Below are 278485 nucleotides of genomic sequence, written 5' to 3'. Positions count from 1 at the left end.
GGCCCACAGCCTCCTTGTCTCCCCTCCTCAGTGTCCATTTCCATCTCTCTGCCTCTCTCCCACATTCCCAGCTTAGCCTCCCAGGGTAACATGAGCTCAGAACTCCGCCTTAAAACACTGCCCTAAAATACTTCTTTAACTCCCGGACATCTGAGCCTTGTGCTCAGTCATGAACCTCAATCCATCATAAACTCCTCTCAAAACAAAGTTTGTGCTTATCTTGTTTAATTCTGCTCTTGAAGTTCAAGCTGGAAACGGATCCAGGAGTCACTCGGGGAGACTGATCTTAACATTTGCAGACAGGAGTCCCATTTGTCATTTAGGGCCAGGGGGGAGGGAGGGAGATGAGACAATCAACCGAGTATTACAGAACAGCTGGCCTGGATTAACTCTTCTGTCCGGGCCTGAGAATCTCCCACCTGGAGAAAAATGCTATTTTATTCAGCCCACAGGTTCTGCATCAGGAAGTGTCCCCAAGGGACGGTTGCTGGGAGAGAAAAGTTGGGGCCAGTTGTCTTTCCATATGCTCATCCTGAAACATCCTTCACTCTCCGCTGCCTTCCTTTTGTGCTGCTAGAGATTGAACTCGGGGTCTTCACACTGAAATACAGCCCCGGTCCTGTTTTATTGTTTATTTTGACACGAGGTCTTACTAAGTCTCCAGCTTCTCAGCCTGGACTTGAACTTGCAACCTTCCTGCCTCAGCCTTCCAGAGTGCTTGGATTACAGATGTGTGCCACCACTCCTGGCTCCTCATTCTTTTTAATATCATGTCATGGAGTCACCAGTTCAGTAATGTCATAAGGGAACCTGTTTATGTTTTGTATTAGTCCATTTTCTGTTGCTATAACCAAATCCCAGAGGCTGGGTACTTTATAAAAAAGAGAGAGAGATTTATGTAGCTCAGAATTGTGCAGGTTCAAAAACCTCATGAAGGATGACATCAGAATAATGGAAGTGAATTGGAAAGAGACAGATCCCATGGTGACACAGAAAGCCAAAATACTGGGGTCCCACAAAGAGGACTACATGAATCGTTTCAAGGACAGTGCCACCAGTGACCTACTAATGCCTTCCCAGGCCCTACCTCTTAAAGGGCCCACCACCCATTGACATTACCAGCCTGGAGGTCAAGCTTCCAACACGTGAACTGTGAGGGCACTCAAGCCACATCCCAACCAGAGTGCATTTCAAGCAGGATCTTAAGGGATGGTGGGTTCTGTGTTACTACCCACAGTCTACATGACACCTGCTTCCAACAGGCTCCCGTAGATGCTCTATTGACCCTCACTCCAGGGTTCACACGTCCTCCCCAGCCAATGGCAGAGAGCAAGAGGTGGAATTCTCTGGCCAGGCCAACTGCCATGAGCCAGGTGTGGAAAACCCCAATAGGCCTCAAGGGCCTTCAGTAGGGGGAGAGGTGGCCCCAAGCTGCCATGAAGACAGCAGCTGCCCCCTGGCCTTTCCTGCATGTCACCTTCCCTGGGCAGGACAGATGAATTCCTCCCTGTGTTCATTTCCTGTGGTTGCCATAACAAATTATCCTAAACCAGATGGCTTACGACAATGGAAATTTATTCTCTCACACTTCCAGAGGCTGGAGATCTGAAATCAACAGGTAGGTTGAGCTGAACTCCTTCCAGGGGAGCATCTGTCTCTGCCTTTGCCAACTTCTGGTGGCTCCCCGCATTCCTTGGCTTGTGGCCACATCACTCCACTCTCTGCCTTGTCTTCATGTGGCCTCCTCCTCTGTCCCAATTCTCCCTATCCCTCCTCATACAAAGACATCAGTCATCAGATTTAGACCCACCCTAAACCCAGTATGATTTCATCATGAGATTCTTTGTTACATCTGCAAAGACCCTATTTCCAAATAAAGTCACATTCCCAGGTATCAAGTTAAGACTTGGCCATCTATTATTTATTTATCTATTTACTTACTTACTTACTTATTTGGGGGAGGCCACAATTCACTCCACCATACTGGTCTACTGGTCAGTCTCCTGCAGGTGATCCCTCTGCCAGAATTTGTGCCCACTGCCACTGTTCCCCGTCACATTGTCTTCGTTCCTGTTTCACACTCTGCTCAGTCCCCACATGAGGTCCTTCCTCCTTCCCTCTGCCCACAGAATCCTCAGAGCCTCCCCACAGCAGCCCCGAGGGGTCAGTGGAAAAGGAACATCATGGGCCAAGCCCCTGAGCACCGGCTCCGTCACCAGCTGCCTGTACCTCTCCATGTCTCTGGGCCTCAGGTCCTTTGCTCCCCCCAACCCAACAGATAGCAATTGGTGAGGATTAACTAGCATATACACAAAAGCATTTGCCACCCAATAAACACAGTAGGCATTTGCTCTCTGGATATCCTGTCCTCTATCTCTGCATCCTCTTCTATCTTCAGCAGGCTGGGAGCTTAATTTGCTTCTACTCTGCCAGCCTCTCCCGGGCCAAAAGAGAGGAAGGTTTGGGGCTTCTCTGGAATCTCCCACAGCACTGGCGTAGCTGGAGATGGTAAACACTCAGTGCTAGAAATCAACACCACTGCATACTCTGAGGTCTCCCAGATTGAGAAGCATCACTGACCAGGATCCCAGCCTGTGGCCTTCTGGTCACTTCACTGGTTCACTCATCCTTGGACCTTGGGCCTCGCGGGAAAGGGGGCTCCTGCAGGCAGTGACGAATGGGGAGGAGGCAGTGATGAAATGAGGGCCACTGAGACTCAATTCCAGGGTGTGAGGTAAGAGGGACAACATGGAGGGGCCAACTGCTGGGTGTCCTTAGCATGAAGAACGAGTCACAGCAGGCCAAGAGCCCTGAGGCCAGACAGGCTGGGTCCATCCCGGTCCAGGAGGACCCTGTGGCTGGCCAGGCAAGAGATCTCTCTCCATTAGTCCTGGCAGGGAAGAGCGAGCGAGCTGCTCTGTATCACCAGGGCGAAGCGGCTGAGTGGATGTGACATAATTGAATGAGGCCTCTGCATCCTCCACCCAGAGCAGGGGAATTAGCAGGCCCGACCCTCACCTTGTCTCCAGAGACTGCACTTGGCCCCCATCTGCCCGCATTGCTCCACTCCCGGGTGCTGGTGGGGCTGGGATGCCGGGAAGGGGCCTGACCAGGGCTTTGGAGAGACAGAGGAGTCAGAGGGAGATGGGCAGCGGGGACTCGCCCATGGATGTCCTGGGGGGGTGACGGCAGGGGTGGGGTGATGAGCAGGGGTGGAGACTACTGGACTGAGTGCTGGCCAGATGGCAAGGAGGTAGCCAGGGGGAGGAGGGAGGAGGGAGGAGGGGGATAGAGAGGTAGGGAGAGGCTGAGCCCCTCGAGAGGGAGCGATAGGAGGCAGATAGGCAGGGAAATGACATGACCGCAGCCAGAGATACAGAGATGAACCGAGATGAAGGGCACGAGAGGGGAGACACGAAGAAGTTTAATGAGAGCGACAGGCTAATCTGCAGCCCGAGGAGTAGCAGACGTGAAGAAAGGAGCTCTGTGGAACATGGACACAAGCCCTCTCCCACAGGAAGAGCACCCCTTCCTTCCTCTCCATGCTTACTGGAGGACAGGCACCATTCTAAATGCTCCCCAGGACCTCATGGCACCCTACAGGGCTGGCAACTTCCAGTGCTCTGCTTTACAGATGGAGAAGCAGGTTAGAGAGATAAGTCACCCAGCCAAGGTGACCAAAGGTGACCCAGCTGAAAAGCAAGAAGCCAGCAGTTGAACCCATGGTGTTGGTTCTCTGGCCCACCCCAGGCTCAGCCTGCACAAACAGGGCTCTGCGGGGTCAGTCACAGGAGTCTCTGCCCCACTCTGCTGCAACAGGCTTCCTGGGGTTGCAAGAAAGGATATGATCAGGGCCTGGGCCTTCTTTATTTGACCTGCGCTCTGTCCCCTGTTCCTGGGACCCCTCCACTCCTTGCATCTGCACCAGTCTCTCCTGAGGCTCAGCCGGTCTATGGCAAATCTCTTAACTCTCTACAAAGGCAGGGATTAATATCATTTGGAGTTATGGCCTCTGCCAAGAGTGATTTGAATTGAGCTCAGAGCCTCACACACACTAGCCAAGTGCTCCACCACTGAGCTACAGCCCCAAGTCATTTTATTTTTATTTTGAAACAGGGTCTGGCTAAATTTCCCAAGCTGACCTTAAACTTGTGATCCTCCTTCCTTAGCCTCCAGAGTAGCTGGGATCACAGGCGTGCATCACCACACCCAGCTGCCAGGGGTGATGACATTTAACAGGGGATGAATGTAACAGAAGGGACTGTGGGAGAAGAGTGGTAAGGCCTTCCCCTGAGCTTTAGTCATCCCACATGTACGGGCTCCTAGGCTTTCCCATCAGGCTGTCCTGCTCGCGTGACCCACTGTCAGGCAGGGGGGTGGGGGCATCTGGATACTCATCTCCTGTTGCCTCCTCCACCCCACTTTCGTGGAAGTTCACAGCACAGGCACCAGTCTAGAAGGCTCTACCCATAGACCAACCTCTTCCTGGGGGCAAGGCCCTTCCTCCCTCCTGATGACCTCCTTGCTCCTTCGGACCTCTGAACACCTGCTTCCACTATCCCAAGGAACTCCCGTGTGTTCCTGGACTGCCCGTGGTCAGCCAGGACTTCCAGTTGGCACAACCCCATGTTGGTGGTGGGTGAGCACCTTCTTGGCTCATGGACAGGTGTATGGAAGCCCCAGAGGGAAACAAGATGCTTCTCACCCCCAAAGACCCTAACTTCCCAACAACAAATCTGGGGTGCTCAGCACCCAGAAACAATGTGCCAACGTACCACCTCCTGGCACAATAGAGCAGAGAGAGCAGATCGCTTCCCCACTCTGCTTATAGGAAATGGACTGGCAAAGACAGGGGCAGGAGAGGTGTACAGGAAAGGAGAGAAAACAGGAAGAGGTGGGCACAAAAGAGACATCCACAACAGACTCCAAAATTGGAGGGGTCTCTGTATCTGAACTGGGAAAGAGAAGCTAAGTAGCTCATACAAGATTGCACAGCTATTAAGTAAGCATGGAGGCAGAAAGTAAATCTAGGACTAATTCAAGAACTGTGTGCTTACATTATAGTTGCTGTATATTACCCATTCACAAAGTTCCTTGATGCAGGGGCTGTGCCTTCCTGTCACTGTATATCTAGCACCTAACAGAGCATTTAGTTTCCCATGGGCACTCCCAATAACTATTTTTAACATGAATGGATGGATGGGATGGACGGATGGAGAAATGGATGGATGGGTAGAGCAGGGGTGGAAGGGTATGGTGTCTCTAGCTGAGACAAGGTGGTTTATAAAGACAATGCCAGTCTGTACCGTGGACTTTGGGCCCCACTCAGGAGACATGATCAGCTACAAGAATATCTCAGAAGACTCTTAGAAAAGAGGTGCCGGTGGAGCTGTCTTGAAACCCAGTGCACAGAGTTGCTGTACCATCAGAGTAGGCGAGGACCACTTCAGCGAGGATCCTTGGACTTGAAACATCAGTGCTGGACTGGAACACCCAAACTCTCAGCGACACTGCTCTCCCATTTTTCAGATGAAGAAACTGAGGCTCCAAGAGAAGAAATGACATAGCTAGGTGATTCCATCAATTTTCCTTCCATAGAAACAAGATGACTTTATCTAGAGGTGCTGTCAGTTGGATGCTTTAGATGATACTCATTGTCTGGTCCTGATGCACAAAAGCCTCTGCTTAGAGACCCTTTATGTGTCGATGATTGGAAGGTGAGCTGAGAGAGAAGTCCCTCTGTGGCCAGGGCTACTGACCACCAAGGCCCAGGGTCCACCCCTGGCCCACTAGCATCCTTGCCCAGCCTGATTGGGATCTTGGCAGTGCACCCATTTAGGACACCACATGCAGCCTTATGCTCTTGGCCTGAGTGCTAAAGTTTCTTCACCCTCTCCACTTGCCTCAGAGGCCACTGAAATCCAGCTTCTCCAGGTCACCCTAGAGCCAGTCTCTGGGTAACTCTCCTACGAGGTGAAGGGACTCTAACTCAAGGTGCTGCCATCTTCTGCCCTCTCCAGGGGTGAAGACAATATGCATGCCCATGCTTGTTTTGCTTTGTCCGGGTCCCCATGGTTTGAGGATAAAGAACAAGTCACCCTCTAACAAGTTCTCACAGCAGGAAAGGAAGTTTCCCCGGATGGGGAAACTGAGACACTGAGCAGCACTGGGCAATTGGCCCAGGCTGAATCAGGAAACAGAGGCAAAGCCAGAGGCATCGTGCTCTTCAGTCCCAGCCAAGACAGCCCTGCCCAACCTCTTGGGTTCAGACCTATACCAGAGGCTCAGCAGAACCCGGATGCAAATCAGCCCCAAGGAGACCATGCTTGTCCTTCCTCCTCTCACGCTCCTGCTCCCTATCCTCCTGTTTACTTATCTCCATCCTGAGTGGTTGAGAAGCCCTCCAAGGAGCTTCACATGAAATTCCCCCAAAAGCCCAGAGAGATGGGAGTGCTGGGAAAGGCCATCGGAGACGCTGGAGAAGAGTGAGCCAGCTCCGTGTACACAGCAGCGCCAGGGCCTGGACATGTGCACAGCAGCCGGCTAAGAACCTGACGGGGAGAGCCACAGCCAGGCCAGCCCCTCGGTCCTCCAGCTGCACTAATGGGCCCTGTGAAGTCTGCAGAGGCTGTAAGTGCCACAAAAGCCCTGGCTTCTCCCCACCTCCAGCAGCACCATCCTCTGGGCCTCTCCCCTCCCCAACCCATCCTGGACAGGACGAGGTCTAGAGGTCGAGCCTCGGGGTCCAAAACAACTTCCACTTGAAATCATTCTCTCTCTTTCTCCATTTCTTTCTGCTCACCTAGCTCTGTCCAATCCTCCTCCTCTCCCAGTCCACCTTTAAAACCTCAAAGGAGAAAAAAGTTCAAACCTACTGTATCAGAAAAAATAATAGATGGAGGGAAATGGAAGCCCATCTGCCGAGGTGACCCAGAACTCAGCCAAGAGACCTCAAAAACTCAGAGCACAGAAAGGACAGGGTCCCTGATAGCCACATGGGACCTGATTTCTAATTCTACTTCTGCTGCTACCAAGCTGTGTGACTTTAAGCAAGTTCCATCCCTCTCTGAGCCTCTTTTTTTTACCTATGCAGTAAGCCAGCTGAGGAGACAGTGGTTTTGAAGCCCATCTGCCCAGGAGTCGTTGCTGAAGGCCCAGGGAGGAGGAGTCACCACAGGGGTGACTGCAGGCTTCTCATCTCATCTCATCCTGCATGGCTTTGTCAGTTTTATTTGTAAGGCTTTGGGTAAGGTTTCATTTGGGGAAAAAAGGGTTTGTGGTTGAAAAAAGAAAAAAGAAAAAGAAGAAAGGTAGAGAAAAAAAGAGAAAAAGCTGAAACCCATGTCCCAGGGCTGACTGCTGAGATTCCTTTCTTCTCCCTATCTTGTTCTAGTTAGATCCCCGCACACAGCTGGACACCCCCACCCCACCCCCCACAGTGGTCTGTACAGGACAGCGGTAGTAACCAGGCCTCGTGCCCTGAATTGGGCTTGGAAAGCAGGTCCCAGCCAGCTGGCTGTGGAAGACAAGGGCTCACCCCAAAGTTCAGGAAACAGGTGCCCCCTGTGGAGATGAACAGCCCAGCCAGGCAGCTGTGCCAAGTGCAGCCTGAGAATTTTATCTAAGAAACACCGAGGCTCAGATGAGATCACCCTAGGTATGCAGGGGACACGGCAAATGGACCAATCTGGCTTCCGGAGCAAGCCGGGAGCTAAGCTGGCAGGATTCTCATTAAACTGCCTGGATCCAACTCCATTTCCTTCACCTGAGCGTGGGACATGAGCAAGTCAATCACGTTCTCAGTCTCAGCCCCTCCACCTATTCTAAACCACAGCTAAGATTCCACTCAGGTCCCCGGGGTCCTCCTTTCTTTCTCCCTTGGGCTCTTTCCTGGAGGTGACCTCCATCATGAGTTTCCACAGGAGAACAGAAGGATGTGGGGTGGAGTTCAAGGCCTAGAGAAGTCAGACCAACGCCTGCCAAGAGGGGACCCCAGGGCTCTGCCGCCTGCTCCTGCCTCCACCATACTCCCAAGGTCAGAGGGGCCAGAGAAGGGTGGGAGAGAGAATAGGAAGGATGCAGCCAGACCACTTTCCACCCTTTGCTGCCAGGTCCTTCTGCACCTAGGAAGAGGTTCATCAGCAGGGCTGGAGGAATCCCAGCTGCTCCACAGGGACTGAGCCTCATAAATATTCATAGACACCAGAGCATGAGACCTTGTTTGCATCATCGAATTTCCCAAATGCCAAATGCCACGACAAACAGCAGTGCTGTCCTCCCGGTGCCCATCTCCAGGGATGGGGTGAGCTGCTCTCTAATCATATCTCCCCTGCAAGCCACCACCTCCTCACCTCCATTGTGTGCCCGAAGACCCCCTACTGCCAAACCCAAGCTTAGCAAACAAGAAGGTCGGAGCCAGGCAGGTAGGCTGCCAGACCCTGAAATCAAGGGAAGGGAAGGCAAACAGCCTCCAGGCTGGCACAGCTGGCACAGGAAGCAATGGATGGGGGAGGGCTTAGGACCCGAGCTGCCCCTCTGTCCCACTGGGAAAGGAAACAGGGGTGGGGGCTCAGGGATAGGTCATTTTACCATCTCGTTAAAGATAACACAAGGAGAAAGAAATAGAAGAAGGATGGAAAGAAACATTACTTAGCAATGCCTGGAATCTTACCATTAGAGAAGCTTTCATTACAGCCGGCCGGCGCCCTCACCAAAATGCCTCCTTCAAAATGCAATTTCCATTTCGCCCAACCAGAGGCCCATCAGTGGAGGCCTGAAGAAATAAGCGATGATGCCTCCCTTGTATCACAGAACATTGCATGGCCATTAAAAAGAACGCGGTATAGATATTTTTTTTAAAAATAACAATGTCCACGATGTGTTGCTAGGTGATATAAGGAAATTGCAGAGCTATGCCTTTGTAAAACAAATAAATAAATAAAGTCAGTAAGTAAGTTAGTGAATGCGCCGAGGGGAGCATCTCTAAGCACACAAGGTAAAAGTGGCTATCTCATTGGGCATGAGGATAGGTGAGAAGGGATTGTTCGCATTCCGTGTAAAATGTTTCTTTGCTCTTTGAAGTTTGAGTGTTTTACAGTGATTCATTTTATAATCAGGAAAAGCATTTGGAGGGGGTGGGGGACCAGAAATTTCCTATGAAAAGAAGATGACGGGGTTGCTGCTCCCGGGAGCCAGGGGAGCCTGAGCCACTGGGCTGGGGCGGGGGCGCTGCAGAAAGAAAGGCAGGTGTGGTCCTCACCCCCACCCCCAAAACCATGCCCACAGGCTTAGCTCCAATCTGGCCTTCGCCTTGAAATCCAGCTATGTTTACTTCATTAAGTGTTTGCCCAAGGCTCACTCTCTGGAGAAGCATATTAAGTAACTTTTGTAAATTCCTTCCAATTTACAAAGCATTTACAGTTTCATTCTTGTTTTGTTTTTTTTTTGGGGTGGGGGGCGGGGAACGTTCAGATCCTGGCTGAGGAGTGAGGTTTCTAGATGCTCGGGAGACAGACACTACCTAAGCCACGGTTCCTGGCCCCTGAAGCATGACTCATGCATGGAGGGGGGACCTCAACTGGCTGTGTTGGTGCCTCATCCCCAGTGCCTCGTCACAAGTGTGCCCAGGGTAGGCCAGAGGACGGAGAAGCCTCAATCCTCTTAAAGCCAGCAGCAGAGCTGAACGTTAAGGAAGCTAAGACATTAGCTGGATGGAGACAGAAGAGCCTTGTAAATGGGAGCCTCCACCGGGGGCCCCACGCAGGCTAAGAAGCGAGAGGCCTCCTCATTTAATCTCCACCACAAGCCTCACAGGCACAGTGTCATTATCCCAGTGCTGTGGAGGGGGGATTGCAGAAGGCACTGGCAAGTGTGTGGAGGGAGAGCCTAGGAAGAGGCATTTCTGGTTCACAACAGCAGAGAAAAGAGGCACTGCCAGATCCCGAGGCCCCTGCAGCACCGGGTTCTCCCTCCTGCCCCTGCTCAGACCTCTAGGCTCTGCTAAAAGGCTCCGAACTTCCCCCTGGGGCCCAGACTAAACAAGGCAAAGTAGAAGGGCAGCCCAATGACTCCAGCCTACCTCGATCCGGAAGCAGCCAATTCTGCCTGCCTGTGCCTCCCGGGACTAAGCCTTCTCTGTCAGGTTCAGCGCAGTCCCGGGCAGATGAGTTGCTCTCACCTCCCAGGGGTTCCCTGAGTAAACAGGGCTCCTATGACCTCCACCTCTCTGTTCATGCTGTTCCCAGGCCTGGAAAGCCATTCCTGCAACACCCCGATGGACAAAGTAAGAGGCAAACACCTCCACCATAAAATCTCCATTTGCTCCAACTTGGACTGTTTTCTTCTCAGAACAATCAGTTACACCCACAGAACCCAAGTGCTCCATTGTCCTTCGAGGCTGTCTCTCTCATGTGTGTTTATTTAGTGGATATCTCTGTGTGTATGTGTGTGCATACACGACTAAATTATAAGTCTAAATGATAAACCTAAAACTATAAAGCTCTCAGGGCAGGTGCTGTGCTCTGAATGGGCTCCCCAAAAGTTCAGGGGTCTGAAACTCACTCCTCAAATCCATATGAGATGATTCAAAGGGGAGCCTTTGACAGGTAGCTAGGATTACACGAGGTCAGGAGGATGGAGGCCCATGTTGGCATCAGTGAGACCTGAGTGGGCTGTTTCACCATATGATGCCCTCTGCCATGTTATGATGCAGCACAAAGGCCCTCACCAGATGCCAGCATTGCAGGGCTGCTCTCCACAGCCTTTCTGAACCTTGAGCTAAATAACCCTCCATTCTTTATAAACTATGCAGTCTGTAGTATTTAGTTATAGCAACAGAAAACAGACAAAGGCCTCAGGAATGTGGCTCTGTTCCTGCTTGGTGTGCCATCTTCCCCAATCCATTGCAGCCCCCAAACAGAAATTCTCCATCCCCACCCCCATAGCTGCAGCCTCCAACTCCCACCCCACCCCCAAAGTGCCCTTCCCAGACCTGTAGCTGCACAAGCCCACTCTCCAAAGCCAGATGCTCAGAAAGTGGCCAACACATGTGGACTGGATGATGCCTAGAGCCCAGGTTGGTGAACTTGTATCACTAATTAACACCAGCACCTCTTGTCCATCTCTCCCTTTCCCACCCCATGGCTCCCCCCGCAAGGCACCCAGGAGAGAGACAGAGACTTCAAGGACAAAAGTTCTCATCTGTGTCTCACAAGCCAATCAAGGGTCCCGGGCCAGAGGGAGGTTTAGTGCCTCCAGAAGCACTGGTCAGGGGCCTTGGGCCCCTCCCCACCACAGAAAACGTTCAGGTCCCCAAGGGGCCTTCCCAGCCACCTTGCAGGGGGCACAGAGGGAGCCACAGGGAAGCTGTCCTCAGAAAAACAGCTCAGGGAGGTGACCAGAGTGCCTGTGGGCATCAGCTACAAAGGTGGGTCACTATGAGAGGAAAAGTCATTTTAAACAGAGAGAGCTGTTTCTGCAACCTGGTCTCTGAGCAGCTTGGGAGCCAAGTGGCTCCTGAGGGAAGCCCAGAAACCTTGCTGTTGTCTTCTCCAGAGTCCTGTGGACTGCTACAGCTCCAGCCTCTGGGCCCCAGCAGGCAAAATGAGGTCTGAGTAGCATCCAGGGATGCCTGAGGCCTGTCTCTCTTCCCATGCCCACTGCCACCACCACGACCACCTCTCCAGCCTGACCTCGAGCCAGTGCTGGACATGGCAGGACTGTGAGGGCCACCTCTCTGCTCTCTGAGCTGTTTCTGATATGCTCCATTTCTCATCCAGTAGGACATCCGGGAAGAGAAAGCGCTGAGCTCTGAGAGTGACGGATGTACAGGTGGGACCTTGGACAGCAAGGCCAGGGAAGGACCTTGCCCCAGGCCACCCTGCTCCTGCGTGAGGGAAGGAAGGCTGAGACGGACAGCCACACACACCCAGAGCGTCTATCCAGGGCCAACAGGAGAGGCCTGACGGGAAGCCAGAACACCCAGGGCCAACACCAGGCTCTGCCTTGGGCACTGTCACTTCCCTGTAGGCCTCAGTCTTGTCACCTCTAAACTGGGAATAAGACTGTCTCCCTCATGGTGGTTATAGAACTGAGTAGAAATGCCATGTGACAAGATGTTTGTGTGCAAGACAAAATTCTATACAAATGTAAGGCATTAATATTCTTATCTAGGGTCCCTCCCATTAATAAACCCCCAAATTGGCCATGTGTGGATAAATGCTAAAGTTGGGTGGGATGTGCTGTAGACTGAATGTCCCTGTCCCCATGAATCCACGTGTTGAAACCCTAACATGGGGTGGCATCAGGAGGTGGGGCCCTGGGAGGTGACCAGATCTCGAGAGTGGAGCCTCACGGTTGGATTAGTGTCCTCGTAAAGAAGCCAAGAGAGCCTCTTGCCCCTTTTCTCCTCCGTGAGATACTGCAAGAAGGCAGCTATCTAAGAATCAGAGCAGCAGCCCCTCACCACACCCCAAACTTGCCAGCACCTTGCCCGGGAACTTCCCAGCCTCCAGAACCGTGAGAAAAGAGCGTTTGTTGTTTCAGTTACCCAGTCTGTGGCATTGTTACTACAGCAGCTGAGCAGACTAAGGCAAACTGGAGGTTCATGATATGGATCTCTATTCTTGCATATGTGTGAAATTTTCCAAAATAAAAAGTCTGCTCCCACATGGGGTTGCATTTCTGAGTTTCCGCCAGTACAGTCCTCTCCAACCTTGACCTTGGCCACACATGCACACACCCTTCTAAAGGGGACTGAATGGCTCCCAGAATACTACCCAGAGGAAAGGGAAGAAAGTAAGTCCCTGTGGGTCCCCACGGAAGGCCGGCCACTCTGCAGTGTGGGACACAGCTGCTGTAACTACTTTGTGCTCTTCTCGGACACAGCCACTAGCTTTTTGTCAAATTCAGGGAAAACTCCACAGCCTGCCTTGTGTGCTCAGGCCCCTCCTTCCAGGCCTGGCCTTTCTAGCCATCTTCAGAGATCTTCCTTTCTCTTTCCCTGCTTTGGAGCACAGTTTCAGTGAGTCAGGGCCACTGCACTCTGCAGCGTGCAAGACATTCGGCAGGTTGTGTCTGTTCTGTGCAAGGCTCCTCATGTGTCCTTCCATCTCTGCTGTCCCCACTCCCTCCAAATCCATCTCGTCCCCATAGGCACCTGTTTGGATATATTTTCTGCACGTCCTTAAATATGCATATATCCTTGTAAATTATGGAGCATTGGTTTGAGTGTATGCGCTGAATTTCTTTGAATGTTATTTGTGTTGTGAATGCCATTTTGTATCAACAATGTGTACAGTATTTGAGATCTATCCTTGCTACTGTCGGATCTAGTTAGTTGATTCCAAGGCTGCATAGGATCTCACAGCACATGCCTGTCACAGCTAGCTTTTCTGCCCCTGCTGATGGACAGCAAGGGCCTCAAGCCTCCTCCACTACAAGCAACACACACTCCTCATGTCGCTCATTGACTATGAGAAGTTTTTCAGAATCACTCCTAGAAGAAGAATCACTGGGTCATAAGGCACAAGTACACTCAATTTTATACATTAGTGATTATTTGTGTTGGTGTCCTAACCATTTTGTGCTGCTTTAGCAGAATATTTGAGAGTGAGTAATTTATAGAGAACAGAAATTTATTTCTTACAGTTCCAGAGACTGGAAAGTTCAAAGTTGAGAGGTTCACATGTGGCAAGAGACTCTGCCGCATCAGCCCACGGCAGAAGGCAGAAGGACAAGAGAGCGTAGCTAGAGAAAGAGAGGAAGGGAGGCCGAACTCCTTTCGCCAGAGAACCACTCCCAAGATAATTCACCCGCTCCTTGATAACAGGTTTAATCCGATACACGGCAGAACCCTCCTAACATTGTTGCCTTGGGGATTACTTTCATCACATGAGCTCTTACAGACACATTCAGACTATATCAGACAGCATTTGTTAATTGCCCAGAATGGCCTAAAGCACAGTAAGCCCCGAATATGGTGCGTTAACTAAAATAAATAAATAAATAGCACTAAATTTTCCAGATCGCTTTTCAAAATCAGTAGAGCAGTTCATATCCCTGCCTAGGCAGGAGGCTGCTCTCCCCCACATCATCACAGATCTTTGTCTTGTCCCTCATCTCACTTTTGCAATCCTGATGAGGTCAAAAGTTGCATTTCAATTGTTTGCATGTACATTCTTTGACTAGTAATATTTGGACCTAACTGGGCATAGTGGCGCATGCCTGTAATCCCAGCACTCTGGGAGGCTGAGGCAAATGGATTGCAAGTTTGAGCCCAGCCTGGGCAATTTAGAGGCTTAGTGAGACCCTGTCTCAAAAAATTTAAAAAGAGGCTGGGGATTTAGCTCAGTGGTTCCGCCGCCTGCCGCGCAAGCACAAGGACCTGAGATCGATCCCCAGTACCAAAAAAAAAAAAAATTAATAAAGGTCTGGGGATATAGTGCAGTGCAAAGGCCCTGGGATCAATCCCTGGTACCAAAAATAAATGAATGAAATAAAATAAATAGTATTTAGAGCTCTTTTCAAATATGTATTAGTCATTTGTTCTTTTTTTTTAAGGGTGGGAGCAGCTTTAGAAATATGTTTCCACTTAAGCTCTAGGATCACATCTGCTGGAGGCTGACTTTATGCCTTAGGTGGGAAGAAGAAAAAGAGACAGAGATGAAAAAGACCGAAAAAAAATAACAACTGCGGAGAAGAAAGAAGTGGAGGAGAAAAAGAAAGTTGCTTTCTGTGCAGGTAAATTGTTTCAGTTCATCAAGGAAGCAGAAGCCCCTCCTGCCCTTCCCAGTGTCCAACCCCTGACACAAGCTTGTCAGGTGTCAGAGTCCCTGGCATTGTTTCAGCACAGAGTTTCTGATCTGCAGGTCTGGGTGGGGCAGGGATTTTATTTCTAGCAAGTTCTCAGGTGGAGCTGATGCTGCAGGTCTGAGAAGCCCTGCATTAAGGAACTGGCCACTCCAGCCATTCATGCGGCTGTTCTGGAGGGCAGGGCCTGGCCTGCAAAAACACCAGCAAGCCTTTCAGAGGCCATTACAGCCCATCTGGCCACCCACAGGAGCCACCTGTCCCTGCCAGGGTGAGATGAGAGAGGCCTCTGAGGAGCAGCAGTTCAGGAGTGTTTTTCTCGGGGTGATGCCTGGGACAAGGTGTGCATGTGAACAACAGGGGACCCCAAATGTGCCATGCTTGCTTCCCTCAGCCCTGTGCTGGCCCTGCTCACCTCCCTCCTGCTCCTGACACATCGCATTCTGTCACTTTACTTTATTGTGTGCGTTCACACCCCACACGTCATCCCATGGGTCCTCTGGACAACCCCAAGGGGTGCCCTTTGACAGGTGGGAACACTGAGTCTGGGAAAAGCTCTGCAGTGAACATGCTGAGCACCTGGGAACCAGCCTGCAGCTGGGATGACAGAGCCAGGTGAAGGCCAAGTGCCCCTCTGGGGCCAAGAAAGCAGGAGAAGGGCTCTTCGGGCCAAAGAGAAGACAGAGTTGAGCCCAGCCAGACCAGCCCAAGGGGACATTGCCAAGGACACACCTGGATAATGAGATGCAAATTGCCAGGACTGGGGACAGATGAGATGTTCATGTGCAAATGAGCACACCAGGCCTCTATGTGGATTAAACTCAGTTTTATTTCTCAATCTTCTTTTGACAGAATCAGTTCCCAAGCTGAGGGATAGCACTGTCCATTCCCCAGAGGGGAAAATTGAAGCCAGCTACAGACATTGCATGAATGAGATACAGAGAAACAACTCAGAGCGGGCGCAGACCCCAGCCGAGCCTCTCCCTGCTGCCGCTTTGGGTCCCAGAGGACAGGAGCAGATGCACGGGTGCAAGTAGGGGGCCAGGCTGGCAGCAGGAGTGTGGGGCCCAAGGGATGGGAAGACCCAGAGGAGGGACCAGAAGGGAGTCGGGGAAGGGAACCAAGGGTAGTGGATATGGAAGAGAAAGAAGACAGGCCAAAGGGCAGAAGCACCTACAGCAGTGTCTCCCTGGCATTCCCAGAGGGGAGCAGAGAAAGGGAGGAGAGAGAAAAGCCATAAACTAGCCTGCTGCTGTGCAGCCTCTCACAGGGACTCAGAGCAGAAGTTCTAATCCCCCTCCACAGTAGGCCTGTGGCCTTGTGACGATTACTTCACCTCCTGGGCCTTGGTTTCATTATCTACAGAGTAGGAAGGAGGGTTCCCTGCCCTGCCTCCTTCACTGACCAACCAAGGCTCCGTGGGATAATGGGCGTGAAAGGGCCTGAGGAAGAGCCATGGATTATTCCTGGCGGGGAATCAGCTGGGGAGTTGAGGCCAGATGGAAAGAGCCTTCCTCTCCACAAGAGCCATCAGGTGAGCTGGGGTGTTCCAGGGTTCATTCCCAGTGTTTTCCACCTCTTGAATTCCATTTCTGATGATTTAGGGCAAGGTCACCCACCAAAGGCCTCGGAGTCAGAAGACTCGGCTTCTGCCCCAGCTCTGGCACCGGTCACCTGGGTGGCCCTGGGCAAGTCACCTCCTCTGTCTGGGCCCAGATGCCCCACGTGCATGAGGAGATGGAGCTGGCCAGTGTCCAAGCACAGCAGAGACTGCTTGTTATGCAAAGGAAGGATCCGCTGGACCAAGCTTGATGGATGACCCAGGAGAACTCAATCTGTGTTTGGTTTTAGTTTTTGCTGCTTTAGCAAGAAATGTCTCTGTGTCACATGAGGAAGGGAAAGCATTTTTCACTTCCCCTCAAGGAAGGGAATATAGGCCTGTATGTGTCTAAGACCTGGGCCTGTCTTACCCTGTTATGTGGGTAAGCAGGTCTTTTTCAGTGACGTGGGGACAAGGTCCTTTATCTGGCTCTCAGATCCTATCAAGGGAGGAAAACTGGAGGATGGAGGCACCGATTTCATGGGCCCAAAGAAAGGCAGGATAGAGGCATGATGGAGAATATGGAGGAAGGGGCTGGAAGAAGGGACCTGAACACTGGGACCTCCCCTAGAGTGTTCCAGAAGGTCGGGCACCCTGTGCTTTCTGAACTTTTAAGCCCCACTGGACCAGGCATGCCCAGAAGATCCCAGAGGAAGGCCAGAGCTCATGGAGATGCCAGGGACTCACCCAGGGCATGGCACAGGAGCCACTAATAACCTTGTCTGGCCCTGATGTGACAGCTAGATCAACAGCTAGCTGTGGGGAGGTGCACAGCCAACTTGGAGCTGGCTGTGGGCATGGCACAGACACTGCAGCTGGGAAGTTCCTAAGGATAAACTGCCCGTCACTCTTGGATGCGGAACTCACAATGAAGTCCTCCATGATTGTCTGCTGTGGTTTGGATTACTGTCCCCCAAAGGCCCATTGTTAAATATTTGGTCCCCAGCATGGTGTTTTTGGCAGATAGTGGAATCTTTAGGAGGCAGAGCATAGTGGAAGCTCTTGGGTCACTGGGAGTGTACTCTTGAAGATGACTGCGGGACCCAGGTCCCTTCCTTATTCTCTTTGCTCCCAGGCTAGCAATGAAGCAAATGGATTTGTTCTACCACACTCTCCCAGCCACCCCTACAAGAAGCCTAAAAGCACAAGGTCCATCTGACCATGGACTGAAACCTCTGAAACTGTGAGCCAAAATAACCATTTTCTCTTGATAAGTTCATTATCTCAGGTAATTGTTAGTGACAAAATCAACACACCATCCTTATCTAAATCAAGCTTGACATTGATGGGGCTCAAGAAAAGTCTGGAGTTTGCTACAGAAGGCAAGACAAGGCCACATGGCATGAGGGACAGGAAGAATCCAGGCTGTGGACTCAGTAGTCTCCAGTCCGGTCCCAGCTCAGCCAGGCATGAGCAGCTCTGCCTTGGGCAAGTAACTTAGCCTCTCTGAGTCTCAAGGTTCTTCTCTAGAAAATGGAGCTAACAAGATATACCCCTGTCTACCACCTGCCTCACAAGCACAAGGTATCCAGTTCAATCCCCAGTACCAAAAAACAAACAAACAAAAAACCCAAAGATGTACCCCGTCGAAGGACTTGGGGATTTAACAGTGTGATGTTGTGAAATATAGATCTGATCTTTTCCAGCTTCCTAGCATACAATTCCTAACTCCTTGGAATGTCCAAAGTGCTGATTGTCTTCTTTCTTTGTCTTTGAATGAGATAGCTACTGGTTGCCAGCCCCTGGGCAGGATGGGGGCTAATCCCTGGAAATGCCAAGGTAGGGTTAGAAAATTGAGACTTTCAGCTGGGCATGGTAACACACACTTGTACTCCCAGCACCCCAGAGTCTGAGGCAAGAGGACTGCAGTGTGTTTGAGTCAGTGTGTGCTATATAATGAGATGTTCAAGGCCAGCCTACATAGCAAGACCCTGTCTCAAAAAAAAAAAAAAAAAAAGACAAAAAATTGAAGCTTTCAGCCCCTCTCCCTACACTAGAGGTTGAGAAGAGGGGCTGAAGATCACCAATGGCCCATGATTTAATCAGTCATTCGTATGTAATGAACCCCATAAAAACCCATAAGGACAGGAATAGGAGAGCAGGACGCAGGACATGTGGAGGTTCCTGGAAGGCAGTGGGCCCGGAGATGGTGTGGAAATTCTGCACCCCTTCTCACATCTTACACACTGTACACAAAAGTGTTTCCCTAAGGTCCATGAGCCGTGCTAGCAAATTCAACCCAAAGAAAGGTTGTGGAAACCCCCATTTATAGCTGATTGGTCAGAAAGACAGAGATAAAACAATCTGGGGCTGGTGATTGGCATCCAAGGGGAGGTGGACGGTCCTATGGGACCCAGCCCTCAGCCTGTGGGGTGTGGGGCTGTCTCCAATTGGATGGGGCAGAAGTGAAGACAATTAGGAGACTCCTAGCTTGTGTCTCCTGCAGAATTGATTGCATGGTGGAAGGGATCCTCCCACATTCAGTCAACAAAGTCTTCTGTGCTGATCGTTGAGATTTGAGGAGAAACTGAGTTTGTTTATTCCTGTGTTCTTGAAAGTGGGATGATACATTTAAGCTTTGGCACAGCATGTAGGACAGAGTCCTCCACAAGTGTGCTTTGTTCTTTTGACAACTCCATCCCTCAGAACTTCCAGAAGTGGCCTCTGCCATCCCCACAACACACATCTACTGGCATAGGCCAGGCTTGGGAGCACGGGTTCCAGCTGTCTGCATCTGCCCTGGCAGGCTGGGTCCCCACATACCATGCTCTTCCTGCAGCCTCAGGCTCCAGAGAGCAGACTCCTCCCAAGGACCCAGGAGGAGGCACCAGGGAAATTGGGCAGCATTTCTGCTTCCACGGGTGCCAGCTCCCAGATGGCTGTCAGCTGAGCCCAGGGTCCCTCCAGACTCTGGGAGCAAGGTTGGCCTCCCAGGGCTCTGTCAACCACAACTGAGGGCCAGCATGCACATTTGAGATGCAGCTCTGAGGGACTCCTCAGACCGGCAGGGTGACCCCCCCACCCTGGGAGGAGCCATGGACAAGGCCAGGGAACTTGGTTTGCTTTAAGCCAGAGAATAGCACCTGCTGATTTCCTCCAGTCTCCTCAGAGAGGCGGGCATTCTTGAGGACAGTCAGGGCCAATGCTATCTTGCAAGAGCCATCCGCAGGTCACCTTCCCTTCCTTCCCATTCCCACCATCATGCTTCATTGTTTTCTGTCTCCACCGCTCAGCTGCAGACCCCATGAGGACAGGAGCTACGTCTCATTTGATCTTTGTTGTATGCCCAGCATCTACCCGTGATGTCTGATGAATAAATAAATAAATATTTTTAGAATGCAGAATGTTAAAGTGGCTTGAAAAGACAAAGCATGGCCAGTGTGATGCTGTGATCCCAGCTACTTGGGAGGCTGAGATGGAAAGATCGCAAGCTTGAGGTCAGCCTGAGAAACATTAGGAGACTGTCTCAAAAAAAAATGTCTCTGGGCCGGGGATTTGGCTCAGTGGTTTCGCCGCCTGCTGTGCAAGCGCAAGGACCCGAGTTCGATCCCCGGTACCAAAAAAAAAAAAAAAAAAAATGTCTCAAAGGCTGGGGATTTAGCCCAGGATAGAGCACTTGCCTAGCATGTATGAGCCCCAGAAGGAAAGGAAAGAAAGAAAGAAAGAAAGAAAGAAAGAAAGAAAGAAAGAAAGAAAGAAAGACAGACTAATGAAGGAAAGAAGGAAGGAAGGAAAGAAGAGAGGGAGAAGGGAGGGAGGAAGAGAGGAAGAAAGGAAGGAAGCATTGACTATCATTAAATCAGGCAATGTGGAAACATTTCATCAGCCCAGTGAATACTGCAGATGCTAATGCCTAATGGTTTGCTAAGACTTCATGGAGCCCCTAGTGTCCTGTGTATAAGATATTAAATCTAGCACAACATTTACACATACACCAGCCTGACAGCAAATCACTCCCCCTCCGTGAGATCTCACCCAAGACTATTAAGAGTAAATCCAAGCCAGGCACAGGGGCATGTTCCTATAGTCCCAGCTGTTCGGAAGGCTGAGGCAGAAGGCTCATTGAGCCCAGGAGTCTGAGACCAGCCTGGGGAACACAGCAAGACCTCATCTCAAAAAAACAGGGGGGAAAATGTGAATTCATAGAAATACTACCAGGAGCCCTTGAATAATTTTCACTCACTGAAGGACATCCAGACTGGAGCACTTTAAAATACTAGGACTTGTACTGCTCCTAGAATGCCCTCCAGGTGGAAACCATATTTGGATGCCACCCTGACGTTCAAATCAACGGAAATGAATAAGAAGCCTCCACGGGCTGGGAATTTAGCTCAGTGGTTCCACCACTTGCCGCACAAGCACAAGGTCCAGAGTTTACTCCCCAGTACCAAAAGAAGAGAATCTTCCATGGAATCCTGAATAAAGTGTGGAACCTCCCTAGATGGCTACATCACAGGTGCTCTACTTAGCCACCCCTGTGCCTCCCCTGCCACAAGGCGGGATCTCTGGAACCCACGATGTGCTGCTCCCAGGACAAAGCAACAGCTTCCAGCCTTCGTGGGGCAACTCCCTCCCAGGATATGTTCCTTCTTCAAAAAGCAACAGTGGGGCTGGGGATGTAGCTCGGTGGTAGGTTGCTAGCTTAGGACCCAAGAGATCCTGGCTTCGATCCCTAGTACTGAAAGAAAAAAAAAAGCAACAATATCCAGGTCCAGTGGTGTACACCAGTAATCTCTTTGGGAGGCTGAGGCAGGAGGACTGCAAATTCAAGGCCAGCCTGGGCAACTTAGGGAGACCTTGTCCCAAAATAAAATCTTTAAAAGAGCTGGGCTTGTAGCTCAGTGGTAGAGTGCTTGCGTAGCATACACAAGGACCTGGATTCAAATGCCAGTACCATCCCCCAAAATCAAAGCAACAATAGCAAAACCAATTTAACTCCTATTAGAAAAATATCCCATGGTATTAGACTCACCATTCTGAGGTCATTTCCAGTAATGTCAAGCCATCATGGACCTCTAAATCCTCCCCAGAATGTCATAAACAAAATCCACCTCTAGTCAGTGAAGCTTCACCTCACCACAAGATGCCAGAGACTTCTGATAAGCCAATTGCTCACCACTTGAGAGCAACATCATCTGGCCATGAATTGATAAGGAAGCCTTAGAGATTATCACAAGAGTCAAGACGCCTTAAAACTAATTCTATGTCCTTGCAATTATAAACCCTTTTTGCAAATCTTTCCCAAGGACAGGCCTTCCCTCTTAATTATGCCACAATGTGCATTTCTGAAATTAGAGGCTTCTGCTCTGCATTATGACGAGATGCTTATCTTCAAGCTTGAATATGCACTGTGACATGCTGATGTGCTCAACTATCTACTATGCTGGATTCCAGAAAACTCCCGCCCCACCCCCACCCCCGCTGCAGCCTTGGAGGGGAGAGATGACTGCAAAAACAGAGGGGTGGATTCAGCATGGTAAGGACCACAGTGATCACCAGGGGCTGCAGGGCGAAATGATTAGAAAAGAACCCCACTCCCCTGAAGGAGAAGAGACCCCCTCTCCCACCTCAGCAGCAGAACAGCAGGAAGGGGGGAGAGCCAGAAAAGTGCGACACGTGTCCCTGTTTCTGAGGCCCTTCCATGCTAATGGAAGGTGAGCACACGCTAGGGAGGTGAGCACACCAAGGTGACAGATCTAGTGTCCAAATCAACAGGGTAAAGTGCTGCAGGGATTCAGGAGAGTAGACTGGGCTCAGGTGGCCGGAAGAGTAGCTGTGTAGCACGGGATCTGTACACAGGAAATTGGGTCCTCTCAAAGTACTTCTCCAGCAGAGAGGGGTGAAATTAAAGGCCAGGGACTGGAAAAGGTCCCCAAAGCCCTCCAGGACAGCAGGAATAAGGGTGGAGACTGGCAAAGGCCAGCAGCAGGATGCCAAATGCAGGCCTGCAAGTGCAGACTCCAGAAGCAAGGTCCTTATGTCCCGGCTGGCCTGACAGTCCCAGTTTTCTTCATCATTCCACTGTAATTATTCAGTTTCCCTTACATTCTTAGAAGTGTCCCAATTTAGATGAAAAATGATATGGTCACTTGAGCTAGCAGGACCTTTGTCCGACCACCTGTCATAACCACCAACCTCCAAAAGACCCCAAGGGTATGAAAAAGCTTTTCCAGCCCACATTGCCCCACATCTTCCTTCCTGCCAGAAGCCTTTCTCCCCAAGCACACAGGTCCTTTCTCCCTCCCACCATCATCTCTTAGAAGTCTACTGTGAACCTAGAAAAACAAAGATGGTTCATTTAAATTTTAAAAAGAGAGGGAGAGAGGCTTTTGCACAACCAGAGACCCTGGAACAAATAAAAGGATAAGCCACAGACAGGGAGAAGGTAGCAGCCAAGCATGTGACCAAGGGTGATTTATAGTGAGATCATACAAGAAATCCCTACAGAGCTATATCAGTCAGCTTTCCCATTGCTGGACACAGTGCTCAACACTCACTATTCAAAGGAGGAAAGGTTTAATTCAACTTATGGTTTGCAGGGATTCATAGTCAGTTGGCTCCTAGGCAGGAACATCACGGCAGAAGGAGGAAAGTGGCTCAGTTCATGGCAGCAGGGAAACAGATCAGGGAACAGCGCCAAAGAGGGCCCGGCCAGGGACCAGATATGGCACCCAAGGCCACACCCCCAGGACCTGCCCAGGCACCCCAAGGAGTAAGCTTGACTAACCTACAACACGTTTCTTAATCCAACAGAGTTGCTATGCTAGGATTAACAATCACAAGAGAAACAAGGAAAAGCCAAATACCATACCCCAAGGGGAAAATGGGCAAAGAACATGGATAGACGATTCACAGAAGAAACCCAAGTGTCAACAATCATGCAAAGATGTTAAACCCCACCAGTAGTGTTGAAACGTAAATTAAGCAACCAGGTGCCATTTTATATTCACCAGATTAAAAAAAAATTAAGTCGGGCAATCTCAAATGATGAACTAACGGATACCTTCACATGTCACTTGGTAGATCTCCTGGCAGGACAATTTAGTTGTCTCCACAAATGTAAAAGATGTACATCCTCCATGATCCTGCCGTTCAGCTCCTGCTTATGAAACGCCGCTCATTGTCTGCAGTTTTACTTTCTACTGCTTCATTACTCGTGGTCAAATGCAGTCCAAAAATGTTGAATGGAAAATCACAGAAATAAGCAATTCATAAGTTCTAAATAACTTTTGTTACAACATACTGTTGTAATTTTTCTATTTTATCATTAGTTATTATTGTCAAGTATTCACTGGAGGTCTAGGGACATACCCCAAGGATAGGAGACTACTGTACTGTATGTTCTAGAAAGGCTGTCTTAGCCACAGCATAGGAGATATGTGTCTCCTTGCACATATGAATATTGAAAAAACTAGAAAGCAAAACTAAACGTCTCTTAACAGAAGAAAGGATGAATGATTCTGGTAGAGAAATACAGTGAATATCGTACAGCAGTAAAAATGAATAAACCAGAATTACAAGAATCACATGGATAAACCTCAATAATGTTGAAGGGGGAAAAAGCAAGTTTCAGATTTATAGAGTATAATACTGACTATATACACTTAAAATATGCAAACTTCCTTTGTACATATAAAGCTATATATGTAAATATAAACATGCAGTGTATGGAAAAATATGTGCAGCAAAAGTATGAAGCTATGAGTGAGATGATAAATTCCAAAGTCAAAAGAGTGGCTTCCTTGGAGGGGAAGAAGGTGGGACAATAAGACTAGGGCAGGGTATTCCTTAGGCTTCTATTGCATCTTTGATGTTTTATTTAAAAGAAAAGAAAAGCCAAAGAAAATAGGGCAAAATGTTAAAATCTGACAAAAACAAATGACAGATAAATGGATGTTCCCTACACTATTGGCCTCTCCTTTTTTTATTCTTGAAATATTTTATTATAACCACAAAATAAGAGGGTTAGTGCCTGAGGGTTGATAGCATGGTTGTCCTAAAAAGGAAAAGTTACAGAACTAAGAGGCCAGAACAGCTTGGGTGCGACTCCCCCAGCCCCTGTATGTGTGACCACCACCCCACAGGCCTGGAGGTCAGATTGGGATGCCCCTCGACCCTCTGGCTGAATGGCGACAAGACTGCAGGGGGGTGGTATGAAGGCCCTTGGATGTCCTTCCCCTCTTCCATCTTTGGCTGGTCCTCATTGGCCATTTACCCAGCTGGTCTTCATCACCTCGGAACATCCACTTGGACAAATTTCCTCCCCTCTCAGTTGTCACAGGAAAGAACATAGTTTTGCCTCTGAGAGTGACAAAGATTAAAATGTTTGATACAGCCCGATAAAAACCAATGGAGAAATCTGTTCTGCCACACCTGAGCGCAAGCAATATACCATATAATCATTTGTCTAGAAGAAACCCAACTTGACTATAAGCCCTCAATCTGCAGGCTGGGGAAGAATGTCCATCTCAATCACGATTTGGAGAGTTGATGATCATACTAAAGCACTGGGAAGATTATACATTCTAAATTCAGTCCAAGATGGGCACCTCTGACATGGCCATTTTTCCAGCTACTATGATCTATTCAAAGGTACCAGGTCCTCTCCCTCCATGCAGGGCTTAGACAGGGCTCCCAAGACCCCAGCACTTAGCACTCTGATTCCTGGAATGTAGAAGTCACCGCATCAGAGGTCCAGCCACCCACAGAGACCCTTTGTGAATTGAGAACAGGTCCTTGAGACTCATGGCGACCTGGAGCCACAACCTCACTGCAGCAAGCCACCACCCAGGTGTAGTTGCCCCCTTCCATGTCAGATTCTGAAACAGCATGGGACTGAGGACAACAGACCCTGTGGACAGCTCCCCTGACATATTGCCAAACACTGAGGAAAATGGCTACGGTTTCGTGGGAATTCACAGGGTTGCAAGGCCAGAATTGAGCCCAGTAACAGCCCTGCAGCCGGGACACTGGTTTTTAAGTTTTTCCTCTTCTTGACCTTGAGGTCAAGTTAACCTCTTTAGTCTGAGTGAACCCCCCCAGGGATGGAAAGAGGGGGAGGTCCAGGGTGAAGATACTAGATTACTAAAATAAGAGGGAAGTTGAGGCAACCATGTGTGATCTCCAAACTCAAAAATGTTTCAATGATTCTACATGGGAAATGGCATTATCAGGGGATTTTACTTCTTTCTTTTGATTTATCTGTGTTTTTCTAAAATGAATATATATATAACTTTTACAATATTGGAAATAATAAGTTACTAACATTAACATTTTCCAAATACTTTAAAAATAACAATTCTTCAGGGCCCAAATCCAAAGCCACTTTCTCCACATGCCACTGCCCGCAGCCGAGTGTGTGAACCTTTCTACCTGAAACCCAGAGGTGTCTGGTGTCTCCGGTGCCTCCTCTGCTAGACCATGGTCATGGATGTGCAGGATCTTACTCTGCTACCAGCCACCACCTCCCTCCAGCCCTCAGCTGGTGCCTCTCACCTTTCTGGTTCCCTAAAGAACTCTGCCTGGCTCCTGTCACATACTAGCAGTAGGCACCTGTTTGGTCAGATTCCTTTGATGCTACCACAAAGCTGGACAGTGTCTACTGTCATTCCGAGTTTGTATATTAGGAAAGTGAAAATTAGAGATTGCTTAGCCACGAGCCTTGGAACAGAAGGAAGACTAGAGGTGAGGCCTCTCTGACTGACTCGGGGTCCTCATGGCAGAACCATAAATGTCACTCTGGGTCAGACCAAGCAGCAGATCCTGAGCCACCATCATTAGGTCTGGGCTAAATTGGCTGCTGTTATGGCTTAGATCTAGAACATGCCCCAAATTCTCATGTGTTCAGAGGTGGGGCTTTTGGAAGGTGACTGGATCATGGAGGCACTACACTCATCAAGGGATTCATCCACCGATGTGTTCATAGCTGAATGTGCTGAATGGTGGGGCATGGGGTGCCTCACCGGGGGTGTGACCTGGAAGGGTATATCTCCCTCTTGGGCTCCTCCCTTCTCTTTCTGCTTGAAATGAGCTGCTTTCTTCCACCATGCCCATTTGCCATGGGCCCAGCCAAACATGGATTGAATCCCCCGAACCATGACCCAAATTAAACCTCTCCTCCTTGTGGAAGTCAGCTATTGTGTCCCAGCTACAGGAAAGCTGACTGATACATAGCTGCCATTTGAGGCAAAGAAGAATGCATCACACTGGAACAGAAACTAGATGTTCATGGCTCAAAGCAGTGAGGGTCGTCTTTCTTTCCCTGCCACGTCAGGCTTATCTAGAGGCCAATGATTTCAAGGGAGATGGGTATGTCCAATTCATGGGTGTAGAATTAGCATCCTCCCCAAGTAACACACTAAGGCCCTGTTCTCACACAACTTTCTTGGTTATGGGAGGTATTTTGATTCCCTTCTGCCTGATTCATGGTTAAGAACCTGGGCAGTGGAGGGAAAGTGTCACAAATCCCCTCGAGCCCAGCAGAATTCACCTGACCACAGAGAGCCCCTGTTAAATATGTTGGCTTAACTCCAGGGCAAATTTTCTCAAACTCAGCACTGCTAATACTTGGGCTGGATCACCTTTTGTTGGGAGGAGCTATGCTGTGCATGGCAGAGTGTTTCACAACCCAGTAGACCCTTGAGATGCTGTAGTTTGGATATGGTTAAGTGTCCCCCGAAAGGTCATGGCTTGGGAGCCTAGTCCCAGTGTGATAAGGTACAGGGAGGAAACTTTAAGAGGTGGAGCCTATGAGAGGTCTTACTGCTCCTCACTCTGGCTTCCTGTCTTGCCAGGTGACCCTCCCCATGATGCCATCTGCCAGGAGGTTCTCATAAGCTGAGTTGAAGGTGGTGGCTGCCCTTGAACCTCCAGAACTGTGAGCCAGATAAACTTCTTCTCTTTATAAGACACCAAGCCTCAGATATAAAGAAGAGCTGCCTAACACCAGTGATGATCAAACAGGACTGCAGGCATTGCCTAAAGTCCCCCAGGCGTCCTGCAGCTGAGAACCACTCCTCTCTTTCTTTTTAATTTTTCCATTTAACCGATATATTTTAAACATAAAAATTGTACATTAATGGGTTCCCATGCGATGCTCAATACATAGATACATTGTACAGCACTCAAATAGGGTCAAACACATGTATCTCTTTAAACATTTATCCTTTCCGTGTGGTGAAAATATTCAGAATCTTTTTTTTAGCTTTTTGAAATATGCAGTAGATAACTTTTCTGTAGCCAGCCTGCTGTGCAATAGAACACCAAAATGTCATACTTCTGTCCAGGTCTAACTTAGTACCCAACGATCACCATCTTCCCGGGCCCCCTCCTCTGTGCCCCCAGACTTCTCACCTAGCACAGAATCAGAACCTGAAGGGAAGTATGACACTGGGCCCTCCAGAGCAAGACGTAGCTCGGTGGTAGCGTACTCACTTGGTATGTACTAGGTCCTGGGTTCACTCCCCAGCACCACTGAGAAAGAGAGGAGAGGAAAAGAGGGGACACAGCACAGGGAGAGTGCAAATTGCATAAAAGGAGTAGGAGCTTTGACACCAAGTTCAGACTGACCGCTGGGCAGGGATAGATACGCACATTCCTGGTAGCAATGGTGAAACACAATAAGGAGCCATTAACTGAGTAGTCAGTGAACAAATATTTATCTAGTTATGGATCAGATATTATACATTAGGCCCTGTGCTAGATGTTGGAGATTCAAAGGTCAAGAAGATAAGCGGTCTTTACCCTTGCATAGCTAACTCCCTAGAAGGAAACCAGATATGCACCATCCACTCACTAAAGGGTGCTAAGGGTTATGATGGAGAAGTACAGGAGCCTCTGAATGAGCTCAAGCCAGGCGTGGTAATCCCACACCTGTAATCCCAGCACTCTGGAAGGCTGAGGCAGGAGGATCACAAATTCAAGATAAGCCTGGAAAATTTAGCCAGATCTTGTCTTAGAATAAAAAATTCAAAATAAGGTGGGGATTTAACTCAGCGAGAAGGCCTTGACATCAATCCTCAGCACCACAAAAGTAAATAAAATAAAGTAAAAACCTCAGGGCTAATAAAGCTTCCTTCATGCAACCTCAATCTATAAAACTTTGGCCTACGCAGCAGATTGCCCCTTTCCCATCCTATCCCCATCCTCACCAGGCTCAGAAGCCTCTCCCAGCTCTGAAATCAGGGTTCTGACCACAGTCGCCTGGGACCAGGTGCTCCCAGAGTACTGAGGGTGTGTCGGGATCCGGTCCACTTTGCTCCCAGTTGTAACTCCTGATTCCATTTGAAACCGACTGAGACTGCAGAGTAATCGAATTAGGCAAATATTATGGGGAAGAAAATGGGCCTGTAAGTAGCTTAAAGTGATGGAAATGACCTGAAGGTGGCCATGCAAATGGTCTGTATAATATCCTGTAATAACCCTGTCCAGGCAGCCCGAGGAGGCAGGCTTCCAATAATGAGGTGTCTGATTAGAATAATATTCAGTGGGAGCCTGTGTGAGTGTCCGCATAAATCAGGCCTGGAGAGCCTCCCCAATTAGCCGGCAAGGAGACAGGCAAGATGGGTGCCAACTCTGCACCGGGAGGCTTCCAGCCAAGCTGCAGAGATGAGGGAGAAAATCTTAATCATCCTCGTAACAATCCTTGGCATTCTCTAGTGCTTTACAGTTTGTAAACCCTTTTCCTGGGTGATATTTCATCTGATCAGTTCGTTTAAGAATTAAATGAGTTAACTTCTCTTGGGAGATAACATTCAGTTTCAGTTGTGACATTGGCCCCAGCAGCCAGCATGGTGCTTGGCACATAGTAGTTGTTCAATAAATGGAAGCAGAAAGATGATTTCCAGTCATCTGCTTTTCCTCCGTGTTCACACCAGGGACATAAGGAGGCTCTCATCCATCTTCAGAGAGTTTCCTTTCTTTTCTTCTGCTCCCCATACAATGGGGAGAGATCAGCATCGTTCTCAGCAGACAGCTGCTCAATGTTCCTTTCTTATGTATCCTCCCATCTCACCTTCCACTGACAAAGACAAGAGTGAGGTAGAACTTATCAATGGGCCCCACCTGTCCAGGATGGGCCTCATTTCATTCAGTAATTGGATATTGAGTATCAATGAGCCATTCATTCATTTATGCACATCCGTACAATGTACCATTCATTCACACAATATTGAAAAAATAATCAGTGAATACGCTATATGGGCCATGGTCATGAGGAAAAAGGGAAAACAGGAAGGCAACAGCCATGAAGGCTGGGGTCCGTGGAGGACAGATCCTAGTGGTCATGCCTCACCCCTGGGTACCAGAGGTAACAAGCCACAGGAGCAGGGGACCGTCAATGGTCAGCACCAGGCCACACATCCTCAGGGAAGCTGAACACCCACAATCCTTATGTGTAGCCCAAAGAAATGCAGTAGGTTGCCTAAAATAACAGCTGCAAAGCAACAAAATCTATTTTACCCAGAGCTTCAGATTTCAGTCTAGACTTTTATGTATAAACAAATGTAGGTTGAAATCAGACTCATGGGCACACCCCAGCCTCTCTGGACAGATTCTCAAGGGACCACTCACACGCACACACCTAAACGCCTGGTGTCCACACACACAAAGCCACAGAGACACACCTTCCTGTCCACCTGCACCTCCACACAGCACCCCAGAATGGTGCCTGACCTGTGGACTTTTTCCTTTTGGTACCAAAAACTGGGCTGGGGATTTAGCTCAGTGATGCTGCACCTGCCTCAAAAGCAAAAGGTCCTGAGTTCAAATCCCAGTACTGGGGGAGGGAGGGTAGACTAGCAAGGTGTGGGGAGCTGGGAAAGGAATGGGATAGGAATTGAAGGACTATAGTCTGAATTGTTGAGACTCTGGCAAAGTTTTGACCAAGATGGGAAGAACTTGATCCACAGTGACACTGACGTGACCACCCAAAATCGGGACAAGCTTGAAGGCTCCTTACAAGTAATCTGTGTGTGTGTGTGTGTGTGTGTGTGTGTGTGTGTTTGAGTCCATCTCTCCCCTGCAACAGCAGACCAATCAAATGTAAGGCCTCCGAGGCCATAGTCCACACAGTAACAAATGCTTGTAACCTTTTATTTTTTTTAGCGCCTGTAATCTTGGCATTCTGAAAGGCTGAGGCAGGAAGATGGCAAATTTGAGAAAAGCCTGGACAATGTAGCAACTCAGCAAGACCTAAAACAAAACCTAAAAAAGGGCTGCGGGTGTGGTTCAGTGTGAAGGCCCTAGGTTCCATCTCCAGTACTGCAAAAAGGTGGGGGGGGAGATAAAGTGCTTTGGGAGCAATCCTTGAATTTTTAACCAAAATCAGACATTTCAAGAACTTGTGCCATCAGCCTAAGTCTAAACCCTTTGAAAGGGACCCAAAGGAGCTCTGCAGACCCCCCTACACACAAACACAAAGGCAAATGCGCACGCGCGCGCGCACACACACACACACACACACTCACATTTCCATAGACCTCCTCCTCTCCTGCATTAACCTGCGGCTGTCAAGCATCAGAATTCCAGATAAATAAAAAATGAGTTCTTATTCAATGGATTTGTTTTTCTGTTTTGTTTAATTACTAGTGTTGTGACAGCATTGTTTCCTGGCATTTCCAATGCAAATGTGCAGTGTTTCTGCTTCATTGTGAATTAAGCAGGGTTTTATGAGCCAGCCCAGGAAAGCCAACCACCACTTAAAAGACTACCCCTATGGGACCCTACGTTCCAAATTCCAGAGATCCCCTTGGACAGAGCAGCCTGGGAAAGGCAGTCTCTTCCACGCTGAGGGCTGCCTGGGAAAGTGCTGTGTTTTGAGGGGTACATGTTGCTTTTCACACTACTCTTACTAGAATCACAGGCTGTGAGGGTGAGAAGCATCCTTAGAAATCACTTAGTTCACCCCCTCATTTTACAGAGGAGGAGAATGTTTACATGTGAGAAAATAGCAAGATGAAGTGACATGCCCCAATTCGCACAGCTAGACAGTGACCTAGGTCCCCCAGACACCTGGTGCAGATGGCAGCCTTTTCAGATGACTGGAAACGCTGCAGCCACACGACATCCAAGGAGGAAAAGAAAGAGAACAATAGCAGCCAATGTTTATTGACTACATGGTGTGTGCCGTGCACCATGCTAGGCGCTGAAGCTCAGTCTCTCTTCCCAGAGCTATGATGTGTAATTATTATCTCCGCTGCACACAAGAGGCTTGGGAGGTGAAGCTGTCAGCCCAAAGCCACACGAGCCATGCCAGGATTGGGACGAAGTCGGACCGCCATGCTCTCTGTCAGAGTTGTGCAATTTGGCTCCTTGTCCTGCCATACCCCAAATAAAGACGTTTGTTGCCCAGTTACTGGGTGGCCGTTGTCTCTCTTCTCTATCACTGCTGTAGGGAAGGTGGCCTCCAGGTTGTAGGATTTCTCTGTTGAGAAGAACCAGTAGACCCATCATTTTCCTGTCGTGTGACAGCCTCAATGGCCAGAAAACCCACCCCCAGGAACACCAACAATATGATGAATAAAAATAAATTGATTTTATAAATGCATTGCTGAGATGGTGGAAAAATAAGAAAAATTCTCAAAGGCCAAAAATCATCAAAAAACCCAGCTCCGAGAGGTCAGTGCTTACTGGGCCTAGGGTGGCGTGAGAGGTGATCATAGGGGCTCTGTTACCTGGACTCAAGGCTTTAATGGATCAACAGGAAGAGAACAAGCTCAGGAGGCAAAACTGGGGGAAACTGATGAGAGATCTTTTTTCTTTTTGGCAGTAGTGGAGATCAAGCCCAGGGCTTTGCACATGCTAAGCAAGTGCTCTACCACAAAGCTTCACCACCAGCCCCCTTTGGGTAGTTTTTTATGTTGAGACAGGGTCTTGCTAAGTGACCCACACTGGGCTTGAACTTGTGATTCTCTGGCCTCGGCATCCCAACTAGCTGAGATTATAAGCATTTGCCACCATACCCAGTTGAGAATTTTTGATCTCACACCAAAAAATTACAGGACTCACAAGGAAATGAGACAAACTGTAGGGAAAAGCCAGAGGGGAAGAAGCAATGGGGATTCTACGTGGCTAAAGCTAATGGCAGACAATGAGAGTGAAAGTAACAAGTAATAGCCACAGGATTCTCATATTTTTAAAACTGCAGGTTATGCAATTTTTGGTTTGGACAAATGAGAGAGATGAGTGGATGACAGGTGATGGGCACAGTGTACTATCAAATGTACCCGAAGACAGATGTATGGACATATATACAGTCATGCATTGCTTGAGGACAGAGATACATCCTGAGGAACGTGCTGTAGGCAATTTTGTCACGCAAAGATCTCAGGATGTACTAACACAAGCCCAGGCTGTTATGGCATCCTAGGCCATGTAATCTCATGGAACAACCCTCACATTTTCATTTCAGTGACAAATGTTGTGTGGCACATAACCATACACATATACTAGGGAATACTGCTACAGTCCAAAGCCATCAATTCCCTTTGTGGGAAACTGAGGCACGGAGAGGATGGAACCAAAACTGCTCGTTTGCCTGGTCAGGCAGACTACTGCCAGGAGCAATGTTACATAATTTTAGGGAAAAATCATTTGGTTAGCCCAGTTCTCCTGCCTACAACCCAGCTGTGGAATTCCGAGACATAAGTGCATTTTGGCCTCAGGTCACAACTGAGACCTCAATGATCCGGTGATGCTGTCTGTGATTCTCCAGGACAAGAAACATCCTGGGAGCTGAAAACATCCTGGGAGGAACAAACATCTACTCAGTTCCTCCTTGTTCTTGGATTGTTAGATCTTATTTACGCAGGATGTACTGAACTCTCTGCAAGTCATTTGTTACATCTGTTTCGTTGCAGTAAACTGGGGGTTTTGTCTTTGCTGCCCAGAGCAGCACTGACCAGACCCAAAGCTCAGCTTCTTCTCAGTCTCATTTTTCTACCTTTCCTGTGATTCGCCTTGTGCTCCCATGGCTCGCAGGAGACTAGGACTTACTACAGAGGTTCTACTAACGTCCCCTTTCCCTGTTCCCTACAGACTACAGATGAGGACCAGGTCTTTCTGATGTCCCCAGCCAATGGCACCAAAATGGCCCTGAGAGCCTTCACCATACACAGTCTTGGGCCAGGGGAGGAGCCACACAGCAGGTCGAGCCTGCGCAAAACTGAGCAGGAGGTGGTTTGATTTCAGTGCCTCCAACTCTCTGGGGAGACTCTCTCCTTCCTGTCCCTTCTGCAGAAGCCCCCAGAGCCCTCCTGCTGCCTCTGTTCTGCACACAAAGCTTTCAATGACTCCCCTGCTGTCCTCTCCAGTCTATTTGCTCTTGTTCTGAAAGATTAAAAGTTTAAGCCAATGACAAGAATTTCTTACTGTAGGGTTTTTCCCTGGCATCAGCAAACCAGCAAAGAAGGCACCAAGGGTAGCAGGGAGAGGGAAGAGCGCGTTTGGCCTCTCTGGCACCTGGGTGGCCCAAGGGTGACTTAGGGGGTCAGCCTTACCTCCTCTGATCTCCCCTGGCTGCTGTTTTCTTTGACCTGGAGCCCTCTAGCCTTTCCATTTGCAGAGTTGATACAGAGAATAACAGATAAGATTATGACATTATTAATCTGCTATTTTTTAACGCACTTTGTGAAATCTCTAATTCTAGATAAAGTCTGTCCTTTCAAAGCCTTCACCTTGGGGGACATATCATTTATTTCAATAATGCTCCCGTTCATTTCAGAGCCTCTGTTTTTGAAATATTAAGAATTATCATTATGAAATGGCTGCTACGGATCAAAACCTACACTGGCACTTTACCCACTGTACCTTATTAAACTCACGAAAGAACTGCCCCCTTTTAAACAAGACCAAGCAAGTTTTATTGTAGCTGTATCAAACCTCATCAGTGACCACAAAAACTAATCCCTAATTTTAGTCATTACACTCAGCTCTCAATGACACTAGGCTGTTTCCAGAAATCAAATGTACCCTTGAAAAGCAAAGAGTGACCCGCATGGAGAACAGTCATGAGAGTGTGTCATGTGCTCAGCTAGATTTCCCAAAAAGGAGTTTCAGGAATATTCTGTTCCATGGCAACATCTTTGGAGTAAGTTCATGGCCTCCTAAGATGATGACTTTGATGTGCGAATCCTGTGTGATTGTGCCTGTGTGTACACCTGCTTGCAGGGGTGTGTGTGCATACATGTGGGTATGTTTGATCAGCCAAGGAACATTAGAAACACAGCCTCCATCCCTATGTCTTCCCAATTGTCTGATCTGGTACTCTGACAAGGGAAAGGTCAGAAAGCATCACAGAATTTCTTTCCTGCTGGGTGCATTTTAGGGTTTGTGTTTAGATGCCCCCCAAAGCCTCATTTGGTCATAGGCTTGATCTAGAGTGTATGAAGCTAGAGCTGACTCATGATGCAATTGTAGGCTCAAGGACACTAGGATTAAGGGCATGGGTGCTACCCACCCTAAGTAGTCTGGATAAGATAAAAGGGGCAGGGAGATGCTGTTAACGTTCTTGCTTCCCTTGCTGCCTTGTGTGCGCTGTGTTGTTTCTGCTCTGCTATTCCTGATTATCATCCCTGCCTTGGAGTTGGCTAATTATGGACTGAAACCTCTACGAACTTAGAGCCAAATAAACCCCTTTCCTTCTAACTTTGGGTGTCGGGTATTTTGGCTCAGCAATAAGAAAGAAAGGTAACTGGCCCGGGGATCTAGCTCAGTGGTTTTGCCACCTGCCTCGCAAGTGGAAGGACCCGAGTTCGATCCCCAGTAAAAAAAGAAAAAGAAAAAGAAATTAAAGTAGAAAGGTAACTAACACAGTGAGGGACGTGGCCGCCTTGTTCCTTTATGTCCTCCTGTCTGATTCTGTATCTTCCTTCTCATGTATTTATAGGGACTGCACAATTCTGGTGACAGAGGGGATGCTTGATTTCCCGCTGAAGTGTTACCCGGAAGACCCGGAAGACCCTCCCTTGCGTATGTAAGATCTATCCTGTGGGAGTACTCAGGGACGGCTTTGGGGTTGGCACACTCTCCTCCCCCTTCAGCTCTTCTCTTTTCCTTTATATGGACAACTGAAATTTTCATGCTCTTACGCTGATGTTTTGTTGGTTTGGTTTTTTGGTACATGGGATTGAACTCGGGACCTTGCACTTGAGAGGCAGGCAGCGGAACCACTGAGCTAAATCCCCGGCCCTTACATTGATGTTTTGCAAGTTCATTGTCAAGCTCCCTTCTAAGCAGACCCAGGCCCCTCAGTCCCTCAAATATAGAAATTCTGGGGATGCCGCTGGTTGTGTGAACCCTTGGTACTGCTCAACAATCACTGCTCTCCTTGAAGCCCCTTTGACACCTTCTCTTCTTTCTTCAAACTTCCAACACCTCCTTGCTCCCCTCATCCTGTTCTTGTTTCACTGAGAAAAGAGATGCTCCCATGGCAGTGCTTGCCATCCCTAGGGCTCTGAGCCTCTCTCCTCTATCTGCCTCTCTCGTGTGGCAATGACCACCAGCCACAGTCATGACCAGGTGGGTGATTACACTTCCACCTTAAATGCTCTCCTCCCAGGATGACACGCTTTAGTGGTTCTTTTTAAGCATCACTGGCCACCTCCTTTTCTCTGTGATGATGGGTTCTCCCATCCCTGCTGCCTGGAGTGCCCAGGGACCATCCTTGGACTTCTTATCCTTCCTCTAAACGCTTTCGGAGTAGCCCATTCTGTCTCTTGGCTTTAAAATACTCTAAGCACTGATAACTAACTCATTCACTTGTGTCTCCTCCCAGACTCCCCTGAGTTCGAGTTCTGTGTGGTACCACTCACCCTCCATCCTCACCCAGCAGTCACACCCTCATCTGCCACCCAGAACCACAATCTCCCCCACCCCTGCTCCTCCTTCAGCTGTCACCGCCTTGGCCGATGGCTGCTCTGTTCTCCCCTGGAGCTCAGGCCAAAAGCCTCAGGTCACCCTGCACCTCTCTTACAGCTCACCCCTGCAGGAAGAGTCTGCTCACATCTCATCACCTCACCCCGATTATTGCAGGAGCCCCTCTCGGCTTCCACTCTTATCTCCCAAAGCCTATTGTTCTCAGCATAGCAGCAGGGTGATCGGCTTAAAATTAAGTCAGATCACTAAACTCAACATCAGATGAACAGCTCCCACGGTGCAGTGTGCCCCAGCGTGGGCCTTGAATGGGCATTCAGTACACTGTCCATGTGATGAAAAAGTGCGCGTCAATTCTCTCTCAAAGACCCTGTTGTGTAATAACAAATGCTGGCGGGGGTGTGAGGAGAAAGGAACCCTTCTCCATTGTTGGTGGGAGTGCAGCCTGGTGCAACCACTGTGGAAATCAATATGGAGATACCTCAAAAAGCTAGGATTAGAGGTCCCATCTGACGCAGCCATTCCCCTGCTGGGTATCTTCCCAAAAGAAAAGCATCACACCACAGCGATATATGCACACCCATCTTTAGAGAGGCACAGTTTGTAATAGCTAAAGCTTGGAAACAGCCCAAGTGCCCATCAACTGGAGACTGGATAAAGAAGATGTGGGTTTTTTATAAAATGGAATACTACTCAGCCATAAAGAACGAGAAAGTAGTCATTTATAGCTAAATGGATGCACACTGAGCCATAATCTTAAGTGAAATAAATAGGACACATGTGTAAATACTGCATAGTTTCTCTGGTGTGTGAAACTCAAAGTGTAAATAAGAATCAAAATGTAAAATAGATAATGTGAAATAGGAAGAAAAGGTCTAAAGGGGAGGAGGAAATGGGAGGAGTAGGGGAAAGGAAAGAAAAGAAAGGAAAAAATATAAGAAAAGGAAAAAATGGAAACAAAGTCTCTGTAAATAGGGAAGGGTGGAAGGGTTGAAGGGAGGGTGGGGGAATGGGGAAAAAATAAGAACCAAGATATGTCATGTACAGGTACAAAGTCCCAATAATGAATGTCATCATATTGTACACCTAAAATGTACCAATAATCTTAATTCAAAAACAAAAGACCCTGTTACGGATTGAACTGAGTCCTCTAAAAATGATATGTTGAAGTCCTAACCCCCAGTATCTCAGCCTGTGATCTTCTTTGGAAATAGAGTTTTTGCGAATGCAATGCAATTCGTTAAGTCTGAGTCACGGCGGGGTAGATGAGTCCCCAATCAGGCATGATTGCTGCTCTTACAAGAAGACAAACATATGAAGAGACCCACAGAAGAGTGTTGTCTGACAGGAATGGGAGAGACAGGAAGAACAGAGGCCGAGCGGAGGCCGAGAGCACTAAGGATGGCCACATGATGGCCAGAGCCATAGGAGGTGATGAAGAATTGGCCCCTACCGTTCTCAGAGACAGTCTTGCCGCACCTTGTTTTGGACTTCTGGTCTCTGGAACTGTGCAACAACAAATTTCTGTTGTTTCAAAACACTGGGTTTGTGGCAGCCGTGGGACAGACACTAATACACATATTCAGGACCTGAAGCAAAAGCTCCTTTGGGGGCTTCAGGCTGCTGATGCTTTCTAGCACTTGCTAGCCTTCCTTTTGAGCTAAGAGCTTTCTACAAGAGAGGCCCTTCACTAAATGTTAATAACATTGTTTCATTTCATTGTATTTATTCTCATGATTGCCATCTATTTCTGACAAGTGATAACTGGTTTTCCCTGCACAACAGCACAAAACTTTCCTTTTCAGATACATAGATTAAATTAAAATGAGTTTTAAAATATTCTGTTGCTTTACTAGAAATGGCACAAAAATATAGTAACAATAAAAGAGCAAAGGTGAAACTAGAAACTGAAGTTGGGCACATAGCATCTCTTGTTTTCAGTAGAAATGCAGAGCTATACTCCCAGCGCCCCCCCCCCCTTTTTTGAGACCAGATTTCACTAAATTGCCCAGGCTGCACTCAAACTTACAATCCTCCTCCCTCAGCCTCCCAAACAGCTAGCACATACCATCTGAGGAAGACAAGACCAGATGGCCACTGTCGATCTCCTTCTAATGTCTCAAATCATAAAGGAAAGATAGATGAAGAAGAAAATGACAGCACCTTGTAACAATTAGGGAAAGTAGGCAAAACTCACCCACACCACTCTTGTCTTTTCACATCTCCTCACCCACCGCCTTCTCCCAAAGTTCAAGGCCTACCTGTGGCCAGGCCCCCTCTGGCCACCAGAGACCCAGGCTGGTAACCCAAACCACCCTGAGCTGAGTCAGAGGGTCCCCATGAGAGCCTCATCACTGTCACTGCTGTAAAGAGTGACTTTGGGGCCGGGGATTTAACTCAGTGGTTCTGTCGCCTGCCTTCAAAGCACAAGGGCCTGAGTTCGATCCCTGGTACCAAACAAAAATAAAGAAATAAAACTTTAAAAAAAAAAAGACTTTGGACAAATCCTTTAGATTTCCTAAGACTCAACGTGCTCACTACCCAGAAGATGAGAAAATCTCCAGGTTCTTCCCACTCTGCAAGCTGCTTTCTGGGATGGCAGTGAGTTAGTGAGCTCTCCTCTAGGGGGAGCACATTTTACTCAAGAGTCCTTAGGAAAGGGCTGAGCAAATTCACGGAGCTAAGTCCCCTTGAGTGGGACTCTAGGCCGAGTGACAGGCAGGCAGGGACAGATACTGTTTAGAGTTGTTGGGGCCCGGGGGCCCTCCTAAGACCACCCAGCCCACTACCTGCCCTAGTGAGGCCTCCCAGCATCCAGACTGCACCTCCTCCACAGAACAGGACTCTGCCCCCTGTCACTGCCTACCACTCTATCAGGAATCAGAAAGCCAGGATGGATGCTGCATTTGTAACTTTTGGAGAGCAAAACAGAGGTATTTATATACATTGTACACACACGCACACAACACAGAGTTGGGGGCAGGAAGAGACCAGGGAGAAAAATCAGCTTTGACAACCTAATAAATGTCAATTTCTGAGGGGGGCTGAGTTGGAAGATGAATCCCCGGAACTTTAATTGGAGACATGATGCTCTCACCTTGTCAGCAGCCCCACCTCCCACAGATCCTTCTGCAGATAGCAAGGCCCTTGGCTCACTGCAATCGACAGGAGGCCTCTGTCGGCTGGGTTTGTTTCTGGGATGTCTAGATGCAAGATGTGGGGAGTGGGCTATCTGATGTCCCTCAGGGAGGAGAAGAAAAGTGACAGGAGGTGGGTCTCAGAAAGCCCAGTGGGCTGAACATTCGCACAAATCAAATGGAGTCCACTAGGTGGCTGTCATGGACGAGATCCAGGAGAGACAATGGCCCTTCCTGGCCAGCACTGTTCACCCCACACAGCAGCAAGTCAGATGGCTCCTTTAGGGTGTCCTAATCCAGGGATGTGGGAGAAGGGAGGAAGGACCATGGATGGGAGGAAGCAAAGGCTTCCCCGTGAGGAGCCGTAGCATCCAGTTTGGAGAGAACCATTCCGGAGCCAGGCTGCATAGACTCATAGCCAGTGCCACCGCTGCCAGACCCTGGGTCCTGTGCCTCGGCTTCCTCATCTGTGTTACAGTTGGGATCTAAAATGTTTGCCTGAAAGGCTCACTGTGTTCAAGGTCTGGTTGCTGGTGGACTTTGGGGAAGTACTTGGATCATTAGGGCTCCACCTCCATCACTGGGTTAATCCACTGATGAGATCATAATGTGATGGCGTTTGGGGAAGGTGATGGAAACAGGAAGTAGAGCCAAGTTCAAAGGAATGGCTCATGGAGGCATCACTGGGGGCTATGTCTGGTCCCCAGCCCCTTTCTGTCTCACTCTCTCTCACCCTTTTTGCTTCCTGGCTGCCAGCAGGTGAGCAGCTTTCCTCTGCCATAGTGGTTGCCTCACCACAGCCCAGGGAAAACAGAACCATGCCACCAAGGACTGAAACCTCCAGAACCGTGAGCCAAAGTAAACCCTTCCTGCTTCCGTTTGTTTATGTCTGGTATTACGTCACAGCAACAGAAAGCTGACTAACAGAGTCTATGAAATGGAGATCATCATAGTCCTCATCTCAAAGCCTTGTGAGAGACTTAGATAAGCCAAGGCAGGTGGGCTAGGGTTAGGGCTAGGGTAGGATGGATGGGGTACTCAGCTCAAGCCCAGTGCTTGTAAGATACAAGGGTTGTTTTGGACTTCCATTTGGAATCCTGACCTACTGACAGGAGCTATTTGTCTTTTTATTATTTCCAATAAATGCTCTCCTGACTTAAAAAAAAAAAAGATACAAGGGTCATAAGAGCTGTCCTTCAGCCAACCATATCTGTCGCTGCCAGAGCTTGGGAGCCAGCTGCAAACTGTGGAGTCCTGGCACCATGCTTGGTGGGATCAGCCATGGTCACTATGTCCCACCCTAATACTCAGACCAAACACTTCTTCCTGTGTGTGGTGGTGGCAGGTGGTGCTGGGATTTGATCCCAGCATGCCAAGTGTGCCATGCATAACTCTACACTGAGTACACCCCAGCCTCTAAGCAGACACTGTCTAAACACCAAGGAACACTTGTCCTTTAAGACCCCCCACTCCAACTGCTCCCGCTCCCCAGAACCCCCATGCATTCTCTTTTGGCCTCCTGCAGACTCTGGTCTTAGCCCTGCCATTTAGTTCATTTTTGTATTAGTATTAGTCCAAGTAACCAGGGTCTGTATAGTACTTTGGTTCACAAAGAAATTTTTTTTCAGTACTGGGGACTGAACCCAGGCCCTTGAGCATGTTAGGTGTGTGCTGTACCACTGGGCTACATCCCCAACCCTGACAAAGCAATTTTTAATTTAGGTTTTTGAATTGTGAATACATTCACATGGTACAAAAAAATTTTAATCTGTAGTAAAAGGCAAGTAGTGAAGAACCTCCACCTTCCATTCCCCCATCTCCTACCCTTCCAGACCTCAGCCTGTCCCACACAGATAACCACTGTATTATTTCCTCGAAGTTCCTTCTAGAGTTTTATTCTGTATACTCAGGCAAATATTCCTATTTCCCCTTTTTAAAGAATAACATGTAGCCTACTATACACATTTTTCTGGGTGTTGCTTTTTTTGCACATGACCTCTCTTGTAAGTGATTGCAAAGCTATCTTTCTCTTCCCATTTTATCGCTGCATAATTCTCCAACATATGGGTGAATCAAAGCCTTTTAGAGTCTTTCGCTCCAAATTATTATTATTACTGTTATTATTATTGAGTGCTGGGCCTGGAACCCAGGACCTTATGCATGCTAGATGCACGCTCTACCACTGAGCCCCACTCCCAGCCTAAAGAGACCCCTCTTTAGCATCTACATCATTTCAAATCTTTTCCCATTCCGAACATCACTGCAACAAATAGATATAAACAAACAGATCCTTGGCACTTCAGCGAATATATTTATAGGACAGATTCCCAGACGTGGAATTGCTAGGTCAGACAATATGTGTACTTAAAATGTTGATAGATACTGTCAAATTACCCTCCATAGAGGTTACATGCATTTATCTTCCCACGAGAAAGATGAGAGTGCCTATTTCCTTACAATATCGCCATTAACGGTATGTTAATATGTTACCAACGTTCTGGACTGTTGCCAGTCTGATAGGTGAAAAAAAATTGTTTATCACAGAGTAATTTTAACTTACATTTCCCTTATTCTGAATGAGGTTGAGCATCGTTGTACGTATTTAAGAGCCATTTGTATCTTCTTACCTTCAACATACTTTGCTACCCATTTGTCTCCTTTAGTCTTCACAATACCCCTGTGAGATACATGAGGCAAGTACTCCGAATATCTGCATTTTTAAAATGATAAAGCTAAGGCTGGAGGCATTTCAGATTCTGGCTCAAAGCTGTAGGCTGGTGTGGAAAAGCCAAAACGCTGCCTTATTTTTTTTTCTGATTGTTTTATTTTTCATCTTTTCTTCCCAGTCAAGGAGGGCAATTCCTCTCTACCTATCAGTCGCCCCAGGAACCTAGAAGGGTACTGAGATTTGGCAGAGAGCAAGCCAGGGGCCTGGAGTCAGAGGCCCTGGCTTCTGCTGTCACTCAGTGAGTAGTTATTGGCTATGCGCCTCTGGGCAAGGACCCTGACTCTCAGGGGCGGACTTTCCATATCTGTAAAACCCAGATTTGAGCTAAATCACCAAGGCCCCTTCCAGGAAATGATTATAGTGGGAAGCACTCCATGAATCTTTTATTATTATTTCTTTTTGAGCAGAGAAAATAAACCTTCCAAGACGAGAACTTCCAAACCGTATCCGTTTATGGGAACCTAGTTTACTCAGAGGTGGTGAGGGAGGAGGCTGGGAAGGAAGGGGCCTGCTCTAGTGCTATGCTGGATGTCGCCGGAAATGAGAGCCCATGGAGAGATGTGTCAGTCTTGCAAGTTGACTGACGGCCAGCTTGAAATGGGCCATGGTAGGAATGAACCATGGTGGAAATAGTCACACTATGGCAATCAGCAAGTGCTGCAAATAACAGCATCTCCACCACCTATGTCCAGAGCTGATGGCTCACCCATATGCATCTCCACCTGAGGGTCTACAAAGAATCCTAAGCTCAGGGCCTGGTGGTGCACACCTGTAATTTCAGAACTAGGAGGATTGCAAGTTTGAGCCCAGCCTGGGCAACTTAGTGGCTTACTGAGACCCTGTCTCAAAATTAAAAATAAAAACGGGGGCCGGGGATTTAGCTCAGTGGTTTTGCTGCCTGCTGTGCAAGCTCAAGGACCCGAGTTCAATCCCCGGTACCAAAAAAAAAAAATCATAGACACAAGGGGCCGGGAAGTGATGGGACTCCCAGGGATCGAGGCGGGTTGAGAGATTGAGAAGCACTCCCCCAGGCCACTGCGGTGCTCAGATGGGACATCAGTCAACCCCAACCCTCCACATCCCCTCCAGCAGGTACAGCTCAGGCCCTAAAGCGAACTGGCAGCTTCCGATCCCTGCTGCACAGATTCCAGCTGTGTGCCCTTGAAACAGTTCACTGCGGTACCTCAAGTTCCTCATCTGAAAATGGGGAAGTAAGAGATCGTACCTCCCCAAGGGGGCTTTGTGAAGATTGAATTACTGCACAGAAAGCATGGGAATGGTGCCAGGCCATGAAATGCTCAGTGAATGACAGCTACTGTTGCTCTCTCCTTATGGCTATGGGGCAAGTGGGCTGGGCTGAGTTTTCACAGCTCTGCCAGGAACTGTGGTATCCTGGGCGATTCTCTTCGTGCCTCTTGGCCGATTCCACATCTGCCAAGAAAGGGGCAACGCAGGGTTAGGAATGTAGGGCCCTTGGCATTAGCACACCACAGCCTGAGGACCTGCCAGCCTCCCTCTAGATTCCTGGTGGTGTTCTGTGCTGTTTCCTTGTCTGTCCCTACTCTGGCCGGAGCAGACCCTCAGCAGTGGGATGACAGAAGGGGTCCAGGTCGGCTCTCCCTCCAGCTGCAACCCACCCTGCTTTTCTCGCAGCACTAAATGCTATCAGGCACACCATCTGTGGTATTTATATACTGTATTTGGTTATTCACCTCCTCTCCCAAAAGCAAGTAAACACAAGGGCAAAGATTTTTGTTCTTTTTGTTCACTCTCTGTGGCCAGGACCAAGGGCCCTGCTTAGCATTTCATTAGAGTTTGATCAATATTTGTTGAATGACTCAATAAATACATCTCCCACCCTCAACTCAAACACACACACACACTGATACTCTTTATCCAGATCAAATTTCTAGTTGTCACCTATTTCCTGCTAAAATGATCACAATTGAAGTGTTGGCTGATAATGAACTCCAGGCATGACCATTATATAGAGATATTTGCATTTTATACAGCAGGCTTTTAGGAATGATAAAAATCTTACGAGCCCACAGAGGGAAACTATCGTGGGTGAATTATAGGGGGAGGGACTTGGGGCCCCCTCCCTGCCCGCTCAGAGTGCTATGAGACAGGCCAGCACCCAGGAGTCAGCCCTTGAATCACACAGCCTCCTCCACCGTCACCCCTCCTCAGATCTCCCGACTCCAGGGGCAGATGTGTCCCAGTCTTCCCTGCTGAGCCCATGCCCACTCCTCTGCTCCAGCCTAGCTCCTCCAGGTAAGGACTCATTTGGTCTTTGTCTAAAAAAATGGATTGTTTAGCAAGGTGTGGAGGTACATGCCCATCACTCCGCCACTCTGGGAGGCTGAAGCAGCAGGATCACAGGTTTGAGCACAGCCTAGGCAATTTAGCAAGACTTTGCCTCAAAATAAAACTTTGGTTTTTGGAGGGTTTGGGGAGGGGGTGTGTGTTTTCTTTTGTTTTGTTTTGGCAGTACTGGGGATTGAACTCAGGACCTTGCACTTGCCAGGCAGGTGCAGTGCCACTGAGCTACATCCCTGGCCCCTCAAAATAAAACTTTGTAAAAGCGCTAGAGATATAGCTCAGTGCAAAGGCCTTGGATTCAATCTCCAGTACCACCACCACCAAAAAAAAAAAAGTGGATTTTTTTTTATCCTGGGCATGGAGTTGGAGTACCAGCAAGCATGGCTGTTTAGGACAGGGCTCCTAGCCAGGACAGGGTGGCCCAGTCCACAGTTCCCCAAGCCCCTGGTGGTGCAGTGAGGTGTGCTGCTAAGCCAGGACCTCAGGTACCAGAGACCCATCATGCTGGCAGTCCACAAGGGCCAGGAGGATGACAGGTGTAGCAGGAAGGCCCAGGGAGTCCATCAATGGAGCCCTGCAGGCAAAGGAACACCCATGCCCAGTCAGGGCCTTCAGCCCCATACCCTCTTCAGCTTGGATCTGGGGAGCCTACCCAGAGAACCCTGAAAACACAGGAGGACCAAAGAATGTCCCTCTATGTGGGGAGACCCCCTGGCAGGTGGTGCCAGAGCTTTCCATGGGGACCCCAGCTGGCTGAGCTCATCCAGGTGCATACCTCCTGCAGGAGGCAACATAGCAGAGTGCAGCCCTGCTCTGGCAGTGACCTCAGGACGCCCACAGATGCCAGCAGTGGCAAACCTGGGGACATCCAGAGTGTGACCCTCTTCAGACGTGGCAATGGGCGTACAGCCCCTCCACCCTCCCTCCCCGATGTGACCGAGGCACCCCTTAAAGTGCCACCACCCTCAGCACGTACCCACCCACTCGCTCGGGTCCTGGAAAGAGCCTCATCTGGTATGGGGTCCACTCCGAGGGTCCTGGGCTGTCCCAGGGCCAGGAAGAGGGCTCCAGTCCACGCTGCTCTCCTCTATGGCGCCCGAGGGAGCCCTGCACTCATCACCCAGCCCCTAAGTGCAGTGCTCTGTCCAGATGGTCTCCATCGATCTGCTGGAGATTCTGCCAACCGGTCAGCTCTCCAGCCCGTTCTCCTCCGGGTCCGACCTCCACTTCCTCAGGCCATCCATCATCAGTCCACCTGCCTGGATCAGAAGGAAGGGCAGCTCTTAAAGGAGCCGGGCCCAGCCCTGCCATAGGGACCAAAGCCTCCCTCTGTCCTGGCTGTTTGTGCAGCCTCTGGTGAAGCAGGGAGGAAGCCGGCTGAGCCAAAGCCAGGTGAATCCAAGTTCTCCATACCTCGTCCCCTCCATGTGCCCTGTCCCCATCCCACGTCCTGTCCCCATCACTCACAGTCCCATGCCTCATGGAAGCACAACTGACCCTGAGACAGATGAGGATAAGGTCAGTGTTTGCTAGCGTGGGATGCTGTGGGGGCTGTAATGACATGATGATGTGTGACGAGATGTCCACAACCCTGATTTCGGCAAGCTCATGAGGTCAACAGGCATGACGACTCCTAGCAGAGGAGGAAACTGAGGTTCAGCGCTGTGAAGGAACTAGCCCAGGGCAGCACAACTGTCAAGGCACAATGCCTGGACTTAGTTGTTTTTCTCTTCTCTCCTCTCCTCTCCTCTCCTCTCCCTTCCCCTCCCCTCCCCTCCCCTCCCTTCCCTCTCTCCTCCTCCTCCTCCTCCTCCTCCTTCTCTCTCTCTCTCTCTCCCCGTCTCTCTCTCATTCTTTTTTCAGTCCCGGGAATAGCACCCAGGGCCTCATGTGTGCTATGCAAGTGCTTTACCACTGAGCTACATCCTTAGCCATTTTCATTTTATTTTGATACAGTCTCACTGAGTTGCCCAGGCTGGCCTCAAACTTGGAATCCTCCTGCCCCAGCCAACCACATCCATCTCTGACACCTCTCCATCAACCCCAACTCTCTGCCTGGCCTGAATTTAATCAGGGACCAAGGGAATCAGGGCCCAGAAGTGCCTGCTGAGCCCTACCTCAGAGCTGCCTACTGAGCAAAGCTCAGGATTACATGGTGGGAGTGTGGGTCCTAGGGTAACAGAGAGGGAAGAAGTCCACACCACCGGCCTGCCAGTGTGGCTCAGTGGGGTGACCAGCAGGAAATACACAGCCTAGTTCTCCGTGCCCTTTAATGAACTGGCCTCTCACCCCTCTTCCGCTCTGGCCCTTGCTCAGAACTTGCAGACCTGGCATCATGGGGGGATGGGCAGAGAGGCCTCAGGAAGATGGCACAGGGGAGGCCCTCTGCCACCCCCATAGAAGGTCAAAGATGATGCTCTGTGGGCGTCAGAAGCCTCAACATGGGGAACTGGTCCTGTACATGAAGCACAACTGTGACCCAGTTCTCACAGAAGGCAAATATATCTGCGAGAGAGTTAAAAATGAACCCAGCCTCAGCCTTCTTAATGGGGAATAAGCAGCTCAGTGGCAGGGCGCATGAGTGCTGGCCCCAAGTTCTACTCCCAGCACCACCAAGGAGTAGAAAAGAGGCCTCCTGGGAAAAATAAAGGTGGGCTCCAACACAAATGGTGGTATTCTTGGCAAGGACAGAAAGTTTCTAGGTGAGCCGTCCTCTGGAGCACCACAATCCATTTGCCTTAAAAAGCACCAGCAGGGTGTGGGGCCATATGCCTGTAATTCCAGCACTGCGGGAGGCAGGGGCAGGAGGATCACAAGTTTAAACCCAGCCTGGGCAACTTAGTGACTTAGTGAGACCCCGGTTCAAAATAAAGATAAAAAGGGATGGGAATGTAGCTCAGTATAAAGGCTCTGGGTTCAATCCTCAGTACTGCAAGAAAGAAGGAAAGAAAGAAAGTGAAAGAAAAAGAAGAGAGGGCCGAGGATTTAGCTAGGTGGTGCCACTGCCTGCCTCACAAGCGCAAGGACCTAAATTCAATCCCTGGTACCAAAAAAAGAAAAGAAAGAAAAAGAAAGGGGGGGGGGGGAGTTAGGAGAGGAGGAGTAAAAAGGGAAGGAGGGAGGGGGAAGAAAGGAAGAGAGGGAGGAAGGAAGAAGGGAGGGAGGAAAGGCCCTGTGTCCCTCAAACCTTCATTTATTCTTCCAACCAAGAACTAGTTATTTGTGCCTAGCTTGAGCCGGACATTATGTTCCGTGTTGGGGAGGTAACAGTGAATTAGGTAAAGAATGAATCCTGCCCTGTAGACAGCTATGGTCTAGTAGGAGAGACAGCAAATCTTTAGCATGTTCTCTGGGACTGGGTGTGGTGGCACACACCTGTAATCCCTGCACTATGGGAGGCTGAGGCAGGAAGATTGCCTGGCGTTCCAGCCTAGCCTGGGCAACTTAGTGATTTAGATAGTCTGTCTCAAAATAAAAATAAAAAATAAAAAATAAATAAAGGACTGGGGATTGTGCTTATTGTGAAGGCCCTGGGTTCAAATTCCAGTGCCACAAGAAAAAGAAAAAGAATCCTACCTCTCCTCCCAACCAAGTCCTCCCACTGCCACACGTCAACTGTGGAAAGAGAAAGCGGGACTCCACTTTCCCATGCTGCGGGCCTGGTCATGAGAGGGGTGACTTTCCTGCCACCTCTGTGAGCTGTCAGGGCCAGATTCGCTCGTGGGTCACACCCAAGCTCTGGGTGCGCCAGGCATGGCTCTAGGAGCTGTCTGGCTCCCCACATTCTGATCACCTACGGCCCACAACCTGTGTGCCTAAGCCGTGACTCCAGGCTGCCTGAAACAGTGTGCAAGCACGGAAATGCAGTCCAGACCCCAGAACACTCAGCACCCCCAACACTGTGCCCCCCACAAGGACACCCCTCACTGATCAGACATCTGGAGCCACAAGGCTGACCCTGCCCTAGATGCAGCCAGCTCTGGGACTCCAGCACCCCCACAAAGCCCGGAAAACTGTGCTCCCTCGTCCACCGCCTGTCTACCCCACCAGCAACCCTGGCCAGGGTCAGGTATCCAGGAGCAGGTGTCAAGAGGGCTCCGGGAAGCCAGGCATGGTGGCACCTGTCAGTAATCCCAGCACTCTGGGAAGCTGAGGCGGGAGGGTTGAACGTTTGAGCCCAGCCTAGGCAACTTAGTGAGAACCTGATGCAAAAATAAAAAGGAGCTAGGGATGTAGTTCAGTGCAAAGGCCCTAGTTTTGATCCCCAGTACTACAAAAATAAAGAGGGGAAAGGAAGGAAGGAAGGAAGGAAGGAAGGAAGGAGAAAGGAAAAGAAAGGGAAGGAAAGGGAAGAGAAGGGAAGGGGAAGAAAGAAAGCAGGAGCGGGGTGGGGGGGCTTCAGGAAGCACCAGGGGAGAGAGGCCTGACGGGAGCCTGGAGATTGGTGGGCTCTTCTCCTTGCTGGCAGTGGAGGATCCGAGCCAGGCAGTGATGTAGCACCGGCCGCCAGGGGGAAGCCAGCCCAGTGCCTAATAAGATCAGACCCCCCTCCCAGGTCCCCTCATTCCTAACCTCCTCCTCCCAGCTCACAGGCCCTGCCTACCAGCCCCGCCCTGCCTAAGGCCTCCAGCTGCCCCGGCTGATTTTATAAATGGCCTTTGCAGGAGGTGGGCACCTTGGCTAATTGAATCAGTGTCCAGGAGGCAGGAGGCAGGAGGCTGGTTAGCATCAGGGCTGAAAGGTGGTGGCAGCAACAGCTTGAGCGGAGTCATCAGGGAAGAGCCTGAGCAAGCTGAGAGCCCAGCAATCTGGGCCTTCATCGAGGTTGAAGTGAAGAGGTGGGGGCTCCCCTCAGGGGCCTGGCCACTCGGCCATAAGTGTGCGAGCGGCCTCTGCAGACACAGGAAACACACACACACACACACACACACACACACACACACACAGCTCTCACACCCTGGAAAAAAACACAAGGGGAAGCAAGGCAGACAGAGAAGAAAGGAAACAAAAAGAACGATATAGGATGCTGGGTGTGCACCTTAGCAGTCCAAGATCCATACGCACATCTCTACCTGGGCACCAGTCAGGATGCCATCTACCTAACCAATGCCACCTTTGCAGAACAGTCAGTCATGCACCACACAGTGACACTGCAGTCAACAATGAGCTGCACATAAATTCCAGAAGATTAACCACAGCTGAAAAATTCTTATCCCTTCTATTGTTATTGTTGTTCCCTTTCGATGTTTAGTTACATTTAGATACACAAATACCATTGTGATACATTTGCCTACAGGATTTGGTACAGTTACAGGATGGACAGGAACAACACACTCTATGCTGTACCTATGTGTATCTGTACAATACAGCCTACCTGTGTAGTCAGAGGTACCTTCATGGTCACATGAAGAAAACACCTAGTGATAAATTTCTTGAAACATGTTCCCATCATTGAGCGACACATGATTGTGATTAGCAAACAAAGCCTCTTTGTGAGTGTTGTGTTTCAGTATGACTTTTCCAGAAAGAGGGATAAATCTGAGTCATTTGTAGGAAAATGGATGCACCTTGAGTCCATAATGTTGAGTGAAATAAATCAAACCCTCAAGCTTAAATATCGCACGATTTCTCTTATATGAGAAGCCCAAACTATAAACAAATTAAAGACCCAAATGAAAATTAATAGGAAACAGGGAGGTGGATCTTTTCCAAAAGGGAAGAGAACCAAGTGATAGAAAAGAGGAGAAGGGGATTTTTAAAAAAGAGAGAATGGGGCCGGGGATTTAGCTCAGTGGTTCCACCGCCTGCTGTGCAAGCGCAAGGACCCGAGTTCGATCCCCAGTACCAAAAATTAAAAATAAATAAAAAATTAAAAAGAGAGAATGAAGTGTGTCATGGATATATACAAACTCCCCCACCATTAATGTAATCACTATGTCCTGTAAACGTATGCTAATAAAAATTGAAGAAGAGCACCCTGCTGTATGAGCTTCTCATGGTATCAAAGCCACCAGAAAGCAGACTCTGGAGCCCAGAGAACCCCTCTGCCTGGAACTGTCCCTTGATCTTTTGTCACCCTTTAAGGCAGGTCTGTTTCCTCACCTGGACAGTTGGTGGCCTTGTTTCTGTGTCTGTCTGAGGAGGCCACTGTGGGATCTACAAGGTCGGGGGGTTTGTGGAGCTCCCCCGAACCCCAGCTGCCAGTGGATTGGAACTTGGAGACACTTAGGGGCACTTGTTGAAGGAAGGACTGATGTGCGGGTTGTGGGTGACGGGGGTACATTTGAGCCTGGCTGCACTGAGGATGACGCCCCCGCCCATCACACCTTCTGAGAGGCCCTGAGTTCCCTCACCACTTCAACAATCATGTAATACTTTTGTGACCCCTCCCAACTTCCCCAAAAGCTACTTCCCCAAAAGCTACTTCCCCTGCCGCCATCTTTCCCGAGCCATCTACCACTTCGTCTTGTGAGGCCCCGCCAGGCTCAGGAAGAGCCAAAAGTCCCTGGAGCTTCAAAGTAAGGAGGCGGCCCCCGGGGATTTAGTTCAGTGGTTTCGCTGCCTGCTCTGCAAGCCCAAGGACCCAAGTTCAATCCCTGGCACAAAAAAAAAAGATAACCACGGCGAATATTTTAGGGCTGGAGATTTAGCTCAGTGGTTCCGCCTCCTGCCTCACAAGTGGAAGGACTCGAGTTCAATCCCCAGTACCCCCCAAAAAACCAAAAAAACCCTTTATTTTTCATTTGACCCCGCTATTCCACTGCTGGGGATCTTCCCCAAAGAATTAAAAGAATCATACCACAGTGATATATGTGCACCCATGTTCATAGCAGCACAGTTTGTGATAGCTAAAACTTGGAAACAGCCCAAACGCCCATCAACTGGAGACTGGATAAAGAAAATGTGGGTTTTTTTATAAAATGGAGTACTACTCAGCCATAAACAATGAGAAATTAGAGACATTTATAGCTAAGTGGATGCACATTGAGGCAATACTCTTAAGTGAAATAAATAGGACACACATGTGTAAATACTGAATAGTTTCTCTGGTGTGAGAAACTGAAAGTGTAAATAAGGACTAAAATGTATAATAGGTCATGTGAAATAGGAAGAAAAGGGGCAAAGGGGAAGGAAGTGGGAGGGCTAGGGGAAAGGATAGAAGGGAATGGGATTAATATGAGAAAATGGAAAAATAGGAACAAAATCTTTGTAAATAGGGAGGACTGGAGGGGTTGAAGGGAGGGCTGGGCAAGGGTGCAAAATAAGAACCAAGAGAGACTATGTAAAGGTGCAAATTTCCAATGATGAATGTCATTATATTGTATACCTAAAATGTACCCATGATTAGAATGAATAACCGATAATGTAAAATAGGAAGAAAAGGTCCAAAGGGGTAGGGGTAGTGGGAGGGGCAGGGGAAAGGAAAGAAGGAAAAAGAAAAATGCTAAGAAATTGAAAAAATGGAAACAAAGTCTTTGTAAATAGGGAAGGGTGGAGGGCGTGAAGGGAGGGCTAGGAATGGGGAAAAAATAAGAACCAAGATGCATTATGTAAAGGTACAATTCCCAATGAGAAATGTAATTGTGTTTTATACCTACAATGTACCAATAAAAGAATTTAACAACAACAACAACAAATACAGAGACAAAGTAAGGAGGGGCCGAGAGGGGCAGAGTTCAGTCTGGGACCCCTCACCTCTGGGTGGCAGGTTTGCTCTCCCAGAATGGGATTCAAGGGTCTGAAGGGACCAGCTATAGATGCAGGTTCCTCAAACTGTCACCCTTCGTTCTTGCTTCAGGGCCAGGGCCCCAGCCAAGCCGGATGCCACTAAGCCCCTGGTGGCCTTTTCCACAGGCTGACACTGCCCCCTGCTGGGCTGAGCCGGCATGGCCACCTCAGGTGCCACCTGAGGAAATCGGAAATGTGGCTTCCTTTGCCTAAGGTACCCTCCTCGCCCCAGCTCCCATCCCTCCCTGAGAAGGGGAAAAGCCAGGCCTGGGGCCTTCCTGCCTCCAGAATCCTAAGGTTGGGATTGGCTGTGGACCTTGGGCACAGAGGAAAGGGGCGGGAAGCCGCCTCACCCACTTACTGCAGTGCCCAGCTCCAAAAGAGTCCTCCAACTCCGGCCAACTCAGGTGAGGGCCCATGTGAATCCAAGTGTCTGCTCTCCATTCCCTCCTCAGCTCTAGAGCCCTTGTTAGCTCTGGGCCTGCTCTGGCTGGGCAAGAAATATTGCAGAATCTTAGCCTCAGCCTGTCAGGAACTGAGTTCAGCTTCCTTCAAATCTTGAGTCCTTTTGGAAACTTCTTTGGGGTCCACAGCCAGTAAAATCCCACTCTGTTCGGGAGCTACCTGTCTCTGTACATTGTTCTTTCTACTGGGGATTGAACCCAGGATCCTCACTCTGGTTTGGTTTGGTTTGATTTGGTTTTGAGATAGGGTCTCATTATGTCGTTCAGGCTGGCCTTGAACTGACTACGTAGCCCAGGCTGGCCTCAAATTCGTGTCAGATGCACGCCTATAATCACAGCACTCAGGAGGCATGTGCCACCACACCTGGCATGAGCAGTCTTTTTAAAAGTACAATTTTTTGTTCAAATGAATAAGGGAACTAGGGAGGGGGGTGGGGAAAAGAAAGGAAAGGAAAGAAAAAAAATAAGGAAAAAATGGAAACGAAGATTTTGTAAATAAGAAGAATAGGGGTTGAAGGGAGGGTAGGGGAATGGGAAAAAATAAGAATTGAGATGTATTATATACAGCTACGAATTCCCTATGATGAATGTTATCATTATGTATACCTAAAATGTACCAATAAACTTAATTAATTTAAAAAATAATTAAAAATGAAAGTATAATTTTTAGTTATGATTCTCTTTGTGATCTTTATGTTTTCTAACCTAGTTCAGTTTAATGTTCACGTCTTGCAAACTTCATCCCCAAATTTGAGCGTTAATGGCATTCGGCAGTGAGGCTTCTGAGGAGTGACTGAGGCTGGGGACTCTGCCTTCCTGAATGGACCAAGCCCCTCATAGTGATAGGTAATCTGGGGAGGGGCTTTGCTTGCTGACAAGTTGCTATCTTTGTCTCATGGTGTGATAGCCTCAGTCATGTCGAAATAGGGTGTATGATAACAGGGATGGTATAGGACCTCCAAATAATATGAGGGAAATATTGTAACTCTCAAGCTATTAGACGTCCAATCCACTGAATTCCTGTTCTCTAAATCAAAGAATGAATTCTAGGAACAACAGAGGTTAAGAGTAGAAATATTTATTGAGAGGGAGAGGTACAGCTTCTACCTAAGAGGGACAGAAGGGGACACCCAGAAAGTGGGTTGCTCTCAGACCCCACTTCTCAAGGAAGTTTTATAGAGCAAAACCAAGAGGGGCAGTGGATGTAAGGTGGGACAAAACTATAGTCAACCAATAAGATTACGAGTATAGTCGCTTAGGCATTATTGAACCAATGGAAAATCACAAGGTGGGTATGAGGTGGGACAAAACTATGGTCAATCAGTAAGATTAAGAGTACAGTCACTTGGGTAATATTGATTAAATTGGGATCAAATGGAGAAGCAAGTCACGTACATGGACCAAACAAGGACCTTCCGGGAAGGAATGGGGCGAGGGAAGTTTTGGTCCCCCACTCAAGGTGATTGATGCCTCTAAAGTACCAATCACTGCTGTTCATCTGTATGAGAAGTATGTGGTTGTAGTCATTAGAAGACCTTCTCCAGCCACAGCTGTAATATGTTCTTATCTTCTGCATTGACTCTCTTACGCCCCAGCCCTATCTGTGTGCCTACAATATTTTACCTAATTTAGCCATCTATAACAATGTTATTATTCAAGAAGACCCTCAGCCAGGTGTGGTGGCACACGCCTGTAATCCCAGCTCTAGCGAGGCTTGAGGCGGGAGGATCCCCAGGAGTTTAGCCTGGACCTTTTAGTGAGTTCAAGGCCAGCCTGAACTACATAACAAAACCTTGTTTTTTAAAAAGCCGCTCACCACGTGCTGAGCAGTTTCTAGCACCACCCACTTGGACTCCCCAGCCTCCAGAACCAGGAGCTAAATCAATCTGTTTTATTTATAAACTACTCAGCCTGTGGCACTCAGTTATAGCAATAGTAAACGGACTAAGACAGATGTCTTTCCTAGGGCGCCCTGACAACCTCCACAGGCTTCTGACTCTGTGGACAGATGCTCCAGGGCCCCACAGGGCCACCTCACAGTGCTAGGCCCAAGAAGGACCTTGCAGCTGGGCAGGAGATGCCAAGCACTGATCAGCTGGGGCATTAGGGTTCCCAGAGTTCCCCAGACCTCAGTTCAGCCCAATGCCAGGATGCATTAGTGAGAGGCACGGAGAGGTTTTATTAGGCTGACACACTTAGCCAGTGTGGTGGCCAATGCCTGTAATCCCAGCACTGTGGGAGGTCAAAGCAGGAGAATTGCAAATTTGAGCTCAGCCTAGACAATTTAGGGACTTAAAGACCTGTCTTTAAAAAAAAAAATTTTTTTTAAAGGGCTGTGGATGTAGCTTAGTGCAAACCACCCCGAGTTCAATTCCCAGTACTGCAGGGGGGCGAGGGGGAGATTAAAGAAGTACATTCACAGTGTGCCCTGGAGAGGAGCGTTATGGTCTGGAGCTGAAAAGATTTATGTTGTTTTGGGGGGTGGAAACTGGGGAATTTGTGAATCCATAGAAAGAATTCACTCAATTTACAGGTGAAAGCCCCATTTTACAGGAGAAAGGCATGGGTAATCTAAGATGTTTTACCTAAAAATATTCTTTGAGACCCTTGTTTTTGGTTTTGGTTTTGGTTTTGGTACCCAGGATGGAACTCGGGTCCTTCGGTTTGCCGAGGTCTTTGAGACGCTTGAATCCGTTTCTCTCTCTTAAGGTCAGGTTTGTGCCCTTTATTTTACTAATACAATGTATAGACTTCAGTACCTTTAGGGGATTTGGCTGGGCCTGGAAGTAAAAAGCAAACAAGCCTAGGCAGTAAGGCCCTGGAGTACAGATATGGACAACCAACTTTGTGTCCTGAAGTTGCAGTCTTTTCAAAAGTACAATTTTAGGGCTGGGGATTTAGCTCAGTGGTTTCACCACTTGCCGCGCAAGTGCAAGAACCTGAGTTTGATCCCCGGTACCAAAAGAAAAAAGTACAGTTTTAAAATTACAACTTTCCAGGGCCAAGGATTTAGCTCAGTGGTTCCAGTGCCTGCCTCACAAGCGCAAGATCCCGAGTTCAATCCCCGGTACCAAAAAAAAAACAATTACAACTTTCCTGGTCTGCTTCCTTTCCACCTATATTTATTCCTTCTGCCCTACCTCAATCCCACCCCACAGCACTGAGGACACACAGAAATACTTCAGAAATACTTTAATGCCACACAATCTGAGACCTGCAGAAAGCTGCAGCCATCCTCCCAGGCCCCGAGACCAGGGCTGTCCCCAGAAGGGGACATCAACCAGGGTGACTTGTGGACGTGTTTTTGTCTTCTGCCCTAAATGACTGGGCTCCCTTTAGGGCCAGGAAAGAGAGGAGGAAGTAGAAAAGGAGTAGGAGGAGCATGGGTCTCTTCATGGGTCTCCTTCTGCTCTGGGCTGGTGACTCACCCAGAGGGCTCTGGGAGGGACAGTCCATTAAGCCCAGAAGCCTGGGGCTCCGCAACAGGCAAAGGGAGGGGTCCCTGGCAGCGGCCAGAGGACTCCCCAGCAGAAGTTGCAAGAGGAGGCACGCCTTCCCCACCTGCCTTCTCCCTGGCTTCTGACTCCCTCCCGGGGTACACTTCAACGTGGCCCCCTCTCCTCAACACGCCTTCATTTTGGGCCTTTCTTAAGTACAACATTGTCGTACTCAGTCCCGTGTGGCCAGCAAGATACAGAGAAGTCCTTCTGGGGGGCACCAGGGGCCCCATCTGCTGTGGCCTTCCTCCTCCATGCCTGCCCCCGGGACTCCTGTGGGGTGTCATACAGGGACAGGGTGGCCACGCCCTCAGGCTCATCATATATGTGGTCGGGCACAGGGGGCCTGGGGTCCTCGATGCTATCATACAAAGGGTCTGCCGGGAGCGGGGAAGGGCCTGCCAGGATGCCTGGTAGCCTTTTGCTCAGCGCGCGGGCCACAGCATCAAAGGGCACAGCGTACTCGCCCTCAGGGGGCCGAGTGCCAGGCTGTGTCCGGGCGCTGGGCGACAGCTGTGGTGGGAGCGAGTCATGGGGCTGGGAGTAGGGGCTCTCGGGCCGGGGCAGCATGGTGGGCACTGCAGGCACTGTGGCTGGCACAAGTGGGGGCCCAGGCGAGGCAGCATTCTTCTGGGCAGCGATGGCCTCTTCCAGGGCCAGGAAGATCTCGTTGCCTTGGCGGGTCTCGAACTCAAAGTTGCCCTCTCCAGAGACACAGCGCCGGCCGGCCTCGAAGGAGAAGGTCACCTGGAGCGCGGGGAGCTAGGGTTTACTGGCAGGCCCCAGGGCCCACCTGGCCTCCACCAGGAACTGTCTGAGTGTCCCCCGAGCTCTCTTAGCCACGTTTCGCCTCTCCTCTGCCTTCATCTCCCTCCCTGCCATCCACACACGGAGCTGGGCATACAGCTTCTCCTCTGAAACATCAGCCACTTTCACCCTCCCACTTCTGCCCACCTCTCATTCTTCCTGCTCCACTCCCATCTCACCCAAGTGCTTCTTTGTGGCTTTCACTCCTGCTCCCTCCCTGGCCCTCTCTCCAGCAGCTCTGCTTCTTCCTTTCTCTGCCTTTTCTTCCTGCTCTGGCCCCTCTCTCTTCCTGTTACACCCCACTGCTGCTCCCCGACCACCTGCTTTCTTGACTCGCTCCTTCTTCTTTGTGTACCTCCTCTATGCTAGGCAAGTGCTCTACTGCAGATCTGCATCCCCAGCCCTTTGCAAAGTATTTTATTCTGAGACAGGGTCTCACTAGGTTGCCCAGGCTGGGCACAGTCCTCCCACCTCAGCACTCTGAGTAGCTGGTATCACAGGCCTGTGCCGCCACACCCGCCCCGCTGGCTGGGGTCATCCTTTCTCACAACCTGCCCGGGTACAGACCCGCACTCACCTTGTCTCGCCCAAAGCGCCGCAGAAACCTGTAGGGCCAGTCATACAGCTGGGTGCCTGGCTCAGGGCCATCCCACAGCTCCAGGGTGCTCACCCCGGCCCGGAGAGTATAGATTCCCCGGAGCTGGCACCGCTCACTGGCTTCTGTGGGTCTCATGGTCACAACAAATTCCTTGCAGGGGACCCCTGGGGAGGAGAAGGCAGAGAAGAAGGGAGCTAATGGGAAGCAGCTCCCTCCCTCCTCCTGGCTGTTCTACCTCAGCAGGCTCCAAGGTATTTAGAAAACCATCATCCACATAGCTGTGACCCCCGCCTGGATCTGGCAGGCCAGGTTACTCCCCCAAATGCCAAGTGCCTCTACCCTAGAAGGCACCATCCCCTCAGCCACACTGCCCCAATCTCCGGCCCACATCCTTCCTGCGACTGTTGCCAGAGCCACAGCCTGGTCTTCACCCCTTCTCTCACCCCGAACCAGCTGCTCCACCCTAATGCCCTCAATGCCACAGCTGTAGGTGAAGCCTGACCTCACCCTCACATGGTGCTCCCTGTGGTGGGGCTCAGAGAGAAGACAGGGGACAGGGGCTCCCGGTGCCCCCAGCCCACAGGGCACAGAGGGAGCTCAGGCAGGGGTTGCCTATCAGCCACAGGTGTGGCCGACACCTTGCACAGCCACAGCCACAGAGAAAGCACTTGTTGTCTTTTCAGACAACAGCTCAGGTCCCAGACAGAGAGAGTTCGAGAGCAGGGCCTCACCGGGGCCCTGAGCCTTGCCCTCTCCTACCAGCAGGGCCCAGCAAGACAGGGTGAGCCAAGGGTGACGCTTACGGCAGTGCCCCCACACCTTGGGCTGCGCCCGGAAACCAGCAGGAGAGGCTGATAAGGGGCCGGCCAGCAAGGGACAGCCACAAAGCAGGAAGACTCGGTGGGCAGCCCCACACCTCCTCCCACCCGCACAGCACCCACAGCCCCGCCCCTCACCTGTGCCCGAACCGCTGTACAGTTCATTCTCCTCCATGCGGGGCCAGCCACCCTTCTCCTCCGGCCCCAAGGACTCCTTCCTCTGCCCCTAGGGAGGAGGTCCAGGTCTCACCATCAGCACCCATCACAAGGCCCCCTCTGCCCCCAGCTTCTCTTGGGGATATGTGCAGCCTGTTGGCTCTGTCCGCCCTCTGGATTGGGGTCTCCCCCACTAAGGAAGCGCCCTGGCATCCTGACCTTGACTCTTCCACCACGTCCCCACAGGAAGTACCTAACACTCCTCCCCCTGCATGCTGCACCCCAGGGTAACTCACAGGGAAGGCCAAGAGGCAGATGGCCTGCATCCAGTCATCTCGCTCTGCACTGGGTGCTGCCAGCAGGTACAGGCGCTCCTTGGTCTCCATGACAAAGGCACTGGTGTCCCGGGGACTGCTGGCCTCCCCACCTGCCTCAGCCACCCGCCGGCAGTCACTGAGGCAGATGACCTTCCGGGCAGCCTCTCCTCGTCGCAACTTCTCTGGGCCCTCATGGAGCTCCAGCCGGGCCAGGGCGCAGCCTGACTCTCCATACAGCACAGCCGAGAACCGGCGCCACTTCTGAGCCAGGTGTGGGAGGAGGGAGCCAAGAGGGGTCCACCCAGAGATGGAGAGACGGTAACCAAAGGGGAGAAAAGGGGTCATCAGAGAGGGACTGGGGTGGCAACATAAAGGATGGGGAGAGAGAGGTAATGACTCCAGGATTGCAGGGGGCAGAGCTGATACAGGGACCATAGGAATTAGAAAGCTGGAGATGAGCCTGGCGCACCCAAGGAGGAGGCCTGCAAGGCCAGCAGAGATTGCCCAGGGCACTGAGAAGTACAGTGACGCTCCAGGAGGATGCAGACTGCAGGAGACAAGCGGGATGCTCAGCGGGGCAGGTGCAGGGCAGAGAAGGAATGAAGAGAACTGCCGGGACCAGAGATATCATCCTCACTCTGGAAAGGTCAGAGGGACCGGCCCCAGGATCTTCCCTCCACCCTCCTGAGCCCTTCCGCTTCACTGCTTGACAGATTGAGCTATGAGCAGGGAGTGGGGGGCTGCCTGGGTGTGGACCAGTGAGGGAAGAGGACTTCCTCTTTCAGAGAGGCCAGGGAAAAAGGAGGTGGAACATTCTGGGGCCCCAGCTTAGCCCCAGCTAAACTTTCCCCACCAGGGTGTGACGTGGGGAGAAACCTCCTTTATCCCCCCAACTCTTCCCTCCATTCCCTTCCACGTTGTCCCCTCGGAAGTCAACACAGAGCGAGGGATCAAGTCAGCACCCTCCTTCCTCTCCCTCCCCCACCCGAAGACAAACAGCTCTCAGCAAAGAGCACAATTTGGAGACTGCTTTGAGGCCTGGCTTGGGACACAAGCATCAGTAAGAAAGGAGCCCACCCAACACTGGCCTCTTGTCTTACTTGGTGGACAGCATGGCCCCACAAGGGTTGGGCCACCACACGCCCTCCACCCTGGGAATTACGAGCAGCTCCTGAAGGGGCTCCATCCCAGCCTCACTCTCACCTTGCCAAAAGTCTGCTGCTGCTGGAGATGGAGAAAGCCCCGCTTCACAGCCAGCTCCTCCATTCTGACCATCGCCGCTTGGCCTCCAGCTCTCTCCTGCTGTGGCTCCAGCCCTCCTTCTCTCTTCTCTCTTCTCTGCCTGCGTTCCCCCTTCTCTCAAGTTCATTTCCTCTCTGCCTAGGGTTTTCTGCACTATTCTAGTCTGCTTGATGACGACAGGCAGATAGGCCCTGTGGTTTCTTGCTGTGTTTTTTTTTTTTTTTTGAGTGAAGCTTTTTTTGCTCAAGCTTCCTGCATTTTCAGTGAGTAACACTATTTCAAAAAAGCCAAATTCCAGCTCCTCAGTGAGTGACAACTCAGGTACAAAAACTGACATGAGGAGTGGCCCACAGGAAAGAAAAGACACAGAAACCAAATTAGAAGTACAACTAGTAGAAGTCCCCGGGCTCAAGCTGGGAACTGGGCATGGCAGGGCTGGAAGAGACCTCAGGACTCAGCCACTACAACTTACTAACTGAAAAAGGGAGGAAACTCAGGTTAGGGAAAGTCTGAGGGACTCCTTCAAAGCCACCAAACCGGAATCAGGTCTCTCAACTCAGTAAGAGCTGAACCATATGCACAGCACTGCACACAGACACGGGGGACTTCACATGCGTGCACCCGGCCCGAGACCACTTCACACATGCACGGGTGCACCTGTTCCACCGTGTGGGCCATTCCCCACCTGCCCACAATGGCACATAGAGGCTAAAACCCGAATGTTCCCTCTGGAGAAGTGACTTGCTCCCCAGCTGGCCAGGTGCTCGACTATTAAATTTGGACTTTCCAGGCCTGCTGAGCATTAGAAGGACTCTCAGGGTCCTTTAGATTCTTTTTTATTTTTGACTGGAGATTGAACCTAGGACCTTCTCACTGACCTACAGCTCTAGCCTTTTAAAAATTTTTATTTTGAAACAGGGTCTTGCTAAGTCACTAAATTGCCCAGGCTGGGCTTGAATTTTCGATCCCCCTGCGTCAGCCTCCCAGAGTGCCTGGATTTCAGGCATGCACTATCACATCTGGCTCTTCTAGAATTTAATTTAAATTACAGTAGCCTCATAGCTCCCAAAGCTTCCAGGTCCATTCCCACCTCTGCATACACATACAGGGATTGAACTGAGGGCTTTCAACTGAGCTACATTTCAGCCCTTTCTACAATTTTTATATTTTGAAATAGGGCCTTGCTAAGTTGCTAAATTGCCCAGGCTGGGCTTGAATTTTTTTTTAATATTGTTCAAATTTTATTAAAATATTCATAGACTACTCTTTTTAAAAAATGAAATAAACATTCAGAGAAGAACTAGTGATATAAGAAATCCACAGAGTAAAATATTTAAAGAGTTAACAATACGTTGATATTTGCATTCTCAAAGAAGCTTGTTAATGCAGATGAGCCTGTTATGGTTTTAGTGGCTTGTAAAATTCACAGACCTACACATTGGGCTTGATCTTTTGGCCTGTACCACAATGCTGGCTTCAGATCCACCCTTTCATTGACCACACTATCCCTTGACAAAAGGCAGGTCAGGCATGAACACACCTGCTTGCAACTTGCCTGAGGTCACACAGCTGGCAGGGGGGCGGGGGGGGGGGGTGTGTGTGCAAGAGAGAAGGAAGTAAAGCCCAGGGCTCCTGAGATCTAATGCAATGTTTCGATAATGTTCGCCTGAAGTAGAGTCCGGACTCCATGCAAGAAGGTACACTGCTTTGGGGAAAGCCAAGCTCCTGGCAGAAATCCACCTCAGAGCCAGATGGCTTGAAGAAGCAATCCAGATAGAGGTACAGGGCAGAACTGCTGGGGGAATCTAAGAATTAGGGCAACACTCCTGGGGTCAATCTCATCAAGGGTGCTCATGTAACTGGGCCCATTTCCTCCACCACAGGGGTTCTGTTGCCCTGGTGAGGCCAGCAGAGTTGTGCACAACTCCACCCTTCTGCTCTGTGTGCCGAGTGCTGGGCCAAAACAGCCCGGAAAGAGAAGTGGATGGCTCTGAGGACTGAGTCACCCTGCTTCAGGCTCATCCAAAGCCCAGAGGAGAATCATAAATGTTGACATGGGAAAATGCATCTTGGGAAGAAGCACTAGGATGTGGAAATGGTGTGTGGGATGTGAAGGCCCTGCGTAAAAACAAAATACAAAACCAGTGCAAACTCTGATACTCAGGGTCTGGAGGGACCCTGAGCTGCTGCCCACCTGTGTGCAGGCCAGACCATGCTCCAAGGAACAAGGCCAGAGGAGTGGTTTCTCCATCACTCTGCTCTCCCTCCCCAGGCAGAACCACAGGAGGGTGCCCAAGCCTATTAGAGTTCTTGGAAACTAAACCTGGGGCCGTGGGCCCAGGTAATCCAGACACTCCCTGCCCATCTTTGCCCTGTAGAAGCTGGGCAATCCTCCTATAGTCATTGTCTGCAGAAGATACTCAGCAGGAAGTACCAAGAGCAACCCACCATCTGTCAGGCTCTGCTTCACCTAGCAGGACTTGAAGGGATTCAGAAGTGGAATCCCAAACCTAGGGAATTCTGCATAACCTCAAGGGAGTTCTGTGAGCAGGGGCACAGACATCGCACCCAGAGAATCAGGGACCCGAGGAAGAAAAAGCATCGTGGAGGAAAGGATCCCAGTGGTTTACAGGGGTACAGGAGTGGCCCTTGGCTGCTGTTTGCTTTCCTTGGAGAGGAAGGGGTACACAAAGCCCCACCTGTGCCTCAACAAGCCACTGGGATCCCTTCCTTTACAATGCTTTCTCTCAGCAGGACGTAGGAGTGACTACAGCTTCAAGAACTTCAAAACTTTTTAATATTCTCACCCAGTGATTATCAACCAAACCTTTAACACAAAAGGGTTTGTGAGGCTTTCTTTGGGGGCCACCAAGGAAGGAGCAAAGGAGACTCCATCTGACTCTTGAGCGTGCTGAGGTGTTAGGTGGCCCCACTGATGCTGTGATAGGTAGAGGCAGCCACCCATCGGGCAGCTCTTGCACATACAGCAAAGCAGGTAGAGTGGCCAGAGAAACGTGGGCCTGAGAAGGATGAAAGACTCGGCAAAGAAGCGAATGAACAAGGATTCCAAAAGATCTCATCCCTGCCTTCCACTCCCCTAGTGGCTCCTGACTGTGGGGGGAAGGACAATAGTTTAGGGGTTGCATTCCTAGCCCCTGCCCTTTTTCCATTAAGTATATTACTTATCCTAGGTTTCAGAAACCATGGTCCAAAATATCAAGTGGAAAATTACAGAAATAAACAACTTACAAGTAACTTTTATTATTGTATATTAGTATAGTCATTTTATTATTACCCATTGTTAATCTCTTACTGTGCCTACTTTATAAATTAACCTTTATCATAAGTACATATAGGGAAAGCATTGGTACTGTCTGCAATTTTAGGCATCCAGTGAGGACCTTGGAATATATCCCCATGGATAAGGGGCACTACTGAGAAGAGAGAACCCTCCCAGGCATGGTGACACACACTTGTAATTCCAGCACTCTGGGAGGCTGAGGCAGGGGGATTGCAAATTCAGCCCAGCCTGGGCAACTTAGTGAGACACTGTCTCAAGATAAAAAATAAAAAGGGATGGGGAAATAGTTCATGGCAAAGGGCCTAAGTTCAATTCCCAATACTATAAAAAAAAAGGGATGGAACGGCTAGTTCTGGAACCCTTCTAAGAGAAAGGGCCTACAATGTAATCTGCAAGAAGGTTAGAATGACCAGAGGAGGCATAGTAGAGGATAAGTCAGATCTTGAGCTTCTGCAAGGATTTGGATTCTAAATGCAATGGGAAGCCACTTAAGGATTTTAAATGAGGTGATAAATTATTGTATGATGGTTTTACTTCTGCAGCTGGAGAACTGATTGACAAGGAACAAGACAGGGAGTGGGGAAACTAGTCAAGGAGAAATACCAGTGCTAAGGAGAAATACAATGGTGGCTTGGACCAAGGTGTTAGGAATGGAGCTAAAGAGAAGGTGCCAGTTCGGGGTATACATCAGATGTAGATTCTCAACAGGACTTGCAAGTGGATTGGATGTGGGGACTAAAGAGACTGAAGAATCAAAGTAACTCCTGGCTGGGGGTGGTGGCACAGACGTGTACTCCCAGCACTCTGGAGCTGTATTCTCCAATCAATCAAGCAGGGTATCCCAAAACAGCCATGCAACTGGAACTCCAACATACCACTGCAGTGTAACAGTCAGGAAGCCCCTGACCCCCCGCCCCCCCCGCCCCTTTACACTCACAGAGCTAATGATTGGACACCGGAAGTTTGCTGAAAACCCACACTCACAGATGTGACCAGGGCTAGGCTCTACAGAAGGAAGAGTCAAAACTTCTGCCTCACTTCTGCTCCCTAAATCCCGAGTCAGTCTCATTGCTTGAACCAACCTGCATACAGAACCCTAGCCCCAGAGACTTCTGGGTAATGTAGTTTTTAGGTGTCCTACCTTTGCGAACCAGGAAGACAGACACACTAGGACTGAGGTTGAAATGAATGCTGAACCCTAGTCCACTATACCCATTACCCCACCATGTGCATCGCGTGGAGATGGTGGGCCCCAATAAATACAAGTTCCGAATAACCGGTGCCCCCCAAATCCTGCTATAATCTAGGGACCTTGAAAGGAAGGCAGCGTAGACTCCAACGGAAAACAAGAACTCTCATTATGGAAAACAGTTCCTACTGGGAAAAGCTGGCCTCAGCGTGCAGGGAATGACCTCATCGAACCAGGGCGCTGACTTTCCCACTCACATTGAGCCCCGAGGTCCTGACCACCACCACCATCACCTCTTATGAAGGAGTCTGCCCCACTCAGGAAGCACCTAGAGAACTGGTTAAGATAATAATCACTTTCAGAAAACTAACACAGTGCCCTCTGTAGGTTTTGATTATCACCATTTGGCAGACACTGTACGTCCATGACTGTTTACAAAGGATAGAAATGAAAGCAAGGAGATCGCTATTGGGGTTGAAACCCAGATTTGAGAGCAATGGCCCTGGTCTACCGGAGCAGACGGCTAAACAAGACACAAACCTAAACTTGACCCTGTTAACAACAGTGCCTTGGAAAGGAAGAAACAGTGCAGGTATCCTGGGTGGGAATCACACCTCTCTCGGGTGGTGTCACCCGGGGTGCGAGAGGGGGTGGGAGTGAAGGCGTCCGGGGCAGGCAAGGGGAAGACACGTGGCCACAGAGCAATGCCCCGGGGACAGGGGTTCCGGGCAGGGACGACCCCGGCTACCATCCAGCAGCTCTCACCACACACAGCAGCCGAAGGTAGGGCTGGGTCCCACGCCAGCGGCCGCCGCCCGCCTGAGCGAGCACGGCGCCTTTAAAACCCATGTAAACAAAGCTTTGTTCCCCCAAGCTCCCCGCCCTCGCGCTCCCCCAGCCAGCTCCTTCCTCCCCCGGCGTCTCCGGGCCGCTGACGTCGCCCACGCCTCTGCGCCGTCCCAGCGGCGCTGCGCATTCTCCAACCACGACTGGCCCGCTGGAGCCTGCGCAGCCGGTCGGCATTACGCTGCGAGCGTAGCATGACGAGCCCCCAACGCGCAGGCGTACGCGCGACGGCGGCGGCAGCGGCGGCGGCGGCGGCCCCGGCCGAGGTGCGCGCTGGGGGGGAGGGGGGGCCGGAGAGGAGCATGAATGGAGCAAAATGGCGGATCATGTGCAGGTGAGAGGAGCCGCGGGGGAGGGGGCGGCCTCGGAGAGTGGGGAGGGGCGGAGTGGGGAGGGGCGGGGGGGGCGCCTGGCCCCCGGGGGCAAGGGCGCGCCTGGCCGCTTCGCCCGCCACTCGGAGCTTGCGAGCCGCCCTCCGTCCCGCGGCTCCGGGGCCTTTCCCGCCTCCTGGGCCGGGGGCCTCCTCCATCCCCTCCCACCAGGCCCAGCGCCCAGCACCGGCGCCGGGGGAGCAGGATTGGCGCGTGGCTGTGGCGTTCGGCCTGTTGGCGGGGGCCTCGGCCGAGTCCTCGCCCCCCCCCACAGCGGGAAGCGTGGGGGGCTCCCGGCTGCCTGTCCTGAGGGGTACTCCCCGTCACCCCGCTGGCCCCGCACAGATAACAAAAAGGACTTCGCTCTGCCGAGCCTCGCTCTCAGAGTCTTTCCCGCCGCCCTCCTCCTCACGCCTCCCGAGTGCGCGAGGGCCCCCTCTGGCCTCCCGCGCCCCTGTCCTGTGCGCCCTCTGCTCCCACGCTCAGATCGCGCCCCCCGGAAAGCCGAGCGCCCCTGTCCTCCAAAATGGGAGCCCTGGCCTCGGCCCGCCTCCCGGCATGTCCCCCGTCCTAGAAGAAGGAGTTGAGCGCCCACACCTCCTGCGAAACGCGGGGTGGAGGGGGGTGTGTCTGAGTCGAGAGCTGCAGGGCTGGGTGCACTCGATGCTCCGGAGAGTCGAGATCCGGTTCCAGAGCTGCTCGGGACGTGTGTTGGGGCCAGGGGACTTTTCCTCAAAGACACAGCACAGGCCCGGGGGGCAAAAAAAAAGCTCACACCAAACCCAGTAGTAGCTGGAGGGGAGGCGAGTTATTTCTTGCAAACTAGGTGAAGTTTTCCCTCTGTGTGCCTTCGATCAGATATTTTTATGACAGTCATGGATCCAAATCTGTTGTCAAAAACCTTCGGATTTTCTGCATAACCACCCCCACAGTTACTGTGTTGTGCGAAGGAAAGATTAGAACGCAGTGCCGCCTTTATGTGTGCATGCTATATGGCATCATTTCTTAAGTAAAAAGAATGATCTCATTCCTAATATGTCTATATGAAGCTGGAGGGGTGTGACTTCTGCCCATTTCTTTGGGGGGAAAAAAAGGGACTAAATAAAAGACTTATTTTCCAGCCCTGGGATCAGAAGAATAGATCTTTGGAATTCGAGGGACAAGTTATCAGGACTGAATTATATCAAGAAAGTTAACCACAAATAGAAGATCACAAGATTTGTGTTTTGAAGCCAGTATCATGGCCTAATTCAGAAGTAGCAGTAAAACTTGATACAAAGTGGTGAAGATGATAATAATAATAGTGAAGCACCTTGAGTTTTACAGCAGCGATATCTGAGAAGCAGGAAGGTGTTTATGTGTTGTTTTTGTTTTGTTTTTTAAATTCTTGGATCTTAAAGGAGTAGGTAGGTAGAAGTTACTTCTGGCACTTAACGGAACAGAACCGAAGCACAGGACTACTGTGAGATGTGTGTAAAACCGAATGAATAGAAGTCTTTTTACTTTGGGTCCAGTGCTCTTATTTACTGGGACAGGAAATAGTGACTAGGAGCATTCCAGAACATGATTTGAATAGATAGCCTTTCTGAAAGATGCTTTGGACTGCAGAGGAAGTTAGTACTTTTATGAATATACATCTGTCTGTTCAGTCTCCAGCAAGGAAGCATCTCTGTATGATCTTTCCACAGTTTTGAAGCTAAATAGTTGTCATTCCTGATTATTAGAAAGTCAAGATGCATCAAAACAATCTTACTATCATTTTCCTCTAAGGAGGGTCTCTTTTAGTAGGAAGTTTTTGTCTGGCTCACCCAAAAATAAATCTACCAGAGTAAAAATTAATTACCTTTTCAAAACAAAAGGGCAAATGCTTGTTAGTGTATCATTTTTACTCTTTATTTACTTTTAAGAGCTATAATATGCTACTCTAAATTAGTGGTTAGTGGTTTTTGTATCAACAAGATAAATTTTGTAAGTGAATTTTCCCCTCTTTGGAAAGACTGGGACAAAGTCCTTGTTTTTCTTGTTGGACCACCAGGTTGCTTTTATTACTGGATACTCACAGACTCTTAAGGTGGTACTTCATTGTAACAGAAAACCTTCCCATAAAAAAAGTACGCTATCCCCCAGGTGGACCAAGTAAATAAAGAGCAATCTCCAGTACATGAAGAGGAATACTTTTCTTTTCTTTTCTTTTCTTTTTTCTTTTTCTTTTTCTTTTTCTTTTTCTTTTTTTTTTTTTTGAAGAATACTTTTCTTGTATAGCTGTTTGGACATGAAGTTTAGTAAAGGAGTCTGTCACAGATTAATACAGTGATTATTTGAAAGCTGCATGTGTAGAACTAAATAGTTGAGTCATTATGTGTTTAGTACTTGTCTGAACCACTACGCTGAATTTTTTTGTTGTTCATTTGTTTGTTTTTCTAGTGCTAAACAAGTGTTGTATGATTATTAGGCCCACTCAGCCTGAAGTAAACATCTGTCTCTTTTTTTGGTACCAGGAGTTGAACTCGGGGCCTCATGCTTGCTAGGCAGGCACTGTGCCACTAGGTCTTAAACCTCTGTCTTCTAAGGTTGTGTGTTTTATAGAAGTTTTTGCTTTTTTTTGGCGGGGCAGGGAGACAGGGTCTTGCTATGTAGTTCAGGCTGGCCTTGAACTCACAGTAATCTTCCTGTTTCAGCCTGTTGAGTGCTGGGATTACAGGCATGTGCCACCACACTTGGCATATTTTATGGAAGATTTTAAGTGCTGTGAAACTTCAGTAATGGTAAAATCATAAGCTCTATTTCTGTCATAGTCAAGTGTCTTTTTAGAACAGTGAGCTTAAGCAGCTCCTCGATTGTAAGGGTTTTCTGACTCTCGGTCTTAAGTGACTTTATCTAACTCTCCCAGTGGTTACAAAGCATTGCTTGGGAGGAAAAAAAATCAAACTCATTTGTATGTAATTATCTTTGGTTACCCCTCTAAAAACAACAGCAACAAAGTTAAATGGAAATGATGAGGATTGAGTATCTTCCCTTGCTGGCTAATTATTGCAAAGAGATGAAGATGGCTCAGTGAATGGTGATCATGAAAAAGATTAAGGAGGGTCATGTTAACTTTCGTAGTGTTAGCTGGTGTTCAGCAGCTTGAGGAAAAGAAAAGAATGTAATATATATATAAAATGTTATTTAACTTGTAAATATCTTAGGCATAATTATATAATGTGAGATACTAGAAGTGAAGAATAATTCTGGGGTTTTGTCAAATGCTTTATGTTGTTGTACTAGGACTTACACAGGATATTTATTCATTGGTACTGGAGGATTGCACACGGGGTGCTCTAGCACTGATCTACATCCTCAGTTCTTTTCTTACTTTTTGAGACAGGGTCTCCCTAAATTGTCTAGGCTGGGCCTGAACTTGTGACCCTCCCACCCCAGCCTCCCTAAGTGCTGAGATTACAGGCCTGTGCCACCATGCCCATCTTTTACACAGAATCCTAAAGTATTATTTACTATGCTCTGCATCATAACTATGTGAATACAGAAAAGACTGTTCTCAGTGTAGTCATGGTTTGTGTTACATTTCAGGTGCAATAATTAAATATTGACTGCCAGTGTAAACTCTAGGGAGCGATGAAGAATCTTTACAACTGGCAGATTAAAATTTAACAGGATGAAAAAATTTAGCCTGACTGTATCAAAATAACCATTGTCATTTCAGGTTTTAAAATTTCCCAGGGAATGATAGGTACAATGGGTAGTTCATTTTGCAAAGGGAGTCTTACACAATTTTTGAGAACCTTAAGTGGAAAAAACAGTAACTTTTGTAACTTTTTTTCCAGCTAAACTAATACAGTACCAGAATGCTTAATATGTACAAGGCCTTTTACTCTCCAGAGGATGCAGGGTGAGAAAGACCCTGGAGCCAGAAGCTAAAGTGTGAGTCTGTCTGATGCTGTCTTTGGGCAGGCTTCAGAAGCACAAATGTAGATACAAGAGTGAATGTATCATCCAGGTGTGGTGGTACATGCCTGTAATCCCAGCACTCTGGGAGGCTGAAGCTGGAGGATCGAAAGTTCAAGCTCAGCCTTAACAAGAACCTGTTTTAAAATAAAAATTAAAAATGGGCTGGGGATGTAGTTTAGTTTGAAGGACCTAGGTTTAATTACCAGTACAAAAAAAGGAGGTGGGAGTGACTGTCAGCTTTGGAATATGTTACATCTGTGTTGAATGATAATAGAATAGCTAGTTCTCCGCCCTTACCCCAATTGCTCTCTTTTGTGGATTTATTATTATTATTTTTGTTGTTGTTGTTGTTGTCGTTGTTGTTTGAGACAGGGTCTCACTTTGTAGTGCAGGCCTTGAACTCACTATGTAGCACAGGCTGGCTTTGAACACAGGCTGGCCTTGAACTCAAAGAGGTCCTCCTGCCTCAGTCTCTTGAGTGCTGGGATTAAAGCCATGTGCCTTTTGTGGCTTTATACAAATAATAGGTCTGTGGTTCATATGTTCTGACAGGGTCTTGCTGTGTTGTCTAGGCTGGCCCTGAACTCCTGGGCTTAAAGATTTTCCTGCCTCAGCCTCCTGAGTAGCTGGGACTTACAGATCACTGTTGTGCCATATGTCTGTATTGTGCACTTGATCTTAGCCAAAAGGCTGAGAAGCGATTCTATATTGTAAATAAATGTATTTTTTTTTTTCTTTTGGAGATTGAACCCAAGGCCTTTGCTACATCCCCAGCCTATTTTTTTCTGATTTTTATAACTCTGACTTTAGAATTTTTCCTCTTGTGGAACGAGTTTTGAGAAAAATTAAGGGGTGTATGTATGCATGAGGTATCACTTATGCCATAAAACAAAATAATACTACAGTGATGGAGTAACTCTAATTTAGTTAGAGTAATAAAAAGAAGCATGGAGAAGATCCCTGTTCTGTATCTTATAGACAAATTAGCTTCTGTTTCATGCAGAAACTGATATTCATAATCACCAGCTGTATTTTCTTCTTTCTTGGTTGGATTTGCAAAGCAATATTGTAGCACAGCCCTTCAAGGAGGGAAAGTTGCCAGTTTTAACTAATAAGCTAATGTCTCTCTGTAGGTACATGCTTACTTCAATGTGTGTAAGGAAGATAGTATTTCAAAACCACATCTTTTTCTTCGAACTCCTGACATTTATTATCTCACGGGTTTTCTCCGGTCAGGATCGGGGAGCAGCTGATCTGGGTGGTTCTGATTCAGGGTCTCCATCACAATCACGCCATCAGCTGGGCTGCAGTCACTCAAGGTTTGACTGAGGCTAGGCGCATGCATGCTCCTCCGCAGTCTTGGCCCTTGCGAGCTCTTGGCTGGGCTGAGAGAGAGCCTCAGCTCCTCGCTGGCTGTTGTCTGTCGGCCTCTCTCCTGGAGCACCATTTTTAAAAACTCTTAACAGTGTCTGCTCTGTGTGAATGACCATCCTTGTTACTGTTTTTTGTTTTGTTTTTTTAGCTCAATGAAATGTGATATCTACAGACACAAAAATGAGTGTTCATCTTGACGAATTTTCACAAAGTGAACACGCCTTTGTAGTCAGCTCCCAGTCACATCAGTGCTCTCTGCCCAAAGCCCTCCCGCTGCTCCCCTCACTCCCTGCTCATACCTGCCTTAAGGTAACTACTGTCCTCTCATTTGATTTCTAAGAATGCTTTTACAGCCCAGCCCAAGTAATTTAACAGCTTCACTTCAAAGCCAGCAGGAGAGGCAGTATTCAGCTTTTGGGGGATTTTTATGTTTTTGAGAAGGCGATGGAAGCTGTGTTATCACCCTCTGGTGGGGGCGGAAGGAAATGTACCTACTCAAAATTTTAAAAAAATTTTTTTGGTATGGGGGATCGAACTTGGGACCTTGCACTTGCGGGGCAGAACCAGAGCTGAATCCCTGGCCCCTACTCAGAATTTTGCCTGCAACTTCAGACCATTTGTGAACTAGAGCTAGAGTTTAAAAATATGATCCTTTTTAGATGAAAATGTCCACAACATTTTATTGAGAGGCTTATTTACAAATATTTCTTTTTTGGCTTCTTTGAAAGACTATTTCAGAGTTATATTACAAACTGTTACAAACTGAATTTTTAAAATATAGAATTACCTATATATGTGTGTGTGTTTTGTTTTGGTTTTTGTTTGTTTTTTTGAGACAGCCTCACTATGTAGTTTAGACTGGCCATGAACTCATTGTGTAGCCCAGGCTGGCCTTGAACTCATGATGATCTTCCTGCCTCAGCCTCCTGAGTGCTGGGTTTACAGACATGCGCCACCATGCCTGACATTTAATCATATTCTTGAGGATGATTAATGGCAGTAACCATAAAGCCATCATCCAGCATTGCTGTGTGGACTCATGAAAGGAAGTACAACCTGTGATATCCTGTTTTCAGGGGCCTTACATTTGAGTTGGGGAGGTAATAAAGAGCCTGGGTTATTATGTTGTGACTGTAATAAAACATAGTTTTGTCAGTATGTTCCTAAGTGAGCAGTTATTACTGCCCCATTACCTTTTCCCCATTCCAGTACATCTGAGGAATATAGTCCACATTTAATAGTGACTCACTAGCAGGGAATTCCAAAGAAATGAGGATTGTAGCCAGGTGGTGAATGAAAGTTTGGGGGGAGAGAATTGCAGAAAACTAGGTGCTAGGTATTCCTGATATTTGTAGCTTTGCCTTTGTACCTACCTCAGACATATATACATATGCACCATGCCCACGAGGACACACAGTACCATAAAATGGGAAAGTATTTGAGAAAAGACGGAACTAGAAACTTAACACTAGCTGCTCGCTGCTTTACATGACTTCATTTAATGCTCGTAGCCAGTCTGTAAGGTAGGTACAGGGGCCGAGAATGCAGCTTAGTGACGCTATGCCTGCCTGACAAGTGCAAGGTCCTGAGTTCGATCTCCGATACTGGGGAAAAAAAAAGATAGGTACAGTATTATAGAGGTATAGTTACAGGATTTTTCTTGAAGTTGATTAATTAAAACACCTGGCATTCCTAGAAGACTGGAGAACTGTTTAAAAGACTTAGAGGATCGTAACGGTGGTTTTTGTAAAACTTAACGCAGTAGGGAAAGGGGAAAAAACTAACATTTAACCCTTTACATAAAAAGTTTGCACACTTGAATGTTTTGCTAGAGTAGGTATATCTGCCTTGGAGAAACATCTTCAAATTGTTGCCTGACTTTTGCCTTGGGGGAGGATGAAGCTAACCCAGTATGTTTCTAACCAAAGCATAGTTTCGCAGGAACCAGATGAGACTCAGAAATTACTTGATAGATTAAGTTGTTCACCCCACATGTCACATTGACCCACTAGTGGATACCATGTTGCTTAATGCAGATACAGAATGTTTCCATTATCGTGGAAGTTTCTATTGGACACTGGTACTGTAGCATAAGAGTTAGCTAGTGGGGCGGGGGATTTAGCTGCCTGCCTCAAATGCGCAAGGACCCGAGTTCGATCCCCGGTACCAAAAAAAAAAAAGTTTGCTAGTGAACCAGACATTAGAAGAACAGATGGAGCATAAGTTAAGGAGTTGCTTTCCTATATGTCAATAAAAATAAACTAAATCTTCATCCTCACAAATTCATAGGGATACAAATTGATACATTAAGTGATATATTTGATTACTTCCTGTTTGTGCTATAAGCCTGTGATATGTTCTGTTCCTTTGGCCAAGTAATGAGAATAAGCAGTATATTCATAAAAGAAATCCAGACTTTTACTGATAGGAAGTAGTGTTCCAAGGACTTGGTGGGGCGGGGCTTACCGTGTGCTTTCCAAAGCATGTTGCAAAAGCAAACCTTCTAAAATTCCCATGTATTTTAAGCAGTTTACAAGTAAGATGAAGAATATTGGCGAAGATACTCAACCATTAAATTACTGACTCAAGGTGCTAAGTACCAATTGTGGTTCCCTTCAGTTTTTAATTTAAAGAAAAACATGTTTTCTTCAGCATTGGTGATTGACCCCAGGGCCTCATGCATGCTAGGCCAGTACTCTACCACCAAGCTACATCTCCAAGGCCCCCCACCCCCTTCAGACAGGGTCTCAATAAGTTACTTTGGTTGGCCTCCAATTTATGATCCTCTTGCCTCAGCATTCTGTGGATTACAGGTGTTCACTACCATGCCTGCTTCACATACTAGTAACCCTAAAGTTTTTTATAGTGATAGTATTAGTTTTGAAAATAACTTGGCTCTCGTGTCTCTTCACACACAGTAGACCACCCTGCTGTAGAGTATATTTTTATTTTTACTTTTTTCCTTTTTCTTACTTTTGCTTGGCCCAGGCTCACTCTGCAGATACTGTATTTCTCTACCCTTCTGTTTTTTCCTACCTTTAATAAATGTGAAACGTGCCACCATTAAAAAGAAAAGGAAAACAACTCAAAAGTATTGAGAAAGTGGCCAACATGCCCTGTTTTAAGATTGACCCTCCCCCCCAGACCCCCATACTGGGGATTGAACTCAGGACCTTGCACTTGCCAGGCAGGCAGCGGCGCCACTGAGCTAAATCCCTGGCCCTTAAGATTAAATTTTAAAATGTTCCTTTGTGAGGCCGGGGATTTAGCTCAGTGGTTCTGCTGCCTGCCTCAAAAGTGCAAGGACCAGAGTTCAATCCCCGGTACCAAAAAAATTTAAAATGTCCCTTTGTCAAAACTGGTGTGATTCTACTCTCAAGGGCAGGTGTAACTGATTCTAAAGAGTGATATGGAGGTCAGTAAATATATTATTAAATATTTATTTTTTTCTCACAGAAAATGTCATGTAATTATTATTTTGTTAATAGAGACGTTTGATAAGTTTTTGCTTTTTTTCTTTTTTGAGACAGGGTTTTGCTGTGTATATAATTCAGGCTGGCCTTGAACTCACTGTGTAGCCCAGGCTGGCCTCAAACTCGTGGCATCCTCCTGTCTCTGCCTCCTGAGTGCTGGGACTACCATGCCTGGCTTAATGGTTCTTCATGGTTCTTCCTGATCCATCCTAGAAGTGAATGTTTTGCTGAACTAGGATCTCAATTCACTAGCTATCGTTGCACAAGTGACATACAGGTGTTCTGTTAATGGTCTTGTAAAAAGTATAAGGGAAAAAAAAGTACAAAGAGATGTATAACAAGTGAATGAGTATTTTAAAGGCTTCCAGGAAGGTACACGTTATTAAAACATCTGTCATTTCTAGTTTCAAGCATAGCTTGTCACATTCGCCAACTAAATGAATGTCTCATATGCACTGTAAATCACCTACTTGCTATGTAACAGAATGGTATTGTTAGAATAGTATTATCATCCTGGTGATCTGGTGGGATAGAAGAAATGATAATAACTATCTACATCAGTAACATTCCTTCATTCATCAGGGTTTTTTTGTTTTTGGTTGGTTGTTTGTTTTCGGTACCGGGTGATCGAACTCGGGACCTTGCACTTTTGAGGCAGGCGCCAGAACCACTGAGCTAAATTCCTGGCCCCCTGTTTTTGTTTTTTGAGATAGGGTCTCAGTATGTAGTTCAGGCTGGTCTTAAACTCAGAGTTATCCTCCTGCCTTAGCCTCCTGAGTGCTATGCCTGGCCCCATCTGGTATTTCTTGATTATGTACCGTATCCAGATTGCTAGGCAATAGAGGTATAGATGTGAATAAGGTACAGCATATGCACTTGAGGACCTTAATAGTAGAAGTGTGTGCCAGTAGAGGTTATAAGGTGATACTAGTGATAGGACACATGTATGCATAGACATGAGACACAAGTGCCAGTCGTCCCTCTGCAAGGCAGAAATGGTTTTTTAAAGTGATGAGTGATTAAGGTATAAAAAAGACTTGGTGTTCTTTAAGTTTGTAAGAGCTCGCTGAGCAGAGAGAGAACCATAAACAAAGCTATGTGGTCACAGAATATTACAGGAAGATGAAAATAAGCATGGCTTCTGTGTAGGAAATAAAGAGGAGCAAGATGAGAAATGAAGCTGTACTGGTAGGAAGGGACTGGAACAGCAGGAGGTCAAGTGACAAAATAATTACTGTAGCAATGGTAGAGAAAATTGAATGGCTGCAGACAAAGTAGGAGATGAAGGAGTCTGTGCTAGAAATCACTGGAGCTCGAAGTAAGGCAGTAACTCTAAAGATAGAAGCTGGATGTTGAAGTTACATGGGGGACTGGTTGATAGTTGAGGGTGTAAAGTAAGAAGGCAGGCCCCATATTTCTGGGCAGCTAAGTAGAGAGGGGATACACAAAGTGTTGAGGAAGAAAGTCAGCCAGTCTTGAAAGTACAGAGTCTGAGGTGCTTCTGTGCATTTGCTTGATGTCCAGTAGGTAGTTGTCTATCTGTTTGCAAGTTGACCTAGAACCCACATTTTCATAGTGAAGGCCATTTCAGTAGCCTTCATGTGTTGGGTTATAAATTCGTAAACTATTAGCTGTTCAAAATATGCACCCATCTTATTTCTAACTAACTTAGAACAGCTGGAAGACTTGAGTGGAACCCTGATACTTGGTTCTAGTGTTTGCTGCAGTAGCCCCAGATTCTATTAGCTGGGGCAAGAGTAAAAGTCTTGGGATGGTCGGCAATGATACTGCCATGAATTTGATGCAAAAAAAGATGTCGTATTCCTGGGGGGGTTGAATAAGCCATAATTATTGACTTCTGGAGCCCCTAAAATACCTCTGCAAAGTTTCTTTGTTATTAAGACAACTAAAAGTAAGTATTCTGTTTGCCCTTGATCTGTTCTGTCTATTGTATTTTTAACTTTTTTAAAACCAGGTTCCCTTTTCTGTATCTCCCATTATGTGTTTGTCCCTCATCAACTGTTGTTTCAGGGGTGTCCAGAAAAGACTTATTTTTTAAAAAAATCTTTTAGAAGAGTCTTCTGATCAGTTTTCCTGGTGTTCCTTATTTTTTGACTCAATGTGTGCCTGGAAAACATTTTTCATAGACCATATAATGGTATAAACTTGAACAGTGAATGGATATTTTACAAACTGTTAGGGGGAAAAGTGATTTAGAATTCCAGAGAATGAGAAAACCAGCATTATGTGGGGCATGTATTTCAGAGCCTCTTAAGAAACATTTACTTAATACTATTTTTACTTTTTTTCATTGAGTAAATACGGAACCATGAATTTTTCTGCTCTCAATCAGAGTTCAGTGTTTTATGATTAAGTATTTGTGATTGCTTTTATCTTTTTTTTTTTTTTTTTTTTAATGTTCTGCTTTGAATTTCTTATGCTTCTTTCTTGTTGAGCCTTCTAAAGGAATATATCTAGTGTCGGGTTTTCTCATGAGAAAAGAGAGGAGAACTGAGGAGTTTTCTTCTGGGTTTTTATGGCAGTAACAATTCTTGTCTTCCTTTATGCCAGTTTCTCTTAATTCCTCTTATTCTGCCTTTCACATATTTGTATCAGTGATTGGACTTTAAGTCACCAGGCCAGAGGATGTGCTGAATCTCAGTATACTGGAGCTGATCTCAAAAACTACCTGGGATCCACACAGGCATAAAGAAATAATGTCTGAGGGCTGGGGATTTAGCTCAGTGGCACCGCCCTGTCTTGCAAGCGCAAGGTCCTGAGTTCGATTTTAGATTTTAGATAATCAAAGGTTTGTTTCTGTAAGGCAAGAAAGTATCAATTGGCCTGTGGTATTGTGTTACTTTATTGTCAAGATTTTAGGCACACATCACATACTAAGGTTGTAGATGACAATTGAAATTTCCTTCTCCTTTTGATGTGTTTTATAGTGCAGTTGTTTTTACTATTATGGTATTTAATAGAATATGTGGTATAATTTGAAAATACCTTCACTTTGAGGTTTCAAGCCTTTATGAATAATAAAGTTCTCCATAATCGAAATAGTTCTCCATAGTAAATAATAGTTCTCCAGTCACATGTACAGGTTTGTTTAATGTTGGAATATTGCCCTGATCCTTGTTTTTTTAAGAGACAGTTATTCTGATTATGTACAGCAGTACCTTGCTTCATGTTGAATGTTGTATTCTTTGTGTGGGTGTATTAAGAAAGCATTTTAAGCCAGTTAACATTTATTTCTCTGCCAAATCTATTTTTGTTTATCCACAGCTGAATGTTGTGGATTGTCTCATTTATGAATGCATTGATTTTACTACATGTCCATGTTAATCAGAACAATATTGTTATCAGGTAAATGAGATGGGATTGGAATCATAATTTTTAAGCTAGGAAGACTCTTAAGAGTGTGATGATACAATAAAAGCAAACTTTTATATTCTTTGTTTGGAGAGTAGCTAACTATATATTGTTTTTTAGAGGTAATGTAAGAATTTTAACTTTTCCAACCAATGAACTCTTAATTTTGTGATACAGTTAGCAGAATGAAGCAAAAGTCCAAGTAAACATGCTTGAGAAAAGTGTGGACAAGAATAGGATAAGAAAATGGGTTCTTTTGGTTGTACATTTCACTTCTATGGGGCAAACACTGTGCTAGAAATAAAATAAACCAAGAGCTGCTTAGAGATAAAGCAGAGAACAAAGTAAAGCTGGGCCTTGCTTTCACGGGCTTACAAATATTCATCAAATTGTACCAATAAAATACATTTATGAATTGAGATGAAAGCAATGAAGAAAAAAGTGTAATGAAATATTTTGAGAGACCTGCTAGGCATAATCCTGCTGTAATCCTACTTTGGGAGGCTGAGGCAGAAGGATCTCAAGTTGGAGCCCTGTCTGGGTGATTTAGCAAGACCCTGGCTCAAAATTAAAAAAAAAAAAGTTAAGCGTGAAGGCCTTAGATTATGGATCCTCAGTACTTCAGGGGTAGGAGTATGGGGCCACACTTTTTATTTGGGGGAAAGGAAGGACATACTACCAGACAAAAAGAAAGGGAGTGTTTAAAGGTCCTGAGGGAGAAAGACCTCCCACCTGGAGGAACTCTTGAGGCTGAAGCTCAGTGAGCCAAGGGAAGAGATGAAGTTGATGAGATTAGTTGGCGAGGGTTGCTCAAATATGTTGGGTTGCTATGTGGGCATTCAAACCAGACTTTCAGAGATTTGAATGACTTATTAAAATGCTCCTTCCATAAATTAAGTGAAAAAACAAGGAGGGAAATACTGTGTGATGCCTTGATTCTGATTTGGAGTTACAGTAACTGGGGTGGGGGAAGTAGCAAAAAGATGAAAATATACCACAGAGGAGATCATAATTACCCAAGTAATTCATGAAGAAAAAAACCTCTATTTTCAGTTTGGCTGTTTGTGGGAATTGGATCATGAGAAAAGCAATAATATAACTAAATAAAAACATTTGCATTAATGAATGGAGACTGTCTTTGGTTTTTTGGTGGTTTTTTTTGGTACCAGGGATTGAACTCAGGACCTTGAGAGGCAGGCACAGTGCCACTGAGCTAAATCCCCAGACCAGAGACTGTCTTTTGAATAAAGTGCCACCTCCCCCCAAGATGATTTATTATCTCTTAGTACTATACTACTTAATCAGGTTGAGTATTCTCTATCTGTAATGCTTGGGGCCAGAAGTGTTTCAGATTTCAGTTTAAAAAAGCTTTTTGGAATATCTGCCATATACATAATGAAATTGTAGAGATGAAACCCAAGTTCAAACACAAAATCCACTTGTGTTTCATCTACACGTTGTACAGGTAGCCTGCAGGTGATTTTCACAGTGTTTGTAGTGCATGTGCATTTTGGCTGTGATCCCTCACCTGAAATCTGGGTGTGGAATTTTCCGCTTGGGGCTTCATGTTGGCACTCAAAGCTTTCGATTTTTTTTTTTCTTTTGTACCGGGAATCAAACTCAGGGGCCTTGGACTTGAAGTTTTGGATTTTGCAGCATTGTGGATTTCAGATTTTTAGATTAGGGATGCTTTCTCCATATATACATTTAAAATTGTGGCATATTGTGCGTGTGTGTATGTGTATGTAGCAATATATGCCTTGTTATATCTATAGAAATGATTTTATTTTCATAGTAAAAGTATTCTTGATTAAACCACATTATTCTAAATATATTGCTACTTATATGAAAAAAATTTACATTTCATCATACTTTACAGTTTTATCTACTGAAATTCCTAATTTATTATCTATTTTTTTGTTTTGTTTTGTTTTGTTTTTGCCTGCTGGGGATTGAACCCAGGGTCTTCTTACTGAATTTCATTATCAGTCTTTGTTTGGCCAGGGGAGGAGAAACAGGGTCTTGCTACATTGCTAAATAGCCCAGGCTATCTGTTTATTTTTGTACTGGGACTTGAGCTCAGGACCTTCACTCTGAATACATCCCCAGCCCATTTTTAATATTTTGAAACAGAGTCTCACTAAATTAAGTTGTCCAGGCTGGGCTTAAATTTGCGATCCCCCTACCTCAGCCTCCCATAATGCTGGGATTACAACCATGTGCCACCATCTGTGACTTGAAATTAGTTTTTTGTTTTGAGACAGGGACTCACTGTGCAGTTCAAGCTGGCCTTGAACTCATTATGTAGCCCAGTCTGTCCTCAAACTCACACCAATCCGCCTGACTCAGCCTCCTGAGTGCTGGAATTACAGGTGTGCACCATCACACCCAGCTCTTGAAATTAGTTTTTGAGTAGAGATTCAAGTTTGCCTTTCCCCCATGAATTTTCTTAACGCTGTTTACTGTGTAGTCCTCTTGGCCTTTCTCCACTAATCCACATTGCTATATCTGTGATATAACAAGTTTCCTTTTTTCAGTGTTTGTTCCATTGGTCTGTTTCTCTGTCCCTTTCCTGTAACATTATGTAAGTGGTGGGGCTCCCCACCTTGTTCTTCTTGAAGATAGCTTCTATTACTGTTGTCCCTTTTCACTTTCATGTACATTTTTAAATCACCTTGTCTTACTAGTTTTTGGTTGTTAGTAGGGTTTTTTTCCCCCTTTTTTAAGGGCCTTTGTAACTATAAGTGAGAACCTTTCCTTCCTTCTTGTTACTGGGGCTTGAACCCAGGGACTTAGCGCTGAGCTATATCCCTACCCCTTTTTTGTGTGGATTTTTTTGTTTGTTTTGAGACAGGGTCTCACTATGTGGTCTAGGCTGGCTTTGAACTCACAGCAGTCGACCTGGTTTAGCCTCCTGAGTGCTAGGATCACAGGCGTGCACCACTACACCCGGCTGCTAGGCCTTTTTTTGTATTTTTTATTTTGATACACCCTTGCAAAATTGCCCAGGTTGGCTCAAATTTCCAGTCCTGCCTCAGTCTCCTAGAGTGCTGAGATTACAGCTGTGGGCCACACCCAGCCTGTCTCCTTTTTTCTCTCCTCCCCCTCCTTTCTTCCTTCCTTCCTTCCCCTCTTCTTTTGTTATTTTCTAGAACAACTTTAATAAGACTGGAATTAGTACTTTAGTGTTTGTAGCATTCACCATGAAACCATCCAGCCTGGATGTTTGGTTGGTTGTTTGTACACTGGGATGTATCCACAGCCTGACATATACTAGGCAAATACTGTACCACCGACCTACTGAAACTTTTCTAATTTTTTGACATAGTCATAGAATTGTTACTTCTTCTGGAATTGAATTTCCTTCTTTCTGATATGTGAATCCTTTAATAATTATTTTAGCAAGGGTCTAGTAGTGAGAACCCCAGTCTGCTTTTATGTTTTTGCCTAGCTCTCACTTTGAGAGAGAGAGCAGCTGGATATAGAAAGACTTTTCTCTCACCTGTTGAAGAGTTGTTGTCTTTAGTTCTCAGCAAGTCTGGTGTCACTCTCCTCGTGTTTTTAGTAGAGTGATCTTATATCGTGACCACATGTCATGACCAGGACAATCTGGAGCAGTCCCATTCGATTTCTGTTGTCGTGGGGACCTATCTGGTACAGCACTGTCTCAGGTAAGCATCTCCACTTGGAAAATATTTAAAATCTTTTTTGTATTTTACTGCAAAGTTGTTTGGGGTAGGGTTGTTTTTATTATTCTGTTTACTACATCCTGCATTTACTAAATTTGAGACTTGGTGGTTTTCATGCATTTCTGAGAGTTCTCTGGTTCTTACCTTTTTCCATTCTCCATCTTCTCTTCTTCTGGAAGTCTTTAGACATAGTTGGATCTTCATGTCTCCTATGTATGTCTTCACCTCTCTCAAATTTCATGTCTATTTCTTTGTTTTATTCTGGATAATTCCCACAGATTCTTTTTTTAGTTCACTACTCAGCCATTTAACAGCTTTTGGTTTCATTGCCTATATGTTCCATTTTTCAAAGTTTTATTTCATCTTTATTCAAATGTGCCTTTTTCATAGTGTCTTGTTCTCTTAAACTTTTGATTACTTTAGCATTTGTACTCATCTCTGTCATGGTATCCAAATTTATTGAAGTCTTAGATTAAGAACTAAAATGAAATAGAACTTTATTGTGGGCACCTCAGTGCTCTGGGTTGACACATCTTCTTTCAGAGAGGTCTTGTGTTTAGTTCCATCTGGCACAGAAGTGTCATTGGCCCAAAGGCAGTTTATATCTTAGTTTCTTGACTTGCAGTTTCCTGAACCAGGGCTTGAACCAGTCTCTTAGCTACAGTTTCTCAGGAAGTTTTTATTTTTCCTTTACCCAGAATTCAGATCAAAAGAGACAAGCTTTCTTATTTCTCTAAACTGGTAGGCAGGTTTTAAAACTTAGAATCATCGTTATACTTTTTAACCCATTTTTTTAATTGCAGTACTTTGTACAAATTAAGAATTCCTAGGAGATTGGGGATGTAGTTCAGTGGTAGAGCACTTGCCTAGCATATGTGAGGCCCCAGATTCTGTCCCCAGCACCAGAATAAAAAGAATACGTAGGGACTTGGTTCCAGCTCCCTTATTAATGTGGGCCCATAGCATCTGTTGTGCTTACAAAGATGACAAAACCTAAGCCTCTAGAATGCCAAATCCCAAAGCAGCATCCCGCATCCTCATTGGGACAGTCCACAGGTTATTATTCATGGTTACTACTCTGGTTTTGGTTTCCTCTTAGTTTCTACCCCTGGTTGATTTCCCCTACTCTTTAGTTGGCACTGCCATGCTTTTAAAAGGATTTTTTTTGTTATTTAAATAGTGGCTGTAGGTATTTGTGGCAGGAAAGTTTGAAGCTAACTGGTTTGCCATATCACTGGAACCAAAAGTCCCAATAGTTTACAAATGCATTCTTAGCTGAGCATGTGATGGTGCACACCTGTAATCCCAGCACACATGGGATGCTGAGGCAGGAGGATGGCAAGGTCAAGGCCAGCCTGGGTTACATAGTGAGGCGCTGTCTCAAAACAAACACACACAGACATGCACACACAGAGAAATACAAGCTTCTTTGAAGGTTGTTGCGCAAAGCCACACAACCAATGAGAGTCAGAATTAAAACTAATTTTAAACTCCCAAATTCAGGTATCCTGTCAGTATTCCCTCCTTTCCACTAAATGCAGATAGTTGTAACTCATATATTTGATTACATTTGCTTTCGTTGAATAGCTTGACCTTTTACTTCTTTCTCGTAGCTAGGACTTTTTTTTTGGTACCTGGGATCGAACTCGGGTCCTTGCGCTTGCAAGGCAGGTGCTGGAACCACTGAGCTAAATCCCCAGCCCAGCTAGGACTTTAAGAAGAATTCATTTTTGTTGTTTAGATGATGTAGTTTAGTGGAAGGAGCATTGGAGTTTTGAAGCTGAAGTTTTAATCCATTTAATGGACAAATAACTTTAACCTTCAGAGTTTTAGTTTTCTTATCCATGTAGTAGAGTTTGGGGGAATGTATGGTACTGATCTTGACCAGCCAACTCACCTACCTCCCCACCTCTCATCTGCTATCCTCATTTTTGTTTTTTTTTTTGTTTTTTTTCTTTTTTGTACCGGGGATTGAACTCAGGACCTTGCGCTTGCAAGGCAGGCGCTGGAACCACTGAGCTAAATCCCTGGTCTATCCTCATTTTTGGTTACCACTAATATCTATTCTGTTCTTTGAAGCTTTCTTTTCAAAAATTTTTTGTGGAGTGTTTTTATGCAAATGAGCCTCTTAGGACCTTTTTTGCCCCAGCAGTTTTACTGCTACTCACCATTGGAAAGACCAACCAAGAATAACAGGGAAGCGGTGTTTGTTGAGCTCTTACCATATGTCAGGCATTTTGCTTTATAAACATTACTGAATTTAAACCTCATGACAACACAATCAGGTATATCCGATTTTGATTTTCAGTCTATAGGTGAGAAATCTGAAGCACCCAACTTCAACACAGCCAGTAATTTATGGAGTAGTAATTTGAACCCAGATCTGAATTATTGTAATGATACAGTCCTGCTGCATACACTGAAGATCCAAGAGATGTTAAATTCTTAGGGTTGTGGTCCAGGACTCACTGCTGATTTTGACACCCTCCTGAGGCAGCAGCTGGAGGCATCTACCTTCCACTCCATCCTCTTGAAAGCATCCTCTCCTCTCCCTCCTACCCACCCCCAAACCCTGCCTCTGTTAGAACCACCTCATACCCCATGGCACCTAAGAATATTTGTTTTGCTCTGTGGTCCTGGGGAACAAACCCACAGCCTCCTGTGTGCTAGTAAGCAAGTGTTCTACCTACCACTGAGGCCTCAGTTGGAATTTTGATAGTGGTGACTTGATTTTTAAAATCAGAACTGCCAAGTGATTCCAAGTAGCGGCCATTTAGAGATCTTTGATATTAGATCTTTGATTATTCCTTCTACCATGGCCTTTCTTTATGTATAATAGATGTAACCACACAATTGCTTTTGTTTCACAAAGGCAGTTTGGATCTCAGAATCTGTAGTCCCACATCACATCCAGGTCACTAGATATCTGCCCTTTAAAGAATGATTAAGTGTGATGCCTTCCTCGCCAATGTTACTGTAAGGATTAATGATAGAGGCTAAGAGAGTCTCAAAAGATTAACCCCCAAAGTTTCATGAATCTTCGTCTTTTGTGAGACCACAAAAGCAGCATTTCCTAAGTATTTCATGGCTCATTGGTCATAGAATTAGGAAACTACATGTTGAATCTCTCTCACACGAATTCATGGTGTGTATTAGCATACTGAAGACTCAGAAACTCTTCAGTTTAATACTGCTTTCACTTTAACTTGGCAGTTCCCAAACTGGAACTTCTTACACTCTTGTAATCCTATTAGTGGCCATTACGGAACACTGCACTATGAGTAGTGTTCTGTTTTTGTTTTCATTAGAAGTAGAGGACTAATGTCTACCCTGTGTAGGGTGGTGATGCTGAGGGCAAAATTCGGGGTGAGAGTTGAGAGGTAAACAGAGTCGAGTGGTTTTTGAGGCTGCTCACTACCTTAGTCCATTGCTAGCCCTAGCAAAGTCCAGACTTGCTCTGTAATCAGCCTCTGGGTCACTCTTGACAGACTCAGACTAACCAAATCAAATCTAGTTGTACTGTACTGTTCTTTCTTCCCATCTATGTATTTTTGCCAGATGCTGGGATTAGAACTCTCGGGCCTCAAGCATACTAGCCTAGTGCCCTACCGTTGAGCTAAAGCCCCACCCTACCCACCTTGAGACAGGGTCTCCCTAAATTGCCCAGGCTGGGCTTGAACTTGTGATCCTCCTACCTCAGCTTCCTGAGTAGCTAGGTCTATAGATATGTGCCACTGTGCCTAACTTGTATTCTAACTTTTTAATGTCTAGCACAATAAAGTATCAAAAATTTCAAACCTGCATATCTTCTGATATTTTCAACATGGCCAAAAAATGTTTACAGTAACATCAGTAATTTACATAATCATTGGTGTATCATAAATCTTCACCATAATACATATATGAATTCATATTGATTGAGTAAACAAATCAGTTTCATCTGGATTTATGAAATGTATTTCCAAAACACATTTGAGTTCAGTTATGCTTTTTAAAACATCTTAATCTGCTGTTTCGGGCTAAAGCACTTTTGATCTCTCTTCTGCCCAGATGAGTATACCTCTTAGGGTTTGTGTGAATAGTAGGAAAGGCTTTTAATTGATATCTTGCTGGCGGGCTCCATAGGAGCTGAGTCTAGTATACTTTTCAAACTGCTTATCTAGCTAGGCCTTAGGGTTCTGAAGGAGCTCATAGTTGTGTCTTTCTGTTCCCATTGCTGCTCCTTGTTGCTGCATTGTCCCCATTTGCTCCATCTACCATTTGTCAGCACAAGGAAGGGATTTTTTGAGCTTACTTACTGAAAAGCTTGCTAAAATCTCTAGAAGCTACTGACAAGTAACTTTGTTTAATTGTAGAGAATCAAGCAGAAACTGAAGTTCCCTGAACCAACAGAGAAACCAGTGCCTGATTCTTGGTATCTTTGTTCCTCCTTTATAAAAGTGATATATACTTATTAAGAAGATGTTATGTTTAAATTGATATTCAGTCTTTTCCAGTAGATATGTTTTATGGGTAAGAGAATCTTCAAAGGTCTTCAAATAATTTATAAAGAAGATAAAAATTTTCGCATTAAATTCCTACTTTTACTAAAACTTCAGAGTAATAAGATAGGGATAATGTTTGAGTCTTACTCGTTTTTCTCCAGTTTGCTTAATATATACTCCCTTTTAAATTTTTTTATTTTTTTGGTACCGGAGATCAAACTCAGGACCTTGCACTTACAAGGCAGGCACAGTGCCACTGAGTTTTAAGTCCCCAGCTCTTTGTTTTGTTTTGTTTTTTGTACCGGGGATTGAACTCCGGTCCTTGTGCTTGTGCAGCAGGCGGCGAAACCACTGAGCTAAATCCCCGGCCCAGTCCCCGACTCTTATACCCCCTTTTTAAAAGGGCAAACGGTATCTTACTGACCTCCAGTATTGATTTACTATTTTGATTTTACTGTAACAGATACTAACAAACATTTAAGTGATTATAAATTCCTCAGGATTATCACTTGTGCAACTATAAACAGATTTACAGATTTTAGACAATTTTACATTAACATACTGTGTATTTAATATGCTAGCTGATGTGTGGAATATTGACTGATATACATTCTTTTTTTTATTGAAGTAAAATTCACATAATATAAAATTAACCATTTGAAAGTATCCAATCCAGGGACTGCTGCTACATCACAGTGCTGTGCAACCATCAGCACTGTGATTCTAGAACGTTTTCATCACTCCTAAAAACAAACCCTATACCCATTACACAGTCATTGTAACTTCTTTGAGTTCAGCTGTATGTGATGACCCAATTTTTCACCATTTTTCTACATTAAAAGCACTGAGAAACTGTAGTTTCTTGATGTAATATGGCCACTTGATAGAATGCATCATTTACATATCAAACCTGCCTCTTATTTTTTTAAGCCTTGAATTACTAAAGTGTAACTGCTTGGCAGTAATACCCCTAAACAGGAGTGTGAGCCCGATGTCATGAAACGGTACTTGATATTAAAGTAATCAGCCAGATGACCCAGAATATGGTTATGTTACTTTTTAGCACTCATACATATGAAAATACATTATTTTAAAATGCCCATAGGAGAAAAATGCTCATAGGACACTGTGACTTTATCTCTGGGTCCCAGATTAAGAAACACTCATAAATAATTCTTGAGATTTTGCCTGTGTTTTTTAACAAATGGGGAGCATGAGCATTTAAAATCTGTTATTATGCTTTCAAATGTTTAGGATAATTGCACTGCTTTCTGGAAATTATCTTTTTGGGAAAGTTTTATTTGTATCTCCTTTTGGTGAAAACATAATTTTGTTTACGTAATTTTTTTCACTGGGAGCATGAAAAATATTCCCTTTAGAAGACTTGAAATTGATAATAAAATGCAACAATTTCATATTTAGCCCTTGTATTCTTATTTTGTTCCTTACACATTCTTTGTAGCTTAAAAATAGATGTAGTCGTCAGGGATTTAGCTCAGTGGTTCCGCTGCCCGCCTCAAAAGCACAAGGACCCGAGTTCAATCCTGGTACCCAAAAAACAAAAACAAAACCAAAAAAACTCCAGGAAAAAATACGTGTAGTCTTTGCTTATAGAATGTTCCCATTGTTTTCGCTCAGTAACTGATTTGGGGGGTTTTTATTTGATATTTCTTTTTAAAGTTTCTGTTAATGCAATAATTGTACATATTTATGGGGCTCCATGTGATAATTTGATACAAATATGCACATATACTGATCAGATCAGGGTAATCAGCATTTCCGTCTCCTTAAACATTTATCACCAACCCTCCCCCACACTAAAGATTGAACATACAGCCTTGCACATGCTAGGTAAGTGCCCTACCACTGACTGTACCACACCCTTGGCCCCCTTTTAATTTTATTTTGAGACAAGGTCTTGCTAAATTGCCCAGACTGGCCTCAAACTTGTGATCCTGCTACCGCTTGTTTCATGAGCAGCTAGGATTACAGGCTTGCACCACCATGCCCAGCTACCATTTCTTTCATTTTGGAAACCATCAAACTCTTCTAGTTCTTTATGTAATATGTAATGAGTATTTTTAAAATAACAGTCAAAGTAATTAGCTTCAGAGGATGGATGGTAGGAAACCAATTCATTATCTTGAAAATTGGTAAAGGAAAAGAATGGAGTGTTTACCTTGCCTTTTTTTCTTTTCACGGTACTAGGGATCAAACTCTGGACCTTGCTGCTTGTGATGCAGGTGGGTACCACTGAGCTACATCCCCGGCCCTTACCTGGCCTTTTTTTTTTTTCCTTGAATTTTTTTTTTTTTTTTGGTACCAGGGATTGAACTCGGACCTTCTCAGGACCTTGAGCTTTAGAGGCAGGCAGTGGAACCACTGAGCTAAATCCCCAGCCCTTACCTTGCCTTTTTTATGTAAATGGAACGAATGGAAAACCAAATAGTGAATGGAGGACAAAATGCTTTATAAATGTATTGAGACTAATTAATGAAAAAAGAAATGGTAGGATTAAAGTGCCACCATTTTATAATTCCCAGTGACTGAATAAGTAGAGATACTAAGTATCACTGGCTCCTAAAACCCAAAAGGCGGCATTTTGAGCTTCTGGAGGTCTTTCAGATGTTACCTGTATGTAGTCTTGCCTGGGTGGATGGGTAGTGAGTCTGTTCTCATCTCTAGATCCATCTGTCACTTTTCAGGAAATGCTGATGAAACCTGAGGAACTCTAGAGATTTAGAGAGACATGAAGGACACTAATCTTTTTTTAAATGAGCAAAGCACAGATAGGTGCTGAACACACGGCAAGGACATGATTTCTGTAAAAATCAAGTAAGGCGCTTTACATCAGGGAGAAGGTGTTGTATTTGGGGTGGGCACAGGTGAAATATTTCTGGGGTGATTGGCAAAGTTCAATTTCTGGACTCCAATGATACTTACCTTTTCTTTTTTTGGATACTTACCTTTTAATAATTTACTTGGCCATACATGGCATGTTGGAGAAGATGCACAGATAGCAGATAGTCTTTCCTAAATATTTCATGCTAAATAGGATAATTATGCACAGTGGTGCAATCCTGTAATCCTATCTACTTGGGAGGCTGAGGCAAGAGGATGACAAGTTCCAGACTAACCTGGGTAACCTAGCAAGATCTTACCTACCTCAGTAAAATTTAAAGGGGAGGACGGAAAGGGGAGGCTGGGGATGTAGCTTAGTGATAGAAACTTGCCTTGCATTTGCAAGGCCCTCGGTTCAATCCCAGTGGCTTACAAAAAGAGTAAAACAACCACCATAAACTCATTACAAAAATTTTTAGGGCCAGGGATTTAGATTTAGCTCAGCGGCACCATGCCTGGATCACAAGTGCAGGGTCCTGAGTTCAATCCCAGTACCAAAGAAAAAAATCTGTAAATTTTCCATGAGAACACAAACATTTAGAAAGGTAGCGTTGACTTTTTTTTTTTTGGTACTGGGGATCCAACTTGGGACCTTGAGCTTGCGAGGCAGGCAGCGGAACCACTGAGCTAAATCCCCGGCCTTGGCATTGACTCTTTTTGGGTAAATGTCTTTAATCTGGCTTAAAGGAACACAGCTAAACTAGATTCTCACATTTACTTCTGTATTTAATTGTAGTACTTGTTTTGGTTGAAGTATATGAATAAAATCCAGCCTCACACAGGTAGATAGTGGAAAGCAGAGGAGTATTTTAATAATCTTTCCAGAAAATTGTAGATATTCCTCAGTACTGCTTCAAGTGGTAGTTATGTAAAGGTTAGTTGCAGCGTGGGATCTGAAACTGTTTGACTTTCCTCCTTCCTATACATGAAGACCCATCGGTATGCCGCAGAAGTGGTTTATGCGTACTTCCCATTTTGTCACATTGAATATTAAATAGATGCATCTCAAGGTTGAGATTCAATATAAATTATTTTTCCCTTTATCAAGGACATTTTAAAGTAAAGCTAGATGAGTTTTTTGTTTTGTTTTAAATGAGTGTGTGGCACTTAAGGATAGGAGGGCTGTGCGTAGGCTTTTAAGCCACTGCCTTGGTTTGCGCTGAGGCAGACCTTTGTTGCACCGTTTAGACAAACGTCCGTACAGCGAGAAAGATGTGTCCTGGTGTTACCTTGAAAACAGTCTCAGGAGCTCCCAGGGCTCCACGGACCACGTTTTTGATTCCCACAATGTAGAACACTATGTGTTTTCACTGGCTATTATATTCACTGCTCATCTTCTTAGTTATATTTTGAGAAAGATATGAAAATAACTTTAATGTTTTTAAGGAATTGACTCAGTATGGGTTTTCTTGGCTCATCAGAAATTAAGAACTTGATATTTTATGGCAGTTCCTTTGGGTGTCATGGATAGAATAGTGTTTAAGGGCTGGGGATTTAGCTCAGTGGTTCTCCCGCCTGCCTCACAAGCACAAGGTCCCAAGTTCAATTCCCAGTACCCAAATAAATAAATAAATAAGTAAATAAAGTGTTTAAGATAAGTGTTAGGGTACTATCGCGATTCACAGTATGTTTCAGAATACTGTTTTACATCATCTGAGAAACATATAAGCCCTTTTACTCTTTTGATTGCTGTAACTGAATATATTTCTCTTCCAAGTGTTTGTTGTCCTTAATTTGTTTGAAGAAATAAGATTTAAGGATATGAAAGCAGATTTTTATAGTATTAAAGTCATGAGGAATTTTCTTAAGCAACATTCCTTAATTCCTTCCCTTGAAGGTCACCAAATACAGAAAGAATTATATTTCTTACTTTCCAGTAAAGCCACAAACACTAAAGACAAAGAGAGACCTTGATAAAATCAGAAAGAAAACATAACCTTCAGAGAAAAGACACATCTCAAAGCAGCTTGGAAGCCAAAAGAGAAGAGTACATGTAGACCTAGTGTTGTGTGCCCAACACAGTTATCTTTAAAGAAAGAAGGCCCTTAAGTCATTTTTAGATAACCAAAAACTGGGGTTACCACCAACCATTTTACTTAAAGAACCTTCCGTAAAGGATATACTTAAGCAGGAAACACCGTGGAAGTGTTTGGTTTTGTAGGAAGTAAAGGTGAACAAAGAAAGTGGTCAGTACAGATAAATCTAAACAAGCATTGTATGAAATAATAATGTCTAATTTTTTAGGATTGAAATGATAAAACTAAAACAATGAGTGATAGTTAACAGAAGAGAACTAATCATGGTTCATGTTCTAGGGTCACTGGGATGTTCAGGAAGGGACAAGATATTGCTTAACTTGGTACATTATTTAGGATAAAGTAACTAGTATTAGGGAGAAAAATGGAAAGAAAAAACCAAAATGTAGAATAAAAATAGCACAAAGGAAGAAATGAATATAGGGTATATTCGTAATCACAATTGTTAAGTAGCCTCAAAGTTAAAAGCCAGTTTGAGTGGATTGAAAATAATACTGTAGAAGAAACACAACTCTACCAATTGTATCACCACTACCTCCAACACACACATCATACACAGTAGTCAGTTCCAGGTCAGTTCTAGATCTAAAGGTCAAAGTAAAAGAAAACTTTTTGAAAATAACACAGACGAATGTGTTTATGACTTTAGGGTGGAGAGATTTCTTAAACAGGACAAGCAAAGCATTGATCATAAAGGAAAGTAAGGATAAATGAGGCTGCATTCAAATCAAGAAGTTGTTTATCAAAAGACACCATTTGAATGAAAAAGCAGTCCACAGGATGAGAGGAGAGAGAAAATAAAATCTGACAAAGACCTTTAGGCATCATTAAGAGTCAAATAATAAAAGGTTCAGCTCCTAAAAATGTGTGTCTCATGAAATAGCTTCACCATACATAAAAACTGATTACAGGGCAGAACGATAAATCACCATCATAATGAAAAAATTTAGTTATTGGTAGGACAAGTAGCCCTCCCCCCCCAAAAAAAGATACAATAAATTGGTTGTGGTGGTGCTAACCTGTAATTCCAGCACTCTGGGAGGCTGAGGAAGGAGTTTGAGCTCAGCCTAGCCAATTTAGCAATTTACTGAGACCCTTCTCAAAATTAAAAATGGGCTAGAGGGGCCAGAGATTTAGCTGAGTGGTTTTGCCGCCTCCTGCCCAAGCGCAAGGACCCGAGTTCAATCCCCAGTACCAAAACAACAACAACAAAAAAATGGGCTAGAGGTGTGAAGGCCCAAAACCTCACTCAATCGACCAGTGTTTTTAAAAATAAAGATACAAGATTTGAACACATTTAACAGGTTGGATTTGATGGGCATTCTCAAGCACACATGAAACATTTACAAAAATGAATAAGAGCTGGTGAAGCAGGCTTCAAAGCCCAGAAGAGGAATGAATACAACAGAGCTAAAATCAAGAGACCAGAGTGCTCTCAGTGGAGAGAAAAAGAGAATAGACTTGGAATAAATCTATTGGAGGGCAGATGCTTTACCAAATTTGTGGTAGATCTTACCCTTATACTTGACCTAGAAGTCAAATCCAGCCCTAAGTTAAAGCAGAACACAAACGGCGAAGTACTTTAAAAGAATTTCAAAAAAAATGTTTTAGCCAGGTGTAGTGACACACAGCTATAATCCCCGGTACTCTGGGAAGTTGAGACAGGAGCATCACAAGTTCAAGCCCAGCCAGGGTGACTTAGTGATATAATGATATCCTGTCTCAAAATTTAAAACTTTTTAAGAAGGGCTGGAGATATAGCTTGTATGAAGGCCCTGGGTTTAATTAATCCCTAGTACCACACTGTGTTGGTTACTTTTCTCATTGCTGAGACAAAATACCCAACACCCACAAGTTAAGAGAGGAAAAGTTGGGCCGGGGATTTAGCTCAGTGGTTTCACCGGCTGCTGCGCAAGCACAAGGACCCGAGTTTGATCCCCGGTTCCACAAAAAAACAAAAAAAAGAGGAAAAGTTTATTTAGCTCACAGAGGTTTCAGTCCATTATCAGCTGGCTCCTAGGCAAGGTGGTATGGCAGAGGGCCATCACAGAGGAGAAACAGTTCATGGTGGGCAGTAAGTAGCTAAGCAAGCAAGGGACCTGACAAACCTCTTTCTGTCCCTTATTATTGAATCCAGGCTACCGGGATTAGGGTGGTGCCAAACCAATCAGTGGACTGATTTAGTAATCACACACCCTTAATCCTAGCATTGTACCATGAATCAGTCACACACTCTAGATTCAGCCACCTTTGAAAAAGTCCCACCTATGACTGCATGAGGCTTTGGGAGGACATCTAGACACAAGCCATAACACACACAAAAAGGTTATTTTTATAATACTAGATTGAGCAACATTAAACTGCCGTATTTGCAAGTTGACTGATTGGATATTTGGCATTTTATATGGTTCAACCTACTAGAAGATGGGGAATTGAACTTTTCTGGGTTTTTTTTGTATTTTTGCTTTTTTAATACATCCTCTTCTGGAAAAACAAGTATTATTAGGCCTGTCAAAAAGCACTGTGTTGGAACCTCCCTGATGCATGCAATATTTTACACCCCAGAAGGCACCAAAGACTTGGTAATGACACATCCTCACACTAGAAGTAAATGTGTGGTCATTTCTGTGAAAACATCTGGCTCTTCCAAGGATCCCTTGAAAAGCCTGTTAGGACCCTGCTAAGTATGGGTGCCGAAGATGTGGGCTCATCTATAGATGTTGGTGTCCATCCTCACCAGGAAGTACTTCCCTCTGCCTGTCGGCTTCTGGCAGCAGTGGCAAATTAGGGGTCGTGAAATGGGAGGCAGGTGGTTTTCCACAAGTTGAAAGAATTCTCTGAAGGTTTGCCTATCACACTAGTCCGAGTTCTACATACCCTGCTCCTACTTTCTGTTTTCTGTTGAATTCCGTTTTTCAGAAAATGAGAAAATTCATGAGATGAATTGACACAGTAGTTCCAGAAATTTATACATAGAGATGAAAGTAGTTTATTATTCTCACTTCTTGAATTTAACTTCCATATTTACAATTGAGTGACTTTTCTTCCTAGTGAACCAGCTGTTGTTCTTTGGGATTCAGTTGTTGCTCAGAGACCAAGCTAGACATCCTCAGCTTGCCCCCTCCACAGAGGCAGTTGTACCCCTTCCCCCCAGTAACACAGCTCAGCATTGATTATGCCAAAATAGTTACAGAAAGATTTAGCATTTAAGAATTCATTAGTATAAACCACTGTGTTGAGGGGGGGTGGTTTAAGAGTGTTGAAGGGTGAGCGCTTTTTAACACTCTTTGCCCACCCAACCACTAAGCAGGCTTATGCTAACCAGTCATGCTCAGGGCAGTGTTTTTAAAAAGTGCTCAACCTCAGGGTCTTCGGGGCTATTACTCTTGTTAATTGTGCAGTTTACTGAACATTGGTTATTTTTGTTAGGGAATTATAGCTAGATATTTGTTCATTGCAATTTGGGAACTCTTTTCCTTTCTTCTTTCCCCCTTTCCTCCCACCTTTCTTTTCTAACTTTCCTGTGTGGTACTGGGAACCAAACCCAGGGCCTCTACCACTGAGCTAGACCCCATGCCCAAGCCTTAGATTTCCAAAGAAAATGTAGATAGGTAGTTGTGAGCAGTTTGCTTTATACCTAATTACCAAAGTAGGAAGAAAGACATTGGGGCTGGGGATTTAGCTCAGTGGTTCCAGTGCCTGCCTCACAAGCACAAGGTCCTGAGTTCAATCCCCGGTACCAAAAAAAAAAAAAAAAAGAAAGGAAGAAAGAGGTTACTTGTAAGGTCATTCTTATTGGGATCTAGGCTTTGTTTTATTTGAAGTTTTTTTCTAAAAATAGCATGTGTGGGCTAGGGATTTAGCTCAGTGGTTCTGCCGCCTGCCTCACAAGCGCAAGGAAGGACCTGAGTTCGATCCCTGGTACCAAAAACTAAATAAAAAATAAAAGTAAAAATAGCATGTGTGTCAAATCACAACCAAATACCATAAGATCTTTCAATATTTAGTTGGGCTGAATAGATTTAAAATTTTCATTTCCTTAGATGTAGTTCTTTTTTTTTTTTTTTTGGTACCGGGGATTGAACTTGGGTCCTTGCACTTGTGCAGCAGGCAGCGAAACCACTGAGGTAAATCCCCGGCCATAGATGTAGTTTCTTTAATCTCAGTTGCTTCATAGGCTTTTAAGGATATTTTCAAAGAAACACTTGCCCAAAGATTTAATTATCATGTATACCATTTGTTGGAGTCTTTCATTTTCATAAGCTACAGGAGCTAAATTTTGTTCCTCTAAAGAAGAAAGCACATTGTTCTCCCTATCAGAAGAGTAATCTTTGTTGGTGAGGTTGTGTTGGGACTTTGAGGGTCAGTCCTGTTTGTTTCTCAGAACATTACTGCTGTGTTCATTTCAGCAGCTAAATTGTCAACTTAGTTTCAAGTTGTCTTTATCAGCTTGCAAATTTTGCATGGGCTTTCCCTGGATAAAGTCACATTGAGGTGTCTGCCAATAGATGTTGGTAACTCCATTTTAAAGTGTTCTGTGAGTTAAGTATACACGTACAGTAGATACACATATAGTCTATTTCTGATTCAGGAGCCTTAAATTAGTTATATAATTTATGTACCTTTTATTTTTTAAATGAAAATAACAGATTTTAACATTCCATCTTAAATTTATGTAAAAAATGAGACATGTATAAGTGCCTAGCACTCAGCTGGTACCTAGCAGAGCAATACAGTCTTTCCCTTTTAAGGACTTAGCATTTTTTGTCTTACTGTTGAGAAGCCTTGTTAGGAGACATAAGTAGATGTGCCTACCTGTTTGGTTAATTCCCTTACCTTCTAGAAGTTTAGACTCATTTACCTATGGGACCTACCTTAAGTACACTATTAAATACTGCAGCCTGCAGCTCTTTCTACCCATTATGTGTGTGCATGTCCTCTTTTTTAAAAATTAATTTTATTGGTACATTTTAAGTATACATTATGATCACATTCATCATTGGGAATTTGTGCCTGTACATGATGTATCTTAGTTCTTGTTTTTTCCCATTCCCCTTCCCTCCCTTCCACCCCTCCACTTCTCCCTGTTTACAAAAGCTTTGTTTCTGTTTTTTCCTTTTTTCTCATATTTTTTCTCTTTTCCTTTCCTTTCCCCCACCCTCCCTACTTCCCCTTCCCATTTGAACCTTTGCTTTCTATTTCACATTATCTAGTATACATTTTGGTCCTCATTTACACTTTCAGGTTCTTATACTAGAAAGACAATTCTGTATTTACACATGTGTGTCCTATTTATTTCACTTGAGAGTATGGCCTCAATATGCATTAATTTAGCTATAAATGTCTCTAGTTTTTCATTCTTTATGGCTGGGTAGTACTCCATTTTATATAAAAAACCAAAACACATCTTCTTTATCCAGTCTCCAGTTGATGGGCATTTGAGTTGTTTCCAAAATTTAGCTGTTACAAACTATGCTATTACTAAACATGGGTGAGCATATATCGCTGTGGTATGATGGTTTTAATTCTTCTGGAAAGATACCCACAGGGGAATAGCTGGGTCAAATGGGCCCTCTAATCCTACTTTTTTGAGGAATCTCCACCCTGATTACAGGAGGACTGAGGATGTAGCTCAGTGGTAAAGTGCTTACTTAACCATGCATAAAACCCTGGATTTGATCCCCAACACTATCAAAAGAAAAAAAAAGGATTAGGGGACTTCTGATGTCATGTAAGCAGTCTAGAGTAGAGCTGCACATAAAACCTCTGATGAGAGCAGGCACTGCAGTGCAGGCCTGTAATCCTAGCATACTAGGAGGCTGAAGCAGGAGAAGGTCCATTTTGGTTTGTGACCAGAATCGTGGAAAGAATTAAGTTTGTGGGCTGGGGATTTAGCTCAGAGGTTCTGCTGCCTGCCTTGCAAGCACAAGGTCCCGAGTTCGATCTCTGGTACCAGAAAAAAAAAAAAAAGAATTAAGTTCGTCAACTGAGCTATATACATATACACACACACTCACTGGTGAAAACCACCTTCTTTCCCATTCAAATCAGTGTTCTTTTTTCTACCCTGCTTTTCTCTCCATTTATTTTTATATTGATGTTATCTCTTCAGCGTTTAGTCACACAGCGAAACCAGTAGGTATGTGGTCACTGGTTTTGTTACCATCTCCAACTACTGCTGATGGTTTTCAGAGCCTCGTGTAAATATAACTAATGTATATTATGACAGTGGGAGCCTCTAGAAGTGATTACACAGCAGTTAATCTGGATGGTGACAGCCCAATCAACTCTCAGCAAATTTAAGTACAAATCATCTATCCAGTCCTATCCCCACATTGTAGCAAAGGGCCTCCTTGATGTTAATGTTCTCTTCTAGGATGTCAGATGCATTTGGCCCACCTCTTTCCTTTGTGAGAATTTAGCTCAAACAACATATGCCAGTTTAGGATGTAAGAGATGGTGAGATACTTGGAGTCATTTCCTGCAATAAGTTTGTTAATGAAAAATATTTAAGGGGTTGGGGATGTAGCTCCAGAGGTATAGCACTTGCCTAGGGTGCGTGAAGCCCAGGGTTTGATCCCCACCACCACAAAGACAAAATATGAGGAGTTTTAAAAATAAATTTATTTGTATATTGTCTGCCTACGTTTTTGTGTATAATGTCAACTCTGTTATTCAGGTGAAGTGCGTGTTGTGTGTGTTTTAATGGAAACACATGATTAAGCTGCAGGAACTTAAATGTTTCCCATTGTTGAACCATTTGTCTGAGTTGTATTTAGCATTTTCAGAAGAGGGCAGAATACCAGAGATACTATATAAAACAGCAAACCCATAAGACAAACCGAAGTATATTTTGCTGCCGTGTATTTAGATACATTTGTATTTCAGTGGATGGTAAGGAATAATTTAGAAAAGTAACTAAGTTATTTAAATGTGAGCATTACTTTGAATTGACTTTGTAAATCTACTTATTGAAAGTTTTTTCTGTATAGGTCTTCTAGCAGAAGGCAGTTTTGTACCAGATAGATAGCGTATGGGTTTTAATTTAGATCTGCAGAGCCACTGTTACATTATCTCTGAATAAGTATGGCAGTGTTGTGATGGCTCTGTGTTGTAACCATTTTGTTGCCCTGTGGGACCAGGCTTAGGGAGAGGGTAAAGGTTAGGATACATAATGTCATTGTTTTAGTATGGAACATTGGTGAGTAAGCCAGACAATTAGATAGGATAAAATTTAAGAAAGAAGATTAGAATGTTTTAAAGTGGAAAATTAAATTTGTTTTTACCAGACTTTACTTTTTAGAACTATTTTAGGTTTACAGAAAAACAGAGCAGAAAGCACAGAGTTCCTGCATATCCTTTCATCTCTTGATACCCAACAGATTCCCCTGTTAACTAAACACCCACATTTTGTGGCTCTTGGCAAAGGTAAAATGACCTGTGTTCACCATGTAGTATGATACAGAGTAGTGTCACTGTCCTTAATATCCTGTGTGCTCTGCCTGCTCATCCCTCCCCACCCCCAAACTCCTGGCAAGCACTGGCCTTTCTGCTGTCTCTGTGGTTTTGACTTTTCCAGAATGTAAAATATAGTTGGAATCATACAACATGCAGGCTTTTCAGATTGTCTTCTTTCACTTAGCAATATGCATTTAAATTCCTCCATGTCTTTTTGTGGCCACGTTTTGGCAACATAAATAAAATTTCTGTAAACATTTGATTACAGGCTTTGGTGTAGACATAAGGTTTCAAGTCATTTGAGTAAATACCAGGGAGCTCAGTTGTGGGATCATATGGTTAAAGAGTATGTTTAGTTTTGTACGAAACTGCCAAAGTGTCTTCTAAAGTGGCTGGTACCATTTCGCATTCTCACCAGCAGTTTCTCCTTCCACATTTTGCCAACATCTGTTATTGTCAGTGTTTATGGGTCTTAGACATTCTGATAGGTATATAATGATGGTATCTCACTGTTGTTTAAGTGATGCTGTATGATGTTAAGATGCATTCATGTGCTTGTCATCTGTGTATCTTCTATTCAGATGTTTTTTACACACACACACGCACACATACTGTGCTGGGCATTGAATCCAGGCCTTACCACTGAGCTTCAGTACCCATCCCTTTTTATTTTGAGGCAGGGTCCTGCTAAGCTGTGATTCTTTTGCCTCAGCCTCCCAGAGTCCTGGGATTACAGGCATACACCACTGTGCTCAGTTTACCCATTTTAAAATTAGGTTGTTTTCTTATTGTTGAGTTTTAAGAAGTCTTTGTATATTTTGAACACAAGCCCTATATCAGATTTTTGGAAAAAAAAAATTTCTCCCAGTCTAGCATCATTTCATTCTCTTCAGCAACTTAGGTTACATTTCTAAGTGCATTTTCTGTCAATCCTGGAAAATGTAAGAATCAGTAACAGAAAAAAGAGGAGAAACCTAAGATTCCTGAAGTTCTTTGAATATTTTTCAAGCCTGTTTGCACTTATTTGTCTACCCTGTTAATTGCTACAATCTAAAATCCTTTTTGTATAGTTGTTGCAGAACAGTGGCTGAGCTTGATTGGTGGCTTCAGAAAATGGTGATTGTGTTTGTTCACTTCCTTTGCTCTGTTACATACAATTCAGTGTTTAACTGTAGTCTTTAATATTTTAGTAGGATTCTGCACAAAATATCCCCATATTCTGAAGTTTGAATGTTGTGCTAGATTAAGGACATAAATTTAAAATAATAAATGTGAACTAGTTCAACAATATCTTTCTGCAGTGTAACTTACAGAACAAAGAACTAACGAAAAAGCTCTTAAAAATTAGAACTAAATAAAATGAAAATCTATACAACCCTAACATTTTCACTCCTTTAATACCTAATCAATATGCTATCACTTTTTGAACATTGGAAGTCAGTTGTTTGACTGTGCCAATTACATAGTATTAAATTTCGAAGTGTAAAAAAATCTGGCAATATCGAGATAGAATCTCAACAGTTTAAATCATCCGAGATGTAGAGTGACACACTTTAGCAGGAAAACTGAACTGTCAGGAAAATTGTTCTCCCTGTATAGATCTGCTTATAAAAATGTCGTTTTTAGGGACATGGTAAGATAAAAGAAAAGTTTATCTACGTGTGTCATTATTTCAGACTGCAAGTTTGGATTCCCAAATAGCTGGGTTTTGGCTCCTTTCCTCAGGTGATCTGCTCAGCCTACATCATCTACTTTCTCACACAGATATTTTCATAGCAGAGTACATCATTTTGGTCTTTTAATGCTGTCAGCATGGCAGAATCAAGTTCCGTAAAAGGCATTTGAAAGAAAAACAGCCTTCTTTTTTATAAAGAAGGAAGTGAATGTGTATATGTTCTGGATTTTTTTGTGTATCCGTGTATTTTCTTATTCAGACTCCATTTGTAAATCACAAGGTACTGTTTTGCTTTGTTGTTTTTTGTGGTACTAATGCTTGAACCCAGGGCCTTTGCACTGGGTTTGCATTTTTTTTTTTTTTTGGTAACGGGGATCGAACTCGGGTCCTTGTGCTTGCGCAGCAGGCGGCAAAACCACTGAGCTAAATCCCCAGCCCCTGGGTTTGCATTTTTATTTTTTATTTTGAGACAGCGTCTTGCTATGTTGCTGAGTTGCCCAGGCTGGCCTCAAATTTGCAGTCCTCCTGTCTTAGCCTCCCAGAGTGCTGGATTTATAGGTGCACACCACCACACCTGGCTTCAACTTTTTCTTATTGGTACATTTTAGATATACATCATGAAAAATTAATCATAGGAAATTTGTACATGTATATGATATATCTTGCTTTTTTCCCATTTCCTCCCTTCCCTTCAGCCCATTTCCCCTCATTTTGTTTCCATTTTTCCCTTCTATTCTCTTTTTTTCTTCCTCTCTCCTCCCTTGTTACTCTTCTCATTTGAATATTTTCTTCCTATTTCCCAATAGCTATTATACATTTTGGTCCTTATTTACACTTTCAGTTTCTCATACCAGAGAAACATTTTGGTGTTTAAACATGTGTGTCCAATGTATTTTGCATAAAAGTATGGTCTCAAGGTGTACCCATTTAGCTAGAAATGTCTCAAACTTGTCCTTCTTTATTTCAGAGTAGTACTCCATTGCATTAAAAACCACATCTTCCTTGTCCTGGCTTCAAAATTTTTCAAACCTGGGCTGGGGATTTTTTTTGGAGGGAGGGTATCGGGCATCGAACTCCTGTCCTTGCGCCTTCAAGGCAGACGGCAGAACCACTGAGCTAAATCCCTGACCCTGGGCTGGGGATTTAGCTCAGTGGCACCATGTCTGCCTCACAAGCACAAGGTCCTGAGTTCGATCTCCGGTACTGCAAAAACAAAAAATTTTTTTTTAACCTGAAGTTTACTATGGTTTTTTTTTTTTTTTGTACCGGGGATCGAACTCGGGTCCTTGCGCCTGCGCAGCAGGCAGCGAAACCACTGAGCCAAATCCCCGGCCCAACTATGGTTTTTAAGTGCTTTACGTAACCATACTATGCAGTATCAATTTCAAAGCCAACCTTTAAAGTTGTACAACTGCCTATGTCTTTGGAATGTTTGTTAAAATGATTATTTTTCTATAGAAAAATAATTTTAAATAATTTTTAAATGATTATTTTTCTATAGAAAAACTTTTCCAAAATTAGAGAGCCTTTACTTCATCAATAGAGGGCTTTTCTGTGAACTAAACTTCAACATGGGTAAAGGTGAAAGCCTGAAGTTAGAATCTCACTCAGATATTCTGTCCTCAGGTTAAGAGGTCGATGGCCAAGGGGATCTTGGTGATTCCATGGCCTGTGTGTGTCCCTTGAGTCACTCTGCTTGGAGAGAAGCCTGGGTGCTGTGCATGGCCAGTTCATAGCTGTTCTGGGACCCCCGGCACCATCTGCCCAGGGATTCCCTTGGTGTCTGGTCACGCATTCTGTGCTTTCCTTTTTACAGATTACTCTTATAAGCACATTCTTTGGATGTCCCCAAAATAGTTTTGTTCTGCCCTGGCCCTTCCTTTACGTTTTTGTTTTTGTTTTGGGATTTTTTTTTTCCCCCAGTACCGGGAATCGAGCTCAGGACCTTGCACTTGCTAGGCCAGTACAGCACCACTGAGCTACATCCTCACTGACCCTTCCTTACATCTGTTAATGAGTAAAAGCCTTCTGAAGATCATTTCCCCTCAAATTTCTACAGGCATTGTTCTCTGGACTTCTTGTTTCCATTGTTGTTTTGTGATGTCCAGAACTGTCAAATTCCTGATTTTTTATGTTACTTGTTGTCACCATGGGAGGTGTGTGTGTTTGACAACTTGAGATTCTTCTTTTTTGTATTGTTTTGTTTTGGTACTGGGGATCGAACTCGGGTCCTTGCGTCTGCAGGCGGTGAAACCACTGAGCCAAATCCCCGGCTGGACAGGTTGAGATTCTATACCCTTGGTCTGTAGTTTCCCAGAGCTATGCCTTGGGTATAGTTTATCTTTCTGGCCTGGCATTTGGTGGACCCTTTACTTCTGGCAATTGATATTCTCTAGTTCTAGGAAGTTCTTTTATTGATTGATTGATTGATCGATTGGTACCAGGGATCAAACTTGGGTCCTTGTGCTTGCGGGGCAGGAGGTGGAACCACTGAGCTAAATCCCCATCCCTAGGAAGTTCTTTTTTAATTATTTTGTTGATAATAATTTCTTCTTCTTTCTTCTTCTCCCTCCTCCCCCTCCTCCCTCTCTTTCTGGAATTCCTACAATTAGGTGCTGCAACACCCCCTCCTCCCCTGGTACTGGGAATTTAACCCAGGGCCTTCTCACTGAACTCCACTCCCAAGCCCTTTTTACAAATTTTTTTGTGTGTGTGTGGTACCGGGGATCGAACTTGGGTCCTTGTGCTTGTGTAGCAGGCGGCAAAACCACTGAGCTAAATCCCCGGCCCCCCCTTTTTACAATTTTGAGACAGTCACGCTAAGTTGCCTGGGCTAGGCTCAAGTTTGCAATCCTCTTGCCTCAGCTTCTCAGAGTGCTGGGTTTACAGGCATGTGCCACCATGCCTGGCTAGATGCTAGGCCTCTTGAACTGGGCCTCTGCTGTCTACGTGATTTTAACTTTATTTCCAATCCTTCAGTAGAATTTTCTCTCCTATCATATTTTTTATTTTCTAAGATCTCTTTTTATGTTCCTTGGATGTCTTTTCTTTTTAGAACATCTTGTTATTCGACAGTAACAATTTTTAAAAATCTTTTTAGTGGTCCTAGTGGTATTTTTTTCTTTGCTATTTATCAAGTTTCCTTCTCCCTGCACAATTTCTCTTCATTCCAAATTGCTTTTTATAGGCTTAACTCTCTGTCTCCCATTAAAAGGCCTTCCGCAGATTTCTGGTAATCCTTAATTATTTGCTCATGGTGAAGAGGCTCCAAAGCTGGATGGAGTGAAGCATGCAGGCATGAGGCCTCAGCTCTGAGGTACTGGGGTACTGGGTGTGTCATCTTTTGGGGTAACCAGTTATGTGTCTTCAACTGTTTCCTCCCTAGCTTCTGAGATTCTCGGGGAAAAAGTCCAAGTGCCTGCTTAAGAGAGTACACAGACATTCTGGGCGGAACTCATTAAAGGAAGACTCAGCCACTTGAAGTGTGCATGGACCTCTCAGCCACCTTGCTTCATATGTGTGCTCAGGTCGTCACATGTGTATGTGACTGGCTTGGTGTCTTTCTGTTCAGGAAGGCAGGAGACCTCAGAGGCGTAGAGTAAGAGGAGATAACCTGAGAATCTAACTTTTCAAAAATAACTTTCCTTAGGTTCTGCCTTGTTTGGGCCACCTCTCGTCACCTTGACATCTGACCTTGTAGTGTAAATCAGGTTGGTTTTAGCTTTTCCTGCTGCTGGAAAGGAATTTGACCTTCTTGGGTCATTTATGTTAGTTACCTTTTAAGTCAGTTACCATTGATTTTTCTGAATTCTAAAATTCTGTTGTTACCCCCTCCCTGTTCCTTGTCTTCCCTATTCTTGTGGGCTTATGAAGTTATTTTTGTTTTTGTTTAAATTCCTGTAGAATTACTTTATTTGGATTTTGGAAGGAACAAAATTAGTATGTGGTTAACTGCTATTTTAACCCAAAGGCCCTTTAGAAGTATTTTCAAGAGTTAGACATCCATTTATGTAAGACATTTTTATGAAACTGCTACTGTGTGCCAAATATTCTTGTTTTTGCCATCCAGTGTGCATTAGTGCTCATTAAGCCCACACAACCTACATAGTTAATATAAATGGCAATTTAAGAAAACATTTGAGGGCCGGGGATATAGCTCAGTGGTTCCAGCACCTGCCTCGCAAGCACAAGGTCCCGAGTTCGATCTCTGGTACCAAAAAAAGAATTTGAGACGTCAGTATAGACACTAATATAAAAGTTATACAAATAGGTTAATAAATACCTTTGTTTGAAAGAATACCTTTAAACATTGGCAGTTAATACAATTCTGTTTCTGTGGGAAAATATGTTCTTAATACTACCCACTAAGGCCAGAAATACAACTGTATTACAACCTTAGTATTCCTTGTAATTATGTTCCATAAAGTCACCAAAACAGTGAATTAGCACATACTGAACTATTACTCCTAAGGGAAATGGAGGGCTAGGGGCCTAACCAACCTCTGGGTGCAACATTTTCATCAACCAATCAGTAATCAACCTGTTTTCATAAGCAGTAAACTCACCAACAAAAAGCACAAAACTAGAAAAGTGATACTAAATAAAACACAAATAGGACTGTACACTTATTTACAGCGTGAGGGTTGAAAGAAGGCAAAGCATTGCAGTGTCCAGCTCCACTGGGAACTGGCTCCCGAGGCTCAGATTTTGCCTCACTTGGGCATGTCTGTGAATGACTGTGAAAGCTCCAGAAACAAATGTTGATTTGTAGGTTACAAATAGATTTTGGTAAGTAGGTGAATTTACAAAAACAGAATCCGTGGGTAGTGAGGACCAATTGTTGTATATCCTATCCCCAGTCCCACTCGGTCTACAAGGAAAGGGCATTTGTAATCCCTTTAGAGGAACCATTGCAGATTGTGTGTGCATTTATACAAACACATATAAAAGCTGCTGTTCTCCAGAGCTTATAGTAGCCAGTATAGTAGATAATAGCCAGTAATAAACTCAGTAATTAGCAGTTTCTATAGCTTTCCGCATTGACTTTTACAACCTTGTGAAGTGTTATTGTTATTCAAAAGGAAAAAAAGAAAAGAAAAAAGTAGTTTGATTGGAGTACTTTATACTCCCACATCTAATAGAGAAGTAGAGACTTGTCTTGTCACCCAAAATCTTAACCATTATTCAGTACTGAATTGAAACTCCAAAAGAACCTTTTTCCTGCTTCTGGAAAGTCACTGAAGTTATTTGTGGGTAAAGGTACTAGGTCACAGTGACCAGGGGTATGGAGTATGTGTATGTTGCTTGATTTAAGTGTAATTCTCTTTAAAAATAGGAAGAACAGTATTTTCTAACCATAGAATTTTAGAACTAGGAGTTCTTTTAAAAATTATAAAATACTTAACTGTACTCATGAGAACAGTGAATATCCTGGAAAAAACTTGCCCTAAGTTATACAATTAGTTATTCAGACCAGTATCCAAATGGCTTAACTTTCAATCTCCCTTTTGTCTTGAAATTTTATTCGAAAGATTATTTTTGTCAAAGTGATAGTAGCCAATGTTAAGTTGGAATCTGTGGTGGTGTTCATTACTTGTACATCTGACATCCTGGAGCGAACAGTGTAGTGAAGCCCAGATGTTTGCAGGGGACTGGCCTGCAAGAGAGCTTGTGGGGAGGGGGGCACCTCCTTCTAGGCAGCATCTGGCTCATGATGCTTCATAATAGGGTGTTTTCAGGCTTTCTGGTGTTTCATGGGAGGCTGGAAAACTAGATGTTTTTATGAAATATTGGCGACTGTGTCAAACCTTAAAACCACACTGTCATGCCAAAACCAGAAATGTTTGTGGGCCCATTTCAGGCTGCTGGTTTGAAACCTCTCTTAGCAGATTTCTCTTATGCTATAGCTTTCAGACCTCTGTACCATTAGTGACTATGACAAAGCACAAACCAGTTTCTGTGACAGATAAATGCTGGTGGCTTAAAGATACCCATCCGCCCCCAAAAAGGTAACCATGCACAGACAGTATGGCTATTTACTTCATGAAATAATTTTGGTTTTATGAGTTTTAGCCACATATTACCCACGTGCAAAGATTATATGTGTTTATTACAAGTTAGGATTGATTCATATTTTGAAGTGAAATGTAGAATTCTGCAGTCTCATGTTAGCAGACTTCCCAGCCTTATCTAATGCACACAAGGCTCTGGGCTAGCATTATCACTTGCTGAAGTGTGAATTTTATCTTGTTTCAAGGCAGTGGACATTACACAGCACCTGCAGCCAAAAAATACTGTTTACCCTCTCAGTACTTTCAAAAGTAGAATGTCCTCAAATACATCCCGTAATCTTACCTGTTACTTCCTGAGAAAAGAAGGGGAGGCATGGTTCTAAAAGCATGAATCAGTGCAAAACCAAAGTATTCCAAGTCCTGAATAGTAAGTAATTGATTAACCTTTTTTCCATTAATGTCAGAAAGTAATAGGTAAAATTAAGTACCTAGAGAATTTGGGGAGAACTGTGCATTCATCAATACATTCCAGAAAGCACACAAATTATAACTGTGCTACTCAGTGAATATTCACCAAGTGGACATGCCTGGGTAACCTGAACAAACATAAAAGTGAAATGTTTAGCCATACTACTGTACATAGGCACTTGGCTTATTTGGGAACTGTTAATTTGGTTCTACCATGAAATTCGTACACATGTTCCTTTGGTGAAGTGTTCCGGTCCCCATTGGCTGTATACCCAGGAATGTAATAGCTGGGACATTGTATATCCTTGGGTTTAGCTTTAATAGATACTGCCAGGTTTCTAGTGTATCTAAGTCAATTCAGACTCCATCAGCAGCATATGAATTCAGCTTGTTCCACATCCTAACCAAAATCCTAAACCACTTTGGCCTGTTCATTTTAGTCATATGTACTGAGATTGCAAACTTTCTCATTTGCCTGTTGACCTTTTGACTGTCTTCTTTTAAAATCTTTTGTACACAGACCTTACAAACTTTTTTCTCTGACTTAAAAGTAAATAATTTGCATGTAAACATTCTTATTCAGAGAGCTAGCTGGTTTCCCCCATTATGTACTTTCCCCCAGTGCAGTACATAGGTTATTCCTCTGAGAAATAACTTGAGAGATCTCCTGATAATGAGTATATATAAAACCAAGATGGCTTTGTCCCACAAAGATTGCCCTCCACTAACTATAAGCAATAAGAAACCTTGGGTGGAATGTTCTTTTGGGGCCAGTCAGACTACCAAACTTAGTAAGAACTATGCGTAGTAATAAACAGTTTTTCAAAAATTAGCCTTTGGAATAGACATTGCCTTTTGGTTTTATAAACTAGTTGGCAAGAAAATCAGCTGTTAGTAAAACATTACTGATTAGAAGAATTGATTTAGGGCCGGGGATTTAGCTCAGTGGTTCCAGGTGCCTGCCTCGCAAGCGCAAGGTCCCGAGTTCAATCCCCGGTACCAAAAAAAAAAAAAAAAAAAAAAAGAATTGATTTAATAAAAGAATGTAGCTTAAATTGCTTTTAAAATTATCTGTACAATTGCTGGGAGCTTTTTCCTGTTTATAGACTAGTATTGTATGTATTTTGACAGATTTGTGGTTAAAAATTGAAAAATTTACAGAAATATATAACAAATTGTTAAGTTTCCCGTGGTCTCTCCTGAGGTAATTAGATTTGATTTGTATTCTTCTAGATTTTCTTCTATAAATTTACTAATGTATATCACAAATGATAATATGCCTGTATACTATTTTGCCACTTGTTCTCTTAACCTAACAATATTTTTAAAATAAATTTTATTTTATCCCATTCCCCCATCAGGCCCTCTTCCCTCCCTATGTACAAAAGCTTTGTTTCCATTTTTCCTTCTATTGTCACTTTTTTCTTGTTCCTTCCTTCTTTTCTTCCTCCCTAACAATAATTGTTGATACTGAATTTTTTAGAGTTGTAAAAAATTGCTGCCTATGGTAATTGAACACTCATTATTGACAATAAGAAAACCTCATTTCTTGCTATGGTGGCATAGGCTTGTAATTCCAGGTCTTGTAATCAGGGGGCTGAGACAGGAAGATCATAAATTCAAGGCCAGCCTGGGCAACTTAGGGACCCTGCCTCAAAATGAAAAAAAAAATAAAACAAATTTTAAAAGCCAGGTAGGCTGGGGATTTAACTCAGTGGTTCCGCTGCCTGCCTCAAAAGCGCAAGCACCCGAGTTCAATCCCCAGTACCAAAATAAATAAATAAATAAATAAAAGCCAGGAATGTAGCTCAGCATTCCTTGGGTTTAATCACACACACACACACACACACACACACACACAGAGTAATAGGGGTTTTTTGGTTTTTTTTGTGCCGGGGATTGAACTTGGGTCTTTGCACTTGCGCAGCAGGTGGCAAAACCACTGAGCTAAATCCCCGGCCCCAGTAATAGATTTTTTAAAATATAATTTATACATCAATCTCATGAACCGTCAGGTCCTTAAAATGGCTCATTTCTGGTAAAGTTTAGTGTCCATCTTTTAATTTACCTAGCACTCTGTTTTCTCGTATACAGAATTCCAACTAAGAAGGATCTAAACAGGTTGAAAGTGTCTTGATTTTTTTCCAGCATTCTTTTTATACTTGAGTCATCCTAATTATGAAAATTTAGCTAAGTTGGCAGAGCGACTCTTCTACATTAGAACTTGCAGCTTGTGCACATACCCTTTGTGATGTGATGGTGACTTTGCTTAGCTCAGGTGGGTATGTGGCAGTCAGGTGACAGGTGTGCTCTCAGAAGACCTGCAGGTCTGGCAAGGGTTGTGCTTATTTCTAATTCGGGACTTGGCATTATTGGGAAAGTCATCAAGCCTTCCTAAAAGAACGTATCCTAGTCTCTGATGGGAAATCTCCCAAGTGGATTTTTTTTTTAAAGCATTGAGGCTAATTTAAAAGTATTGCCTGTTGGTCTATTTAAAAAGCAGTTTTAGCTGAGGATTTAGCTCAGTGGTTCCGCTGCCTGCCTCGCAAGTGCAAGGACTGGAGTTTGATCCCCAGTACCAAAAACAAACAAACAAATAAAAAGCAGTTTTATACAAATTAAATACAATCAGTTCCAAGGTATTCTGCTTTGTGGAGTAGGATGACATGTGTAACACACAAACAATCTCCATTTTCCTCTAATCCAGAGGTGACTCCTTAATTATACTCGAAGGTCTGCAGTCCCAACAAAGTGCACCTTATATTGATTGAAATGAGAATAATTGAGCTGCGTTTTCTCTGTCCAAATTGAAAAGACTATAAAATACCTTGACTATGATTGTGGGCAAATCAGTCTGGTTCTAGCTTTAGGGGTACATTACCCAAGTTTCTTGTATTAAAGTAGTACTTTGCTAGTTGAAAAGCACATTACAGTTTTATAAACATGCTTTTCTGTTCCAGTGGCACCAGTTGCAAGTTTTCCTATGGATTATAGGCGTGGCAATCTCAGGAACAGAAAATAGGCATTTTTCTCTGGAGCCTTTTTTTATAAAGTGTCACCATGTAATACATGTCCTTAATAAGTACGGCAAAATAGGAGAAGGTTGACCATCAGTCTTTTTTTTTAAAATTTTATACCACAACATTTATTGGAACATTTTAGGCATACATAATGATAACATTCATAGGAAATCAGAGAATTCTGTGACAGCTTGCCATCCTAAATGTGAAGACTAGTTTCAATACCTAATCACATATTTGTAGGATGTTATTTTTGTTGCCTCCCCCCGAAAAAAGGTGATTCAAAATCATCTTAAACATTAGATTTGCTTTGGAAACACTACAGCTGAAACTCCATAAATGTAACTATGTCATTCCTCTTTCCTTCTGTGGATAGTGTGGGAAACCTAGACAAAGTGACTATTAACCATGGGGGTTTTTTTTTTGATACTGGGGATCAAACTCAGGACCTTGCACTTGCAAGGCAGGCGCTGGAACCACTGAGCTAAATCCCCAGCCCGACCCTGTTATTTTAGATGTTTCTGCTAATTGTTTAGGAGAACAAAATTGTTTCCCACTTGTTCTTCTTGCTCCTGGTAGTTCTTCAAACTGTTTGTATAAATGGTCACATTACTTTTTTTTTTCAACAGTCTTGTTGCCTGAGCTGAGAACTCATTATCATACCTCCCAGCAGTGTGTATTGTCTGTTAAATTAGCAAATTAAAACAAAACAACAGCAAAAGCCCCACCAGAACCTGAATGTAGGTTTTTAGCAGTAAGGAACTACTGTTGACAGATGCTTGGGCATTGTCATGTGAACAGCGTTGTTGTAATAAACATAAACAAGAGTTGCAGTAGGGGAGCTACCAGCAGGGATTGATCATACCTTAAGAAGAGTCATTATACCCTAGCAGCAGATACCCTGTGGGTGTTAGGAGCTTCGTTTGCAAGGTTGCTACTGCTCCCTCCAGGTTTTATGGCAAGCTTTCATTTTTAGTTACAGTGTCCTTCTGTTGATGTCTTCTATGTTACCTACATTTTAAATAATTTGTAGCAGACTTCAGTGTTGAAACAAAACCTTGTATAGGAGACTTAATCCCTTTTCTAGAAATGTGGGAATTTATAATTAAACTGATTCAGTTTTCAGTAGAGTTGAGCCTGTACATAAAAATGACTTTCACATGTATTTTACAGTGTATAAATTGGCCTCCTCATCTATTCGTTGTTTGTAAGCCATGTGAAAAACTCAGGTACTATACTACAGAACTTCATTGCTTGAGATTTGACTTTACAAATAGTTTTCTTTCTGCTTTTAAATTGAAGAAGATAGTAAGTGGGGCCACTGGAAGCCAGAGAGAAACAAGTTAAACATAAACAAAGCCCCAGAATATTTTTAAAGGGTAGTTTTGCATTGTTTTGAGAGTAGAGGATGTTGTTTTATTCTTTTAGGGGCACTGACATGATGCATGATCTTAGACTTGTCAGGTTTTGTCTTTTTTCCTTTAGGGTAATGTTGGAAATTTATTAATCGGATTGAATAAAATAGCACTCCCACCCTAAGGGCTTCCCTGCTTAGTGGAAAAGCTGTGATTCATAAAGTCACAGCATAGTAGGGACAGTGACAATGAAAATCCTTGGGCAAACCGCCTTGCGCAAACCGCAGGTGTAATATTGTTGGCTATTTGCACAGGTTGGTTTCATTATTGTTGTTCTTGTCAGAATGGTTGTTTCTAATAGTGAGATCCCTCAAACTACTTAAACCAAATTTTGCTTATTACTGTTGGAAATAGGCTCAAATTTATTCTTTTTTTTTTTTTTTTTTTTTTTTTGGTACCAGGGATCGAACTCAGGACCTTGCACTTGGGACGCAGGCAGTGGCACCACTGAGCTAAATCCCTGGCCCCCTAATTCTTAAAGTCCAAACCATTCCTCTAAAGGCTAACAGATGTTTACTCTCCTCTTCAGTCAGTGAAAGATGATTGCTAAGTGAGGTCTTAACTAGTTCTTTTCCTCTATGCCTTGAACCACATTGTGGAAGCAGTTCTACTTGCATCCTTTTGGGTTTTTGATTGCATCCTTTTGGGCTCTGACCAAAGCACACACCCATTCCCCTCCTGCCTTCCCTGGAACTGGTTCAAGATTTGGAGAGAAGGGTTTGTTTGGGGGCATTTCTTGTCTTATCTCAGGGTGAGCAGATGCTAGGGTTGAATTTATTTTGACCCTGCTATTTACATTTGGAACTGAAGCAAGAGTTCAAAGTACAACAGAAGAGAGTCTCCTGAACTTTAGACATGAAGTACCTAGGGGGTAAGGTGTGTACCTGCATTCTGAAACATTCTACCTAGAGGTTTTAGGGGGCGGGGGGGGGGGTGACTTCGTGCATACAGATAACTGTAAGCTAATAACTGCTACTCAAAATGAAAATATTTGAAACTCTTTAGAGAACTACATGGCATTTAGAGTGTGTGTTTATATGCTTAATTTTAGCAGCATTGCTTCTGGTATCCATATTTTTTAAACTGATGGCAGAATAAGTGAATTTGGGATTTTTGTTTGACAGTCTTTTGGAAAAAGTTAGGAATATGAGTCTTTGCAAGGAAAAATGCATCATTTATGATTGTCTTCCAGGGAATGACTAAAAAAAATACATAGATATTTGAAGCATTCTGCCATTTTGTCTTCTAAAACATCAAAGAGAAAGCTACAAATGAATACTAGAAAGGTTACCCAGCTTCTCCTCAGAGATGAGGAGCAATTCTCTTTTCATTGATTGTTATTTACCTTTGCCCAATAATTTTGAGCACAGGGCCTTGGGTCCACAGTGGCCTGGACTGACTGCTTTCTTGACTGGTCTTTTACAGAGCCTGGCCCAGCTAGAGAACTTGTGCAAACAGCTGTATGAAACAACAGACACAACCACTCGACTGCAGGCAGAGAAAGCTCTGGTGGAATTCACCAACAGCCCTGACTGCCTCAGCAAGTGCCAGCTGCTCCTCGAGAGAGGAAGTGTACGTAAGACTTGACCCATCCTCGAGGGTGATGAGGCTTGGGGAAGGTGTTCTGGTGCTGAGCTTAGGGCTGGGTTGGGCTCTGCTCCTTGATTCTTTTTTTTGGTACCGGGGATTGAACTCGGGACCTTGCGTTTGCAAGGCAGGCTCCAGAAAGCTCCTTGATTCTTTTAGGTGCCCCTGCCTTCTCCATTTCACTTTTGAAAAGCACCACCCCTGCCAGGTTGGTAAAAAAGTCCATATGGCCTCACCTGGAAAATCTCTTTAAACATGTATTTCTGTCCTATTATTTTTCATCTTCCATCAAGCTCCTGGGATTCATTTTCTGTTTATGTGTATGTAAGTGGCACCTCCTGACCTTTATACAAGATGGGGTCATCTGAGTGACTTTTCTACTCAATGTCCTTGTCACTATATAAGCTTCTGAGTCTTCTGTGTTTCCTCCTCCACACCACAGCTGGTACTTACTTCTTTATAAGTGTAGGAAAAAATAACCCTGGCAATGAAAATTTTAGAATTAAAACCTCTTCCAACTTAAAAATGGTATTGCAATAATCAAAGTAAAACTCCAAATGAGATGTAATTTCAAAAAATTACTGTTTTTGGTGAGATCTTTGGTCATAGTGAGATCACCCAGGTACCATGAAAGGGCATCAAGAGTCAGAAACCCAGCTGGACTTCAGAAGCACAACCCTTCTCCTGACAAAGTAGCAATAATTAAGTTTAGCACTCTGATTTGTCTTACTGTGCAAATGACTTCCTAGGCATCCCTACCCTACCTGTATTACCCCATTTCACAGATGAAAGGGAAAAAAACAAGCAAAAGGAAAAATACTGTATTAGCTATACTTATTACTGTGGTAAAGGTGAAAATAGAAATGAGAGGAATTGTTGTGTTCTGTGCAACAAAGTATTTCTAAAGAATTGGTTTATAAAAGCTTATTTGCCAAAAAATATCCTTCAGACTAGAAAAAAATGAAAGAATTTGTTGAGAGGGTAGAATTCTAGATGACTTTATTTTTGAATTTTCATTAGTACTGTAGCAATGTTCTTTATGCAATAAGTAGAAAAAATTATACCTGGTTAAAATTATACTTTAGTAGCTGAGGGATCTAATTCTTTCTCCAGTATCTAAAGGTTAAAAGTCATGGTTGGCAGTTGAGTAGTGTTCTGTTCTAAGTTTTACACATACAATATTTTGTGCATTTCTTTTAAATCACTTGGTCTTAGGAAGGGTCTTGGGATTGATCCATTGCATTCATCCCGTGGGAGATGTACAGCCAGCTCTTTAGTTGACTTGTGCTGGAGCCGCACTTGTAGCCCCAACCTGCTCTCTCTAGCTCCTCATTGCCCATTAACAGACTAGAAGAAAACAGGATTGATACAATACTGAAAGCAATCACAATGGATTCTTAGTAACTTGACAGATTTATTGGAATTATGTGTAAAAGCCATTTATACATTATATAGCATATAGTTATACAATATGTACTGTAATAGTAACCCCTTCGATTACCAGGGGTTTGACATACCTGCTGTAACTGATGAACCATATTTTAAATGTGTTGAATAAGAATCAAATGTCAAAGTTGCTTTCACAAATGTTCTTAATCTTTTTGTTTGTTTGTTTGTTTTTTATTTTGGGGATCGAACTCAGGACCTTGTGCTTTTGAGGCATTTTGTTTTCTTATTCTTGGTGGATTTATATAACACTGCTAACAAAAATGGATAGCTTACTCTGTCTTTAGAACTTTTAGTCTTGTGGAGAATGATCCTTAACTCTTGTTTAGGTTATTTTAATGGTTCTGAGCCTGTTCCTATTACAAGATAGCCACATGGAGGAATTTTTACATGATTCCTTCTTATGTGTTATTACCAACTCGGATGCTAAAATTCATTGAAAGCCACTTTTGACAATATGGTTATATTATTCCATTACATAAGACGATTTTTCTGTCTCAAATGATTGTTCCGAAGTTTACTATGAAACTATTATATATCTTACCCAGAGCTATATCTGAATGGTAGCTGTGCTGATAAAAATATATAATATGTAGATTACACAGTGTAAGGTAGTTCCCTCTAATATTTCCTGCTTTTCTTTCTAATGCCATACTACAGGAATATTTTGAAAGAGCATTATAATATTTTTAAGTAATAAACCTCATGACTGACTTACCCAATACAATCCCCCCACTCTTTTCACAGTCATCCTACTCCCAGTTACTGGCAGCTACATGCCTTACCAAGCTTGTATCACGCACAAACAACCCCTTACCATTGGAACAACGAATAGATATTCGTAAGTATTTTCTGTTTTGTCTTGAGTAAATTAGTTTAATTGTGTACTAGTATCAGTGCATTTTTGATAATATGCTAAAATTGCTAAGCATGCAAAATATATAGAGTCTGTTTTTTCCAGAATTCAGGGCTTATGACAGGGAAGAGAGCCAAATACAGTTACATCTAGTAAAGTCTAAGTATCCCTTTCGTTGTCAGATTTCTCTCATTTAGTATGTATGTATGTATGTATGTATTTATTTATTGGAACCAGGGATTGAACTCAGGTCCTTGCACTTGCGCAGCAGTCGGCGAAACCGCTGAACTAAATCCCCGGCCACGTTTAGTTTTTGTTACTGATAACTCAGGAAAAATTTGTTAAGGATTTTTAAATCTTGGTGGAACACATTATTTAGCCATGTAGGGGTAGATTCAAGGCTGCTACATATTCTTCGTGACAGTATGAAGTTTTGAATTTGAGAGCTTACTGATAATCTTTAATTAAATAATCTTAATTAAATTCCTCAGTAGTTTAAAGAATGAAGAGGTAAGAGTAAATACAGGCTTATTTAGCATGTTTAAAGACACACACCCTTCTCTGGCAGAGCTTTCTGTCATATGGATTGTTTTTGTTTTGTAGGAAACTATGTACTCAACTACCTTGCCACACGGCCGAAGTTGGCTACTTTCGTGACACAAGCACTCATTCAGTTATATGCCAGAATCACAAAACTGGGCTGGTTTGACTGTCAGAAGGATGACTATGTCTTCAGAAATGCAATCACAGATGTCACAAGGTTTTTACAGGTACAATATATATATTTGATATATTCAAAGTGGGAGAAGTAACAGAAATATACTTACATAATACCAGTCCACTTTTTGAAAAATTATACAAAATGGAAGTTTTGGCATATTTTCTTCAGTATCTTCTTTACCATTAATGTGTCTTTTTAGTGTTGCATGTCCAAATGGGCTTTCTGTTTGTTACCTTAAGTATTTTGAGGATTGGACTCTGGGGATACTGAGCTGTGTCCCCAGACCTTGTATTTATCTGTGTTTATTTATCTATTTATTTTTTATATATATTTTATTTTATCTTATTTTTTTATTTTGGTACTGCGGATCGAACTTGGGTCCTTGTGCTTGCGAGGCAGGCACCGAAACCACTGAGCTAAATCCCCGGCCCCTATCTGTGTTTATTTTGAGACAGGATCTTACTAGATTTCTTAGGCCATTACCATTTTTTGGCTGTTAAATAAAAATCCTTCAGTGGCTATCTCAGGATATCTTGACATACTTTGAGTAAATGTGTTTTCAGAATGAATTCCCATTCTTGGAATTACTGAATCAAAAAGACATTTCAGGGCCGGGGATTTAGCTCAGTGGTTCTGGCGCCTGCCTTGCAAGCGCAAGGTCCCAAGTTCGATCCCCGGTACCAAAAACAAAAAAAGACATTTCAACATTCCCCTCAAAAAAGTTATACCTGGGTTGAGGATTTAGCTCAGTGGTGCTGCCTCCTGCCTCCCAAGCACAAGGTCCTGAGTTCAATCCCTGGTACACACACAATCCCCCAAAATCTTTAAACAAAGTAGTTATACCTAATTTTACACTTCACCAATAGTTTGTAAGAATCTCTACTTATACCTTATCCCTGGAGTTAAATATATTTCTATTTTTCCAGTTTAACAGGTAAAAACAAGTGGTATCTCTACTTGGGTTATGGATATAACTGGATAAATTTCTGTGTGTTAAATTACTACTTATATCTGTTTTTCTATGAACTTTCTATTTACATCTTACGTACATTTTTGCCCTTAAGTTCTTTTCCTTTTTCTTATTGATGTACATGGTTTCTTTGTAAATTGTGTTACTCATTTGTCAGTTGCAAAATGTGTTTCGCAGGGGGTTTTTTGTTTGGTTTTTGTGTGGTTTTTTTTTGGTACCAGGGATCGAACTCGGGTCCTTGTGCTTCCTGCAGTTTATCTTTTAAGACTGTGTATGCTGTAATGTTTATGGGGACGTTTAAGTTTTTAAAGTTTTACATTTTGATGAAGTCAGATTTAGCAGTCTTCTGTTATAGAAGTTAGCTTTTATGCTCTACAAGGCAACATATTTAAACTGTAATTCCTTACTGCCTTGGGTAGGCAGTTTTATTAATGACATAGGAAGCTGTCATTCATATGAGTACACCCCAAATGCCGACATCAAGCACACATGCCAACTCTTTCTGCCTTATGTTTTTTAACCAGGACAGTGTTGAATATTGCATCATTGGCGTCACAATTTTATCTCAGCTAACCAATGAAATTAATCAAGTAAGTGCTACAGCCTTCCTCATTGAAGTAAGTGACATATTTTTTCTTAGTCTTGGTGTTTTCTGCTGTGTGTGGGATGATCTTTTTTGGCAGTTGTGTGCTTTTGCGGTAAGTGATTAATGCCCTTTTGAAACAAACTGGTTCCACTGGGTTTTCCTCTGCAAATACAAGCCACCTTGCTGTTTTTGTCCTGGTCCCCTTCTGTCTCTAGAATATTTCACTCTCCTATTTCACCTTTCCTTGTTGATATTAATGTTCATTTTGGAGCTGAGAATGATAGTTCTAAGTCAAAACCATAATGAAATAATTACCTTGCTGATAAAAGAGAATGCTTCTAAAAACAGGGATCATAAATTGGAGATAGCTTCAGTTGTGTGCCCCTTCTGCTTCTCTATAGGTTAATTTAAAAATCAGTTCCCAGGGCCCAGGGATTTAGCTCAGTGGTTTCGCCACCTGCTGCGCAAGCGCAAGGACCCGAGTTCAATCCCTGGTACCCCCCCAAAAAAATCAGTTCCCATGTGCTACTGCTAAAAAGTTTTGCTGGTAATCTTTTTTAGAATGCACATTCTACTAAGTAAGGTGCTGGGATAAGGGCCTCACTCATGCTAGGCAAAGCTCACTTTACCACGGAGCTACCTTCTAGCCCTCCAGTTAATTTTTTAAATTGTCATTGATGTCACAGAACACTGCAGAGGAAACACCAGTGGCTTTTTTTTTCTTTTTCTTTATTTCTTTTGCTCTGCCTATTTTTGTCAGTTATTTACTTTTGTATCCAGCTAAAATTTTGTAATTATTGAATAGGCCATTATTAATATTACCTATAACATCTCACCCTTAAGTTGTCACCATATTAATTGCATTAGCACTACTGTTGCTATTGCTCATTATTACAAGAAATTTTCATTAACCCTGAGAAATTTTAACTGCAAGTTGGTACTCTTTTAATGCACTAGCTTATAGCCTGTTAAAATCTGAAGTCAGTAATGTGTTCACTGTCACATGCAGTCCTCATTGTGATCAGGAATTACCAAAATAATAACAGCTTACACTTCTGAGTAGTTACTGTGTGCCAGCCACTATTGTAAGTACTTTATTTGTATTAATTTTATCCTCATAACAATCTTGTAAGGTAGATACTATGGTTATCTCATTTTCTGTATAAGGAAACAGAGGTACTTAAAGGTTAAATAATTAGCCTACAATTTCACAGTTGTAAGCAACAGTGCCCAGATTTGAACCCAGAAAGACTTATCCTAGAGCCTGTGCACTTAACAACTTACTCTTTAACCAGTATCACTTTTGCAGTAGGAGGGCATACATTAAGCACAGGAATTATCCTGTGTTCCCCTTTGAAGTGTGTCCCCATAAACATACATGAATGTTGGCATAAAACCCCTTTTAAAGATTTTATTTCTCTTATGAAAGTGATGAAAATGTGTCTGACATAGTTAACCTGTAATTCTCTGTATTGTGATCAGTACAACAGATTATATATGTACATGATATATAATGCAGCAGTTCCTTTATTGTCTAAGGCATCGTAACAGTGATACTTAAAGCTAGAACTGGTTGGACCTCTAAACAACTAATTTTCCATCATTTTTTGGTGGGCAGATTCAAATGCCACATCTTTGTATTTGAACTTACAAATAAAATCAAGGAAGAGTTGGTCAGCAGTCTTGCTGTGTTACTCTTTATTATGGAAAAACAAAATGAGCCCTCTCTGGGATGAATTGATCAGTAAATAGAAGAGATTTACATTTTCAAAAAGTGGATAAACTATAAATACCCTGGAAAACCTTAAGATTCTTTTATCTACTTTTTGTGTGCCTATTATGTATTACAAGTAAAAGGCATACCAAAGAAGTAAAAGATTTAGTCCTTAAACTTACCTGAAAAGAAAAGAACAGAGGAATGAGAAACCAATACAACTATCTAAATTAAGTTCTCCCTTCATGATGTATAGAGAATGAAGAGAGCATTGCAGGCTATTCTTCCCTCCCTCCCTCCCTTCCTTCCTTCCTTCCTTCCTTCCTTCCTTCCTTCTTCCTTCCTTTCATACTGGGGATTGAACTCAGGACCTTGCACTTGTGGGGCAGGCACAGTGCCACTGAGCTAAATCCCTGCCCCCCCCCCCGCTGTTGTTACTATTATTATGTTAAGTTCATGGCTGTTAGTGTCTGTTTTGGAAATTTTGCAGTAATTTCTATATAGAGTGGTTTGTTTGCCAAAATTCAATCTTTGCTACTGTTTTTGAGACTAAACCACAACATGACAGACAGTAATTATTAGCAATGTCTGCCAACTGTTTCTAAGTTTTACCTTCTCAAGTACAGAGGAAAATAAAAATGTGCAATGAAATATGCATCCCTGCTTTTGTTTTTCCTCCATAAGTTCAAGAGAAATGAGATCCTGGTTAGCTACCAACTGCTTACTGTCCTCTCTGCATCTTCTCACTGGATATGATTTAACAATAATTTAAACTTTAAAAATGTATTTGTATTTATGTTTTTCTTTTATTGGAAATACTTCTGGTTTATCTGAAATCTCCATGAAAAATTATGAGTGCAATTATTTACTTATTTTGCAATTAATTCTAAAACTTGTATTGATCTGTTCTTTTTCTTCACAGGCAGACACCACCCATCCTTTAACCAAGCATAGAAAAATAGCTTCTTCTTTCCGAGATTCATCACTATTTGATATCTTCACGCTTTCCTGCAATTTACTAAAACAGGTATGATTGTGGGATGGGTTGTGCTTCCTAATTTATTTTCAAAGGGTGAAAATGAATGGGAAAATGTTAGAGGTCGTCAGCTAACAGAGCCATGACAGTTAAAGCATCTCTTTATTATTTCTCACGTACATCTAGAGGTATAGAAAAACACTAGCCAAACTGACCACTGAAATTAGAGAAAGGATTGTGATTTCCCTATTCAAAACTATTCTTTTAGGTAAAGAACAATAAGTGAACACTAATCCCATGCTGCTATCTGAAAGGAATCTAGTTTGCCACAGAATTAGAAATTTCGCTGTTTGTTTTTTATAACCACATAAAATCTGTCTATATATGGAATAAAACTGTTAGCTTTATGGTGCTTGGATTCTTAGTGCTCCAAAAGCAGGTTCAGACTACGTTGTTATACAAGTAGGTTGACTTCTCTGTCCCCTGCTGAGTTAAAGTCAGCAGATAAACAAGCAACATCTGTAAGGAACAGTAGATTTTGAATTTTTAACATCCATTTAGATTTAATAACCTGAAAGGCTAGACAGTATCACATAAGGAAATTACTTGTTTTAAAGTGGAGAGTTGGTTTTCAGTTCATTTATTGGTAGAAGTGAACTGAGAAAGAAATGTTAACCTAAGAGTCCTCTATATTTATAATGGTGTTTGGATGCTTTGTCCCTGTGGAAAGCTAAATGGGATTTATCTCTGGCTTTTTGTTCATTTTTGTGTTTTTGTTCTCATTTTCAAGTATTTCCCAAGTTTAGTTTTAGAAGCAAATTTGGATTCTTTCTCTTGTCCCATTAATGATACTTCTCCCTTGCTCATTTACTCAGTTTTACCTCCAAATTCCAAAACAATCCTCAGGTGAGGCAAGCCACCAGGGAAAGCTGTTGTACCTCCTGGAGGGAAAAGGCCTTTGGGAAAACTGAACTTGAGTCCTCCTTGATCTGTCAGAAACAAATAATATATAGCCAGTCACTGAAGCACAGCTGATATAACCTTGGAATCTACAGTGACAGTAGCTCTGGAGTGTGCAGTCACACTGCAGGTGAATAAATACAATTCTGTGGTGATATTATTTAACTTTTGGTGATAGTTGAAATGGTGGTGCTAAAAAGAGAAAGAAAAGCAAGCAGGGCAGAGTAGAAAACTTCCACAGAACTCCCTCCAGAGTTTTCAGTTAGCCCTGTCGGAAATTACAAGGACCTCCCAGGCAAACCTCATATCCTGTACTGCCTCAGCATTCCTTATGGCCACTGTATGTACAGCATGTAAAGAATAAGTGTTAAAAAGATAATTTCTTTTTAAGTACCAGCTTCATGTTTTTATAGTAAGCATATGCTAATAGTGAAAGGGAGAAGATATTTTCTTAGCATAGGTAGTTTCACAACATTAAGGTGATAGAAGTACAGCATCTTTTGGGGAGAGGAAAAACTATCATTTTGCTGTGGAGAAGTACAGCCTTCCTTTTCTGGCTTAACAGCCTGCTCATAAATCTAAGAGGAAGCTAGAAAGAGAGGAACAATTGTTTGGGGTTCACTGTGTAGCAATTTTTTGCAGGCTTCAGGAAAGAATCTGAACTTGAACGATGAAAGTCAGCATGGCTTGCTCATGCAGCTGCTCAAACTCACCCACAACTGCCTGAACTTTGATTTCATCGGCACCTCCACTGACGAGTCCTCAGATGACCTCTGTACAGTGCAGATTCCCACCAGCTGGAGATCAGGTAACAGAATCCGAACAATCTGAACCTATCTACCATGCAGCTCCGTGGCAAGTCCACAGGATAATCCAGAAAACCCCCATGATCTCTTGTTTACTTTAAAAGAAAACTTCAAATTTTGATGTCTATTTTCGTAATGCAAGAGGTTGTTGAAGGAATCTTGCAGATCCCCTCAGCATGGGAGAATTCTTAATTACTGAATAATCATAGTTATATACCTTACTTCTTGCATGAATCACCTGGAGACTTCTGATAACTATTTAGGGTAATAGCTGTCTTTAAGAACAGTATCAAACAAAAGAACATGAACTTTGGTTTGTTTTTATGTTCCTAAGGATAGGTTTTAAATTCTTGCTATGGGTAGAGGTATTCGGATTGCTTGAAGTTTCCTGAGAATCAAAAGAATGAATCTGTTTCTTAAAGGAATGAAAATTAATACTTAAATAAGAAAACAAAAAGACCCTGCTAGTTTAACACAAAGGAGATAGGCCTTCTGTAAGGCAAATAAGCAGGATAGTGCCAGAAGAATGGCAGGTAGCACTGTGCAGATACAGTAATGTCTTTTATCCTTTTCCCCCAGCATTCTTAGATTCTTCAACTCTGCAGCTGTTTTTCGACCTGTATCATTCCATCCCTCCTTCATTCTCACCTCTGGTGAGTCAATTGCTAAAGCAAACTTATTTCTAGAAAGTAGCAATGGGGAATGGGCCTTAAGTTTATTTTATTCTATAAAAATCATAGAGATAAAACATAGAAATACTAGAATTAGACATCTAGCCTTGTGAGATTAAGTTTATAGGCTAAAGGTTCAGAAATAAAATCTTTTTGTTATTTTTTTTTTTGGTACCGGGGATCGAACTCAGGTCCTTCCGCTTGCGAGGCAGGCGGCGGAACCACTGAGCTAAATCCCCGGCCCTCTTTTTGTTATTTTTAAATTAGTCCAAGCTAGGCATGATGGCACACACTTGTAATCCCAGCACTTGGGAATCTGACACAGGAGGATCGCTTCCAGTTCGAGGCCAGCCTGGACTACCAGGATCAAAAAAAAAAAACCCAAAGGGCTTAGCTCAGTGGTTCCAGCGCCTGCCTTGAAAGTGCAAGGTCCCGAGTTCGATCTCCGGTACAAAAAAAAAAAAACAAAAACCCAGAGTCCCAGTCAGCTGTCTAGTTGCTGTAGATGGTCAAGTTCTTTTTGTCCCATTTTGAATCTATAATGTACCTCATATTAATTGCCACAGGCTGGAGTTTGGGAATTCTGATACTGTTGGAAAACTCCTCAGGCAAATGTTACATAGTGATAAATGGAAGTGGTAATGAAAAGGCTAATTTGGCTTTTTATCTTGAAAGCTGTTAGCAGTGATGTATTCCTCCTTTTTTGTTGTTTTGTTTTTGTTTTGTTGATACAGGGTCTCCCTATGTTGTTCAGGCTGGCCTTGAATTTAACTCTGTAGCCAGGCTTATCTTGAATTTGAGGCAATTCTCCTGCCTGGCCTTCCAAGTGCTGGGATTACAGGCATGTACCACCACACCCCGCTGTATTTCTCCTTTAAAACAATAATTGGCCTCTATCTCAAAATCACTCAGGTTCTAAAATCCTGATCCACTATTTAGATTGTTGGTCTAAAATACTCTTGTATGCAAACTATGCAAAGAAAATGCCATGAAGTAGTGGGTGTTTTCCATGGTGTTTCTGCAGTGGACTGCTTTTCTCTTCTCTGTAGCAGTTTTCCACATTAATTCAGATTTTCCCTTGAACAGAGAAGTGAACTCAGTACTTTGTGCCTCACAAAGGTTACTGCAAGAAAAGGTAGTACAGGCAAGGGAGATAATTAGTAAGAGGACTGTTTGACACAGTGTGGGCAAAATAAAGGGGCTCCCACAACAAGTGGTGACGCACAAGCCTGGCTGCCAGAATGGGGGGCTCAGGGCAAGAGAAGGAAATACTGGAAAAGTGGAGGCCAAGGCCTGGGGAAGGGCTGAACAGCTAGAGCTGTGGCCATTGGAAGAGAAACTGCCAGCCCGGCCCTTCTTTCTGGGCTCATACCTCCTGTTGGTCAGCCTGGAGCTAGGGAGGGAGGGGCCTAAGCTGTTGTTGACAGAGATCAGCCTTCCAGGAGCAGGGAGGGCATGGAGGGAAAGGATAGAAAATGGGTTTGTAGGGGAGGGACAGAATATAAATATCTAGCACAGTGGGATCTACCTTATTTCATCATGTACTACATAGCGAAGTCTGATTAGCCAAAAGGCCTGAGTAAATCTAAAACTATTTACACTATAAGTTGTTTGATATTTTCAAGCCTTAAAAAAAAATATATATATATATGCAAATCTCAAGCCATTGAGGTGATCAAAGAATAATGTCTGAGGGAACTTTCCAAACTGAATGTAACCCTAGGCAGTTACAGTGATCATTTTAGATCTGATGCTCTTCTTTTATAAAGCTGCTTCAAATACCGTACCCTGAAGAATATGGTAGGAGGGGACAAGGTATGGTGAACATAGCTGCACCATCTTAATCAGTGCCTGTGTCATGCCCTGCTTTCAGGTATTATCCTGCTTAGTACAGATTGCTTCGGTTAGAAGATCCCTGTTTAACAATGCCGAGAGAGCCAAGTTTCTCTCTCATCTTGTCGATGGTGTTAAACGAATACTGGAGAATCCACAAGTAAGATTTTTGAGAATTTCTTTTGAGAATTTGTGTATGTATAGGGTTATGTATGTATAGGACAGCTTTAGGAGGTAGAGGGAAATTCATATACAGACCAGACTTAGCAGAGATTCCAGAAAACAGTTTTGTCTTGCTCTTCAGAAGATTTATGTGAATCTATGTGTAGGAAAATTCTGAGAGAGTTTGCCCCTAAGAGGAGATTGTATCCTCCAGCTTCAGAACTGCAGGAGCCATGCAAAGGTATCGCTTTGATACAGGGAAGTAAGAATGGAGCTAGTCATCTTTCACCAAGAAATTAAGAATCTAAAGTATGGTCTTTGTCTTTGTTTACATTTTTTAAATGTATATCCCTAAGATATGGGGCTGTTTTTAGTTGGGGAGATATTTGTCTTTTCTGCTGACACCTGCTATTTTTTAAACTTATTTCTCTACAGTAGAAAAAAATTATAATAGCTTATTTTTAAATATATTCAGTTCCAGCATTGTCTTCAAATATTCCTTTATTCACTCAACAAATTTTGTCAAGCACCTACCATGTCCCAGGGTTATGGTAGTGATCAAACAAAGTCTCTGCCCTTGTATGCTAATGGAGCAAGATATTTATAAGGAGATATAATGTAGGTCCGGGGATTAGTTCAGTGACACCATGCCTGCCTCACAAGTGCAAGGTCCTGAGTTCGATCCCTGGTACTGCCCCCCCCAATCTATACTACTTGCTATAATTGCTTAATGAAATACATAAACACAGTAACATGATAGGAATACATTTAGTATAGTTAATAGTATAAATATATGAAATTATTGTATTACTTTACCATTGTAGTAAACTATAGTGTTTGCTTAGTGATCAGTTTATTAGATGTGAAAATATTTTATTAGATTTCTTTTGGTTGGGGGAAGCAAAGAAGTCCATCATGTCTTAGATGGTGCCCACTTCTGCCATTCTTCAGTTTTACAACCTTCACCTAATTGTGTGATCCCCTTGGCTTCCTTTTCAAACTCAGCCAATTGAGGTTAATAATCCCATTTTATAGATGATTATTCTGAATGGATGAGATCGTAAGTATAACCATTGCTTTTAAAAGTGAAAAAACTTGTGACTAACATGTTATGGAGGTATCATTCCAAATCATCATCTAACCCAAAAGTTTAGAAATAGATTGCCCTTCCCTATACCCTCCTGAATACATGTCATTGTTTGGTTTTTTGGTTTTTTGGTTTTTTTGGTACCGGGGATTGAACTCGGGACCTTGTACTTGCAAGGCAGGCAGCAGAACCACTGAGCTAAATCCCTGTCATGAATATATGTCATTGTTGAAGTACGCTGAATCACACCTTGTGTTTTATTTTTCTCCTGTGCTGTTGCCAGAGTTTATCAGACCCCAACAATTACCATGAGTTTTGCAGACTACTGGCCCGATTGAAGAGTAACTACCAACTGGGAGAATTGGTTAAGGTGGAAAACTACCCTGAGGTCATCCGATTGATAGCCAACTTCACAGTGACCAGCCTACAGGTTTGTCTTTGGTCACTTTTGTTGTTTTTAAACATTAGAATCTCTTTTACTGCTCAGGGGTTTTAACCTTATAAGAACCTTCTTCCCTCCCCCTACCTTGGCAAAGGTGACTTTAGACATCACATACCCTGCAGTTGCTGTTGGCAGCCTGCAGCCTGTTCATTTAAATCTATAGAAGTGCAAGCAGGGGGCTGCAGGTGAAGCACAGTGGTAGAGTTCTTGCTTAGCACACGTCAGGCCCTGGATTCAGTCTTCAGTACTATCAAAGAAAGAAGGTGCAGGGGCTGTGATTAAAGAACAAGTAAGAATTATAAGAGTAATATTTAGATTCAAGGCAGAATTTTCCTTATAACCTCTCTGAAAAAGACAAACTAAAACAGAGAGCTAGGCAGAAAAGTAAAAAGAAAGCTAGTACCCTGGCTTTCTTAGTCATGTGACACAGGACATTGGGTCTCAAACTGTATGGCTTCCATCAGAATCATCTGGAAGCCCAATGAAGAATACAAGTGCTTGCATCTCACCCCGGGTTTCTAGTTCACTAGGCCCAGGGTAGAGTCTTGGCATCTCTAGTTCTGACAAGTTCTCCAGGTGGTTCTCATGTATGCTGGTGTCTGGAAACCACTTACATACAGCTTTCTCTGTGGTCTGACTTACCACGGCTACCATAGAACTGCCTTCTCATCAGATGCTTAATTTCTGAAATGCTAATAACCACATTGCTATACACAGAATGCAGCCCATAAGCTTATCCTCCTTTTTTTTTTTTTTAAGTCTGTATTTGGGACTGTATGTACAGAAATGAAAAATGTGCCTTCTGCTCTTGTCTTTAGCACTGGGAATTTGCTCCAAATAGTGTGCACTATCTCCTGAGCCTGTGGCAGCGGCTGGCAGCCTCTGTGCCATATGTGAAAGCCACAGAACCCCACATGCTGGAAACATATACTCCTGAGGTCACCAAAGCCTACATCACATCCCGGTTGGAATCTGTGCACATTATACTGAGGTAAGGAAACCTGGACCACCTCTCGCATTTTCTCACCAGCAGCCTGGTGTCGGTCTTACTAGAGATCATACACCCAATTAGCAAGGGGAATCTTGACATGAGACCCATGTCAAGGCTGGCACTAACACTGTTCAACTGTTCATGGCTATCTTTCCTCATCAGCAGAGTGGCATACAAGAGCAAAAAGTCTGAAAAAATAGTCGTTTTAGGATCCTACTCATGTCCCCATTTTTTGCCATCTGTAATAATGTCTGAATAAAAAAGCACATCAGGTTTGTCCTTGCCACTGATTTTCTTTAAATGTAGGAAACTTTTATAGAATATTTCTAGATGATAAGAATGATAATGAGGGGCCGGGGATTTAGCTCAGTGGTTTCGTTGCCTGCTGCACAAACGCAAGGATCCGAGTTTGATCCTCGGTACCAAAAAAAAAAAAAAAAACCATGATAATGAGTAGGTTATGGTGCTTAATGTGAACTCTTAAAGAAATAAGTACATGAGTAAGAGTATACAATTTAGTTCTCAACTCTGGTTTCAAAGCTTACTAGAAGACATGAGAATTCTAGGCAGCTGATCACTGATTGCATTATACTCACACAGGGTTCCTGTCAACCTTAACTATTAACTGGGCCAAAAACCAAAAGTTAAAAAAAATGTCAGACCCTTTCAAAAACAACCAAAAGTTAAAAAAAATGTCAGGCCCTTTCAAAAATAACTTTTATAGGGCCAGGGATGTAGCTCCGTGGCACTGTGCCTGCCTGGCAAGCACAAATTCCTGAGTTTGAACCCTGGTGGCGGGGTGGGGGGGGGAATAGTAACTTTTATAAAATGAAGTTGTCCTTGTTAAGGGCTCTTTCTTGTATATATTTTTTCCACTGGCTATTTCTCAAAGGAATTTACTTGGATTCTGAAGGCCTGAGGTTTTAAAAATTCTGATTCTTAATTTGCCCAGAATCAAGTGCATTTAATCATGTTGAGTTATACTTTGAACTATTAATGACATGAGTTACTTCAAAACCTGAGTATTCATGAGTTTCACTGGAAAGCACTGTCTGGTCAGCTGGTTTCCAGGAGTAGTTAATGAAGTATTTGTAGGTCCCAGACCCATAGCTGGGTTCTCTTGAGCAAGTTTCTCTATTTCCTTATTTGTGGAAATACAGGTAGTAATAGGCCTATCTGGAAAGGTTCTTACAAGGATTAAATTAACACAGCCTGGCACTGTGTGTAGCAAGCACATGGTACACACACGGTAATCAGCTGCTGGTGTAGTGCTGCTGCTGCTGCTGCTGCTGTTGCTGTCATAGTATGGTGGAACGATAGAGAGCTCACCACAGGACACGGTGTTAAAATGCAGGAGCCAGTACAGAAGGCAAGACCTGCTATAGAACCATAATTCCTCACCTGCAATTCTGAAATCCAAGAAAGTGTGAAACTAAATTTTCTCATCAGTTTCTCACCAAAATTCACTTGGTGTCAGAACTTGATATGAGCTGATATTAGATCATTTACAGACATGTTTTTTAAATTCCTGCTTGGTGTGACTGTAATATTCATACATTTGGTACATTATATTTGATAAGCCACAGGGCCCGCTGAGGGTTTTACATTATATTAGAGAAACATCATACTGCCTTCCTCAAATCTGAAAATTTCTGAATTCCTAAACACATCTGGCCACAGTAGCCTCACATAACAGACTATGTACTTGTAGTTCCAAAGTTTACTATAGTCAACAAGCAAAAGGCAAAAAGCCAAGTGCTCAAATTGTTGAGAAGTGCAGGACCACCAGGTTCATGGCAGACAGATGGATGGTAAGGGTAAGGATTCAGAGAGTAAGATTGATGCCCACAAGCAAAATATACCTAAGGAAGACTGATGCTAAAGCAAAGTTATCTGTCTTACAACTTTCTAAATATCCTTCCTCGGCAAAGGAATTTTGGGATGTGGGCCTCTACAGTTAGAAGTGGTGGTTAAATGAAGAAGAGATCTACTACATCAAAGAAATCACCTGGCATAGTTCAAGAGAGCTCCCTTCCTTTTTCCCTTGGGATAGAGATGGCCTGGAAGACCCCCTGGAGGATACAGGTCTGGTACAGCAGCAGTTGGACCAGCTGTCCACCATTGGGCGTTGCGAGTATGAGAAGACCTGTGCACTCCTCGTGCAGTTATTTGACCAGTCGGCCCAGTCCTACCAGGAGCTGCTGCAGAGTGCCAGCGCCAGCCCGATGGACATTGCAGTACAGGAAGGTGAGTGGTGTGCACAGAGCTCTACACCTATGAGGAGGTGCTGCCGGCACCCTTTGCACTTTGCCACCCCACTTTCCTACCTGTCCCCCAGGAGGATTTGTTCAGACTCAGGTCTATATACACAAAAGAGTATTTGTGAATAAATAAATGCCAGAGGACTAAGAAAGTTAACTGAAGTAAGATTTACAGTGAATGTCTTTAACTCTAAGGGAGTTCTGCACTCTAAAAATAATGACTTCAGGTGATCCAGGAGCAGACTCTCTGATGAATTTCCCCATGGTATCACTCTTACCAGAGCAGAGTAGTAGCTATCTTCCGAAAGAAAAGTAAGACTTTTCTGGCTTTACTGGAGTGTTATGATAATGGAAACTCGGAGTGAGGAGTGTCAAGAAACAATGGCCCTGTTCCTCCTACTGCAGGACGGCTGACCTGGCTGGTATACATCATTGGAGCCGTGATCGGTGGGCGGGTTTCCTTTGCCAGCACTGATGAGCAGGATGCCATGGATGGCGAGCTTGTCTGTCGGTAAGTGCACCCCACAGAAGTCTTAATCCTGCTCTTCTGACCACTCTCCTGCTACAGTACATGTTCAACTTCAAGCCTTTTAAGAGTACAGTCATGGGCTGGGGATTTAGCTCAGTGGTTCCACTGCCTGCCTCGAAAGTGCAAGGTCCTGAGTTCGATCCCTGGTACCAAGAAGAAAAAAAAAAGTACAGTAAGATTTCTGCCTATGAGCCTTATTAAAAACATGTTAGCAATAATTCAGCCAAGAAATGATGGATACAGAATTGAGAAAACTCACATGGGGAGTAACTGTTAGTTCTGCTTTAAGGGTACTATCTCAGAATTAATGGAATGTGGGCTGCTTTGGCCGTGCCGACACAGTCTCAAAGGAAACTGGTTGCTCAGCTGTCCCAGACATGGAATTTTGGTACTTACACAGCCTTTCAAATCTCTTAGCCATATATCTATCCACCTATGGATGAAGTTATTTTGTATCTTTGTAATTCTCATCTTATGAAAAACCTTTAAATGAGCTTTAAAACTTTTTTTTGGTTTTTTGAGACAGGATTTTACTGTGTAGCCCAGGCTGGCCTTGAACTCACAGCAGTCCTTCTTCCTCAGCCTCCCAAGTGCTGGGATTACAGGCATGCACCACCACGCCTGACTGAGCTTTAAAACTTAATGAAAATTTTCTAAGTTGAAAAACATTGGAACATAATTAGTAATTTTTAAAAATTACCTAACAGAGAAATAAAGGGCAAGATTGTTTAACACCTAGATGTAGAGGTTCTCAAACATTTTAACCTCAAAGTACTTTACCCTCTTAAAAAATATTGACCTCTGGCCCGGGGATTTAGCTCAGTGGTTCCATCGCTTGCCTTGCAAGCGCAAGGACCCGAGTTCAGTCCTTGGTACCAAAAAAACAAACAAACAAAAAAATATTGACCTCAACATTTTAAAAAATACTTAATAATTTTAAAACAAGCCCATTACATGCTAAAATAAATAAAATTTTATGAAGAATAACTGTATTTTCCAAAATTAAAGAGAAAAGCAGAATTACTGGACTTTTTTTTTTTTTTTGGTACCAGGGATCGAACTCAGGTCCTTGTGCTTGCACGTGCACAGCAGGTGGCAAAACCACTGAGCTAAATCTCCAGCCCTGCATTTTTACAAATCTCTTCATCTCCTGCATGGTAGAAGTCAGCTGGATTCTCCATTTAGCCTGTTGTGATAGCACATGTCCCCTAGCCTCTAGGAAACCCACTGTGCCCTCATGTGAGAATGCAAGTGAAAAGGGCAAAAATAATTTAGGGTTGTTAGGAAAATGATTTTGTGACTTCTAGAGGACTACTACCCTGAAGGGTGCTAAAGTTTCCAATGTTCTCTCAGGGGACGAACACACTTTAACCTGGTGACTTGGACCTCATTGGTCTGGTGATATCTTGATAATTCTTATTCTACAAATCCCCTTTGCCAGGTGTGGTGGCACGCACCTATAATCCCAGCACTCAGGAGGCTGATGAAAGAGGGTTGCCACAAGATCAAGGCCAGCCTAGGCCACATAACGAGTTCAGTGCCAGCCTCAACTGCATAGCGAGACTGTCTGAAAAAAATTCCCATTTGTCTCTTTCCACCCCCATGTTGTTATTCAGATGCCTATTTGCCCTTAATTGTCTTAATCCTAAAAGTCTCCATGGCATTGTCCCACTGCCATTTTTTGAAGAGTTGAAGGGCTGGGGATTTAGCTCAGTGGTTCCGCCGCCTGCCTTGCAAGCACAAGGACCCGAGTTCAATCCCCGGTGCCAAAAAAAAATCCAGATGAAGAGGTGAGCAAAGATTTAATAGGAATGAGATGTAACACTTTTCTGATTCTCTTGTGATATAAATTTAGTTTAGACAGTATCTTATAGACTGGACTGAGTCTAATTCACTCATGGTATATCACAAGGAGCTTGGTACCTCTTCTCATACTATCAAAATGTCAAATGACTCACTTAAAACAACATCATTCTTATTCATTCAATATTCACTCATGTATTTTCCACTGTGCTTTGTTTGGGCATGCGGGGTATAGGGAAAAGGAATGGAGTCATGGGTAGTATATCTGTAGTTTATCCATGGGAAGTGTTTCCTGCCTATGAACATAATCCTTTATGTGTCTCCATTCCTTTCATGCCTCAGAGAAAAAAAATACCGAGAATCACTGAGCTAGTCCAAGCTCCCTCTTTGGTATAGATGAACTCGAGTGCAAAAAAATTACCCAGCATTTCATAGAAGTTTCAAGAAAGACCATTACCCCTCACATCAGTGTCACTATTCCTAAACTCGTTATGAGTTCTGTCAGTGGACAAATATGTGGCCATACATGTCTTGGCTGTGGTTTCTGTGGGGCAGAAATGGGGATTTTTATTCCCTCTCCAGAGCGGAGAATGCTGTTCAGCTAAGATGAGTAAGGGGAGGGCGCATGGTTGACTCATTCACGGTAGCTTGGATTGTCTAGAGTGACCAAGGTATCCTGCTATTGAATCACTGCTCCTCTTCCTCTAGGGTGCTCCAGCTCATGAATCTAACAGATTCCCGCTTAGCTCAGGCGGGTAACGAGAAGCTCGAATTGGCCATGCTGAGCTTTTTTGAACAGTTTCGTAAGATCTACATTGGGGACCAGGTGCAGAAATCCTCGAAGGTAACAGACTCACAATTGGCTCCATTTAGTTCTCACTTCTTGCATGTGGAAACAGTTGATACAGTTGAGAGACAGACTCCAGATTTTAGGTATTGGAATAGTCCAAATGTTTTCTCTTAGTCTATGGAATTCTGGGAGACTCATCAAAGAATTGAGTCCATTTCTCTAGTACTCCATATGCTTAACAAATCGCCAGTCAAAACATCTGTTATTCTCCCCCAAATTGGCAGTTGCTAGTCTCTAAACATGAATTAATGTTCAGAACAGCAGAAGATTTTGGCACAATTCTTGTGATTTCAGAATTGAAGGGGACCAGTAAGAGTTCAATTCTCAGAAACTGGCCCATCCTTTCACCAAATGTGCCCCAGGATTGTTGTCCATTTTCTCGGCACATCTTACCCTGAGTGGGGAAAACTAGTCTGAGTGTGTGATTGTTCTAATCCATAGTTTCCGGTTACTTTCTCTTCCTTTAATGTTACACCAGCTGTACCGCCGACTCTCAGAAGTTCTGGGCTTGAATGATGAAACCATGGTCCTAAGCGTCTTCATAGGAAAAATGTAAGTGTTTCAGCTTGCCATCAGCAAGAGGCCCTTGCAGTCTGTTGCAACTGTAAAATGTGATCTTGGCATTGTGCTGCCACTGCCTGGATATTCCAGCATTGATCGTTTGCGTCAGAAAATTGTGCATTTGAGTGTGTGACAAGCTGTGCTTAGAGATATGGCCCGGCCCCAGAGCATTCCAGGCTTGTAGAGAATCTCCCACAATCTCTTTAGCCTCTGGAATCACAGGTGAAGCCATGTCATGGCATTAGCAAAACGGAACTTCCTCCCCAGTAATTGGTGCTTAGCCTCTCGGCCAGTTGCTGAGCTGCCCAGAGTGCCCAGAGTAGGTAATCGCCTTCTGGTGCTGATTTCCATGGTTATGACCCCAGGGAAGCCCACTTTCAGGTGGGCTTACTCCTCTCAGGAAGCATCACACCCTCTGAAAGTCTTGAGTCTGCAAAATCTAGTGTTGTTACTTGATCTGTCTACAAAGTTGGCAGTCCTGATTGGCCCTTTTTTTGTTTTTCTTGTTTTTGGGGGGGTTACATTTTTCCCTTTTTATTAGCTCAATTTATCAGTGCACACACTAAGAGCCAAGTGTATTACCCAGGGCTGTGTGCAAAGTGACATTTTGCCCCCTTTCAACTCTCCTAGCCCTAAACACTCATATCCATGAGCTGGTTAATAATTTAAGATGAAAAAAGCAAAGGGGGTCTAAAGGACTCTGCCAGCCAAGTATCCAGAAGCAAGGGCTACTAGAATTCTGCAGCTGACGGTGGATGGTGCAGGTGCAGAATTGCAGACGTCTGCATGTATCACTGCCGCAGAAATCTCTTACCCTTGCTGCAGAAATCAGCCCTGGAGTGCCCCAGAATTCCAAGGGCCTGGGTATGGGCCAGTGTAGCTTTGGAACCAAGTAGTGAAGATTATCTGAAGGATAATTTTTCTAGTCAACCAAATGTAAGTACGGAGATTTTATACCCATTTTTTTTTTTTTTGTGGTCGTGATGTCTGTGAATTGGTGATGCAGATGTGTGGTGACTTTTGATTGATGATTTTCTTCTTCTCCCAGCCCTCAAGGAAACCAGGCAAGTCAAAAGTGTCTCTTGCTTTTTTTTTTTTCTTTTTGTCCTCCAGCATCACCAACTTGAAGTATTGGGGCCGCTGTGAACCAATCACCTCCAAGACACTACAGCTTCTCAATGACCTCTCCATTGGATATCCTTTTCTAAGCCAGCTCCTGAGCACAGCAGAAACTGGTGTGCAGTGCCAGCAGTCATGGCCTCTAGCCACTGCCACTCCTGTTTAGCTGGAGTGTCTTCCATTCTCCTGGGAGTCTAGGGGCAGTACCCACACCAACTCTAAAACCCCCAGTATGAGCCAACACACCACCACAGATTTATCCTTGCTAGTGCTGAGGCCCAGAAATACCCAGGGGACCTAGCCCACAGGTACCCACACTGTATGACGAGTTTGTAGTGTCCTTTGTGCAAACAGAGTCCCTGAGCTGATTGCTGGAAACGACCTGATGCCTAGCTTTGTGACAGAAGTAGTTGTGCCACCTCTTGACTTGGATACATCTGCCAAAACCTTTCACAAGCAGGGGTCTGCAAGAGCAGTAAAACCTGGAAAAAACTGAGTGACTTTTTTCTCAGTTCTCCCAAGGACTACATGGCTAGTGCTGTTCTGCATAGAGGATGCCATAGGTAGGGCTCTAGGGCCAAGGAAAACTACTTTAGGGTGGTCATGATTCTTTGGGGAACTACTAGGTTTTTTCAGGGTTCTCTTCCTAAAAATCAGTTAACTTTGCTTAGAAGAGAACATTTTTTTTTCCTATTTGGCAGTGGTACACTCGAGTAGTTGAGAAAAATAAGGTATTTGAGTAAACTGTTCTTAATCCTGGAGTGTTTCCATCTACTTGGAAGATTCTTGGTTTGCTTCACACTTTCCTTGACTTTCTCCCTTCGTCTTCACGTACAGTAGTGTAAGGAAGCTAGTGAAGCTTAGTGCGGTACAGTTCATGCTGAACAATCACACGGTGAGTGATTTCAGTTTCTTCCTGTCATCTCTTCAGCCACCCACACATGCTTCCCAACACATAAAGGAGATTTAACACTGAGGCCCTGGGTGCTGCTGCTGCTGCTGCTGCAGCAGCAGACTGCAGTCCCTGACTGCTGTCACACTGCCAGATTATACTTACTGACATCAGAGCTGCCCTCTGGCTTCAAGATGACCTAAGTTGTGTTGGAGTCACCTACTACTGTTCATACTTGAGATAAATTAGTAGTAGGTAACAACCACAGTAATTAATAAAAATACCCTCAGATCCTTAAGAAATAATCATAGAGCCATTAGCTTGAAAGGGCTCAGTAATTCTCAAATTACTGGCTTGCATTCTGCCTCTGACCCATGTTTTTACCTTTTTAACTTGTTTTCTTTTTTTTAATAGAGCGAGCACTTTTCATTTTTGGGTATTAACAATCAGTCCAACCTGACAGACATGCGGTGTCGGACTACCTTCTACACAGCACTTGGGCGTCTCCTCATGGTGGATTTAGGTACTGCAATATATCTAGAGGCTCATATAGTAATCTGGCACTGTTCTAAATTTTTATTTGAGGGCAGAAAACCAGATGTGGGGGAAATCTCCTCTGTTATTTCAACAGTAACAGAAACATCTGAAATAACAGTCAGATTTCACCAAGAATACATCTTGCTGTTATGGTCTCTGTAACTGGAAGAGAATAACAGTATGCTCTCAAAGTTTTTATCTGATAAATGGTGGCTTTAAAATTCTCTTCATCACTGGTCCCAGTAGCACATGGATGTTGTTCCAGCTACTGGGAGCCTGAGCCAGGAGGATCAGAAGTTCAAGGCCAGCCTGGGCAACTTAGCGAGACCCTTAAATTTAAAAGACCTGTATTATTTTAATACATAACATATTTCTTATCTGTAAAATAAGGGAACTGTGAATTGAGACTCTGCCTGTATCTTGCTTGCCTCCCCCTCCCCCACACTGAGGTGCAGATTCACTTGGGAGTCACAGAGGTTTCTCGAACATGTGAGCAGAAGGCTTCTGCACTGGTGGTGATAACAGTAGTTTTGGACCAACTAATAATCGAAGCCCAGTGATACTGCTCTAATTCTGAACTATTTGAATTTAATCCTCCTAAAAAATATTATGAAACCTGCTAGGGTTATGAAAGATTACTAAGAAATGTGTGAGGAAAGCCTCCACACATGCCTCTGTCACGTTTGAGTTTCACCTAGTTCTCACACATCAGCCTCTGTCCTTTCTCAGCTGACTGTAGTTCTCACTGAAGGTAACAGTTGAGTAGCACCTTATACACAAATGAATCTCTGATACTGTGCTCAGCCTCAAAACCTTAGGACATCCCTGCACTGGATGATTTCTGTCATTTGTTAGTTTAAAATTTTGGTTTCTATGTGTACATTTTATTCTTAAATGACTACTAAGCCCTGTTAGGACAGTAGAAAACCCCGTGAATTATCCTGGGGCCTGCTTATCCTTCATGCCATCTACCTGTCAAGCACACACAGCTTGCACTTCTTGGTAGCAGAGTCATACCCAGGGCTGTTTCCATTGCAGGAGAGGATGAAGATCAGTATGAGCAGTTCATGCTGCCGCTCACAGCAGCATTTGAGGCTGTGGCCCAGATGTTTAGCACTAACACTTTCAACGAGCAAGAGGCAAAGGTGAGTCCTTCACCCACCAATGACCAGCTCCTGGTTGGGGCCAGTCCCTCCCTGATGGAGCCCAGATCAGCCAGCACTGCAGAAAACAGTGCTGTCCATACTTCAGCTCTCGCATTGCTTTTTACTTGTCTCTTGGGATTCTCAGGTTAAAGAACCAGCAGAGGACCAGGGGTGTAGCTCAGTGGCACCGCACCTGCATGGCATGGCAAGGTTCTGAGATCGATCCCCAGTATGGGGGGTGGGGGTGGGGTTGTACAGACCAGCAGAGCTTTGTAAAGCTTTATAAAGCCTAGTGTTTTTCATCCATGTTTTTTGTTTTTTGGTACCTGGGATCAAACTCGGAACCTTGCGCTTGCAAGGCAGGCGCCGGAACCACTGGGCTAAAACACCGGCTCCTACTGCCTTTTTAAGCGCTGCACTATCTTTCTGTCCCCTTTTCATTTTTAATACTGTTTATTAGAGGTTTCACGGTTTTTCTAGATCAACCCTGCCAGAGTTAATTTTATATTCTTGTTAACTGTTCAGACCTTCCTTTCTCCCAATATAATCATTTAAAACTGTAAATGCCTCTAGGCATATTATTCCACAAGTTTTTTTTTTTAATTGTAAAAAAATACAAACTTTACCATCCTGTTTTACACATACAGTTTAGTAGTGTTTACGTTGTAATGAAACAGATCTTCAGATTCCACACGTTTTAATATGTAACATCTTCATTATAATTCAGTTCTTTGTAATTTCTCATTACCGTTGATTTTTTTCTTTAGAATTCTATATGTAATTCTAAGTTACTTTTAGTTTTTAATTTCTGGCTCTCGGAATTGTCATTCTTGATTGTTGTTTGCCTCATCTTTTTACTTTACACACACCTGGTCTCCCCACCAGGTGATCCCAGTTCAGCAGACACCAGGATATCATTATTGGGCAAGCCCTTGGTGGTCCCTAGAGCCAAGGAGTTTGCCTGAAAAAAGACCAGGCTTTACCTGACATTCTAAAGTTCTCCTTTTTCATCTTTAAAAAGCCTCTTAACTTTCCGTCTTCAAACCATCAGGGTAGTCAGAGAACACCACTTTATCCAGCTCCTTCTTCTCTCAAATATTTTGGGGCCTGAAATGGGTACCACTCAGACCAAGAAAGGTTAATGTGGAACATACCAGTAAATTAGGCTGTGGTATCGACCAGTATCAAGGACTTAGATGAGGGGGTATCAGTGAATTTCAGCCCCTCCCCTCATGTTAGTCCCCTACAAAGCAAGTGAATTACTTAAGAACCTCCTTTGGCCTTAGGCTGTAGCTCAGTGGTAGAGCTCTTGCCGAGCACACACAAGGCCCCAGGGTCTTTCTCCAGCATTGGTAGGTGGGGGGAGCAGCTTCACCATGGACTGGAGTGGTCACTCACATCTTCTTCATGTCCCATGTAATCAGTCTTTTAGATTGATTATGTCTTAGACTGGAAAATTGAGCTCGTGGTTTCAGCTCAAGAATAGATCTGTTGGGCCGGGGATTTAGCTCAGTGGTTTCGCTGCCTGCTTTGCAAGCACAAGGACCCAATTTCGATTCCTGGTACCAAAAAAAAAAAAAAAAAAACAGATCTGTTTGCTTAAAACAGGCTTTTTACATGCAAAGTGATTACTATTGATGACCGCTAGAGTTTAAAAGCACTCTTTTTGCGGTACCAGGAATCGAACTCAGGACCTTGTGCTTGCAAGGCAGGCACAGTACCACTGAGCTAAATCCCCAGCCCTAAAAGCACTTTCATTAAGGGCCAGGGATGGAGCTCTGTGGGAGGTCCTGAGTTCGATTCCTGATACTGGGGGGGGGTCTTATTGCTTTTCTGGACCCTCAGTCAAAAGTTCTATTGAGAAGAGAGTATTAGATTTGGAGTCTTGGTGTGTGCTGTGAGTCCTAATCCAGGCCACCTAACAGCATAAACAGTGGGATTTGGTCTCTTTAGGCCTCTCTTTTCCTGTAAAAGCAAAGTACAGTACTTCACTGCTCCAAGGTTCAACTTATCAGTCTTATTTCCAGTTCCCCACCCAAAGGGAAGATACTGTGTAGACTTCCCCTTGTTTCCTCCTGATAATGGCCTGCATTTGAGTTTCCTCATGATACAGACCTTTAAAAGATGGCTCGGGCAGGGGATTTAGCTCAGTGGTTTCACTGCCTGCTGCACAAGCGCAAGGACCCAAGTTTGATCCCTGGTACCAAAAAAAAAAAAAGATGGCTCTTCGCCTTTTCTTCTGTAGCTTTTTTTCCCTACCATTTGAATGTTTGAGATGTTCTGTTGTTTGTTTTTTACTTTTCCACTTCTTAGATACAATTTATTACTTACTAGCCTGTTTTTTCTATAAGCTATGACCCATCCTATTTTCTTAATCTAGGTTGCATATCCCTTATCTGAAATGTTTGGCCCAGAGCATTTCAGATGTTAGAATTTCTTTTGGATTTTGGAATATCTGATTATATATAAATGAGATATCTTAGGGATAGAGCCCAAGTATAAACACAGAATTCATTTATGTTTCATATGTACTTTATACACATAACCAAAGGATTTATCCTATATAGTATTTTTATGATTTTGTACATGAAACAAAGCCCATGGTATGGAATTTTCCACTTGTGGCAGCATTTTTGAGTAAACACTCAAAAAGTTTTAGATTTTGGAGCATTTAAGATTTCACATTTTATTATGATAGAAGTTCAACCTGAATAACAAGCTTCTAGAACAAATTTTTTAGTATATGTGCTGATGAAGTGAGCACCCCAGAACTAATTTTTTGGGGTTTTGGGGGGGAGGGTACCAGGGATCAAACTTAGGTCTTTGCGCTTGTGAGGCAGGCAACAGAACCACTGAGCTAAATCCCCGGCCCCCCAGAACTAATTTTTAAGTGAAAAGTTTGTATTCTAGCATGGAAGAGTGGGCAAGAAGTATTTGTTGAATGGGGAGAATTAATTTGATTACAGATGTGTGAAATCCCTATCAGATGATTATGGTTTCGTTTTTCTTCTATTAACATATTTTTGCCTTCTACTACAGCGAACTCTAGTTGGCCTAGTGAGAGACCTGAGAGGGATAGCTTTCGCCTTCAATGCCAAGACCAGCTTCATGATGCTGTTTGAATGGATGTATCCTAACTCAAACTAGGAGTACACTTCCACAGCCTTAACTGGAGTGTGACTGGTGATGGAGTCACTGGGAGGAGAAGGAGGGAGGCCGGGAGGTGTAGCGAGGCGAGAAGATGAAGAGTTTCCAGAATTTCTGCCGTAGTTTTCTTGTGGATTCCAGTCGATTGAAAAAAAAAACTTTTTGGAATTAAGAAGTATAGTAACTACTGACTTCATAACCTTAAACAGATCATTTCAAATCTGTGTAAGGCAGGAGGATGGCTGCCAGCTCAAGTGCTTCCTCTCCAATAGTTATGGAAAGGGAGAGCATCCCTAGATCACAGAAGTAATAAAAGATGAATAACAATACATTGTTCTTCCAAAGAAAGGCTACTGTGTACATTAAAATGTATTATTAGAAAAAAATGTATTATTAAATACCTATTAAGGGATAAAGGATATGCAGTCACTGTAGCATCTCCTAGAAAGACTCCATGTGGTCAGCAAGCAAGAAGCAAGAAATAGAGAAACTGTAATTTGAGTTTGTGCTTGGCTGGTGCTGAGAAATTATTTTAAATTGTATATTTTTCTGGATTCAAAAATTCTTCCTTAGCCTGCCATTTACAGATACCCATCCTACATGCCAATTTTGCAACGGGCAATTGAGCTCTGGTACCATGATCCGGCCTGCACCACACCTGTGCTCAAGCTGATGGCTGAACTAGTTCATAACAGGTGAGCAGAAGGATGCCATCCCGAGGGCAATGCTGCCCTTATCTGAGAAAGCCCCAAGAGAAAGTACTTACTTTAGCATTAGGGCAAATTGTGGGAGATAAGGAGATGCAGTGCTGTCAAATTTGGATACCTCTTAGGGTGGGTGGGTTTGTTTGTAAGACAAGTATCCCCAACCACACAAAGCCATATCTATCTGCATTCAGGAAACAGACTCCCAGGCATTCTGTTCTTATTAGAAGTTTGACAATGAAGATTCTGCCTTCCTTGGCACAGTTATAAAAACTAACATGTGGCAGTGGTGCTCTGTCTGGCACAATTCAGGGTAGAGATAGTTGAGAAGGAAATAGAATGTTTTAAAATAAATCTTTCATAAGAAAACTTTTGCCTGGTGTGGTGGTGAACACCTGTAGTCAGGAGACTGAAACAGGAGGATCACCACAAGTTCAAGGCCAGCCTGAACGACAAAGCGAGAGCATGTCTCAAAACACCAAAAAAAGAAGTTTTTATTAGATAAATTGAAACTATCAATATCAATAAGTCAGTAAGATTTACTTTCAAAAAGTGAGAAAAATTTCTAAGACACTAAATTTTAGATATGTCAACTCAAAATATACATAATTAAAAGAGCAAAATAAAAGAGAGATGGCAGGAAACAGGAGGTAGACTGGAGATGAGAGAGGAATGGGGAGTAAGCATGATCAAGAAGCAGTATGGGACCGGAGATTTAACTCAGTGGTTCCGCCGCCTGCCTCACAAGCGAAAGGTCCCTAGTTCAATCCTCAGTACCAAAAAAAAGCGCAGTATGTGTATGTACCAGTTCCCCAGAATTCATGTAATTATTATGTATCACAAATATATACCAACAATAAAAATAAGAAAAAGCCACCATCTTAGCTTTGCTAGAATTTCAAGTGTGTGCATCTGTCTCTCATGGGACTGCTGAGAGAATATTTGAACCTGCCTTTTTGGGGGAGTAAAAAGTGCTCAGAGAGGCCATAACCTCGGATAAGGCTTACATTCAAGAGTTACTCATTTATAAAATAGGTATTTGTGAACACCCAGTCTTTGCCAAGCCACATCCTAGCAGTTGTGCTGGCCAGAATCTCTGCTGTCTCACTGTCAAGATGGGCAGTAAAAACAAGGACAAGGCATGTTTGAGTTCTGCCTGGGTAACTTAGCCAAACTGTCTCAAATATTTAAAAAGAGCTGGGGATGCAGCTCAGCAGTAGAGCACCCCTGGGTTCATACCTCATACTACCAAAAAAAAGGAATACAAAAGGTAATTTCAGCAGTGATTAGACACTGTGGAAAAAATAAGGTAATAAGGTAGAAATAGGAGGCCAGGGAAGACCTGTTAGAGGTGATGTTCAAGCTGGGATACGAATGACAAGGATTTTAGTGTCTCTGCATGAATAAAGAGTGTTCCAAACAGCTATCAACTACAAGCTTCTTAAGAGCAGCAGAGCTTGCTGGGTGGGACTTGAGACAGAAAATACTACTGTGGCTGAAGCCCGGGTGAGCCAAGGCCCTGATGGAAGGAGTCAAAAGCCGTGGTCGCCTAGTGCCTGGCACAGCAGCAGGGAACAGGCGTTCGTTGTCATTGCAGTGGGAAGCTGCTAGGGAGCTGTAGACAAGGCTGTAAAATGACTTTCTTTTAAAGGTGTCATGGCTACCTGCAGTGGGAAGAATGCGGCCACAGAGGGCCAGGAGTAGAAAAGGAGACTACACAGGAATTGGATGAGTTCATTGCATATTTTAGAATTAGGCTTGCTTGATAGATGGCGGGGGCAAGAAAGGCTTTTGGGTTTGAGGCTTCACCAAATTGAACAAGAAGTAGAGCAGACAAGAGAAGGTGTTCTAGTCTCACAGTCAGAACTCAAAGCTAGCCAGGTGTGATGCGTTTGCCTGTAATCCCAGCACTCGGGAGGCTGTGGGAGGAGGATGGCTAAGAATTCAAGGTCAGCCTGGGCTACAAAGGTGAGTTCAAGACCAGCCTGAACTACGTAGTGAAACCATGTCTCAAAACCCCAAAACTTAAGTTTAAAATTGTTTTTCCTTCCCTGCCTGACAACTGTTGTAACATTTCAAGTCCCTTTGTACTTTTTCTTATAAAGTGGTAACACTGCTTGAGCCTCTCCCTCTCTTAGCTGCCACAGAGGCCATAGGGAGGTGTAAATTGACATCTGAAGGGCTGAATTAGTACCAAGAAGTGATTGGCAGGATGAATTCAGTCATATTTTTTGAGATAGTCTCACTAAGTTGCCGAGGCTGGGCTCGAATTCATGGTCCACCTGCCTCAGCTTCCTGGAAATTAAGAACTTTAAAAGTTATTTTATCTGCTGCCTTTTTGTCTTGTTTTGTTTCTTGTAAGTATTTTCAATTTGAGTAGCAGAAACTTGAATCTAGCGTGTTGAAGATAGACACTACATCATTGGTTAAATAGTTAACTTGGTTATCTTCACATCGGGATACCCTGCACATCTTCACGGGATTACTCGAGTCCTCCAAGACTCCCATTTTCTATGAAAATACTATGACTTTGTCTCCTCTGTGTTCTCTGCTCAGATCTCAGCGGCTCCAGTTTGATGTCTCTTCCCCTAATGGCATCTTACTCTTCCGAGAAACCAGCAAAATGATCACGATGTACGGTAGGTGCTTTAGAGGAGCACACCCAGGAGGGGATTCTGACTTAGCCACCCTGCTACACGTATCATGTCCTCTTGGGCTGTCCCAGGTAGAAGCCAGGACAACACTCCCCCGGGTGCTATGTGCTTCATCCTCGAGTGTTAGTGCGCCAGCTGCTACAGAATACAGAAGGCCTGCTGGAATCTGTCTGCCTTTGGAGTGAGAGGGGTGAGATGGCGTAAAAACTCCGTCACAATGTGGTCAGTTATATACCTTACGTGTCCACTCAGGCAATCGCATCCTGACACTAGGAGAGGTCCCGAAGGATCAGGTCTATGCGCTGAAGCTCAAGGGCATCTCCATCTGCTTCTCCATGCTGAAGGCCGCCCTCAGCGGGAGTTATGTCAATTTCGGAGTCTTCCGCCTCTATGGAGATGACGCCCTGGACAACGCTCTGCAGACCTTCATCAAGCTGCTTCTCTCCATTCCCCACAGTGACCTCCTGGTAAGCCTTAGCCTCGCTGGAAGTCTTGCCCCTTGTCCTGCTGTCTTTGTCACTCGAGACCAGGAGAGACTGCAAGCTAGTCCCTTTCTGTTCTAACTCCGGCTCTTGTTTCCCAGCTGGAAGGAACTCAGCTGTTTTAGTTAGAGACATATCCCTTCATGCTGATGCTGGCATGTGCCAAGGCTGATTTTCTTCTTCCTCTGCCACAGGACTACCCCAAGCTCAGCCAGTCTTACTACTCATTACTGGAAGTCCTGACCCAGGACCATATGAACTTTATTGCAAGTCTGGAACCTCACGTCATCATGTATATTCTCTCTTCCATTTCTGAAGGACTTACTGCACTTGGTAAGCACCTGGGTCAGCTCGTTTGTACCACTGAACTAAGCAGAAGGGGAGAGTCCATAGGATCATTGCTTTGGGGAGTTGACCCTACAACAGTATCTTGTCCAAGGTACATTCTGATCCAGCCTGAGGGCTGGGCACCTGTAAGGGGTTAAGGACAGGGTAACTAATACAGATCCAGTCCTTAAGGACCTTTGTATCTGGTGGGTGTTTCCCATACTGACCTTACTGCCCTCTCGTGGCCCCTCAGGAACAATAAATACCTCAACTCCTGGCTTTGAGGGGTGGGATCAAGGAAGACAGGCTGAAAGGCTTAGCGTCGAAGTGTCTGGTAAAAGCTAGACAGGTGGAACCCAGTTCCTAGTGGTGGGGACAAGCAGCACCAGAAACTTTTGACAAGAAGAAACCAGGAGGTTCAAATGGCTGGTGCACAAATGCAGAAGAGTTAGAACAGGAAACAAATGAAGCTGAAGAGAGAAACGAGCAAATGTGCAGATTGAGAAGGGTACCCATAGCAATATTAGGGAGTTTAGACTCCAAAATGCTGTGGGGCCTATGAAAGCTTTTCCATCCAAGGCCTTGTGGTTCCTGTCAACTATTTTGTTTTGGCTGCCTCCCAGAAATTTTAATAGATTGCACAATGTGTGTGTGTATTTTCAAAAAATAAAACATTTTTATATTAGGCTGAGCAAAACAGAGAAGATTAGGTCAACTGCAGAATTATATGTTGCAAATGTATGCAGAATGACTTTGGGACTACCAAGAATTAGCCACCCTGTGTGCCGCTTCTGTGATCCACGATTACTTGTCAGGGGCATTGCCATATCTAATATGGTCCAGTCGGCATCAGACTTTGCTTTGGGAGGCTGTTTCACATCTTCTTGAAAATACAGGAATCTCAAGAATCAGAACTGTTTTCTCTTTCAAGCCCCTTGGCCATACCTAGTCTGCACTGGCCCACAAGTTGTGCTGCCCCATTCCCTTGGTAAAAGAACACAGACAAGTTATGGACCCAGCTCCCTGCGATGCTTTGCCAGTAAACCATATATGTGCCACATTCTAACAAATGCAGATACTCACAGGCTATATGAAGTTGGGTTCCACGGCTTCCCCCCAGGTAACTCAGCATAAGCCCATACCTCAGACTTCTTGGTTCTAATCTCAACTCTGAATTACTAGCAGTGGTGTCCTTAAGGGGTCCCATAACCTCCAAACTCCGGTTTCCTTGTGTGTAAATGGAGCGCCTACCTCCTGGGAGTCCTTCAGAGGCTAAGTTGGTGATAGTACCTAGAAAGTACTTAGTGCAGTACCTAGCACAAATAAAGCACTTGCTGGATGTAAAAATATATGCGATTTTTTTTGTTTTGTTTTGTTTTGGTACCGGGGATTGAACTTGGGTCCTTGTGCTTGCACAGCAGGCAGCCAAACCACTGAGCTAAATCCCCAGCCTGATTTTTTTTTTTTTTTTTTTTGATTGAACTCAGGACCTTGAACTTTGAAGGCAGGCGCAGTGCTGCCACTGAGCTAAATCCCCAGCCCTGCATTTTTTTTTTTGGACCAGGGATCGAATTCGGGCCCTTGCACTTTCAAGGCAGGCAGCAGAACCACTGAGCTAAATCCCCAACCCCCTGCAATTTTTTTTAATGAACTAGAAGACATCTAAAATATATTGAGCCAATAATTTAAATAATGTTTACATTACCTTCAGGTTCAGACTTAGAAACCAGGCTTTGCTGTTTGATAACAGTAAGAAACTAACAGGAAACACCCTCAGTAGTGGTCTTGGCTGCAGTGACCACAGTTGCTGGTCCAGCTGGGTACTTCCATGGGATCTCCACCAAGCCACCAACAGCATTTAGTATCCCTGCTCTCTTCCTCATGCCCCTTTCTTCCAGATACCATGGTATGCACAGGCTGCTGCTCCTGCCTGGACCACATTGTGACATACCTCTTCAAGCAGCTATCGCGTAGCACCAAAAAGAGAACGACGCCCCTGAACCAGGAGAGTGACCGCTTTCTGCACATCATGCAGCAGCATCCAGAGATGATCCAGCAGGTAAGGAGCCCAGGGGTCAGGTAGTGGTGATGGGTTGTCCCACCATGGGAGGAGGCCCTCTCCAACAGGGGCAGCCAGGCAGCATGGCCAGGTTCATGCTGCTGAGGGAGAGGTCTTGAAATTGCAGTGGATTTCAAGTTTGCTAAATAGTCACTGGATATAGAAAACCTGAAAAAACAAGAGCAGGAATGAAGGACTGAAGAAAGTAACTGACCACACACATCAAACCATATGCCTGTCTATATTTTATTTGTATGTAACAAAAATAAAAAGATTTTGAACCCACAGTACTAAAACAGATAAGGAAGCTAGGTGTGGTGGCACACATCTGTGATCCCAGCATTCAGGAGGCTGAGGCAGGAGGATCACCACAAGTTTGAGGCTAGCCTGAGCTACATAGTTCCACGTCAGCCTGAACCATATAGCGAGACCCTGTCTCTAAATAAATGATAGATAGACAGATAGATAGATAGAGGATCTTAAGAGATGTTTCGTATCTGTGGTACTGGGAAATGAATCCAGGGAAGCACTAAGCTAGATTCCCCAGTACTTTTTTTTTTTTTAATTTTATTTTGAGTGAAAATCTCATTCAGTTGTTCATGCTGGCCTCAAACTCCTGATCCTCCTACCTCAGCCTCTGGAGTAGCTGGAATTATAAGCATGTACCACCAAGCCTAGCTAGAATTATTGTATTTAAGTCAGTAGTATCTTAGCTAAACTCACCATTGTTTGTTGTACTGTCAAGTAGCGGTAAAATAATTCATAACCCCATTGCATCCAAAAAATGGCACAAAGCTTTTTCCTCTCAGACGGGTACCAGGAAGTGACATTACAGGGTGGTTTTGCCACTGTACTTCTGTTTGCTTGACTCTGTTCCATTCCCCACCAGTCGGCTTGAACTGGGAAGGTCCAATTGTACATGAAGTTATCAAACCAATTTAAAGAACAGGAAAAGAAATATCGTAGAAGAAACCTTGAAATAGATAGGAGACTAAAACGAAAATTCACCAAATATTTGTAACAGGAAAGGCCTTCAGCCTAACACATATCTGTCTTAGCTTGGGGAGCCACCACTAGGTCCCTACCTTCAATTCTGCTTTCAGATGCTGTCCACGGTGCTGAACATTATCATCTTTGAAGACTGTAGGAACCAGTGGTCTATGTCCCGGCCCCTGCTCGGCTTGATACTACTTAATGAAAAGGTAGAGTGAGCAGCTCTTGTTGGCTCCACTTGCCTGCACCACGAGGAAGGCTTTTAGGGATCCCCAGAATGGCAGAACAGGGGATATGGCCCATTTCCTAAGTGTGTGCTGTTCCTGCTGACCCGTTAGAAGACAGGAACGCGCCAGTCCAGATAGACAAAAGGTAAAGGGTGAGGAAGAATCTTCCGTGAGGAGTAAGAGAAACTCTTTATAAGGGAAAGTATGTCTGGACAGCACCTAAGACTCAGTTCTACTTCCAGCTGTCATAAACAGTCTTGCAGTTACTAAAAAAGAAGGGTCTAGGGCTGAGGATTTAGCTCAGTGGCACTGCGCCTGCCTCCCAAGCGCAAGGTCCTAAGTTCCATCCCTGGTACCAGAATAAATAAATTATCAAAAAGAAAGGTTTGGATCAGACGACCCCTGAAGTGTTTCACAAACTAAAAATTCCCGATCTTTAAGTAGGATAAAGACATATCCTGCAAGGTCTTGCCTGAATTTGAAAAAGAGAATATGCCAGTTTTAGTAGCCAGTATATCCCATTCCTTCCCGAAGGTCACAGGAGATCACTCTGCCTTTCCCCACCTTCTCTTACCTTGTTTCCATCCTTGCTCCACAGTATTTTTCTGACCTAAGAAACAGTATTGTCAACAGCCAGCCTCCAGAGAAGCAGCAGGCCATGCATCTGTGCTTTGAAAACCTGATGGAAGGCATTGAGCGGAATCTCCTCACGAAAAACAGAGACAGGTGAGTGTGGAGGGGCCTGCTGAAAAGTCCTGGGCACCGGTTACCTTTCACATCACTGAAACAGGGCATCCCTCCCACAAGGCTCTGTGCGCTGGTGTGGAGACCACCTGAAGCAGTGCTGGCCAGCAGGAAAGCAACTGAAAGCTCTAGCAGCCACATTTACAAAAAGCAAGAGGAACGGGCAGGCAGGGGTGAAGCGGAGCGGTAGAGCACCTTAGTTACCCTGACCTCGGCCCTGGGTTCAGTCCTCGGCACTGCCGAAACCGGCAACACACATTTGAATAGCATAGTTTACATAACCGTACTTACCTAAGATTCTGTGTCACTATACAGTCAACGTTTGAAAATTGAGAATTTTAACTTTTGTTACACTAAGCCTTCAAAATCCTGTGTAGCTTCGGTGTAGATGCTAAATTTTCACCAGAAATGCTTGACCTATATTTACATTTCATAATTTATAGTTTGTTCTATACCCAGTTGATTTAACTGAATATTTGGGTTTTTTAATTAATTTTTATGCAGTTTTGATGAGCACATTTTAATTTTAAATTCAAGTGTGGCTGGGGAACTAGACTGGACATTTTATGTAATTTGATTCAGTTCTCAGGCGGCACACAGGGCATAGTTCTAAGTGCTCACTAGCTGTATGTGGTTAGCAGCAACCAGATGAGAGAACATGGCCCTGTTGCCATTAAACATGAAACAGCTTCCTCCTCCTACCTCCCCCACTTTGTAAGGGTTACTTCCCATCTATCAGCGAGGTACCTTTTGTATTGCATGACATAGAGGGGGCACTCAGGGTCCCAGGTTTGACCATCTGCAGCCAGCTATGACATTGCCACAGAAAAGGGGGGGTCCAAAACCAGGCCGATTTTCCCTTATAATCTTAAAACAGATGAACTACAAACAAAACCCATCAACTCCTACGTTCTGCTTCTCCGTAGCCACTTCTCTGCTAAAAAAAAAAAAATTTAGGCAAAGACTTTTCCCTGCCACTCTCTCCCACAACCCACATGCATCCTTTCTGCAGGTTCACCCAGAACCTGTCAGCATTCCGCCGAGAAGTCAACGACTCGATGAAGAATTCCACTTACGGCGTGAATAGCAATGACATGATGAGCTGACACCTCCTTGGACTCTACCTGTACAGAGCAGCGTCCCTTTGGTGTGGCCCAGAGGGGCAAACAATTGCAAGGGAGAGGGCCTGGCTGATCTGGCTCTTTCCTCCAGGGCTGCGGGAGAATGGCAAAGGTCATCTGGCTACTTCCCCAGGGAATTAGGGGTATGCGTGCACTCGCTAGGGGGCAGGGCGCTGCTGGTTCCTAGGGGATGGGGTGGGAAAGGTGGTGGGAGGAGAGGAGACACGGACATCTGAGACTCTAGCCCCTTCCTCCTGGGGCCACCCAAGCGGGGAGAACCCCCAGTGTCCTGCCACAACCTGCCTTGTATAAACATGTACATTTTTTCATAACATTTTGAACAAGGTTTATATTGACTCAAGTTTAAAAACAAAAAGTATGACTGAAAAATTTTTACAGAGTCTAGTGCACCAATGCTGATGTGAGGGGTTATGTATGCGAGTGAAGAAAATGTGTATTCTGGTGGCCTGAAGCTTTACTGGACAAGGATGTGTGAAAGTACAGAGATATATTTAGTTGACACAGTGTAGAGAGGCAAAAAAAAAGGAAAAATTCCAAATGTATATTTTTTATTGCCCTTTCCTTGCCCCCTAAATGACCACTTCGTATTGCTGTATTAACCCTTGTTATTAGGAACTCTAAGCCATGCCAGAGCACCATCCTTTCCCTTTAACAGTGGATGCTGCCCTAGGTCCCCTGGCCTCTTGCAGTGACAATAACTCCAGCTAAAAGTGTTTGGTGTTCTCCATCCTTTGTCCCACTTTGCTTACCTTCATCCTCAGACAGATGCCTCTTGCTTTTAAAGGTTGGTTTTAACTATGTGTTTTAAGAGTTCTTGCCAGGGATTTAGCTCAGTGGTTCCGCCGCCTCCCTTGCAAGCGCAAGGACCCGAGTTCCATCCCCAGTACCAAAAAAAAAGAAAGAAATAAGAGTTCTGGGTCTCTGTAAAGGGACAGATCAGAGAGACATCATTGAGCCCGTTGCTTTTCTGGTGAGCAGTTGGGATGAGTCCACCAGAGGCCCAGCCATGTGTGGCCACAACTTTGTCTTCCCTGGCCCTCGAGGCAGTGTGTGGATGTGTGTGTGTGGTATTTATGTGTGCCCTGCACTCGTGAATGTATGAACTGGAGGAAGTTACTACAGGGGAAGGTTCTTAATAACAAGGTCTACCTAGCATGAAGTATTTAACATTTTCCCACCCCTTGAAAAATATACATTTTTATAAAATGAAAACCATAATAAATGTTTTGAATATTAAAAAATTAACCTACAGAAGGAAATTGATGGAGAAAGCTATTTGCCTTGTACTTTTTCCACAATTGTTGCTGCTAGCTGTACACATCTCTAGTTCAGCTCTTGCCCATGGGACACTCATCAATTAGGTTTCATTTTTATTTTTCTCCTCTATCCCCGGAAACAAGCCTGTTAATTTTTTCCCTTCTCCTCTGGCGACTGTGTGGTGAATCCTTTCTTGCGTGATCAGGTTGCGGATAGACTTGTAAGGGTGTTGCTGCATACAGTGTAAGCATTGTGACCGCCAATAAACTTCAATGGTTTCTACTGACCCGGTTTCAGCACTCAAGTCTAGTGTGTGTACAGGGACCTGTCTCATTCTCAACATACAGTGGGTTTTGAAACATGCAATCTTAAAAGACAGTGGGTGCCAGGGGCCACCCAGCCATATAAAATTATCTTGTTTCTATTCAACTTGAGTCTGACTCAACTTCTTATGAAAGTATGGTTAGCTCAGTTGACCTACATATAGTGTAGCCTATGTTGTCCACAGCTGTAAAAGTGAAGCCACTTTATACCTGCTTCCGGGAGACAGCATGGCCACCTGCAGACAAGTAATAACTGAAGAAGACCCAGCGCTGGTCATGGTGACCCCACTCCTCTGATGTGGTCTGGGCTTTATGCAAGAGAGCCTGGCAAGTTCCAGGGCAGATGCTACCCCCTTGGAACACTGTGCAGACCTCAAGCCTTGGCTTCACAGTGAAGAACACTTGTTTGAGGGACCCCTCCTGATCCCTGTACCATACAGTGCCTGAGCATGGGGCGCTTCACTGCTAAAAACAGTATGGAGAGGTGTGTGTACCTTACCACACCTGCACCTCCAGTGACTCACAGGCTCCAGAGAGCCACTCTTTCTGCCTTACTTAGATGCTCTGATACCTTTTGTGCTGTTTCAGCCTTCTGGGAACTGTTGTCACCTTCTCAGTCCTAAAGTGTTTTGAAGGCAAAACATTTTATTCTAATGGCTAAAAGGAAGTAGAATTGATCTTAGTTAAATTCCATCTCCAAGCCTGATAGAAATAGAAGATGGAGAGGTTTCACTGATATACAAGACACTTCTGGCACATGTGCCAGGGACCTGGAGCTCTAATTCTGGAGTAAATGACCAAAAGAAATTAGGTGTAACAGCACATAACTAGTCCCAGCACTTGGGAGGCTGGGGCAGGAGGATCACAAGTTCATGCACAGCCTAAGCTACAAATAGCCAGACCCTGTCTCAACCAAAAACAGTGACTTTCACAGGTACTTAAAGAAAAATCCCAAGGCTTAGCGGTAGAGCACTGTCTTAGCACATGTGAGAACTTGGGTTTGATTCTGAGCATTGCAAAAGGAAAAAGGAAAAAACAAAACTCCACTATCCCCCAGCTATTGTGAGGTGCCCTTTCGTCAGCAGACCTCCAGAGCCCACCCTTCTCTTCTATAAGAGTAATTTCGGAGGCTATGAATTCATCAGGCATGCTGGTCCCTTCACTGCAGCCAAGTCCACGGTGAGGTGAGGTGAGGTGCGGCGCTGAGAATCTCGGCAACCCATCCATTTAATCTGGAGCTGTTCCCTCCTCAGTGATCAATTGTAAGAGGAGGTTTTTGGTCAAAAGCCGTTAATTACTAATTTCCTATGCTTCAGCTTAACAAATGTAAAGGCCATTTACCTTTGTTTCCCTGAAAGGAAAAGTTTTCCCAGAAATTACATGGAGGTTTTATTCAGTGAAAACATGAGTTTAGGGAATCTGAGGCTATTTCCTAGGCACTGCGCACATCAAACCAAGTGTCTTCAGACACTTTTCTAAAGCAAGCTCTGCCTTACAGTGAAACAGCATTTAAATTCTTTCCTGCTGGTTATTACATTTTACTATGTGTGTGTTTGGTTGGTTGGCTTAGTCCAAACGAGTTCTTTTCTCACTGAAGTGTAAGGAAAAAGAAGAGATCTGGCTGAGAGTCAAACAATTTTCAGTTTAAATTTTAAGAAGTTGTGACTTATAGCATAAGTATCAATTTTCTCATGACAAGTAAAACCTAAGAAATAATAGCATTTCATTCCCCAAATGTAGACTATTATTAAGGACTTTTTTTCCTCCCAAGTGGAAAAATGTTTCAATACCTTATGAAATTCCACCCATGTACACAAACTTTCGGAATACCCATGTGCTTAGAGTAACATGAATTAAACAGCTAAAACACCTCTCTGTGTGTACTCACCTTTGCCCAACTCTTCACCCGCAATTTCTGGCTAGACCTACAAACTAAGTTGAACTCGAATGCTGCCCAGTTGTCAAATGCCAAAGCAAAAATAGAGAGGAAAAATAGTTATAGGTAACCCTGTAAAAGCCCTGAAACATAAAACTGAAAGAAAAAATACACTCACCAGTCATCACTAAACTGTCAGTTAAACACTAAGGCAGTTCCCTCCAGCTGTCTGCTGAACATATTTTATTTGGGTGTTTTAGCCTGAATTCTCTTGTCAGCTAGCCATTTTTGGTGTAGTTCAGGAATGGTGGGTCAGGTAAAGGAAGCACTTACCAGATAGTGGTGTATCACATTTAGAAAACTGTTCCCCTTCCTCAGAAAACCCTTACAGTTCTAGAGACAGCATGGCTGCTGCCCTTCATCATCTGTTCATTTGTCAGATTCTTACTTAGCATCTAATGTGGGCAAAATACTTTTTAATGATCAACAGAAAAGGAAACTCAAAAGCAGAAAAAAAATCACATGAAAGTAGATTTATTTCCACTTTACTGTAAGATCCTCAGTAGCCCAAACCAATTTGAATTATATTTTTCTGCTCGATAACCACAAAGGGATGCATTTATATTGCACTTGAGCCCATCACAGCCTAATACACACCTCATTGGGTTGCAAAGGAATAAACAGTGGTAAGTAGGGAATCTCCCAACCTTTTCCACCTAATGACAGACACCAGGATTTAAGGTCTGGAGAACAAGTTTGTCAGAGAAAAACTGACTAATGTATAGTGGATTTGGCCTCTTATAATGTTCAAGGGCTGATCAGAAAGTACAGTGCATGTTTAAATTTTCCAGTAAAAGACACATTGCCATTAATCCCCTCAAAATCCCACCCCCCAACATACTTATCCCATCTTTCTTACCACTTCTGAAGCAGTTCTGGAAGTCCACTTTCATGAGTATCTTTAGTTGCACTGTCACGACTACCTAGATGTCCTGAATGGATTCTAAATCCTTCATGGTCTTAACTGAGGAAGAGCCTGAGGTCATAGAGTATCAGATGTGGTGAATAAAATGGGTGAGGACACACCTTAATACTTTCACGAGCCTGCCTTTATATTGGATGATACCCACTGCAGCATTCACCATATGAGGAACTGCTTCAGAAAGTGGCAAGAACGATGGGATGGGATAAGTGTTCAAATCCAGGGGGAATATTTTGAGGAAGCTTAATGGTGGGCCGGGGATTTACCTGTGTGTGGTTCCACCGCCTGGCTCGAAAGAACAAGGTCCCAAGTTCGATCCCCGGTACCAAAATAAGAAAAAGATTAATGGTAATGTGTCTTACTGTAATTTTTTTGTTTTTTGAGACAGGGTCTCGCTATGTAGTGCAAGCTGACCTTGAACTCACTATGGAGCCCAGGCCGGCCTCAAACTCAACAATCCTGCTTCAGCCTCACAAGTGCTGGGATTACAGGCATGCACCACTACACCCAGCTCAGTAATCATTTTTTAAATTTAAAGATTCTCCAGATATTCTGATGACCCCACGTAAAACAGGAGAATGTGGTCTTGAAGTCAGTCTCCAAGCCTGTCCCCAGAAGAGAGTGATCATACCTTGTAATGAAGGTAAAGCATGAACTTAAGGCCGAATTAACTCAACTGGGAAATAATGGAATACCAACTAAGATAACAGAAATGAAACCACTTCTAAAAGTCTAACAGGCTGGGCCAGGGATGTATTTCAGTGGCGTCGCACCTCCCTGGCAAGCGCAAGGTCCCGAGTTTGAACCTCGGTACCCAAAATAAATAACAAACTACTATTATTTCATCAGAAAATAATTCCTCTTACAAAATGTGGGGCATGTGTCAGAAAGCAGATGAAGTTAGAAACCTTACCAACAGGGCTGGGGATGTAGCTCAGTGCGCTTGTCTCGCTTACAGGAGCTCAAGGTTTGGCAACTACCAATCCTAGCTAGAATCACCTCAGCAAAACCCTTCCATTCAAATGGACAAAACATCTGCATCCACTCCTGCCTTTTCCTGGCTGCAGAGCCCTTTCCTCTCAGTCTAAACTGGCGTGCCCTTTGCTCACCTATCCTTTTCAGGACCCCAAGTTGAGCCGCACTCAGTCTCTGATGTCGCCCCCCACTCTCGCGCGCTATTGTCCCAATCCTGATCCTTAGGACCTACTCGCGTATTTGGGCTGTTCCTAACCTCACCCCTGCCTATCCTAGCAACTGAAATGTGCTCCTTACGAGCTAGAACCCTAGAACTGGACGATCAGATCATGCCAGGACTAGTGACAAGGACGTGTTGTTTCTGGGCCATGGGAATGTCTACAAAAGATGGCAAGTGGCGGATGGAGAAAGCAGGTGAAACGCTTGAGTGAAGCCCCTGCTCAGAGATCCCAGGCCGCCTGACTCGGGCCAGTTAAATTCACATCGTTACCACAGGCTTCTACCGCAAGGAAAAGAGCAGCAGTCGCTGCCACCGTCCCACCTAGACTAAGCGAAAACGCGACAGTTTGTGCTTGGGACCGCCTAACTTGACCCCCAGCCGCACTCGCGCTCCGTCGGAAGCCGCGGACACACGCCCCGGAAGCAATTCCGCGCGTCCTGGAATTGGTGTCGCTCCGTCTGTGTTGCCTCTGCGCGCACAGCCTGCTCCGAGTTTAGTCCTCTCGAACTGCTCGCCCCGCCCTTGCGCCCCGCGCAGGCGCAGTCGGGATTAGGTGCTGCTGTAGGCTTGAGGGTGTGTGCTGGGGCCCTGTTCGCTGCTCTCCCAGGGTGTGTTCCCAGGGAGACTCCACACGCGGCCGTGTGCTCGCAAGAAGTTCAAGTTTACACACACCACGGCCTCACGACCAGTATCCTCAGTGGTAATCGCGGAAGCCCCGTCTCACAGTTGGGGTGCAGGGATTAAGGACTGGGTCCCTGGCTTGCAAGAACTAGGTGGAGCCGGCAAACAGGGGGAAGCGCGGTGCGCAGCGCAGGAGGAGCACCCAGAGCAGCCCTGCGGGGAGGGAATAGCCCGTGGGGAAGGCCAGAAGCGTTCATCTTTGTAGGCGTTGCAGGAATAATACGGCTGGAGGGAGAATACAGACTGGGTGACAGATGGGACACTAAGGCTGGGACTGTCTCAGATTCCCACAGGCCTGTTGGCAAAGGAGCCTGGAGACCAAACTCTGTACCCGCTGGTGGGCAGGTTTACACGGGAGCCGAGGCGAAGGATGAAAGGAGAGATTGAGTAGTAATAAGAGAAATGCGACCAACAGGCCTCAGAGCACCTGGGTTAGGAGAGGAGCGGTGATTTTTGTCTGGTTCCCAGGTTCCCACGGGGGCCGGTGCAGGGCGCAGAGCCAAAGACAATTCCTGGCTCTTGCAGGCAGCGTCTGTGGGACGGCAAAAACTGGTTTCTACGGAAGAAATAATTCCAGTCACACAAGAACAGTACAAGAAGAGGGAGCACTTCCCAACTCATTGCACTAAACAAGCATTTCCAAAATACCAAAACCAAAGACATTCAAAGGAGGGAGGGGAACTTTCTAGGTTAATACCTTTCATGAATTCAAATGCAAAACCTCTTAGCAAAATGTAAGCAGATCAAATCCACTAGTACATATCAAGACCCAGTGAAATTGATTTTAAGAATGTAAGGTTGGGCCGGGGATTTAGCTCAGTGGTTCCGCCGCCTGCCTCGCAAGTGCAAGGACCCAAGTTTGATCCCCGGTACCAAAAAAAAAAAAAGAGTGTAAGGTTGATTTAGCATTCAAAATATGTAAATCAATAAATGTAATTCATAAAAGGAGAAATAATGGATCATCCCAATAAGTAAGGAAAAAAATGTGACAAAATTCAATACTTGTTCATGATTTTACTGTGTAGCCCAGGCTGGCCTCAAACTCCCAGAGATCCTCCTGCCTCAACCTCCCAAATGCTAGGATTACAGGCATGTGCCGCCACGCCCTTATTCATGATTTTTAAAAAACACTCCTAGCATACTAGGAATAGAAGCATTCTTTTCTCCTCTTCTTTCCACTCCCGGGTTCTGGAGGTCAGTGCCCTGGGCAAGCTGCTGTGAGAAACACCCCATAACGGGTGGAGAAGGTGTTGGGGAGAGGAGGGTAGGGTGCTTAACCTGATAAAGAACAGTTACAAAAAGCCTACCACCAACATCCACCCTGAGCTCAATTCCCACGCCCTTTTTTATTTTTGAGACAAGGTCTTGTTGAATGGCCTACATGGTAAGGGGCAAGGGCTGGGGATTTAGCTCAGTGGTGCCACCTCCTGCCTAGCAAGTGCAAGGTCCTGAGTTTGATCCTCAATACAAAAAAAAAAGGCCCACATGGGACTCAGACTTAGGATCCTCCTGCCTCAGCCTCCCTCCATGCTGAGATGACAAGAGTGTGCCACAGCTCCTGGCTCTATTCAACATTTTACCAGATGTCCTAACCAAATCAATAAGGCATAACAAGGAAGAGGCACACATCTATATGATCAGAAAAGTAAAACTTACTATTCCCAGGTGTCATGATTTAAAGTACAGAAAAACTACTAGATCTAATAAATTTTTTTCTTTTGGTTTTTTTTTTTGGTTGAAGCATATTTAAAAATGGGGAGACATATCTATGTTACAAAGTTTTAGATAAAGTTAGCAATATGCTGGGAAAGCAGGTACCATCTAACATTCTTGGTATATTAGCAAATACGCCACATGTTACAGAATTTTAGAGTTCAAGAGGATTCACCAAGAACTATGAATGGTACTTATTTCTGAAGAGGGGAAGAGGGGAAGCAGGGAAGAGGGGGGAGCTCTTAACTTTCAAAGCTTATTGGGATTTTGTTTTGTTTTTAGAACTAATAAATTGAATTTAGCAAATTCACAATACAAAACCAATATATAAGAACCAATTGTTTAGCATGCTCAAGAGCCCAGTCCCCAACCCTGCAAAAACAAAAAAAAAGGAAAAAAATTTTCTATATACTAACATCTAGATGACATTTTAAAACACAGACCATTTGTTGTTGCATCCAAAACATGAAATACTTAGGAATAAATTTAACAAAAGCGATGCCAGACCTATATATACTGAAATCTGGGCGTGGTGGTGCATGCCTATAATCCCAGCACTCAGGAGGCTGAGGCAAAAAGATTGTCTTGATTTTGGGGCCAGCCTGAACTACATAGGGAGACTCTTTCTCAAAAAAAAAAAAAAATTAGGGCCAGGGATGTACCTCAGTGGTGCCAGGCCAGTGCAAGGTCCTGAGTTCAATTCCTGATACCAAAAGAAAAACTACTTATAAAACGTTGAAAAAGTTCAAGAATCTAAGTAGATTGTGATATGTTTATGGATGAGATGACTCAGAAATGTGACACTGGAGCTGATTGATGTCGCTCAGTGGCAGACGGCTCACCTGGTACATGTGAGGCCCTGCATTTAATTCCCAGTACTGAAAGGGAAAAAAATACTGTGATGTTAATTATTCCCACGTTGATCTTTGCAGTCAACAAAATCCCAATAGAAAAATCTCAAAAAGCTATTTTTATAAAAATTGATGAGCTCACTATAAAATTTATGTGAAATAAAAAATAAATAAAATAAAATAAAATTTTAAAGGGCCAGGGATTTAGCTCAGCGGCACAGCACCTGCCTTGCAAGTGCAAGGTCCTGAATTTGATCCCTAGTACCACCAAAAAAAAAAAAAAAATTTATGTGAAATGCAAAGAATCTGGAATAGGTACGTAAAACATTGTTAAAATAGAAAAACGGTTGGAGGGCTCATGATTTGAAGATTTACTCTAAAGCTTTAATAAGACAGTGTGTAGGGCCAGGGATGTAGCTCAGTGGTGCACTCCTGCCTGGCAAGTGCAAGGTCCTGAGTTCAATCCCTGGTAAGGAAAAAAAAAGAAAAAAAGACAGTGTGGTGTTGCCCCTAGGGTAGACACCAAGACCAATGACACAGAATAAAGTCTAGAAATAGACTGAATAGATGGTTGATGTTTACCAAAGATGCCAGTGTTAATCAATAGGAAAGTATATGTTTTGAAATTGGTCCTACTGGACGAGGACGAGGTGAACATGGATCCTTACCTAACACTATTCACAAAAATTAACTCAAAACGTATTGTAAAGCCGGGCATGGTGGTGCATGTCTGTAATCCTAGTACTCAGGAGGCTGAGGCAGGAAAATCCCCAGGAGGTCACGGCCAGCCTGGGCTACATAGCGAGACCTTGTCTGCAAAAAGAGGTACTGTAGAATAATAAAAGCTAAAACTACAAAACTTCTAGAAAAACATAGGAAAAAGACTTCAGGCCCTTGAGTTTGGCAGTGATACCTTAGGACACCCAAAGCGTGTGCCGTAAAGGAAGGACAAAAGATATGGGGGTGTGGCCTGAAGGCTTGCCTAGTTCTACCTGGTTCAGTCCCCAGCACTAAAAAGTAAGGAAAAAAAAAAGATTGGGCTTCATTGAATTTGAAATTTCTGTTACTCAAGATTCATTTCATTTTTTATTGAGACAGGGTCTCGCTATGTAGTTCAATCTGGCCTTGAACTCACTATGTACCTCAGGCTGACCTCCAACTCGAACTGCTCCTCCTGCCTCAGCCTTCTGAGTGTTGGGATTCAGGTGTGTGCCACCATGCTTGGCCTGGAAATACACATTGAAAACCACAGTGAGCTACACAACTAGCAAATGAAATACATGGGCTAGGATGACTGACAGCTTGTAGACTAACAATGCCTGATGTGGTGAAGATGCAGGGCAATCAGAATTCTCAGACCTCACAGGGCAAATGGGCACTCTGGTATCTCTAAGCCAAGCGGTATGGGCCCCTCCTTACCTGGGACCAGGCCTCAGTAAATCCCCACCCTCAGGGGCCCTCACCGGGAACTCCTGGGCCAGCAGCAACTTCACCTGGGCACTTGTTAGAAATGCAAATTCTCCCGACCCTCCTAGGCCTGTGAATGGGAGGTAAGGCCCAGCGATGAGGGCTTTAACAGCCTGCAGGTGACTGGAGCACAGGGGTTGGAAAGCCGGGAAGAACGCAACCCCCCTTTCCCTCCCGGCTTCTTAACAGCCTGGGGTGGGCAGCTGCCCTGCAGGGAGTCGGTGCGGCTGCAGGGCCTGGGAGGACCCATGGCCTGACCTGAGCGTGGAGAGGCTGAGAGAGGCCCGGGGAAAGCTTGTTCCTGGCTCCCAGTGGGACAGTGGGGCCTTGCCCTTCAGGAGCTGCTCCTGAGCCCTTGGCTGTGAAGGCTGCAGCTGAGGCCTGGCCTTACACTCTGCCAACCAGGCTCCGGGGTCGCGCAGCAGGGAGCAGGTACTGTTGAGGTCCCAGCGGGCCCCTTCTCAGAGCTTCCCCGGCCACCCCACCGTGCCCTCCAAGAGGAGGCGCCGCAGCTCCGACGGCATGGAGGGCAAGGCAGGAAGGACCGTGCCCTGGGGTGAGTGGGGCTGAGGCCCGGAGCCTGGGCTGCGGGCTGCTGGGAGCCTCCCTGGGCCCCTTGCCCACTTCCGCCCCTCGCCCCTCGGCAGGCGCTGAGCTCAACAACGAGAGGCGGACTTGCACTTTCCGGCCCCAGGTGGAGGAGAAGGAGAGCTGCAGGCTGGTGCTCAGTGCGGTGGGTGCCGGCCTGCGGATGCTCTGGTCCCAGCGCGTGACAGTCGACTCCCCCGTGTGCGCTCAGGGTGACGAGGCGCCTCTGTCAACCCCTCTCAGGTTTGCTTGGGGGAGAGAGCCAAGGAGGAGGTGAACCGCGTGGAGATCCTGCCCCAGACAACCCAGGCGGACAAGAAGACGCCGTCTGTCACCATTGCGACGCTGAAGGTGTCTGTCCTGCCCATGGTAAGCTCCCCCTGCCCATGTACCTGGGCTCCCCCTCGGGTTGGCCTGGACGCTAATGCGGCGCCTTCGTGCCACCCAAGCCCGGCTGCGCTGGAGGGGCAGCGGCACGTGACTAAAATCCCGCTTTGCACCCCAGCGCACCCTTTCCTGGGCACAGCCGCTTGACCAGGGCGAGTCACGTGACCTCTCTTCACAAATTGTGTTTTTTTGGTACCGGGGGTCGAATTCGTGTGCTTGTGCTTTTGAGGCGGAAGCACTGAGCTAAATCCCCGGCCCAAAAGTTAGTTTTAAGCTGTGCTGCTCGTCATAGGGACACTGGTAATCTTCAATCTGGTTATGTATCCAGAAATTCATCTTGGAATTCATCAGTGTGGAATCATACTAGCCCGGGGAAATCCCAAATTCATAGTTCAGTATGGTTTCTACTGAATACTATAGCTTTCGCTCCATTGTGAAGTCAAGAAATCATAGGGCCAGGGATGTAGCTCAGTGGCACACCGCCTGCCTGGCAAGCGCAAGGTCCTGAGTTTGATCCCAGCTGCCAAAACAAGAAAAAGAAAAAGAAATCATGAGTTAACTATGGAAACTTGGGGACCCTCTCTTTTGGATAAATGCAATAGTGGCTGGTAGCCTTCCTTCCAGGTTTTCTTTCTTCTTTTTTTTTTTTTTTTCAGTTCTAGAAATTAAACCTATGACCTTCACACTTCTCTCTCCAGCTGTTGTTTTACATTTTACTTTGAGTCAGAGTCTCATTAAGTTGGTAAATTGCCCAGGCTGGGATCAAATTTGTGATCCTCTTGCCTCAGCCTCCCAGAGTTGGGATTTTAGACCTACGCCACCACACCCAGCTCCTTCCTGATGCTTTTTTTTTAAAAAAGGAACGTGTCCAGTGCATTTCTCTTAAATATGAAGTGTTTGGCAGAAGACTTTTGTGGAGTTAAGGATGCCACTGTCTGATCCTACTCTGCTTTTAAAAAAACAAAACAAAAAACCTAACATTTTTATTGTGAATAGTGGTTAAATTTTATCAAATGCTTTTCTACTCATGAACTTGGGTTCTTTCTTCTTTATTCCACTAATATGGTAAGATATATATAGTATTTTAATCTCTTTCATTGCTGGGATAAACACTACTTGAGCATATAAATTCTACATTTGTTTTCCTCGTAGATTGAGACTTTTCTTCCTGTTTTTATTTCTGTTTTCATCAGTGAAGTTGGCCTGTAAGTTATCTTACTTGGGTGAAAGCATAGAAGCCTCATGAACCAAGGATGGAGATTCGCTCCTTGTGTTTCTTGGAGCAGTGACCCCAGCCCAGGCTGGGCTGTCCTGGGAGCTGGGGGAGTCCCCTGTGACAGCCTCTCACACTTGCTTTCTTTGTCCACACTGCCTCCCTTGGAGGAGTGCCCTGTTCTGGAGGTTTTAAAGGCCCTCCATACAAATCAGGCTCTGAAACTTGTTTCTGTCAACACGGCTTGAGTCTTGGGCTCCAGTCCTACATCCAACTCAATATATTTCGGAGACATCTAATAGAAATCCTAGACATAACATGTCTAAATCCAAATTCTTGGTTTTTATCTACAACCGCCTTTCCATCCTTTCTCAGTAAAAAGCCTTTTCTGCCAATCAGGACAAAAATGTCTTTCCCATCCCATATCTGCTCTCCCAGCAATTCCAGTTGGCTCAACTGCATGTCACTACCTCCCCAGCTGTACCCCGGTCCCCGGGACCCTCGCCTCCTGCCTCATAGGCCTTGCTCCTCTCCCCTCCTTAACCCAGCTGAAACCACCTTGGTTTCCATGACTCTGCATTGAAAACTCTACACAAATCCTGTCCTCTGGGTCATTGCCTTTCCTTCCCCCGTGCCAGGAACACTGCTGTGCTTCCCCGTGGCTTGGCTTGGCTTCCTGCTGGAACTCAGCAGTTCCAGTGACATCAAAGAGGTCTTCCCTGCCCTCCTCTTTTGCCTGTAGTTACTTTGCCCCCCTTCCATAGGATTCATCACTACCAGCGTCAGTTTCCAGTTGTGTCTTGTCTTTGTCCTGCATCCCAGCGATGCCCCTCTAATAGCACCTGTCCTGCAGCAGGGACTCCATGTAACGAGTGTGCAATTGAATGAATGAGCAATGGGAGATTAATATGTGTGTTTTTAAACTGTTGTATTTTTTGCTTTGTTTTGGCTTTGGTTTTTTTGGTTTGTTTTTTTTTTGAGGCGGGGTCTCGATCTTTAGCCCAGGCTGGCCATGAACTCATGGCCATCCTTCTGTCACAGCCTCCCAAGTGCTGGGATCACAGGTATGTGCCAAAATAGGCATGGGATCTCTATAGTTTTACCTTTTTTATAATTTCCCTTAAATGGAACCATATAGTATGTGGCCTGTTTTTTTGCTTAGCATAGTTGAGATTTACCCACATGGGTAAAACTATAAGGCGCTCCTTTTACTTTGGGGCAGTTTCCCTGCTATGGCCCCATGTCCGTGGTAACGCACATCTGCTAGTCCCCAGGTTTAGACTGTTGTGCATGAGGCCACAGTGAACATTTGAGTGTGAGTCTTCATGTGAAAACGTTTCTCTTCTCTTGGGCATGTCGCTAGGCCTGGAACAGCTGGGTCATATGGTAAGCACACACTCAACTGCATACTGAGCACCAGGTGGTTTCCAAATTGCTGCACCCTTTCTTTCACATCCTACAGCTGTGTTCGAGAATCCTGTTGCTCCCTGACCTCACACCATACTTCACACCATTCATTCTGTGTCAGCCATTTGTGTGTCTTTGGAGAATTGTTTGGTCAAAGCTTTTCTCATTTTTCTCTCATTGGGTTTAATTATTTTAATATTTGTCTTTCTGCTATTGAGCTGTATGAGTTCTTTATATATGCTGCATACAAGTCCCTAATGATGTCATTTGCAACAATTCTCCCATTCTGTAGTTTCTCTTTCACTTTCCTGATTACACAAAAGTGTGGGGATTTCATTTGTTTTATTTGTTTGGCTTGGTTTGATATTTTTCCATACTAAAGATGAAGTCCAGGGCCTAGAACATGGTAGGCAAGTGTTCTACTACTGAGCTGCATCCCCAGCCCTTTATTTTGAGACCGTCTTGGTAAGTTGCCCATGGACTTGAGGATCCTCCTACTTCAGCCTCCTGAGTAACTGAGATAGTGTGTACCATCATACCAGGCTAAAGGTTTTCAATTGTGATATAGTCCACTTAACATATTTTTTCTTTTGTTGCTTGTGCTTTTGGCATTGAATCTAACAAACTATTGCCTAAATCAAGGTCACAAAGACTTAATCCTACATTTTCTTTGAGGAGATTCTTAAATTCTTAAATTTAAATTTATGACCCATTTTGAGTGGGCTGGGGATTTAGCTCAGTGGTGCCACTGCCTGCCTCGCAAGCGCAAGGTCCTGAGTTGGATCCCTGGTACCAAATAAATAAATAAATAAATAAAACAACCAAGATCCATTTTGAATTAATTTTTTTTGTAATGGGAATCTAACTCAGGACCTTGTGCTTGCCAGGCAGGCACAGCACCACTGAGCTAAATGCCGAACCCAGAGTTAATTTTTGTATATGCTCTGAGTTACAAAAATGGCATTTTGCTGGGTTAAGTGGCACACACCTGTAATCCCAACACTCAGAAGGCTGAGGCAGGCAGGCAGATCAGGGCTAGCCTGGGCTACATAATGAGACCTTGTTGCAAAACAAAAAATTTTTTTAAATATTTCATTTTCTAATTGTTCATAGCTAGTTTTAATAGTTCATAGCTAATTGTCCATATCATATGACCTTGCTAAATTTACATTTTTATTGATTCCTTCAACTTTTATATAAAGATTTGTGTCATCTGTGACTAACAGCTATGAAAACTTTATCTGCATACCTCCATATCCCTCGAGTTCTGATCTTCACTGATTAGGACCTCAGGTATAATTTTGAATAAAAGTGGTAAGAGCAGGACCATCCTTGCTTTGTTCCAGATTAGAAGGAAAAAGCATTCAAACTTTCACCCTTGGGGAGAATTTCTGTAAATGTCCTGTATCAGGTGAGGATGTTCCCACCCAATCCTACTTTACTGAGATATTTTATCGAGAGTGGGTATTAAAGGCAGCCATGGTGGTTCATGTCTTTAATTCCAGCTCACTGGGAGGCTGAGGCAGGAGAATTGAAAGTTTGAGCTCAGCGTGGGTGACTTAGTGGAGCCCTGTCTCAAAAATAAAAAATAGGGCGGGGGATTTAGCTCAGTGGTGCTGCCGCTGCCTGCCTCACAAGCACAAGGTCCTGAGTTTGACCCTCAGTACCAAAAAATAAATAAAGGGCTAGGGATATACCTCAGGGCAAAGGTTCTGAGTTCAATCCCCAGTACCACAAATAGAAGAAGCGTGTGTGTGTGTGTGTGTGTGTGTGTGTGTGTGTGTGTGTGTGTGTTTTGAGACAGGGTGTCACTATGTAGTTCAGGCTGGGTTTGAACTCACTATGTAGCTCAGGTTGCCCTGAACTCGTGGTGATCATCCTGCCTCAGCCTCCCAAGTTCTGGAATTACAGGCATGCACCACCACACCTGTCTCTTTCTTTTTTCAAATATTTCTTCTGAGCTGGGGATTTAGCTCAGTAGTTTCGCCGCCTGCTGTGCAAGTGCAAGGACCCAAGTTTGATCCCCGGCACTGAAAAAAATATATATATTTCTTCTTCTTTTTTTTTGGTACCAGGAATCGAACTCAGGACCTTGTGCTTGCGAGGCAAGTGGTAGAAGCACTGAGCTAAATCCCCAGCCCTTAAATATTTCTTCTTTGTATAATACAAGCATTTCATGCACTGATTTCCTTCTAAGCAACTTTCCAGATTCAACTCAAAAATTTTGATAAGTAATGTTTTTATTTTCATTCAGTTCAAATTATTTCCTAGTTGCTTGCATTGACCTCCAGAATATTTAGATTTATACTTTTTTTTTTTTTATGGTACCAGGGATCAAACCCGGGACCTTGAGCTTGGAAGGCAGGCGACAGAACCACTGAGCTAAATCCCTGGCCCAGAAGTATACATATTTTTAAATTTCTAAATAATTGTGGATTTTCTAAGATTCTTTAATTGATTTCTAGTATAATTCCATTGTGGTCTGAAAATATAACTGATATTTCAGTCTAAAATGTGTTGTGATTTGTTATGGCCCAAAATATATTCTCTTGGTGAATTTTTTTTTTTTTTTTTTTGGTACCGGGGATCAAACTCAGGACCTTGAGCTTGTGAGGCAGGCATTGGAACCACTAAGCTAAATCCCCGGCCCAAATATTTTATTTACACTTAGACTTTATGTTCATGTCTGGTGTGGTGGCTCACACCTATAATCCCAGCACTTTGGGAGTCTGAGGCAGGAGGACCACAGCAACTTTGAATCCAGCCTGGGCAATTTAGTAACTTAGTGGGATCCTGTCTCAAAATAAAAAGTGAAAAATAAAAAATCTAAGGATATAGCTCAGTACAAAGGCCCGGGGTTCAATCCTCAGAACCCACCCCCCAATGTTTAATTTACAGTAATATTATACTGCTTAATGTATGACTTAATAATATGAAGTCTGCCGGGGATTTAGCTCAGTGGTGCCGCTGCCTGTCTTGCAAGTACAAGGTCCTGAGTTCAGTCCCTGGTACAAAAAAAAGAAGTCTACTTCTCACCCTTTGTTTTTATTGCTGTAATAAATTTTACAACTACGTATGCTATAAATCTTCCACTACATTATTAGCTTTGTTTTAAAGACTTTGTTAGCTGGGTGTAGTGTAGTGGCACATACCTGTAATCAAGCTACCTCAGAGGCTAAGATAGGCCATTCTATCAATGAGCTACACACCCAGCCCTTTTTATTTTTATTTTGAAACAGGACCCCACTAAGTTCCCTAAACTGGCCTTGAACATGCAATCCTCCTGCTCTGAGTAGCTGAGATTACAGGTAGTGCTCCTTTCCCTAACATCAGTTTAAATGACTTTTTTTCTCTTCATTGTGTGTTGAAGCCTATTGGTTCATTTTCTGTCTAGCAATTTTCAGTTGAATGCTAGCCATAAAATTTACCTTGTAGGATGCAGGCTATTTTTATACTTTTCTAAATATTCTTGAGCCAAGCGTAGTGGTGCACACCTATAACCCCAGCACTTGGGAGGCTGAGGCAGGAGGATCACTGTGAGTTCCAGGCCAGCCTGTGCTATATAGTGAGTTCAAGGCCTGCTTGAACTATGTAGTGAGACCCTGTCTCAAAAAAAGAAAAAAATTATTCTTGTTTTGTTGTGGGATACAGTCAGGTTACCTAAATACCATTCAATGCTTTGGGGGTCTTGTTTTAAGCTTTATTATGTGGGTCCAAAGCTGTAGGTCCCTACTTCCATGACTCTGGCTAGGGCTTCCCTCGCCCTCTGAGATGCCTGTGACACACAGGACTTCCCACTGTGCTCATTAGACACAGGACATTCCTAGCCTTCTCTGAGCTCCAGTGCCGGTGCCTTTCGTGTGGTTTTGTCTGCGGTCTTAGCTCATTTCCCGGCTCCCATGGTGGTGACTGCCTCACTGAATCGGTCAGATGGGGCTGTCTGAGACCTCTACAGTTCTAGGTTTCCTGTGCTTGACTCTATGAACTCCAGCTTCTCCCAGTCCCCAATTGCATGTCCTCAATGCAGGGGTCTCCTGGGCCCCCTGGCTCCCCCCTCCTGTACTGTGGCCTGGAAACCATCCGGAGTGTGTGCCAGGGCTGCCTCGAGCTCATCTGGTTTCTTCCTCTTCTTACAGGGACCATGTTCTTCCCTCACTGACACCCAGTGTCCTGGGAGCCAGGATTCCTTGGTGATCCCCAGGGTCTTTGCCCTGGGCTACACCCTCAGTCATGTTGTTTTGAGACAAGATTCTGTTAAAGTTTCCGGGTTGGGCTCGAACTTGCAATCCTCCTGCCTCTGCCTCCCAGAGTGCTGGAATCAAAACATAAAATTTAAAAAGGGCCTAGGATGTAGTTCAGTGTGAAGGTCCTGAGTTCAATCCCCAGTACTGCACCAAAAAAAGAGAGAGAAAGAAGGTAAAACACTTACCATGGTATCTGGCATGTAGCAGACGCTCAAAAAGTATAAATTAGAGTCCTTATTGTAGAAAATTTGAGCCAGGACATGGTGGTACATTCCTTTAGTCCTAGCTATTCAGGAGGCTGAGGCAGGAGGATCACTTGAGCCCAGGAGTTTAAGACCAGCCTGAACAATACAGTGAGACCTGCACCTCAAAAGAAGAAATAGAAAATTTGGAAAGCTTGGGAAATTATAAAGGGAATTGATACCTTCCTATCCTCTAACAGTTATCATTAGTGCGTTGTCTTTCTAACCTTATTCATACTCATAGTCATCCACTTCCTGTAAGACCAAGTAGTACCAAACACCTGCTTCAATCTGCTTTCCCATTTGACCATCATCTCAGTAGGCTCAGCTGACATAACAAAAACACCAGATCAGGGTGCTGGGGTGGGTTCTGGTGAGGGCTCTTTCCCTTATAGATGGTCCCCTCCTCAGTCTGGGACTCAGAGAGAGTGTCTTCTCCGATGTCCCTCCTTATAAGGACATTAATCTGCTATGCTTGTTGGTGCACACGTGTAATCTCAGCACTTGGGAGGCTGAGGCAGAAGGATCACCATGAGTGTGAGGTCAACCTGGGCTACTTTCCATAGTGAATTCAGGGCCAGCCTGGGCCACACAGCAAGATCCTATCTCAAAAATAAGGACACTAACGCCATCACAAGCCTCAGCAATGACCTCATCTGACCCGATCTCCTCCCAAAGTGCCACTTCATTGAGGGTTGGGTGATCCAGAGGGGAGGGCACATTTAGCCCTCAGCTCGGATGCCAGTCTGTGGTCCCCAGGGAACGGGAGGATCAGGCTCTTCCCATAGGGACCCTACTTCCGCAGGCGGCTGGGGGTGCCCGCGGTCCACACAGCCATCCAAGCCTCGGCCCAGGCCAGCGTCCCCTTGCCAGCCTGAGTGCTCCCTGTCCCGCACCCCTCCCGCTGCAGGTGGCCATGGCGGGTGTCACGCTTTCTCCCCCAGTCATGTTTCACCTGCGGGCCGGCTCAGGTCCTGTGTTCCTCAGTGGCCAGGAGTGTTATGGTGAGTGTGAGCTGGGGCTAAAAAGGGCTGGGAGCACTGCGGGCCTGGGAGAGGGGCAACCCTGGGGACACCGAGGGACAAAACCCCAAAGGCAACGCCACTGCTAGTACCTGAGGTCGTGGAAGAGTCCTGAGCCCAGGACCCCTTCACCTCCCTGCCCCGTCCTCTGTGGCCTCAGCCTCAAGAGTAAGGTGTCACCAAGAGGGGGCTGCCCTGGCATCATCAAGAGTAGCTGCCTGGAGAAACAGAAGATTCATAAGGAGCACCTAGCATAGCACCTAGCACTCAGCAGCACTTACACACCGGCTGCCAGTCAAGGGAAGCTGTAGAATTGACCCAACCCTGGCAACTGCAGGCTGCCTTCACCTGCCCCTGCTCTTCTGACCTCATCCCCATCCTTTCCTCCTCCCTGCCCTCCTCCTCCCAACCCCCTCCTGGACTTCCCGATGCTGTGTGTGCCCCCCGCCGGCAGGTGGCAGGTGAACACTTTCAACCCCATTCGGGGGTTCCCGAAGGTCCCCCCAGGAGCCCAGAGGTCTGGGATGGGAGAGGAGCATTGGGTCTGGTTCTCCCGCCCCTGCTGGTGCCACTGCAGAATCCTCAGACCCCACCTGGGAAGAGGAGGCAGCGGAGGAGGTGGAGGAGGAGGCGGAGGAAGAGGAGGAGGAGGAGGAGGAGGAGGAGGAGGAGGAGGAGGACCCTGAGGCGGAGGTGTCCATGGAGGAGAGTCCAGCCAAACGACTCAAAAGGCCGGTGCCAGGGAAGCAGAGCAGCGCTGCCAAGGTGTGGGAAAGAGCAGGCTGCCTTAAGTGCCTGGGTGCTGCAGAACACCTGGGGAGGGCCGACCAGCATCTGGAGCCCGGGCCAGGCTTCGAGTTGGGCTTGTGGCATGGGCCAAGCTCATGTCCCCCAAGTCCTGCCCCGAGGGAGTGTGCGAGTAGGGCTCAGAGGCTGTTCTGGCCTAGGCCTCACCCTTCCTCTCCTACTAATGCCTGCCTGGCCTTTTGGTTCCCAGAAAAAAAAGGTCGAAAAAGAAGATGAGGATTCAAGGTAACTCTTTCCATCTTTAAAAAATTTTTGTGTACATGTGTGCTATTGGAGATTGAACCCAGGAAGCATTAAGCTACATCCCCAGCCCTTTTAATTTTTTATTTTGTTTTTGAGATAGGTCTTGCTATGTAGACTAGGCTGTACTTGAACTCATTATGTAGCCTAGGCCGGCCTAGAATTCCCTGCAATCTTCTTGCCTCAGACTCCTGAGTGCTGGGCTTACTCGGCCACCACACCCAGCACTTAATTTTTTATTTTGAGACAGGTCTTGCTAAATTGCTCATACTGCCCTTGAACCTGTGACCTTCTTGCCTCAGCCTCGGAATAGCTGGGTTTTCAGGCATGCTCCACCAAGACCAGTGAGATCCATAGTGCTGGAAAGAGTGGTGCACGAACAGAGATTACAGCTCTGGAGGTTGGCATAACCTTCTTAAAGCATGAAAATGTTTTCTTCTGACCTAATTCAGTTAGGCAATTTCTTCCAAAGAATGAGGTGAAGGGGAGATTACAATGGTACCTGGATTCAGGAACTAATTTTTTCCACAATTCTGGGAAAGATGGCCACATTTGTGTTTGTGCAGAAAAGATGGCCACCATTGTGTTCATCACCTGACGCAGAGTTTGGAAATGGCCAGGGATTTAGCTCAGTGGTTCTGCCGCTTGCCTCACAAGTACAAGGTCCCAAGTTCAATCCCTGGTGCCAAAAAAAAAAAGTTTGCAAACAAAAACCAAATTTTGCCAAGCCCTTTTGTTTTACAAACAAAAGCATTCAGGAACTGAGGTGCCACTGTACATACACTAAGAAATACATGACATTATCCAAGGCCTTCGATTCTATGGTGGTGGGGCGCATGCCTGCAATCCCAGCAGTCTGGAGGCTGAGGCAGGAGGATGGCCCTGAGTTGGAGGCCAACCTGGGCTACATAGTTGGATCTCAACAAAACAAAGGCAGACTGGCCCTGGTAGTGACTAGAAGGACAGATGAGCCCCACAGCTTCCATCTCTAGAGCTGTCCCCTGCCTCCCCAGCACCCCCTACCCCTGAAGCACTAGGGGTGCCCCGCTTCTGGCATCAAGCTGAACCCTCTCTCTTGCGTAGGTGCAGTAGGTCCAAGACCCCTTCAAAAAAGGTGAGCAGGAGCAGGAGGGCGGCACGGGGCTCTGGGGAGATGGGACAGGAACAGAGGAGGCGGGATGGCCCTTGTCCCCACAGAGCAAATCCTCAGAACAACCTAAGAAGCTGGAGCCTAAGAAGAGAGGTGCCAGCGATACCCCATGATCCAGGGAGACCTCTTGCTCCAGCAGTGCTGTGCAGCTACCCCCACCCCTCCGCCTGAGCCCGAATGTGGCCTGGTGTCATGACAGTCACACTGGAGCCCTGCACCCCCAGGCCCCAGGGTCAGGAGACCCCGCAGAGAGGAGCCCTAGCCAGCTTCGCAGGGCCGCAATAAAGTTTATTTTGTCGTGCACTCTGCGCCTCTTCCCTGCAGCCGGCAGAGGGCGTCCGCGAACCAGCACGACGGCCACAAGCCCCCGTGGCCCAGTCCCCAACGTTGAGCCCTGAGCTGGCCGAGGTTTGCTGTGGGCTTTCTGCCCTCTTCTGGTTGTTACTCCTCCTCCTACCTGTAAAGTGCCTCCGCCCTCGGGCAGTTGTCATGTACTGCCCGTGTCTGTCATGTATCCGTCATCTACCACCATGACAGGTACTCATGAGCATCTTTGGGACCCTCCCAGGTTTCCTGTGTTAGGATGCTGACCCCACGTGCCAGCCAAATGCTGGGTGAGGCCAACAGGCAATGAGTGGTGAGCACCTTCTGGCTCCAACCTCTCACCCTCTGCAGGCCAGTGGAGTGGCTTTGGAGGCCCAGGCACCAGTGGGTGACTCTGGCTTGGGCCCTGGCCCAGGCAGGCAGCAGATGGCCCCCCACTGGTGGCTACTCCATGCAGTGCTCTGTCTCTCCAGCAGCCCGTGGCCAGGCCTGAAGTGAGAGGGTGGCTGCCCAGGACCCCAGGTGAGGGTCCCAGGAGGCTCAAGGTCTTTGTTCTCCACGCAGAAGGTCAGCACCAGGCTTTGGTCTCCTGGCCAGCTCCCCTGGTACCTGCTAGGCAGCTGGAGCTCACTGAGCCTGGCTTCTGCAACAGCCACACAGGGCAGAGGAAATCAGTGCCTCCCTCACGTGCTGCCCAAAGGAAGCACAACCAGCACCGAAACTTCAGTTACTCTCCAGGCCTTTGGGAAGTAGAACAGGCTCATGTCCCAGTGGGAAGGGCAGTTTGGTGAGGAGGCCCTGGAGCAGGCAGCTGACCAGCAGGGGCGGGGCTGGCAGAGGACACTCCTAGGGATAGGAATGAGTTTGGTGGGCCTGGGAGAAGAAATCCGACTGGCAGTAATAGCCAGTAAAACACTAAGCACCTTCCGTAGACTCAATCCTTTAATCCTCATAGGCACACCTTGAGGGTGGTGGTATCAGCCCCGGTTTCTCAAATGAAATTTGAGGCACCAAGAGTTTTTGTCCCAAGATTGCACAAGGAAGGAGGCTAAGCAGTCTGACCTTTGGGGGCGGGTATTGAACCCACCAGGGTCTCACATTAAATTATATCACTAGCCCCTCTTATTTTGAGACAGAGTCTAAGTCATTAAGTTGCTCAGAATGGGCTCAAATGTTTAATCTTCCTGCCTCAGCTTCCCGGAATGCCTGCATTATAGGTGTGCACCACCATGCCAGGTATGGCTTCAGGGGTCTGATCACTGTGCAGGGGAGATGGGCTAGAGGATGCAGAAGCCTCCTAAACTGAGGGTGGGAGTTAGAATGAAGTCTGCCCGACCATATTGGAGTCCAGAGGGGCAGCACTAGCCAAGCTGGTATTCAACAGGTACTTCCTGTCCCCAGACAAGTGCAGGATCCACACTCCACAAGTAAATCCTGCTCATCTGATTTTGATCTGCAGGCAGCCAGTAGGGATCAAATAGCTCAGCTAGTGTGCCCGTTGCCTTCCCCTGCCCAAACCCTTGGTGTTTCAACAGGAAAAGGGCTGGCTGGGCCAAAGCAGGTGGTGACAAGTGGCAGGTCCACAGGTGGGCTCTGCAGTGAGGGTCTGTTAGAGGAGCAGGCGAGAGACAGACCCAGCTGGGGGGTGTTGAACTTGGCACTAGGGGGTGGGGATTAGCGGCAGCAGCCTGGCCACTTCTCACTTCCCTCTTCACCTCCGGCAATCCCCCCCCCCCGTAAATGTTAATGAGCCCTCCCCTCAACCTAGCTCCCTCAGGTCTAGCTGAACCCCCTGGGGTCCTCTCCAAGCCGTTCATATTTCTCCCTGGGTCCTTTAAGTTGACATTCCTAGTGGCAGTTTTGACAGCATCAGGAGTAGCCATGTCCTTTTTCTAGGCTAAGGACCGAGGAGTGAAGCGACTTGCTGCAGATCACACAGCCTGTGTGGATGGAGAACAAGTCCAGAGTCTGAGCTGTAGTGTGTCCCACACACACTTGGAGCCCACCACTGGCTCTCCCATGGCAACAAAGGCAAAAAGCCAAGAAAGGCAGGCCTGCAGGAGCGGGTGGGAAGACACAGGGAGCCAGATACCCACCCGTGAAGCGGGCTATCCTGCCATGCCCCAGAGCCCCCTGGCACCAGCCTCTGGCAGATCCCCAAGGCCGAGCTTGACTGCTGGCATCTGTTACCACGGAGATCCAGGCTGGCCAGTGACAGCAGGCCCTGTCCCCACCAACAGGAAGCAGATGCTCAGGCTCAGAGGCCTTGGGCACTACTGAATGCCCCCCTGGTGAATGAACCCCGATGCCCACTTCCACCCCCAGCTCACTCCTCTGCCACGGGTCCCAAGGTCTAAGCTGTCCCCTCCGACCTGTGGCCCCATCTCACCCTTAGTAAGCAAAGTCATCACGGGGGGCAGGGGGGGAGGTGTCCCAGCCTGCCTGGGAGCTGGTGGGGAAGGCTATGAAGGCAACGTTTTCCCAAAGAATTAAGCCAGAAGCAGATGGAGAGATGGATTGGGAGAAACTCCCCAAAGATGCAGAGATTAGAGCAGGCCTCAGACAGAGGGAAGAATGCAAAGATGGAAATGGCCAGGAGGATCACCGAAGGCTGAGAGGTGGGATAGGGTGGAGCATGTTTGGAGGAGAGAGGACTCTGTTCTGGGTAGCCACACACCTGGACATCGAGCCGGGCCACCCGCCAGCTGTGAGCTTTCCGGGGCCAGTCCTCTACCCTCTCTGGGTGTCCCCAGCTCAATGGGATGGTTGAGCCAGATGAGGGAGCTCTGAGAGCCCCTCAGTCTTGACATTCTCTGAATCTGATTCCAAAGTCCTGGACCCCCCCAGTTCCTTGGGGAGGGGCTCACACCACCTGATGCAAACCAGCTCAGGCAGCTCACTCCAGGCGGAGCTGGACAGAGCCCCAAGGGTCACGTGTGTTTGTGTGTGCTGCGTGTGAGGGCAGGGTGGCAGACCGCTTTGTGGATTGATGGAGCTCAGCAAGGTGAGAGTTTCGCCTCCCAGTCAGCTGTTAGGTAAATAAGTCTACATCCGGGCGTTCCCCAGACCGGGGCGCTAAGAACTCCAGGGAGCCAGAGCCTAGAAGGAGGCTTCCCTCAGAGGCCCCAAACATCCACCCTCCCACGTCCCCATCATCCACCTTTCTGCAGGGAGGGGACAGAGGAGAGCTCCCCAGCACCAGCTCCTGGGACCTCAGAGTTGCGGCCGTGGAGGGCGTGGCCACCCTCTGTGTGGAAACCTGCTTACCGCCCCCACCCCACCCCTGCTGGCCGATTCTGAGCAAATGACCTATCAACATGCCTCAGTTTCCTCACCTGTAAAGTGATCGCTGGCTCAGTTCGGAGCAAAGTAGGGCTGGAGGTCAAGTTTGGAGCTGCAGGGGAAACGGGGTGGGCGTGGGGGCTGAGGGGTTGGGGTAGGGGTGTGAATGGCGCTGGGTCGAAGTCCGAAGATCAAGATCAGATTACAGATTTTGGACCTGCTAAATGCTGTGTCTCCCTCTGTCCCTCAACACCCTGAGGTATGGCTGTCCCTGTTTCTCAGGAGACTGAAGAGGCCTCGGGGAAGCTTTTCTCAGGGAGCCTTCCAAGACCCCCAGGTGCACCTTCCTCCCCACCTCTGGCCCTAACCTGTGGCACCCATTATTAGCTGCCAGGCAGAGCGGCTTTAACCCCTCCTTCCCGGTGGCTAGGGGTGACGAGAGGCCGCGCCAGCGGCTGCTCGAGCCAAGCCCACCCCTGCCCCCTGGAGGGAGGCTCCTCCTTTTAAGGCTGCTTCTGGGAATTCCCACCCCGAGCCAGAACCCCAACCCCAGCCCCGCTCGGTACCTGCAGCTCAGCCTTGGAGAGATGGGGCGCCGAGCCTGAGGGCGGGAGCAGCTGACCCTGGAAGGGGGCCGGTGCCCCCCTCCCTCCTCCTGCCTGCCACACGCCCCGCACTGAGGCCGCAGCTCTGTGAGGGTCAGGAATAAAACGGGAGCCCGCGGGTGCAGCCAGGCACCGAGAGAGCTCCTGCAGCTCCGTCCCCAGGGCCTGGGCAGCCTGGCCCGAGACTGGCAGCCCAGGGGACACGGGCACCAGCCCCACCGGCGTTGGCTCTGCAGCCTCACTGGCCGGGAAGGTGGACACCTCACACCTCAGTGTCCCAGCTGCGCCCTCCTCCCCTCCCCCCTCCTCTCCCCCCTGAAAACCTGTGGCTCCGAGAGAGACCTTGGCTCCTCGGGGCAGCTCATATCTGCTCCTGAGTTTGGGGCAGGGGGCAACCACCCCAAGAAGTCTCTCCAGCGATGGGAGCCGCCCGCCTGCTGCCCAACCTCACAGTGTAAGTGTCCTGCCTCCTGGGGAGCTGGGCTGCACATCGAGCCCAGGGCAGCCCTGCCTCCTCCGGGGGACTCCTATGCAAGTGTGGCAGGTGGGGCAGGGTGGGGCAGAGGTGGGAGCCTGGGTATGCCCCTGGGTTGGCCTTGGGCACCCATACCCGGCCTGCTTCGTCTCCCCACACAGGTGCCTGCAGCTGTTGATTCTCTGCTGCCAGACGCAGGTAGGCGTCCCCTACCCAGCCTCTCCCCATCCTTCCCCCAGAGAGGAGACAGGCTGATGCTGGACGCTCCTGGTCCAGGAGGGGCTGAAGTTTGCAGGGTCGCCTTTCCAGGGCTGGCTGGAGAGGGGCGAAGGCAAGCAGGCCTGTCTCTGACACCTTCCCCTCTGCCCCTGGGTCTCGCTACTGTCTCCATCCCTGGGCACTGGGCTCCGGCAGGTTAAGGTCCTCCAGGCCTGGAGCGGTCGGAAGCAGGTGGAGGTGACAGCCAGTTGAGGCTGGTGCCTGGGACTACCTGAAAGGACAAGTTTGGATGCAAAGCCATTTATGTGGTCCGCTCACCACCTTCTTGGGCAGCAAGGGGCACACACCCCCCTGTAGGGATGCCCAGACGGGGAGCCGTGACTCCTTACCTACAGGGCAGCGAGGTCAAGACCAAAGAGTTCTGTGTGGGACTGACTCAGGGCTTGCTGCTCCACGCTCCCCCCACCCCAAGTCTGCCCCCCTACGCACACCTCCCACCCCAATCCTCAGCCCCCTGTGCGAGGAGGCTCGGTCCTTTTTTGTGTGTGTGTGATTCTCCATAAAAGTGCAGCTATTAAAATGCACTGGGCCAGAACCGCTCTGGGGAGAGCTTGCCTGGCTTTCCCAGGCCAGAAGCTTGCGTCTCTTCCTATCCAGTGGGGACTTTTTTTTAAGGTAAATGCCTTTTCTCTGGGAGAAGGAAAGGGCTGCCTTTGAAGCAGTGGGGGGGTGGGAGAGAGAAACACCCCCCTTTTCCTTCCCCTTTTGCTCTAGCCCCGTTCAGCCCTTTTGCTTCACACGTCCAGGGAGAGCAAGAAGAAAGCCCCCAGCCTGGCTGGGAGGGGGCTGGGGGTGGGCCCAACCTGTTCTGGAAGGGGAATTAGCACAATGGTGCGGCTGGCCGGGGCGTTTATGGCCTGGTTGAGGCCCCATTCAGGACTTGGGGAAGGTGGCAAGGCTGTCCTTTCCCCCTTGAAGTGCCCCCTCACCCCCTGGGCGGGGGTGGGGGGCAGCAGGCTGAACCACAGCCATGCTTGAGGGGCTGTCTGACAAGCAGCTGTCTGTGGTGGTGGAAGGGGAGGTCCCCCTGGGCGGGAACATGAAAGGCACAGGCAAGGTCCCTCCGGGAGAGGGACTTGTGGGCTGGGGGCTGGGGGGGTTGAGGGGCGGGGGCTGCTTTTGTGAAAGGCTTGAAGCTGAGGAGAGGAGGGGGTTTCGGGGGGCCCTCTGCCCCTGACCTGGAGCAGACGGCCAGGAGGGAGCTGCCCGCCAAGAGAGGTGGAGTCTGAACCTGGGCCAGGAGGCTTTGGGCTGGGACACGCAGGTCCTCACCCCTGGCAGGGAGGCCATCAAGGGCCAGTGGGTCCTCCGCCCCAAAAGCTGACCTCAGGTTTTTCCAGGGTGGGGTGCAGGGTGGGTCTGAAAGGCGCTGCTGTCCTCCTGGGGTCCCTGCAACACTCCTGGCCTTGGGGCTGGCAATGGGACTGGGTAATAACACTGGGCAGGTCAAACCTTCCTGCCTTCTTCGCCTCTCCCTCCCCAAAGGTAATGCTTCCGAGCCTTCTCCCTAGGATGAGGTGGCCTGTAACAGATGCCCAGCTCTGTCCAGATGGTTGGGATCCGGCCTGGGATAAAGATGGCATTAAGGGGGCCAGGGATTTAGCTCAGTGGTTCTGCTGCCTGCCTCGCAAGCGCAAGGTTCCGAGTTTGATCCCGGGTACCAAAAAAAAGATGGCAGTAAGGATTGAGGACAGGCTGTCTCCACACAGCCAGCAGGATCCAGGTGGAGAGAGAAACATAAATGAAGTCCATTTCTGAGCTAGAGCAGAGGGCACCGCCAACAACCAGGACTCAGCGTCTTGGCCGGCACCTTTCGGGAGACAGAGGGCAGAAGGAAACCGTGTCCCGCCCTGCTCAGTGTTAGGAGGGTAAAAGGTGGGCCTGTGGAAAACATGCTGGTCCCGGCACCCTGCAGGGCAGAAACAGTGGGAAACCAGAGGCCCAGGGCGGCCTGCCCACCCGCAGCAACAACCCGAACTGGCCGGAGCCTCTGTGACACCGTGGCACAGACCAGCAGGTGGCTCTGCGACTCGGCAGCCATTGGCCCCACTGATAGCACCTCCCACTGCTGCGTCCACCTCCCTCCCACAGAGGAGGCGGCCGAGGAGAGAGGAGCCTGGGAGAGAGACCTGCTCCTCTGAGGCCCGGGCACCCCAGACTCGAGGCAGGGCAGGACTGTAAAGAAACGCTTACAGGGGCTTACGGAACCCTGAGGATAAGGACCTAAGAGACCCTAAAGTGTTCTCCAGTGACCCTCACTCAGAGAGCCTGGCAGACCATCTGTTGTGTGTGTATGAGCCAGGGCTGAGGTCTTTCAAGGCCAGGAAGAGGATCAAGGAGAAATCCGTGGTCCTAGCTAAGGGCACCTTGCAAGACCCAAGAGGTGGGGAAAGGGGCTCTGTCCCTGGTGAGCTGTGTCCCTCCCTAGAGCATAGGGATGGGACCCAACAACCCTGAAGATCCCTTCCAGTTGCCAGAGTTATTATTCCAGGTCTCACTGCGTCCCCAAGACAGGGGCAGCCAACTGGCCTGCCCCAGAGTGGACCCAGCAGCCTGGAAGGGTCGTGGCCAGACGCCACCTTCCCCGAGCACCTTCTGCTCTTCAGGACCCAGGGCCTGCGCCCGCTGTGCTCACCTCCGCACCCCCCACCCCGACCAGCCACGGTGTCACCCAAAGCAAATTGACACTATTTTTCCCTTGGTAACCGCAAAGGGGGAGAATCACCCGTCTCCTAATTTTAACCAGTACGTGAGGGACCAGGGCGCCGTGACCGATCAGCTGAGCAGGCGGCAGATCCGCGAGTACCAGCTCTACAGCCGGACCAGTGGCAAGCACGTGCAGGTCACCGGGCGTCGCATCTCTGCCACTGCCGAGGACGGCAACAAGTTTGGTGAGACCCGGCCCTCACCCCTGGCTACCCTGAACCAAACCCAGATCCCCAGGCAGGGCCGAGGCTGCAGTGGGAGAGAGGAAGAAAGGCGCCCAGGGGGCCGGGGGCTGGGAGCCTGCCCGTTCCCATTGCTCTGGACAGAGCCTGGAGGTGGCTGGCTGCGGGGTCCCTGGCTGCACCCCTGACAGACAGAGGTCTTTCTCGCTTTCCATCACAGCCAAGCTCATAGTGGAGACAGACACATTCGGCAGCCGGGTGCGCATCAAGGGGGCAGAGAGTGAGAAGTACATCTGCATGAACAAGAAGGGCAAGCTCATCGGGAAGGTGAGGCCAAGGCCTAGCAGCCCGCAGGGCAGTGAGCAGGCTGAGGAGTCCATCCTGTGGGGAGGGGGAAGACAGGGCCACAACACCCACTCGCTCTGCTGGGCCTGGCCCACCTGGCGAGGAGCAGCCGCTTCCACAGGGCTAGGACATAGACTTCTTACTCTTTTCTGCCCTCCCACTCCTCGGTTTCAAACTCAGGACCTTGCGCTTGCCAGGCAGGCGTGGCACCACTGAGCTACATCACTGGCCCAGGTCTCCATTTAAATGTGCAGCAATCAGTAAGAATTCTAGCATCTAAGAGATGTTGCAGCCCCTGTTGAAGAGGGCTAAGGACTAACAAGGTTGAAAGCTGGCACAGGCATATAAAATGCTGGCACAATGCTGGGCATGGTGGCCCTGGGAGAGTTAACCCCTCCACCTCACTTGTCCTCATCCCTAAGTGAGTAAACTGCTGGTCAGTGTGAAGTTCAGCCAGGACATGTGGAAGTCCCCAGCACAGCCAAGTGTGGTGGCTCATGCCTGTAATCCTATCACTCTGGAGGCTTAGGCAGGAGGATCACTTCGAGTTCGAGGCCAGCCTGGGCTACGTAGTGAGTTAAGGACAACCTGAACTGCCTAGTGAGACCCTGTCCAAAAAACAAAATGAACAAAAGCGAAACAAAACAAACAAGTGAAAAAAGATACTGGCACGGTGATGCACTCCTGTAATCCTAGGTATTCTAGAGGCAGAGGCAGAGGATCGAAAGTTCCAGTTCAGCCTTGGCAACTTAGCAAGACCTTGTCTCAAAATAAAAAATAAAAAGAGGTGGCATTGTAGTTAGCATGCAAGAGGCCCCAGTCAGCACTCCCCCCACACACACGGAAACTCCACTGAGTTTATTTTGGCCCCTGGCCTCCAAAGCACCTGCAGTGGACCCTCCACTGGGCCACACCCCTCCCCCGGATGCTTGCATATACCAGGTGTGCCAGGCTCTGCGCTGAAACATGCATTACCTTGATCTCTATGCTACATCTCAGGAAACAGGCTCAGTTGACACAGCTGCCAAATGACAAGTCTACATAGTTTGCAAAGCTTGGTTTTCCCTCTACTGCCTCATCCCTGTTCTCAGGCAGCTCCTCCAGCTCACTGACTCCACTGGCCCATGGTTCCCACAAAATAGGCCCAAAGGGGCTGGGGATTTAGCTCAGTGGCACCACATCTGCCTCGAAAGCCCAAGGTCCTGAGTTTGATGCCTGGTACCAAAAAAACCCAAAAAACAAAAAAAACCGCCCAAAGCCAGAGAGTTCCTACAGCAGATAGACAAACTCCCTTCCTCTCCTCCTTTCCCCTGCAGCCCAGTGGGAAGAGCAAGGACTGTGTGTTCACTGAGATCGTGCTGGAGAACAACTACACGGCCTTCCAGAATGCCCGGCACGAGGGCTGGTTCATGGCCTTCACACGGCAGGGGCGGCCCCGCCAGGCCTCCCGCAGCCGCCAGAACCAGCGGGAAGCCCACTTCATCAAGCGCCTCTACCAGGGCCAGCTGCCCTTCCCCAACCACGCTGAGAGGCAGAAGCAATTCGAGTTTGTGGGCTCAGTCCCCACCGGCAGGACCAAGCGTACTCGGGGGCCCCAGCCCCTCACGTAGTGGCCGGCAGGGAGGCCGGGCCTCTGCTGCCTTCCCATCCCTTCCCTTCCTGATCCAAAGACTGGGCCCGGGCGGAGGGAGGGGAGCCAGACACCCCCCAAGGACCCTGAGGACAGAAGCACCAGAGCCCCAGCTGGTAAGGGACAGGACTGCCACACCCTGGGCTGGCACTACACACTGGAATAGGCCCTTTCCTGCCGGCCCAGGCCAGCCTGGGGACAGGAGCCAGTGTTAACCTGATCTCAAGCACCAGCCTCCCTCCCAGCCGGCTGGACTAAAGAGCCAGACGGTCAGCAGCTTCGAGGCCTCACAGACACCATCTGCAGCTGGCTGTCCCCAAATCCTGATCCCCCAATCTTCCTCAGTCTGTCCCCAGCCCCCAAACTACTTCAGGCCAGATGCATACTAGGAAGGGACTTTTGGTTTTGACGGGGGGGGGGGGGGGCTGGCCATTCCCCACATTCCATGACCCAGGCCCGCACCCCCACCCCAAGCCCCGAATAAAACCATTTTCTGGCAAACATAATCTGAAGCTGAAGCTGGGTGGGCAACCGACACCCGAAGTGGAAAACAGGATTGCGGGGGCAAGGGGCCTGGGTCGAGCCTTGAGCCCCTGAGTCCCCTCCCCGGGTGCAAGCACCGCGGCGAAGCGTCCGGAGCGGGCTGGCAGGTGGCGGCGGGAGGCGGCGAGAGGCGGCGGCCCAGGGCGGCCCAGGCCCCTCCCTCCGCGGCCGCTGCGTCCTGTCCTCGCCCGCCCGCCACGCGCGTCCCGTGCCACCTGTTGGGGCGCAGGAGACCCGACCCCAGGTCCGAGGAGGGTGGGGGACCCCGCGGGGCTGCAGAAGCGGGGCCCGACGGCCCGCGGGCGCCCGGAGCCTCGAGGGGCGCTGGATTGCTTTTTTCCGGTGAGGAGGGCCGGGCGGGGTTGGGGGGGGGGAGGCCAGGGCGAGCGGAAGGGGCACTGGGATCGAGAATGCGTCCTCTTGTTCTTCAGGTCCCCGCTGGGGGCGGGGGCGGGGGCCACACCCGAGGGCAGAGCTCAATTAGAAGCTGCGGCCCGGCCGATGGTCGCGCGGGGGAGGCCCCCCCCGCCCGCGCGTCCCGGGTGGGCTTTGCCAGGGCTCCAGGTGCGCACCGGGGCCGGGACTCCAGGCCATAAAGTCCTCCTCTTTCCTCTGCGCACTGGCTTTTTATCTTTCACTGAGAGACGCTCCCCAGCCAGGACAGCCCCCTTCCCTTCTGCTGACCGCGCCACCACCCAAACTCAGTTTCCCCTTCCGGCCTCCTCTTCCTGAGAAAAGGCCGTGGAGGAGAGGCAGGTTATGGAGAGAGAAGAAAAGCCATGAAAGTCAACCCTTCCTCCTACTTCTTCCAAGAATGGCCTAAAAATAAGAAGGAGAAGTTGTGGAGGGGTTGGCCTGGGCCAAAGGGGAGGTGGGCCCTGGCGTTCCAAGTGGACGGTGACCCCGGCCCTGGGCCCTTTAGAAGGTGGGGACGGCAGCCGCCAAGAGGGAGGTCCCCAAGAGGGAGGCTGCAGGACAGACATTCTCCCTCAGGCCTGTCATAATTGCTTTTCACCAGGTTGCTTTTTTTCTCTCCCCCCATCACAAAGAACCTTAATCCTGGGGAAGACAGCAGGACGCGTTGGGGGTAGTTTTCTGGGGTGTGTGTGGGGCGGGTGGTCTGGAGCCGCAGCTGATAACTGGCCAGTTCAATGGGACTTTCAAACTGGGGCAACTCCCAGCAATTACTTGAGGACAAAGGCTTGGGGCCCCCCAGGTGTGGAGGACTGGACTTTGAGGGAGGAGGCTGGGAAGGAGGTGTGTTGCGGGGGGGGGGGGGGCTTGTCTTACAATCCCTCTGATTTCCGAAAGAATTTGAGACATTCTTTAAGACTGGACGGCCTCCCGCGAGCTGTGCCCTCAGCCCACTCCCACCCTCCCTCCTTCGGGTTAGAGACGGCTTCAAAGGTGGATGGGCCTTTGTCTTGCGTCGGCTTTCTTCTAGGCCTTTCTCCAGCCCCTCCCTCCCTCTCTTTGACCTCCCCAGCACAGACAGGCCTCTGGGGGCCGGCTCCAGAAAGCCCTCACTGTTCCCGTCCTGGCTTTTTGAGGTGAGACCTCTCGGGCAGGGATGGAGGATGGGGAAGGACGAGGGAGGGCAGCTTTGGAGGCCTGTGCATCTCAGGCACTTTCTCCAGAGCCACACCCGAGCTGGTGTGGCCAACACCTTCCCTGGCTGAGTTCAGAAGCTTCTCTTCCCACACCTCTTGGTGTCCAGGTCCCCTGCCCTTTTATGTCCTGAGAAACTGTGCCCAGCTCATTCCTTCCAAACCCAGGATGACATCGAAGATGCTAGAGGGAAGCCTGAGGAATAGATCTCTAAGAAGAAGTTTGGAGGGAGGTGATGTGCAAGTGTGTGTGTGATGGAGAAGAGGTTTTTTATGGTCTTAGACCACACCTGGGTTACTTCCTGTGTCTGAGATTCTAAGCCCATGTGAGCTAGGGGTGGCCCCAGGGGGCTGACTGCTAATGGCCCTTGCTTTGGGGGCTAATAGAACCCATCAAGAGGAGGAAGTGACAGGCGGAGACACGCCTCAAACCCTGGGCCTGATTAGGATCACTTAGAGCTCTAAGAATAGCCCACATAGTCTTCTCTTCCTTCTTGGTCCTGTCCTCCAAGTGGTCAGTCAGGTGAGGCCCAGGGGACCAGAGCAGGGATGTCCATCCATTCACTCTTTGGCCAGGCAAGGCTCAACCTCACACTATCCAACCTTGCATCACAGATGCCTGTGGCCAGGGGCATCCTGGTCACCAAGACAAAAGCCTTAGCTCGGTCCTCAGTCTTGTCCTTGGCAGCATGTGACCTCCCATCCCCTCTTTTTTTGTGGTACTGGGGGTGGAACTCAGGACCTTCACATTGAGCTGCAATCTTAACCCCTTTTTAGTTTTTTTGTTTTGAGACAGGGTCTTGCTGAGTCACTAAGCTGGGCTGGAACTTTGGATCTTCCTGCCTTAGCCTCCCAGAGTGCTGGGATTATAGGTGCCCAACCACCTCTTCCTGAACTGCTCTCCCCTCTCCCTGCAGTAGGCCATCATCCTCCCTGGCTCCTCCTAGGGAAACAAGGCCCTAAGATTTCTTCACACTTCAGCCATCACCCGTTGCCCCCACTGCCTTCCCTCCTAGTCTCTGCCCCATGCAGAGCGCCCTGGGATCTGTCGAAACTACTGCCCTGGCTTCCTACTTGGTCTCTGCCTGCTCCAGCCCACTCCTTTTGGTGTGTCACGCCCCGGCTTCACTGGGCCACCCACCCCTCAGTACTGCTCGACCCAGGCCATCCCAGCAAATGCCTAGGGTGGACTCCCTGCCTCCTCTCCTGCTTCCCACTGCCCGTCCACAGTGCTGCTGCTCTCCGTGTGCCGCTGCCCTCCATATGCCGCTGTCACATCTCCTCTGGCCTTCTGCTCACCAAACAGCCTCATGCTGCCCCACAGGCTTCTGACTGTCACCTGTCTGCTGCTGCGGTCTCCCTTGGCCCTGCTGGCCATTTGTGACCCTCCCTCACAACACAGCACAGCTGTCTAGACCCTCACTGTTTGCCTCTGTGACATGGTTCTGATGGATGGTGTGGGTCTCTGATATAAAAATGGTCAGTCTTTGCCTGCCCCGTGGCCCCAGCACAGGCTCACAAGGGACTAATCCAACTTTAGCCCCAGAAAGACATCGCTGCCCAGCACCCTGCAGTCCCTCAAGGGGTAGGCAGGATTTTTAAAATTATATTTATTTCTAGCTGGGTGTGGTAGCCCATGCCTGTAAGCCCAGCATGCAGGAGGCTGAGGTAGGAGGATCTCTGTGAATTGGAGGCCAGCCTGGCTACACAGTGAGTCCAAGGCCAGCCTGGAATATAGAGCGAGACCCTGTCTCAAAAAACAACAAAAATATTTCTTTTCTTGTGTCCAAGCACTATACTAACTCTTCAGTTAATTAAAAAATGGGCAAGAGGCCAGGGATTTAGCTCGGTGGTTCCACCGCCTGCCTCACAAGCGCAAGGACCAGAGTTCGATCCCTGGTACCAAAAAAAAAATGGGCAAGATACAGCTGTCAAACACTTAGAATTTAATTGGAGGGATAAACCCATAAAAAGACAGCTCTTTTGGAGCAATCTCTCTCTTGGTGGTAGTGGGGATTGAATCCCGGGTAAGTCTCCAGCACTGAGCTATATACCCAGCCTTTTTTGAAACAGGGTCTCACCTAATTGCCTAAGCTGGCCAGGAACCTGTGATCCTTCTGCCTCAGCCTCCCAAGTGGCTGGGATTACAGGCATGTGCCACCAAGACGGGCTCTCTCTTCTACTTAAAATAATAAGGCAGCCTTCAGTTCAGCCCAGAAGAGTGGAAGAGGAGGCAAGAAATAAGGAAAGCAGAATCCGGATTGCCCTGCATTCCAGAGCTATTGCAGGCAGCACATATTTAGGACAGGAAGATGGTTCTCCTATGTCACCTAAGGGCAGGCTCACCTTTGGAGATGGGCGTGGCCAGTGAGTGCTCACCCTACATTCTCCTCTTCAACCCCAGAGAGCAGGGCTTTCTGCTCCCCTGGGGGCCCACTGCTTGCTGAGGTCAGAGAGCAGGAGACAGGTGCCTGAGAGGACTCTGAAAAAGCTGGGCTTTGCATGGCTATGTGTGTTAAGCTGGAAGTGACAGGAAATGGTTGAGTGCAATTATGAACTTTGGAGTCATGTGCAGTGGCAACAGCCTATAATCCCAGCACTCGGGAGGCTGAAGCAGGAGGATCACCATGAGTTCAGGGTCACCCTGGGCTGCACAGTGAGTTCAAGGCCAGTGAGACCCTGTCTCAAAAAAACAAAGCAAAAATTATGACTTTTGGTCTTGGTGCTGTGGCAGGGAGGGGCAGTGAAGGACTCTGAGAAGTGGCAGATGCATTCTGGGGGCGGAGGCTCAGGGTCCTGGAGGCTGAGTGTCCAGAGCCCAAAGGGAAGGGGATGTGGCCTCCAGTCTCTGACGAGAAAGGGTCCCTTTGGGCCCTTGTCCTTCCTTTTCCTCCTCTGGCCGGACCTGCGTCATCTGTCCCTCCTCCCCGGGTGTCCAGGCATCCTGGCTCAACTGAGGAGTTAATATTTAGACGGGGGGGGGGGGTTCCCCTCCCCAGCAGGTTGTCTGTCCGTGGGATGGGGCCGAGGGGCACTGGAGTGAGACACGGAGGCTGGGACAGAGAGGCCTGTGGTGTGGGCCTGGGGGAAGGGGGGCAAGCAGTAGCAGGGCCAGAGTCCACTCAGGACCTCTGGCACCAGTGACCTTGCTGGGGAAAGGGGCCAAGAAGCAGGGGCCTGAGACCCCACCTTGCCTGAGAGTAGCCTGCTGTGGACACGGGTGCCCATCTGGGACACCTGGTGGATCTGCGACCAGCACGGGGAGGTGAGGAGGCGAGGATGACAGGCACCTGGGGTCAGGGATGCCTGCCTCTGGAGAGATTTGGCCTCTCCTCTCCTCTGGCCGTCAGCTCGCTGGATTGGGGAGCCCAGGGCCTTTCTCAGGGGAGGGGGCGGGAGGCAGAGCCCAGCGGAGCAGACAGTGACCTGAGTGTGGCACTTGCACACACAAACCAGGCTCCCTCCCAACCAGGAGTGACCTTGGCAGCTGCCACTGCTCAGGTCGACAGAGGGAGCCCTAACTCTGCAGTCCCTCCAGGTCCAAAGCTGTCTGGGCCCCAGACTGTTCCTGCCCATGGCAGCCGGCCCTGTAGCAGGTCCTCCCAGTGAACGTGGCCCTGGGACCCAGAGGCAGTGGGGCCGGAGTCTCAGGGGTCAGAAGAGAGCTTTCTAACGCTCTGGCTTTTCTCTGGGGGGGGGGTGTGTGGAATGAAGAGGAGGTGCCCAGGTATAGCAGAGATGCACCATCCCACCCAGGGTCATTGCTCCATCGCTCCCCAACTGCACGCTGGGTGTCCGGGGATGGGGCAGCCTCCAGTGTGCTGTGTCCCTCTTCAAGACCAGCCTGCTGTCTGGCCCTGAATTAGGGTTCTCCCCAGGCCACTCGGGAGCCAATCCAGGGTCTTACAGAGGTGCTGGGGGAGGGGAGGCTTGGTGGGGCACAGTGGGAGCCCCCGCCCTCCATCCCTGAGGAAGAGGCCATAGGAGCCATAGCTTCCTCCTCCCCCCTCCCCACCGCCCGCTGCCGAGCCAGAGCCAGGCCCAGACTGCCTGCAGGTTGTCTTGGCAACGGGAGGCGGAGAGGAGATGCGCTGGGAGATGGAGGTGTATGTCACCGCGGAGGCTGCTGCGCTCCTGCCCCACGCCCCAGGCCCTTGAAGGTACCGAGAACCCTCCCCTCCTGCTCCCCTCCTCCTGGCCCTCCTTTCTCTGATTCCCCCCACTGTGTCCTACACCACAGGCCGGTGCCCATCCGAGGAGGCTCATCCTCCTCCCAGCCCAGCGACCCCCCCCCAGGGGGGCTCACAACCCGCCTCATCCCAGGCCCCTGTCCACAGCTGTCCTTCCCGGCATCCACTCAGCCCAACCCTGCCTCCGAGGACCCTTGTGCCAGAGGACAGGTCTCCTGGGGTGGGGTCTGGGGAGAGCTGGGCCAGCAGCCCAGGGGTGGGAACATCAAGAAAGCTAAAGGGCCGAGGTGGCAAATGGCCCGTGCTTGGTCTCCTGAGGGATGGAGGAGACGGTTTGGACCAGAGCAGGACTGGTCTCACCTCTCCGTCTCTCAAACCCCGATTCCAGGGCAGTAGGGTGGGGTTGAAGGGACTGAACAGGGGAGGCTGGGCTGAGGCTGGGGCTGGCTGTGGGGAAGGCCAGGTAGCTCCTCCTCCGAGGCTGCGGCCCCCTCCTGCGTGTGAAAGGTGAACCCCCTCCCACATCACCGCCGGCCTTTAGTGCCACGGTTTCGGCCGATGTTTCTCCCCTCATCTCTGGTTTTCTCTGTACCTTCCACAGGCCTTAACCGCCTGGCCAGCAGCTAAGCCTGCCTCCTTTCTCCCTGCCTTGTCATTTCTCCTTTCTGCCTGGAGCCACCCTTCAAATCAGTCTTCTCTTGTCTTCTCCTCACCCAGATATCCCTCCCTTTCTGTCCCCTCCTGTGCTCTTCTCTTTGAGGAAAAGATCCTGGGGCACACTCTCACCTGTCCCCCTCAAGACCTTCCCCCGTGATGTGACGTTCAGATACTGCAGCTCCCCCTCCCCAGATTCTAGGTTTTCCCAACAGCAGCTGATACCATCAGCTGACCAGCTGTGGGCAGCCGTTACCAGGGCAACAGCAAGGCTGCCTAGGTAGGCAAGTCTGCAGGCAGTAGAGGTGTACAGGAAGTCAGGCCAGCCAGTGAGGGTCAGGGCCACTACTAGGCTGTCACCTCCTCCCTCCCAGGGTCACCCCAAGGCCAGCGACAGAGCCCTAGGGTGGCTAAGGTTTTGCCAGTCACAGGAGCCACAGGAGGCTGTAAATTCTGTGCTGGAACTGGGGCCACCTGGCAGGAAGCTCCTGTTCCTAAAGCTGCCTCAGGAAGAAATGGGTCCTTCATTCTTTCTCGGCTGCGACCTACTGCTCTTCCTGGGAGATTCAGGTTACCAAGGGCCAGCCTGAGCCTCTGGGGCTGAGGACTCCACTCGGTGTCTTGCGTCCTTCCATTTGCCCCTCCCACAAGAGGGTTAATGACCCGTTCTGGTACCTCTGCCTGCACCCCCACTCTGAGGGGTGGGACCCCAGGGGCTTCTGCTGCTGCTGCCAGAGGATGGGGCGCCATGAATGTGGTGGGGCGGGAGGAGCAGGTGCCTGGAGAGCAAGGCATCGCCCCCCTCGGTTATCAGTTACCCCCCACCCCCAGCAACTTGAACTCTGGTTGTGGATGGGAAGGCTTCGGGGGTCGTGTGTGAGTGTGAGCATGAGTGTGTGTGTGAATATTGCAGAGCTGGGAGTGGGGGAAAGGGTTTGGAAAAGGACAGCGCGGCCGATTCTGCTTCGTCATGATGCCGGTTAATGCTCCTCTGGTTTGAGAAGGATCGAGCCGCCGCAGCGAGGTGGAAGGCAGCTCATCCAAACACACACGCCCGCCCGGCGGGGCCGCCACTATCAGCTGGAGGTGGGAGGGCGCAGGAGGGTGTGGGGCACCGGCGCGGCCCACCCACCAGGCACGCGGGGACCCAAGCGTGTGGCTCGTGGAGCATCAGGGTGGGTGGGGTCCCGGAGGGGAGATCCGACCGCTCTGCGCTCTGCGGAGACCAGCTCCCCTCGATCGCCAGCCCCCACCCCACCCACCCCAAGCCAGCTTTCTTCCTGTTAGCTGTGCTGGGGAAAGCACGGCCGGTTTCCTGGAAGCGACACCTCTCACCTAGGCTCCTGTGAAAACGCGGCAGCGGGGGACCAGAGCTCGCGCCTCTGGGGCCTCAGAGGTCCGGGAAGAGGTAGGTGGTGGGGTCCCCCGCCTCTCCTCCCCAAGGGGGCAGTTTGGGCTACAGCCCCTGCCTGGAAGCAGGGGTTTGGATGGTGGCGAGGATGCCCCAGGGAGGGGTCAGCTTCGGGAGAATGGGTCCAGGAAAAGCTGGGTTTCATTGCTCAAACTCCTGATTTGGGGGCGAGGGGCTGGGGTGTCGCCGCTGCTCCAGCACCCCATTCCCTGGTGACTGCCCTGCCTACCTAGCTTCATGGGCCAGAAACCCGAGTGATGATCCTGAGGCCCAGGGTGCTGAATAACGCCAGACTCCTCCCCCCCGGGCCGCTCACCTTCAGGCTGGGAGCAGCGCTGAGGGGCCTGGTGCTGCTGGTCTGCAGCCTGCTCCCCAGCCCCTCCTCACTGTGGCTGGGTAGGCTGGGGTGGGGAAGGGGTGGAGAATGAGGCGGGCGGCAGGCCTCGGCTGCACCCAGCCTGGCGCCGGGCCTCCTTGCAGGGGCTGGGCGCTGGGCAGACACACAGGCCCTCCCGGCCCTGCCAGGCTGGCCCCCTCTCCTGGACAAGCACACCTGTGTCTCCCTTCCCGGGCACGCTGGTGGCCAGGTTGTGAGAGTCAAGGGACTAGGAGCTGGTCTGGAAGGAAGGCAGGAGCAGTGGGAGTGGGAGACGATGGGGAAGCCCCCAGGGGATGGGTCAGCAGCAGGGGCTCCTTAAGTGTTGCTGTTCACAGACACAGATGGGGATGTGGCGCATGTGGCTGGCTCCGGGGGCTGTGACTGTAGAAAACAGGTGCCAAGGGGAGGATCGTGGGTAGGTGCAAGTGGGTGTCCTCAGTGCGTGTGTCACCAAGTGGGGGCCCTTGGTGGGAGAGTGGGCATGGGATCTGCCAGGCAAGGCTGTCCCCGAGCGCACCGTGTGCGGTTCTTCTGCACCTGTAGTCATGTGCCCTCTGCAACCTGTGTGCGTCGAGCCTGGCTCCACGGCCACATCGGCACCTGGTCTAGGTTGTCCACGGGGGGATGGATGACTGTAGGTCCTTCTCGAAGAGCTCCTGTGTGAAGACTTCAGAGTAAGCATGGCTCTGCCACTCCTACCTGGACACCAGGGCAGTAGAGGTGGAGCAGAGCAGGTTGAGACCGAGCAAGCCTGAGGGGCAGGGGATGGATAGCAGGGGACGCAAACCAAGGGGACCTCTCAGAGCAAGGGTTCGGAGAGTGGATCTGCAAACCCGGCCAAGAGAGATCTTTATTCTAAAACGAGTAGATGCACTCTGGCTCAGGAGACAGTGCTGCTAAGGCCAAGTCCCCTGTCATCAGCAGTGGTGGGGGGCACAGCTGCCCTGCCTGGTCCTGTTCAGAGTGAGAGGGTACAGAGCAGACAGAAGAGGCGTAAAACATTTTCCCTGGAAGAGAGGTAGAAAATGAGAGGAGAGGAATAGCTGGCCTCTGCCAGCCTGAGAAAAGCCCAGGGTTCAGGCTTGGCTTAGGCAGGGACACCACTGGTGAACCCGCCATCCGTGCCCTGAGCCCCGTGCCGTGGCACCCACTGGGGTGCGCCTGGCCCCGTGGCCTGCTCCGCCCACCCTTCCTCTCTCCTCCCTGGAATGCTGTTTTGGGAACGGGTGGCCTAGCTGGATCCTGCCTTTATTTCTGGCATTGAGTTGTTGCCACAGCAACTGAGGAGGTGAGGCTGGGAGGGGGAGAAGGAGAAGGAAAGAGAAGAAGGAGGCAGAAAAGATGAAGAAAGAAAAAGGGAAGGGAAGCGGGAGGGTAAGAAAGAAACACAAGGCAGTTGCCGTGAGTGCAGCGAGAAACGAGGGGACAAAGTTCCTGGCGGCTGACCCCAGCCCACTTGGACAGCTGGCCTCACCTATTTCCTAATTCCTGTGGCCCAGAGCCGGGCCCCATCCGCCCAGCTCCCGCTCTCCAAGTGAGGTTGGTGAGCAGGACCCCGAGTCCACATTCAGATTGAAGCAGGATCTTGGGGGACTGGTTGAAAAGCATTCCTTGGCCTTGGCCTTGGCCTGAGCTGTGCCTGGGCAAGAGAGCCAGCTCGGTGGCCTTTGGCGAGTTAACCCCTCCACCTCACTTGTCCTCGTCACCAAGTGAGCAAACTGCTGGTCAGTGTGAAGTTCAGGCAGGACATGTGGAAGTCCCCAGCACAACCAGGTGTGGTGGCTCATGCGTGTAATCCTATCACTCGGAAGGCTGAGGCAGGAGAATCACTTTGGGTTTGAGGCCAGCCTGGGTTACATAGTGAGGTCAAGGCTAGCCTGAACTAATAGTGAGACCTTGTCTCAAAAAACTAAAAAAAACCAAAAACTAAGAAAAGGAAGTGCCTAGCACGGCTCTGGCACCAAGCAGCTAGTGGCTGGTTTAGTCTGGGAGCAAAGGCTGGGCCAGAGAAGTCAAGGGTGCAGTTCTGCCTGGTGGCCTTCATCTCTCAAGTCCTGAGAGCCTTGGGCTGGACGCGAGCTCCTGGAACTCCAGCCCTGGGGATGGGTGGACACAAATTTGGAGGTCCCCATGGGCGGGTCTTATCACCCACCTTCCGGGGAGCTGCGAGGCTCAGGTTGCCATGGAGACGGGAGGGTGGGTAGTGAGAGGTGGGGCTGGGCTGGTGGCTCCGATAAGGCAGGACACACAGCTGGAGGAGGGTGGGGCTGTGATGGGGGAGGAGAAGCCTGCTGGCCTCGGAACAGGGCCAGGGAGGCTGAGAAGTCCCTTCCGCCACCTGGCCTGGCCCTCCTCCATTCTTCCCTTCCATTCCTCCCTCTTCCTGCTGCAGCCTGCCCTTTTGGACTCTGTCTCCCAGGTCGGAGTCAATGGACGTAGGCAAGGGGTACAAGTGTAGGGGGGCGCCTGGAGGAGGCAGAGTGAGAAATTAGCTTTGGGGGAGGGAGCTTCATGCTAGCAGAGGCTAAGACGACTTTCTCTGGCTCTCTTTTTCCATTCTCAAACATGTTCCCCTACCGGCTTTCTGACAACCAAACTTTCACCAGTAACCGCTCTTATTCCTTAAGGCTAGTCCCAAACTAAAACGCAAATACAGTACCTGCTTGGGATGGTGGCATACACCTGTAGTCCCAACAACTCAGCTGCTGTGGAGGCTGAGGCAGGAGGATCCCAAGTTGTTTTTTTTTTCCATTAAGTTTATTGGTACATTTTCGGTATAAAATACAGTTACATTCATTATTGGGATCTTGTACCATTACATGAGTATCTTGGTTTTTCTTTTTTTTTTTTGGTACTGGGGATCGAACTCAGGACCTTGCGCTTGTGAGGCAGGCACTGGAACCACTGAGCTAAATTCTCAGCCCCTTGGTTATTTTTTTTCCCCTTTCCCTGCCCTCCCTTCACCCCCTCCAACCTTCCCTATTTGCAAAGACTTTGTTTCCATTTTTTTCCTTTTCTCGTATTTTTTCCTTTCCCTTTTTTCCCTTCCCCTACCCCTCCCAATTCCCCTGCTCCTTTAGACCTTTTCTTCCTATTGCACAATATCAGTTATACATTTTTTAATTACAATATCAAGATCTAGGAGACATTACCACAGATTTTACAGAATTTAAAAAGATATAGAAAGCATATTACAAAAATCTTTTTTGAAATAAATTTGACAACTTCTAAGAAGTACCTTGGAAGACAAATTAATGAAACTAACTCTGGAGGAAATATAAACTTTAAATAGCACCTATTAAGGGGGATCCCAAGTTTGAAGCCAGCCTGGGCAACTTAGCAAGACCTTGTCTCAAAATAAAAAAGGCTGGGGATGCAGCTCAGCATTCCCTGGGTCCAGTCCCCAGGACTGGGGGAGGCGTTTGGTGTCTCATACCACAGTTTTGCCTGGGATGATACCTGGTTAATGGGCTTCAGTTCTGCATAGCATTGTGTCGACCAGCTGCTTGACTCTGAATTTCCTCATCCCTGACCTGGGATGATTGTCATTTCACGGGATCTAAGTGTCAGGATGAAGGGATGTGGAGAGCAGGATAGAGATGTCCCATAAACATCGACTCTGAATACTACTCTGACTCACTATTTGGAATATGACCTCACGTGACTGTGCCCACGCCCTCGGCCTGGGACATGCCTCCCTGTCCTGGGCAGGCCACTGTCACTGCACAGCCGTGCCTGCAATGGAAAGCGACCCCGACAATGTCCTGCCCTGAGCCACCTGGCAGCACAGCTCTGTATGACCTCCTCTGTCCCGGTCCCTGGGAAACAGAAGGCTTGGCTTGCCTCTCTCTAACCATCCCATGCTAATATTAGCGCTACCCAGCGTCTCGAACTCTGCTCCTTTCTGGAAGCACCGTTTTCCTCCAAGGCCAGTACTGTCCCTTTCTGCCTGCTGGCCCCTTGCTCCATCTGGGCCCCTCCACCTGCTACCTTGAGCCTTTCCTGTCCTCTTCCCCTCTTTAAATACCTGCAGTCAAAAGCCAGGCTTGGTGGCACACATCTGTAATCCCAGCACTCGGGAGGCTGAGGCAAGAGGATTGCTATGAGTTCGAGGCCAGCCTGGGCTACACCACTACCAAAAACACCACCACCACCACCAACAACAACAACAAATTTTTTAAAGCCAGGCATAGTGGCACACCTCTGTCATCCCAGCAGTATGGGAGGCTGCGACAGGAAGATCCCAAGTTTAAGGCCTAGGCAACTTGGTAATTTAGCAAGGCCCTGTCTCAAAAATAAAAAATAAAAAGGGCTGAGGACATAGCTCAATGCAAAGGCCCAGTAAACCCTCAAAGCCAATTTTAAGGATCTGGACGTGGTGGTGCATGCCTGTAGTCCCAGTTACTTGGGAGGCTGAGTCAGGAGGATCACAGCCCCAGAGTTCAAGACTGGCCTGGGCCACATAGAAAGATCCTGTCTCAAAAAAATATATATATTACAATGTTTTTAAAGCTTCCTATGGTCTCCTACTGCCCACAAGCTATGATCTAACCTTTGTGTGGGACATAAATTCCCATATAGCTCAACCCCTGCAACCAGCCAGATTTGGTGGTGTCCCACAGACAACACTGTCACGAGTGTGTCTCGTGTCCCTGCCTTCTCTCAGGCTGCTTTCTCTCTCTCGTCCTTTAGTACTGGAGAAACATACAAATGCACATGCACGAACCTCCAAGAACTAAGAAGGCAGCCGAAGCATAAAGTTCCGGAGCAGCCTTTCTCCACCAAATACCATGTGTGCATCCATGACCAGTCTTTTCCTACAGCATTGGTTCTAGAATCCTCTGAACACTCAAGATATCTGGCAGCTCCTAGTCCCCCCCACGGGGACACGGCACTGGGCAGGCACCCTGCACCATGCCATATGGAAGGCAGTCACTTCCAGCTCCTTGACACTGGTGGACACATTTGGGTTTTTTTTGTTTTTTGTGGTATAGGGGATTGAACTCAGGACCTTGTGCTTGTGAGGCCAGCACAGCCCCACTGAGCTAAATCCCCGGCCCTGTTTTTGTTTTTTGAGACAGTGTCTCCTAGTGCAATTCAGGCTGGCCTTGAGCTTCCCATGATCCTCCTGCCTCAGCTTTCTGAGTGCTGGGATAGCAGGCATGAGCCACCACACCCAGCTAAGTTTGACCTCTCTGAGCCTCAGTTTTCTCATTTGTGAACTGGGTCTATCCTCTAGAGTTGCTGTGAGGGTGAGAGAGAATACTCCTTAGTGTTCGTCAAAGTACCTAGCATAGGACAAGATCCAAAAGGTGCCAAGTCCAGATACTCTTGTTGCCCTCCAGAACTCAGCTGGGGTGGGGCGGTTCCGGAAGAATCGTGCTCCATGCCCGGCAACACATAACCCAGTGCTTAGCTGACATGGTTCCCCTTTAAGCCTGGGGTCTGCAGTGGGAGCTGAGCAGCAGGGAAGGGGCTTCCCGTGGACCAGAAGGGGGCGTGGCCACGGAGGTAGCAGGTGGGCAGCTGTGGGTGTGGGAGCCAAAGCGGAAGTGGGGCTGAGGGAGGCTCGGCCTGTGGGTGGACAAGTCTGGTGACAGAATGCGCTGCGGAATGGCCTGACGTGAAGCACAGATTTGGGCCTCGGTCTTTCGTGGCTGTCAGGAAGGGCTGCAGAAAAGGCCCCCCCTCCCCGGGCTCGCCCTACTGGAGGCACTAACAGATGACTCTCTACATGGAATGTACCATGGGCACGAGTTGTGTCTTATCGACACCTCAAACAGCAACGTAGTGACACAGGGGCGGTCACTACCACCCATTTTATCAAGGAGCCACAGAAAGGAGACGAACCGCCCCCAAGGTCACGCAGTTCTGAGTAGCAGTCACTGGCGGAGCCCAAGCACTCTGGCTTCAGGGCAGCCCATGCTGTCACCGTGTTCACCGCCTGCTCGGACGTCTGCGGCTGTCACTCTGGGCCTGTGGCCAGCAGGTGGACAGGGAGCCCAGTCACCGCCACACGGAACCCAGCCAGGCCTTCAGGGCGTGGTTAAGGGGCCCAGTGAGGGGTGTCCCAGGAGGGAGAAGGCAGGGCTGGGATCACAATCCGCCTCCGCAGAGGGGACCCAAGTGCCCCGGTACAGAGCACGCAGGCGGCCAGACTGCTCCCCAGCACCCACCTGCTGTGCCCAGGGCGAGGTCCTTGAGCGCTTTCTGAGAACACCATGGGAAACAGGAATGAGGCCCAGGCTGAGAACACCATGGGAAACAGGAATGAGGCCCAGGCCCCAGGTTGCGTCACCGAGTCACCGAGTCCCTGCAAAGGACAAGGGGTGTGGCCAGCTCCAGCCAGTGCCCTGCAGGCCCACACCTAGAGGGCTCGTCCCTGAGTGTCCCCGCAGGAGATGGATAACTTCAGGGGAATGTGGCTGGGACTGGTCCCCGCGGCTGGGTGGAGGGGTCTGGAGCAGTGACCTGGGCAGGTGTGGCCAGGCGGGGTGCAGAGGCCGCGCCGAAGCGGGCAGCAGGCCTCCGGGTGACCCCTGCCGTCATTTCCTCCGGAGCCGGAGAACAATGGCTCAAAATCGCGAGCCGCCGGCCGCCCGGGCTGAGCGGTCACGAATCCGGCCGCGCGCGCGGACGGAGCCTCACTGCAGCCCGGGCCTGCGCCCGCCCCTCCTTACAGCCGCCCAGCGCCACCGGCCGCGGAGTCACCGAGGGATGAAGACGCGCCCGCGCCGCGCCACGCCCTCGCCGCGGGAGCCGGCCCGCGCCTGACCCCGCCGCCCGCGCCTCGCCAGAGCGCCCCCGCGCCCGCCGCATGGAGCGGCTGCAGAAGGTGCGGGGCGCGGGCGGCGGGGTGGGGGGGTGCGGCCCGGGAGCCGAGGGCGCCGCCTGGTGGCCGCGCAGCACGCCGGGCCCCGAGGCCTAGGGCAGACCGGTGCCCCGCCCTCTCACCCACGCACACGCCCACTCGGCCGCCTTCTGCTCTCCCCAGCACCCTCTTACCTCCCCCGGGAGCGTCAGCTCCTCCCGAGACTCCAGTGTGCCTGGCTCTCCCTCCAGCATCATGGTGAGTACCCGTGGCCGCCACCAGCACCCTCAGGCTGGGAGGAGGGGAGTAGGTGCCCAGGTCACGCAGAGCCCCCCAGTGCACCCCACTGCTGTTCTGCCAGCGCAGGCAGGCGGAGAGAACCCAGAGATCCAGAGGAGGCTTCCGTGCCCCCCATCAAGGTCTGCTCTGATTGCTCGAAAAGTGCGACGCAAAGAGATTGTCGTTTATTTTAAGATGACGTCTCAGTCCTTAAAGTAATGGAGCCCTTCACGCACGCGACCTGACAGCTCTAATGGCTGCCGGTGTTCCTGGCGGCAAGCTAAGGCGGCCGGTGGGGCCGGTGTCCTGGGTGAGGCTTTCTGAACATCTGGTCCATTGGCGCTATTTCCCCTCAGGCCAAGATGGACAACCAGGTGCTGGGCTACAAGGACCTGGCTGCCATCCCCAAGGACAAGGCCATCCTGGACATCGAGCGGCCGGACCTCATGATCTACGAGCCTCACTTTACCTATTCCCTCCTGGACCACGTGGAGCTACCCAGAAGCCGGGAGGTGAGGGGACCTCATGGTTGCAGGCCACAGAGTGGGGAGTAGAATCCACTCGCGCTGTCCTTCCTGGCAGCCAGTGACGGTCACACGAGCAAGAGCACGGGGTACGGGAATCACCAAGGGATTGATCCACCCAGTGTTTACAGGGCGGTGGCCCATGGCTCGGGTGTGGCCCAGATGTGGAGGGCAGGAGAGGCCAGGGCTGAAGGGCAGCCACGGAGTGAGGGGCCCTGTGGGAAAGAGGGGCAGTAGGCAGAAAGAACAAAATGTGCCCAAGGTGGGGGCTGGAAGTCCCAGCTGAGGGACTGCTGTGAGGTTGAGGCCTCAGTTTCTCCTCCTGTAACACAGAGGTGATAGCTCTGCTTGTCCATCCCACAAGATAGTCAGGGTGCATGAGTCAGTGCCGGGACAGATCCTTTGTCACCTGTGCTCAGAGTGGGGTAGTGTTATCTAGGTATAGTGGTGCGCCTGTAATCCCAGCACCCAGGAGGCTGGTGCAGGAGGATCACTGTGAGTTTGAAGCTGAGTTCAAGGCCAGCCTGAAGTACACAGGGAGACCCTATCTCAAAGTGGGGGAGGGATAGAGTTATGGCTGAGCCGAGAGCTGGGGCCTCAGGACTCAAAGAGCCAGTCCAGGAGCCTGGGCTTTGTCCCTGGCTGCACATTGGCCTGGTCACTGCCATTGCTGGCTGGGCTCTGAGGACGGGGGGATCACTAGTCCACACTCAGCCCTCGGAGCACCAAGCACGCAGCTCCAGGTCATGCACTGCTTCTGGCTTCCGTTGCAGAACACTGGGCAGGGGAGGATGTATGGTCGAGGCTGGGACTCGGCAAAGGTCTGAAAGAGAATGGCTGGAAATGGGGCTGGGCGGGACACGGAGCCTCCTCTGAGAGCCAAGGGAGGGAGGTTTAGTTCTGTGCTAGTGGCTGACCAGCCCTCTCCATTTGCAGCGCTCTCTGTCACCCAAATCCACGTCCCCCCCACCATCCCCAGAGGTGAGTGTGCCCAGCCCTGCTCTGGCAGGGGCCGCCTCTCCCCATTGCACCGCACGTCCAGTCCCAGCTCTGCAGATCCTAGAGGATGACAGAGCCAGCAGGTCCCAGCCGGTCCTGGTCTGCTCAGTGGCCACGCCTGCGTGACCCTGCTGGCATCAGCCCTTCTCCCTGGCCAGGCAGTGCCTGTGGGTGGTTCCCTGGCTCTGGCTGGGAGGACAGCGGAAGCTGGCACTTGGGGAAGCTGTACCTGTGGGTCAGAGTGGGCGAGGGAGACCTGGGAGCTGCACGCTTCCACTCCGCAGGTGTGGGCAGAGAGCCGGACCCCTGGAATCCTCTCTCAGGCTTCAGCCCCAAGAGCCACGGGGACCCCCCGGACCAGCCTGCCTCATTTCCACCACCCTGGTAGGTTTCCTGGCTGGTGTGGCTGCATCATCCCCTGGGGCCACTTTTCTCCTGGGGGCCTCACCCCCTACCTCTGGTCCCCTTCTCCCTGGGGTAAGGTCGCCACAGCCCTGGCTGGCCCCTGTGTTCCCGAGACCCAGGCAGAGTTCCCGGGACATGTGCCTGAGGGTCCTCCCTCCCACCCTCTGAGGGATGCCCAGGACCTCCGGTTCTGTCTCAGCCCTGGACACATTGTCCGGTTGCGTCTGGTGTCTCCTGCCATCAGCATGTCCTCCTCAGCTGCTCTTGTCCCCTCTCTCAGAGACCACTCGCCCAGATTCCAACATCTACAAGAAGCCGCCCATCTATAAGCAGAGAGGTGAGGGGTCCCCCAACTTCTTAGGACCCCTTTCTGCCACATGCTGGTGGCTGTGCCAGCCCTGGCTGGGAGCGGATGGGAGAATAACTGTTCATAACAGCATGTCTAGCGTGGGGGCATAGCTATCACAAGTTCAAGGGCAGCCTGGGCATCTTAGCTACTTAGTGACACCTCGTCTCACAATGACAAAACAGAACATGTAAGGGCCTGGGATGTGATGCTCAATGGGATGTAATACTCAGTGCAAAGGCCCTGTGCTCCTTGCTCTGCTGTACCTCCGGGACCTCACTGAAGTGGGGCTGAGAGGGGAGGGAGCAGGCCGAGGGCAGCTGGGTGGGCGTGGGCGGCCATGTGTGAGACTCTGGCCTCCATCCGCCTGTCCATCCCCAGAGTCCATGACAGGCAGTCCTCAGAGCAAGCACCAGATTGAGGACCTTATCATCGAGTCGTCCAAGTTCCCGGCAGCCCAGCCCCCGGACCCTAACCAGCCCGCCAAGATCGAGACTGACTACTGGCCATGTCCCCCGTCGCTGGCTGTTGTAGGTAGGAAAGCTGGGGACAGGAGAGAGGGAGGCTGGGACCCTCCTCGCTTCTCCCGCTTCTCCAATGGGCCCCTGTTGTCCCTCCCACCCCACCCTGCCCTCCATTCCTGCAGGGCTGCCTGCCAGGAGTGGCCACTGTGTCATTCCCTCTCCTCCCATTCATTTAGCTTCTCTTTCTCTCTGTTTTTATCGGTACTGTCTGTGGTACACACTGAGTCCATTCCTCATGGGGAGGCAGTCCGTGTTGTAACGCATCTTAACTCTTCTCGTCCCCTTCCTCTGTCCTCCTCTGCCTCCCTGCTCCCTCCAGTCATTTGTTTGGTCCCTCGGCAGATATTTCCCAAACTCTTGCTGAGTCTCTGTACTAAGCTCTGGAAAAAGATAAGTGAGTGAATTGATGGTGGAGGTGCATGCCTATAGCCACAGCTGCTAGGGAGGCTGAGGCGGGAGGATCAAAAGGTCAAGCCCAGCCTTCTTGTCAACTCAAAATAAAAAATGGAAAGAGCTGGGGTGTAGCTCAGTGGTAGAGTTCCAGTTCTATCCTTAGCACTGCCAAAAAAAAAAAATATATATATATATATATACATATATATATATATATATACATATATATATATATATATACACACATATATATATGTATATATATAAAACGTATGAAGGTCTTGCTGCCCAGTGAATTTCATATGCATGTGTTTCCTACTCCACTGCACAGCAAGGCACAGAAATGTTACTTTATTATTATTTTTTTTATTATTATTATTATCCTGGGAGCGCGAACCCAGGACCATGTGCGTACTAAGCACGTGCTCCATCTCTGAGCTAGACTCCTAGTCCTGTTTTATTTTTTTTAATTTATTTTTGTTGTTGTTGTTTTTGGTTTTTGAGACAGAGTCTTGATATGTGCTTAGAATGGCCTTGAACTCACTATATGTAGCCCATCCAGGCTGGCCTTGAATTCACAGCAATCCTCCTGCCTCAGCCTCCAGAGTGTTGGGATTACAGGTGGCTCCAATTTTATTTTGTTTTTAAAAATTTGTAGTGTCTGGTAGAGTGGAACACACCTGTAGTCCCAGCTATTTGGGAGGTTGAAGCAAGAGAGCTCTCGAAGCCAACCTGAGCAATATAACAAAACTTTGTCTCAAAATAATTTTTAATTTGAAAAGGTAACACAAATTTAAAAGAGGTTGTGGCACCCTCTGAGTACCTGGGAGTCATATCGAGTTCAGGGCTGAGTGGCTGAGTGGCCTCTTGTTCCTGTGTCTCCTAGAGACCGAATGGCGGAAGCGGAAGGCATCTCGCAGGGGAGCAGAGGAAGAGGAGGAGGAGGAGGAGGATGACTCCGGAGAGGAGATGAAGGCACTCAGGGAGCGGCAGAAGGAGGAGCTCAGTAAGGTACTGGCTGCTCCCACCCAGCCCTGTCTCTGGAGGAAGAGGGTCTCCCCGACTCCACCTTTGGGAGGTGGGGAACTGGGGTCTGAGACTCAGCTCCATCCTCCTCTCTCCCTCCTCAGGTTACTTCCAACTTGGGAAAGATGATCTTGAAAGAAGAGATGGAGAAGTCATTGCCGATTCGGAGGAAAACCCGCTCCCTGCCGGACCGGACGCCCTTCCAGGCCTGTGAGTGCTGCCCACGGTGCTGGGATCACCTGGCCAGACCCGGCCCTTCTCCATTCACCTGCAGAGGCCTTAGACTCGAAGGTGCAGCCCCATGGGGCAGGGCTCAACCTCTGGTGCACAGTTCGGGGAGAGAACGTCCTCACAGCAGGATTAGCCATTTAGTTCATTTTAGCCCATGTATGCTGAGTGTCTGCCACGCGCAGCCGTGGGGGATGTCAGAGTCCCGTCCCCGGAGCTTGTGGTTGGTGGGGAAAAGTGACGAGGAACCTTGGATTTTGTTTTTACTTTTTTGTATTTGGTACTAAAGATTGAACGGTGACAGCCCGGAGGCTAACCTGAGTCTGGAAGGATGTGACAGAGTGAGCCAGGCAGAGTGAGTGGGGACAGCCACTTGCAGATGCCAGGGACAGCGTGGAGCACAGGCAGGGAGCAGAAGACCCTGCCAGCTAGGAGCACGGTGCAGGGAGGCACCCGAGGCTGAGGTGGCCACAGAGAGGAGGAGGAGGAGGCCTGAGGACCCCAGGTGGGGGCCGGGAGGCTCTCAGCCTAGCCTGGGAAGCCCAGCTGTGTCTCTTTGGCGGTGTCCCTTGGTCAGAGTAAGGACACAGGCTCCCCTTCTTGGCTGAGGGACTGTGAGGACTCTGTGAAAGCAAGCAGATGGAAAGTGGTGTGGCATCTCCAAAGCAGCTGCCCAGTCACCAGTACTCTGATGCCAAGGGCTTGGGCCGGGATGCCCTGATGGAGAGAAGAGGTTTCTGTAGCTCGCAGGTCCAGAGGTCCCAGAGCCTGCGTTCAGTGATGGCCTTCTGAGACCTGAGGTGGCACGGGCCACCCTACATGGCAAGAGACAGAGTGCATGTGTGTGTCTTGGTGTCTGTGTGGTCCCCCCCTTTCCTTTTTTGTGGTTTGGGGATTGAATCCAGGGGTTCTCTACCCCTGAGCTACATCCCCAGTTCTTTTTATTTTGAGACAGGGTCTCACTAAGTTACCCAGGTTGGCTTTGAACTTAGATCTTCCTGCCTCAGCCTCCCGAGTAGCTGGGATTTCAGGCATGCACCACTGCACCCAACTTCTCTCCCTATTCTTATAAAGTTTCCAAGACTCAGTCATGGGGTAACCCTGATGACCTTTGCTAATCCTCCCAAACCCTTACCTCTAAACACCATAGGTGAATTAGATTTTTACCTTTTGGTTTGTTTGTTTCAATGGCACTGGGTGTTGAACTCAAGGAGCGCTGAGCTACATCCCCACCTGCTTTTTAATTTTGAGACAGGGTCTCACTAAGTCAGCTCAGGCTGGCTTTGGACTTGGCAATCCCCCTGCCTCACTTCCCAAATAGCTGGGATTCTAGGCATGTACTGCCATGCCCAGCTAGTTTTCACTTCTTGAACTTCACAGTAGGAGTTAAATTTTGACACGTGAAATCTTGGGGTTCACACTCAACCCATATCCAGACCATAGCACTGTATCAGGGCTAAAAACCTTCATGGGCCCAAGAACAGGGACTGAACCTGCCAGATGTCAGTCCAGAGATTGAATCCGTGGATGGAATCCAGTGGCTGATTGGATGGGGGATGAGGGAGAGACAGTTGGGGTTTTGTCCTGAATACTGGATGATGACCACTGGGAACAAGGCAACAAAAGCGGCAGGTTTCCCAGAAAGAGGAAGAGACTGGTTTCAGACCGTGCAGTGGGAGGTGAGTCTGGCTGACACGGAGCCTGGGGGCTTCAGCTTGTATGCAGTGGCAACAGGAGACAGCGCGTGAGTGCACGGGCTGTGCCTGGACAACTCATGCAGTGACCTCCACTTGCAGGGCTGGGTGGCAGGAGAGGGAAGGACACGGAGCCTGGCTGTGCAGGGCCGCCTTCAGGAGCACCCTGGGTTAGAAGTCGGGCTGGTCTGGTGAGCAGGAGGGCAGCCAGGGCAGCGAAGCTCGGTGAGGTTGGTGAGGCCGGGCTGGCAACTGCCGGCGACAGGGCTCAAGGCTTCCACTTCACCACGGTGCCAATCCCAGAGCCCTGAGTTCTGTCTCCACTGCCTGGGGCCAGGTGGGGAAATGTTGGGCCAGTCCAGGGCCAGTGCTTGGTAAGGACAGTGCTGAGGGGCGGAGGGGCCAGGCTGCTCTGCAGAGTTGCTGGTGAAAGGTGTTCATGCACCTGGAGCTGGGAAGGTATGGACAGAGGCTGGGGCAGGGGGTCAAGTAAGAAACTGGAGGTCTCTGAGTGATTGGTAAGCGGGACCTGCAGAGGAAGGGCCTGTGGCCACCGAGGGGGATGTCCCAGAGCTGACAGGCTCTGGGCTGTGGCCTTTTGAAAGAGTTGTTTGATGTGGAGCCAAAAGCAGAGCCACTGGGACTGGGAATGGAAGGACCTGGAAGGTGACCAAGTGGCTGACATGCACCAGGAGCTCCAGGACACGGGTGTAGCATGGGTGAGGAGAGATCTCAGAGGCATTTTATTTATTTATTCACTTCTTTGTTTATTTATTTGTTTTTTTGAGACAAGGTCTAGGCTGACCTTGAACTTGCTATGTAGCCCAGGCTGGCTTGAAACTCATGGCAGTCCTCCTGCCTCGGCCTCCCAAGTGCTGGGATTACAGGCACACACCATCATGCCCTGCCCAAAGGCATTTTAGAGAATGTGACTCAGTAGTTAAGGGCTGGAGAAGGGTTGGATGGAAGGATTTAGTACCAGGGGTCCATTTGTGCTTCTCTTCAGCCAAAGGTGAGCTCTGCGCCGGTCGGATGTGATCACCATCAGTGGATGTGTAGGTGACTGTCACATCTAACAGCCTTAGCAGTTCAGAGTCATGAACAGCCATGTCACTCTGATCTTTGGGTGGCCTGGGCATTGTCACTTTGAAACAAGCATCCTGGAAGTATGGGTGTTCCTCCAACCGGCTCGTTAAATGGATTGGTCACTAAATAAGGAGTTGTATATGGCACGTGTGTTACAATGTTCAGAACAAAGAAATGGTCAAAGGAAACTCCAACTTGATGACTTTGCTTTTATTTGCATAACTCTTACATGCAGTACTGGAATGTACAGCAGAATGTAAAACCACAGTGCTGTACTGTACAATCAGCAAAAATCACAGTACTTAGATGTGAGGGTGATCTGGCTGCAACATCTGTCACCCCATTGATCGCCAGGGTTGATTCTGCTGATCTGGATGGCGAGGTGGGTGTTCCCTTCCTCCCTCATCACTCCATGTGTGTTTGTCCCTCCGGAAGCTGTGCGCTCCTTCAAAGAGGACAACCACCCCTGACAGAGGAGGACCATTTCCTCCATCAAGGGCATACGAATAGCCGTGCTCCCCTGCTAGAACGTCCAAACAAGCTCTCAAAAATTACAGTACTGGGCCAGGGATTTAGTTCAGTGGCACTGCACCTGCAATCTCCTGTACCAAAAAAAAAAAAAATTACAGTACTATATAAACAAGGTGTACTGAACAGAAAAACACATTGAGGCTCTATAAACAAGGTGTTCAGAAGTGTACAAAAATACAAGACTGCCCTGTGGCAATCAATATGGAGATACCTCAGAAAACTAGGATTAGAGGTCCCATTTGACCCAGCTATTTCCCTGCTGTATCTTCCAAAAGAATAAAAAGAATCATACCACAGTGATACATGCTCACCCATGTTTATAGTGGCACAGTTTGTAATGGCTAAAGCTTGGAAACAGCTCAATTGCCTATCAACTGGAGACTGGATAAAGAAAATGTGTGGTTTTTTAAAAAATAAAATGAGATACTACTCACCCATAAAGAATGAGAAACTAGAGTCATTTATAGCTAAATGGATGCACATTGACTCCATACTCTTAAGTGAAATGAATAGGACACACAGGTGTAAATACCGAAGAGTTTCTCTAGTGTGAGAGACTGCAAGTGTAAATAAGGATCAAAATGTATAATAGATAATGTGAAACAGGAAGAAAAGGTCTAAAGGGGAGGAGGAAGTGGGAGGAATAGGGGAAAGGTAAGAAGGGAAAGGAAAAAATATGAGAAAAGGAAAAAATGGAAACAAAGTCTTTGTAAATAGGGAGGGGTGGAGGGGTTGAAGGAAGGCCAAACGAATGGGGAAAAAATAAGAACCAAGATATATCATGTAAAGGTACAAATTCCCAATGATGAATGTCATGATATCGTATACCTAAAATGTACCAATAAACTTAATGAAAAAAAAAGAAAAAAAGTCAAGTTAAAAAAAAAGCAAAAATACAAGACTGGTTGTAAGTCCAAGTGACAGGTTATAAGTCAAAACAATCACTAGGACGTTAGAAGAGGAGATCTGTAATTGGGGTGAGAAACTGTCATATGTTGCTTTGTAGGTTGAGATTCTGCCAGTCAGTTGGAGGAGAGATGTACACATTGCTAGAGTGTGAAATAATTCTAGAGTGAGTGGTGATTGTGAAAGATGTTGATTTTCTACACAGGCTAAATCTCCCTTATGAAATGGTGGGGACTGGACGTGTTTCAGATTCTAGACTTGGTTTTTTTTCTTCTTTTTGTCAGATTTTGGAATATTTTCATAGACTTTACCAGTTGAGCATCCCTGATCCAAAAATCTGAAATCTGAAATGCTATAAAATCCAAAACATTTGGAGCATTATGTAGCAAAATTTAAGAAGTTTTGGATTTTAGAGCATTTCAAATTTTGGATTTTCAAATCTGGAATGCTAAACTATTATAAAAGGAAATGTTAGTTGCCAAAAGTCATCAACTGAACTTCCAAGCAACAGATTTTAGATCCCCCCCCATTAAGTTTATTGGTACATTTTAGGTATAAAATACAGTTACATACATCATTGGGATCTTATTATGTTCCATGACATGAGTATCTTGGTTCTTATTTTTTTCCCCTTTCCCTGCCCTCCCTTCACCCCCTCCACCCTTCCCTATTTGCAAAGACTTTGTTTCCATTTTTTCCTTTTCTCATATTTTTTCTTTTCCCTTCTTTCCTTTCCCCTACCCCTCCCACTTTCCCTGCTCCTTTAGACCTTTACTTCCTATTACACAATATCAATTATACATTTTTAAAATTGAAATATCAAGACTTAGGAGACATTACCACAGATTTCACAGAATTTAAAAGGATATAGAAAGCATATTACAAAAATCTCTTTTGAAATAAATTTGACAACTTCTAAGAAGTACCTTGGAAGACAAATTAATGAAACTAACTCTGGAGGAAATATAAAGTTTGAATAGCACCTATTAAAGAAAGTATATTCCTAGCTTGAAAACCTACCTATATGACAAAAACAGGCTCATATACATTTTAACTGAGAAATTGTATCAAACATTTAAAGCAGAAAAAAAAAGGAACGCTTCTCCCCTCATTTTAGGAACTCAACATTGTGCTAATCCTAAAACTGGATAAAGATAATAGAAGAAAAAGTATGAACATAGATAGAAATTTGTTTAACAAAACAAACTATTCGAAGTCAGATCTGGCAGTATGTAGAAAGTGATTTTATTATAGGGATGGCAGTGTTGGTTCAGCATTGGAAGATCCACCCCAAGAAGTCATCATTTTAACAGAGGAAAGGAAAAAGCCATATGATGCTGTCAGTAGTTGGAGGAAAAGTGTCGGACTAAATTCTACAGCTGTTCATGGTAAAAGCTATCAGAAGACTAGAGGTAGAACAGAACCTTCTCAACAGATTAAAGACATGTAATCCATACTTCCAGCAAAAATGCCTTATATGAATGGAAAAGATACAATGCTTTCTCCCTAAAGAGGGGAACAAGGACAGATATGCCTACTCTTCATCTGTCCATTAAACTTTGAAACATAGGCCCAAACCAAAACAGTCTGGCAATAAAATGACACAATTAGGATAGGATTGGCAAGGTAGAAGCAAAATCTTTATATGTAGATGAAATGACCATCTACAGAGAAAATAGTAAGAAATCTCTAGGAGTCCCTAGAACTTGTATTTGAATTTAGCAGGATTAGAAAACCCAAGGTATGTATAAAAATTCAGGTCTATGTATACTTGCTATAAATGAAGAATTGCATATTGAAATTTAAAAGTTATGTAGGAGTACAAAAGACCTATAAAAGTAAAAAGAAAAAGAAAAAAAACAGTGTTGGAAGACGTTTGGTACCTAATTTTAAGACTTCCTCTAAAGCTACAGTAATCAAGGCAGTGTTGGTGTAAGGAAAGACATAGAGATCATTGGAATAAAACAGAATCTAGAAATAGAACCACACATATATGGTCCACTGAATTTTTTTTTTTTTTTTTTTTTTTTTTTTGGTACCGGGGATTGAACTCAGGAACTTGCGCTTGGAAGGGAGGTGCTGGAACCACTGAGCTAAATCCCCGGCCCTATGGTCCACTGAGTTTTTGAAAGATTATTTAACATTAATGTTTTATAGAATATAAACTCAATTCAAGAGCCAAGGAAAAGATAGTGTTTTCAGCAAATGGCACTAGAACACCTGGTATCTGTATATAAAAAATTAACCTCAACTCTTTATTTCCATACATAAAAATAACTTGAAAGGATCTATGAACCTAAATATGAAAGACTAAAACTATGAAACTTTAAGAAGAAATTATAAGGGAAAATGTTTATGAATTTAGGGGAGGCAAGAACTTCCTAGGATACAAAAAACATGATGTATAAAAGAAAAAAAATGATAAATGAGATTCCATCAAAATTTAGAACTTTAAATGACATTGTTAAAATGAAAAGTAGTCCTTAAACAGACCATATTTACAATGTGTATAACCTATGACCAGAATATATAAAGAACTCTCACAGTTCATTAATAGACAACCCAATTAAAAACTAGACAGAAGAAGATGATAAATAGCTAGTATAGCACCAGGAAAGGTGTGCAACACTAGAATCAGAAAATTACTAATCAGTACAATAACAAGATCGAATTAGACACTCATTAGGGAGATGAAGTTAAAAGTTTTAAAAGCCTTGTTATGACTTTTTCGTTTTGTTGGATTCTCCCCCTTTGCCTTTAATTTGTCACGCCCAACAGATTCATTCCGCTGGGCTTCCTGAGGTTGTGATCCTCATTGTCTTTTTTTTTTTTTTTTTTTTTTTTTTGGTACCAGGGATCAAACTTGGGTCCTTGCGCTTGCGAGGCAGGCAGCAGAACCACTGAGCTAAATCCCCGGCCCCTCATTGTCTTTTCCTAGGACATTGTCTAAAATTTTTTGGAGTGTTGGTTTGGTATTCATTAAGTTCCTAAGGTTCTCTTTATCATGAAAGTATCTTATTTCTCCATCAATTTTGAAAGATAGTTTTGCAGGGTACGTCAATCTGGGTTGGAGGCTGTTTTCCTTTAGGGCTTGAAATATGTCACTCCAAGCTCTTCTTGCCTTGAGGGTTTGCGTTGAGAAGTCTACTGTGATTCTGATGGGCTTTCCTTTGTATGTGGTTTGTTTCTTTTCTCTAACTGCTTGTAGAACTTTGTTCTCCTGTTTTGTTTCTGGAATCCTAACTATTATATGCCTATGTGTAGATTTTTTTGGATCAAGGCTAGTTGGAGTCCTATATGCCTCACTTATGTGTATGTCAAGTTCTTTTCCCCTGCTTGGGAAGTTTTCTGCCATCACTTCTGTGAACAGTTTTTTTATGTCATCTGCACTCATTCCTGTTTCTTCATTGACTCCAGTCAGTCTTATGTTATTCTTCTTTGCATCATCTAGCAGCTTCTGGATTGCTTTCTCATGGTCACTTACAATTTTAAAGCAATTTTTCTTTTCCTGGTCACTAATTGCAATCTTATCTTCTATATCTGAAATTCTGTCCTCACATTGGTTCATTCTGCTGTGTAGACTTTCAGTGGAGTTTTTAATCTCCTGGAAATCTGTTTGCATCTGTTTTATGGATTCCATTTGTTTCCTATGTTGGGATTCCATCATGTTCCTCAGCTTCTGTATTTTTTTATCTATGTCCTCTCTAGATTTATTAATCATGTCTTGCACTGTGGGCACAATCTTTGCTGTTATCTGAGAAATTATTTCTGATTTCATTTTTCCCAGATCCTCTTTTGTTGCCAGTTCAGAGAGTCCAGGGGGTTGAGTATCAGATTGTTCTATCTCGTTTCCCTTTGGGGTTGCTGTAGGTGATCTGGAAGTCTGTTTTTGAGGCTTGTTTATGTGTCTTCTCATTTCCATGGTGGTGGTGTGGGGGGGTGCTGCTGGCACCCACATGGCTCACCTCCTCTGCCCTAGGAGTGGTAGGATGGTGGCAGGGAGCCTCCTCCTGGGCTCTGGGATTGGCTCACCTCCTCTCAATTTTAGATTGTTTTAAGAAAATAGCTCCTTATAGTTTTGAATATTCTGAGGCTAAAAAAATTTAAACCAAATGCTACTCAAAAGAACTGCTGTCTAAATGGATGCACCTTGAGACCATGCTCTTAAGTAAAATAAATGGGACACACATGTTTAAATACCGCACTGTTTCTCTGGTGTGAGAAACTGAAAGTGGAAATAAGAGCTAAAATGTATACTAAAATATTGAGAAATGGGAAGAAAATGTTCAAATGAGAAGAGGAACAAGGGAGGGGGAGGGGGAAAGGAAAGGCAAGAAAAGAAAAAAGAGAGAATAGAAGGAAAAAATGGAAACAAAGCTTTTATATATAAGGAGGGGAAGGGGGTTAAGGGGGGGATGGGAAAAAAGAAGACAAGACTCAAGGTATATCATGTACAAGTACAAATTCCCTATGATAAATGATATCATTATGTATACCTAAAATGTACCAATAAATGTTTTGCTTCAAAAGAAAGAACTGCTGTCCAGGCATGGTGCTGAATGCCTATAATCCCACCTACTTGGGAGGCTGAGGCAGGAGTTTCACAAGTTGGAGTCAGTGTGGGAAACTTAGCAGTACATTTCTTCAAAATAAAAAGAGCTGGAGATATAACTAAGCGGTAGAGCTGGGTTCAGTTCCCAGTACTGTAAAAACAAACATAAACTGCTGCCAGGTCCCGGACCTTTGTAGTAATTGAAGGCAAAGGAGTTTGGAGATGTGTACAATCTAAGAGTCATAGGGATGAAGTTCTTTCTAGAGAAATACAGTACTGGAAATAAATTTTCTAGAATTACAATCTGCACTGGTTGAACATTTAGCCATCTTAGGAAATGTGCAAGTGGCAGATAACACCCAGTATCGCAAAACCGGAAGTACCTTGACTGCTTGGTAGCTGACCATGGCTTTGCTTGTAGTCTGATGTCAAATGTTCAAAATTTGATTAACTCTGTTTGTAAAATTGAAATAATTCAGTTCTTTTGATTAGACTGTAGATTTATGTGTATATCTCAGAGGCTTGCCACTGAGAAATGATGGTGAGCCTCAGCTTTGGCTGTGGATTTTGCACCAATTAGAGAGAAGAGGGAAGGCATCCTAGACAGTTCAGAAGCCCCTGCATGAGCCAGTGGTGCAAAGACCCAAGGAGCCCAGGAGGCTGAGGCAGGGCGATGGCCTGGCTACATAGTGAGTTCAAGACAACCCTGAACTACATATTGAGAACTTGCCTCAAAAAAAAAAAAAAAACAAACACATGAGAAGCCCCAGCAAGGTGTCACTTGCTGAAGGCAGTGGGGTAGGAGCTGGAACCCAGCAGAAGCCCACTGGGTTCTCTCAACTTCCCCTTTTGCTTCCCTGCTCTGGCAGGGCAAGGTCAGCTAGGCAGCCCTCTCAGAAACAACTGTCAGGGCCCAAAGGACTGAGCCTGGGTCCTCTCGCTCTCTCACAGCCTTGCACCCGGGAACGTCGAAGTCTTCTTCTCTCCCCTCCTACGGCAGGACCGCTCTGAGCCGGGTAAGTTCTGAGCTCCAGGGCTCACAGGCCTCGCGGAAGGGGGTGCATGTGGGGTGCTGAGTGAGCAGGTCCGTGGGATCCTGGGCCTGGAGAGGCCCTCAGAGTGAGGGCGAGGATGAGGACTGTCCTCAGCTCCCACTGACCCCCATGTGCCTTCCTAGCTACAGTCCACAGACTTCAGCCCATCGGAGAGGGAGACTGGGAGCCCAGGTGAGACTGGGGGCCAGGAGAGGGGCATCTGCAGGCTCCCCGTGCAGCCGGTGTCAGATGCGGGCAGGGGTCTGTATGAGGTCTGCAGCCGAGCTGGTGGGTTTTGAAGCTCGCAGACCTTGGTGCTGCCTCTGAACAATGGCTCTTGTCTCCCGCAGGCCTGCAGGTGAGTGTCCCCGGGAGGGGAGCAGATGGAGTGCCAGCAGCCAGGCCCCGGCAGCTGGCCGTGGCAGGGGAAGGGGGGTGTGGGGCCATGGCATTGCCTGGCGAAGACCCGAGGAGCCCAGGGTAAGGCTGGGAACGTCCCCCTGCCCCACTCTGGCTCACTGCGGCTTTGGTCTCCCCAGAACGGAGAGGGCCAGAGGGGGAGGATGGACCGGGGGAGCTCCCTGCCCTGTGTGCTGGAGCAGAAGGTGAGGGCGTGACCCGACCATCCAGTGGGGCGGGGCGTGGGTTTGAGCTAGGCAGGCTGAATGCGCTTGGGTCTCCCGGAGGTGAGGCTGGGGGGCTGGGGGGCTGGGGAGCGGGGGGGGGTGGGCGATGTGGCATGAGCCCTGGTGGCCGTTGCACTTGACCAGGGGCCTGCGGAGTAGAGGGGGTTTCGTGGATGGAAGAGGCTGAGCACGAGCTGACCCTCCCTGCCCCCAGATCTACCCCTACGAGATGCTGGTGGTGACCAACAAGGGCAGAAGCAAGCTGCCTCCAGGAGTGGACCGGATGAGGCTTGAGGTGTGCAGGGAAGGTGCCCCGGATGGCTGTGGGGGTTGCCAGTGGGGTCCCCCCGCCTGCACTGCAGGGACGGCCGTCAAGTTCTGCCGACCTGTTGTGGACTGGTGTGGGGCTGACCATGGGCTCCTCCCCTGCCTGGGGGAAGATGGGGCCTCCGTGCACCCCTCGTCACTCAACACAGGCCCCACGCTGGGCCTCCATCCCTCAGCTGCCTGCGTGTCCCCCCACAGAGGCACCTGTCCTCGGAGGACTTCTCGAGGGTCTTTGCCATGTCTCCTGAAGAGTTCAGCAAGCTGGCCCTGTGGAAGCGGAACGAGCTCAAGAAGAAGGCGTCCCTCTTCTGACCACTCTGCCCCTCTCCGTGATGGCTCCCCCTGCTGCTTCAGGGCTCTGGAGTGGGGGCCCTGGACCCACGGCATCCTCTTCCCCTGGCAGGCTAGGCACGGCGGAGGTTGGTGGAAGGGGTGGGCTCTGTTCCTCAGGGAGAGCCAAGCCAGGCCCTCTGCAGCGCCAGGCCGGGAGGTGTGGACTTTCTGCACTGTAATGAGCCAGGGCTCCTTCTTTTGTCCCTGGTCCCCACTGCCCAACCCAACCCAGCCTGGACTCCAGCACACACAGAGTGAGTGAATGTGCCCTCTCCCTGTCACCCCTGTACGAAGGTCCTCAAAATGGGTGAGGAAAAATGGGGGAACGAGCAGTCAGTCTGTTCACCCTGCTGCCCAGTGGGCAGCGTGCAGCCGGACAGGGATAGCCCCAGGGCCTTGTGCACGCCCACCTGAGCCTGCACCCCGCACCCGGGCCTCCCAATTTTCTGACGGGCAGGAGCAGGCAGGGCCTCCAGCAAGGAGGTCACCCTCCTACCACCATGCCCTGTCCTCGATGTGCTACCCTTAAGCTTTGAAGCTCTCATTGTAGCCAGTGGCTTCTCCAGAGGCCTTGGTGTAGTGTGGTGATGCCACTTGTGTGACACCAAGGCCACCACCAGCCTCAAGCAGAGCCCCTAGGATGCCTCCTCCTGTCACCTGCCCAGGGGCAGAGAGTCCAGGCCTGAGCCTCCCTTGAGTGGACCAAGAGGCCAGGCTTGGGATGCCTGTCCTGGCTGCCAGTGGCACCATCCCCATTCACCTACACTCTGCTCTCTACAGAATGTAACTTACTGGGGGCCCTGCTGCTTTCCTCACCCTGCCCTGCCTACTCACACCCCAGCTTTCTTTCTCCCCACATATGTATGTGTATATAATTATATATATATATATATATATATATTTTTGCCCAGGTCTGGGTTTTGTTCCTGCTCAGACCCTGGCATTCCTTTTCCACCATGTGTGTGATTGTGCTGGGATGGGGCACTCTGCTTGGAATTAAAAGGTTGCATTGGGTCCCTCAATCCTTTTGTCCTTTATGAACCACCAGTCCTGGGGGAGAGGGACAGGTGACATCAGGGTAAGGGAAGCTGTGGGAGTGAGGATTCAAGTAAGAGTTGGATGGGGTGGACCTGGGCATGGTGGCACATGCCTGTAATCTCAGCATTTGGGAGGCTGAGGCAGGAGGATTGCCCTGAGTTTGAGGCCAGCCTGGGCTACATAATAAGATCCTATCACAGAAAGGAAAGGAAAGGAAAAAGGAAAGGAAAGGAAAGGAAAGGAAAGGAAAAGAAGTAGCAAGAGCACAGGCCAGGGGAGGAGATGGTGATTTGGTCTTGGGAAGGCATCCCAGGGGAACAGACGTGGAACTGCTGGTCTAAGTGTGAGAGGTGCAGATCTCCTGGGAGGACCAGAAAGAAGACTATAGGGGGAGGCACCAGCCTGACCTGGTGGAAACAGATTGTGTGGATGCCTGACAAGGTGTGCAGCAGGTGACCAGGTGAGGTAGAGATGCCCAAGTCGGGAACCTCAGATGAGCTGGCGCCTGACTTCAGCCCCTAGATGAGTCTGCAGCTACTCTGCCTGAAACAAAAGGAAAGTAGATAAGAATCATCCTTCACTCGATTTTTTTTTTTTTTTTTTTTTTCTGAGATAGGGTCTTGCTATGTAGCCCAGGCTGGTCATGGTGATCCTCCTGCCTCAGCCTCCCAAGTGCTGGGATTACAGGTGTGCGCCACCACGGCTGGCTTCAAATCTGAATATTCATTTATTCAGCAGTGCTGGGGACTGAATCCAGGGCCTCTCTAGCTTTGCCAGGTAAGCACTCCACCACTGAGCTGCATTCCCAGCCCTTTTCATATTATTTTGAGGCAGGGTCTCGCTAAATTGCCCAGGTCGATTTTGAACTTGAGACCTTCCTGCCTTAGCCCTCTGAGTAACTGGTATTACAGGCACATGCCATCAGGACTGTTGAATTTTCTTTTCTCCCAGAACTGGGTTTGAACTGAGTCCCTTTGCACTGAGCTACATCCCCAGCCTGCCCCCCACCCCTTTAAATTTTGAAATGGCCTCGATTAGTCACTAGTTGCCTGGGCTGGGCTCAAACTTGTGATCCTCCAGCCTCAGCCTCGCAGGGTGCTGAGATACAGGCGTGCAGCTCCGTGATGGTTCAGTGTCCTGACAACAGGCCAGGGCAGCAAAGAGGCGAGCAGGAGGAACAGGCTGCACGTGGGCAGACTGAGCTTACACTGGCCTGGGCACTGGGGACACAGCAGGGCCAAGGCCAGCATGGCCCCGTCCACATGGAGCTCTCAGACTGTTAGGGAGAACATCAAGGTCACCAGGCCCCAAGGGTGCTGCAGGCAGCGTGTGATCACAGTTGAGTGGGAAATACTTGCAGTGGGGCAGACTGGACACTGAGTCCTTAAGTATTGTAAGTTCCTGAGAATTTAGAGGTGCTCAAGGTGGGGCTTTGGTCCCTGAAACAGAGCCAAGGGGAAGTCCCTAAGTCTCCCCTGAAACACACTCACACAGATGCAAAAAACTGGGAAATCAGTCCAGTGGCTTCCAAAGCTTTAAAAAAAAATTAGCTAGTGTGTCAGTGTACATCTTGTAAGCACCAAGGGAGGGTGAAGCAGGAGGATCCTAAGTTTAAGTAACACCTGGGCAATGTAGGGAGTGACCCTGGAGTGACCTTGGCTCTTCATCCAACCTCCTAGGAGATGTGTTGTCCAAAATTCATGCCCCAAATGAGCTACCTGGCAGCAGACTTTAATACCTCAGTGGTCCCTAACATCTTTTGGCACATAGCACACACTGTGTACACAGGATTTTATAGTTTTTAGCTGGGCATGGTGGTACACACCTGCAATTCCAGCTATTCAGGACTCTGAGACAGGAGGATTGCACGTTCTAGGCCAGACTGAGCTACTTAGCAAAGTCCTGTCTCAAAAAATAACAAGGTCTAGAGCCAGCCATGGCAGTGCACACCTGTAATTCCAGCACTCAGAAGGCTGAGGCAAAAGAATGGCAGAGAATTTGAGGCCAGCCTGGATTACATAGTGAAACCTTGTCTCAAAACAAAAGCAGGGGCTGGGGATTTAGCTCAGTGGTGCTGCGCCTGTCTCGAAAGTGCAAGATCCTGAGTACGATCCCTGGTACTGGAAAAAAAAAAAGCTCAAAACAACGACAAAAATTTATTAGAGTGTTTAAAATAACATTGAAAAAGATTTTTAAAAGGTTGTGAACTCCCCATGGACTTCCATTATTCCCTGGAGTCATGGGCAACACAGGGAAGGGAAAGTGCTGATCTGGTCCAGCCAGCCCACCTCCCACATCCGGAAGGAAGTAGACTAGCTTGCGCCATGGCTGCCCTGGAACTCAGCTCTCCCAGCCCTCTAGGTCACCTCTCAGATGCGTCCCTGTCCCCCAGGCGGGCTCGGGTCTCCCCTGGTCTCACACACTTGGCCCAACACCATCACATTTTCAAAGCTGACCTGTTTGAAAACATGTTTTCCAAGCAGCTGCCTGGGAGCTGAGACCCAGATCCTGCTGGCCTTAGCCAGACCCAGGCCCTGTCTAGGGCCCAGGACGCAGCCCTGGCCTCCCTGGGGGTACTCTGGGGGACTAGCAGGCTCCAACCCTGGGCAGGTCCTGGTCTCCTGGGCCTGTCCTCTTGGAGAAGAAGGCCCCCAATGTTTCGAAAGCTGAGACCCTAGGTTTTAGGATTCTGTAAGAGGGCTACGCCCCCTGCCCTATGGGGATTCTTGATGCTCTACCGTCTTCTCATATAATGCCAGTCATTAGCAGAAATACTTTTTTGGGGTGCACCAGAAACTGAACCCAGGGCCTTACACATGCTAGGCAAACGCTCCACCACTGAGGTATATCCCTCTCCTTTTTATTTTTTAATTTGAGACAGGGTCTCACTAAGTCATGGAGGCTGGCCTCAAACTCAGAATTCTCCTGCATCAGCCTCCTGAGTAGCTGGAATTGCAGGTGTACATAACCAGAAAATACTGTGTGAGTGTGTATGTGTGTGTGGGGGGAGGTCTGGGTGTATGTGTGTGTGGTGGTGCTGGGTATTGAACCATGGGTCTTCACTCTAAGCTACATCTCCAGCCCTTTTAAAATTTTTTATTTTGAGGGCCAGGGATTTAGCTCAGTGGTTCCACCACTGCCTGCCTTGCAAGTTCTAAGTCCCGAGTTGGATCCCCAGTACCAAAAAAAATTTTTTTTATTTTGAGACAAAAAATCTCACCTAGTCACTAAAGTGCCCAAGCGGGGCCTGAACTTTCCATCCTGCTCCCTCAGCTTCCCAGAGTGCTGGGATTTCACGTGTGTGTCACACAGCTCGCCTAAAAATAACAGTTTTTGGTGGTGGTAGAGGGCTTGAAACAACGGTTTCACTATGTAATTCAGGCTAGTCTTGGACTATGTAGTCCAGGCTGACCTTGAACTTGAAGTGATCCTCCTGCCTCAGCCTCCTGAGTGCTGGTTTTACAGCTATGAGCCACCATGCGCAGCTCAGAAATACATTTGAAGGAGACTTCTTGTTGTTAGGAACAATCTCTTTCTGTTGCTGGGGGAAGAGGTAGAGATGGAGCTAGTGTAGGGATCCCTAAGGCCCCACTTTTGATGTTCCAGGAAGCCTGCTTCAGTGGCAGGCCCTGCCTGTGTAGTTCCTGGGCATGACTTCCCAGGCCTGCTGCCTATCCGGGAGACCTACCTTCTCTTTCTTTCTTTGGTGTAGCTGGAAGGGTACAAGGAACCCCTAGAGCAGGCTGTGCAATAAAAACATAATGGAACATGTGTTGTTTAACATTTTCCACTAGCCACTTAAAAATAGAAATTCAAACCAGGTATGCTGGCGGACTCCAATCCTAGCACTCTGGAAGCCGAGGCAGGAGGATCACCACAAACTGGAGGCCATCCTGGGCTACATAATGAGTTCAAGGCCAGGCTGGAACACATAGTGAGACTGTCTCAAAAAAACTAAACAACAACAAAAATATACTTTATTTAACTCAATATTCCCAGTCCATTACTGTTGCAATTTGTAATCAATATAGAGTATGATCAGGGAGCTAGTTAACATTTTCCTTTTTCCGTCATGTCTTTAAAATCTGGGGTGTCCAAGCCAAGCGTGGTGGGGCACGCCTGTAATCCCAGCCCCAGGCCAGTCTGTGTTACATAGTGAATTCAGAGCAAAGCCTGTCTGAACTACCAAGTGAGACCCTCTCTCAAAAAAACCCAATTTACGGGGCCAGGGATTTAGCTCAGTGGTTCCACTGCCTGCCTCGGAAGTGCGAGGTCCAGAGTTTGATCCCCGGTACCGAAAAAAAAACCCAATTAAGGACCGGAGATATAGATAGCTCAGCGGTACTGTGCCTGTTGGCAAGCTCAAGGTCCTGAGTTCGATCTCTGGTACCAAAAGAAATTTTATTTATTTATTAATTTGGTACAGGGGATAGAACTGGGGTCCTTGCGCCTGTGCAGCAGGCAGCGAAACCACTGAGCTAAATCTCCGGCCCTAAAATATATATTCTTTTTTTTTTTTTTTTTAGTACCGGGGATCGAACTCGGGACCTTGCGTTTGCGCAGCAGGCGCCAGAACCACTGAGCTAAATTCCCGGCCCCTTCCTCCAAAGTTTTAAAAAACTAAATAATTTTAAAAGTACAAAGCAATTAGTGAAATTAACAGTATATTCCATTTAAGCCAATATTCCTAGTCCATTACGGTTGCAACATGCACCGAATATAAAACATGATCAGGGAGCTAGTTTTTCTTATCATGTGTTTAAAAATCTGGGGTACCTCGGACTCTGCACATCAAACAAGACCAGCGCTTCCGGTCCTGTGCAGCCCAGGCTGCTGTATAGGTCAGGGCTGGGGATGCCGAGGCTGGAGCCCGCATTCTCAATTAAGAAGGAATTCTAACTCCGCAAGGAGGAAATCACCCTGTCCCCCTCTGAGGGACCCCTCTTCAAGGCCCAATCGCTGGAGGCCACCTGCTCCCTGGGGCGCCTCGCGGGACTGCGCGCTTCCCCGCTGCGCGGCTGGGGCAGGTGTGGGGCGCGCTCTCCTGGGACCAGCTTGCGGCAGTGACGCCCCGAGCTCGCGGCCAGGGCGGGGCTCTGGGCCTCCCCGCCCACCTCCCCGCCCCCATCCGCCCCGGCTCCTCCCCCGCCGTCGCCGCCACCGCCGCCGCCGCCGCCGCCCGGAACCCGGCCGGGCCGCCATCATGCTGAGCCGGCTCGGGGCGCTGCTGCAGGAGGCCGTGGGGGCGGTGAGGCGCGGGGCAGTGGGGGTCGGGCGGGCGCGGGCCCCGCGGGCAGGGACCCTCCCCGGGCCGGGGCTGCCTCGGGGCCTGTGGTGTCGGGTCGCGCCCGTCGCGCCCCGCGTGCGCTCCCAGCAGCTCTGCACGGACGCGTCGCGTTCCCGGATCCGCTTCCCGGTCCTGCGCCCGGAACCGCTTCTTGTTTCTGCTTCCTGCGCTCAGAGCTCCCGGCCCCTGACGCTCCTCTCTCAAAGCTCGCCGGGGCCACTTAGTCACTTCCTCCCCGGCTCCCCCGCAGCTCTGCCCGGGCCCTCGCTGTCAGCCACCTTGCTCCTCCCGGCCTCCTCACCGCCCCTTCCCTTCCTCTGAGCCCACCCGACAATTCCAAGCCTCGGCTCCCGGCAGGGCGCCCCCTCTCTGCGTGGGAAACGCGGGCCCGGGCGGCCAGGGCCCTGGGAGGTGAGCGAGGCCTTGCGCGCCCGGGGCCACCGAGCCCCGGGGATACCGGTCCGCTCCTGCCTCGCATCCCGCGAACCAGACCCACCTTGATCTGGAGGACCTCGGTGGGTGGGCCTGCCTGCCTGCCTGTGTGCGGAGTTTATTGCTTTTTCACTGTCACTTTGTGAGGGCCAAGGACAGGTCCCCGGCAGCCCACGTCGGTTCTTTCATCTCTTAGTCTAAATCCACTCGTAACTGATGAGTTTCGGGTATCAGATTGTCTCAGGAGAAGCAGCCCTGGGTTTCACCTCCCCTTCCGGCAGACTTGTGGAGAAAGTGAGAAACGTCCACACCCCCCTCTGGTTCTCCACCTCCCTAATCTTGCTCTGCCCCAGGGGCAGGGCCTGGGGCCCCATGCAGTAAAGACTACAAAATGACCTTCCATCCCTTCTCCCTGTGCCCAGTCAAAGCAGCTGTCCCCTTAGAAAGTGACTGATAAACCATTCCATACCTCTGTTGAAGACTTCATTTACAAGGAGGATTGGAGGGATGAACAACTATGTCTTAATTTTTTTCCAGTTTTTTAAAACAGGATTTGCTATGTAGCCCAGACTGGCCTTGAACTCCTGGGAATCCACCATTCCTGGCTCTTATTCCTTAAGAGGAATTTCTGAGGGGTGAATTTCTGCTGCCTGCAATGCGGGAAACATTGGTGGCTGGAGATATTGGGAGTGGGGATCGTCTACTTGGGCCTCAGTCTGCAGCACGTAGAGGATGCCCTGGCTTTGGCTGCACCTTCGGGACAAGGGAATCCCTCTTTTTCACTCCACCCATATATCTAGGATCTAGGTCTTTTCCTAGGCTGGGTTATCGAGTCACATGTGATGCCAGAAAAGGGCTCAGCCCTGTCCTCTCCTGACCAGTAAGGCTCTAAGAATATCTTTAAAAAGAAATTCTTTGGTACAGTTGCTTTGGCCTGGTGTTACAGTAGCTGGTACAGATTCAGTAGAGTTCAGCCATGCCTTCTCTGCCGAAGCCTGTGCTGTCTGTCCTGCCCTCTGGGTCTCCAGGTTGTACCTGAGTGTTCCTTTTGGTTGAATCCCAGCCCAAGGTTTTTGTAGGCTAATAAATGAAAGCTGAGGCTAGGTGAGACTACAGAAACTGAGTTCATTATGGCGCTTGCTGGCCAGGGGTCCCAGTGCTTTCTTGGACGAGGAGCATGAAAGGGTGTCTTCAGAGCCTGCGGAGATAAGTTGGTGAAGGCTGTGGGTATTCACTGCATGCAGAAGGGCAGAGCCCTTCTAGGGCAGCCAAGTGTAAAATGCAGAGCTCTGAGCCTCAGGGAACCCCCAGGCCAGTGGGGATGTCAGCTTAGCCCAGCAGGAGCGGCTTCACCTAGAGGGTGATGGGATGGAGTCGTTTGTGGATGGAAGACTGGGAAGGACTCTGGGCGGTGCCACTCCAGGAAGAGGTGCCCTTACAACTAACAGAAAGAAGACTGATTGCCTACAGCGAGGGTCGGGAGTGCTTCAAGGTCCCTGACTCGGCCGTGTGCCTTGCTCCCCCATAGCCACGGGCTTCCTAGAGATCTTCCTGCCTTTGTCTCTTCCACAAGAGACTGAGTGCCAGTTGAATCTTCCCAGAATACTGCTTAGAAGGTAGCATTGATTGCTCTTAGCTGCCTACAAAATATCTGCAGGCTTCTGCTTTGGCCTTAGAGGCCCACACACTCCTCATCCCACCCTTTCCCAGGTGCTCTCTGCAGAGCTCCTCAGCAGGTAATACTGTGACTGCCTTTTAGCTGGGCAAGCTGACTCAGTTCACATTTGAGTTAAGGAGTGGCCTCAGAAAGCCTCTCCTGTTCCCGCCTTTGGAAGTGACCCCTCTTTCCTAGCCCTCCTGGGGCCTCACACTATGCCCTTGGTAGTGTAGTTACTCGGGGTGGCTTTATATTATCTTCTTGGTGGCATGTTTCTTTCCAACTGAGTGTTAGTTGGACTGGTAGGCACTCACAAGATATTTCCTGAACAACTTGATCACTAGATGCCCACCTCTGTGGTGCCGTAACTGAGGCTGGAGAGAAGCAGGCAGGTGGAGCCCTGGAGAGGGTTGTGTGGAGCTGCCAGCCCTTTGCTGGACCTCACTGGGGCCTCTTTGGACCTAGACAAGTGTAGAGGGACATAGGGCCCCTGGGGCAGTGAGTGGTCTGAGCAAAAAGCTGGATGTGGAGATGAGCACCTGTTCGATGTTTCAGCTTTCTCTGCATACATTTACTCTGCAAGAAAAGAGGAGAAATGGCCTTAATTGGAGTTTTCAGGGCAAGTGGTCATTATCACTTCAAGACCAGTTCCAGCCAGAGCCCGGAGACGGAGACAGCATTCTCAGAGAAGTGGGGATGAGTGGTGTCAGAACTCTGGGCCCATAGACAGCAGGGCAGGCTAAGGAGTTGGGGATGACCCGAGGCCTTAGATGGAAGAGGAAAACACATTGTAAGGTTCTTCGTTTAGATTGTGCTGATGTTACCTGCCTGGCTGAGTACAGCCTGCCATAGCCTTGAACAGATTGCAGATGGTCTACTTGAAAGGGACCGAAAAGCTTTGTCTCTACAATGTGTTCCATCCTAGCCATTCCAGTTGTCATTCTGGGGTCCCCTTTGTGTTCCTGGCTGTCCCTCTGTTGTAGAGGACTAGGTTGAGTTGGAATGCTTAGTGTCTGTATCCTCACCAACATGCTTAGCTCCTCTGGGATGGGGACAGGGGAGGCAGGTGGTAGTGACCATGCTGCTGTGTCCTGGAGAGACATGTTACTCTTTCTTTTGAAAAGCCAGGGCTTGGCACCTCTTCCAGGGCCTGGTGCCTGCCTACCCAAGCACTGAGCAGGCACATGGGTGTGTGTCCCTGTCAATGTCAGTGGCAGTGGACCCATGGTCATCGGACTCCCACTGAGGCTGTGTCTCTGCTCTCTCTGCAGCGGGAGCCCAGCATCGACCTGCTAGAGGCCTTCGTGGAGCACTGGAAGGGCATCACACACTACTACCTCGAGAGCACAGGTGTGGCCTGCTTCTCCTTAGCCCAGGGACCCTGGGAGGGAGCTAGGAGGATGACATGGGCAGAAAGTTACAGTACAGGGGAAGGTGACATCCATTGCTAGAGTTGGTGCCCAGCTAATGGAGACCTGCTCACCTCTGGTGTTCGTGCCTTAATTGGTGGCCCAGCCCTGACCTTTTGGGAGTGGAGCTACGTGAGGGACATATTGGGACAAAGAGGTGGGAAGGCCCGGGGATTTAGCTCAATGGTTCTGACAGCCTGCCTCGCAAGCGCAAGGGCCCGAGTTTGATCCCCGGTACCAAAACAATCCAACAACAACAACAAAATATATATATATAAAAGAAATGGAATAGATTCCCCCTCTCCTTGAGCCAATTTAAGGACATTTCCCTTGGAGAGATCAGGGGTAGGAGGAGACCAAAAACCAAGGTAAGGAACATGCTTAAGTCCTTCTCTTCTAGCTGGTACCACAGAGACCCAAAGCCTCAGGTTGCCTGGCCCACCGGGGTCACTCACTGAAGGGCACAGTCTGATTGGCTGCTCTGTAGTTAGTATACATGTATTGGTGGATACAGACTGGTTGCCAGGTAACCAAATCCTGTATCCCTAGCTTTCCATCTCCCTGGAGTTCAGACTGGGTCTGATTCCAGCATACATCTTTCCTAAAGGCTTTCTTTTAAAAAGTTTGAATCAGCCCAAGAAATTACAAAGTGCTTTTTGAGCACTCTGGTGACCCTCTGTGAGTTCCATTAGACCAGGTTTCTCAGTTAGGGCACAGTTGGCATTTGGACAGGATCACTGTCATTGTGGGGAGAATGTTCCCCACCATAGCCTGTTGACAACTAAGATGCTAGTACTGTCCCCCTGTCGTGATTATCGTGACAGCTGTAAATGTCTCCAGGTGTTCCCTGGAGGGTGAGATTATCCTGGAGCCCCAGTCCACAGGAGAGTAGGGCCCACCTGCATTCACTCCTTTAATTTCCAGAATAGGTCTCAAACCAGAGACATCCGGGGAGAGCGTGAGGGCAGCTGCCTCTAGCTCAAGAACCTATGCCTTAGAGAAAAGCTAGAGGGTGCTGCAGGACTGTTCCAAAGCTTTCTCTGGAAACACCTCCCCCTCAGACTGATGCCTGCATCGCCCCAGTGGTGGCGGAGCAGGTGTGTGCATGTGGTGCACAGATTGTTTTCTGCCTTGCAGAAAACAGTACTGCCTTCTGTGAACAGCAGCAAAGAGACATAACCAGGCCCCAGGAGATCGCTGCTCAGGAAGCTGCTGAAATAATGGCCTCTAAATTGTATGATAGATCTCTGAGCCCCAGCTTCTCAGGCCAGAGCAGACAGGCAGCTGTCCAATCCTGTCCTGTGCACAGCCAGGGTATGTCCTTGTCCCAGGGCTTGGGGGAGAACCGTGAGCCGTCCTCTGACACAGTGTTGGGGCAAATAGACATTCTCAGTGAGAGGGGCCCGCGTCCTGGCCTCATCCAACAGGACTTCTGTCTTTTCACATACGCAGCGGTAAAGTTCCATTTCCTGGTGTCCCAGCCCCTCCCCATCTCCCACCTCCACTTCTCCCTTCTGGACTTGGCGGGAGGGGCTGCCAGTTTGAAGCCCTAGTGCCTTTTACTCCACTCACCCTTGTGTTCCGAATCTCGGTCAGATGAAAACACCCCTGCCAAGAAGACGGATATTCCCTGGCGGCTGAAGCAGATGCTGGACATCCTGGTGTATGAGGAGCGGCAGCAGGCGACTGCAGGCGAGGCTGGGCCCTGTCTGGAGTACCTGCTGCAGCACAAGATCCTGGAGACCCTGTGCACGCTGGGCAAGGCTGAGGTGGGCATGCCCACCCCAGGGCGCTTGGAAACTTCTACCCCAGCCAGGCCCCTGAATGCCACTGTCCCAGCTGGCACTGAGTTCTCGATGCCAGGGACGTGGCAGTGATTAAAAACTGACAAGGATGCCTGTGGGTGATGGGCAGGATAATTGCGTACAGTTGTTATCCAAGGAAGATTGTTTCCTGTCCCTTCAGACATGAAAATCATGGAGACACAAGCCTCATATAAATCTGGGTTCAGGGTTTCTGGAACCAGTCTCCATGGATACCATGAGACACTGTGTTTGCATATAACCTACACACATCCTCCTATACCTTTAAATGGTCTCCAGCTGCCTTAGGCCACCTGATACAATATAAATGCTATGAAAATGGTTGTGATGTACCATTGGTTAGGGAATAATGACTAGAAAAAAGGCTGTACATGTTTGGGGCAGATGTGATTATTCTTTAACATTTTTGATCTGAGGATGGTTAAATCCATGGGTGTAGAACCTGTGGGTATGGAGGGCCAGGTGTCATGCTCAATAATGACCCAGTTACATGGAGAAAACTAAGGCAGGATGGAGGGCTGGAAGCACAGGAAGGCCAGTTTCAAGCATTGTGGCAAAGGAAGGAGGCCTGCTTGGGAAGGTGGCCTGGGGCGGGGAGCCCTGTGCCCTCAGGAAGAGGGTCTGGGCAGGGAGCTGTGGCCCCCCTCTGACAGCACCCTGTTCTGACCCAGTACCCCCCAGGTATGCGGCAGCAGGTGTTCCAGTTCTTCAGCAAAGTCCTGGCTGAGGTGCAGCACCCGCTGCTGCACTACTTCAGCGTCCACAGGCCCGTGCAGGTGAGACCAGCAGCTGAAGGCAGCCGGGCACACATCCCCCTTTCCTGCCACCCCATTTCCCTCTGTTTCTGCCCTGTTTCCCTTCTAGAAACTTCTCCAGCTTGGAGGGGCAGTCCCTGGGTCCCTCACAGAAAAGGAGGAGGTGCAGTTCACCAGTGTCCTCTGCTCCAAGATCCAGCAGGACCCGGAGCTGCTCACCTACATCCTGGAAGTAAGCACCCTGTGGGCAGTGGGTGGGGGAGGTGGGGACCCAGGGGACGCTCTCTAGGCCTCCAAGGAAGCAGGAGGAGAGGTGTTCGGGCAGCTTCCCTGCAGCTCTAGCTGAGGCCCTGCCTGCTGCCCACCTGCACTCCTTTTTTTCTTTTGGTACCAAGGATCGAACTTGAAACTTTGCACTTGCGAGGCAGTTGGCAAAACCACTGAGCTAAATCTCTGGGCCCCCAGCCCTCTTTTATTTATTTTTTTATTTTGAGACAGGGTCTCACTAAGTCACTAAGTTGTCCAGGCTGGGGTCAAACTTGCCATCCTCCTTTCTCAGCCTCCCAGAGTGCTGGGATTACAGGTGTGCACCACCATATTTGGCTCCACTTTGCACTGTTTAAGAGTGGAGCCTTCAGAATGTTCTGCCGGCCTCCCCCCACCTTCTTTGCAGGGTAAAAAGATTATAGGGAAGAAGAAGTCATCCAGAGAGTCTCTGGCTCTGTCTAAAGACACAGCCAGCCACAGGGACAAGGACTGTTGTCAGAACTGTGCTCCTGACAGGGGCCCCCAGTTGGATGGGGAGCACTGTGGGGCCCAGGCCTTGAACAGCCACCTGCCTGCTGAGACTGAGGGGACAGATGGACCTGGGGAGAGCAACCTGATCACCTCCCTGCTGGGGCTGTGCCAGAGCAAGGTGCTGGCTGAGAGATGGTGGTGGGCAGGTGAATTTGGGGTGGAATCAGGGAAGGGGAGAATGGCTGGGAGGTGATTTGGGGGTTCGAATGCATGTCCCTGAAGCTGTATCCTCATCTCCTAGAAGGGTCGGGTGGTCCTGAAGGCCCAGGAGAATCTGCTACTCCTGGTAAGCGTGGCCTCCCCAGCAGCTGCTACCTACCTGGCGCAGAGCACCCCGTGTTGTGTTGCAATTGCAGAACATCTATGCCAACTGTACCGGTCCTTGCCTGCCTTCCTCCACCCCGCAGACATCGCCACCTTAGAGGGCATCAGCTGGAGGTGGGCCTGGCTGGGGAAGGCTGGACAACATCTCGGGCTGGTAGCCAGCTCCTGTGGGGTTCCACATGGGATGGGGACCCTGCTGGCCACCCTCCTCCCGAGGTGACAGCACATTCCCAGAGTCTTTGACCACAAAGCCACAGCGGAACTGAGCCCAGCAACAGAGGTTCCAGAGGAGAGGGAGAGGGCAGCTCCCAGACGTCCTTGAAGGACAGAAGACCTTGAAGCTTCCCCCTCACCCTCCAGACTTCCTGCCTCCCTCTCCCCTAGGTTGCCCAGTGCCCCGTCCGATGAGGTGTCCTTCCCTGGCAAGGAGGCCCTGGCTGCCTTCCTGGGCTGGTTTGATTACTGTGACCACCTTATTACCGAGGCACACACGGTGAGCAGGGGCTGGTGCAGCCACGGCTCTCGTGGCTTCCCTCACCGCCTAATCCTGAGGAGAGAGTAGAGCAAATGCTTAGTGAGCTGGGGCCAGTTAGCCCTGCTGCACAAAGGCACAGGGACTCCCAGGGCAGCTGTAATGGGTGCAAACATGGTGAAGACATGCTGTTTGCCCCAGGTGGTTGCTGATGTCTTGGCAAAGGTCGTGGCCGAGAGGCTGTTTGTGAACACTCTGCAGCCCCAACTCCTACACGTGTGAGTGTCTGTCCTGTTCTGTTGCTCTTGGCCCACATCTGTGTCCTGCCCACTCCACTGAGCCCCTTCCTGGCCCTAGGGCAGGGTCTTCCTTGGCTGGAGTCACATCCGTGGACTCTGCTGGTTAACACTCGCCAGGCCTGATGGCCTCCCACCTGTACTCACAGGACCTCAGTAGGGACGGGGACGTGGCCAGAGACATTATCCAAAGATGTGAGACAAGCAGGAAGGGGGCGCTGCATCCCAGCCCGCACCACCCCCTGCTCCTCCTCTGCTGCCTCTGGCTTGGCACAGGCTGGTCTGGCTAAGGGGCCTCCACCCACAGGTCGGAGCAGAGCATCCTGACCTCCACTGCCCTGCTGACGGCCATGCTGCACCAACTCCGCTCCCCCACGCTGCTGCAGGAAGCTGTGGCCTTCCTGCTGGGCTCCCGCCGACAGCCTACAGGTGCCGAGGACAGTCCCCACACCCTGTGCGACCACCTCATCGGACACTGTGACCACCTCTCGGACGAGGTGAGAGAGCAGCCCTCAGCTCTGCCTTCCTCTCCCTACGTCACCCACAGCACATTTCCTGAGTGCTTCTGCCTGTGCCAGTCACCTTGAGCCTCTCAAAGCAGTGACAAGGTGATTGCAACCCGATCACCTCCCTGCTTGGGCTTGCCAAGCTGTTTTCCTCACAGTACTTTCCTGTGATCACACATTCTTTATGGCAGTGTATTTTTTTTCTTTTTTTCTCAGTACTGGGGATAAAACTCGGGACCTTGCACTTGCAAGGCAGGTGTGGTGCCACTGAGCTAAATCCCTGGCCCTGGCACTGTATATTTTACAAACTGCTTTCCTAGCCATTTGGCTTTCTTTGTTTTCAGTGCTGGGGGTTGAACCCAGGGCCTTCATCCCCAACCTGTTTTTATTTTTTATTTTGAGACAGGGTCTCTCTAAGTCACTAAGTTGCCCAGGCTGGGCTGGCATTTGTCATCCTGCCTCAGGCTCCCAGAGTGCTGGGATTACAGGCACGTGCCACTACAGCCAGCTTCATTTGGCTTATTGGAGCGCTCTGTGAGGTAGAGGAGGCTCAGAGTCCCAGTTTTCAAATGTGGAAATCGAGGCACTGAGAAGCCAGTGGCCATGCCTGAGAAGGCATATCATATGATTAATGGAGCCAGGCACAGTGGCACACACCTGTGATCCTAGCTACTTGGGAGGCTGAGGCAGGAAGATCCAAATTTCAAGGCCAGTCTGAGCAGTGTAGCAAGACCCCTCTCTGGATAAAATAAGGGTTAGGGGTGTAGCTCAATGGTAGAATGCCCCTGGATTCAATTCTAGTACTACCAAAAAAAAAAAAGAAAGAAAAAAAATTGAGTACCGGTACAGGGACAATCCAGACTCCCTACTTCCTGGGCCATCACCCACTCATGAGCCTGAAACCTGCTACCATGGTCCTTAGCTCGGAGAGATGACCACGCCTTAGAGGACTTCTTATCTAGGCCAGCAGTTCCCAGGCACTAGAAGGGAAGGGGCTTCGGGGAGGCCACCCCACTGAGCCCTCTCACTGCAGATCAGCATCGCCACACTGCGGCTTTTCGAGGAGCTGCTGCAGAAGCCCCACGAGGGGCTCATCCACAGCATGGTTTTGTGCAACCTGGAGGGCCGCCTGTACGTGGCCCGGTGTTCACCAGAGCCCGAGAGCTACGAGGACGCCGTGTAAGTGGAACCAGGAATCCCAGGCCAACCCCGGGCACACCCATGCGCATTTACTCACTCACCCATTATTCCTGCGCTCATTGCTGTGCGCCGGCCACAGAGATCTGGAGGAAGACCCCTACTTCACAGATGGCTTCCTCGCTCCTGGTCTCCAGCCCTCTGTAAAGCCTCGCCCGGCTCCGGCCGCTTCAGATGGCAAAACAGCAGTGACAGAGATCGTCAACAGGTGGGGAGCAGGTTAGGCAGTTGGAGCCACTTGTGTCGCCTTGTCTCGGGTCCGGGCAGCTGGGAAGCACAGGGGGTCCCAGGGAAGCAGCTCCACACCTCGGCTCCTGTCTCTCAGCTTCCTCTGCCTGGTCCCTGAGGAAGCCAAGACCTCAGCCTTCCTGGAGGAGACCGGGTATGACACATACGTCCACGATGCCTACGGACTGGTGAGTGAGGCTCTGCAGTGACCCTCCTCATCAGTCCTACCCCTCGGGTTGAAAAATGCCTTAGATTTTGTGCCCCAGGTGCCAGAGCCCTCCCTTCCTGGGTGGGGTCCCTCAACTCTGCCCGCTGTGTTTCAGTTCCAGGAGTGCAGCTCTCGTGTTGCCCCTTGGGGCTGGCCCCAGACTCCCACACCCTTGGATCCCCATGAGCCAGAACGGCCTTTCTTTGAGGGTCACTTCCTCCGAGTGCTATTCAGTCGCATTGCCCGGATTTTGGATCAGGTAACCAATGGGACACGGCCCAGGAGAAGTCCAGGCTGGGCCTCTGGAGTCTGAGGACAGCGGGTACTGGCCATGGGGCTTGACCCCACCCCCCGTGGGCTGTATGCCACCCCGCCCCCTGGCCTGTCCCCGGGTGGGCAGTTCCATCTCGCCTCTGTTCCACACGCCCTGACATGCTCTGGCCCTCAGCCCCAGGGAATCCATGACACACACGCGTCACGTGAGTCTCCCACCCCCGCACATGTTCACACCAGCCAGGCGCCTCGCTGGGGGAGCACAAAAATGCTCAGCACTACCCCCCCAACCCTCAGCATCGTCCATCTTGTTCCCTACAGCCCTACAGCCTGAACCTGCAGGTGACCTCAGTCTTGTCCCGGCTTGCCCTTTTCCCCCACCCCCACATCCACGAGTACCTCTTGGATCCCTACATCAACCTGGCCCCTGGCTGCAGGAGCCTGTTCTCTGTGCTGGTCAGGGTAAGGATGCCAGGGGGCAGGAGGGCAGGGAACAGGGCAAGGGGAACCCTGCAATGCCAGGGAAAGTGCATGGCACCAGAGCAAGGGGAGCCTGCAGGAATGCGTCTGGGCCTGTCCTCAGGCCTCCCTGGCTCCCGGCCTAGGTGATCGGGGACTTGATGCAGCGCATTCAGAGGATACCCCAGTTCTCGGGCAAACTGCTCCTGGTACGCAAGCAGCTGATGGGACAGGTCCCTGGGGAGCAGTAAGTAACCCTGGAAGTGGGTTGGGCAGGTGTCTGGCCACCCGATCGAGCCTTGTGGACTTGGGCAGTGTACATGCCTGCCACCTCTCAGCTGTCCCCCACCCCATGCTGTCCCCCTCAGGCTGGACCACCAGACCCTCCTGCAGGGTGTAGTAGTACTGGAGGAATTCTGCAAGGAGCTGGCAGCCATCGCCTTCGTCAAGTTCCCCCCCGATCATGGTCCTCAGCTGAACTTCTCCTCGCCCCTGGAAGGGCATGTCTGAGCTGGGAGCATGTCGGGCGGGAGACTCCTGTCCTTGCCGCTGCCCAGGAGCCGCCTCCTGCTGGGCCCTGTTGCTGCAGCTCCTCTCCGGCCTGGGGGGCTTCAGCTCCCGGGCTGACTCAGGACCTCAGCCTGTTGACCACACAGGCTTGGGTTCCAGGGAGTGGACCTCAGAGGTGCCAGGAGCAAAAGAGGCAGCCTCCAGGGCAGCGTGTTCTCCTCGGGGCCTTCTTGGAGGAGCTGGGTGACAGCTGGCTTGCACCTGGACCCTGAGTCTTGCGTGTTGTCTTGACTGTTCACTCTGTACTGGCCATGTGTGGTCAGAGTCACGACCGGTGACAGTTCCATGGGTGATGCTGGCTCCAAGGCCAGCTGGGAATCCAGGCCAGAGAGCCTGGGGTCAGGCGGAGCCCTGACTGTCACATTTGGTACCATGGAAGCTGCTGCAATTTGACAGGCTTTCCCTGCCTTCTTGGTTCGAGTTCTGGAGAGCAGACTGTGAAAGAGACTGCAGGGAAAGCCCCTTCTTCCTGCCCTGCCCTCCCGGAGGCCGTTGCAAAATTCCCAACCGCCTCATGGCAAATGCCCAAAGCATGTTCCTCGCCCAGGCGGGGGCAGCTGCTAATGAGAACCTTGGTGCAGCAGCGGCCAGGGCGGGCAAGGGCCTTGGAGCTTCGGAGTTGGGTGCCTGCCTACTTCCCCGGCTGGTTCCTCTCTGGCGCCTTCTGAACCCGTCTCAGCAGGTCCGCAACACCTGGGTAGAGGTCAGTGACCAGGGGAGGCCGGGCTTCATCCTCCAGATCCCGCTCTGCCCAGTGTTCCTGATGGATGGCCCTCGTGGGGGCCACTGGAGCTTGGGGTCCAGATGAGACAGAATCCCTGACTCTAGCCCCCCGAGGCCCACCAGGAAGGGCCCAGGCCCAGGCAGCCAGTTCTTGCATGCTCTCTGCGGCTGGGGCTGCCTCCCCACCTGGGCTGAATCTGTCTCGACCTGCAGGAACACTCCGGAGGTGCCAGGCATTACCTCACAGTGGGACTGCAGTTGCTGGCCCGGCTCCTGGGCGAGGAGGAGCAGGCCAGAGCCCCTTTTGCTTCCCTTTCCTGCCCATGACTCTTCTAGAAGCTGGGCGCAGGTTGCCAAAAGGTGACATGAAAGGAGGAGAAACTCAGTGACCTCTACCTCTCCCGCATTCCTCCCAGCGGGGGAGGACTTAGCTGCTGCCCCAAAGAACACTGCACGCCTTCAAGTGCCTATGTGCACACGGGTGCCGGTGTTGGGCAAGGGGCAGATCTCAGCGGGTGAACTGGGTCTGGACTTTGGGATTCTTCAAATGTTGGAGGGCCTGGGAGGCATGGATTCTCACCTCTAATCAATGCACTTTGGCATTTGCACGGTGTCTTCCCCAGACAGCACAGCAATAAACAGTGTGATTGTGTGGACACAGTGGTTCTGTTTTCCAGCCTTCCCACCCCCTGCCAGAGCTTCTTTGATTTAGGCCCATCTTCTACTCCAAGGAAGATAAGTTCCCATCTCTCTCCAGCCCTGGAGCACAGCAGGGTGGTACGGAGTTGAGTCCTAGCAGTGTAAGTCACACTTCACACCCGCCAGCTCACCTGTGGCTGAGCCTGCCAGTCCAGGCCACCACGAGGGGGACAGGCCAGGTGGGAAATCTGTGGTCTCATGTCCCTGTGTTTAGGTTGTGGCTACAGGACTCAGTCACAGACAGTGCCAGATGTTTAACAGATCTGTCCATGGATGTGTGGGGAGGAAAGAGGAGTTTGCTTCTGAGGGATCACCCCAGCATCCGGGGCCAGGCAGGCTGAGAACTTGGAGAAGGGTCCTGCAGTGGCTCCCAACTTTTTAAAATGCTTTTTAGCTAGGTGTGGTGGTGCATACCTATAATCCCAGCACTTGGGAGGCTGGGGCAGAAGGATTGCTTTGAGCTCAAGGCCAGCCTGAACTACATAGGGAGACCCTGTCTCAAAAACAGAAAAAAATGAAGTGCTTTTTAAAATGCCAGTGCTCAGCCCCTCCGGCAGTTCACTGTGAGGGAGGACAGATTGTCTGTAAGCTCTCCAGGTGATTCTAGTATCTGTCCAGCATTGAAAACTACCAAGCTAAACCGTTGGTGGGAATGACTACCACTGTCCTTCTAAGTGGGTATGGGCTGGGGGTAGACACTAAGAGGGAACAGAATAAAAGGATTTGGTCTGTCATTCAGATGTCCTCAGAGGGGGCCAAGATTCCTGTGGCTCTCACCGAGGCCAGAGAGACAAGTTGGTGGCCTACAGAGGCAGGCAGGGGCTGGGAAGGGCCCAGGAGTCCCCTGGCCCTTGGGCCAGAGGGCAGTGGACTCTAGGAGAAGGGAATCCCAGTTGTGTTTCCCTGCTCAGAACCAGAAATCTAGATGTGATTCACACACGACATACTTTGCTCATCAACTGTGGTTTTCCACTAAATTTCTTTTATTAAAAAAGAAAAATCCTGCTATGACTGCTGGGCTGAGGGGAACCAAGAGAGTTAGTCTGGCTTGGGTTGAAAGTATAAAAAGGCAGAGGCAAGAGTGGGTGGGTAGGGACCAGAGCCTGGAAGCTCAGGAGAAAGAAACACTTTTGACACTTTTGGCTTCTGCCCCTTCTGTAGCTTCCCAGAATCCCCACTGCTCGACCCCTTGGGGTCTGGGCTGTGTTTTCATTAGGGACCTGGTTCTCTCACAGCCACCTCCTGCTCCGCAGGGAAGGATGGAGACAGCCCTGGGGGCTGGGGGCTGGGGGCTGCCGCGGAAAGCAGTGGCGTGCAGTGTTGGCAGCTATCAGGAAAGCTCTGCGTGGCTGTTGGTGGGACAGGGAGTGGCAGTTCCGGCAAGAGCCCCACACTTCCTCCCAACAGAGACATTTGGGCAAGAAGGGAAGGGTGAACAACACTATTTACTCAGCAAGGGGCTCTATTTCAAGGACCTCCCTGTGTCCCCTTCCAAGTTCTAAGCCCAAGAGGATCAGCATGCAGGTCTTCAACATGGTAGGCAAAGGGTTCAGAAGCTCCTGGGCCCTGGAAGTAAGAAGCATCCATGTGCCCTCAAGGCTTTCGGGCCCTTGAGGCCCTTGAGCTCTGCTCTCCTTTCGTGGTTAAAGGCACTGTTCTTTTGGTGCAAGGTGGGGGGGCGGCTGCACGAAGCCCCCGTGACCAGGAGAACCACTCCATGCACCAAGATCCCTGACTGCCAGCCTCCTGCCTGCCTCCCTCTGAGGGAGGCAGAGTCCCGTGCAGGGGACGCAGCTGCCCAGCTCCTGGTGCCTGCTGGCCCCTCCCTATCTGTTCACAGGGACAACAGAAGATTCCTGGAGCCTCTGGAGGAGCTGGCTCTGTAGGTCTCCCTCCGTCACCTTCCACCAAAAGTAGTTCTCACCCTGAACCTTAGGGGGTTCATCTTGGCTTCCTGGGTTCTGAAAAGCCACTGTCACCAGGACACTGAAGCAGATGCCATCTGCATGGTCTCTGCCCAGGTGCTGCAGTCCAAGCAACCCCTTGGTCTCTATTGTCAAATTGTGCAGGGTCAGACACTCCTGCAGCAGCCGCAGAATGGCCACCTTGATGCCACCCCTCTGCTCCATGGGAGTAAAGCCACAGGCGGTGACCGGCAAGTGTGGTGTCCCCACCATGCCCACCAGTACCCACACTGTCTGGACGCTGGTAAAAGTGGCCACGAGCCGCTGGCAGACCAGACTGCAAGGCAGCTCGTGGGGCAGAATTAGAGGGTGCCCGGCCTGCTGGCAGTACTGGGCGGCCAGCTCAATCAGGTGCAGAATGTCATGGGCTCGCAGCGGGGTGGGCAGGGAGATCCGAGGGTACCAGCCAGCCTGCAAGGACTCCGCATCTGCCTCCTTGAGAGTCTTGAGAATTCCACCTACGGGAGATTTAGGGGACAGGGAGGGGGACAAAGAAGGGGAGGGTGTGTGCTACGAGTAGTATCGGAGCTGAGTGTGGCAGTGTACTCTGGGAGGCTGAGGCAGGAGGAATCCAAGTTTCAGCCAGCATGGGAAACCCTTGTCTCAAAATAAAAAATAAGGGCTCAGGGCAAAGGCCTTGGGTTCAATTCCCAGTACCACCCCCCCCCCCAAAAAAAAGAGTAGTGTCAGGTCTGGCAGAGTAAAAAAACACCCAGGCGCTCCAGCCATGACCTCTCAGGCTGCAATCAGCCAATAATCAGCCAGTACCAGTCAGAATAGGGCTGGCTGCAAAGGGGCTCATCTTCCAGGAGGACAAGCTGAGGGAAAGGTGGCAATCAGTTCCTGCTCACATGCCACCAAGTGGGCCCTACCTGTGGGGCGAGCGAGGAACACGAAACGGATCCAAGAGGGACCCCGCTCCTCCACAGACAGCAGCGTCACAGGCTCGCAGTGCAGCCCGGCCTCCTCCCTCACCTCCCGCTGCAGTGCCTCCACGATGGTCTCCCCAGGCTCCATTCGCCCTGCAGGAAGGTACCATGACCCCCGGCACTCCCTCTTAGCCTCCTGGATCAGCAGCACCTCGTCCTGAGGGAAGAGAGAGACTCTTCACCCCCACTACAGCCAGCAGCTTTCCCCATCGGGTCTCAAACACGGTGCCCCAAGATTCCCTTCCTCGTGGGCACCTTGCATTGGTCCCAGAGACAGCCTGGGTGTGGCCAGCAGCCTCAGCTGTCTCCTCTGCAATAATTCATCTACTGGATTTAGAGAGGTTCTGTTACATGAAGGGGCTGAGATCCCTGGGAGCCGCTTCCTGGGCTGGAGAGGGGGCCTCGGAGGGAGGGTTGCCACTGTCCTACACTGATTTGTGTCTTTATGTGATCGTGTAGCTTCTGCCTCCCCATAGGCTTTGCGAGCTCAGCATGGGCTTTGAAACTGGCCCCTCCCTCTACCCCACCCTGTGAGACCCCGCCCTATGGCCCTGGCTCTTGCAACTGTTATTACATCGACCTGAACGGGAATGAACGCCAAAAAGAGCTCCCAGGGGGTCCGGTGTAAGCTCCTCATTACTCTCGGTGGGGCCAGGAGCTCTCGGAAGCCCCGACAGCCATGCAGAGGGCCCCCGAGAGGCTCCTGGGAAGCGAGGCCGAAGACCACAGTCCTCTCCTCTGGGCGCTGAGGCCTAGTGGACGAGACGGGCGGCCTGGGGCCTCGGTTCCCTCCTCTCTAGCCGCAGAATCACAGGGCTCGGATCCTAGTGTCAAAGTGCTTTGTAAAACTGGGACGCGCCGTGAACAGGTGGTGGCTGCGGCCGTCGCTCTTCGATTCCCCACCTGGGCTGGCTGCGCGCTCCCGAGGCTCCGCGGGGCCGCCGGGGGACGCTCACCTGCTCGTTGAGGAACACGGCCAGCACCACGTAGCAGACGTCCCTCCGCAGCCGCACGGGCGCCCGAGGCTCGCCGGCCGGCTCGGAGTCACAGCGAGGCACGCGCAGTCCCTGGCCCCCCAGCACGGACGCCAGCTCCCCCTCCAGGCTTTCCGAGGCCATCGGGTCTCTTGGGGAGCAGCTGATCTGAGCCGCGCGGACCCCGGGGACCCCGCGGATCCCAGAACTTGGGACGCGTGGGCTTCTGGGCTCTTGCCCCCCCACCCTGCAGACTCCGGCCGGGGCGAACGCGGAAGCTGATAGGTTGCGCGTCACCGAGGCCTGCGCCGATTGGCCAGCCCGCGTAGGTCGCCGAGGGGGCGGGGTCAGTTCGTGAGGGGGCGGGGAGTCCGGCCGGCGCCTTAAGGACCCTCGCCCCACTTGTGCGGTGCTGTTGTCACCCCTCTTTTTCTCTCTTTCAGTCTCTCTTGGAGCGCCTCCCGCCGCCGATTTCGCTAATTCCCCCTGAGCGCACTTGTCTGTGCGGGTCCCGACGGTGACCTCATCCTGCCTGCAGGGTGTTGGGAGCCTTCGCGGGACAGTGGCGTCACAAGGTCAATGACGTCACGGGGCCTCCCGGGCCCGTCGCTGGGACCCACTGTCTGCTTTTATCACAAAAAAACTAGGGCATTGGCCGGAATGATCGCTTCCCAAATAACTTTCTCCTTACTTCCTTAAAATGTATTGAATGTCATGGGCCCACAGACTGCGGCCTTGGACATTCTGATCTACTTGGAAAGATGGACACAGACATGTCATAAAATCAACTGAGGGTATGAGGCTAAGTGCTAGATGACTGGTTTGGGCAGAAGATGTGACAGAGGAGGGAGGAGGAAGGGCTGGGATGGGGATGACGGGCCAGGAGTCAGCGGCCCAGCCCTCACCAGAGCCACCTCCCCACCGTTTCCCACGCAGCTTCCGGCCTCTCTGCTGCAGACTGTGCCCGTGGAGGGCCGGGGTACAGGGAACAGGGTGTGGGTTGTTTTGGGGCGGCTCCTGCTTCTCTCCTAGCCTGACCTTTCCTCCCCAGAGCTTCCTTTAACCTCCTGTCAGGACAGAAGGCAGAGCCAGCTGGAAAGAATCGGCAAGTAAGCCAAGTCTGGGCTCCTTAGGCTGTCCAGGCCTCCCCTTCCTCCCTCCTGCTGGCTGTGTGCACCTCCCTTTGGTGGCAGGATGTAGGGACAGAAGCTTGGTGATGTTGACAGAGCTTTGGACTTCAAGCCAGATGGCCCACTGCTGCTGACTGGCCGGCTCTGTGCCCCTGGGTAAATTGTGGCCTCAGTTTCCTCATCTGTGCAAGGCAATAACAACCCTCCTTTTACAGGGTGTTGGGAAGCCAAAGTGTCCAGGGCAGTGCTGTGTGGATTGTCCAGCACGGGGCACTGCACCAGGCCAACTCTGCAGGCTGGGCCCTTGCAGCCACAGGCCTTGTTGCTCCCACATGAAGGCCAGATGCCCTACAGCTGGGCTCCACTGTCAGAAGCCCCAGCCACGTGTCACTGGTGTCCTTAGGTCCTGCTGGCTGAACGTTTCCTGAAACCAGGGCCCTGGTGAGGTCATGGGCCCACAAGTTTGCTTTTTTTTTTTTGGTCCCGGAGATCAAACTCGGGTCCTTGCACTTGCGGGGCAGGCAGCAGAACCACTGAGCTAAATCCCCGGCCCTTGGGCCCACAAGTTTTTGAGGACTTGAGTATCTCTGCTGGCTACAGCTCTAAGAACTCCCATGCCCCAAACAACCGAACCAACTGGACTGAGTGAGGGTCAGGCCCCAGGGGCTGCACAGCAGGCTGTCAACATATTTGCTCCTTGTGTGTTTGTATCTCTCAGTTTTCCCATCTGTGAAGTGGGGCAGCCTTGGTTACAGACTCCTTTCTGCCTCCCAGGGATGAATTGAGAGAGAGTGAGATCATGTCTGGGCCACGCTCTGGGAGCTTCAGAGGCGTCCTAAGATAAACACCAGGCGGCCTAACTGCCTGGAAGAACAGAGGCTGCCACAAACCTCGGCTCCACTCCCCACTATCGAGGGGGTGGGGGAAGCACGCCTTTCCTGTCAGGTGGGCAATCAGACCCGTTCTGAGCCACAGCTGAAGCAGTAGAACAGGCAGATGTCTTGCAGGCTCCTTCCTACAGTGCTGGCTGAGACAACAAAGAGGTAGTATTGCTCAAGGGCTTGGAAGGAAGAGACAGGGGTCAGAGTGGCAAAGCCCCGAGACAGAAGGAGGAAAGTGAGGGAGGGAAGGAGACAAAAACAAGGCCTAGGCTGGGCAGGCATCTGTAATCCCAGCACTCAGGAAGCTGAGGCAGGAGGATTGCTGTGAGTTCGAGCCAAGCCTGAGCTATACAGTGAGTTCAAGGCCAGACTGAACTGTAGCTTACATAGTGAGACTCTCAAAAAGAAAAAATAAAAACAAAAAGAAAGAGAAACCTTGCACAAAGACTCTGGGTGTCCTTTATTCCTAAAAGGAGAGGGATGCTGCGAGAACAGGTGACCAGTCTTTGTGGTGGACAGGAGTGGTCTGGGAGGGACACGCCCACGGAGTGAAGCCTGAGCCACCCACTTGGGGTGTGCACGTGCCTGCATGTGTATGAGCACCCCAAGAAGGCCTGGGGTGGGCAGCCTTGGGGAAACAGGGGTGGGGGTGGGACAAGGCTAGGCAGTCAGGAGGGGGTCACCAGTGTCTGTGAGGCTTAGTGGCCTTTACAGGGCAGAAACCGCTGTCTCTTGACAGAGTAGGGAGGGTGAGGAGGGCAGGGGGCCTACAGGGCTACCTTCAGGGCCACCTATAGGGCCACAGCTGCCCACTGGGTTCTACCACCTGCTCCCTGCGTGACCTTGGGGAATCTGATTCTACCCTTGGGCCCATTGTCAAATGCAGGCATTGTTGGACCCTGGAGTAAAAAAAGAACATTAGTGGGAACACTGGTGAAATCCCAGTGAATTCTGTTGTGTTACCGATAGCTTGTATCAATGTTAATGCCTTAGTTTTGATAAAGGCACCATGTTTATAAGATGTTCCCATTAGGGGAAGCTAGGTGAAGGATAGTTAGGAGCTTTCTGTGCTGTCTTTGTGGCTCTACTATAAATCTAAAATTATTTCAAAATAGTCTGAGTATTTTATAAGAAAAAGAGAGAAGCAGCCATTGCATATGCACACCCCAAGTTCACTTCCGGTGCTGTGGTTTGTGTGTCTGTCTCATCTGGTTGAACGAGGGGGCTGGGGGCGGAGGGTGGGGGATGGGCTGCTGGCCCCACCTGAAGCAGAGGCCCAAGGGGTCTTCAAGGGGAACACCAAGTGCCCCAGGCTGAGTCTCAGGGTCAGTGCCCACCTGGACAGACTCCACCCCTAGATCGGATCCTAGAACAAATGGACATTCATCTATCTGCTTACTGTTCACCACGAGTCACACCAAATATGCCCCTGAGCACCAACTAAATGTGACTAAACGTGACGCACCAAGGAAGGGACCCTGGGGAGGGAAGATGAGGTCTTGTGGAGAAGAGAGGCTCAGGGACTTGGCCAACCCCATACCGCTGGGCAGTGCAGAGCAACATCTTCCCAGGAAGGACCCCGTACTTTGGGCTCCAGGGTGATGTCAGGACACAGTCTCAAAGGTGAGGTGTAGATAGCAATGTGTCATCCGGTGCTGCTTGGAACAAGATCAGCTCTAAAGTGCATGCAGGAGGAGGAGGACAGAGAAGAGGACAAGCCTGTCTTTAAATTCCGTGAAGAGCTAAGACTGCAACGTAAACGAGGTGGCTTGAGTCAGAAAACTTGGTTCACATCCCAGCTCTGCCACTAAAATTGCTGTGTGACCTTGGGTGACTTATTTAACCCCAGTCTGCCCATTTCTTCCTCTGAAAAATGGAAATAAATCCTACTTACCTCAAAGTAGTGATAAGGGACTAAATGAGAGGGTTTAAATAAGTTAAATGAAAGACATAGCGCAGAAAAACGTAGTTCTCTCTCTGATTTTTTTTCTTTTACTCCTAAGAAAAAACGAAAGTAACTGAACCTCCAGTGAAGAAACCTAACTTTTTTTAAAAAAATGAGGGATGGTGGGGCCGGGGATTTAGCTCAGTGGTGCCGCTGCCTGCCTCGCAAGGGCAAGGACCCAAGTTCAATCCCCGGTACCAAAAAAAAAAAAAAAAAAAAAAAAAAAAGAGGGATGGTTATGTAAATCGTGGCATGGCTGATTAATGAAATATAAGTAGCCACTTAAAATGAAGTTTAGTCAGCAACACAGAAAATGATTACAATACCATGTTAAGAGAAAGAAACCGGGCCAGGGATTTAGCTCAGTGGTGCTGCATCTGCCTTGCAAGCACAAGGTCCTGAGTTTGATCCTGGGTACTAGAAAAAAAAAAAAAGAGAAAGAAACCAGGGCTGGGGATTTAGCTCAATGGCACCATGCCTGCCTGGCAAGCGAAAGGTCCTGAGTTCTATCCCCAGTAACCCCCCCAAAAAGAGAAACAAGCCAAGTACAAGACACACCAATTCAACCATGTGCACAACAGATGCCTGGAGAAGATGCTAGAAAGAAATTCACCAAAATACTCACAATGGTTGGGTCAGAGGTGGAAAGAGATGAGCGTCAGGTGGCTGTCTTATTTTCCAAATGTTTTCAATGTATGTTAGTTATAATAAAAAATTTTATTTAATAAAAAAATTCCCCAAACCACAGCAGGAACAATTAGGTATGACAAGAGGTGGTGCGTTGGTGGTGCTGAAATACACAGGGCAGGGGAGGACAGCAGAGCCACACACCAGGGCCATGGGGACAGGGCGGGGAGGGGGTAGCAGCATCCGAGGCATGGAAGCTCAGTCCCTGGGCCGTGGCCACCATGGGCAATGGGGCTGGGCACCGGCTCCCCTGTGTCTCCCTCCAGTGTGGGGGAGACGGGTGGGGGTGGCCTGAAGTTTGTGGGAGCAGCGGGGCTCTGGAATCCACAGCTGATGCCACACAGGGAGTGCTGTGCCTGGGACTGTTCCTCATCTGTTGTCAAGGTCAGGGGCATCTTCAGAGGGCAGCGCCCCAGAAGGGTCCAGGCTCCCAGAGGAAGAGCAGGAGGTGGTATTTGAGAGGATCCCCATGTCCCCGCCTGCCCTTGTCTGTTTGCCTCTGCTCCAGGGCAAATTTCCTTATCTCTCCTCCCTTCCCAGACCATGTGGCCTGCAGGAGCAGGGCCAGCCACACTGGCAGTGTCACAAGACAACAGATTTTAATGGAAATCACACAGGAAGGAGGCAGGAGGGAGGCTGGGGTGGGGCAGAGTGGCGTGGCCCATGTCATTCCCTCCAGCCCGGGCAGTCCCTGATGCCCTCTCCCCCACACTTCACAGCAATTCTGGCAAGAGGGCAGGACTTTGGTGGCCCGAGTCCAGCATGGCCAGTGTGAAGGGCTGTCCGGGAGCCCAGTGAGGCGCAGGTGGTGTGAACAGAGCTTGGGACACAGGTGGGGTGGTAGGAACGAGGCAGCAGAACAAAGTGTTGCTTAAGCAGAATGATTCCCAAGGTCCCCCAAGGAAGGGCTGTTTGTCTCCTGGGTTGGGTCACAGGGGTTGGAGGGAGTCAGTCGCCCCTAATATGGCCTGGTACCATGGAGAGGGGCACAGGGTGGAGCAGGTGCCAGCCTGCGGAGGGCAGGTGTGAGCTTCAGTGGCACTGTGGTTGTTGGGTTTGGAGCCAGGGCAAGAGTGAGGAATGGGATGCAGAGTGGTGTTTGTGGGATGGGCCAAAAGTCCCCAAGCCCCCCAGTGCCATTCCCTGATGAAGCTGTGTCTGGGCCGAGCACCTGGTCTACCTGTCCACCACTCCTTCCCCAGACACCAGGGGTCCCTATTTAGCCTCTTGTAATGTTCCCACGGCCACCTTCACTGCTTGGAACATAGCCCAGTCCAGCTAGGAAAAAAGAGGACAAAGAGATTTCAATCACACTTCGGGGGGCCCTCTGGCTCCCCACACCCAGGGACACCCTTCCTTTCTCTACACCGGCAGGTTTGGCTGCCTGCTTGGGACAGAGCTGAATCTGCCCTGCTCACTGCAGTTGTGCCCAGGGGCACTTGGACAGCACACCCAGCCCGCTGGCCAGTGTCACTCACTTGGGCATAAAGCAGGCGGTAGTCGGGGGGCAGGCTGAGTCCCTGGTGGCAGAGCTGAGCAGAGAGCGCAGAGGTCTCGGGGGACAGGAAGTGCTGGGTGACGCTGATTGTGCTCACCAGGCCTTGCACCTGTGCCAGGGAGGAGGTGGGCAGGAGGGTCAGCGGAGGCTCGAGGTCACACATCTCCCCGTCCCTCTGGTCCCTGAGCTCTACTCCCTCTGATGAATCTCATCAACTCGCAGAGAGCAGAGGCCCTGGATACAGCACCAAGCACCCCATGAGGCACAGCCAAAACCAGGCCAAAGGGGCGCCAGAGGGACAGCCCCTCCATCACCACCCTGAAGCCAGACTGGATCTCTGACTTCAAGACCCCTCTGCCTCTCCAGCTCCTCTTCCCTGAAGTGGGCCGTGGCTCTTGACCTTGCTAACTCTCAGGCACAGAGAGATGCTGCCTGGCCCAGGGAGATCTTGTTGCTGATACCCCATTTCTCCACAGAGCCTCCCCGCCAGGAAAGCACCTGGTGGGGCGCCCCCGCAGGCACCAGCACAGCCTCTCCGGGGGCCTGAAGCAGGGTCCAGCAGCTCACACCCCACTCTTCCCGAAGGCGCCGCCGAAGCCCTGCATCCAGATAGCAGCTGCCTGGGGCGCCAGGCTCCAGGGTCCCTGCCCCAGCCGGGCACACCTCAAAGAAGAAAAGCCTAGATGAGCCCAGGTGGGAGGGCAGAGGAGGGCTGCAGGAGGGCAGGGGTAGGGGTTTCACAGAAGCCAGGGGAGCAGGAGAGAGCGGAAGGGGACAGATCTTAAAGGGCAGGGGTGGAGGGCATGGTGGTGAGGGGCCCAGGCAGCTCAGCCTGGTAGAACAGACATTTAGCTGGAAGGAGCTTAGAGCAAAGGATTAAGGATGCTCCAGCTGAGGGTCTAAACCCCTGCCTCCCGGGGGAGGGATGCCTTTCATAGCCTCAGTGGCACTGGCCTGGCCCCTGCTCCCTTTCTCAAAGGTACCCCTTCCTCCAAAACACAGGAAGATGTCCTGCATAGGCCCCATTCATAAACCGTTTGCACCGGAAGTTCTTAACCTGGAGCCTTGGGAACAGCCTGAATTGTGTGCTAAACTGTGGGTGAGCAGGTAGCTGTATCCCCTGGGGAGACTCCAAGGCATTTGTCAGTCTTCGAAGATCCTGGACCAGAAAGGACAAGGTCACACAGGAGCTCTGATTTCCCGTGGGTGGAGCCCAGGGCCTCTGCAGCTGACACAGCCCAACCAGAGCGGGAGCTGCTAGGCAGGCAGGGACTTGTGGAGGCCAGAGGTGTGCAGGAACACCTGCAGAAGTGAGCACTAGCGTCATGCTCCAACTGGCCACCAGCTAACTCTGCCCTCTGCAGCTGAGACCTCCACCGCAGTGCTGGGCTTAGGGCTGTAAGACTGAGCTGGGGAGGCTGGTGGATCTAAAACAAACTGCGGCCCAGGGGAGTCCCAGCCAGGTGCCACGAGTCCCTTGCCCCAGAGATTCAGGTCCCTCCTGGGTCTACAGCAGTGTTTCCCAGGCCACCCGGTGAGAATGTGTCCCACAGACCTCCCCCATGAATCATCGTGTCGGGTCACACAAGACTGCCCACGGCCAGCCACACCCTGACCAGACAGGGCCATCTGTCATGATGGTGTGGCTCTGTCTGCTCCCTCTGCATGTCCCAGCATCTGTGTGCACGTCTGCAGATGAGTGCACCCGTGGGCCCGGGTTGGGTGGGATGCATTGGCATCTGCATGACTGTGTGTATGCACACGCCTCGGTGGGTGACATTTGTGGAAATCTTTTTCCCAGAAGACTGGGCTTAGCTGAACTTTAAAGTCTTTCTGTCGTTTTCAAGACAGGATGTCATTATGTAGTCAGGCTAGCCTGGACTCACTATGTAGCCCAGACTGACCTCGAATTGCAAGTCTCCTGCCTCAGCCTCCCAAGTGCTGTGATTACAAACACGAGCCACTTTACTCAGCTTCACTCTCACCATAACCCTAGTTGTCCACCTACCTTTCCCTTCTGGAGCTTTCTGCCTTTGACCTACTTCCGGGCCTCTTCTCCTTCCCCTGCCCCCTGCCATGAGTGGTCCCTCTCTCCGTTTGCCAGCCTGCCTCCCTCAGCTGTCTTCCTGGCTAGCACCTCCCCGGAAGTCTCCCCTCAGAGGATGGAACCATGGAATGGGGAGCAGCAGGACCTCTACCCCAAAGGAGGGGAGGCACATGGTAGTGACAGGGTCCGGAAAGACATGAGCACAGATCCCAGCTCTACCACAGAGCTCCGGTTTTCTAGCCTGCAAAATGAGAAAGTAGCTGTCCCTGCCTGGGGGCGGCAAGGGATCAGTGGCTGACATAACATACCCAAGGGCCTTAGATCAATATGCAGCCAGCACCCACTGTTGCCCATTTCATCCTGAAGCCCCGACTCTCCTTCTATGCCCTCCTGCTCCTCTGAGCCCCTCCACAGACTTGGGGTCCTTTCTCTGTGCTGTGTGAGGGGAAGCTGGGTTGAGGAATGGGCAGGCGGGGACCACACATTGCCAGGCCAGGTGGGCGCAAGGGGAAGGCTCCAGGCTCCCTCCTCACCATCTGGAGAAAGCGGCGGATGCGTTGGGCATCCTGTGCCCGGAACACGTGCCACACGGTGCTGACCTGGCTGCCTGGAGACCAGAGTCCCTCCCCGTCCAGGCTGGAAAGGAAGTCTGTGGGAGAGACACAGCTCAGGTGGGCCCAGGGCGCAGGAGAGAGACTCCGCTTCGGCGGTGCGTCCCCTCTCCTGTCCCAGCTGAGGACCCACCTTTCTGTGCCCGGTGCCAGGCAGGCCCCGGTGCCTCTGCATGCACCAGTACACTGACCAGGTCAGCCACCTCCACACACAGGTTCTTGGTCCCCAGGTGTCCACGGTGTGGGCTCACGCCTTCGTGGAGGTGAAAATGGAATAAGAGAAGCACTCTGGTCTCCAGGACCTTGGCACTGACAGCTGTGTGCCCCGAGATGACAGGGACAAGGAGGGTAGGGAGCAGGCAGGAGCGGCAGGCACTCACCATAGGCCGCCCAGAGCTGAGGCTTCAGCGGATGCAGGGTGAGGCCCGGCGGCAGGTAGGAAGCCAGGTTGAGTTTCCCATGGTGGGCACAGTACTCTGGGAGTGGCAGGCTGGAGGCCAGGTTCTCCACCCTGTGGGTGGCAGGGGTCACACCCAGCGGGTCCAGCTCAGGCACAGAGCCCCCACTGCTGGCTTAACTCCCAGAGGGCAAGCTGGGAGTGTCAAGGGTCACTTGGCAGGGGCAGGGGCAAAGGCAGAGGGCAGGGGTGGACACGGAGGGGAAGGGGCCAGGGGGCAGGGCTGGTCCTCAGTATCCCACACACCTGCTGGCATCCTCATCCCCCAGAGCCCGGTGCAGCAGGAGGACAGAGCCCTCGTCTGACTTCGGACGACCTGGGGGAAGAGACAGATGCTCTTGGCCCCTGGAGGAGCCCCAGGGCCAGCAGCAGTATCTGCTCTGGTCCTGCTTCCAGGGCCACTTGGATCGCTCTGGGGTCCCCTTGTCACCCAGGCCCTCGGACTCACAGTCCCAGCTCCCGGTAGTCCATACCAGGGATACTTACTCTCAGGCCTGGAGAATCCCTCCCAGAAAGTCGCACTGCCCAGGCCTGTGGGCTGCAGGGGCCCGACAGCAGTCAGCACCTGCACCTGGCCTCCAAGCTCCCCGAGAGCTTCTGTCCCCCACAGGCCACCTTGCAGCGTCCTCTGGATCCCTGACACCAATACAGGCTGTGGTGGGCAGAGAAGGGGAACACAGGAGGATGGGGGGCCCTGGCATGGGCAGATGGGGGCTTGCTCAAGGGGCTCCAGACCCTCCGACCCAGGGCTTGTGGGGAGTGGAGAGGCCAGCTCACCTGGCCCTGCCTCCAGTGCTCCTGGAACAGGTGGAAGCAGCGCCGAGGCCTGGGCTCCTGCAGCCACAGCAAGGCCCCCGGAGGAGGCAGCTGGGGCCGCACTGGAGACAGGGACAGGCCTAGGCCCTTTCGAAGGCCCTGCCCACCTCGCAGCCCTGGCCCCAGGGCCTTCTCTTGGATCTTCCGCTCTACCACCTGCGCAATGATGCTGTCCAGGATGTTGGTGATGCGATCGTCCTGCAGGAGGGAGAGACAGGAGGCTCAGGACCTGTCAGGCCACACAGGAAGGGCCACCCAGCCTTGGGACCCCAGGCTCCTAACCCTCCCTCCAAGCCCTTGCTCACACTGGGCAGGGCCGGAGTGACAGGAGCAAAGGCCATGTGGATGCGCTCATGGCCCAGGCAGAGTTTGACAGCAGTGGAGGCCAGCAATTCACAGAGAGAGGGACAAGGCAGGGGCCCTCGGCTGGCTCTGTCCTCTGCTGGGGTCTCAGTGGAGTCCGGGGTCTCTGGAGTCAGGGAGGAACATGGTGAGGGGCTTCTTGTGTTGTCCTCATTTTTCCCTCGACACATGGCTCCCCTCATCTCCCGGCCGAGTCTGCTCTGTCCTCACCAGCATCCCTCCCGTTTGCTGAGCTCTGGGGCTTTCTCCTCCCAGCACCACCCCTGCAGAAGGTAGCTCCAAAGCCTCCAAAGAGGAAGAGGGACTGGAGAGGGTGTGTGGTGGGCTGTCCCCAGGGCAGTGATTGTTGACCACGGTAAGAGTATGTTTGCCAAAGCAATCCAACTCCTCCTACTCCTCCTACTGCCGCCCTCCCACCTCAAACCAGCCCAGCCTCCAGCTGGCACTGTCCAAGGGGGCAGGGAGCCACTCACCCTCTTTGATGTCCTTAGTCCTGTTGGAATCCCCATTGCAGGAAGGTTGTGGAGCTGGGGGAGTTTTCTCTGTCGGCTCCTTCTGTTAAACCCATCCACCACCCCCCAGTCCAACCAGAGATTTAAAAAATGATAGACACAACTCAGCCTATAAGAATTAACATGGGGGCCGGGATTTAGCTCAGTGGTTCTGGTGCCTGCCTTGCAAGCGCAAGGTCACAAGTTCCATCCCCAGTACCCCCCCGACACAAAAAAAGAATTAACGTGGGACACTTGTAAGCCTTGAAATTGTGTGTGCAGGGGCAGCGTTATAGCACATAATGTTAGGAGGAATAAAGGTGTACAGGGATTCTCCAAATGGTACAACGTATAGTGAAAGAGATGTGGATAAACACACAGACAAATGACTGCAAAAAAGTATGTCAAAATGTTGATGACGGCATGAAAAGCCCTTATTGTTTTGTTTTTTTGTTCCTTGGACTTGTCTATATTTTCCAAATTTTCCACAGTGGATATGTGGCAACAGTGTGTATCTGCTACACAGAGTGCATTTAATGAACTTTTTCTTTCCTTTTTTTTTTTTTTGAGATGGGCTTCACTATGTAGTTCAGGCTGGCCTCAAGCTCATTCTGTAGCTCAGGCTGGCCTCAAATTTGAGGTGTTCCTCCTGCCTCAGCTTCCTGAGTACTGGGATTACAGGTATGCACCATGATGACTGGTTAATGAAGTATTTCTTAAATGGATAACTTTCATGATAAAAACATGAACTTCCTAACAACCTTGCATGATGCATGTTGAGCACCTGTTATGCATTAGGTGCTAGGGGTACCCAGCAAGTGGGTGGACATGTCACCAAAGGAGCCCAGGGCCAGGGTCATGGCCACGCCTGCCAGCAGCTCTAGGGGAATGTGGCAAGTGCTGAGCTAGAGGATGTGCAAAAGGGGCCAGGACTCCAGGGATGTGGGGGAGAGGCCCAGTGCTAGTGCCGGCTGGAAGGGTCCTAATTCCCAGGAGAGGGAAGGATGTGGCCTGATTCCCTGGGTTCCCAGTCCCTCTCCATCCAAACCCCTTGCAAAGTTGCAGGCACCTGCTCCATCCTGGGGCCCACTAACTACTCCTGGCCACCTGGGCCACACCCTGCTTCTTACCTGCTGTCCCTCAGCCCCAGGGACCCACACCCGGGCATCAGCTTGGCAGAGGCAGTGCCCTCGAATGTCAAACTTGGCCCAGACCTGGTGCATTGCAGTGCTCAGTTCTGCCAAAGCTGGGGTGGAGAGAGAGACGGGGTTTGGTGATGCAAGCAGACCAGACGCTTGACCTCACCAAGGGGGAGAGCGTAGTACTAGAGTCAGGCACAACCAGACAGGAAGCTGCTCTCCCTCAGGACCCACCCCCTTCACACCCCACCCCTCCCGCTGGCTCACCCTGGCTGGAGACAAACTGGGTCAGCACCAGGGAACAGGCAATGTGCCCAGCTTCCTGGGTACACTCCTCCAGGGACTGCTCCTGAGAACCTGCAGGATGGGAAGGAGGAGCTGCAGATCAAAAAAGCACAGTAACCGCAGGTTAAGGTCAAGGAAGAAGGCCCAGGACGCGATATTTAAAACAAGGGCTCAACAAGCCATCAAGCTGGGAGTGCTTGCACATATCTATAATGTCAGCACTCTGGGAGGCTGAGGCAGGAGGATGCAAGTTTGAGACCAGCCTGGGCAATTTAACAACTTAGCAAGGTTTTGTCTTAAAATTTTTTTTAAAAAGTTTTAAACGGGCTGGGGATTTAGTTCAGTGGTTCCAGCACCTGCCTTGCAAGCGCAAGGTCCCAAGTTCAATCTCTGGTACAAAAAAAAAAAAAAAAAAAAAAGTTTTTAAGGGCTGGAGATATAGCTCAGTACGAAGTCCTTAGGTTCAGTCTCTAGCACAAAAAAAGTCTATCATCACAACAACAACAACAAAAAGGTCCATCAAGCTTCTGCTTCCTGAGAAATTGGGTACAGCGACACAGGACTCGCTTGTGGAACTCAGAGGTTTCATCTGTTTGGATGTTTTGCAAGATCCCAAGGTGGTCATATGGCAGAGAGTGCTCCAGAATATATCTGATTCTGGAATTCTTTTTTGGCCACGCCCATCAGGACACTGAGACACTTCAAGACCGCAGGTGGTCAAGAGGAGCCAGCAGGGAGAAAGTTGAAGATTATGAAAAGAACAGGACAGAATCGAAGATGAGTCTGAAGCTGGGCTGCAACGTCTACTAGCTCTGTGACTTTGCACAAGTCACTTAACCTCTCTGAGTTTTTCTCATCTGGAAAAGGGAAGTAATCATAGCCACCTCACCGTGTTACAGTGGGTTTTCAAAGATGCAAGCTGAACAAAGTGGGAGGCATAAAGTAGGCTCACAACTTCTGCTAAGGGTGGGGAAGGCCCTCTGACCTGGGGAGAAGGAAAGTCTGCTCTAGGGTCTAATGGGCAGTGGCGGCTAAGGCTGGGGCTGGGTTGGGGAGAGGCAGTCCCAACATGGCAGCACCGCCTGGGGTGAGCGGTCCTGCCTCGCCCTGGTTCCTACCTGCCTTCTCCCCGGCCCTTCCAGCACCAGCCACACGCCCACAGGCCACACACAGCCGGTGACTGCATCGGGGGCATCTCCAGTGGGTGTTGAAGAGTCCATGGTGGCAGTGGCTACAGTAGCGTGGGGTGCCCGGGCTGTCCTCTGTCACTGCTGGCCCCTGGCCTGCTGAGCACAGAAAGAACAGGGTCAGAGGGCTGAAGGTGATGGCCCTTTGAGGAGCTCATGTTGGGCAGCCTACAGTCAGAGAGGTGAGAAACAACAAGTTTCTAACGAGCGCCACCAGGGAAGGGAGGCAGGGACAGACCTTGGCCATTCCCCTCTCGGCAACAGCCACGTCCAGGACCTCCCAGCAGAAGCCACCTCTCCAGCAAGTCCTCCCAGGACCCCTTCCTGCCTGCCCTGCCCTGGCCCAGGGATTTCCTCACTGAGCCTGAATTACTAATCCATGCCACTTCCAGCACATTCCTCGTCTACCTCCCTCCCTCCCAAGCCCTACTCAGGTGGCCTCTCCTCCAGGGGACTCTGTATATTAGAGGAGGGGCCATCCAGGCCTTATGCAAAGGAGTGGATTCTGTTAAGAACCAACTGTCGCTGATAGATGGAAAAAGTGCTGCTGAGCACGCAATCAACAAACACCTGATCGTGTCCCAAGAGGGTGCAGGGGATCCCCAGTGGCTCAGGACTGGGTCCCTGCCCTCCCAGACCCACAGACTCGCCACGAGGGTGTCTCAAAGGTGTGGCAGCTTCACAAGTGGATGGATGAGTAAGTTTTCATGCACCAGGTAGGAAGGGAGGAGCATTCCAGACCAAGGGTACGGCCAGTGCCAAGGCCCCAGGGGATGGGCAAGCTCGGGTGATCCAGGAAGCAAAGGATGGTGGTGTATGTGCTGGGAATCCAGGCTGGGGGTGGCCGGAGCCCATAGGAGCTCCTGAAGAAAACTAGGGAGCTAGCCAGGCTGGGGAAGAGGGGCCACCCGCGATCACCCAGGGAGTGAAGGGAGGCAGGCCGAGGGCTCTGTCTCCAACCACCACTCTGGTGCTGGGAGAGTGGTCAGAGCCCTCCTGAGCCTAACACCCACCCCAGCAACCTTCCCTGGCCCTCAGGCCCCCTGGAGCTCACCCCCTACTTCCCAGGGCTCTTGCAGACACTTGGCCCAGCCCTGTTTTTCCCACAAGCCCCGAAGCTCTCAGAGCGCTGGGTTGGACTAGGTTTTACATGTTCCAGCATCCTGCCCCTGCCCCACCCAGGCCAGAAACCTCGGCGTTGACTAAGAGCCCAAATCAGAAATAAGGACAGGGCAGGGCGGGAGCTCCTCTGAGGTCATGGCAGGCCTGGGAACCCACAGGTTGACGGGGCGGAGGGGGCCAGCTGAGCCTTGCGCAGGCGCATGGGGAAGAGAGGGAAGTCCAGCTCACCTTCGCGCTGGGCCCAGGCTAGGGCCTCCCGCTCCCTTCGAAGCAGGCGGCACAGCCGGTCCCCCAAACCACTCAGCAGGTGCTTGGCGAGGCCCATGCTGAGCAGGTCGGAGCCAGACCCTCCTCCCTCCTCGGAATCTTCCTCCTGCTGCGGATCCGTGCCCGGAGGTGGCCTGCAGATGGGCAGAGGAATGTGAGGAAGGCCCTCCCTGGGGAGGGGTAAGGGTTCTGGGCAGCAAGGGCCACACTCACCTCCATGCTTGCTGGGAGTGGCAGGCCAGTGCTCCAACCTCTCCAGCTGCCTGGGCACAGCTTTGGCACTGAGTGATGCCTGCTGAGAGAGCTGGGCCAGGTGTGTCCTGAGGCCCAGCGTCCTGGAGGCTGGCCCTGCCACCTTGGGGTCCTGAGGGGACAATGTAGCTGGTCAGGAGTCTGGCTTTCAAGGCTTCTGCCAACCCCAGCCTTAGTATCCACCCAGTCCACACTCAGCCAGGCCAGCCCCTCACCCCAGCCCATGAGGCATCATGGGAACCAGTGAGAGGGCCCAGGCAGCTAGAAGGTTCGCACACGTGCTGAGCCGCGACCTGGGACTGCCCTGGCATGGACAGATGCCCAGGGAAGGGGTTGTCTGGGATGTCAAGCCAAGGCTTCAGGCAGCTGGGGTGATGGTCCTCACACAAGTGCAGGGGTAGCACTTTGGATAGCTCCACTGAGGGCTTAGTAACACCACTGGCCGCGTGACAAAGCGAGAAGACAATCTGATGCGGCCATGGACGGGCAGATGGACGGACAGAGGGTGCCAGAGAGTGGAAAGGCCAGAGTTTCAACACAGGCCACAGGTGCAGCAACCCAAGAAGGCAAGGGGGCTAACTACTTCCCAGTCCAGACCACGGCCAGGGCGATGCAGGGGCCCTGGGAGACTCCTTGGGGACAGTGCTGATCCAGGCTCAGCAGCGCAGAACGCCAAGAAAGGAGGTCATCCTGAAGAGCCGAAGCCCCAAAGCTGGGGCTGGCAGTGCCGGGACGCTCGGTGAAGGACAGTGTGGCAGAGGATTCCAGCACATGGCCAAGGCCTTAACAGTCCAAACAACCTTTGTGATCCAGTCGAGCAAGAGAAGCAGAACAAGAGGTCCTTCCGGAGACAAAAATGCCCAAGCGAGATTGTGGCACAGAAAACTCACAGCAGTGAATATTTATTGAATGTTTACTAGGTGCCATGGATTCTTCAGTGCCCTTGATGGAACTTGTTAGAGTAGTTAGTCTTTGGAGCAGTCTTCACAACGTAGGTGCCATCTTTTAGGTCCATTTTGTAGATGAACAAACTGAGGCTTGGAGTGGCGAAGTAACTCACCCAAGGTCACATGGCTACTGATCAGCAAAGTCAGAAGCGAGTATCCTGACTCAAGGGCCCAGGCTCTGACCTACATCATTGCACTGACACCAAAGCACCATAGCTTGGCAAGAACAGAGGGAGACAGAAGCCACTTGCTGGAACGCTCTGGCTGTAGATGCTGAGGTGCCCCAGAGCCATCAGGATCAGGAAGGAAACCTGACATCTGGGTGTGACCCACTCCTAAAGGGCCCACGGGGCTCCTCCCCCATGAACCCGGGTCCCGCCTCCCCTCCCTGCAGCCCTCTGCCCCCCTTACCCCTCTGTGCCTTGTGCTGCTCTGCCTCCGCTTTGCTCCCTGCTGATGTGTCCAGCACCTCCTGCCAAGCCCTGGGCCCCTTCCCCGTGGTGCCTGGGAAAGGGTCAGGTGGGCGCTTGGGAACTGGGCCACCCATGGCTCCCTGGACCTCAGGGCTGCCTGCCCTCTTGAGGGCCCGGAGCTGGGCTGCTGGGCTCTCTCCATCCCCAGGCCAGCCGCCAGGGCACCCAAACTGCTCCGAGTGCCTTGTGAGCCACGTCTTCTTCAGTTTGGTGTGGTGGCTTGGGGGGCAGGCCCTGGGACCCACTGCCTTGTGGTCTTCCTCGCTGGACTCGGCAGCCCCACTGGCAACCCCCTCTGGGCCCTCCTGGCATTTCCCACAAGGACCAACATCCCCCTCTCTAGCGGGTGGGTGGGATGAGCAACAGCCCCCCTGGGTGGTAGCAGGCCCAGGAGAGGGGCACCGTGGTGTGACTGGTGGCCCTAGCTGGTACCCAAGGCTGCCACTGCCTGGCACCGCCCAGACGTTGCCAAGAGTATGGACTAGGCCAGGAGGACAAGCGGGCCATGGGGTCCGGGCAGCAGGGTCTGGATGTCCCAGGAAAATCGAGCAAAGATTCTTTGGCCTGCCAGCTCCTGGGTTTCCCTCCCTCTGGTGGAGTGAAGGGCCTTCTGCCTCTCGGGCTCGCTGCAGAAGCCCACCAGGGGTTGAGCCCAAAAACTCAGGTTCCAGCGCTGCCAAGGATGGCTCCTTTGCCAGCCTGAGAGTGCTCGGATCCTTGTGGTAAAAGCCCTAGGAGAGGGGAAAAGGTTAAGCTGGTGATGGCTTTGGTTTCCAGTGCTTAAAAAGACAGGCAGAACTGACATCGGCAGTTGTCATCAATAAAATACTGCTGCTGTGAAACCTCTGAGGAACTCACAGACTGGGTGATAAATGGTACCACCCTGAGTACCCCACGAGGCTCTCCATTACTCCAAGTTGCCCTAGATTGCCCCCCAGGATTACATGGACTTCACAAACCGAAGCTAAAGGATTAATGGCTGGCACAGCCAAAGGACATTCGGGATGTGTTGGATTATTTAGTGCCCTAACCAATACTGGTTTTGTGATGTTTTTTTTTTAAATTTTGAGACAGGGTCTTACTAAATGGCCTCGAACTTGCAAACTTCCTGCCTCAGCCTCCCAGAGTGCTGAGATTATAAGCGTGTGCCACCATGCTCGAAACTATGCTGGTTTTTAAATATTTTAAAATCTCAAACTGGGCATGCAAGTTGCCTACAGGGGAGGAGCCCAAGACACAGGGCCTGAGGTCACCGGCACATCCCACTTCCAGACAGAGAGGTCTTGTTTGCCTTCCTGTCCTCTGCCCCAGGACAAGGCCACACATGCCAAGGGCACACTTTCCGAGGCCTTGGCCTGGGTGGATGGCTACAAGGGCTGAGGGCAGGGCAGGGACAGTGGGAGGGAACTGCTCTGAGAGCCGACTGCTTGGGCTGACTTCAGGGCCCGCGACAGCTCTGAGCTGCCAGGCTCCTCTGTGTGGGCTCTGCCTTATCTTTTCATCGGAACGGAGGGGCAGACTGACACTGCCCTGGCACGGCTCCTTGGGAACCACTGAGCTACCTTGTGTGGCTGAGCCCAGTGCCCTCTCTGCTCTGCCACTCACCTTGCTGCCTAGGCCGAAGGCAGAGGGCGCTTTGGGCTGGCTCCCAGGGTACATCCAAGGGGCCAGTGGCCAGTCACACGGACGCTCTGGGGACAGGCCGGACACTAGGTAGGGTGGCAAGCAGGTGGGCACCCAGAAGGGAGCTCGCTCCAGGATCTTGGTCTCCAGCAGAAAAGGGCAGTGTAAGGGTCTGAGGGCCAGGGGGTCACTCTTGGGCTGCCCACCACCACTGTGCTCAGGAACGAGGGGGCCATAGCGAAGTGGGCACACTGGCCCGCAGAAGGCCAGCGGGCGGGCCAGCATCGGCTCCTTCCAGTGCAGTCCGTCCTTGCTGTCCAGCCAGCTGGCCTTCCTCTCCCCATTCTGGGGGCCCTCACCCTCCACCAGTGGGAGTGGGTCCTTGGGGCCCTGGGGGAAACCAGGAGGAAGCCAGGAGTCTGGGGTGCTCAGGATGCCCCTCCAGAAGGGACCAGCCTCTCCCAGGCACGGTGACCGGTGATGCAGGCCCTCCCTTGGTGGAGTGCCGGGTTCCTGTCCCATGATGCCATTCTCAAGGGCCGTCTTCTCCCAGGCTGGAGTGTCCTTCAGGAAGCTGGGCATACTTGCCATCCCTCTCCTGCCCTCATGGGGCTCTCCCAGGGGGAACCCTGAAACATTACCACCAAAGCGTGAGCTCCTTGGGCACATGCTCCAAGCACCTTACTGTTGGCATGGAATGGACACCACCACAGCAGCACCGAAGTGGTTCAGACCAGTTCAAGCTGGTCCACAGCAGGGTACCAAGCAGACTACCATATGTGGCCAGAGGGACTCTGCCTGGGATCCCTTAAATTCTGACCCCTACCTGAATTTGGGGTTCTGAATTCAGCAAAGGCTGTCATTTCTAGGGTGACACATTCTGGCCTCATAGAGCCTGGAACATGGTCCCCAGCAGGGGAGGAGCACAGGGAGCGAGAACACCAAAGCTTAGCTCAGTGGAAGGTGGGAGGCCCTGACTCAGCCCCTTGCTGGGTGACTTTGGGCAAGTCCCATCTCACACACACACACACACACACACACACACACACACACACACACACACACCAGCCTCAGTGAGCCCTGGTGTGATGGGGCGTGGGTCTCAGAGGACAAACTAGTCTGTGTTGGGGATGCTGCTGCCGGCCCTAGCCCCCAGCCCTAGCCTGGCTTGCCGGGCTGGGAGTGCAGACCAGGCAGGCCAGAGTCACCGCCTCCCTCACCGTCACCAGGAGGGCAGGCAGCCAGGGCAGCTGGCTGCTGTGTCTCCCCACACCTGGGCGGCAGGCTCTAGTTTCTTGGCTTCTCTAGCAGAGCCCGGGAATACCGCTGGGAGCTAGGGTCTTGGTGTCTCCCAAGAGGAGAGGTGGGCCCAGCACACAAGAGAGCTTTAACTGGGCTGGGATGGGTGAGCAGCCCTAGCCTAGCCCCAGTGCTAGGGCGCGAGGCAAACTGCAGCCTGGAGGGGGTGGGGGTGGGGGGGTGGAGAAGGAGGCGGGGAAAGCGGGCTGGGCCCCAGGCAGAGGCAAGGGAGGGAAAATTGAATGTGAATCCTGCGAGGGACCGAGCTGACAGGGGGCACCAGAGCGGCAGCGCGCTCTAGGCGCGGTCCCCTCGGCCACCCGACGAAGCCCTAGGAGGTAGACTAGGAGGGCGATGCGGGGGCCATGGCAGGGCGCATCCAGGTTTTCCGGAGCTGCCGCGCTCACGCGCTCTGGCGCCTGTTAGGGACACCCCAACTTCAGGATGAGCGGTCCGGCTCAGGGAGGCGGGGGGGGACTCACACTCCCTCCAAAATCGCCCCCTCCTAGTGCCCCCGGGGTCCCCTCTAGGCGATTACCTGGGCTTCACGGGCCGGGCGCGGCGTGGGCGGCGGCAGTCGTGCTGGCGGCGCCGGGCACCCGCTCCCCATGGGCCGGCTCAGGGCTTCCCGGCCGGCGGGCGGGCGAGGACGCGTGGTCGCGTTCTCCGCTCAGGGCGCTCGCGCTCTCTCTTCCCCCGGGCGGCGGGGGCGCTCTAGGATCGCAGGTTGGAGGGGTCGGACTCCGGGATCTGCAGGATGCGGCACACGGCGCGGATCGGCCGCACCAGCTTCTGGGCCGAGGCCGTGGGTTGCGCCATGGGACGCCGAGACTCCGTGCTGCGCCTTGGGGAGGGCCGGACCGGGGCTGGGGAGCGGGTGCCCCCGAGGGAAAGAGGGAGCCGGGCCGGGGGGAACGCGCGCCCCGGGTCGGAGAAGGCTGGGTCGGGGGGGAGGCCGAGGGGCCGGGGGAGGGGGTCGAGCCTGGAAGTGGGGCCGATCCCCTGAGCCGAGAGAGAGGCAGCGGCTAGGGCGCAGCACCGCGCTACGCGGCTAATGGAGGGAGAGCGCGGCGGAGAGCGCAGCAGGACCTCCGATCGCCATCGCCAGACGCGCAACTGAGAGCGGGGAAGCTGCTCCTCCGGTTTCCTCCTCCAGCACCCTGCGGGAAACAGGAGCCCGTGATTCGGCGGCCCCGCCTGGGCCTGCCCCTCCTGAGCCCCGGGGGCTTCCGCCAACGCCCCGGCGATGCCACCGGCTGCGCAAGGGGAGAATGAGCCCTTTGTTCCCCCCTCCCCCCCGCGGCTCCCGGGCGCCTGCCGAGAGAGGCTCCCCCGGGGCAGCGTGCCAGCTTCCCAGCCGCCCCACCCTCCCGTGGGCCTGGCCCCGGAGCCCGGCAGGCGGCGGCACCCCCACTATAGGTGCCAAGCCCGGGAACTGGAGCAAAGGGCGGGAGGGGCTGGACCAGGCCACCGTGGGGCTGGTGCCCCCCGGGGTGCTAGGGCGGGGAGGCTGGGAGGGGACAATGCTGGAGCTGGCAGGGGCAGTCACCGGGTTCTCACGGGTCAGTGATGGGCACTGGGACCCTCGCCGGCCCAGCCTTCGCCTGCGGGACCCCTCTCCCCTGGTCCTCTCCAGCCCGGCTGGCTGCAGTGTGCCCTCCTCATCCTCAGCGGGCCAAGCTGTTGTTCAAGGCCCCCACCCAAGCCCCCTCCCCGGCTCGGTCCCAATGGCACTAAGTGCTGTGCTTAGGGGCCTGGGAGGGGCTGCCTCAGATCTGTCCGGGCTTTGGGCCTGGGTTTCACCAAGTGTCCAGCGTTGATGGGATGAGAGGAGCTCCACCCTGAGCTCCAGCCCGGGGCTCTGAGGGTCTCCCCATCCTCAGGGTGCCCTCCCCCCCGCTCCCTGGCTGTGTGCTGGAGAGGAGCCCAGAGGAGTGGCCCCTGGGGGGGGGAGTGGAGAGTAGGAGAGGAAATGGGCAGACAGGGCACCCTCCACCAGAGGAAGCACCCTGGCTCCTTTGCGGGGGTGGCTCCAGAGCACAGACACAAACAGACAGATTCAAACACACACAGACAGATTCAGACACACACACAGAAACCCACACGCCCAAGGGGCACTTCCCATCCCCGCAGGCACCCATCTCCTGCCCCTCCACTCTCCTGCCTCCCTGCCCCACTTCCCCATCCCACGGATGAGTTCTGGAGGTCTCCAGCCCACTCCCAAGTCACACAGCCATCCCTAGGGAGGGGGGACTGGGGAACCAGTCTGGAGTCTTCCTCCCACCCAAGAGACGGAAGTGAAGGCAGGCAGCCTCTCACCCATAGCAGCAAAGAGGAGGGGTCCTCTTGAACCCTAGGGAGAGGGGTCAACCGGGCTGGCATCAGGCACAACTTGAGCCACGTTGGCAGAGACCTCCCCAGGCTCTGGCCTCCCCCAAAGGCCAGTTCTGTGGCAGGACAGGCTGGCAAGGGTTGTTTACATGGCTGTTATTCACAATCCCTTCCTTCCCCAGCTCCCCTGGGGGTGGCTGGACCTGAGTGAGGCAGGGGAGAGAACTTGGGAGGGTCCAGCAGGGCCTGGAGTCCCTAGGCTCTGAAACTGGCTTCAGGCAAGATGGTGGTCCCTGGTCCTGGCCTCTGGCTTGCCTGCTCAGCAGTCCAGCCGGGGGAGAGTCCAGGGCAGAGTCCTGTGGCTTAGGGCCTGGGAGAGGCCAGCATGGGAACCTGGACTGTCCAGTGCCCGAGGGCTGTTGCTGTCATCCCCAGGGAGATGGGGACTGGTCCTGGGGGAATGGAACAGGACCTCCCTTCCGCGTACCCCGAGTTGCCATGTCAGCCTTGTTAAGTCACAGTCCGGGACCTGGACCAGGGCTCTCAGGACGGGCTCCTGGAGTGTCCAGGGGCTGCTGGGAGCTGGCTCAGGGGGGAGAGGACCACTTCTCTACCCCATCCTGGCTCCCATCCTGCCTCAGCCCATGCCACAGGCCAGAGCCCTTGTTGCTGACTGTTCTGCGCCTGACGATTGAGCAGAGCTGAGGACACACAAAAGACACAAACACAAAAGGAAAGCCACCCAGCGCATGGACACAAAGCCAGACCCAGGGACCAAGGCAAGTTTGCAGGCACCCCCAGACACGCGTGGGCTCAGCCCCAGCCATGCCGACCCCTTGTGCACTCACACGCGCGCGCGCACACACACACACACACACGAACTGACACACACTTGTGCTGACAGGCACAGCCTGACAGCAGCTGCCCTCTCCCGGCTCCAGAGCCCCTTACCTGGGCAAGCACAGTGCCCCTCGGTGGAGCAGCCCCCTCCCCAGGGTGGGCAGCAGGAAGGGCGGGGGAAGGAGCCCCAGAGAGTCAGGCCAAGCTGCCACTAATCCGGGCGGGGAGAGGGGGGGCACCCACGTCAGAGCGGGGACTGCCGGGTGGAGGGCATCTGAGGACATCCCCTCCCACACACGCGGCCGTCTGGGCACCTAGCCCTGCTTCCCAGCCCCTCCATCCTCCAGACAGCTGAGGCTGGCCTCCCCCCACCCCACCCCCACCCTGTGGCAGCGCCTGGGGTGGGGGGCACGGGGGAGGAGGAATACCAGGAGAATTCTCCCAGGACCTGAGGGGAGGGGAAGGGGAAGGGAAGTGTGGAGATGCTTCTGGGGCCAGGAGGAAGCTATGAGGCAGATGCCACCCTCCCCTCTCGCCCACCCACCCACCCACTTCCTTGACCTAATTCCTCTTCTGGAGTCCTCCCTCCCCCCCAACCTCCCCTCCCTGCAGTCTAACCTCCATCTGCCCCAGGCTCAGGACTCCATGCCCAGCAGGGCCGGCTCTGGCCCCCAGGACTCCCCCAGCAGCAGGCAGCATCCTCTGGCCTTGGGGTTGCCTTCTTACCCCCCAGCTATCGGGACTCCTATTTTCTGATGCTGAGTGGGGCCCAGGGGCAAGGCCCTGAGTTACTTGCTCCCTCAGTCCCCTCAAGCTGAGGGCTGGAGGGCACCCACCAGGCCTCCCCAGCTCAGCCTGGGCCAGGGCACTGTTGAATCGTGTTGCTGCTAAGTGCAACAGCTAAAAATACAGCCACAGGCCAGTGTGTGCAGTGCCATGGATGCCAGGAGCAGGGAGCGGACCAGGACACCGAGGGGCTACAAGCTACAGTGATGGTGCTAAAGAGCCAGGTAGTTAGAGGAGCCCCCTGGGAGGGCCAGAGGATGGCCGAGGAAGCGGGACTGAGGATGGGGCTGGGACCAGCGGGACCCAGCAGAGGCATGTGTGTCCAAGGGGCTTCTGGTTCCTTCCCAGCCCTCATCTTGCCTGGGGAAGCCGGCACAGGGCTGGTGAGTAGTTTGGGGACCATGGGCAGGTAGAGCACAGCCCAGCCTTCCTCCAGAGGCCAGAGGTCTGAAGGGTGGGCCAGGGACCATCCAGAGGGTGGTCTGCTGGCCAGAGGGTGTCTCAGAGGGGCAGGCCCGGCCAACAGCCAGTGTCCTGAGCCTCGGGATCATGTGTGTACCTGGGCAGAACTGGCCTAGACTTGGACTTCTCCTGGCTCTTCCTCTGGCCTCAGGATGTCTTGGAATCTGTACAACTGCCGTTCGCCATTCACCAATCTGCATTGAAGCTCTGGGGACTTCCAGGCCTTGTGGTAAGCCGAGGTGATGCAAGGCACAGAGACCAAAGCACAAGGCCACCTCTTCCTTGGCCCTGGAGGAGCTCACAGTTGGCCTCAGGGCATTTGCTCTTCTGGCCTTAGAGGTGTCAGGCCCCGGGGGTGGGGGCAGAGGGGTGACCGCTAGGGAGATGAACACATTAGCAAACAATGACCAGACACTTCTAATTCCTCTCTGCAGAAGTCGGGGCTTCATGGAGGAGGTGATACCTGAGCTTGGGAGTCAGAGAACAGGCAAAACTTCACCGAGTCACACACTTACAAAAATATTTTGCTTCCTTTAAGCCACTTGTTCCGGGCTGGAATACAACAGTAGGTACATCTGTTCTTTTTGAAGTGACAACTTGGTGGGGGAGAAAATATGATTGCTCCAGGCAAAAACATAAGTCCTTGAAAGAGCAGGAATGAGGAGAACTGCAAAGGAGCAAGTGACAGGATGCAGAGCACCCCATGGAGGGCTTCTCGGAGTGGGGGAGGCCAGAGACAGGAAAATGACTGGGACCTACCTGTGCCACAAGTAGAGGGTACAAAGCTTTGCCAACTCCACCAGCGCACCCAGGGGACCCTGCCCACTTTAAGCCCCTGTTCCAGGACGGAGCGCAAGCGGAGCCTCTACCTGCTGGGCTGGTTGGCAGAATTCAAGGAAATCATCTCTACGAAATGCCTAGCACAAGGTCAGGCATGCACCAAATGTTCCATACATGTTAGTCTCCTTCTCCTTGCCTCCCAGGCAAAGAGCAGCTCATTTACCTAGGTACTGTTCAGTGATTAAGTGCATTGACTCTGGAGCCAGACTGCTTGGTTCAAAGCCCAATTCTGCCACTTATGAGCCATGTGACCCTGGGCAAATCACTTGTCCTCTCTGTGCCTGTTTTCCAGTTTGTGAAATAAATGAAGATTATGATAATCATACCTACATCCTGAGACTGTGGAGAGGATTAAATTAATGTATGTCTGGGGCTCAGAGCAGCATCTGCCAACCACTACTACTCTTCACACCTTGTATTTGGTACCTGCAGATGCTGAACATGGATTGTGAGTGAATTGATGAAGAGGTAAAACGACACCACAATGCAGAAGGGTGCCATATATGAAGCCATTGGGCACCAATATGAGAGGCAGTAAATCACCCCAGCCGATTAAGTGCCTTCCCCCAATAAAACCCAGATAATCCCCACACCAAGAGTTGATCCTTGCGCTCAGGCCATTCCAAGTTATCAGCCCATTTCCCTTCCTGTTGTCCAGCACTCTCACCCACCTCTCTGCTTACTCCGAAGCAGGAAGAGCAGACATGGGGGTGGGAGTGGGAAGCAGCCTCAGATCCAGTCGCAGTGGCGACAGCAGCATCCATGGCAGCAGAGGGCTGACCCACAGATCAGAGGAGGTGATGGAGCAGAGCCAGCCCAGGCAAAGAGCTTGGCTCTCAGGAGAGCAGAGGAGGCCCTGTGCATAGAGCAGGCCACAGATCAGCGACCACAGGCAGCAGGGAGGGCCCTCAGAGGCCCTGCCCAAGTTCTTCATCGTCCCTGCAGCCAGCAGCCAGCAGCCAGGCTCCGGCAGGGCGAGGCTCTGGCCAGGTTCCGAGCCCCGCCCTCCTTGACCTGGAAGCTGGGGGCAGCCTAGATGCTGGCCGCTGCTGCCCCCGCGTGGCTACTCTTCAGAGTGCACGGCACCGCCGCTGGTACCTGAGCAGTATTTGCAGAGCTCAAAAGCCCAGGGAGCTCCCAGAGCACTCCCCCAGGCTGAGGGAGGATAGAGGCCCCCCTCCTGACAGCTTCTCAGACTCTGACCCTCTTCTGGACTGGCCCCTCAAACTCCTATCTGTGTCCCCAGAGCTCGCCAAGAGCTTGTCCAGGACGGTAGTGGCTGCTTTGTAGGATCTGTCAACAGCTGTCTCCCCGAGAACCATGTTCCCCTGCAGTCTGCCCTGCCTTTCACGCTGGCCTGTGGTGGGCTTTCAATCTGCATGTGTGATGGCAGGAGTAAGAAGACACATCAGGAGAAGCAGAACATCTTTACGTATTTATTTATCAAAACGTTCACAAGCCTGACCTCATTCACCAACACAAAACACACAACTGGGACACACACACCAGGCCTTGGAAAAGGCTGTCAAGTTACATAGGAGGTCAGGAAGGAATGCACACAGTTGGGTGGATTTTTGGTTTCATCAGCAAGGGTTTGGGGGGCTCTAGTCCCACACCTGGGAAGGTGGAGGGTCAAGGAAGGCAATAAATAGGGCCGTGGGCCCAGCGGCTTTGGTACATTGCGGGTTCATTTCAGTGGTTCCCCCACAGAAACAGGCGCTGGTGCAGGAAGGCCAGATGTGCAGCTGAGGTCCCTGCAGACAGCCCCCGCTGCCCTTCAGGGCATGAGGTAAGACAGCCTGACTCTGCAGGCCCTAGCTATCCATGTCAGAGGGCATAGTCTTTTTCCATGTCCGAACCTTCAGAGAGCGGGAGGTGCCCTGGGAGGAGAGGAACTCCATGATTGGTGTGGGCTGAGGTGCCAGGACCACCCACCCACCTCCCTTGGATCATCCTTGCCACTGACCTCTCGCACTGGTGGCTTCCTTTTGACTGTGCGCAGGCTCTGGGTCCGGCTCAGTGGCTTTTCTCGGGGCTGTGCAGGTGGCTGGGGCACTACCTCGGTATCCGACCAACACCCGTCCTCTGTGTCACTGTCCTGCAGGCCTCCTGCCCGGTACCCTGGAGAAAGGCCACAGGAGGCAGAGCTGGGCACTGACACAGTCTCAAGGCCCGGGACCACACCTGGCCTTCCTCTAGCCCCGCCCAGGATGGCTCTGGGTCCCTTGGCCACTCACTGATGGGTGGTCTCCGGCGGGGCACCTCATCCTCCAGGTAGAGGGGGTCCTGGTACGTGGGGGCAGAGGTGTCGGGGATGGAGCGCAGGTCTTGCATAGAGAAGCTCCGCAGCCTGCCAGCCAGTGCACCCTGACTCTGAGAAGAAAGCATTGGATCATTTGGGAGGAGGAGACTCAGAAGGAAGGGGCTTCAGCCAGGGAAATTCAGGGCCAACCTGCAGCTAATCACTGTGGCTGGCATAGGGCTCAGAACTGAGAGCAATTCAGCCACCTGCTAGAGCCAGGCCTTTGTAACCAGAAAAGGAAACTATGGCCATGAGAGAGCCCGAGTAGGTAGCTGCTCACACTTGGTGTCAGCCAAGGTCTCAGCCTGACCCCTGCACCCTAGCCCTAACCCCTATCTCTTGGCTCCCTGGACAGCCCCAAAGGCAAAGGTAGGGCAGGGGCTGCCAGAGGGCTGGGCCCAGGGCACCTTGGTGGCGGCCTGCACAGCAGCTGAGGCAGCAATGTTGAGGCTCCGCTTCCCAAAGGTGAGCACTGTCTGGTAGCTGCGCTCCTTGGCCTGCACTATGTATGCGTCGATCTCCTGTGGACCCAGGGGAGGGGCAGTCAGGCAGACAGCAGGAGCCCCCCCACCTCTGCAGACCCTGAAAAACCGCTGGGTGTCACACCTCCCTGCCCACCGCCACGCACGCAGATAGTCACAGATTCAGCCAGGTACACACACCAAGAGCAGGCTGCCCCACCCCCTGGGCCATCCCTCACCTCAGTAGGCAGCCCCATCTCACTCTCCATCCCCAAACCAACTTCCAGGTGGCACCCCACACCACTGGAAGTCATTCGCATGCACCCCTGTTTGACCATCCCGGCCAGACCCTGTCGGGTCCCACAGGTAGAGAGCAGCAGGACTGGGATTAGAACCCAGTGTTCCCATATCCAGGGCCCTCTCCCACTCCTTTCTAGGTCTCCCTCTCTGCCTCCCCCTGGGGTACCTTCTCATGGCGGGACAGGGATGGATGGACAAACTTTCGGTAAAGCAGGCTGGCCCCCTTGGTGTAGGGTGAGAGCAGCCACAGCACAAAGGCCATCTTGATCTCATAGTAGAAAGGGAACCTGTCAGCGCACAGGAGCAAGGTGAGCTAAGGACCGAGTCCAGGGAGGGGCTGCTCCCACCCCACTGCCTGCAGACTGCCATGCCCAGACCAGGAGATAAAGACGTCTGTGAAGGTCTCTACTGCCATGAAGATTGCAAAGATGATCCAGTACATCATCCACCGGACCTGTGGGGCACAGACCACAGAGGTCAGCTTCGGAGCCTGCAGGGCCAACGCTCACCCGACTGGCCAGGCCCAGACATTCCAGGGAGCCTGTCCTGCTGCATTGCTGCGTTCGCCTGTGCCTGGCTAGACAGGCGCTTCTGGGAAACTGCCACTCATTCCTGTGCCCACTCCGGTGCGCTACACCCACAGGCCTTCCACAGGCACTCCAGTGGCCTGCCCTCTTCCCACGCCTGCCTGAACAGGGCCTATTCTCTCCCTTGCTGTCACTCAGGATACGCCCCACTGCTCAGACCCCCCCAGTCCTGCTACCCCCCACGCCCATCAAGACTGCCTACCCTCTGGCACTCACATATTCACGAATGTTCTTGGTCTTCACAGCCTTGTAGGAAGCGTAAGATGGATAGAGCATCCCAAATACCAGCCTGGAAGAGCAGACATAGGGAGTGTGAAGGGCACCACACCTTACCCTCACTCTGCCAGGCAGCTGCCCCCCCCAGCCACCACTGGGGTTCCAGGCAGCAGTGCCTGCCTCGTTTTTCCCGATTGGCTTGCATAACCCGTGGTGCCTGAGTCAGTGCCCTGGAGGCCACCTCCCCACCCTGGTGTTTACAAACATCCCCAGCCTGCCCAGGCCTGCAGAGGTGACCCATGGGTACATGGTGATGCCAGAGCACAGCTGCACAGCCGCTCAACGAGGTGGGTGACAGCCCCAGACTGTCCCCTCCCACGGGCATGCAATGAGGCCCAGGGCCACCAGACCTGGCACCACCAAACTGCAGACCCGGATATTTGAGCCAGGTGCTGGAGTCCTCAGAGGTGAGGGGTCGGACTGAGTGACAAGGCGGGGGGGGGGGGGAGTCACGTGACCGCCCAGATGGGAAGCACCTGGATTCTCCGCCCACAAAGTGCCCAGCCCTGCCTGTCTTTGGCTGTGGCTGCCTGTGGCCCTCAGCCACACACGCCTATCTGCAGGATGCCAGTATGCCTGCGCGTGGGAAGGGTCACCATCAGCCAAGGAGGCTGGAGAGGGGGGGACAAGCGCGCGGTGCCCGAGCTCCACGAAGGCCCCTGGTCCGTTGACCCCGGCGGTGAGTGCTGGGAGAGCCCAAGACGTTCAGAAAGTTCCCTTTCCCCCAAAACGTCCCCAGCCTCCACCCCAGGGGCAGGTTGGCACTGGGGTGGAGGCTGAGGGGTAGAGGGAATCTGAAAGTGGCCATACTCACACCACCAGGCGACAGATCATCCAGGACACCATTCTGACGGCCTTGTGGGTGCAGGAGAGCCCCCAGAAGGACTACCGCAAGGGGGGCTGGGGCAGGGGGCTGAGCGGTGGGGCAGGAAGTAGGGGCGGTCCGGCTGTCCCCAGGCGAAGGCTGAGCCCGAGCCCACCGACCCCGATCCCGCAGCGCGGGGCCTGGAGAACCCAGCCGCCAGCCGCAGGAAGCCGACTCGGGAGAGGTCCCCGCGGGCTCGCGGCTGGGCAGTTGGAGCTGTGACCCGCACTTCCTGCTGCAGAAAACCAGGCGTTGAGTGGTCCCTGACCGGCGTGGTGGGTCGCGGCCTTCGCGCCTGAGGGTCGTCGCGGCCCCAGCCCGCCCAGCCACCGGCACCGGCCTCTTGGGCGGAGTTTGCAACTCACTTGAAAGTTGCACGGACCCGGGTCCTCCCAACCCCGGCGCTCCGGCGCGATGCGCAGACGCAGTACAGTTCCGGAGGGGAGGGGCCAGGTCAGGGAGCCGAGAGGCTGGCCACTTAAAGGGGCTAGGCACGCGCAGCTGGAGACTGCGGCCTTAGCCTTCCTGTTCAGAAAGATTAGGGGATGGGAGGAGGCAACAAAAGGAGAGAGAAGCATAAAGAAAATCTGGACCCCAGGATTCACGTGGCTCTTCACTGGCTTCTCTCACTGCCCTTCCTTGTGGCTCATTTGTCCCCTTCTGTCAAATGGGATAGGGCAAGAAATGAGTGGGGTCCACCCCTAAGGCTCAGAGATGAGCTGGAAGCAGGCCTGGCTGAGCCCATGCAAGTCCCAGTCCTACACCCCTGGGTCTCGGAGATTAGTAAGCCCCCCAAAGAGGCCCCGCTGACAAAGGAGAAGAAGGAGGAATGGGAAGTGGAGTCCATCCCTCCACGGAAGGTCTCAGGGGTGCACTTCCTTGTGGACATTTTCCCAAGGCGCACATACCTAGGCTGACCACGGTGACTTGAGAGATTCTGGGTGGAGCAAACAGCTCACCCTGCCTTCTTCGCCAGAAGCTTGAAATTTCATCGCTGGGCCTGGAAGCACATACCTGTAATCCCAGCACTCTGAGAGGCTGAGGCAGGAGGATGCAAACTTCAAGCCCAGCCTGGGCAACTCAGTGAGCTGTTGAGATCTTGTCTTAAAATTTATTTATTTATTTATTTATTTATTTTTTCTGGTATGGGGAATCGAACTCAGGACTTGCATTTGTCAGGCAGGTGCAGTGCCATTGAGCTAAATCCCCATCCCCCTTGACTTAAAATTTTAAAAAGGGCTGGGGCTGCAGCTCAGTCCGAAGGTACTGAGTTCTATCCTCAGTATGGGTGGGGATCCCTGGGAACTTCATAGCACCTGTGTTTTTGTATTCCGGGTCTTCATTTTTGCAGAGCTTCTTTTTACCATGTAGGAAATATACTCACTGAAGTAACTTGCCTAAGGTGCCCCCGAGGTATTTATTGTGGCTGATGGCTAAATGTGTGGCATGGTCTCACATTTATGCTGCTCTTCAGGATCACCCCAGCCAGCTGCGAGCAGTCCAGAGAGGGGAATACAGGACTGAAGAAGCTGTTCTGGGACTGAGGCAGGGAAGGGACTCTAAAATGAAGGTGCCTTTGCTGCCTCTACAGCTTCCCTCATGGGCTTTTGTTCTGTGTGACTTCCTCTGCTTGTGCCTTAGTTGATCGCTGTGAAGGGGGGGGTGGCCCCCTTTGCTGCACTGAGGGGAGGGGGGAGGATGAGAGCTGGGGGGGGTGCTGTTGGGGTGGAAACCCAGGCAGCTACTACTTTTTATTAGAGCCACAGTTAACACTCACCACCTATGAAATGGGTGGGATCGCTAATGATGGGAGCCAGAGAAAGGAGACTTCTTGGGGGAAAATAAACACACAGTGATTATATGATCTTAATTATTATCATCAATTTTATTGGTTTTGCTGGGTGTGGGAGCCAGGGGTGAAACTGGCCCACAGGAGAAACTCTCCCAAGGCCTCCTGTCTCCTTCACCCTTCCGGGCCACCCCACCCCCACCCCAGCCCCATGCCATGTTGGAGGAACAAGAAATGCCAGAAAGGTCCTAGCCACCACCCATCTCGGGGTACAGACATGGTTCTTCCGGCAAAAGCTGTCCTGGGTGTCAGGGAAGGAGAAAGTGTGTAATTGGGCTGGGGATTTAGCTCAGTAGTTTCGACGCCTGCTGCGCAAGCGCAAAGACCCAAGTTCGATTCCCGGTACCAAAGGAAAAAAAAAAGTGTATAATTGATGGGATGGGGAGGGGCAGCTCAAGAAGAGTCGGGGGCTGTCGGGGGGTGGGGGAGATGTCCTTTGCCACATCCTCCTCACTGGCTGCCTGCTAGAGCCCATGCCTGATCTCAGCATCAGAAGCCACCCTCTGTCCCCATTTTCCCAGAGGACCTCTCTGGTGCCCATTCCAAGCCCACCCAGATGGGATGGCCTCTTGCACAGAGACTCCTGGTCCCAGTGCCCATGCTTGGGATGTCTAAAGGGCAGGAAGTCAGAAGTCTGCCACTGAGACCAGGGCTCTGCTCTGAGGGCCATGAGGCTGGCAGCCAAGGAGTGTCACCCGGCTTGGCTTTGGCAGAATGAGTGGACTCTGGCTCTTTCGGCCTTTGGTCCTGAGCTGTTGACACAGTCACCCAGTTACACTGGGTTGCTAAGCTGCTCCCTGGACACATGGATGAGCCCCAGGGCAGGTGACCAGGCAGCCACACAGCAGAAAGCTGGGCATTCAGAATACGATGGAGACTCTCCCGCCAGTGGAGGAGCCGGCCTGGACGGAGCAGCTGTGGGAGCAATGTTTACCATTTGACTGGGGAGCAGAATGCCAGTGGCTTTAGGAGGCTCTGTCCGCTTTCCCTGACAACCTCTCCTGGGTAGCGAGAAAGATCATTTTTCATTTTGTTGTTGTTGTTACTTGTTTTGGTTTTTTGGTTTGTTTGGGTTTTTTTTTGGTACCAGGGATTGAACTCAGGTCCTTGCACTTGCACAGCAGGCGGTGAAACCACTGAGCTAAATCCCTGACCTTGTTTTGGTTTTCTGAGACAGGGACTTGGTACATAGCTCAGGGTGGCTTTGAACTCACTCTGTAGCCCTGGCTGGCCTCAAACTTCCTGCCTCAGCCTTCTGAGTGCTGGGATTGCAGGTGTGCACCACCATCGCCTGACTTCATTTCCCATTTGAAACCGCAGGCCAGGCACTCCCAGGATAATAAGATTGGTTCCCCGAGGGTGCCTGCTCAGCCAAGAGCATGTGAATGTGGTTTGAGGAGGTGGAAACCCATACTAGCCACCCACAGTGAGGCATGGCCAGCGGCAGGGTGGCTGGGCATGTGAGGCCACATGTAAGATGTAGGGTGCAGGGGCTCTAAGACTGTGGATTTGTGAGGAACCTTAAGCCATGCACAGCAGTCCTCCCCAAAGTCGCCCTCTCCAAGCTGCCCATGTCTCATACACTCCTGAAGGCCAGTGCAACTCATAATTAGGTGCCAGCCACGCCATCAAAGGGCTGTGCATGTATTAGTATACCTTTAACGCATCTAAATCTCATGATAGATAGCCGCATCGGTTAAGTCTGATTATACCCGCTTCATAGATGAGCAAACTGAGACATAAATAGACAAAATAACGCCTTCACCCACTAGCCAGCTGGTCCAATCAGGATTCCAAAATAGTAGGTTTTCTTTTTCTGCTCTGCAGAAGAAATTGAGGCTCAGAGAAATTGGTCGACTTGCTTGAAATCTCACACTGAGCAAAGTGGCAGAGCTCGAATGCACACGTGTGCGGTGCAGACGAAGCCCAGACAGCGTCCTGCCGTGCACAGGCCACAGGTGCGTGTCCCCCTGCTTCTGAGAGCTCGAGGGTGCTCGGACCCCATCTCCTTACCCCGTGTCCACCAGTGCTCCCTGAAGGACAGAGCGGCAAAGGGTGACACAGGACACACGTGTGACACATGGGTAATGTGTGAGAGCTGAAAGGGGCCCTGGAGCCATTGAGGACCCAGAGAAGGGAGGTGACCTGTCCAGGGCCACAAGGCCCAGCATCCTCTGCCTGAAGAGCTGTCATTTCCCTTCTCCTGTCCCTGACCTTGTCACTGACCCACACAGGAAGCAGCAGGCTTTACTTTATTTGAGCCCATGGATGAGGGGCAGTGATAAGGAGAAATGGGGTCCGACAGGTCCACACCCCCACTGTGACACATGCATTGTGTGTGTTCCCGAGATCCCCATTCTTCCCGGGGAGCTTCGACACTACATCCGGCTTAGCCCCTTCTTCTTCACTCCCCATCATCACAGGCTCTCTCAGCTCCACTTTCTGGCATGGGAAGGGATGCTGACAGCCCACCCAGAGGACCCCAATATGGATGGAAAGCTGTGGGCTCTTTGCCCAGAGAACAGGGAGCCAAGCCAGGTTCCTAAGCAGGGGAGGGCGTGATGGAAAGATGCTTTAGGAAGGTCACTGTGAAAAGTGGGCTGGCAGAGGGGTGCGTCTAGAGACAGTAGTGAGGGGAGCAGATTTGGACAAAGCAGGAAAAGGGACAGAACAATAAATGCCCTCATCTGAAAAACCTTGGAGACAAAGAATGACGAGAAGACTTGGTGGCTGATTAAATATGGAGAGAAAAGGGACCAAAAAATTACATGGGACTCCATGGTGCCTCATCTAAGGTGGAGGGTGGCAGCAGTGGGGGACATCTGCCACCCAGAGGGGCTGGGGCTGGGCTGGAAGGGGAGGAGAGACAGACTCAAGCCTTAGTGAGTCCCCAGCCTGGGACTTCCAGGAAGGAACAAGGGACTGAGTCAGCCCCAGGTGGAGTGGAGGAGACTCGTCACACTGGCCCAGCACCTGAGTGTCGTCACTGTGAACTCCTGACCCCAGCCCCCGCTGACCCTGGGGGTGCCCAGTCCTTGGAGGGAAGTGAGTGGAGGAAGAGGGTCTGGAAGCTGATGCCCGCCGGCCTTGGGGTGCAACAGGGAAGATAACATGGCCCAAGCCCTGTTCCTTAGGAAGCACCTTATGACACCTGAGAGCTGGAAGGGGGTGGAGCTTTTTATTTGAAGCAAGTGAATCAAAGCATTGACCCAAGTGCCCCTGGGCATCCTGCCACAAGGAGTCACAGCCATCTGGGCCCTCCCTCCTCACGGGCCTCACTTGGCCTCTGGGAACAGTGCCTCCAGGCGTCCAGCAGAGGGCAGCAGAAGCCAGGCTCCTGATGTGCCCCCAGCCCATTCCGGCCCAGAGCTCAGCCTCCAGCCTAGGGGTGTACCCCTGGGCGGCGGAGGGGTGCCAGGGCCCCCAAAGGCTAGAAGCCAAGCTCTGTTCTTTTCACCCACAGAGGAGAGTCAGGGACTCACAGGTTCCCTGGCTCAGCCAGCTCCTGTACCCACTGAGGAGAATCACAGCCCAGGGGTCCCATCCCAAAGATGGGGTGAACCAGGAGGTGGCCAGGCCTGAGGAAGCGACAACCACAGAAAGAAAGGCTCATCTGGGTGGTCTTCTGTCCCCAAGTGAACTGGGATTCAGGGTCACAGAAGGCACTCCCGTGAGAACCCAGGGCTGGGACTGCTTTGGGACAGAGGCGCAAGCCAGCACTCCCAGGCTCACCAGTGTAATTGTCCTAATTGTCCTCATCGGCTGCCGGCCGCTGGGGGCTACACTGCAGGGAGCAAGTGAGGAGCAGTATTGTGGGTCCCTCCAGGAAGAGCAGAAGCAAGGCAATAAGAGAGGGGAGCCCCTTCGGGCAGCACCATCTGCGTGTGTGCCCAGGGGGACGGTGTTTACCTATGGAAGTGTGAGTGTGGACAGGTGTGTGTGAGTGAGAGGCTGAGTGTGTCTGTTAGTGTCCACGTGTGTATGCACAAGGGTGCAGCAGGAGTGGGTGCACTTGGGAGCTGACAGCTGTGGCTGAAGCTGCAGTGTGAAGTGTGAACAGGGAAAGACACACCTGGAGTGCCCACAGGAAAGGCCTCTGTGGGTGCCAGAAGTGGCCAGTGGAAAGGCTAAGCCGGAGAGCAGGAGGGCATGGCTCATGCCCCTCTCTGTGCCCAACCCATCACTTCTAAGCATGAGCAAAGGAGCAGAGCCCGGGAGCCTATAGATATGGGAGGCGGTGCACACATATAGGAGGGCCAGAGTACCTGGGTGCCTGGTGCATATATAGGAGTTCGTGCTGATTACAGAGACAAGGAATGGCTCCCCCAGGCCAGTCTGTGGTATATGCCCAGGCTCACCCGTGTGTGCACGTATAAGGGTGCATATGCAGGTGGGCCGATGTGACCTGCGCAGGCACACGTGCTGTTCAGAGGCCCCCACCCAGCCTCCAGCACCACCCTGAGGACCCAGAGGCCTTGACAGCCCTCTAGGCACTGAGATCCACCACGATGTGTCGGTATACCAGCGTCTGTCCCTTGAAGCTGGGGGCCAGGAGCAGCTGGGTGTCCCCAGCAGGGATGTAGCAGAAGGCCCGGGGGGCCTGCACTGCCAGCTCCTGGAACCGTACAAACTTCTCTCGCCCCTCGTCCCACTGGTAGATCTGCGTGAAGGAGAAGTCGCTGCCCAGCGCCAGGTAGCGGCGGCCACCCACCAGGAAGGGCTGCAGGGCCAGGGAGCCGCGGGAGGGCAGCGCCTGTACCTCGGAGAAGCGGGTGGCCTCCCAGCGCAGGATCTTGGAGTCACCGATGTAGCGGCTGAGGCACAGGTAGCTGTCACGGCCAGCACGGAAGTGTTTCACAGCCTGGGCATCAGGTACCTGAGTCACCTCTCCCTGGGGCACAAACTGTTTCTGGGTTCGACTCCATTGATAGATGACCGGTGCCTGGGAGCTGCTAGACACAATCAGCCGCGGCTTGCCCTCGCCATCCACAAACTCGAGGTCGGTGTCACGGTGCCAGGCGTGCAGAGCCTGGTGGGAGTAAAAGCCATTTTGGTGCCAACGGTAGAGGCTGGTGGCACCTGCCTTGGAGCTGTCAGCCACAGCAAAGTACCAGTCGCCGTCAATGCGGAAGGCCTCCAGGTCGTTGGGCTTGCGAACGCGCTGGGGGTCGATGTCCTGCAGCTTGGTGAAGCGCGTGGTGTTGGGATCCCAGTGGTAAATGTAAGAGCCACCGAACAGTTGGGCCACGACCACATACAGCTGGCTGTCCACCACCATCGGCTTGCAGTGGACGGCTGAGGAGGCTGCCAGGAGAGAGACAGGTGAGAGAAGGCAGTGGCAGGAGGGTCTGCAACTGCCAGCCCATCCCACCCATCAGAGAAGGAAATGAGTCCCCAGCTGTGGGCTGGGACTGAGACGCTGGTATAGAACCCACCCGGGACTATGTCCATCCACCCAGCGCTCAATGCCCTCTAATTTGTAACTGCTTCACAAGCAATCATCAGTTTCTTTTTTTTGGTACCAGGGATCAAACTCGGGTCCTTGCGCTCGTGCGCAATCATCAGTTTCTATATCGCCCTCGCTCCACCCTTCACCCCATGGTGCAAACATGAGCTGACCTTGATCACAAAACAGGTGTCCCTAGGTACTGACCAATGCTTCACTATATGTCAATTACTGAATATTTATGGCGTGCATTCACTGAGCTAAGTGTAGACACAGTACCTCTGTGAATCATGCCGAAAAGGACTGGGTTATTTTGTTCTCTTCACATAGAAAGAAACAGAAGCTTAGAGAGAGTGGCTCGCCCCAAGCCACCCCACTGGCATTTGGCCTGGCAGGGGAGGGTGAGAAATCCCAGACTTCCCCGAGGATACCTTGATGTTGGGACAGTAGTGCATGGAAATGCATTGTCCCGGGGTCCCACATTGGGAAAAGCTTCTTGTACTCACCACAAGGTCTCTCCGAACCCTTCTAGGGCACAAAGCACATGAGGCTGCCACCCACTTTCCTCACCACCCACCTTCCCCTCAGGGGAGCTGTGCAGGGCACGGGCTCCTGTGGTCACTGCCAGACCCCTTTCTTTGAGCCTTGGTCTGGCCCCCAGCTCCCCTCTGCGCTCAGACTTAGTCTGGCCCACATGGAGCTCCTTACCCACCATCAAGCTGGCTCCTCCTCCTGTGCCCTCAATTTCAATATGTGCCTCCAGTCACCCAGTCCAGAATCCTGGGGGTCTCCCCAACACTTCTCTCCATTGCTCACACACCCTTTGAGCCCCAAGTCCTGGTAATCCTCCCTTCTACTTGCCAGAAGAGCATGTGCAAGATCCACATTACTTCTTCCTTAAAGGTTTGGTGGGGTTCACCAGGGCCTGGAGTTTTCTTTGGGGGAAGGTTTTTAAAACAAACTTCAAGTTCATTCATAGACCTGGGGCAACTTAAATATTCTCATGTATTGCATCAGTTCAGATCTTTCTCTGTGCATCCACCTGCGGCTGCCTAAGCCAGGCTCTGGGGTCCCTGCAGTGGACAGGCACACAGCCCCTGACTGGCCGCCCCACCAGACCCGCTTCCTGCCTCACCTTTCCAGGAGGAATCAGTTCACACACTGCTTCACCATGGATGACCTGGTCTTTATCAGTCTGCTTGCACATGCCACTCCCAACCTGAATCTGTTTTCTCCTTGCAGCACTGGCCATTGAACCCAGGACCTCTGCACAGAGCTACATCCCCAAACTTTAAAAAAAAATGTTTGTATGTTGAGACAGGATCTCAATAAATTGCCTAGAATGGGCTTGAACTTCTGATCTGCTTCAGCCTCCCAAGTGCTGAGATTTGAGGCCTGCACCACCACCCCCGGCCTCCCCTCTGAACCTTGCCTCGAAGTCAATTATACCAGCTGCCTGCGGTCTGCACACACACGCACTCCCACACTAGGCCGTTGCATATCTTGACTTTGTTCCTGCTCTTTGTTCCTATTTGTTCCCTCTAGAACACCCTTCCCCATTTCCCTCTGACATGTTCCTCAGCCTGCAAACTTCAGCGTAAGCACAGTAGACCCCAAACTGAACTCAAGAGCCACTCTTATTTCCTCCTCCTTTTGGGGGGCGGGAGGTTGAGACAAGGTCTCACTATATAGTTCAGGTTAGTCTTGCACTCACTATGTAGCCCAGGCTGGCCTCAAACTCAAGGTGATCCTCCTGCCTCAGCCTCTCGATTGCCCAGAGCATGGGGTTGATGTCTTCCTCCCAGCACCCGACTATTGTATGGCTGTTACCCCTTGTGTAACCCCCGACCTTGTCTCATCTATTCTCTAATAGGACTCTGGTGGAGTTGAACTGCTGCAGACCCTTAGCCAGGGCTAGCGCAGCCAGGTGAGGTGCAGGTACCTGGGATTCTATCGTAGTCTCGAAGCTGCCTTTCCACATAGTCCCACTTCAGCACTGCGCAGGCACTGGCGCTGGGCTGGGCCAGAGCCAAGTAGAGGTCGCTGGAGTAAAGGAAGGGCTCAGCGGACACGGCTGGGAAGGACAGGGTCTGGTAGAGCACGAAGTCTACAGGGACGAGAGGTGTGGGGAGGCAGGACTCAGCCCAGAGGAACCTGGGACCTGCCCGCAGGTGCTACTGCGGGGCGGGGCATGGCCTACCTGTGGTGATGCAGTCAAACTCCCGCAGCGGCAGGTCCTGCACCTTGTGCTCCTGGAAGCGGGGCGGGCTGGCGCAGTAGATGGGGGCCACAGTGGCATTGGTGTGGGCCAGCCACTCCACCAGCCACTTCACCTTGCAGTCGCAGTTGAGCGCATTGCCCCGTAGGTCCCTGGAGGGTGAGGGCAGGGCAGGGGCACAGGGGGGCAGGCTCTCGGCGGCTCTGCCCACCACCCTCTAGCCTTTCAGAAGCAGATCCTAACAAGGCTGCTTGGAGTCGCCCGCCCAAGCTTTGCAAAAGGTGCCGAGAGCCCCCCCCTCCCCCGCAGAGCAGGGGCAGCTCCATGCACAGGCTCAGCCAGAAAATCAGGTGCTGAGTGGCAGCCCCTGTTGCCTCCTTGGCCAGGTGTCTTTTTTCTTTCTTTCAAATGGGACTGAGGATTGAAACCACGGTTTTTACACTGAGCTACCATCCCCAGCTCTTTTACTTTTTTTTTGTTTTGTAATTTCAAAATAGGGTCTCACTAAGTTGCTAAGCTTCCCAGGCTGGGCTCAAACGTGATCCTCCTGCCTCAGCCTCCTAAAGTACTAGGGATACAGGCATGTGGCAACACATGTGGCTTGCCAGCTGCCTTTTGCAGTGGACAACCTGCACAAGTATCTGTCACGTTCCTGTCCCTCTAAGCTTCCTATAATGCAGAGCTTTGACTTTCTTCTATCAATAATAAATGACTAGCTATGCTATAGGACTTTTTGAAATTTTTAATATATATATATATTTTTTTTTTGAGACTGAGAAGCTGAGCTTTGGGTCTGATCAGTGCTGCTCTGGGCAGCAAAGACAAAAACCCCTAATATATATATTTTTTTCAGTACTGGGGATTGAACTCAGGGCCTTGTGCATGTGAGGTAGTATATCCTGGGCCCTTTTTTGTTTTTGTTTTTGGAGGCAGGGTCTCCTTTTGTAGTTCAGGCTAGCCCTGAACTCACTATGTAGCCCAGGCTGACCTCAAACTCAAGGTGATTCTCCTGCCTCAGCCTCCGGAGTACTGAATATAGGACTTTAATGTAGATTCAAATCAAAAACATGTTTAAAAAGCATGTTTTACCAATGATGAATGTCATTATATTGTATACTTAAAATGTACCAATAAAATTAATTTAAAAAATAAAAAGCACGTTTTTTGTTTTTGTTTTTGGTACTGGGGATTGAATTCAGGACCTTGCACTTGTGAGGCAGGTGGCAGAACCACTGAGCTAAATCCCCAGCCCAAAAGCACGTTTTTGAAACACAGAGCTCCTCGTGTATATTTCAAGAGGTGACTTGAGGAACCGCAATTTGGAAGACTATCATCTACATCTCACCTGACATCATCTCAGATCCCCCAAACCCAAACCATCCCAGCCTTTTAAGGCCTTAGGGTCACCCCAGCCCTGGCTCCCCACACTGCTCCCTCCGGGCATGGTGCCCTCTGTTGGAAGAGGCAGGGCCTTACAAGTCACTCAGAATGTCCAGGGGCCGGAAGATGTCTCTGGGCAGTGTCTGCAGGTTATTGTTGGCCAGCGAGCTGCAAGAGAGGCCCGGGGTCCCCTGAAGATCATGGCCAAAGCCACAGGCCGGAGGAAACGTGGGCTTTGGGTGTGGTGTGTGTATGTGTGAGGTACTCACAGGTGTGTCAAGGACTTGAGCCCCCTGAAGGTGAACTTGGATAGGGCCCAGATGTCATTGTTTTCAATGAAGCTGGAGAAAATGAGAGCTTGCCTCAGCTGCTGCTGGAAATCCTAGACCCCAGGCATCCATTCCCTGTACCTCAGCCCAGACCCCAGTCCCAGCCAGAGACCAGCTCCTGCCAAGTACAGCGATGCCAAGCCTGTAAGGACAGGGCATCAGGCAAGGTAGGCAGGGGCATGGAGGAAATGCCCTTCTGCCCGGGTTGGGCAGTCAAGGGAGGGGCCCTCTCTCCCCTGTCCCTCCTCCTCCAGCCTTCCCTGCCACCGCCCCTCTCAGAGTCTCAGAGCCGGGCCTGGCTCCCTCCCACCATCTAAGTTCCAGTGCCTTCTCCCTCCCAGCCTTTTCCCTCCCACACACAGGTACTGCAGGTGGGACAGTCCTGTGAAGGCGTTGTCTCCAATCAGCGTGAACTTGTTGGAGTTGAGTAATCTGGGGAGACAAAGATAGGATTAGAGCTCCCAAGGGTGTGTGTGCTCCCCTAGTCTGCTGCCTCCCAGCTGGGCTCCCCTGAAGTCTGGCTGCCCTCCCTCTACACCTTGGGACCTCAGTAGAGGACAGCTGTCCTGCCATTCCTTCATTCAGCCCCCAGCTCTTTCTTCCAAAGATCCCTGGGGGTCACCTGTGTCTAAGCTGACCCCGGGTGTCTACTCTCCAGTACTGGCCCAAGCCCTCACACCCAGTTCCCCTGGATCTCTAGAGGAGCCAGGTCCTCACCCCAATCCCACTTGCTTGGCCTCTGCATGCAGCCCCCAGCCCTTCTGCTTGTCACCTGCCACCCTGACTCCTGACTTCAGGCTGCCCGACCTTCTGTGGCAGAGCCTATTGGAGCCAAAGGGACACTGGCATCTTCATCTCTAAAGCGTCTGTCCCCCTGCACTGTGCCCCCCCCCAGCCCTTCCACAAGGCCTGGTCCATACAAGAACTGCAGCAGTGGCAGGTGGGAGAAGGCGCCGTCTTGGATCTCTGAGAAGGCAGCATTCACCAGGGTCCTGCAAGGGACATCAGTGTCACCATTGTAGGGACTCTGCAGGGCCTGTGTTGGCCAGAGATGCATGGGGCATTGGTCTCTGTACCAGCCCTGTCCACCACTTCCATCTCTCCCTCCCTTCTGCTCCCAAACTCCCTGCCCTCCTTCACCTTTCTCCTCCCCCGTGCCTCCGGGAGCACCAGTGGCCCCAGGCTCATCTTCCCTCTCAGCCAAGAAAAAGTTCCATTACCTGAGCTATTGTTAGCATCCAGACACCCACAAAGTGGCAGTGCCATTGAGGGACGGGACCCTGGGATGGGAAGGGCGCTGGCATCCTGCTTTCAAGTCCCACAGACAACGGGGGCCCTGGGTCCAGTTGCTGCAAGTGAGCCGGTCCAACTGGACACGGAGCCACTGGCCCATCGGCAGGTGCCCGCCCAGTGTCCGGGTACCCGGAGGGCAGACACACTTGCCAGCCCTCCTCCTGCTGCCCTCCCTCCTCCTCCCTGTTGCCCTTGGGGTAACATGACAGGCAGTGGCCCCACATGCTCCCGGTCGGGTCGGTCCCTCCACGGGCTGGGGTCCTGGGGGGATGACTCATTCCTGGCCACTGAGCCTGCCTGCCTGCAGAGCTCCCTGCAGCTGAGGCCTGGAGCTGCAACCCTGAGGATCTCAGGCGCCCTCCTGGTCCCCACGCTCTGGAGAGGGCGGGGGTTTCCCACCCACTCCCAGAGGGTTTCTCGCCTCCCCTCGCACCCCCAGGCCAGGCAGACACTCACAGAGAGATGACCTCGGAGGGCAGGTTCCTGGGCACCGCCTTAGAGTCCACGCAGAAGGCGGTGTCCCTGGTGCAGGAGCAGCTGGCCGGGCAGGGGGGCGCCTTGGGGGGCCTCTTGGCACTGACTTGCAGAATCAGGCAGAAACCCAGCGTGGACAGCGCCAGCAGCCCGGGCCCAGGGCCCCACCTGGCCCGCAGCCGCGCCAGGGCCATTCCGCTGGAGGCTCGTCCTCCAGCCGCCGCGGCGCCCGCCGCTCCCTGCAGGGTGCGCCGCCCCGCACGATGCCGCCTTTGAGCTGCCGCACCGCAGGGCCGCCTGCCCTAGGGAGCCGGCGGCTTCCCCTCCCCTGCTCGCTCCCGAGAGCGAGAGAGGGTTAGGGAGCGCTGCGTGGAACCCCGAGCCGAGCCGCTCCGGAGGGCCGCCAGGGCGGGCGGGGTGGACGCGGGCTGCGGAGCGGGCCGCGGGCTGCGGGCGGGGGCGCGCGCGGGGCGGGGCGGGAGTTTGACGCCCGGGCCACCATCGATCTGCCTTGTGTCTCCTCCGGTCCCCAGGGCTCCGTGGAGCGAATGCACGGATGTGCGCGCGTTCCAGCGCATCTGTGCGCGGGCCACATGGATCCTGTGCCTCCCTGCTCCTGTGTGCGCCTCTTGGCTGCGAGGGGACATGATGAGGGACACAGGTGCATCTAGGCGGCAAGCGAGATCAGAAGCTCGAGGGTGCTTCTCTCTGTCCTCGTGTGTTTCCACGGCCACCAAACAGAATGTGACTGTGTCTGGGAGCTGAAAAGGGACATGCACTGGATCCTGTGGGTTTCTGGACCAGTTCTTTGGGCAGCACAGCCCACGGGAGCTAGGAAACACCTGATGCCTTCCAGTCCCTCAGGGGAGAAAACCGAGGCCTGGAAAAAGAGAAGCAGACCCTTGCCAACTGCACTGT

At 49.2% G+C, this 278485-nt stretch overlaps 11 protein-coding genes and 3 long non-coding RNA genes across 37 annotated transcripts; 7 read left to right on the top strand and 7 right to left on the bottom strand.

Moving 5' to 3' along the window:
• Positions 1–53718: 53718 nt before the first annotated feature.
• Positions 53719–64305, bottom strand: Dok2 (docking protein 2). Of its 2 annotated transcripts, XM_004848264.3 has the most exons (5): positions 60053–64305; positions 58829–59110; positions 58515–58602; positions 57538–57722; positions 53719–56900 (listed from the first exon to the last, which is right to left on the bottom strand). In XM_004848264.3, the coding sequence occupies exons 1-5, from the start codon at positions 60122–60124 to the stop codon at positions 56289–56291; spliced, it is 1239 nt and encodes a 412-aa protein (XP_004848321.1). In that variant the 5' UTR covers positions 60125–64305; the 3' UTR covers positions 53719–56288. The 2 variants fall into 2 exon arrangements, with proteins under 2 accessions (XP_004848321.1, XP_021116882.1); XM_021261223.2 differs by lacking the exons at positions 58515–58602; positions 60053–64305 and having other exon boundaries at positions 58829–59005.
• A 1185-nt stretch (positions 64306–65490) lies between these two features.
• Positions 65491–150649, top strand: Xpo7 (exportin 7). Of its 5 annotated transcripts, none has more exons than XM_087216870.1 (28): positions 65491–65761; positions 112548–112694; positions 114903–114996; positions 115615–115781; positions 117227–117292; positions 119925–120029; positions 121581–121746; positions 122324–122397; positions 124289–124408; positions 125781–125927; positions 126758–126930; positions 128984–129177; positions 129597–129702; positions 132232–132367; positions 132852–132925; positions 134048–134128; positions 134885–134948; positions 135360–135468; positions 136521–136627; positions 139667–139755; positions 140362–140469; positions 143035–143117; positions 143385–143599; positions 143809–143947; positions 145840–146000; positions 147104–147202; positions 147819–147946; positions 148977–150649. In XM_087216870.1, exons 1-28 carry the CDS (start codon positions 65744–65746, stop codon positions 149068–149070), a joined length of 3264 nt encoding a protein of 1087 aa, XP_087072996.1. In that variant the 5' UTR covers positions 65491–65743; the 3' UTR covers positions 149071–150649. The 5 variants fall into 5 exon arrangements, with proteins under 5 accessions (XP_087072996.1, XP_087072994.1, XP_087072993.1 ...); XM_087216868.1 differs by having other exon boundaries at positions 117227–117319; XM_087216867.1 differs by lacking the exon at positions 65491–65761 and adding an exon at positions 69785–71429 and having other exon boundaries at positions 117227–117319.
• Positions 150650–159564: 8915 nt separating this feature from the next.
• On the top strand, positions 159565–171513 carry Npm2 (nucleophosmin/nucleoplasmin 2). Its single transcript, XM_021261225.2, has 8 exons — positions 159565–160007; positions 160099–160184; positions 160283–160408; positions 168443–168536; positions 169132–169319; positions 169552–169586; positions 170685–170715; positions 170799–171513. The coding sequence occupies exons 1-8, from the start codon at positions 159974–159976 to the stop codon at positions 170862–170864; spliced, it is 660 nt and encodes a 219-aa protein (XP_021116884.2). The 5' UTR covers positions 159565–159973; the 3' UTR covers positions 170865–171513.
• A 3010-nt stretch (positions 171514–174523) lies between these two features.
• Positions 174524–181111, top strand: Fgf17 (fibroblast growth factor 17). 2 transcript variants are annotated; one of them, XM_004848265.3, is made up of 5 exons: positions 174524–175416; positions 175599–175635; positions 178430–178607; positions 178825–178931; positions 180266–181111. In XM_004848265.3, the coding sequence occupies exons 1-5, from the start codon at positions 175382–175384 to the stop codon at positions 180557–180559; spliced, it is 651 nt and encodes a 216-aa protein (XP_004848322.1). In that variant the 5' UTR covers positions 174524–175381; the 3' UTR covers positions 180560–181111. The 2 variants fall into 2 exon arrangements, with proteins under 2 accessions (XP_004848322.1, XP_021116786.1); XM_021261127.2 differs by lacking the exons at positions 174524–175416; positions 175599–175635 and having other exon boundaries at positions 176823–178607.
• A 215-nt stretch (positions 181112–181326) lies between these two features.
• Dmtn (dematin actin binding protein) lies at positions 181327–213009 on the top strand. 7 transcript variants are annotated; one of them, XM_087216856.1, is made up of 16 exons: positions 187350–188659; positions 188913–188981; positions 196046–196198; positions 196358–196432; positions 196810–196965; positions 197914–197958; positions 198261–198360; positions 198662–198718; positions 199109–199261; positions 200531–200655; positions 200775–200880; positions 210619–210683; positions 210845–210893; positions 211241–211306; positions 211542–211622; positions 211853–213009. In XM_087216856.1, exons 3-15 carry the CDS (start codon positions 196181–196183, stop codon positions 211619–211621), a joined length of 1095 nt encoding a protein of 364 aa, XP_087072982.1. In that variant the 5' UTR covers positions 187350–188659; positions 188913–188981; positions 196046–196180; the 3' UTR covers position 211622; positions 211853–213009. The 7 variants fall into 7 exon arrangements, with proteins under 7 accessions (XP_087072984.1, XP_087072983.1, XP_087072982.1 ...); XM_004848270.4 differs by having other exon boundaries at positions 188861–188981; XM_087216861.1 differs by lacking the exon at positions 187350–188659 and adding an exon at positions 211052–211059 and having other exon boundaries at positions 188712–188981.
• On the bottom strand, positions 192120–196033 carry LOC147826897 (uncharacterized). The gene is made up of 2 exons (XR_015453387.1): positions 195540–196033; positions 192120–195339 (listed from the first exon to the last, which is right to left on the bottom strand). It is a non-coding gene; the product is annotated as an uncharacterized LOC147826897 (long non-coding RNA).
• Positions 213010–218156: 5147 nt separating the features above from the next.
• On the top strand, positions 218157–231098 carry Fhip2b (FHF complex subunit HOOK interacting protein 2B). Of its 5 annotated transcripts, none has more exons than XM_087216854.1 (17): positions 218157–218273; positions 221673–221751; positions 223407–223579; positions 224305–224409; positions 224498–224620; positions 225062–225304; positions 225431–225624; positions 225895–226003; positions 226184–226260; positions 226586–226775; positions 227818–227963; positions 228064–228189; positions 228307–228397; positions 228533–228676; positions 229012–229152; positions 229296–229396; positions 229518–231098. In XM_087216854.1, exons 1-17 carry the CDS (start codon positions 218229–218231, stop codon positions 229657–229659), a joined length of 2229 nt encoding a protein of 742 aa, XP_087072980.1. In that variant the 5' UTR covers positions 218157–218228; the 3' UTR covers positions 229660–231098. The 5 variants fall into 5 exon arrangements, with proteins under 5 accessions (XP_087072980.1, XP_004848330.2, XP_004848331.2 ...); XM_004848273.3 differs by having other exon boundaries at positions 229274–229396; XM_004848274.4 differs by having other exon boundaries at positions 225428–225624.
• Positions 231099–232101: 1003 nt separating this feature from the next.
• On the bottom strand, positions 232102–239145 carry Nudt18 (nudix hydrolase 18). 2 transcript variants are annotated; one of them, XM_004848275.4, is made up of 3 exons: positions 234991–239145; positions 233978–234191; positions 232102–233563 (listed from the first exon to the last, which is right to left on the bottom strand). In XM_004848275.4, the coding sequence occupies exons 1-3, from the start codon at positions 235150–235152 to the stop codon at positions 232968–232970; spliced, it is 972 nt and encodes a 323-aa protein (XP_004848332.1). In that variant the 5' UTR covers positions 235153–239145; the 3' UTR covers positions 232102–232967. The 2 variants fall into 2 exon arrangements, with proteins under 2 accessions (XP_004848332.1, XP_087072988.1); XM_087216862.1 differs by having other exon boundaries at positions 233978–234127; positions 234991–235131.
• Positions 239146–239662: 517 nt separating this feature from the next.
• Hr (HR lysine demethylase and nuclear receptor corepressor) lies at positions 239663–253820 on the bottom strand. 3 transcript variants are annotated; one of them, XM_013073469.3, is made up of 18 exons: positions 253212–253820; positions 251545–252337; positions 250148–250298; positions 249896–250068; positions 248477–248644; positions 247341–247430; positions 247065–247180; positions 245917–245998; positions 245386–245549; positions 245042–245278; positions 244751–244916; positions 244511–244580; positions 244188–244318; positions 243941–244060; positions 243730–243845; positions 241648–241812; positions 241130–241258; positions 239663–240929 (listed from the first exon to the last, which is right to left on the bottom strand). In XM_013073469.3, the coding sequence occupies exons 1-18, from the start codon at positions 253818–253820 to the stop codon at positions 240867–240869; spliced, it is 3543 nt and encodes a 1180-aa protein (XP_012928923.2). In that variant the 3' UTR covers positions 239663–240866. The 3 variants fall into 3 exon arrangements, with proteins under 3 accessions (XP_012928923.2, XP_012928924.2, XP_021116891.2); XM_013073470.3 differs by having other exon boundaries at positions 248477–248641; XM_021261232.2 differs by lacking the exon at positions 241648–241812 and having other exon boundaries at positions 248477–248641.
• Positions 253821–255242: 1422 nt separating this feature from the next.
• Positions 255243–259396, bottom strand: Hrurf (HR upstream open reading frame). 2 transcript variants are annotated; one of them, XM_087216865.1, is made up of 3 exons: positions 257347–257521; positions 256848–256881; positions 255243–255688 (listed from the first exon to the last, which is right to left on the bottom strand). In XM_087216865.1, the coding sequence occupies exons 2-3, from the start codon at positions 256849–256851 to the stop codon at positions 255243–255245; spliced, it is 450 nt and encodes a 149-aa protein (XP_087072991.1). In that variant the 5' UTR covers positions 256852–256881; positions 257347–257521. The 2 variants fall into 2 exon arrangements, with proteins under 2 accessions (XP_087072991.1, XP_087072990.1); XM_087216864.1 differs by lacking the exons at positions 256848–256881; positions 257347–257521 and adding an exon at positions 259045–259396.
• On the top strand, positions 257982–259512 carry LOC101711657 (uncharacterized). The gene is made up of 3 exons (XR_002396310.2): positions 257982–258709; positions 259053–259176; positions 259382–259512. It is a non-coding gene; the product is annotated as an uncharacterized LOC101711657 (long non-coding RNA).
• Positions 259513–261209: 1697 nt separating this feature from the next.
• Positions 261210–265017, bottom strand: Reep4 (receptor accessory protein 4). 3 transcript variants are annotated; one of them, XM_004848281.4, is made up of 9 exons: positions 264944–265017; positions 264528–264813; positions 263654–263726; positions 263228–263304; positions 263017–263137; positions 262497–262610; positions 262025–262160; positions 261754–261908; positions 261210–261667 (listed from the first exon to the last, which is right to left on the bottom strand). In XM_004848281.4, the coding sequence occupies exons 2-9, from the start codon at positions 264557–264559 to the stop codon at positions 261602–261604; spliced, it is 774 nt and encodes a 257-aa protein (XP_004848338.2). In that variant the 5' UTR covers positions 264560–264813; positions 264944–265017; the 3' UTR covers positions 261210–261601. The 3 variants fall into 3 exon arrangements, with proteins under 3 accessions (XP_004848338.2, XP_004848339.2, XP_087072992.1); XM_004848282.4 differs by having other exon boundaries at positions 264528–264810; positions 264944–264988; XM_087216866.1 differs by lacking the exon at positions 264528–264813 and having other exon boundaries at positions 264944–264999.
• On the top strand, positions 264173–273816 carry LOC110350029 (uncharacterized). The gene is made up of 4 exons (XR_015453386.1): positions 264173–264392; positions 268255–268385; positions 271086–271749; positions 273116–273816. It is a non-coding gene; the product is annotated as an uncharacterized LOC110350029 (long non-coding RNA).
• Lgi3 (leucine rich repeat LGI family member 3) lies at positions 269587–277992 on the bottom strand. Of its 2 annotated transcripts, XM_087216855.1 has the most exons (9): positions 277550–277992; positions 276721–276792; positions 276161–276232; positions 275741–275812; positions 275568–275639; positions 274074–274243; positions 273816–273980; positions 271187–271731; positions 269587–271087 (listed from the first exon to the last, which is right to left on the bottom strand). In XM_087216855.1, exons 1-9 carry the CDS (start codon positions 277759–277761, stop codon positions 270914–270916), a joined length of 1554 nt encoding a protein of 517 aa, XP_087072981.1. In that variant the 5' UTR covers positions 277762–277992; the 3' UTR covers positions 269587–270913. The 2 variants fall into 2 exon arrangements, with proteins under 2 accessions (XP_087072981.1, XP_004848336.2); XM_004848279.4 differs by having other exon boundaries at positions 269587–271731.
• Positions 277993–278485: the final 493 nt, after the last annotated feature.

The sequence above is a fragment of the Heterocephalus glaber genome, unplaced genomic scaffold (genome assembly GCF_053883595.1).
Source record: "Heterocephalus glaber isolate CG9 unplaced genomic scaffold, H.glaber_assembly_v1.0 deba00001460, whole genome shotgun sequence".
Taxonomy (NCBI): domain Eukaryota; kingdom Metazoa; phylum Chordata; class Mammalia; order Rodentia; family Bathyergidae; genus Heterocephalus; species Heterocephalus glaber.
Note: the sequence above shows the minus strand (reverse complement) of the source record. Positions and strands in the feature narration are given on the sequence as shown.

Coding starts and splice junctions, on each gene's coding strand:
- Dok2 (XM_004848264.3), bottom strand. CDS start 60,124: ATGGTCAGAATGGAGGAGCTGGCTGTGAAGCGGGGCTTTCTCCATCTC. Junction 59,111..60,052: donor AGCAGCAGACTTTTGGCAAG/GTGAGAGTGAGG, acceptor CACCTGGCTCAG/AAGTGGCGCCGGTTCTCGGC. Junction 58,603..58,828: donor TCTGCCTCTTGGCCTTCCCT/GTGAGTTACCCT, acceptor CCTCCTCCCTAG/GGGCAGAGGAAGGAGTCCTT.
- Xpo7 (XM_087216867.1), top strand. CDS start 71,301: ATGAGTGTTCATCTTGACGAATTTTCACAAAGTGAACACGCCTTTGTA. Junction 115,782..117,226: donor ATGTCACAAGGTTTTTACAG/GTACAATATATA, acceptor TTTTTTAACCAG/GACAGTGTTGAATATTGCAT. Junction 124,409..125,780: donor GAATACTGGAGAATCCACAA/GTAAGATTTTTG, acceptor TGCTGTTGCCAG/AGTTTATCAGACCCCAACAA.
- Npm2 (XM_021261225.2), top strand. CDS start 159,974: ATGGAGGGCAAGGCAGGAAGGACCGTGCCCTGGG. Junction 160,409..168,442: donor AGGTGTCTGTCCTGCCCATG/GTAAGCTCCCCC, acceptor CTCCCGCTGCAG/GTGGCCATGGCGGGTGTCAC. Junction 169,320..169,551: donor AGCAGAGCAGCGCTGCCAAG/GTGTGGGAAAGA, acceptor TTTGGTTCCCAG/AAAAAAAAGGTCGAAAAAGA.
- Fgf17 (XM_021261127.2), top strand. CDS start 178,154: ATGGGACCCAACAACCCTGAAGATCCCTTCCAGTTGCCAGAGTTATTA. Junction 178,608..178,824: donor CGAGGACGGCAACAAGTTTG/GTGAGACCCGGC, acceptor TTTCCATCACAG/CCAAGCTCATAGTGGAGACA. Junction 178,932..180,265: donor AGGGCAAGCTCATCGGGAAG/GTGAGGCCAAGG, acceptor TTTCCCCTGCAG/CCCAGTGGGAAGAGCAAGGA.
- Dmtn (XM_087216861.1), top strand. Junction 196,966..197,913: donor AGCTACCCAGAAGCCGGGAG/GTGAGGGGACCT, acceptor CTCCATTTGCAG/CGCTCTCTGTCACCCAAATC. Junction 210,684..210,844: donor GCAGGACCGCTCTGAGCCGG/GTAAGTTCTGAG, acceptor GTGCCTTCCTAG/CTACAGTCCACAGACTTCAG.
- Fhip2b (XM_004848272.3), top strand. CDS start 218,229: ATGCTGAGCCGGCTCGGGGCGCTGCTGCAGGAGGCCGTGGGGGCG. Junction 221,752..223,406: donor CTACTACCTCGAGAGCACAG/GTGTGGCCTGCT, acceptor AATCTCGGTCAG/ATGAAAACACCCCTGCCAAG. Junction 228,677..229,011: donor TTGCCCGGATTTTGGATCAG/GTAACCAATGGG, acceptor TGTTCCCTACAG/CCCTACAGCCTGAACCTGCA.
- Nudt18 (XM_004848275.4), bottom strand. CDS start 235,152: ATGGCCTCGGAAAGCCTGGAGGGGGAGCTGGCGTCCGTGCTGGGGGGC. Junction 234,192..234,990: donor CCGTGTTCCTCAACGAGCAG/GTGAGCGTCCCC, acceptor CTCTTCCCTCAG/GACGAGGTGCTGCTGATCCA. Junction 233,564..233,977: donor GTTCCTCGCTCGCCCCACAG/GTAGGGCCCACT, acceptor AATCTCCCGTAG/GTGGAATTCTCAAGACTCTC.
- Hr (XM_013073469.3), bottom strand. CDS start 253,820: ATGGCAAGTATGCCCAGCTTCCTGAAGGACACTCCAGCCTGGGAGAAG. Junction 243,846..243,940: donor CTGGCACCGGGCACAGAAAG/GTGGGTCCTCAG, acceptor TCTCTCCCACAG/ACTTCCTTTCCAGCCTGGAC. Junction 240,930..241,129: donor ACCGCCTGCTTTATGCCCAA/GTGAGTGACACT, acceptor CTTTTTTCCTAG/CTGGACTGGGCTATGTTCCA.
- Hrurf (XM_087216864.1), bottom strand. CDS start 259,396: ATGAAGCCCCGACTTCTGCAGAGAGGAATTAGAAGTGTCTGGTCATTG. Junction 255,689..259,044: donor TCTAGGCCAGTTCTGCCCAG/GTACACACATGA, acceptor TGTTTCCCGCAG/GGTGCTGGAGGAGGAAACCG.
- Reep4 (XM_004848281.4), bottom strand. CDS start 264,559: ATGGTGTCCTGGATGATCTGTCGCCTGGTGGT. Junction 262,611..263,016: donor CCCTGTCCCGCCATGAGAAG/GTACCCCAGGGG, acceptor CTGGGTCCACAG/GAGATCGACGCATACATAGT. Junction 262,161..262,496: donor CTGTGCAGGCCGCCACCAAG/GTGCCCTGGGCC, acceptor CTTTCTTCTCAG/AGTCAGGGTGCACTGGCTGG.
- Lgi3 (XM_004848279.4), bottom strand. CDS start 277,761: ATGGCCCTGGCGCGGCTGCGGGCCAGGTGGGGCCCTGGGCCCGGGCTG. Junction 276,233..276,720: donor CTGCCACTGCTGCAGTTCTT/GTATGGACCAGG, acceptor TTGTCTCCCCAG/ATTACTCAACTCCAACAAGT. Junction 275,813..276,160: donor CTGTCCCACCTGCAGTACCT/GTGTGTGGGAGG, acceptor CATTTTCTCCAG/CTTCATTGAAAACAATGACA.